Source organism: Mustela lutreola, chromosome 10, assembly GCF_030435805.1.
Source record: "Mustela lutreola isolate mMusLut2 chromosome 10, mMusLut2.pri, whole genome shotgun sequence".
Lineage (NCBI taxonomy): Eukaryota > Metazoa > Chordata > Mammalia > Carnivora > Mustelidae > Mustela > Mustela lutreola.
Window position 1 is genome coordinate 98,202,487 of NC_081299.1, and position 258,282 is coordinate 98,460,768.

The window sequence follows — 258,282 nt, forward strand, 5'->3', positions numbered from 1 at the left end:
TGAAATAAGTGCAATGAAGGAAAGATGCAGTGTTAAGAGAGTAATAGTAGCCTCCAATGCTGAGCAAATTATCGAATTCTAAGAGGAGGCAGTATCCTACTTAAGATTTTTTAAAAGATTTTCCTCTTACCTCTGTTGCTATTGGTCCAATTACATTCCACCTCCTAGCAGCCTCTTTGTTCTCTTTGATGCCTTCCCACGCTTTCCTAGGCACAAGATATTTGCTATGTATTTGCTTTTAATACTTTTCATCGCTTACTGTAAGTAATTATTAGTTTATACTAGCTAGTGATACTTTAAGGCAGAGCCTATGACATTCATCTTTGCATACTTGGTCCTGACAATGCTTGGCATAGACAACTCTCAAAGGCTTGTTGAATGAATAACACTGAACAACAGTGTAAAAAGTTGGCAGAAATTGGAATGTTCTTTTGGGGCAGTACAAATCATTTAATATATCAAACCAGCTGTTTTGTTTCCTTTGTCCATTTCTTAAATTGAGATCTTTTCTTAGCAATAGATCTAGTCTGGATAATCCAATCTAATGTTACAGAGAAACTGCCCTGGGCTCTTGCACTAGAAACAAGGTCATGTGAAGCTGGGCTAAAAGTAGAATTAGGTCTAAGAGCGCACATTCTCAAATATCACAGTAATGGGAAATGTAAAGAGTAATAGTCTCAAATTCTATATATATAATTCCAATTAATAAGAAAGAATAAGAATGAGTGAGTCTTGATTTCTACCATTACACATAATTTCTAAATACCTTCTTAAATTATATAACCATTTCATCCTCATCATTCTGATTGTCTCAGTTGCCTTTAAATTCCTCCTCAGTCCATAATTAGTATCATTTACATTTAACCAAAAATGCAAATATGCTTACATCCAGAGGCTTACATTTTAGCTCCCCAATGCATTCAAGAAAACAAAAGATGGAGTCATTTGATTTAAATCACAGTTTAAGTGATTTATTCTTTCTACAAGTACTACCCATAACTAGAGGTTGATTTCAGTTTTAGAAGATCACTACATTTTACGGCAATAATTTTTTTTTCAGGTTAATTTTGAAGTAAAAAAGCTGAAAAAATGTATAGTGATCACTTTTTTAAATAAAAGATTTTATTTATTTATTTGACACAGAGAGACAGATCACAAGTAGGCAGAGCAGCAGGCAGAGATAGAGGGGGAAGCAGGCTCTCTGCTGAGCAGAGAGCTGGATGCAGGCCTCCATCCCAGGACCCTGAGATCATGACCTGAACCAAAGGCAGAGGCTTAACCCACTGAGCCACCTAGGCACCCCTAGGTTTATTTTTTAAAACAGAAGTTAAAGCAGAAACTTGTGAAATCACTCGGTAAACTTTTTCCTATATAATGGGGTAGTCATGGATTTTGAGGAGATAGTCTATTAAGGAGTAATGTGATTGCTTCTTGGCCTTTTGGCTAAGATCAAGTGTATTAAGGAATAACATGAAGCAAAAAAAAGTATATATTATTTTTGGTATTTATCATATTAGTTTTTCTTCTCTGAGAAACATAGAGGCAATGAAATCGATTATGATTGTTTTTCTTAATCTCTCTACGAATATCAATAAGCACTTATCTCTTGTATATTTGACAAACAAAAGTAACCATCCTTTACACATTTGTAAAGTTTTCTTGAGCAGTGATGGGAACTGTATAGGATGAGACTTTTCTAAGTTCTCTATGAAATGAGAAAAATTAGGTCAGTGTGGAGATTTTTTAATAAAATAAGGCTAAATTTATTCAAGATTTGGACTCTTTATTCTGACATTATGTCCTTCCTATTTAGGGAAGGTAAAGGGAACTTCTTTTATAAAATTTTGGTAATAGTGGATAGTAAGGGGATCCATATTCAAGATTTCAGAACAGAAAAACACCATTTAGAGCAGCAACTTTCATAAAGAATAATCATTTCTTCTCCTCCTCCTCCTCCTTCTTCTTCTTCTTCAAGATTTTATTTATTTATTGGACAGAGAGAGACACAGCGAGACAGGGAACACAAGCAGGGGGTGTGGGAGAGGGAGAAGCAGGCTCCCTGCAGAGCAGGAAGCCCAATGCAGGGCTCTATCCCAGGGTCCTGGGATCAGGACCCTAGCCAAAGGAAGACACTTAACGACTGAATCACCCAGGCACCCCTCATCATTTCTTATTATTAAGAGACAATTAAGATTTAATCCTAGAATCCTGCATTCCAAAATTTTTTATTCATTAACAAGCCCCCAACAGTTCAAATGCATTATGTAAATAAAAATAAGAAATATGTAATAAAATGTTAGAATCTAAATAAGAATAGTGCAAAAACTCTATGCTTTCCTTTAAAGTGTCAATGTTGCACTGAAGGCAAGAATTATGTGGATTCACTAAGCTGCTGCATTATAAAGGTAGTCACCATAACACTTTAGCTTTGGGAATCAGTTAACCAAAGGGAAAGGTGGAGCAAAAGCATATTGTTAACCAAACTTAAATTAGAGCCAAATGAAAACCAACTGCACTTAAACTAAAATCCAAACTATTTTACCATGGCCTACAGAGCCCTAAATGACCTACTTCCCACTAAATCTCTAACATCCAGTTCACCGCGATTCAATTCCATTGCTGTTTTGGTTCTTCCAACATTGTAGATTTCTTCCTACTCAGAACTCTTGCATTTACTGTTGCCTCCATCTGGAATTCTCTTTCCCCAAATCATCACGCTTTATAAAGATTTATTTTATTCATTTGAGAGAGAGAGAGAGCGAGAGAGTGCACGTACACATGTGCATACTCAGGGTGGGAGGGGCAGAGGAAGGGGGAGAGAATCCTGAAGCAGATGCCCTGCTGAGCATGGAGGCCAACATGGAGCTCAATTCCAGGCCCCGAGATCATGACCTGAGCAGAAACCAAGAGCCTGATTAATGCTCAACCAACCGAACCAACCAGGTGCCCCACCACCAACCCCAACCATCACTTTTTGACAGTTTCTCATCATTCAGATTTTAGCTCAAAATGTTATGGCCTTACAAAGATCTTCTCTAAAGTAAAAATATGCACTATTGCCATCACTTTCTATAACATTAACTTGTTTTATTGTTTTCATAATGTGTTGTTATCCAAAATTAACACATTTATGAATTTTTTTATTCCTCTTCTTCCTCAACAATAGTCCAAGCGTCAGTTCTCTGGTTCATCATTGCATCCCCTAACCCTAGGACAGGGACTAATATAACAGTAAGTACTTAATATTTAAGTAAATAGTCATCGAATGAATGAGTTATATATTTCATTAAATCTAAGACAGTACTGATTGTATGATACATCATTATTTGTACACCAGCAAGAAGAAAATATGTTGCTCTTTTCACCCTGACGTAACATTGTTATTACTTAGAATTTTTATATTTATTAATGGAGCTGTTTAAAACTTATTTAGATGTACTTTAGGTCTAAACAAAGTTTAAAAATATTTTTATCATGTATCACTCTTATGTGTATATAAAGTAAAAAAATAAGCAAAGTAAATTGGTGAAGGTATTCCTAAAACTTCTTCACAAAGCCTAACTCTTTTGAGTCTCTTTCTTTGTAGTAATAAATTTGATTATATAGTCATTGATCAACAAATTTAAATTTTTTTAATTTAAAAAAATTTTAAAATTTTAAAAAAAATTTTAAAAATTTAAAATCAACAAATTAGGAGAATATATGTTTGCAACATGTAAAACTGACCATGTATTAGTATCATGAGTATATATTCATACATATAAATAAGAAAAAGTCAAGGAAAAGAAATGGGGGAAATCACTTGAATGTCCTCATTAAAAAAAAACTATATAGCAGTGCCTGGGTGGCTTACTGTTAAGCATTTGCCTTCGGCTTAGGTCATGGTCCTGGGGCCCTGGGATTGAGCCCTGTATTGGGCTCCCTGCTCAGTAGGGAGCTTACTTCTCCCTCTCCTTCCGTCCCATCCCCTTCTCATGCTCTCTCTCTCAAATAAATAAAAAAATTTTTTTTAATTTTAAAAAAGTAAAATTTTAAAAAATTTAAAAAATGTGTAGGCAAATAAGCATTTGAAATTATGCTTAGCCTCATTAGTAATCAGGGGAATATGAATTTTTTGAGATTATTTTATTTTATTCTCTAAAGATTTTATTTTATTTATTTGGCAGAGAGAGAGAGAGTAAGCAAGCACAAGCAGGGGGAGCAGTAGGCAGAGGCTGAAGGAGGCTCCCTGCTGAGCAGGGAGCCCAACCTATGGCTCAATCCCAGGATCTTGAGATCATGACCTGAATGGAAGGTAGACACTTAACCGCCTGAGTCACCCAGATGTCTCGGTTGAGTTAACTGTAGACTTACAAAAGAATTAGAAAAATTATGTAGAAAGTTCTCACAAACCCTTCACCCAGTTTCCCATTATGTTAAGGTTACCTAACCATAGAACAATTTTCTGAACTAGGAAATTAACCTTGACACAATATTAACTAAACTACAAAATTTATTCAGGTTTTGTCAGTTTTTCCCCTAATATCCATTTTCGTTTCCAGAATCAAATCCAGAATCCCACCCTGCATTTAGCCGTTATGTCTCCTTACTCTCCTCCATTCTATGAAAGTTTCTTATCTTTCATGACCTGGATACTTTAAACATTGATCAGTTATTTTGTAAACATCGTTCTACTTGTTTTTATCTGATGTTTTCCTTGAAACATTGTTTAGATTATGTACCCTTCTCACTGCATCATACCAGGGGGCATAAAATGTTGAAATGTATTATTAGTGATGTTTACCTTAATCAGTTGGTTAAAGTGGAGTCGGCCAGGATTATCATAGTAAAATTTTAATTTTTCCTTTATAATTACTAAATGTTTTTGGGGGGGGGGAGCGGGAGAAGATGCTTTGGGACTATACTTAATTTTTCCTCTCAAAATTGAAGTCTTTTCAGAAGCTCAGAATGTGGCCTTTTTGGGAATAGGGTCTTTGCAGATATAATCAAATTAAGATAAAGTCATAATGAATTACAGTAAACACTAATCCAATGACTGGTATTCTTCAAAGAGGGGAATTTGGACACAGACACAAACATACAGGGAGAATACCACAGAAAGACTGAAGCAGAAATTGCCATACTATATCTAGAAGCCAAGGAATGCCAAGGATTGGCAGAAACTGAAGGAACCAACCATGTCAACACCTTAATTTCAGACTTTTAGCCATCAGAACTGTGAGAATAAATTTCTATTGTTTTAAGCCATCCATTTGTATTAACCTATTATGGTAACTCTAGGAAACTAACAAGGACTAGGAAAATACCTTTTTCTGCTAAACTTTGGTTCACTGATTTTGACATACGTTGATAGATCTTGCTGAATCTTTTTGGCTCATAGATGTACAGGTTTTCCTCACAGAATCATTCTTGGGTCATCAAGAATACTGGTAATGCAGAATTTCATAAGAGTGTGTCGTTGCTGTCTAGGATTTTATTCCAAGCTGCTAAAAGCCTTGTGGTCAGCGGAATTCTAAGATGGCTGCCAAGAATCCCACCACCTCTGTACATGCTGTGTATAATCACCTGCCCTTGAGCATGGGCTGAACCTGTGGATATTAGAAGATAGTCGTATCTCCTTTGTGGAGAAGAGATTACTGCAGTTGTAATTAAGCTCTCTAATTAGTTGGGTTAATCAAGCTGAAGATTCTTTTGGTTAGGCCTGGTGAGCTTTTATTTTTTTATTTTCAAGATTTTTATTTATTTATTCTTAGAGGAGTGAGAGGGTGTGAGGGAGAACAGAGGGGGAGGGACTCTCAAACAGCCCGAGCTGAGCGTGGAACCCAACACAGGGTTCAATCTCAGGACCCTGAGATTATGACCTGACCCAAAATTGAGTCAGTTGCTTAATGGACTGAGCCACCCAGGCACTCCTCAGGTGAGCATTTATAAGTGGAGTCTATAAAGGGAGTCGGAACTTCTATTGGCCTTAAAGTCCTAGGAGTTGTACACCTGCACAGAAAGGAATTTTGCCAACAACCATGTGAACTTGGGAGAGGGCCCAGAGCCTCAAATGAGATGCTAGCCTATGCTGACAGCTTGATTTCAGTCTTGTGAGATCATTAAATGGGAACCTTGTTAAACCCTGCATGGACTTCTAACCTACAGAATCGTAAGAGAATAAATGAGCATTGCTTTAAAGTAGTAAATGTGCGGTAATCTGTTATATGGCTATAATAGAGAATTAATACAGCCATACTCCAAGTTCTTGTGCTGGCACTCTCCTGATCCTACAGGAAGGTTCACATGAATGCAAAGTTCATAAACAACACCTAAACCCCTATTCCCTTTTTGAATAGTGCTTAAAAAAAGTTTTTAAAAGATTTTATTTACTTATTTGACAGAGATTGAGAGGAAAGAGTACAAGCAAGGGGAGCAGCAGAGGGAACAAGAAAAGCAGGCTCCCTGCTGAGCAAGGAGCCTGATGTGGGGCTCCATTCCAGACCCTGGGATCATGACTTGAGTCAAAGGCAGACACTTAACCGACTGAGCCACCCAGGCACCCCTTAAAATGGTTTCTTGATCAGAATACCAAGAACTTACCTTTGGCCAGTCCATGCCATCAGGAACATGGCTAATTTTGCTTATGCTTAGAATCAACTACACTACAAACCCCTACATGTATTAGACCTATCCCAATTTTAGAGATGTTAAAATAGGAAATAAAAATGAATCTTAGGATCAATAACATACAGAAGACCACTTCCATCAATTTTTTGTGTATTTTTAGGAGGCTAGATCAAATTTTGAGTGAATTGTAGTTCATTCAGAAGCTCTGAAGGTTCTGCCTCCTCTTTAGGATTCTTTGTAACAAAAGAAAAAACATGATCTGCTTTCCATCATATTAGCAGATAATAGTCCTTAATTCCCTCTGAAGGTTGCTGAGACAATTGCAAGTGAAACAACTGAAAAATGTGCAATATGACCGCTTATTGTGAAATATATTTAATCTAAATGAGGTAGATGGAGAATTAGAAATAAGGAAGTCAGATACTAGGATTTAAAAATGCATAACTATACTATTATATATGTATTTTCACAATCTATGACATAGTTACACAATGAAATATTGTACATCAGTGCAAATAAATGACAGCTATGTACAAAAGGATCTTAGAAACAATGTTGAGTGAAAAAAGCCAGATCTCCATAGTCTATGTAAAATATGATACCATTTTTGTGAAGCTCAAAAAGGAACAAAACTAAAAAATGGCACTTTAGGGATACATACGTATTTTAGGTCTTTTCCCATGTGAGAGAACTATCAAGAAGAGGGAGTAGCGGGGTGGGGAGAGACAGGAGAGGAGCTCAAATAGATAAATGCAAATTGTGGGTAATGTTCTAATTCTTAGGTAACAAGTGATTATGTTTGAAAATCTATTGCATGTTACACATCCTTTTATGTGTCAAACATTAAAATGTAAGTACAACACTATGTATACAGTGTTGCAAAATTTATATTTGCATGGTTTTTTTTTGTTTATTTGTTTTTAAGTAGTCTCCACACCCAGTCTGGAACCAAACACAGGGATTAACTCATAACCCTGAAATCAAGACAGGAGCTGAGATCAAGAGTTGGGCACTTAACTGAGCCACCTAGGTGCCCCTGGCATGGTTATTTTAAAAACTGCTTATTTTATCAATTAGCATTCTTAATTATAGGCAATTCAGGTTAACTTTAACAAAAAGTGATTTTATTGAAACGCTAATAAGCAATCTTCAGGATCACTAAGACAGCCAGAAAAACTAGAATTAGAGGCTACAGAGCCTCTATTCACTTCAGATAATTGCTTCAGTGAAGATCCCACTGTGTGGCAGGGACACAGCAGCTTACACCCCTGACTTCGCTGACACTGGTTACTGAATGTTATTCAAGCCACTTTTGCAGCTCCTCTGGGGAACTGCATATGGTAGCCAGTGTTGTAGGCCTTTACTCAAATTCTATAGTTTCCTGCTTTTTTGCCTAACTTTAGAGTTTTAAGACAGATGCATCTTCCTTAGCTGCAAAAGAGACTGGGAAAACCTTTATCTGACACTTTCAAATTTCTTAGGAGGGAGGAAGGCTTTGCCTCATTAGGTGAGGGATTCCCTAAAAGGATAGGAATAAGGATACTGGGCAGCCAAAAAAGAAATGACAGTTTTCTGCCATTCCAGCTCATTCTCTTGGCTACCTAACACCAACACCTTCAGCTAATGTTTTCACTTGTTAAAACTATTCAATGTAAAAGGACTTGTTGGACATCGTTAATTGCTTTCTCAATACTCTTTCCTCCTTGATAATAGAATACTGATTTTATTTGAGGCAACTATGTACCCAGTCCTTGCAGGCAGAAGTAACCATTTAAAGAGGCAGGCAAGTGAGACAGGTAAATCTGTCTGGAATTTCTGGGAAAGATTTGCTTTTCTTCATAAAAGAGGATACACACATTGACATAGGCCATTTCTCTCTTTCTGTCTGCCTTCAATATGGCCAAGACACCTGGCACAGCACCAACCTCTTGCAATCACAAGAACATGAAAGATGAAAAGCCATACATGCTAAGGAAGCAGATTTCAAAGACAGAACTGCACTTTTCCATACATAGGTAAGACCACTGATGAAACATTGTGTCAGTTGCATGCATACAAGCTTTCAGCTACATCATTCTAGAAAAGAGATGACAAATATGTCTCATTATGACTCCATTTATTGAATTCCTATTTCCTAATATATGGGCTGTGGTGTTTCCTTTGCACTATTACTAAAAGTAGTTTTTACTAATCAAGAACCACTTGAATTCCCACCAGTATTTGGCATTTAACTTAGTGGTTAAGATTATGTTTTACAGTCTCTGCGGGGTGGAATCTTGTTTAGATATGTAGCATAACCTCCTTGTGCCTGAGTATGTGTAAAACGAGGTACAGTTGAAATGGAGATTATATGATAACTAGAAAGCACCAAGCTTTCTCCTCTTTGTCCTGTACACCCTCATATTAGATGTATCACTGCACTGTAATTATAGGTCTTTTCTACCGAATTTTTCTTCTGAAAGTGTCAAGGTTTTTCCCCTACCTTTTTTTCATTCATAACTCCAAATGAAGTGTCTGGTACATAGTAGACTAGATTTTCAAAATAGTATCCTTAGAAGTTATCAGGGACAATTATTAAAGCACAAATTCCTGGATCCCATTCCCAGATTTCTGTTCCAGTAGTCAGCCAACCATTTTGAGGAACACCGAAATAAGGTATTATTAAGGTAAAAATGGGTACTACTTAAGCATTTTTCAAGGTACTTCCAAACTCTGTTTTAACTTTATATGATTTCTAATTGTATAATTTTGGATTCTTAATCATGAAGAAATCTCTAAAACCATTTTAGAAACAGCTATTTGTAGAGTTATACTGCCGACTACATTATGCTAATTATAAAATACTTATGAAAAGCCCTGTTTATTTAACAGGTTGCTAGATATGTAAAAAAGAAACCTTTGTATTTCCTAATAATTAGACTCATTACTGAGTAAAACTTAACTATTATTCTTAAAATATTTTTATTAGAAATGCTGTATTTGTATTAACACCAGCCAAAATATACATTTTGTAGGGCACTGAGAGCTCTTTCACTCAAACTTCAAGCTTTTGATTTGGCAGGGGGAAAAGTTAACATAGATTTATCCTGATATCCAAGATGTAAACAACTTTAAAGGAACATAAGGCAGATAAAGAGACACCATCTCATACTTTAATGGGCCATTTGATGACTTTATCATTTTTACTGCAAATTGGCCATGGCAGCTGATATATCACGTAGGGGTACCTGCTTCCTGAGTGGAACCATGGGACACAAAGTGGCACTTAGGGCATATACTTCAAGCCAAATGGCTGGACTAAAGTTTTACTTCCTGTTGGGAAATAAGATAAAAATGCCTACATTGAGGGTGGAAGTATTTTTCAAATTCTATGAAGGACTTTGAATAGAAATTTGAGTTTCTAAATGACATACACCTAATCATTAAAGACCACAATAGGCCAAGTTAGTGGGGTCAGATGCTTTTAGGGTATCTTCGTGATGTTTTATTGTTTTAACTGGAGTTAAGTCTTTATGGCAGTACAAAAGAAATTTTACATCACGCAAAGTACTAACAAAAAACTCTTAAATACTGTGTCTCCTGTCAGTATGGTGCTCAGTACTACTGGAAAATATGGACAGGTTTGGGATTCATTATTTCAATTATTTTTGGGCAAACCCGAGTTGATAGTGTAACATGAAGCAATTTGTAAATTTGGTATGTAACTAAACTGTGATAGGCAAGTGAGTTGATGAGTAAGTCTGGCTGACCGCTCAGCATTTGAATCTCAACACTGCTTTGTTGTCCTCACAGCACAACAAATGTAGTAACTCTCATTGAGTGATAAAATTTTGCTTCCTCATGATAAATGGATCTAAAAAGAAAGCCAACTAGCAGTACTAGTAATGAAAGACATCTAAGTGAGTGATGGTTCTTAACTATGAAACAAAAGTTATATATAAATTAAATAGAATGTAGTACCTAAAAACTACAATGTGAGAAGACCATTTTATGCTCTTCAACTGAGTAAACCATCCAAGTTGAAGATTACCTAGGAGGACAATATTGAAAAGTTGACTATTAATATCTAACAGAATAAATAACAGCTCCTTCAGCATCTGAACGAAGAGTACATGTGTATGTCACACAAAGGACAAATTTCCCAGGGTTCTTTGAACAATATGATGACTCTCCAGTTACCTATTTTCAAGTATGCTTCTTGGGAACTAGCAGTAGGTTCTCTCAAATTAAGAGTAAAGACACCAGATCATAAAGTGCCAACTCTTAGCACCAGAGAGACTTAAAACTTCATAGGAGGTGAATGACATCACAAATCAGACAATCTGCCAATCTAGTTGTGTGGAATTGTATTACTTTTTAAAAATGGGGAAAAAAATCTAGATTTGTGCCAAATAATTTAAAAAGCTAATCTCTTAAAATTTTTTTAGAAGTGTAATTTATAATCCTATATAAAATAAAGATTGCTGGCTTATAATAAAAGGCTCTAAGTCTGACAGATGTGAAGAAACAAAAAGGAATCGATAATAAATTGAGGTCCCAGAACTGAAAAGTAAAAATAGGTCTCTTAGAGAAAGGAATGGTGAAACTCAGTGTGTATTTCACGAACACACCCAAAAACCATTTTGTGGACAGCCAATTTGACTGCGAATTCTAAACTGCCACCTGATACCTTTAATAAACATTAAATCAAGTCTGAGGCAAGACACTAAATGGACAATACTCAAATAGAAAGATAATTTCCTTCCTTGATTAACAATCTCCAGCTGTCATTCAGAAGTTGAGTTATTTGATGGCTTGGGAAGCAGTGTCCACTGAGTTTTCCTTCCTGACCTGAAGAGACTCACTGCTGATGGACAATAATTCTCGAAGTTCTTTATTTTCAAGCTGGAAAAAAAAAAAAAGGTTTGTTTATATCAAGTATTTTGACTGTCAAACTACATCAGAATACACTGTTTTAGACCAGGAACAGAAAGTGTTTTAATTCTAAATGTTTTATGGAAAGAAAGTAATTGAGAATTTCCTAAAACACTAATTATTCATCATTTAACATACATTTCCTGAGTAATTGAATATGCCCTGTGCCTTTTAAATTCCTAAAAATATCTTGACTCTGCTCAGTCTTCTCTCCTGGATGTTCTAGAGAAAGGAAAGAAAGGGGAAAGAAACTACTCACTGGGGAGATCAGGTACCACTGGGTGTCTTACATATGTAAGATGTACATATGTACACCTCAGAACAACCCATAGGGCAGGTACCATTGCTCACATCCATGTTCTCTTTAAGATGAGGACACTGTGGCCCACAAAAGTCCAAAAACTTGTCCAAACTCAGACAACTTGGATGTGGTATTCCTGGGGTTTCAATCTGATGCTTGTGTCCTTTCCACTTAAAATATTTAATAAAATTTGTCCCATATTTCCTCAGGGCTATTTCTATATCTGAGTAAATCAGGGATAGTGCAGATAAAGTCATCCTATCATTTTAACTAACTCCTAATTCCTATTTGAGACCTTTGTCACTCCCTTTGATTTCCAGGTAGGGCAACATGCACTTTTCATCTTTATTCTCTCTGTAGGAAATTCTGATAAACCATAGCATCTTCACGTTTCACCAAGAGTCTGGGCCCATGGTCATTAAATCATCTACCATATAAAGTGCTTTCCTTAGTACTGTGCATCTCCCCTAGCATGTATGAAGCATTTCATATCATATCAGTCTTATTCCTTTCACAATACTCAGGGATATCCTATCTTTTTTCCTCTGGTATTTCTCAAAGGGTCCATGATAGTACCTGGTAATTAAGCAACATTCAAACCACCTATTTTAATGTGTTTTCTTAATAATTTTATGAGCATACTAATACCCCCATGCTTTTTTTTTTTTTGTAAAATACTATGATAATGAAAAAAATTACATGAAAATAACTTTTAAAAAATGAAGACCATAAGGTTTATAAAATAAGTGGCAGGCCTTGTTCCCCAAAGGTAACCACTTTTAATATTTTTATCTCTTTCTTTTGGTACTTCTATGATTCATAGAGGAATGATCAATAATTATTAATATGGCTGTATTGCTATTTTTTGATCATCAATTTCGACTTCCTTTTACGACAGGAGGGATTTATTTTTAATTTTTAAAAATTTTTTTGTATTTTATTTTTTGAAGATTAATTTGTCAGACAGAGAGGGGGAGAGAGTGAGCGTGCACAAGCAGGGGGAGCACTAGGTTCCCTGCTGAGCAAGGAGCCTGATGCAGTACCTGCTCCCAGGACCCTGGGATCATGACCCGAACTGGAGGCAGATGCTTAACTGAACCACCCAGGCGTTCCCTGGAGGGATTTTAGCTCACATGTAATTTGTTTCTTCCACTGTCTCTAACCTCTTAATATGACAATTATTTCCATTTCTAGCCAAGACATAGTTGGCATTTTCATTGTTTGCTGCTGATTACATTTATGTTCCTGAAAAGGTTATGGAGAAGGAGTTGTTTTAAGATTTATTTTCTTTTAAGATTTTATTTTTTAGAAAAAGAGAGAATGGGGAGCAGCAGGGGCAGAGGAAGAGGGAGAGGATCTCAAGCAGAAAGAAGTTGAGTGAGCCCAACACAGGGATCATTTCACAACCCTGGGATCATGACCTGAGCTGAACTCAAGAGTCAGACACTCAAGCAACTGAAACACCTGGATACTCCTGGAAGAAGTTTTCATTTTAAATCATGAACACAAAGAAAACATCAATACACTGCCTAGGATAGTAATGGCCTACCTTCCAGACTCTGAGAAAACGTCCTAAGTATTGCGAACCTATAATAGCAACAATCTTACCTCTAATTGGGCCAGTTTTTCCTGAATCTTACAAAATTGGTCATCATCCATCTGAACTGCTTTCCTCATCACTTCTCCCATTTCACAGATTCTGTCAATCTGACTCTCAATTTCCTGTGAAGATATTAAGAAAAAAAAAGTGAAAAAGTTATTTTTTCTGCAGATATGAAGTTCATGAGGATACGTGCATTACAATGTTAGAAGTTCATTTAATCTATGCTATAGAAGTTATGTAGAAGTTTCACTATAATCTGAGTCCTTAGAGGCAAAGCCATAACAAAGTTATCTTGTGGTATTCACACTTTGTTTTAAAGACTGATTCTAGTCTAACCACCTGCTGAATAGTTTAATTGGCAGGAAGCCTACCACATCCCAAGGTACCTTACTTTATCCTTGGTTATATCTCTTCCCAACTTTCTCATGTGAGCTAAACTGTATCTTTTAAGTTCTTTTCTCCACATTACGGAAAATAGTTTATTTTTCTCTTCCAGATGAGAGCTATTTATTTATTTATTTACTTTGAGAGCTAGTCACATATTTAAAATATTCCTGCTCACCAAGACTTTTGTTAAGTCCACAAAATGCCTTCAAAGGAATCTAAGATGAAACTTATCTTTCATAAATTCCATAGAACAAATAGTGAGGTGCCAATCTATCAACCCTGGTTTCAATGATATAATATACATGAATGTACAATGATACCTATTAAACACCCTACAAACATAAGCACAATTATTGGGTCTCCCAAATTACAACGTAAGCAACCGAAGTACAGAAACTATGCCACGTATTTTTAAAAATATCATTTAAATATTATTTAATATTTTTATTATTTATTATTTCATATATTATACACATATTTTATATTATGTATTTTTATATATTATTTTATTATTTTAATATTTTGTTGTTTAAATATTAAATATTATTTCTCTCTAACAACATAGTATGATGCTATATAGTTTACTTTAATAAAGGTTTACTGACCGCCTGCTATGTGCCAGGTACTGTGCTAGGGATAAGAGAAGAATCCATGCTCCTTAATCAAGGAGCTTATAGTTTAGTGGAAGTACAGTTGTAACCAACCAAGTATTTACTGAGCACCATCAGTACTACCTTGCCTTATGTTTGCATAAGCATCCATTCATCGAGATCTTGGGGCACACAGGAGTAAGGAACCTTAGTCCCACTAAAAGAAAAAAGCTTCTGAGCTGCCCATTACTCCCTTCTTTCTATTCATATCCTTCCAAAGCTGCTGCAAAATCAACAGTGAATGTGATAAACAAGCTTAATTTCCTTCAAAAAACAAGCAATTTAAAACAATTCAAGATTTTAATCCCATTCATTCAGAAGTTATTCATCAAAGTTTCTTACTGCAGAGTGAGACTGGTGAGCTTTCAGGACTGGTTCAGCATCCACAGCCTTTTTGGCAACCATTAATTGTAACATCTGTTTCCGGTACTTGCTCATGATGAGTTCCAAAGCATCCTGATGTTCCTCCAAGGAAACCCATAGCTCTATCAAAAAAATAAAATCACTTGGCAGTGACGTCTGAGAGAGAGCTCCCAAAGCCAAAACTCTTAACAGTTGGAATTTTATGACACTTCATGAGATACTGTGAATGCAAAGTTATACTCAGTGTTTAAGTCCACAAAACTCAACGGTTAAGGTCTATGATAAAAATAACTTTTTCCAGGCAGAGGCAGCACAGTCTGGTAGAAACAACATGGGATGTACAATAAGAAGACATGGGTTTCAGTTCAGTTCAGTAAGTTACAAGCTTACTACTATTCTTACGAAAATCATTACCTTCTCTGAGCCTATTTCTTAACTGCACTGTCATATTAAGTACCTAAGACTTATCTACGTCAAAATGAAGACATAAGAATATAATGGGATGATATATGCGAAAGTTCTCTGTCAAGTGATATACAAATAACTTCATACTGCTATCATTAATAATGTACTCATCAAGCCTAAGAATATACACCCTGAAGCTAAAATTCAGTTCTTCCACCTTGCACAAGAACATTTAAAAAAAAAAATCTCTTCAATCTTAACGTTAGTGTGTATTTCAATTAATATTTAAACATAAAAAGTTCAAGCCCTTGAGTATATTAACACTTTTATTGTGCAAATATCCATAAGGGGGTACATAAATAAGCCATGCAATAATTCAACTCTACTAAGCACCCCTTTTGAAAAGCGGCCTACAGATACAAAATCAGTCAGATGAGCTTAAAATGGGTAACGTAACACTTTATTGTCAGGGATCATCACAGAATAACGCTTTTAAAAGTCCTAATCTTAAGATACATACAGGATGAATAGTTAGGCAAAAGCTTTTGAAATATTACTGGATATGAGAAAATCGTACTACGCAAAAAGGCCTGACTAACCTCTGTTTTCCTGCTGCAAGTCTCTAATCTGTGTATTTTCTTGGGACAGCAGAATGTGAGGTTTGAATTTGGACATGTCCTTTATATCGGATGCATCTCCCTGATACTGAACAAACAGAGACAGACTAAGCGCGCCATTAACAGGGAAACAGCCGCGGATGCAACCGAAGAAGCAGGAATCGGAGCTCCATGGCAGCATTCTCAACCTCGACCCCGCAAAAAGGTCTCACCGCCACCCTCTGAGACTAGGCATAGACTTAAACCCGAGTTCCCACGTTGCTTCGCCCTCCACCCCTCGGGTGCACAGATCCTGCGGGCACGGACCCCTACCCTTTGCCCGACCTGGTCCGGAAGCGCCGTCCCCGCCTCCCGCATAGCGGCCACCCGCCGGTGCAGCGCGGCGGACTGATCCACCAGCGACTCTGCGGCCGCGTCGTGTTCCCGCAGCCGCTCCAGCAGCGTCTTGGCGTCTGTCAGGATCTTCTCGATGGTGCAGCTCATAGTGGCCCAGGACCACAGGCCCAGCCTTGATCACGGACCCGAATCTTCCTTGAACCCGGCCCAGCGTTACAAACGTCACTTCCGGTACGTTCCAAAGGCGCCCCGGCAGCAGCCATACGCGCCTGCGCAGTGGCGGCCCAGGCCGCGGGTGGCTTACTTGAAGGAGCGGCCTCCCGGAGCTTCACCTGCGCAGAGCCCCAGGCCTGGCACTTCCCCGCCTTTGGTGTCTGGCTCCCAGGGCCTGGTGGTCAAAATGGTTTGCGGCTGGGCGGACTGAGTTTCTTCCTTCCTTATACGCGTTTTGATTGATGTCGGTTGTTACTCAGTCATAGGCGTTTTAATTTTTTTGTTTGTTTGTTTGGCGCCTAGTCTCTGACTAATTTCTCTCTGAAATTAATTTTTAAAAAATTGTGGTAAAATACAACAAAATGTACCATCTCAACCGTATTAGGAAGTACACTCCAGTAATATTAAGTGCATTCCCTTTGTTGTGTAACTATGACCACATCCATCTCCAGAACTCTGCCCGTCTTGCAAAATGGAATCTCTGTGCCCATTAAATATTAACTCCTCATCCCACCGCAGCCCTCCCAGCTGCTGGCAACCACTGTTCTACTTTCTGTCTTTAGGAATTTAACTACTTGAGATACTTTATGTACAGTGAATGGAATCAGTGTAATTCATATTTGTTTTGTGACATAACATGTCCTCCAGTTTTATTCATGCACATCAGAATTTCCTTCCAGTTTAGGGCTGAATTATATCCTATTGTATGTATATGCCATATTTTCTTTGTTCATTCATCCATTATGTACACTTGGGTTGTTTCCACCTTTTGGCTGTTGTGAATAATATTGCCATGAATAGGGTTGTTGCTTATCAGTTTGAGTCCCAGCTTTCAGTTCTTTTAGCTATGTACCCAGAAGTGGAATTGCTGAGTCAGGGAGTAATTGTAGCTTAGATTTTTTTTGAGGAAGGATCACACTGTTTTTCACAGTGGCTGCACCATTTTACATTTTAGCAACAGTGCATAAGGGTCTCAATTTCTCCACATCCGTGCTCACACTTGCTGTTTTCTGTTTTGTTGTCATTGCTGTTGTTGATAGCCATTTTAATGGGTGTGAGATGTAGTAACTATTATTTTCTGCTTGCCTATTTTTTCTTTATTAATTCAATTAACAAATTAAAAATAAATTAACCAGAATGGTAATGACTTTTGTATTAGTTGTTTTATTGGTTTATAAGAGTTTACTTTGTCAAGCTTGTATGTTAAACTTTGTTCTTTTTCATTCATTACCTTAGTAAATATTTTTGGAGAGTCTGCTCTGTTTCAGGCACTGTTTAGTGTCTAGAATACAGCAGAGAATAACACAGGGTCTCTGCCCTTAGGGAGTATTCTAGTGGAAAAAGGAGTTTATACTCATAAATAATTGAAGGTAATGACAGAATTAGGAGGTTGGTAAAAGGGCAAGAACCTGAGAGCAGTAGTGAGAGGTTAGAGAAGCAGCAGCAAAAGAGCAATGCTTTTTACTTTTGTATTCACAATACAAAATCGCACAATGGAGACATTCAGTAATTGTAAGAGGGAGATGCGGAACAAGTTTAACAAAAATAACGAATCAGGACTCCTGACCAAGAGGAAAAAGATTAATACAGAGCCACAAATATAAAGAGTTTTCATTCATTCATTCATTCATTTATTCATTCTTTAAAACAAAACAAAACAAAACACTCTCCCTAAGTGATCTCTTTCCCTTATTTGTCCTTGACTTCCTTCAGGAATGATGGTTCTCAAATGCAGCTTTGTAGCCTAATCTCATTCATGAGCCTAGAATATATATTTGGGTTACTTATAGGGTATTTCCAGAGGGACAAGGAGGTCAAAACCTGATCTCATCATTATTTTTTTAAACCTGCTTCTCCCTCTGCTTCAGTAAAGAGTGCATTCATTCATACCCATTTGCCCAAAACAGAATCCTGATATTTGTGCTTTATTCTTCTTAGTTATTCTTCACATTTAATTAGTTATCAAAGCAATATATGTCCTTTATATCTGTAGGACATAGTTCCTTCTTTGTATTCTCACTGCTATCATAGGTTAGGCCATCATCCTTTCTCAACCCTATGAAGCAAGGGTCTCCTAACTGGTCTTCTCCCTACCTCAAGTCGCCTTTTCCTCTAATAGCTCTTCCTCAAGGATACCACAAGGCCTGCTGCCCTTTCAATGGTGGTAGTTATTCTTCTATGCCCCACCCACATTAGGGCTGAGAACTAGACTGGTTGTTCTAATTCCCCAATGACACTGCCAAGTAATTACCCATACCTGCTTGTGTAAAACCTCCACTTTATTTGAAGTTTGTATCATCCAGCTGAAAAATCTTCTATTTTTCCATATTGCTGACTTCTGCCTTGAGTATTCTTCTTTATTCCTAGATTTGAGGAACTGACTTACAGTCTTTTTGATTACTTCATGCTTTCCATGGCATTCATGTCTATATGGACAATTTAGCTAATGGTCTTCCTTGGCCTCCTCATTTCTAGAGACATTGAATTTGTTTGGGCCATCCCTTGATCATTTGGTCATACCCTCGATCATTCACCAAGAATTGTTCATCATCAGAAGTTTTAAGCTTTCATCTAATTGTTTGACTACAACCTTTCTTTCAATCTATCTAGTTCTTGCAACATTTTCTCCCATTACTGTCTCTTCATCCAGCTCTTCTATTTTTGAATATGTCCACATTCTCTCTACCTACAGATTATTTCTGTGTCATTTAATTTTCTTTCCCTGACCAGACAGGGTTCTTACAATAGGCAATCTGGACCAGTGTCTCTCTAGTACCCCTAATTTCAATGCACATTTTTTTGAAGATTTTATTTATTTACTTGAGAGAGAGAAAGAGAGAGAGCATGCGCACATCAAGCAGTGGGTGGGGAGTAGCCGAGAGAGAGACAAACCGGCTCGGTGCTGAGCTTGGAGCTCAATGAGAGTGGAGGTTTCGATCCCACTACCCTGAGATCATGACCGGAGTCTAAATCAAGAGTTGGACACTTAACTAACAGTGCCCCCAGGGGCTCTGGTGCACTTTTTTAAAAAGCCAAATGCAAGCAGGAAACTCCAACCCTTGACCAATCCTATGATTCTAGTAGTGGCTAAAAGGAGATATGGAAACAAAGGAGGGTTTTTGTTTCTGTTTTATGCTTTTATTTTTATGAATGAGTCTTAAGTACATTTGTAGCCTTCATATGGGAAGGGTCTAATAAAGGAAAAGTTAAAAGAGAGTAGAAGGACATTTGAAGGAGGAAAAACCAGGAGAAGAAAGGGACATAGTAGCTATTTACTAAGTCTTTGCAGAAGTTGCTGCAAAGCAGTCGGAGCCACCACTGCTGCCACACCACCTCAACCTACCATGCCAAGACCTTGGAGAAAACTTCAAGTGGTGCTGCACCTTCGAACAAAGAATAAAAGACGCCAGAAGTACCCAAAAGCAGCTCCCACCAAAATCCCAGTACCATATAATGTATGGTACAGAAAGTCCTAGAAAGTCCTATAGAAAGTCCCAGTATAATAGTACCATACAAGTGTCGGGGTCGGCGGGGGGTGGGGGTGGGGAAGAACCATACAAAGGTGAGAAGCAGTCTCCTATCCTGAGATAGGAGATAAAATAGGAGATAGGAAATAAAACTCAGGATAAAGCTGAGTTTCTTGCACCTGATCACGTCAATATGTATGAACTCATCCAAATAATTAGAAGACTCTTACAGTTCAATGTCAATCAAGCCTTCTTCCTGGTAAAGAATGGATACAGCACGGTGAGCATATCCATGCCAATTTCTGAAGTATGCAAAAGTAAGAAGCATGAAAATGGTTTCCTATATATGGTGTATGCCTCTCAGGAGACATTTGGAATGAAATTGTTGGTGTTTAAGATTAGAAAAATGTGTCTGTTTTATTTTGCTCCTTTGTCCTCCATAGGGTAAGTTTTGAACTCTCATACCTAATTTTTTCCTGTTGTTGCTAACTAATGGCTTTCTAGGACTTGGTCTTGAAAAACCACAGACCCTCATCATTATGTAAAAGAAATCTCAATAAGATAAGGAAAAATGTTTAGTCTTCTAGAAAGCCAGAAAAGCAGATACTAGTTTGTATCACAAAACTCCTCGTAAATGTTAATTCTAATTATGAGACACCCTGACTTCAGAGATTGTTGCTGTGGCTTTTGAAAATAACCCTTAACATCTAAAATGTCTGTAATTCTGATTGGCTGCTTTACTTAATAATTTATTGTCCTGGTCTTAATATTTAAACTGACATCCCTATTTCCTAAAAGGTTTAAAAATGCTTTGTAGTAGGTTGATTTGCGTCTCCCCCAAAGATAAGTCCAAGCTTTAACTCCCTCTGCTTATGAATGTAACCTTACTTGGAAAGGGATCTTTGCATTTGTAATTGGAAAAGATCTCAAGATGAGATCATCCTGGATTAGGATGATCCCCCAATCCAAAGACAGTTATCCTTAGAAGTGACAGAAAGGGGGTGCCTGGCTGGCTTAGTTGGTAGAGTGTGCGACTCTTGATCTCAGCTCCAGCCCCACTTTGGGTGTAGAGATTACATTTTTTTTTAAAGATTTTATTTATTTCTTTGACAGAGAGAGACACACAGCAGGAGAGGGAATGCAATCAGTGGGAGTGGGAGAGGGAGAAGCAGGCTTCCTGCTGAGCAGGGAGCCGAATGCAGTGCTCCATCTGAGGACCCTGGGATCATGACCTGAGCTGAAGGCAGCCATTTAACCAACTGAGCCACCCAGACGCCCCTAGAGATTAAAAATAAAATCTTTTTTTAAAAACTGTAACAGAAAAGAAAAAGACACACAGAGTCACACAGGGGAGAATGTCATATGAAGGAAGCAGAGATTGGAGTGGTGTGTTTACAAGCCAAGGTTTGCCTACAACCACCAGAAGTTAGGAGAGAGGCATAGAATGAATTCCCTCAGAGCCTCCAAAGGGTATCTGCACTGTTAACACCTTGATTTCAGACTTCTGGCTTCCACAACTGTGAGAGAATAAATTTCTGTTGTTTTGAGTAAGCCACCCAGTGGTGATTTGTTAGGATAGCCTTAGGAAACGGATACACACACATCGCTTTTGTTGTTGTTGTTGTTGTTTTGTTTTTAATGAAATCAGAACATCATTGGCACTGACCTCTTATCCTTCATGCATGGAAGAATTAAAAACAAAGGAAATTAAAAACAAAGAAACGAAAGCTATGACTGGTATCTTTCTTAAGTAAACAGAAAGTATCTTCTCATTCAAATTAATGAGGGAGTTCAAAAAACAGGCATTTGGGTATTATCAGAATGTCGGGGACGAGCAAGATGGATGGTCCTCATTGTGAAACCCAGATTACCTCTTATTGGATTAGTCTCTGGTTACTGAAGCTGCTTGTCTGGTAGAGTGGGAGGACTGAGCAATGCAGCCCCAAAGTCCTATTAACAATGGTGAAGTCTGAGTGGGACCAAAGGGTGGGTAACTGTGCTTTTATTTTAATGGAATTGGCTATTTGTTTTTTAAAATATTTCTTTAATGTCATTATCTAATGTGCTCCACATTTTTCACAAATATGCTGACCAATTGTGATCAATCTGTAAAACTGTATGCAGTGGGTACAAATTTACTTCCATTACACAGATGTGTACAGAAACTCGAGCTTACTTTTCTATAATTTGCCATTTCTTGTGAACTCCTTATCCGTCCCTTTAGGTGAAATGGGAAAAAAAGAATAACTCTAGCTTTTAGTTGAGTCTATAAACTTAGTCTAAGTAATTGAACAGTTTCTTTAGGTAAATCAGATTCTTATGTGTGATGCAGTTTTTCAGATTTCCTCCCCCTTTCCCCACTTTGATCCATGATGGAATATGGGCATTTGGGGTGTTGGGACAAAGAGTGTCCCCCACACCCCAGCCTTGCGGAGGTGTGGTTGGTTGGTCTGGTTCCATCCCTCCAAGCTTCCTCTATCCTCTCTAGACTCAGGGCCTGGTAGTCCTCCCTGACCACAGTGGGTGGTGGAGAGGGGTTTACAGATCTAACATCTCCTTAAGGCATACCTACCAATAGGTTCATGGCTGAGGCAGTAATCCTTAGAGTCCTGAGTTACAGACCACCTTGGTCCCTCCTGAATTTGCAGTCAAATCCTCTGGTAAGTTTCCTAGCCACATTCTCAGCTACTACTCTTGTTTCCTCGGAGGCCAGTGGGAACTTCTGGGTGAAGTCCATGCTGTAATCACTATTTCTCTTTTTATGTGGCTGCATCAGCAGTGACTGTTGTGGGGGCAGCCAGCAGTCTTCCTCTTTCATTAATGAGATACAGATTAGCAAACTCTTTGTTTAAAAAGAAATCTAGCCAAGTTGGGAGGATGGTTAAATAGGTGATGGTTATTAAGGAGGGTACTTGTGATGAGCACCAGGTGTTCCATGTAAGTGAGGAATCACAAAATTCTACACCTGAATCTGATGTTACACTGTATGTTAACTAACTGGAATTTAAATAAAAACTTGGAAAAAAAAAAAAAGAAAACGTGCAGTTAGAAGGCTAGGGTCTAGAATTCCTTTGTTAGCATTAAAAGAGACAGCAGACCTGAAGTGTTCAAATTTTAGAAATTTGAAAAAATTTTAGAAATTTAGAAAAAATAACAGTGGGTTATGGAATGGAATGGTCTACATCTGCATAGGATTTCAAATAGGAAACAGGACAAAACTTTCTTTTATTTTGGACTTTAACCCAGGACTGTATGTGTCTGTGTCTTTCCACAGTCCCTCGAGTTTTCCCACAATGCACCCCCTCAGAAAGGGCAAGCTCTCTTTTTCCTCTCAGGACTGGACACTCCCAAAGTATTCTCTTCCTTCTTTTCTGGAACAGTAAAGTGAAAGGAAAGAAAGGCCAGTTGATTGAAGAAGGAGATATTTCTAAATGTGATGTGTATTATAAAGTTATGGAGTTATTTGTCAGCAGAAACATTGGGTTAAGGGAGCTACGAACTCCTGTTTTTTTTTTTTTTTCTTTAAAGATTTTATTTATTTGACAGACACAGATCATAAGCAGACAGAGAGGCAGGCAGAGAGAGAGAGAGGGAAGCAGACTCCCTGCTGAGCAGCGAACCCAATGCGGGACTCAATCCCAGGACCCTGAGACCATGACCTGAGCCGAAGGCAGCGGCTTAACCCACTGAGCCACCCGCTCCTGTTTAGGAGCTCCCTGAACTCCTGTTTAGTATCGAGTATCAACTTGAGTTAAGTGGCAGAGCTGGCTCCAAAGTCTACTGAATACTTAATAAAAATTGAGTAAGATTGTAAATGGTTCATTTTGTAACATGGGCCCACCTAAATGGGTGGGCACCATATTCTAATTTGAAACATTCATCACCTTTACCCTCATCCTGGCTGATTCAGTGTGTCCCTAAATTATGAAAACATATAACCAACAGTGACAGATCCCTTTCCATCATATGGAGACCCATGTTACAACAGATTCTTGGAATATGAATATTTAGCATTCACAACCTTTGTGTATTCTCAAGTGATTGTGACAGTTCATGAAGTATGGTAATTTTTCTGCTCCAAGCTAGTGTGTAGGATCTTTGCTTAGCTAGTCTGTTGGCTTAAGCAACAACTTAACATCTGCACTGGCAGCATTTTATTGTTGCCTATGTGGTTTTGTATTAATTTTGTGGGGAAAAGTATATGCTACAGTCATCTTTTCAAATTTGAAATATTGTAAAGGTCTCAGGATTTATCACTCAGGAAGGTTAAAAGTCTACAAAGTCGCTTTCATGCCTTCATAAGGAAGATAGTCTTGGTTGAGACAAGCTGTGAAGTTGGGAATGAGAAAGTCAAGTCACCTTCAAGACTACTTTGAAAGAGTCTGGCATCCGAGTTGATGAAGTCTAGCTATCTTGGTTTGGATCAACTCAGAAAAAAAAATGAGAATGCTTAGCCTGTACCAGATACAATGGGCAATTTTATCAAAGTTTCAACTTTCATGCTATGAATGTAGCCAAAATAGGTAAATGTAAATTTTTCTATATGCTTTGACAAAGGCAGCACAGGTTCCTTGAGAAAGTACCTTCTTTAAAACTCTGTAGCTGTTCAGCCCTACCCAAAATATATAATAGACTATTTTTGTTTGCCCCCTGAGTTTTGATAGTAGAAATGGCTCTTATCAAAAGATCCATATTCTAGATTCCTGATTAATGTAGTCAATTCCCCTGTTTTTTAAAGAGTTATCTCCAGAGGTATCCTAACAACTTACTTGTGGCCCTCAGACTTATTATGACTCTGGTAATCATGTCAAATTCCTTTTGTATGTTCAGATTGCCAATCACTTAAAGTCCAATTTGCCAAACAGATTATAGCAACAAAATTCTTGAAGAAAATTTCCGCTACCGTATCTCCTATAGATAACATTGCTGACCCACCTACCTCACCACTGCAGAATTTGCAAACAATATTTTAATATGTCTTTTATTAAAACCCACAATTCTATGCAATGAGTGCTCTCCTGCAATTTCCTACACCATTGAACCATAACCCTATAGGACATCTACCTTACTTACACAAAGCAGAGGTGCTAAGTATGCACAACCAACAGTGGCCCACAGGAGGGGCAATCTAGTGGAATTCCCTGTATAATTCTCTTCTTGCTATGTCTGTTCCTATCAAAATCTGGAAGATGACTTTTTGGGTCCATTCAAAACCACAGAAGTAACCAACTCCATTGAATTCGACCCTTCCTTATGCTATTCTGTGATATTTTCCCTTATTAACATTCTGTGCTGTGCTTCAGGAGGCCTTCTCTGTTATGGGAAGCCAAAGTTTACAGTAGAAGAAAATACTGGTTTTCTGGAATCATAAACATCTCTAACCCCTGGTTTGCTGGAAAGGATTAGATCCAGAAGAGCTGTCACTGGAACCAAATTCCCACTTCAACAAGAATAACAGTAATATGATGTTTAATAAGCGCTTACTATGTGTCAGTCACAGTTCTAAGGACTTTATATTAATTAACTTATTTAATCCTCATGATTATCCTATGTATCAGATTCTTTTATTTCCTCCAAGTGATGACTTATGCATTAGAGAACTTTAGTATTCTCTGTCAAGTTCAAACTTCTCTTTTCTGATAGACTGCATATCCTGTCAGCTTTTTATTAAACAAGACCATAATTTTTTTTAAAAAATGATTTTATTTATTTATCTGACACACAGTAAGAGATCACAAGTAGGCAGAGAAGCAGGCAGAGAGAGAGGGGGAAGCAGGCTCCCTGCTGAGCAGAGGGGCCCAATGCGGGACTCAATCCCAGGGCCCTGAGATCATGACTTGAGCTGAAGGCAGAGGCTTAACTAACTGAGCCACCCAGGCGCTGCAAGGCCATAATTTCTTATTCAAAACCTTGGGCACCACGTGTTCTGAGATTCAGAAAATTTAAGATTTCAGAAAGACACCAAGCTCTGTGTATTGGACATTATATAACACCTCCAGCAGGATCTGGGGAAGTACTTGTAATTAAACACAGATTTCTGCAGCAAATAAATGCATATTCATTTAATATGGATATTAAAATTATATATAACCTCACTCAATTTAGGCTGCCAGAAAAACTCGAGTCCTGTTTTTTTGTTTTGTTATTTTTGAATACTAGCTTTAGTGAGTTATTCAAGTACAATGAATTTTACCTCCTAAAAGCATATGATTCAGTGGTTTTTAGTATATTTTGAAAGTTGTGTATTGATCTCCACTATCTAACTCTAGTACATTCATTACCCAAAAAGAAATTCCATAACCATTAGCAGATACTCCCCATTTTTCTCTCACCCTAGTTCTTAGCAACCTCTAATCAACTTTCTGTCCCTGATGATGTGTCTATTCTGAATATTTCATATAAATGGAATCATAGAATATGTTCCTTTTCTGTCTGGCTTCTTTCACGTAGCATAATGTTTTCAAAGTTCCATCCAAGTTGTAGCCTGTATCAGTACCTCCTTCCTTTTTATGACCGAATAACATTCCATTGTATGGATGTACCACATTTTATTGATCTCTTCATCAGCGATGGATATTTGGGTTGTTTCCTCTTCTTGGCTATTATGAAAAATGCTGCTATGAACACTTGTGTATATGTTTTGTGTGAACACATGCTTTTGATTTTTATGGGTAACTACCCTGGAGTGGAATTGCTTGGTTGTGAGGTAACTCTACGTTTAATTTTTTGAAGTACTGCCAAACTGTTTTCCAAAGCAGCTGCATCATTTTACATTGTCAACAGCAATGGATGAGAGTTCCAGTTCCCTTTCATCCTTGACAAAACTTATTACGTTTTGTTTTTGTTTTTGTTTTTTAGTTGGAGCCATCCTAGTGGATATGAAATGGTATCTCAGTGTGTTTTTCACTTGCTTTTTCCTAACGACTAATGCTGTTGAGCATCTTCTCATGCTTAATGGGCAATGGTATATCATCTTTGGAGAAGTGTCTGTACAAATATATTGATTGTTTTTAAATTGGATTATTTATCTTTTTGCTAAGTTGTAAGAATTCTTTATGTATTCTGGATTCAAGTCCCTTATCAAATATATGATTTGGAAATATTTTACTCTATTTTATGTTTGTCTTTTTACTTTCTTTATGGTATTTTGAAGCACAAATGTTTTTAATTTTGATTAAGTCCAAATTAGCTATGTTTAATTTTATTTCTTATGTTGTAGGTGTAATATCTAAGAAACTATTGCATAGGGGCGCCTGGGTGGCTCAGTCGGTTAAGTGGTTGCCTTCAACTCCAGTCATGATCCCAGGGTTCTGATCAAGTCCCACACTGGCCTCCCTGCTCAGCAGGGAGTCTGCTTCTACCTCTCTCCCCCACGCCCCTTGTGCTTGCTCTCTCTGTGTGTCAAACAAACAGACAAATAAATAAATAAATAAATAAAATCTTTTAAAAAAGAAACTATTGCACAATCCAAAGTTGTGAAAATTTTACTTTTTTGGTAAGGCTTTTGTTTTTTAAGTTCTTACATATTTTATATTTTATTTTAAGTTCTTACATATAAGTCTTTTATCCATTTTGAGTTAATATTTGTATATTATGGGAGGTAGCCAGGTTTGCTGCCAAATGAGTTATGAAAACAAGCTTTCATATTTCAGAGATTTATGGATTTGGGAAGAATATTTAAGGTATGGAGGCTCTTATGATCTTGCCCCCTGACCGAGGTGATCATACTAGACAAAGACAAATCACCTGAGCTGGAAAGAATGTCATTTTTAGGACAATAGCCAGTCTCTGTATTGTGTGATGAAGCTTGGAATTGTTCTGTAAGCATCAATGCACAGAAATCAGTTGCATTTCTCTACACCAACAGCAAGACAGAAGAAAGAGATATTAAGGAGTCAATCCCATTTACAATTGCATCCAAAACCATAAGATACCTAGGAATAAACCTAACCAAAGAGACACAGAATCTATACTCAGAAAACTATAAAGTACTCATGAAAGAAATTGAGGAAGACACAAAGAAATGGAAAAATGTTCCATGCTCCTGGATTGGAAGAATAAATATTGTGAAAATGTCTATGCTACCTAAAGCAATCTACACATTTAATGCAATTCCTATCAAAGTACCATCCATCTTTTTCAAAGAAATGGAACAAATAATGCTAAAATTTATATGGAACCAGAAAAGACCTCGAATAGCCAAAGGGATATTGAAAAAGAAAGCCAACGTTGGTGGCATCACAATTCCGGACTTCAAGCTCTATTACAAAGCTGTCATCATCAAGACAGCATGGTACTGGCACAAAAACAGACACATAGATCAATGGAACAGAATAGAGAGCCCAGAAATAGACCCTCAAATCTATGGTCAACTAATCTTCGACAAAGCAGGAAAGAATGTCCAATGGAAAAAAGACAGCCTTTTCAATAAATGGTGCTGGGAAAATTGGACAGCCACATGCAGAAAAATGAAATTGGACCATTTCCTTACACCACACACAAAAATAGACTCAAAATGGATGAAGGACCTCAATGTACGAAAGGAATCCATCAAAATCCTTGAGGAGAACACGGGCAGCAACCTCTTTGACCTCTGCCGCAGCAACATCTTCCTAGGAACAACGCAAAAGGCAAGGGAAGCAAGGGAAAAAATGAACTACTGGGATTTCATCAAGATCAAAAGCTTTTGCACAGCAAAGGAAACAGTTAACAAAATCAAAAGACAACTGACAGAATGGGAGAAGATATTTGCAAACGACATATCAGATAAAGGACTAGTGTCCAGAATCTATAAAGAACTTAGCAAACTCAACACCCAAAGAACAAATAATCCAATCAAGAAATGGGCAGAGGACATGAACAGACATTTCTGCAAAGAAGACATCCAGATGGCGAACAGACACATGAAAAAGTGCTCCATATCACTCGGCATCAGGGAAATACAAATCAAAACCACAATGAGATATCACCTCACACCAGTCAGAATGGCTAAAATCAACAAGTCAGGAAACGACAGATGCTGGCGAGGATGCGGAGAAAGGGGAACCCTCCTACACTGTTGGTGGGAATGCAAGCTGGTGCAGCCACTCTGGAAAACAGCATGGAGGTTCCTCAAAATGTTGAAAATAGAACTGCCCTATGACCCAGCAATTGCACTATTGGGTATTTACCCTAAAGATACAAATGTAGTGATCCAAAGGGGCACATGCACCCGAATGTTTATAGCAGCAATGTCCACAATAGCCAAACTATGGAAAGAACCTAGATGTCCATCAACAGATGAATGTTCTGTAAGCATTTTAGTGATCCCTTTCAATCTTGGAGATATTAAGTAATGAGTAATTCTACTTACTGTGTTAGGGAGGGTCCTGACCCAGTGAAACAAAACAAATGAATATGTTTAATTTTGAGATAATAAATGTTTGGTTTAGTAGTATGAATTATGTGCATCTTCTACATTGTGTAAATTTTTTATAGAACTGGCTGCTTGCAATTGTTTTTTTTATAATTCCAGAATTGGGCTGCTTTATGACAGAATATAATCATTATTTTTTTGGAGAACTGTGTCTGTCATATAAATGTTTGTTTATAAGAAATTGGGAAAGCAGACCATAATAGGAACATGAGGATTTGAAACTTTTCATTTTAACTTGGAGAAAAGTGTGTGAAAAAGCACTGGGCTGGATCTGACATGGGGGCATCTGAGTGGGACAGTCAGTGAGCTACATGTGACCCTAGTTAAGGTTGGATAAGTCAGACTTTGGAAATTCTACTGTCAACTATTATGGATTAGCTTCCTGCAGCCAGGGTCCATACCATATTTTGGATGGTGGGAAACAGGAGATCATTTCTGAATATCATGCTTGTTCCCACCTTCAGTCATCCTCAGGGAGGAAATGTGGACCCTAAGTACAGAAGGCCAGACTTTTTCTCTGGCTGGTTTGGGGAAGAAAGGAAAACCCCACGGTCTGGGAAGGAAAAGATAAAAACTGTTGAAAGGACTCCTAACTTTGGGAGGAGAGCTATCATTCTACAACACTTTGGCTAACTGGAGATCACTGGCAGGGAACCTCTGTGGTAAAGTATTTCCAGGAGATACTAGGTCAATGATGACTAAAATTTTGTTTAAATAATCACCTTTTCCTGTGTTGTAATTTCTTTTATCTTTCAGTCAGCAGTCACACTGATGAACATTAAAAACATAGGCTAGCTGTGCTTTGGAATTTTAGGGAAGTGTGTATGTCTACACTTGGTGCAAAGTGTTAAGTGGATAGCCTGGAAAGAATGGAGAAAAGATTTTGAGATAGTAGGAAGAGATCTTGTGAGAAACAGAGTAGTAGGCTGGAGGAAGAGATGGCAAGAAATGTTAACGATACATTTGTAGGAACACATTAAGTGTTTCCTAAGACATCTTAGAAATACTTGGGGAGTGGACAAAATGCTCTGAAGTAACGTAGAATGGAGGCTTAGGCTATGTTAGCTAGACATAAAAGAGAAAGGTGATCCCCTCAGTTCTGTGAAATTTGGAGGATAGATGAATGTTGTATTTATAACCCAAAGAACCTTGACTAAGGCATACCAGGATATGTTAGAACCTTTTAGAGGTCAGGGGTCTGGGGCAAGCCTTGGATTTCAAAGCCTTGGCAGGGTAGGTCTGAACGTGGGAAGTGAAAAGCTTCCCCAGGTGCTACACCTTTAAACCTGTCTGGCAAATGTGAAAATGTTAGCTGTAGACAGGCTAGTACTGTTTGTGGCTATGTATTAAACTTCATTTCCTCTCCAATTCTTTCACCATCTGACTCTAATTCCTGGCTTCAGTTCTTGTTTACAGTTCTGCTCCTGCTCATTAGACTGGCATCAGTATTTGGTATTCCCTGTTGGACTTTTGGCCTTTCCTCAAGGATGTGGCTGACAGCCACTTCAGTATTTTGAGTCTCAGAATCCAGCTTTGTTTTGGGGTGATGGAAAATACTCTAAAATTAGATTGTGGTGTTGGGTGGCCAACTCTGTGAACATACTAAAAACCACTGACATGTACACTTCAAATGTGTGTATTTCATGGTATATGAGTAATAAATAGGGTATGTGAATAAGGCTGTTAAAAAATCAAGGTCTGGATTACTGGCCAGTGCACAATAAAAGTAATAGGAGCTTGCCCATAGTACTGACTATGGGTAACTAAATGGTCTGTACATAATTCTCACCACAACTATATGAGGTAGGTATTATCACCGTCCTTACTTTTACAGAGAAAGAACATGTAATTTTCTCTCAAACTTACAGCTTATCTGTGCCAGAGCCAAGATAAGAATTGGAAGTCTGGCTTCAGTATCAGTAGTCTTCACCACTACGCTATAGCGTGGTATTTGTTCAGGGTGGGGAGTTAAGTATGTCTGTTTTTCTCATTTGAAAAAGGAGGTAAATTTAGTTCCTGAGAATGGTAGTGTGGGTGGTCATTGAATGGTTGGGATCAAATACTGAAGTGAACCAGGTGTATTGTTTATCGATTTCTATGTAATAAACTACCCCCAAACTCAATGGCTTAAAATGGTAACTATTTCTTTTGTCCTTGAGTCTGCAGGGTGGTGCTTGTGGTCTGGGTCAGGCTGGGTTGATTCTGGTTTGTGACTGTTTGGCTGGCAGGGAGCTAAATAGGAAAATATTTAAGTGGATTTTTCTGAGGCATTTTACTTTATTTTATGTTTTAAAGATTTTATTTATTTTATTTTAGTGAGAGAGAGAGTGCATGTGGGACAAGAGGGTGGGGAGGAGTAGGGTGGGGGAGGGGAGGGAGAGGGAAAGAATTTCAAGCAGACTCCCCTCTGAGTGCCGAGCCCCATGCAGAGCTCAATCTCACGATCATGACTTAAGTCAAAACCAAGTGTCTGATGTTTAACTGACAGAATCACCCAGGTGCCCTTATTTTCTTAGGCATTTTACATTGATTTAAGGAGTAATATAAAATATTATCCATTGAAGCATAGGGGAAGTTCAATTTTCCAAATCTTATTTAACAGTTATTCTTAATCATCTAAGAAAAAGAGAATGCAGTGTGTATTGGGGTTGCCAGTAAATGATTGAGCCTGTAAACACTTAAAATACTTATGTTAGTTTCCTTCTGAGACTTCAGTCTAATCTCTCATTTAAAGATTATCCTGAAGGTATTTTATTATCCTATGTTTCAGTTATTGAAGAAACATTCCTGCCATGTATCTTGGATAATTGAGTCTCCTCTGAAGCTCTGTCATCTCATAGAACAAGAATTCATTTTAGATTCAACTCCCTGTGGTTCTCTCCATAGTCTTAAATGCCTTTATTGTATTTGACTTTATTGCTCTAGCTAAAAATTAGAGGGCTGTGTCCTTGGCCATTTGGGGTTTGCGAGATACCCATGGACTTCTATTTCTAGCTACTCCCTTTTGCCCATTTCCATGATTTTCTCCCTGACGGATGGTTGTATGTCCCTGCAGATGAGAACTAAACAGTAGTCTTACATTTATGCCTTAACACTCCCCAGGTGGACCACTCATCTTGGTCTGTCTATTCTTTTGTTGTCTTGTATGAGACAGGCCATGTTCAAGAATAAGCCAAGAAGTTCTAACAGGTTGCTCCTAGGAAGTGAGGTTTATGGTTTTTATTTCAGGCCTTTTTCTTCTCTGTGGTCATAAGGCTATACGTATTGTGGTCAGTGTTTTTTTTTTTTTTTAAAGATTATTTATCTACTTATTTATTTGACAGAGAGAGAGAGAGGAAATACAAGCAAGGGGAGTGACAGAGGTAGAAGCAGGCTTCCTACTGAGCAGGGAGTCCAATGTGGGGGCTCAATTCCAGGACCCTGGGATCAAGACTGGAGCCAAAGGCAGCCACTTAATGACTAAGCCACCCAGGTGCCCCCCCCTTTTTTTAATTAAAGATTTGAGTATAGTTGACACACAATGTTACATTAGTTTCTGGTGCACAACACAGTGATTAAATATCTCTATGCTATGCTGTGATCAGTGCTTTTTGTTTTGTTTTTGCATTTTAAGCTTTTATTTTTAAGTAATCTCTACATCTAACATGGGGCTTGAATTCACAACCTGGCGAGCAAGAGTGGCATGCTCCACTGACTGAGCCAGCCAGGCACCCTACTGTGATCAGTGTTTTGAGGAGGATAGTCCAGTTTATCTACTGTGTTAACCTATTCCTTCCTGAACTACTATATGGGCCTTGGAGTTGAATATACCAAAATTTTATTTGGATAAACACCTATCAGCTGTGTAACCCTGAGAAAGTAAGTCATTTAAATTTTCTGAACCTTATGTCCCTCATCTGTAAAATCAGTATTACATTAGTACCTATGTAACATGATGGTCGTGGAAATTCAAGAGACGATGTGTGCAAAGAACCAAGTATAGTGCCTGGCCCATAAGTAGACTGTGCCCGTCTGGGATAATTTCTGGGTTCAACAGCACAAGAAATTGAGCTGTAGAACTAGTCAGCTTATTGAGAAATGACTCACAAAGAAAACAGTTCTAAGATGAGGCAGAAGTAGAAAAACTGACCATAGGGCTGGAAACATACGTCCTGCCATGATACTCTTCAATTATTACTGCAGATATCAGCTTACCCTGAACAGTTATCTATCCAGATTCCTGGGAAAATTCCTTTCCGAAGGGGCCACATTGCAATTCTGCCTCTTTAAGACAGCTCATCAGTTGAAGACTGCTGGTGTCTAATGCTTCGGACAGCCCAAGTACCCAAATCCACTGAGCATGTTTTGTTGCACAGCATGGACAGTAAAAGGCCAAGCAATCAAAACAGAACCCAAGACTTTGGCCTTCAGCTGAGATGTAGTAATGAGGACCAGATTCACCCTCCTGCCTGTTTTGAACCAACTAAAAAATTGCACGAAATATATGCAACAATGATTTTCAAGACATTTGCTATCAGCCAACATAGGAGAGTGATCCTGAGAGAAGGGAAATCAGCAAGGAGAGCCTTATGATTGCCCCACTTAACCACCTGCAGAGAGATTCCAGAAGCTACCCAGGCACCCTGAGCGGAAGAGAAAGTGCAGGGAGTCTAGGGAGGTCAAGTTATCCCAGTTAAATGGGCTGAGTATGGGAGAGGAGAAACCTTCAAGAGACAGAGAAACTGAGACAGAGGAAGAAGGAGAGGGTAGGTAATCGAGGGAGGGAGGAGGGGGGAGAGAGATGAGGGAGGAAGAGAGAGAGGGGGACACAAGAGCAATGAGAGCGCTCTGGATCTGGGGACAGAGCTGGGATTAGGGTGAGGCAGGACTAGGGTGAGGTGAGAGAGATGCCCAGACCACAGACTTCAAGGAGGTAGGTACTCATTCCTAGCTTCCTGTTTGAACCCGAGAGTTAGGACCTTCTCAGATTTTTGGTCCTGCGCACCTTGCTTGCCTTACTCTAGTCCTGTCCCTAGATCCTGCAAAATATCCCCTTAGCTTCTTCAGCTGAGTTCTGATCAGCACAGACTGTGAGGAAATTGCCTGAGGCTTGAGAAATAACCACCTAAAAGATTAGAGGGAACTGTGCGGGAAACTCGTGGGTCAGAGATGAAGGGCTGTTTTTCATACTCTGCAGTCACAGTATCCAGAATATCAACACTTTTGTGCTTTTCCCCAATCCTCAATTCCCAAGATGACATAGAGGACTAGAAGACACCTGCACCTCTAGAGAGAGGTCATATGAGCAGAATCTGGAGTTTAGGGAAATGTATCTTTTATAATGAGTAGCAAGCAAGTGAGTAGTAAGTATGCCCCCCTTTTGGCCTGGAGGGAGGCGCTATCTTCTCTTTGAAGGCTGTTTGCCATTCAAACGTCTTAGAAAAGATAGTATGAACAAAGCGAGTAAGTGTATCGATTACAAGATGTGTGGATGTGTAAGCCATCCCTGGGGAATTGTCTCTCAACAACTTGGAATAATTCTATGTATTATTTCAAATACATACTATTTTAGGAGTTGTAAACTTAAAGACCAAGAGGGACCAGACAGGAACTGTGAATGAGTTAATTGAGCTGGGTGCTAATAATAGGGAGTGGAGGGTCCTATGGTAAAGGTGAATTCAAGGGAGTCTGCCTCCTTCCCCCAGCCCTACCTCCTAAAGGCATTCAGGTTAGAACATTGAAAAAATACAATTGCCAAATAAAACTATGGTCACTGTTCACACCCAAAGATGAACGCAACTCTTTTCTTACACATTTGTGTTTGTGAGCTCTCTATAAAATAGTTGAAAAAATGTTGACCTACTTAATCATTTTCAAGTTGTCTTCTATGATTTTTCACCAAAAACATAAATACTTATATTTTTTCAGAAAGTCAGGTAGGAAATAGTAAACATTTTATAAGAGAAGAATTGACTGGAATAAATATTTAATCATATGATTTGATAAATTTGGCTTTAATAGTTAATTGAATAAAATACAGTATTTATCCCTAGGTTTAGCCAGTGTATCTAAAAAAAACCTTGTGTGTGTCACTAATATTCTCTCTATATTATATATAAGTATATGTAAAATAGATATTAAATATACATTCAATTTATATTTAAAAGAATAACACTTACTTTTATACTGTTTCATTTGTTCCAAATTCAGAATACCCCAATGTGGTCCAAAATACCCAATCTCTAACGCCAGCCCATACTAAGAAAGATAAGAGTCCCTATGGGTTAGTGTGCTTTGATTCATTGTTAAGGAAGATTTTCCCCAAACTAGCATTTTCACTTATGCTTTTGTTTGCTGCTCTGGAAGTATAACCCAAGGAGAATACCATGGTAAGTTTTGGGTTGGATGAGTGATACGTATTTCTTTTGTAGAGTAGAATTATTATTATGAACATATGCTCATTCTAAGACATATCAATTATTTTAAAAAAGGCTTCTTGAGGATCTAGAAATTGACTTCTCCTCCTCCTTCCTCCTCCTCCTCCTCCTCCTCCTCCTCCTCCTCCTCCTCCTCCTCTTCTTCTTCTTCTTCTTCTTCTTCTTCTTCTTAAGAAATTGACTTCTTAAAAACATCCTGGAAAGTATAGAGTCCTCTTTTTGGCAAACGGACTTGAGCAATAGAGTGTGGGTCTACAAAGGGTCTACAAAGAGCCCCTAGCTGGATACAGACCAGCCTGTCAGGGGCCCCATCTCAACCTATCCATAGCCCCACAGGGACCAATGGGCTACTTGCAATCAGGCACAGTTACTGAAAAAGGGAGAATTCCATATGTCACAATGCCTCCTCAACTTCCCCCTTTAAAAACCACTCCCACAAACTACCTCGGGGCAGACAGCTCTCCTCAGCCATTGTGCCTGCTGCTCCCTTGTGATGTATTCAATAAACTTGAGTGTAGTTGATACACAATGTTACATTAGTTTCAGGTATATAACATAGTGATTTGACAAGTTTATACATTACCCTATATTTATCACATGTTAGCTACCATCTGTCACAAGAGTATTGCAATATCATGCTGTGCCTTTCATTCCATTATTTATTAATTCCATAACAGGAAGCCTGTATCTCCCAACCTGCTTCACCCATTTTGCCCAACCCCCAATTCCCCTTCACCCTGGTATTAGTTTGTTCCCTGTGTTTATAGGTCTGATTCTGATTTTTCTTTGTTTATTCATTTGTCTTTAAAATTTTAATTACCTTTGTCTTGTTTTTTAAAATGTTTTTTTTTTTTTTTAAAGATTTTATTCATCCATCAGAGAGAGAGAGAGGGGGAGAGAGTGAGCACAGGCAGACAGAATGGCAGAGGGAGAAGCAGGCTCCCTGCTGAACAAGGAGCCCGATGTGGGACTTGATCCCAGGACGCTGGGATCATGACCTGAGCCGAAGGCAGCTGCTTAACCAACTGAGCCACCCAGGCGTCCCTTAAAATGTTTTAAAAATGTTTTATGCTAGTTTATTTTTTCAAAGTTCATTTTTCTTTGTAATCTCTACACCCAGTGTGGGGCTCAAACTCATGACCCCAAGATCAAAAGTTGCATACTCTCCTGACTGAGTCAGCCAGACACCCCTAGATTCACCTTATAAATGGAATTATATGGTATTTGTCTTTCTCAATTTATCTTATTTCACTTAGCATAACACCCTCCAGATCCATCCATGTTGTCTGAAATAGCATAATCTCATCCTTCTTCATTGCTATTCAATATCACATTATGTGTGTGTCTCACATCTTCCTTATCCATTTGTCTACTGATGGACACATAGGTTGCTTCCATATCTCGGCTATTATAAATAATGTTGTAATAAACATAGGGGTGTGCATGTATCTTTTTGGATTAATGTTTTTAAAAGATTTTATTTATTTATTTTACAGAAAGAGAGAGAGCACAAGAAGGCAGAGAGGTAGGCAGAGAAAAAGGGGGAAGCAGGCTCCCTGCAGAGCTGATAGCTCGATGTAGGGTTTGATCACAGTACCCAGAGATCATGACCTGAGCCAAAGGCAGAGGCTTAACCCAGTGAGCCACTCAGGTGCCCCTTAATTAATGTTTTTGTACTCACCTGACACTTTCATCTCTGCTTGAGATCCTTCAAGGCCCAAGAGAATCGTTTTTCATCTTTTGGATCTCAGCTCAAGCATCTTTCATCAGGAAACCTTTTAAAATCTTAGTTTGGGTTAGATTCCTTTATTATATCTCAGAGCATTTATTTCATTTATAATAATGTATTCATCAGGATGATTATGAGATTACTTTCTATTTCCTCACAAGACAGTCACCTCTATGAATAGAGAGAATGTTTGCTTTGCCCCTATTGATCCCTAGCAACTGCAGAGTGCCTGAAAAAATAGTAACTACTGGATAAATATTGGGGAATAGATGAATGATGCCCTTCGGTTCTCCTGATCAAATTCCGTTGCTTGAATTCGAAAGCTCCTCATTTTGAGTCTGATAATTAGCTAGACTTAGGGACTGTTGCTCTATATTATATGTGACAGAGGGTTGGCTTTATATCCTGGGCTTGGTCAGCAGGTGAAAATATGACTGTTAGGGTCCGTGATCAAGGGAGCGAGACTGATACAAAGCAAAGGTCAAGCAAAGCTTTATTTCGAGCTAGCACAGAGAATCAAACCTACCGGTCGGGCTGCCTCTTATAGAGAGAGCAACCTCTCCCAGCCTCACAGACTAATTTTTTTTTTTTTTAAGATTTTATTTATTTGTCAGAGAGAGAGAGGGAGAGAGAGCGAGCACAGACAGAATGGCAGGCAGAGGCAGTGGGAGAAGCAGGCTCCCTGCCGAGCAAGGAGCCTGATGTGGGACTCGATCCCAGGATGCTGGTATCATGACCTGAGCCGAAGGCAGCTGCTTAACCAACTGAGCCACCCAGGTGTCCCACAGACTAACTTTTATAGAGCAAAGGCCATGTGGTCGAGGCTGGCCACACACAGGTGGCCAATGAGATTATAACACACAGAGAAAGTTGCATAGTCATGCTAGGTCACACACGAGTGGCCAATCGAATTACAATTCACCCATAGTAGCTATTTGAACTAGCCTATCACCTTGGTCAGAATTGGCGCCCAAAAGGCACCCAAAAGGTGGGACCCACATTCTTTGGTAGTTAGGGAAATAGTATGTGAGCTTTAATGATTGGATGTCTCCACCTGGCCTGACTTGTCCTTGTATTCTGGGCTCTGTTATCAGGGACTGGTTGGCCATATTTTACTGGTTTCCTGGACTTGCTTTTAAGTAAGTTCCCTTGTGGGGGGCAGCAGGGTCAGTTTAAGTTTTACTGCATAAACAACAAAATCACTGTTTAACTGATATGGAATTGCTCTGGCTAAATGGGCCCTTACAATGACTAAAGAAAAGCCAGCTACCATTTTTTTCTAAGTTCTGTGTCCACCAAGGTTATTAGCTATGAACTATAGGAAGAAATTCTGGTTAGTATGAATGGAGGATCGTTTATTTTCAGGATATTGCGTTGCCTGTGGAAACACTAGGAAGACTGGAAAATCAGGTTCACAGTTGTGCAACCAGTAACAATGTTCCAGATCATGTTGCAGAACTTGTCTAGTGGAGACATTAAAACCACGGTCCTCATCAGTAGGTGGCTGGACTTGTTCTACATACAGTTTTGAATATCTTTGCTGCAGCTGCTCCAAGAACTTCATTTACAATTGCAGTGACTACCACAAGGAATTCTGTTCTGTTGTTGCTATCGGCATAATTAGTGGGGGACAATGTCTGATCAGTCGAGCCTAAGGCATGGGCTCATATTCTAGGTGCAAGGGAAGATAGAAAAGTCACATTTTTAGTTCCGTAGTGAAGTTGGGCTCTGCCTTACTGAGAATCATAAAGAGAGCGAATTTTATTAATGAAAAATTTCAGATACCAGGTGGCTAGAAAGAGTGATAAATGTCAACTACAGATGCTTATTGTGGCCTGTGCTGATTATTTGTTTCTTCCTATGCTATATCCTCATAATTCTTTGTTTGCATAGGACTTATGACATTCTACTCTGTGTAGTGTTACTTCTATCCATGTCCTAGTGCCCCACTAGAAAGGAATTATGTTGCATTTATCTTGGCATTCCTCTAGTAGCCAAGGAAGTGCTTTGGTTATGGTCAGGTGGCAAGAGATTTGGGGTAGCAGTAGTATTTGTTGTGAGTCTACTATTGAGGTGTGCTGTGAATGACTGAAAATTGAACTGAATTAAATTTGTGATTTCAGGGGCTACTATCTAAAATAACCTGATCTCAAAATTTTTCAATCTGGAATTCTTGTATAATGTTTAACAAATCAAGTCCTGATACTATTAGTTCTATAATCTTGAAATTCTGAAGATAATTGTAGTGGATGTTTCTAGAATAATCCCCTCTCTGACACTAATTCCACCAGTGATAAGGACTAGAATTATGTTAACACTAAAACAACTATTTCTACTGTCCCTTCTAGTGCCTTTATTTCTATCACATTTGTTCTTTCAGGTTGAAGAGAAAAGATCAGTTCTTCCTAATTTTTAGTGTTTAACTTCAGTTTGATAAAATACTGAAATGTGGGTACAAGAGAAAAATGAGGTTGCTAAAGGTTAATGTTTTAATGCTTTCAATAACTATTAGTGCCCCTTCTGCATCTTGTCAAAATGAGACAAGTTCATTCTGGAAGGACTCAGAAGAGCCGTTAACAAAGAATTACTTGATTTAGTTAAGTAACAAGAAAGAGCAATGATCCTCCTCCATAATTAAAAAAAAAGACCCCTTCTAACTCTGGCATTAATGTAACAAGAAGTGCCAAGTAATCATAAACACTACATTAAAAATGTGAATACTTTTTTGCCCTTACAATTAGAGCCTGAGCTGATCTGTCAATGGCACATCACACAAAACAGACTGGCAATGCCAAAAAAAAGTCTGCGCAAATCATGTGCATTTCTATAATATTATGCCAAACGTAATATTGATTAAAGAAAAGAGGAAATAAAATAGAAACATTTAGGGTATTTAATTCTGTATTTTAATGTGTATTTATATAAAATATCTGACAGTCTAAAACCATGGGGAAATTTCCAGGTAAAAAGTGCTAGTGTCATAAATGGTGACTGAAATTCTTCCTGATATCATTTAATTCTTTAATTTGTACAAAGGAAATTCACCTGCCTATTTAAATCAGATGGTGTGTGTGTGTGTGTGTGTGTGTGTGTGTGTGTGTTTTGTCTCAGAATTAGGACCCTTAACAGGGTGCTTGTTTACCTTTGTCACTTTGGAGAGGAAATAATATTTTTTCATATAGATTTTCACTGGTATTATGGAAAAAATACTGGGTAGTTTTATCTTCCAAATTCCCAAGTAGGAGAATTGTAACTGGAACATTAGAGAAATTTTCTGCTTTTGAAATTGGGGTTGTTATAAAATTTAATTTCTTCATTGGTTGTTGTATTAATATGATTTTTTAAATGAATAATATTCTGCAAAAGCCAAATGAAGAAACTTCATAAAGTTATTTAACACTAATTAGAAGACATAAATATTTGGAACCATTTCCTCATAAACCAGAGATAATCAATAAGATTTTGAAAATATATTGTCATAAATAAGTTGAAATGCCCATGTTATTATCTACATATTTCTGTATTCTGAAAGGTCTGTACTATATTAATGCTATAGAAATGACATAAAAATGAAGAAGAAAATATTTTAGAAAAAGTATAAACTTTGGGTTCAGCAAGCATTTATTTAGTATCTCTTACATGCAAATCACTGTATTAAGCACCAGGGAAATACAAATGAACAGGGTTTTTGCTTATAAAGCATCCATGATTAATTGGTTGGATAAATATGAATGAAAACAACTAAAGGCCAGGAAGATAAAGCACTAACAGATGCATAAACAAAGTGTCAACTACTAGTGCTCAGTTTTCCTTCTACAAAATGAGAATAAAGAACTCCTCTTGAATTCAAAAGGTGTAAGATAATGAGCTTCTTAATTGAGTATTTGACTTTCTTGAATGCTAGAGGCATTACTTTATTACATCTTCACTTTTAGTTTCTGGATGGTTAGCTAAGCTGGTTAGCGTAGCAGTCATTCATCCTTCATTCATTTATTCATTTATTCATTCATACAAGAAATACTTATTGAACACCCCATTATGAGCCAGGTCCTGTGATGGGCATTGGGAACACAGAAAGCCACAGACCAAGATTCTAATGGAATAGTAATGAAAAAGAGATCACAGATTAAATCACCTATTGAACCTTCCTGCTCCATTGTTACTGTTGACTTTTAGCTAGCAAAATGCAATTGTGAACTAGAAAAGAAGCTGGAAGAACATGCTCAACTGAAGATCTGCCACTAGCATCATTTATATATACAATGTCTGCATTTCATCATTATCCCTTATATTCTGAGTTAACATTTTAATTTTTTGCTCTATTTTTCTAAATTAATAATATTCTAAAATCTATAAAATATGAAGTCTTGATGGGGGGAAAAGGATTACAAAATAGAGCATGTTTTCCGATAAATCATTTAAAACTTTGTGGTATTCTTAGTAAATGCCAGTAGAGCAATCTTTTAGAATCCTTAAATCTAATTTTGTTTTTGTATATACAAGCTGTATTTTTGCTTGTGCAATCTCATAAATATATCTTAAACTAAGAAATATGTCTTAAACTATCTCCTATGATCTTTTTTACTCAGTCAACTAAAAATTAAGTAGAATAGAAAATAATGTCTCTAAAGGTAGCATGATTAAATAGTTCAATATTTATAATTTATAGATATAAATAAGCAGCTGAAAACACAGCTTTTCACATCAGTGGATAAAAAGTATTGTTAAAATAATCACTTGTGCATAAAAGAACACAGAACACAGATAACTAGGCTAAGAGAAATGCTGTGGGTCCTGAAGGATTCTTTCATAATAAATGGAAAACAACAACAAAATAACTAGAATATTTTATAATTAGTTGCAGTAGATTTGAAAGAGCTGTTACTTTGCCTAGATCCTATTCTTTGTTTAAATTTTGTTTGACAAGTATTTTATAAATGATTATAGGAGGTGGTTTCTGTTTCATTAATGAAGCTGATAATGGTTAATTACTAAAGTGGAGTAAACAGTTCAAAACCAGATCAAGAATGAAAAGCCAATTATGTAGAAATGATCCAGCTGTACTAAATATTTTTACTATTAAAATATCAGAAATATTTTAAAATCCTTGAGGAAAAAACCCAACCAAACCACCTATCTTGTAACTTTATTTTTAATTGTTTTGTTTAGAAGTGAAAGCCACGTTTAGTTTAGTTTTCAAATTCAGCAGAACACTTCCAAAACACAAAACCGGATTTGCCCAATCTTAACATAAAATGAAAATCAGTACAACTTAAGAGACATTCTTTTTGATTGCTTAATATGAACTACAACTATAGAACCAAATTTGGAACCTAGCTTTTCTTGTTTTTAAATTGATGAAAGTTAAAATTAACCACTTAAAAAGAGAACATTTCAATGGTATTTAGTACATTCACAGTGTCCTGCACTTACCACCTCTATCTAGTTTCAAAACATATTCATCGCCTCAAAAGGAAAGACCATACTCATTAAGCTATTACTCCCCAGTTAGCCCAGTCCAGCTCCTAGCAACCACCAATGTGCCTCCTGTCTTTATGGATTTACCTATTCTGGATATTTCATATAAGTGGAATCATACAATATATGACCTTTTGCATCTACCTTCTCCTACTTAATAGTGTTTTTGAGGTTCACCTACATGCCACCATAGGTTGTACTCATTTCTTTTTAAAAAAATTTTTAAGATTTTATTTATTTATTATTTGAGAAAGAAAGAGAGATTGAGAGAATGAGTGGGAGGAGGGGCAGAGGGAGAAGCGGATTCCCTGTGGAGCAGGGAACCCGACACTGGATTTGATCCCAGGACCCCAGGATCATGACCTGAACTGAAGGCAGACGCCCAACCAGCTGAGCCACCCAGGTGCCCAATACTCATTTCTTTTTATGGCTTGATTACTATTTTATTGTTTGTTTATACTACCCTTTGCTCATCTAGTCATTTATTGATGGGCATTTGTACTGTTTCCATCTTTTGGCTAAAGTGAATAGTGCTGATGTGAACATGTATTTGAGTATCTGTTTTCAATTCTTTTGGGTATGTATTTAGGAGTAGAATTGCTTGGTCGTATGGCAATTCTATGTCTAAATTTTTGAGGAATCACTAAACTATTTTCCATAATACTGAACTATTTTACATTCCCATCAGCAACGTACTAAAGCAATGTACTAAAGTTCCAGTTTCTCCACACATTCACCAACACTTAGTAACTACTTAAAAACAACTTTTTAAAAGATTTTATTCATGAGAGAGAGAGAGAGAGAGTGACTGAGAAAGCACAAGCAGGGGGAGCAGCAGAGGGACAGGGAGAAGCAGATGCCCCACTGAGCAGGGAGCCCGACATGGGGCTTGATCCTATGACCCTGGGATCATGACCTGAGCTGAAGGCAGACACTTAATGACTGAGCCACCCAGGCTTCCCTTAGTTACTATTTTTAAAAATTACAGCTATATCCTAGGGCCTCTGAAGTGGTACTTTATTATGGTTTTGATTTGCATTTACCTAGTGGTTAATGATGTTGATTTTTTCATGTTTTTGTTGGTTATCTGTGTATCTTCTCTAGAGAAATGTGTAATCAAGTCCTTTATGCATTTAAATTTTTTTAAATTTTTCATTAACATATAATGTATTACTAGCCCCAGGGGTACAGGTCTGTGAATCTCCAGGTTTACACACTCCACAGCACTCACCATAGTACATACCCTCCCCTATGTCCATAACCCAACCACCCTCTCCCTCCCCCCCCCCAAAACCCTCAGTTGGTTTTGTGAGATTAAGAGTCTCTTATGGTCTATCTCCCTCCCGATCCCATCTTGTTTCCTTTTTTCCTTCTCTACTCCCAACCCCCCCACGTTGCCTCTCAAATTCCTCATATCAGAGAGATCATATGATAATTGTCTTTCTCTTGACTTATTTCACTCAGCATAATACCCTCTAGTTCCATCCATGTTGTTGCAAATGGCAAGATTTCATTTCTTTTGATGGCTGCATAGTATTCCAATGTGTGTGTGTGTGTGTGTGTGTGTGTGTGTGTGTGTGTGTGTTTATCTCACATCTTCTTTACTCATTCATCTGTTGATGGACATCTAGGTTCTTTCCATAGTTTGGCTATTGTGGACATTGCTGCTATAAACATTCAGGTGCACGTGCCCCTTCGGATCACTACATTTATATTTTTAAGGTAAATACCCAGTAGGGCAACTGCTGGGTCATAGGGTAGCTCTATTTTCAACTTTTTGAGGAACCTCTATGCTCTTTTCCAGAGTGGCTGCACCAGCTTGCATTCCCATCAACAGTGTGGGAGGGTTCCCCTTTCTCCGCATCCTCGCCAGCATCTGCATTTCCTGACTCATTAATTTTAGCTGTTCTGACTGGCATGAGGTGGTATCTCATTGTGGGTTTGATATATATTTCCCTGATCCCAAGTGATGTGGGGCACTTTTTCATGTGTCTGTTGGCCATCTGGGTGTCTTCTTTGCAGAAATGTCTGTTCATCTCCTCTGCCCATTTTCTTGATTGGCCTTTGTGCATTTTTAAAATCAAAATTTTTTTGTCTCTTGAGTTGTGAAAATTCTTGATAGTCTAGATACTACATATATGACTTGCAAATATTTTCTCCCATTCTGTATATTTTCTTTTCACTTTTTAAAAAATTTATTTTCAGCATAACAGTATTCATTATTTTTGCACCACACCCAGTGCTCCATGCAATCTGTGCCCTCTGTAATACCCACCACCTGGTTCCCCCAACCTCCCACCTCCCGCCGCTTCAAACCCCTCAGATTGTTTTTCAGAGTCCTTAGTCTCTCATGGTTCACCTCCCCTTCCAATTTCCCTCAACTCCCTTCTCCTCTCCATCTCCACTTGTCCTCCATGCTATTTGTTATGCTCCACAAATAAGTGAAGCCATATGATAATTGACTCTCTCTGCTTGACTTATTTCACTTAGCATAATCTCTTCCAGTCCTGTCCATGTTGCTACAAAAGTTGGGTATTCATCCTTTCTGATGGAGGCATAATACTCTATAGTGTGTATGGACCACATCTTCCTTATCCATTCATCCATTGAAGGGCATCTTGGTTCTTTCCACAGTTTGGCGACCATTGCACAGTTTGGCCATTGCTGCTATAAACATTGGGGATACAGATGGCCCTTCTTTTCATTACATCTGTATCTTTGAGGTATATACCCAGTAGTGCAATTTCAGGGTCATAGGGAAGCTCTATTTTTAATTTCTTGAGGAATCTCCACACTGTTCTCCAAAGAGGCTGCACCAACTTGCATTCCCACCAACAGTGTAAGAGGGTTCCCCTTTCTCCACATCCCCTCCAACACATGTTGTTTCCTGTCTTGCCAATTTTAGCCATTCTAACTGGTGTAAGGTGATATATCTCAATGTGGTTTTAATTCTTTTCACTTTTTTGAGACTGTTCTTTGATGCATAGAAGTATTTGATTTTGATAAAGTCCAATTTATCTATATTTTCTTTTGTTATTCAAGGTTTTGATGCCAAATCTGAGAAACCATTCCTGAATCCAGGATCTTGTCAGTTTATACTTGTGTTTTCTTGTAAGAGTTCTATGGTTTTTGCTCTTATATTTTGGTCATTAACTCACTTTGAGTTAATTTTTTATATGATATGAAGCAGGGGTCCAATTTCATACTTTTGATTGTGGACATCCAGTTGTCCCAGCACCCTTTGTTGAAAGGTCTATTCTTTCCCCATTGAATGGTATTAGCATCTTTGTAACAAATCAATTATCCATACATAGGTTAGGGACTGGCTTTTAAATTACTGCAAAACCAAATGGATATTTTTATCTTACTACAAAGATTCTGAAAAATTTGATCCTGTACTAATGGGAGTGTATAAAGATTTTCCTGGTGTTAAACATTCTGGTCTCTTGGTTTAGTTCTTACAATAGGATACGGTAGTGAGGAAGCATTTTATAGTGGAAAGAACATTCTCTGAACACTGCCTAGGGTTTGAATCACATCTCTGCATTCATCCTTCATTGATCTTAGGCAAATAATATCTGCTTCTTTAGGACAATCTCTAGAAGTTTCTCAGTTGAATCTATTATTATGGTGTTTATTATTGGTAAGCTGCCAAACAAACCCTGCAGTCATGTTTCTGAATTTTGTTCTTTTACTGCAATGACAACTCTGTGGGAAAGCATGTCCACTGGATCTTTTCTCCATGATAGTGCAGTGTAGAAGAAAGAAGTTTGGTGTTTACTTTTTCATTGTATATTCTGTTTTCCCTCCACCTTTCACTTAGTGGTGTGGACTCACAAAAGCCAACTGTGTCCATTTCTTTCTAATTCTGTACTCTGTAACATCATGTTGGTAGCTTGCTATCGGCTGTGGTGGGAGTATGTATACCTGGGAAATAATCAGACACTATAAATCAAGTTTGTTTTTTCCAGTGAGCTTGCACTTGAGCTTACCACTGCTCCCACTCCTATCTTATTAATTTTTAATAATTCTTTTTTAAAGATTTTACTTATTTACTTGACAAAGATCACAAGTAGACAGAGAGTCAGGCACAGGGTGGGAAGCAGGCTCCCCACTGAGCAGAGAGCCTGATGTGGGGCACAATCCCAGGACCCTGGAATCATGGCCTGGGTCGAAGGCAGAGACTTTAACCCACTGAGGCACCCAGGTGCCCCGATTTTTCATAATTCTTTAAAATACAGTTTCAGTGAAATCTCACTTTGGAAGTATGTGACTCCTTTCTGCTTTCATAGAAACCAGTGCATAATTTTATTGCCTCTTCAATGACTTTTTTTTTTTTTTTTTTAATTTTTTATTTTTTATAAACATATATTTTTATCCCCAGGGGTACAGGTCTGTGAATCACCAGGTTTACACACTTCACAGCACTCACTAAATCACATACCCTCCCCAATGTCCATAATCCCACCCCCTTCTCCCAAACCCCCTCCCCCCGGCAACCCTCAGTTTGTTTTGTGAGATTAAGAGTCACTTATGGTTTGTCTCCCTCCCAATCCCATCTTGTTTCATTTATTCTTCTTCTACCCACTTAAGCCTCCATGTTGCATCACCACTTCCTCATATCAGGGAGATCATATGATAGTTGTCTTTCTCTGCTTGACTTATTTCGCTAAGCATGATACGCTCTAGTTCCATCCATGTTGTTGCAAATGGCAAGATTTCATTTCTTTTGATGGCTGCATAGTACTCCATTGTGTATATATACCACATCTTCTTGATCCATTCATCTGTTGATGGACATCTAGGTTCTTTCCATAGTTTGGCTATTGTGGACATTGCTGCTATAAACATTCGGGTGCATGTGTCCCTTTGGATCACTACATTTGTATCTTTAGGGTAAATACCCAATAGTGCAATTGCTGGGTCATAGGGCAGTTCTATTTTCAACATTTTGAGGAACGACTTTTTAAGGATCAAATTCAATGTCCGGATTTAACCAAAGAAGGAGAACCAGGGATTTGAAGGGGTTTATTGCAAGGAATTAGCTGACACTGTTGTGGAGGGTGGCTGAATAAGTCCAAAGACCATAGGTAGATAGAAAGTCAGGGAGAAAAGACCACAAGTAGGTTGGAACCCATGGAATGAGCTGTTTGGAGTTGTCTTCATCATTCCTTTGGCTCCCTGCATCGTTAGTCTCTCCCCTCTTCACTACCTGTCATCTTACAAACATAGTCTGCTTCATGTTAAAAGCAACCTTAAATCTGGACCTTAAATCCCAATCTAGAGTCCATTCCACTTTTCTGCTCCTCCATGCAGCTAAACTTCTAGCCGAATGAACAGAGAATGTTTCTATCTGTTGTGTTTTGCTAACTTGCCTCCAATTCACTTTTTTAAAAAGTCAATACCTTTTATTGTAAATGATATATTTTATAGAAACAGGAATGTATCAAACAGGCCAGGGTAATATAAAAAAAAGTTTTAAAATTTCAAGTTTTAGGGGCGCCTGGGTGGCTCAGTGGATTAAGCCGCTGCCTTCGGCTCAGGTCATGATCTCAGTGTCGTGGGATCGAGCCCCGCATCGGGCTCTTTGCTCAGCAGGGAGCCTGCTCCCCCCACCCCGTCTGACTCTCTGCCTACTTGTGATCTCTCTGTCAAATAAATAAATAAAATCTTAAAAAAAAAAAAGAATATCAAGTTTTAAACTTGACACTGTGGCCCTCCACTTGCCCCTTACCCGCCTCCATGGCCTAGCGATGGTCAACCCCACTGTGTTCTTCTGCATTGAGGAAGACTCTGAGCCTTTGGGCTGAATCTCCTTTGAGCTGCTTGCAAGCAAAGTTCCAAAGACAGTTGAGAACTTTTGTTCTCTGAGCACTGGGAAGAAAGGATTTGATTATAAAGTTTCCTGCTTTCATCAGATTAGTGCAGGATTTATGTGTCAGGGAGGTGACTTCACAGCCAAAATGGCCCTGACAACAAGTCTGTCTGTGGGGAGAAATTTCATGATGAAAATGTCATCCTAAAGTGCATGGGTTCTGGCATCTTGTCCATGGCAAATGCAGGACCCAACACAAATGGTTCCCAGTTCCTCATCTGCACTGTCAAAGCTGAGTGCTTGGATGGCAAGTGTGTGGTCTTTGGCAAGGTGAAAGAGGGCATGTGGAAGCCATGGAACACTTTGGGTCCAAGAATGGGAAGACCAACCAGAAGATCACCACTGTTGACTGTGGACCACTCTATTACATTTGACTTCTCTTAACTACCAGACCATTCCTTGTGTAACTCAGGAGAGCACCCCTTCATCCGCATCTGCTGGAAATATCCCATAATCTTTGTGCTCTGACTGCAGTTTTGTGGGTTCCGTATTTTCCTTACTCTCCTCCAAGTCTAGCTGGATTGCAGAGTTAAGTTTATGATTATGAAACAAAAACTAAACAACAACAAAATAAAACTGCAGGTTTGTATGTGTTGCTCTATTTACATCTGGAACAGGCACAGCAGCGGCACTTGTCCCATGCCTCCTTGCAGATGGAGCCCTGGGCACACTTGGCACCACCCATGGGGCAGCAGGAGCAGCAGCTCTTCTTCAGAAGGTGCATTTGCTCTCTTTGCTTTTGCAGGAGCCGGTTCAGGTGCAGGAGCTTATGGGGAGGCAGGATCAGTTAGGGTCCATTTTGAGCAGAGGTAAGGATCGTGACCCTAGCCAAAGGCAGATGCTCAATAAACTGAGCCACCCAGGTGCCCCAAGCTTTTCTGTTCTTAACAAAGAGACACATTCTATGGGCTCCACACACTTGCTTTTCCACCCTGCCTCATACACGAGTCCAGAGTAATGACACCCATCATGCAGCCATCAGGGCAAATTCAGGGGAATCACAGCAGCTCCAATACACAGATAGATGCCAGTTAGGGTCTGGAGCTGCTCATCTCCAGCCTTTTTGTTGTGTGTGTGTGGGGAAGGGAGCAAGGATCTTATTTGGGTTTAACTTAATCTCTTGTTGTTTCTTGATTCTGAAATTAGTTCTTATTAATATAGTCACCACCAACTTTCATACTGCTAAATTCAATAGAAACTTTTCTTTCCTTGTCTATTTAGAGTCCCAGTAGCATTCCACACTGTTGAGCACTTTCTCCATGAGACATGTCTTTTAAATTTCTTTGGTGCCTCTTTCTTAATTTTCTCTTTTTCTTTTATTTTTTAAGAGATTTTATTTATTTACTTGAGAGAGAGAGAGAGAGACAGTGAGAGAGGGAATACAAGCAGGGGGAGTGGGAGAGGAAGAAGCAGGTTTCTAGCTGCACAGGGAACCCGATGCCGGTCTCAATCCCAGGAGCTTGGGATCCTGACTTGAGCTGAAAGCAGATGCTTAATGATTGATCCACCCAGACACCCCTTCTTTTACCTTTTTAGCTATTCACTCTCTTTTAGAAGTTCACTCTTCTCAAACTACTATTAAGTATTGAAGTTCCTCAAGGCTATGTCCTACTACTTTTTTCTTCCTTGGAGATCATATGTATTTTACAGCTTTAAATCAATATCCTGAAAGCTTCCAGATTATATCACCTCCAGCACTGGCTTCTCTAAATTCCAGCTTCATACTGTCTAATTCTCTGCTTGACATTCCAGATGTTTCACGAACATTTTAGTCTCAACATGTCAAAGTTGAACTATTGCTTTTCTAGTAAAAATGTATTCATCTTCTACTCTTATGTACCTTAGTAAACTGTAATATAATCCATCAATCAGAAACCTGGAAGCCAACCATGATTCTTTTTTTTTAAATTTTTAATTTTTTATAAACATATATTTTTATCCCCAGGGGTACAGGTCTGTGAATCACCAGGTTTACACACTTCACAGCACTCACCAAAGCACATACCCTCCCCAATGTCCATAATCCCACCCCCTTCTCCCAACCCCCCTCCCCCCAGCAACCCTCAGTTTTTTTTTTTTTTTTTTTGTGAGATTAAGAGTCACTTATGGTTTGTCTCCCTCCCAATTCCATCTTGTTTCATTGATTCTTCTTCTACCCACTTAATCCCCCATCCAACCATGATTCTCTACTCTCCATCACCCTTAATATGGCAGATACTGTGGGCTGGCTCACCTAACACCCACTGCAATAAACTTCTCCCTGCTTTCCTCTGCTTTAAAGATTGGAAAATGAAATACGCATTTCTTAGCCTCTGTTGCAGCTGAGTGACCAGTGACATCATCTTGATCAAGGAACTCGGGATAGATCTTTTAGGAAGTACTTAACTTTCTAAATAAAGTTTTACTAAAATAAACTCTTTGCAAATCTCCCTCTGTCTTCCTTACTGGAACTCATTTGTGGTACCTGGAGATACAGCATCATTCTTGTGACCATATGGTTCAAAGCCACATGCTAGTGATAAAAAAGCAAGGAATAGAAGTATCTTGAGACATTGATGACATCAATAGAACCACTATTAAACTGTTAGACTTGTTACATTCAGATTTATTATATGGAGGAGAAAAACCCTCCACTTAGCCCTTAAAATCCTTGTAGTAGACAGTCTATTAATTAAATCCAAACACCATTTCTAACTGTAACCACTCTGTCCATCCACAAATCCTACAAGGTCTACAGAAAAATATATCTTGAATCTACTCACCTATCTGCTGGGTCAGATCACTGCCATTATCTAAGTCTAGGCTCCTATCATCTTTCACCTGCTACAGTGTGATAGTCACCTAACTGTTTACCTTACTACTTCTTTTACTTTTCTCCAATGTATTCCTCATATAGCATCCAAAGTTATTTAAAAACAATATTCACTCAGGGAATGAGGAATATAGGGGAATTACCTCAACTTGAGAGTATAAAAATATTACAGTTAGGGGTTCCTGTGTGGTACAGTCAGTTAAGCATCAGACTCTTGGTTTTGGCTCAGGTCATGATCTTGGGGTTATGAGATAGAGCCCTGTATGGGGCTCTGTGCTCAGCACAGAGTCTGCTTGAGACTGTCTCTCCCTCTCCATTTGCTCCTCCCCACCACTCACTCTCTTTCTTTAAAATAAATATATCTTTAAAAAACAATGTTACAATTGGGGCTCCTGGGGGCTCAGTTGGTTGAGGGTTTGCCTTCAGATCAGGTCATGATCCTGGAGACCTGGAATAAAGCCCTGCATCAGACTCCCTGCATAGCAGGGAATCTGCTTCTCCCTCTGTCCCTAATCCAGTTCATGTTCTCTTTCTCTCAAATAAATAGTCTTTTTAAAAAAAATGTTACGATTAACATCACTCTTAATGCTGAAAATCTAAATGCTTTCTCCCTAAGATTGAGAACAGGTAAGGATGTCTGTTTTCACCACTGTTACTGAGCATATACTTGAAGTTCTACCCTTAGAAAAAGCCAAGAAAAGAAACAAAAGGCAGGGATGCCTGGGTGACTCAATCCAGTAAGCGTCTGCCTTCAGCTCAGGTCATGATCCTGGGTTCCTGGGGATGAGTTCTGAGTCAGGCTCCTTGCTCAGTGGGATGTCTGCTTCTCCTTCTTCCTGCTGCTCACCCTGCTTGTGTTCTCTCTCTCTCTATGACAAATAAATAAATAAATCTTTTTTAAAATGAAAGAAAAGGCATACAGAATGGCAAAGAAGAAACAAAACTATTTCTATTTGTAGATAACATGATTATCTACATAGAAAATTCTAAGGCACCCCATATTGGGTGTAGAGCTTAAAAATAAAAAGCTTAAAGAAAAAGGAAAACAAAACAAAGCATATACTTAAAACTATGTGCCTTTTCTGCATAGAATCTTTCAATGATTTCATATTATACCTGGAATAAAATTCAGTCTTCCCTCTAAGGTTTTTATGTTAGCTAACTGGAATTTAAATAAAAACTCAAAAAAAAAAAAAAAAGAAAAAGAAAAATAGGGGAAAATTTTGGTTTATATTTTCTCTCCAGTAATATCTTATGCTAATTTTGTCTTTTTTCCTCACTCACCACACTGGACTTCTTTATACGTTACACAAGCCAGCAGACAACAGTGTGTTGTTCCCACTAAGACACTCATTTCTCTCTGCTCTTCTTATGGCTTTTTCTCATCCTTTAGGTCTTGGCGTGGATGTCATCCACTCAAGAACCTTCCCTAATGACACTAGCAACTTTATAGCAAACTACTTGGTTAGATTTATAATCCTTTAGATTGTTTGTTACTGATAAAGTAACTATGTTAATATTTATTTTAAATGGCATGTATCTATCTATCTGGGCTAGCTGCCTATTAAGTGACTGTAAAAAAAGAATAAACTTTAGGAGACTTCCCCATTTATGCTTATTAAGTGACTTATATAGTTATATAACTTATATAGTTATAAATAGAGTGTGTAGGTGACAGTAGCCTGTATAAAATTAAAAATATGTTCTGCACTCCCTATCTAAAAATATTAACATATATTTGCATATATTCTCAAGTACTTTGGAATAAGTACTATGTTAACATCACAGTAAGTATAGGGTATTATTAAAAACCAGGGAAGTACATGTAAAATTTTAAACAGTAAAGTTCCGAATGAATTATTCTTTGCAAAACTAAATAAGGAAGATTGTTGCCAAGGAATTGTAATATCACATATGATAAAGGTGGGATTGAGGGTGTAAGTGCTATGAATTAATGAAGAGTTTGAATCTTTGAACATTTGAGATACATCATTTGTATATAGAAGCTAATAATTATAGTTATAAGTTAGAGGTTAAAATTGGTAATTATCCAAATAATAAAAGTTATTTATAAAACTCTTAGAAGAAAACACAGACTGTAAACTCATTACATTGGTCTTAGTGATGATTTTTTTTGGCTCTGACACCAAAAACAAAGGCAACAATAGCAAAAATAAATAAGTGGAACTACATCAAACTACATCAAAGCTTCTACACAACAAAGGAAATCATCAAAATTAACAAAATGAAAAGGCAATCTACTGAATGGGGAAAAAAAAATTGGAAATCATATATCTGATAAGGGGTTAATATCCAAAATATGTAGAGTCATAACTCAATAGCAAAAAGCCCAACCAATCTGTTTAAAAAGTGGGCAGAGGAGGTGCACCTGGCTGGCTTAATGTGTCGAGTGTGTGGCTCTTGGTCTCAGAGTTGTGGGTTCAAGGCCCATGTTGGGAGTAGACATTACTTGAAAATAAAGTCTTAAAAAAAAGTGAGCAGAGTGTATGTATAGACGTTTTTTAAAAGAAGATCTAGAAATGGCCAACAGGTACATGAAAAGGTCTCAACATCACTAATTATTAGGGAAATGCATGTCAAAACCATGATGAGATATCATCTCACACCTGTTAGAATGACTATAATAATACCAAAAAAATGAGAAATAACAGGTGTTGCCTAGGATGTGGAGAAAAGGGAATGCTTGTGTACTGTTAGTGGGAATGTAAATTGGTGCAGCCACTGCAGAAGACAGTATGGGGTTTCCTCAAAGAGTTAAAAATGGATCTTTTAAAAGGGGTGCCTGGGTGGCTCAGTTGGTTAAGTGGCTGACTCTTGATTTCACTTCAGGTTGTGATTTCAGGCTCCTGGGATGGAGCCCTGTGTGGGGCTCCCCACTCAGCAGGGAGTCTGCTTGGGGATTCTTTCTTTCTTCCTCTACCTCTGCCCCTCCCCTTGTTCATGTGTGCTCTCTCTCTCTCTCAAATGAATAAATAAATCTTTTTAAAAAACTCCACAGTCGGGGTGCCTGGGTGGCTCAGAGGGTTAAGCCTCTGCTTTCAGTGCAGATCATGATCTCAGGGTCCTGGGATCAAGCCCTGTATCGGGTTCTCTGCTCAGTGAGAGTCTGCTTCCTCCTCTCTCTCTCTCTGCCTGCCTCTCTGCCTACTTGTGATCTCTGTCTATCAAATAAATAAATAAAATCTTTAAAAAAAAAACAACTCCACAATCTTTAAAAAAAATTAAAAATAGAACTACTAGGGGCACTTGGGTGGTTCAGTGGATTAAAGCCCCTCCCTTCAGCTCAGGTCATGATCCCAGGGTCCTGGAATTGAGCCCCACATCAGGCTCTCTGCCTAGCTGGGCGCCTGCTTCCTCCTCTCTCTCTCTGTCTGCCTCTCTGCTTACTTGTGATCTCTGTCTGTCAAATAAATAAGTAAAATCTTAAAAAAAATAAAACTATTATATGATCCAGAAATAACACTTCTAGGTATTTACCTGAAAATAATGAAAACACTAACTCAAGAAGGTGTCTGCCCCACATGTTCATTACAGCATTATTTGCAATAGCTAACATATGGCAACAATGTAAGTGTCCATTGATGGATGAATGGATAAAGAAAATATACTATCTATACTCTATAGACACCAATATAATACATACATATACTATATATATATACAGTTTACATTTACAATAACATGGATGGGCCTCAAGGGCATTATGCCAAATGAAGTAAGTCAGATAAGGGCAAATATTAAAAATGCAAAATACAACAATCAGCCTCATGGATACGGAAAACAGATTGGCGGTTGCTGGGGTTTGGAGGGTGGAGGGTGGGCAAAATGGGTGAAGGGGATCAAAAGGCACAAATTTCCAGCTGTAAAATAAATCAGTCATGGAGATGTAATGTAGAAGATATTGACTATATTTAATAATACTATACTGCATACTTGCTAATTGCTAAGAGAGCAGATCTTAAAAATCCTCATCACAAAAAAAAATGTTTTAACTATGTATGGTAACAGAGGTTTATCAGACTTATTATGTTAGTATTTTCACAATATATACAAATATTGAATAATTTTGTTTTAAATCTGAAACTAATATACTGTTGTATAAAATTATACTCAATTAAAAATAAAAAACAATGATAAAAGAATTTATAAATTATCCGTGATACTTGTATACAATAATGAAAAGGCTAAAGTTCTTTTAAAAATGTTTTTTTAAGAAACAAATGTCCCTGATAAATATTTAGAAGTTAAGCATTGCTTTTAAAACACATCAAGTACTGTCTGTTTGTTTTGCTGTCTTTCATTGTAAGGTTTTTAGTAGAGTGTCACTTCTTTTTTTTTTTTTTTTTTTTTAAAGGGAAGCAGTTCTGTGCTGCTTTTTTTTTTTTTTTTAAGTTTTTTATTTATTTATTTGACAGAGAGAGATCACAGGTAGGCAGAGAGGCAGGCAGAGAGTGAGAGGAAGAAGCAGGCTCCCCGCTGAGCAGAGAGCCCGATGTGGGACTCGATCCCAGGACCCTGAGATCATGACCTGAGCCGAAGGCAGCGGCCTAACCCACTGAGCCACCCAGGCGCCCAGTAGAGTGTCACTTCTTTTAAGACATAATTTGGAGCCTGTTTTTGGAATATTTTAGAATCAAATAAATGAATTATAATGCCGAGACTATTATTCTTTGATTCACTGATTAAAATTTATAGATCCAGGGACTATTATCTTAAAAGAGAAACAAAACTCATGTGACATGACTTGGAGATTTTATTATGAATTCTTCCCAGTAATAGATAAGGACCCTTGAAGAAGTCAGCATCAACTTAGTAGTTGTGAAGTCAGAAACTGAATGTGGACTGAGATCAAGTGCCAAGAAAGGTAGACTATTGTATCCCAGGCCACATGAATGTGACACTAGAACCAGGGAGGACAGAGACTACAGCCTACAGTCCTATAAAATAAACGAGTCAGCAGAGAGGGGACCAGGAGAATGGTAGTGTAGCTGTGGAATATATTTATAACCTTGGTTCTGTAGAAATGCCTTGCAGAGGTGAGACCATGACCCTGGTATCCAACAAGCTTTGTTCATGTAGATGACATTAAAAAATCATGGTGAACTTACCTACATATCTTGTTCAACCGTTTGCATTTGCACTGAGTTTAACCTCTGCCACTAACTAGTGATGAGCCCCTGAAAAAGGAGTAGTATCTATCTGTGTGGCAGTTTTTCTAAGCCAAAAAATGGAGAGGGTTGGATTAGATGACTTGTACGTGTATTATTCACATTTATAATTGTGCTAACACCTTTTTTTGGGTAGGGAATGCAGAGATCAACTTCAAGTTGAATTGTTGTAACACCTGTATTAGTGGAGTCTGAATTAATGAGGGGTTTTCCTTTCCTGTGCATATTGCTTAGTAGTTTCTAGAGACCCAGTGTTTTGTAACCAAAATGGGAGAATGTCAAATTTAATCAAGAAAACAAAATATTTATTAAGTAAACAATAAAGAACTCTGGGAGAGTGTGACCTGAAGGTCCCAAAGACCTCTATCCCTGATGATCTGGTTATTATTTGATTTATGTCAAATAATAACTGCCCTTGTTTTGACCTAAGAGAGGATTGTGTGGGAAGTTTGTCTCTGAGATAGAGCTGAAGCTTTGCTCTGCAGAGTGTCTGGAGCCTAAGTGTATGCAGAGTGCCCCCCCTCTTGGCTCCTTGATAAATAGGGAAAAGGTCCAGTTTGCTCCAGCTGGAAAGTTGAAGTTGTTAAATCCATTTATACTTGTTCTGCGAAGAAAAGGACAATCTCTAGTCATATTGTTTAACTGTGAGTATTTTGTCTTCCCTCAAAACCCCAAATTTTATAGTTTTATGCTGTCTCAATTAAATATGAATGTTAATTTTGTGGGCAATTGAAACTATTGTTAAACTGTAAGCGGTTGAGGGTATTTTTGGAACTCTATTTAGTTTCTACCACATTCATTTAGCTTTTGCGAAATGAATAAGCCAATTGTTGTTACTATGATAGTCAAACTATAAAAAGCATTTGCTCCTTGAAGATGAGAAATTTAAGAAGATTATACAGTGATTGGTCTTCTCCTGAAGAATGACAAGGCAATTTTGGACTGTGGTTGGACTCCAGGTGACATTTGATGTAATAATGTAAGTTGGTTCACGGTGATATTTACTCTTACATTTTATAATGAAACTTGTTTTTAATCAATAACTTCTTCTTAAAATACATTTTATTTTTTGAAACAACAGGTTATATGTGAACTCAAGGCAACTTGAAATATATCAAGTTATATATTTTATATATATTCAATATATGTAATATATTGAAATATATTCTGATAAAGGTGTATTCTGGGAATTAAACTTCTACTCAAAATGCTATGGTTATACAAAGTATAAAAATTTTTATGGACACAAAATATATTTCTAGATCTCTGAAGTATATATTTATTTCATAGTCACAAATTTTCTAAATGTATAGTCTGATTTCTCTCTTAAGCTGTGAAAATTACTTGACATAATATTAATTAAATACTGTTTTCATTTAAAACTGTATATGGAATTGCATGATTCCATTTATATGAAATGTCTAGAACAGGCAAATACATAGGAACTGTGCTAGGGATTGGGGGAGGAAAGAATGGGAAGTGATCGCTTATGGGTAGGGAATTTTACTTTGCAGTAATACGAATGTTCTGGAATTAAATGGTAGTGATAGTTACACACTCTGTGAATATTCTAAAAATGAAGAATTGTACAATTTAAAAGGTGAATTTTATATTATGTAAATTACATCTCAATGAAGCTGTATAATAAAACTCTATGTGAAAACTTCAGCATGTAAAATCTTCCCAGTATTCTAAGGTTAAAGGACAGATTCTTATAAAAAAATCAAGAAGCCTTCATTTGTGCTGTTATTCAAATATATCCGTTTCATTTTCATTTTTCTTGGTTCCAATAAGTTCAGAGAACTTTGGCTCAAAGAGGCTCTGCTGTAAAAAATTTTTTATAATTATGTATCATAGAGCACTATCATTCATTTTTTTTGGTAGAGACTACTGTGAAAACTGAAATTTTCAGTTTTTCTTATGAAGCCATCTACTTTTCAGTTATATTAATTTTATTCAATGTATTATTCATGATTCAGATGACATATATTGCAAGAGTAAAAATATAAAAACTGTAAAGTTCTTTAACATGTGGAGGATATAGTTCTCTGGAGTCAATATGTTTTTCCTGGTAAAGTTCTAGCCATATGAAGATTTACTTAGCACAATACCTAGTTAAGGCAGAGGAGATGCAAATTCATTTCTGCAATTAAGTATCTTTTCAGTAAAATAGATATTATAATCTATGAAAAATCTATTATAATCTAAAGTATTTGTTAATGAAAAAAAATATAGACTTTGCCCATGCTAAATTGATCCTCTTGATAAAAGCTCCTCTCTTAACTGAGTTATTTTTGTTTTTAAATAAATATTTACTAGGAAAGATAACAAAACAGAATCACTCCAGGATTACTGTAACTTTTCTTTTTAATAAGATAGGAAGTTTTTGATTACATACTTCCCTCTATGCTATTAATAATCTACTTGAGTGTTCTTAAACTAATTTTATGAATACTTTATTTCTGAAAGTATTTATTATGCATACATATTATAATACTTCTATTAAACATCTAAAAGACTGAAGAACACATAGTGAAAAATTTTCTGTAGAAAATAATCAATATTACTATGAGCATATAAAACATAAATATTTTATATTTTAAAAGGCATATTTTTAATCAAAGTCTTTTTATGTATATGTCCCATAAATGACCTGAATATAACTAGTACATAAAAATAGGTCTGCTTTGGGATGCCTAGTTGGCTTAGGCAAGAGCCATGTCACCCTTGATCTTGGGGTCATGGGTTCGAATCCCACTTTCGATGTGGAGATTACTTAAATAAATAAATAAACTTTAAAAGAAGCCTAACAGAAAAGAGCAAAACAAAACAAAACAAAAGCCAAACAGGGGCGCCTGGATGGCTCAATTGGTTAAAGCCTCTGCCTTCTGCTCAGGTCATGATCTCAGGGTCCTGGGATAGAGCCCCACATTAGGCTCTCTGCTCAGCAGGGAGCCTGCTTCCTCCTCCTCCTCTCTCTCTCTCTCTCCCCCTCTCTCTCTCTGCCTGCCTTTCTGCCTACTTGTGATCTCTGTCTGTCAAATGAAGAAATAAAATCTTAAAAAAAATTTTAAAAAACCAAACAGGTCTACTTTAGATAATATTTTTGAGTGTTTAATATTTTTGAGTGTTTATCTACAGTATTGGAAAGATTTGGTTTCAGAACACTATTATTTACAATTTGAACCCTGATAGTGGGATCGCTGTAAAATACTTTTGTGTGTCTTTGTTAGGATAGCACCAGTTTTGTTTTAACAAGCTACCTCTGGTTCATTCTATATTATTTCTCAAACTCTCATTCAGTGAAGTCTGCATCTAAGTAGTACCAATTTTAATTTTCAATCTTCTTCAGAAGATTGATGTCCAATATTATATGAAGCCTAATAGTAAGTGCAGCAATTTTTAAAGAAGAGTGAGTAACTTCAAGTTTTCAGATTCATTTTTAATTTTCTAAATGTTAACTGAGGCTCAAAAGAGAAGCTTGGAAAGAACTGAACAGAACCATTGCTACAAAGTATCACATATTAAATGGATAACATTCAGAATTGTTTTTATATGGTGAGCTAATTGACTTGTTGCAATATGGAAACACGGAAGTGTTGACTGACTGATCTTACTGATTTTAGTCCTGACTTTTCAAGGGAAACTTTGTATTAAAATTTCACTTTTTTTTGGCCGGGGGCACTGTTTTTGCTTCATCCCTTTCATCCAGTGCTTATTCTAAAGGACTACTGCTGTGCTGTCAGAAGACTGGGAGATTCAAGTGCTTTTAGAAGAACATATATTCTATTAGATGATAAAGGGGACACATTTCAAAGATATTACTATTTAAATCATCTTCATCTTCATGGATATAGAAACCTCAGCCATGAAGTTCACACATGAATAATAAATCAAAGGAACAGACTTTTCAATATAATCTCAGAGGCTAAGAAATTTGTCACATAAATTTTTGGGCATGATTTAAAACCCATTTTCTTTTCCTTTCTCTCTCTTTTTTTTTTTTTTTGTTCTTTTTAAAGGTGAAAACTGTCTTTATCTTTAATAGAGAGGATAAAGCTATAAAAGACTATGGACTTTAGAGTGACCTTTATTTTCTTCAAATAATTTTCAATTTCTTAAGCTGTGATTTCCTGTTGAAGTTTATTGAAATTTTTGGAGTTCCTTTCTAGGTAATAACAAAAACAAACAGTTTTTCCTGTTAAGGGTTCATCTTAGATTGTGAATAATTTTTTTAAAAAGATTTTATTTATTTGAGAGAGAGAGAGACAGCGAGAGCAGGACACAAGCGAGGGGAGTGGGAGAAGGAGCAGCAGGCTTCCCGCCAAGCAGGGAGCTGGATGCAGGGCTGGATCCCAGGTCCCCGGGATCATGACCCGAGCTGAAGGCAGACACCAATGACTGAGCTACCCAGGCGCCCCTGTGAATAATTTTTCTTATAAAAGCTTATGATTTTTAGACTTTACCATTTAAAATTTTTTTAAATTCCATTTAGTTAACATATTTGATATTAGTTTCACAGGTAGAACTTAATGATTCATCAGTTTCATATAACACCCAGTGCTTATTACATCAAGGGCCCTCCTTAATGCCCATCACCCAGTTACCCCATCCTCCCACCTCCTTCTCCTCCAGTAACCCTTAGTTTGTTTCCTAAAGTTAAAAGAGTCTCTTGTGGTTTGCCTCCCTCTGTTTTCATCTTATTTTTTATTCCCTTCCCCTATGTTCATCAGTTTTGTTTCTTAAATTCCACATATGAGTGAAATCATATATTTGTCTTTCTCTGACTTATTTCCCTTAGTTCCACGCATGTCATTGGAAATGGCAGGATTTCATTCTTTTGGGTGCCTGAGTAATATTCCATTGTATGTGTATACATATACCACATCTTCTTTATCTATTCATCTGTTGATGGGCATGCGGGTTATTGTGGACATTGCTGCTATAAACATTGAGGTGCATGTAGCCTTTCAAGAATCACTATGTTTGTACCCTTTGGATAAATATCTAGTAGTGCAAATGCTGGGTTGTAGGGTAGCTCTATTTTTAGCTTTTTGAGGAACCTTCATACTATTTTCCAGAGTGGCTCTGTCCACTTTGCATTCCCACCAACAGTGTAAGAGCGTTCCCCTTTCTCTGCATCCTTGCCAACATCTGTTGTTTCCTGAGTTGTTCATTTTAGTTTTAGACTTTACTATTAAAAAGTATAACACTTTTTCCAGTAATCCATAAATTTTTTTTTGGAAGAGAAAATTTTAATTAGTCAAGCGAGCCAAAATTAGTATTTTAATGTTTAGCATATCACAGGGCTAAGAAAATAGAGCAGATTTAGAAGATAAAAACAAATGCTATGAAAGCAATTTTTTCCTATTCTTTAATTTCTTTCATGAAAAAGTCCAATTTTTCTTCCCAATTCATCTAAAGTTAGAACACTGAGATCTTGGAACTATTAGAATAGTGATGATAAGAATGAGTTATTAAGAACTTTGCTAGATTTTACTTATATTAATTCAACTCCGCCAACAACTTTGCTAGGAAGGTTTTATTATTTTTCTTTTACAAATGAAGAAACTAAGGTTTAAGGAGATTTAATGAATGACCCATAAATAAGTAGCAAAAGCAGTATATGAAGCCTAACACCAAAGCTTGGTAAACTTTCAAAAGCCACTTTCATTATTACCAAGATTTATTGAATTGTTTGTAAAAAGCCAAGCAATAAAAAATTGGCAGAATTAATAATTTGGTGTGTAGAGATATGAGAACTCAATATTCTTCCAGTTAAAGGGTAAATAGAAATGTCTAGTGTAAAAATTCTACTAAACTCTTTATTTTTCAAAAATAGTATTGTACTTTTATAAAATCATGCTGACTTGATGAGCATACTTTCAAAGAGTCTGCAAAAGTTTTGTTTCCTTCAGTTCTATTTCAGCATTCACTGATGAATAAGTGAGACTTGGAGCAGAGAATGGCAAATTCTTATGTCACTACATCTGATGGTTACTGTTTTGCTGAACCAGTGCAGTACTATGGTATGTAACAAAAAGCTATGGTATAATGGTTGATAAAACACTTCTTGTGTGACATTATGGTTAATTGCAGAGTTTTTTTTTTTTAAGAAATTAACAAGCAAACCAAAGAGTTTAAGTTTTTCCCTACAAGAAAAATTAAAATAAAAACTTTAAAAAATCATTCTCTTACAAAGGAATGTAATTAATTTCAAAAAAATCAGTAACTCTAAAATGTTGTAAGCAAGAATCAAATGTAAAGAGAGAAAAGCCTGATAGTCTAAAATTGTATTTGATTTTTAAAATTTGAATTAACATGCAAATTAGAATTTATTTTTAGGGTTTAGCTGAAGATAGTTCACATGCAATTCAGTAAATGTGGCTCAGAGTAGTTATTTCATATACTTGAAATTTTCATCTTAATATAAGATTTTTATCAAAGGGAAAGAAATAGAAACAATGCAGGATACAAAAGGAATTTTCTCCAAAAAGACTAAGGCTATAAGATAAACTTAATTAAATTTTTTAATCTTTAATCTTTTGTTTTTGTGGGTTTAAAAATTATTTATTAATTTATTTATTATTTATATTGTTAGGGTCCATGATCAAAGGAGCAAGACTGATACAAAGTGAAGGTCAAGCTAAGCTTTATTTTTCGCCAGCACAGAGAATCAAGTCCACCGGTCGGGGCGCCTCTTACAGAGAGAGCAACCCCTCCCAGCCTCACAGACTAACTTTTAAAGGGCAATGGTCATGTGGTTGAGCCTGGCCACACACAGGTGGCCAATGAGATTGTAACACACAGTGAAAGTTGCATAGTCCTGCTAGGTCACACGCAGGTGGCCAATTGAATTAAATTCACCCTATAGTAGCTATTTGAACTAGCCTATCACCTTGGTCAGAATTGGCACCCAAGAGGTGCCCAAAAGGTGGGGCCCACATTATTTTATTTTAAGATTTTATTTATTTGACAGAGAGAGATCACAAGTAGAGAGAGAGAGAGAGAGAGAGAGAGGAGGAAGCAGGCTCCCTGCCTAGCAGAGAGCCCGATGCAGGACTTGATTCCAGGACCCTGAGATCATGACCTGAGCCGAAGGCAGAGGCTTAACCCACTGAACGACCCAGGCAGCCCGGGCCCACATTTTTTTAGGGAGATAGTGATTAACGATGTCTCCACCTGGCCTGACCCGCCCTTGTATTTGGGCTCTGTTATCAGGGACTGGTCGACCATATTTTACTTGTTTCCTGGACTTGCTTTTAAGTAAGTTCCCCTGGCATCGGGATGGGGCGGGGGGTAGGGTCAGTTTAAGTTTTACTGCAGAAACAACAAAACCACTGTTTAACTGAGATGGAATCGTTCTGGCTAAATAGGCCCTTACAATATTATTTATTAAATTTTTGAAAATTTAAATTTAATTAATTAACATATAATGTATTATTGGTTTCAGAGGTAGAGGTCAATGATTCATCAGTCTTATACCCAGTGCTCATTACATCACATGCCCTCCTTAATGCCCATTATATAAATTTAAATGCCGTTTTCTTTTAGGGTTAAGGTAAAGGTTAGGGCTTCAATTCTAATTTCCATGCTAATGGAACATCAGCTAGTATTATGCAGTCTTTTGACACTAATTCAAGAAAGGCCCTCTTTAATAAAAAAAAGTTACATTGTTTTTACTGATAACCTTTCTTTTTATATTAGGTTATTATTAGTATTTATTCAACACTTAGCATTAGAGTGAATGCTATGAGATTGCAAGTGAATTATGTGCGTTAATAAAAATTATACTGTTTACCAATCTTGGTGGTATAATTTTGAGATTAAAAGTAAGTTTAATCACCTGACTCAGCATCAGGAAAAGTACAAATATTACTAGTTACAGATATAGATATTCAGTATTCCTGGGTCCTTTTGGAGCCAATTTTCTGGATTTAGACTTAGAAATTTTCCTGAAAGCAGAATTTTGCTTACAAAATTCCTTGGAGACTTACGCCATCCCTGGCACCTGGGTGGCTCAGTTTGGTTAGGAGGCTGGCTCTTGATTTTGGTGCAGACCATGATCTCAGTGATGAAGTTTTAGAATATAAGGGAGGTTTAAGTGGGGTCAGGTCCAGAGCCAATGACCAAGAAAGAATTCTTGAGACATCTATGGTTCAGAATGGTGGTTTATTAAAGCAGAGGGACAGGACCGATGGGCAGAAAGAGCTGCTACCTGGGGTTGTGAGGAGCGGCCCATTATATGACTTACAAGTTGGGAGGGGGTCAGGGATGGTGTAAGTCTCCAAGGAATTTTGTAAGCAAGGTTTCCAGGACATTGAGGGGCTAGATATTGTTGGGGAAAAAGGTTATTCATTACCAGTAATAAAGCCTTTGTTGGTGAGAACCTTTAGATGTGTATCAGTGGTCATATGCTTGGAGAGTTTTGAGATAAAGGAAGTTTTCAAAGGAATTGTTAAAGTAGACTTCAGGATCCTGGTTGAGGGTAGGGGTCCTCAGGCTAGGATTGCCCTTTGCCCTTAGCAAAGCATTAAGGTGGAGTAGTTGAGTCCCTAGAGAAATGTCACTCTGCCTGTTTCGAGGGCTTGTCAGTGGGTAAGGAAATTTAATAATTTTTTCTTCTGCCTGTTTCCCACATCATCAGAGGCCAGGAATCAAGTGGGGAGTTTGCCCAAGGATTCTCTCTCCTTCTCCCTTTGCCCCTCCCCAAGCTCGCGCATGTGCGCACTCTCTCTGAAATAAATAGATAAATCTTAAAAAAGAAAGTAAGTTGGTGTTTGGAAGCTTCTGGTAATTATAATAATGATATTCATTAAGCATTAGTTTATATTTTATATATGCTTTTGCATACCATATTTTGTTTCATCCTTATAGTAACCTGGTAAAGCAGGCAAATTTATCCCCAGATAATTGATAGTTAGAATTGTTAGTCAACAAAATGCAAAAGAAACTAGTAATTTAAATCAGGTGTACAAATGGCAAAGGACAGTGTTAAGGTATATTTAATGGGAGTTCAAACAAAAACATATATATATACACACACACATACATATATTTGCTTGAAATAACCAAGTAAAATTGTATTTTAGTTTGATTTTTTTGGGGGGGTGTGGGATAATTTATTAATTCATGTCTTTACTGACCTGACTGTACTGCATACCACTTTATCCACACAAGGGAAATGCAAAGGATTGGGAAAGCCTTCTTTCCTTCCAGACAAGGGGAAATACACATTTCTAGTTAAGAAGGGAGACTGGATTGATACGTAAGCCATTAGCAACAGACTGGCCTTTTTCCCAGCCCCAGAGCAACCTCCGCCTACCCCTGGAATGGCAGCACTTATGAAGCAGGATAAATCAGTTTACTGCCCGCTCCTTGCTCCTGGTGCTGGCCAGCAAGTCCTTGCGACGCAGTGGACATGTTGAACTCATTGTTGAGCACACAGCTCTTTGACATTTGAAAATAATTATGGAATTTTGACTTTTTACCATTTGTTCTTTTTTTTAATATTAAAACAACTAGATATTCTGCCAGAGCAAATCAACTATCAGCTGCACGACACTGATTTTCAAGAATCAGCTTATTGCCAGTATTCTACGGTCCAGTTTCCAACAGCTCTGCAGTCCCAATCTTTACAAAGTCATTTCAACACTTACAGCTTGGATCCACAGTTTGGTGGTGGAGAGTGTGTATTTGGTTCCTATGAACTAAATAAACCCACTTATGTGGTTGACCATGATGCTGAAGATGGCTATTCTGGAATAAAAAGGCCCAGACTCACTCACTCTTCTATTCGGATTAAGCGACAGGAAGAACTCTGTGTAGTTTGTGGTGATAAAGCATCAGGATATCATTATAATGCACTTACTTGCGAAGGTTGCAAGGGTAAGGAAAAAGTTAAAATCAAACTGAAAGTCCTAGTGTTTACTGAAGAGTCATAGAAGTTTAGGCGTGTAAGAATACTCTTATTTTTCAGAGTGTGAAAAATAAAACCAGAGAGAGCCAATGATACATTTAAAAGTGGTCAATCCGTGCCTAGAAGACATGAAAATGGAATAGCTTTGATTTAGTTTTCATTTTTGATGAAAACTTTTACATTTAAATAGAAAATTCAGTATTTATGCTGCAGGAGGTTTCTGTGGTTTTAGATGAATCGGATATTGGAATAGAAAATGATTTTTAGGGGCTCCTGGGTGGCTCGATTGGTTGGGCGACTGGCTCTTGGTTTTGGCTCAGGTTGTGATCTCTGGTGGTGGGATCAAGGCTGGAGTGCAAGGCTCTGTGCTTGGCTCAGAGTCTGCTTGTCCCTCTCCCTTCCCCTCTGCCCCTTCCCTCCACCCCTCTGCTCCAGCACATACGCGTTCTATCTTTGTCAAATAAATAAATAAATTAATTAATAAAATCTGTAAGAAAAAAATGATTTTTAAAAATATCTGAATGTTAACTTCTCCATCTTCTCATGTGTTTGATATAATTCATGCATTAGAAGGGAATTTGAATTAAATGATTTCTATGATGCTATTTTAATTTCTTTGAATGCTTTTCTGAAAACAAACGGGAGGCTTGCAAGTGAAGATCATAATTGACCATGGGATTTTCAAAGAGTGAAAATAGTCCTTGATGAAGTTTTGAGTCCTTGATGAAGTTTGAAACACTCCTGCAATGTTTTTATTTACAATTGCAATGTTGTGACAGAACCCGGAAATCATTAGGCAATGCATCTTGTTAAGCATGTCTGTTTAGAAGATCAGGGTGAAGATTTGCTATCAGAATCTCACAACTCATCCCTCACAAAGAATAGCCAAATGAAGACTGTGGGAAATTAGGTACCAGCTTTATGAATAGAATAGCTGGGCAAGTATTTGCTTATTCTTAAGAGGTAGGGCCTTGCTGTTCAAACTAGATGGAAGAAGGGGCCCCTGGGTTAAGCGCCTGCCTTCACCTCAGGTCATGATCCCCGTATCCTGGGATCCAGCTCCCACATCACATTGAGCTCTCTGCTCAGTGGTGAACCTGCTTCTCCCTCTCCTGACCCTCACTCATGTTTGTCCTCTCTCTCTACTGCTCTTTCTCTCTCTTTTAAATAAATAAATAAATCTTAAAAAAAAAAAAAAGCTAGATGGAAGATGAGGCATGGTTCTAGAACTTAAGCTGATAGTTCTACTTCCTTTGCTGAATTTATTTATTTATTTTTTTTTTTTTAAAGATTTTATTTATTTATTTGACAGAGAGAAATCACAAGTAGGCAGAGAGGCAGACAGAGAGAGAGAGAGAGGAGGAAGCAGGCTCCCTGCTGAGCAGAGAGCCCGATGCGGGACTCGATCCCAGGACCCTGAGATCATGACCTGAGCCGAAGGCAGCGGCTTAACCACTGAGCCACCCAGGCGCCCCCTTTGCTGAATTTAAATCACAAAACTCTCAAGTGTGGTCTACAGAAAAAAAGAGTATGGCAGGTCTCTAAGAGGGGCATTGACAACGATTGTCAACTTTACTGCTTGGAATGGATTAAGAGGAAGATAGCAGAGGTTACTGCATAGGAATAGGGAATGAAAGAGGAAATGAGAAGGGGGGGCTGCTATGCATGGATTTAGGAAGTGAAAAGGATAATATGGACACCTCCACCAAAACACACACACACACACACACACACACACATACATACACAAACCACAGCCTATTCAATGTCTCAGACCAAATAACCTAAAAATGTTTTCTAACCTGGGTGAGTGCTAAAAAAGGAAGAAGGATAGAGAAGTAAGTTTCAAAGAATAACTTTTCCTATTTGTATGGTTGAGGTGGTAATATGAGGAGAAAAGAAAAGAGATTTTCCTTATAGTTTTACAGGAGCATATATTCTTTTTTTTTCTCTTTACCTCTGTGATTTTTTAAAAATAATTTTTAAATTTTTTAATAAACATATATTATTAGCCCCAGGGTACAGGTCTGTGAATCGCCAGGTTTACACACTTCACAGCACTCACCATAGCACATACCCTCCCCAATGTCCATAACCCAACCACCCTCTCCCTAGGCCCTCCCCACCCCCCACCGGCAACCCTCAGTTTGTTTTGTGACATTAAGAGTCTCTTATGGTTTGTCTCCCTCCCGATCCCAACTTGTTTCATTTTTTCTTTTCCTACCCCTCAAGCCCCCCACATTGCATCTCCACTTCCTCATATCAGGGAGATCATTTGATAGTTGTCTTTCTCTGATTGACTTAATTCCAGGAGCGTATATTTTTTCAAGGGCACCTTGAGAGACGCTTCATGGAATCCTGATATTCTGTACAACATAGTTGTAAAAAGGCCTTTAGATGATATATTATAGTTGTATTAAAATAGAAAGTTATCTTAATTGATGGAACTATTTTGTTTAATTTCTAGATGTGATTATTGAAAGAAACAGCCTTGGAATAGAAGATATCAATCATGAGGGAATATAAACATATATTAAATTGAATCTTACTGATGGAAAAAAGCATTTTATTGAAATAATTTAGTTATTTTGATTACTTAGCTCTACTAGGAAGATATATATTTAAAAAAAAAATGGGTCTCCTGGGTGGTTCAGTCAGTTAAGCATCTGTCTTTGGCTCAGGTCATGATCTCAGGGTCCCAGAAGCAAACCTCACATTGAGTCCCACATCAAGCCCCACATCAGGCTCCCTGCTCTGTGGGGAGTCTGCTTCTCCCTCTCCCTCTGCCTGCCTGCTTGTGCTCTCTTGCTCCCTCTGTGTCAAATAAGTAAAATCTTAAACAAACAAAACCCTAAAAATATTTAATAGTGAAATTTTATTTATTTATTTATTTATTTTTAATTTGACAAACAGAGATCTCAAGTAGGTGGAGAGGCAGGGAGAGAGAGAGAGAGGAAGAGAGAGAGAGAGAGAGGAGGAAGCAGACTCCCCACCGAGCAGAGAGCCTGATGCGGGGCTCAATCCCAGGACCTTGGGACGATGACCTGAGCCAAAGGCAGAGGCTTAACCCTCTGAGCCACCCAGGTGCCCCATTAATAGTGAAATTTTAAAAGTACTTTTTTTGTTATTAGGTTTTTTTCGACGTAGTATCACCAAAAATGCAGTATATCACTGCAAGAATGGTGGCCACTGTGAAATGGACATGTACATGCGTAGGAAATGTCAAGAGTGCAGACTGAAAAAGTGTAAGGCAGTAGGAATGCTGGCAGAATGTAAGTGTTATTATGGACTTTGGGGATTCTTTTTTGAGGGTGATTTTAGTTTTTCTTATCTTATTGACAACATAATGCATTACTCAAATTATCATTTGGAACATTAACATACTAGTCTAGATTTAAGCTATTTCTCTAACAACTGATAGATTGGGATGACTAGTAACCAATCTAGGTAATTATTTCCATAAACCCTGTTCTACACTATATTGGTCTAATTTTGGCAATAATCATATGTTCTTCTTCATTGGAAATCCTTGTATTTTCATATGACTTAACCTAAGGTCATATAATTTATCTACAAAGAGCAGAATTTTAAATTAGTAGTTCCCCTTCTTTGGGCTTGTATCTTTAGAAGCCTACATGACAAGTAGGTATGTAGAGCCTACTAATAGCTCATAGGTGTCAAAAACCAACTCGAACAGGCAGAAGAGTACTTAGGCTGTTTGAGTTCCTTCTATGTTCACAGTGTTTTTAGCTTATAAATTACATGATATCATGTAATCTTCAGGGTAGTACTAAGATTTTGGCCTTATTTTCACAACTCCTCCTATTTTCTAGGGCTCAAAATGTCATTGTGATTTCAAAGTTAATTTTTTAAATAAAGTATTAGTGTTTTCATGCTTAATCTAGTCTTGCTCAAACTCTTATCTTGCAATCTTTCTATTGTATTAATTTTATGGCTGTTTCTTCATTATCTCTTTTTATTTTCCTTTAACTGCTATGATAATATTCTTCAATTTTTATTAAATTACACTCCTGTTCAATAAACACCAATGCAATGATCTGTTTATATTGCATTGCTTATTTTAATAAAATCTTAACTCTTCATTGCTTGACCAAAAGGATTCCTATTATTTAAAATTCCAGGGGTGGGGGCACCTGGCTGGCTGGATTAGTTGATAGAACATATAACTCCTGATCTCAGGGTTGTGAGGTTGAGCCCCATGTTGGGGATAGAGATTACTTAAAAATCTTTAAAAAAAAAAATTCAGGTTGGAGTCGATCTTAAGGTCGTCTTGTCCAACCAGCCGAATCATTTACTTTATCTCTGAGACTGCTCAGACTGCCATAACAAAATACCATTGTCCTGTTTTATTAAGAAAAAAAGTGACTTAGCTCATTTAACAAAATCACAAAATATTTCCTTGACTTTATATAAAAAAAAAATCAAAGAAAAAAGCTCATAGATAAAGTAGTTGAACTTCTTTATCAATTGGTATTCTATGTTGTTTCCATGATATAATGTAGAAATTTCTCTAACATAAAAGGTCTAGGGGCGCCTGGGTGGCTCAATGGGTTAAGCCTCTGCCTTTGGCTCAGGTCATGATCTCAGGGGCCTGAGATCGAGCCCTCCATCGCACTCTCTGCAGGGAGCCTGCTTCCCCCTCTCTCTCTGCCTGCCTCTCTCTCTACGTGTGATCTCTTGCTCTCTCTGTCAAATAAATAAATAAATGAAAGGTCTAAATTTATGGTTTGGAGATGCAAAATTGATTTTTAATTTATGTGTAGGATGACTATGTACTTGTAAGTAGAGGTAGTTATGGAAGGAAAAGAGGAAGTTAATGTAGTAAATTTAATTGCTGTGTACATGCTTGCCAAAAAAGGAAAGTTCTTTGTGAAAAGACAAGTCTATGATAATATATGTGTACAGTGTAAGAACATTTTCATTAAATCCTATGATGTTATTTGCTAAACCTAAAACATCTTATTTGAATTTCATAATATCACAGGTTTGCTCACAGAAATCCAATGCAAATCAAAGAGACTTCGAAAGAACTTTAAACAGAAGAATAGTTTTTACTCTAGCATCAAAGTGGAAGAGGAAGGACTAGACAACAAGCTTGTATCATCCACCACTAGAGCTGGAAAAATGGTAAGACTCTTATAAAATTTCTTGTTTCTTTAATGATGACATGTGTTGCTTAATACAAATTCATTATAGTTTTCCCCCTATGTTTTCTTATAGATTAAGGAGAGCATGGAACTAACTCAAGAGGAACATCAGCTCATTAATAACATTGTGGCTGCTCATCAAAAATATACAATTCCTTTAGAGGAAACAAAGAAATTTGTATGTGTTCATTAATGGGGAGAAATAATTTATAACTAATTATATTAGAAAATAAGGGCATAAACATAAAAGTTAAAAATCTAAAGTTAGTTGAAAAAAATAAAATCCATTACTCTTATTTCTTTTTGTTGGCTAGCTGCAGAAGTACGTAAATCCTGAACTTAGCTTTTTGAGACTCTCGGAGACAGTGGTCCTACACCTACAGGGGTTAATGGATTTTACCAAGGGACTCCCAGGTAATCACTTTATGATCTTTGTGAAAAAATCAGTTTCATACTTAATTTTTTAAAAGTTCCCTGTTTTAAAGGAAGGGGACATTTTAGGAAAATAAAACCTCTGTTTTTCCACCAAAGCTGTTCATTTTGTATGCTTTAAACAATCAGGTGTGGTTGATTAAGTATCCCACTCTTGATTTTTGCTCAAGTCATAATCTCAGGGTCATGAATTTTAGCCCCACATTGTGCTCTATGCTGAGCATGGAGACTGCTTAATATTCTCTCTCTCCCTCTGCCCCTCTGGACCTCTCGTGTGCTCTCTCTCTCTCTCTCTCAAAACAAAATAAAACAAAAAACAATCAGATGATTAAAATATTCATATTTAAAAACATTCAAATGACTCCAAAGACTTAGTGCAAGACACATGATTGATTGTGTCTTTTAATGTTTTGAAATAAATTGTTGTTTCTGAATATAAAAATAAATCAAATTGTATAATATGAAAAAAATCAAGCTACAGTTGGCTAAAAATTATATGCACAGATAACTCACTGTAAAAATAAATTCTTTGAGGCTAAACTGACTGTGTTTAATTTGCTTTTTCCATATGAGAAAGTATTATTCTCTATTTCTGGTGAAAGTGCTCCAAAATATTACCATGTAGAATCAAGAATTTTGTTCATATTTGAAATTACAGATCTTGATTATTCTAAGGAAACACTTAGATTGACATTATAACTAAATTAATAATTAAAAACATTAAATCTTATGCCTGAAAATTACCTCTTCATTACTCATTTCAAACAATTATGTGATCTTTTCTTCAAGGATTTGAAAATTTGACAGCTGAGGACCAGACTGCATTATGCAAAGGATCAAAAACTGAAGTGATGTTCCTTCATGGGGCCCAACTTTACAGTCAGAAAGAATGTCTTTCATCAGCTTCTGAAAGTAAAAAATGTCAACCAACTCAATCTTAATGTTAATGGTTACTATTAAACACAGCAAGAAATTATATAACATCATTTTTATAATAAATATTATGTTCTCATTTGACTAGTTGGTATAAGTACTTCATGATAGCTTTTCCAATTCATTGATCTAGCCTTTGCTTTTCTTTTAAAGAAAACCTTTTATTTTTCCAATTATATGTCACCATGGAAAACATTTTTGCAGGGTTTTCTACATGAAATTTATATAAAATCTGAACTATTTATCTCAGTTTATGTTTCAGTAATAAAAATTATAAAGCTACCATTTGTTGGGAATATTTCCTGTCTAACAGATGAGGGATTGGATTTATTATCTGTAAAAAGACTTTTTAAAAATCAGACTTTATATTTTTCCCTGTTACTAGGTCCTATGAGAATATCAGATCATTCAGATCATTCATTGAATTTTCCCAGTCAGAGTGATAATAGAAGTGTTATTTATTCTATGGAAACATTTTGCAATGAAGACTGTCCACCTACTACACTGACTGGTAATATTACATACAATACAAAATATTATATTGGATGGGAAAAATTGATCAGATACAATGTTTCATTTTATTACTCTGCTTTGAGAAAAGATGGTAATGGCAGTATGTTTAATTATGCACTATTGTCTGAAGAAAATATATTTGATATTAATCTTTTTAGGTATTGCTGAAGAATTTATTACCACATTATTTTGCTTCTACAGAAGAATGAGTGAACTTAATATTACTAATACTGAATATGCTCTGCTTGCAGCAACAACTGTGTTTTTTTCAGGTAAAAACCATTCAGAAATATGTATTTGGATTAAGTTTGGCAATCAAAACATGATGTCTGTGGTTATTATTCACTGATGCCAAATGTTAACTTTATTTCATCAAAATTTTCTCTTTGAGAGAATTCACTTCAGCTTATGAACATGCTATAATTTCTTGCATCTTAGAAAAAAGCCTTCTTGACCTCTAATCGCTTTCAGCTATTTTCCCATTTCTCTGCTCTACTCTACAGAAAAACATTTTTTTTCTGTGTACTCCTGCCTTCATTCATCTCATCTCATTTACTCTGGAACCCACTGTAGTCAGATTTTTGTCCCCTTCTCTCCATTCTACCATAATTTGTCAAAGACTGTCAGTAATCTGGCACTGCTGATTCCAGTTTTCAATTCTTAGTCCTCATTGTACTTGACCCATCCGCTTCATCTGGCAGAGCAGATCACTCCTTCTCTCTTGGAAAACTTTTATCACTTGGCTTCTGTTGATCATTCCTTCCTTCTAGACATTTTTCCCTCCACTTAAATTCCAGGACATCACACTCTCTTGATTTTTCTCCTCAGTGGCTGATTTTTCCATCTCCTTTGTTGATTTCTCCTTATCTACCACACTAATAAATGTTGAGTGTCCCAGAGCTCAGTTCTCTTTTCTTCTACACTTACTTCCTTTGAAATTTCATCCTATGTCATGGCTTTAAACACCATCTACATGTTAAGTCCCAAAGTTATATACCAACTTGGACTGCTCCCCTAAGCTCCCACTAAATAGTCTACTCAAGATTTCAACTTGTAGTAGACATATCAAATTTAACATCTCCCAAGGTGAACTCCTGATCTTTTCACTGATCCTCCTATATTCTTCCCCAATCTTTACTAAATGTTCATCTCCATCCTTCAAGTTACACAAGACAAAATTTGTGAAGTCATCTTTCACTACTTTCTTTCTTTTATACCCTGTCAAATATGCAACACCTCTTCTTGGCTTTAGCCTCAAAATATATCCAGAACTCAACCACTTTTTACTGTCTCTGTTCCGGCCACCCTAATGAGAACTAGTATCTTCTCTTGCTTTCCTGTTTCTGCCCTTGCCTCCCTAGAGTCTATTCTCTATATAGTAGCCAGAGTTATTCTTTTAAAACATAAGCTAGATCATTTCATTTCTCTGCTCATAGCTCTTTTTTTTAATTTTTAAAAAATTTTATAAACATATAATGTATTATTAGCCCCAGGGGTACAGGTCTGTGAATTGCCAGGTTTACACATCTGCTCCTAACTCTTTCATGGTTTCCTGTTCTACACAGGTAAAAGCCAAGTTCTTTCTATTATTGCCTACTACTATCCCTTTTTCTCACACCACCACAGCCACATTAATTTTGATACACATGTTACTTGAAAATGTCAAGCAGACTCCTGCCACAGGTTGTGTTGTATCTAACAAATATGCTTGGAAATCTCTTTCCCCAGATAATTACATTCTTCCTTTATCTCTGATCTCTGTTAAATGTCATCTTACCTCTGGATTATCCTTTTAAAAATAGCAACTGACCTTCCACCCTAAATTCTTATTCTTTCTCCTGTTTATTTTTCTCTATAACACTTATCATTGTCATATTATTTATTTATTTTAAAAAAGATTCTATTTATTTATTAGACAGAGAGAGATTACAAGTAGGTAGAGAGGCAGGCAGAGAGAGAGGGGGAAGCAGGCTCCCTGCTGAACAGAGAGCCTGATGTGGGGCTCAATCCTAGGACCCTGGGATCGTGACCTGAGCCAGAGGCAGAGGCTTTAACCCACTGAGCCACCCAGGGAACACCCCCTCCCCCCTTTTTAAAATTTAAAATATGTATATATCTCTTTTCTTGCCCACTCCTCCCAAACTCAGGATATAAGCTTAAAGAGGGCAGGAAATGGTGTCTGTTATGTTTGCTGCTATATCTCCACCACAATGACTGGATAAATAATTGTTGCCTACCCATTCAGAAATTCTTGGTTGGTTCTCATATTTTATAACTAGGTACTTAAGAAGCTTGCCTTTTGCTTACTGTTCATCTTGAGGAAATTAATCTTTTTAAATTTCAAGTAAGCTTGAAATTTTTCTTGTACTCTTACAACCACTTACGACCCTTCTCTTCCTATTTGACTTTATTTCTCTACCTCATAGAGTACTATGAAGATTAAAATAAGATACTATACGAAGTAAGTTACTTGCATAATATCTTGATACATTTAGGGTTTGTTAAATATTTGTTATTTTTATTATTTACAAACTGTATTGTTTTGAATTAATTATCTTCTACAACTTTCCAGTATTCATTAAGCTATATATGATGATGTTTTTCAGATCGTCCATACCTTAAAGATAAGCAGCATGTGGAAAATATACAAGAACCCATTTTACAAATTTTGTACAAATATTCAAAAATTTACCATCCAGAAGACCTACAGCATTTTGCTCGTCTCATAGGGAGGCTCACTGAACTGAGAACACTGAATCACAATTACTCAGAAATACTTAGCACCTGGAAAGCAAAGGACCCCAAATTGGCTAGTTCACTCTTGGAGAAATGGAATTTGTATTCACATTGTTGAAATTTAGAATGTTGTTGTGGTTTGTCTTAAAACTTTCTAAATCTAGATTTTTGACTCTATCATCATAGGATGACTGATTTGAAAAACAAATAGGTTTGCTAGGTAACCAATATATCACCATAAAATGGATGTCATCAGTGCTCATCAAATTTTGTGGAATATAGGACGAACCACTAGAGGGACATCTAGGACTCTTTTCAAGATTTTACTCAAAAGAAGCAATGACTATTTTGTTGCCAGTTTGGTTCCTTCAAAAGGGAATAATGCTAAATAGAGTTCTTACCTGAAGAAACTTTACTTTTTTCTTTTAGTAGAAAAACTGAACGAAAATATGTAGATTATGGATATGAGAAAGGCTATCTAGTGGAAACAGTTGTAATCAGAATAAAGGTAGTTTGTGAAACTCATTAATTAGGCCAGATTGATGGATTAAGAACTAACTTTCTAAACTTATTCCTGTTATAGCATTTTATGAATTATTAAAGGGGAACAAAACTGTTCAACTCTTACTTTTTCTTAAATTAAAAAAAAATCTTTTTAAGGCCACATTTTAAAAAATTGGTAATGGTAAGATATTAAAAAAGTTAAAATGACAAATCATCAAAATGTTTTAACATATATTAGGAAATTTAGCACAAATTACTACTCATTCTGGTAGGCAATATTTTGACATTTTTGCCAATACCTTTTGTAGAAAAAATGAAGTTCTTAAAAACTGAAAACTTTCCACAGATATTTTAATCCTTGTATGGATAGAAAGGCTATTTAGTAAAAATAAATTCTATGTGAAGTATATGAAACTGAGAAATTCTATGCTGGCTGTATTTTTTAAAAATTAATTAATTATTTAATTTATTTATTTTAATTTTTTATTTTTTATAAGCATATATTTTTATCCCCAGGGGTACAGGTCTGTGAATCGCCAGATTTACACACTTCACAGCACTCACCAAAGCACATACCCTCCCCAGTGTCCATAACCCCACCCCCCTCTCCCAACCCCCTCCCCCCAGCAACCCTGTTTGTTTTGTGAGATTAAGAGTCACTTAGGGTTTGTCTCCCTCACAATCCCATCTTGTTTCATTGATTCTTCTCCTACCCACTTAAGCCCCCATGTTTGGCTGTATTGTTTTGAAAGACTGTAAGTAAATAAAATACTGTGAATTTAAGTTAATTTAATCCTAGGCATAGTAACATTTTGGTTTTCAAGACAGAAAAAAAGACCATAGTCCAATTTTTTTAAGCTATAAAACTTAAAAAAACTGGATTGTTGAATTTATATCCTCAACTTTAAGAACCTCTTATTTAAATTTATTAATTATTGCCCCCACAGGGCATCTTGGGCATAAGCCTTGAATCATCTCTTGGAGGGACTATTTTGTCTTTTTTAGGGTATCTAGACTGTTTCCTTAAAATGTAAAATAAAGTACTTAACCTGGATCAAAAATTTTTAAATTTTAGCAGAAACTATGATGTCTCATAGATTAAATTTATACAAAGTTGGATATTTAAACATATTACTTAAGCCCTTTGGGAAAACATCAATTATAGTACCGGAAGAAGTTAGAAAACAAAGTCAAATGTATTCAAAATGGAATTCATTCTTGTATTGCTCTAACCTAGGTATTTAGTACCACAATATTTATCGTATTTCCTCGCCACAGCTTGAAGCCAAGCAGTCAGACTTCTTTCCCTGCTTACTATTTTAAAAAGTCATCAAATCCTATTAATTTTACTTCCTAAATATACATTTGATGCCTCTTCTTCATCTTCACTGTCACGGCTCAGCTCCTCACACCTTATCCTGCCTATTAAACTCTCTCCCAAACTCCAGTCCGACATGCCTTAGCCATTTTTCATAACGACACATTTTCTTCTGACCTTGATCTTGCCTCCCTTTCTACTCAGAACTCTTCAAGATCCCCATCCAGGAAGGCTAAAATCCAAAAGCCTTTGGAAGGCCTCCTATCTGCCAAATCTGCAGCCTCATCTCTTGCCGTTTTCCCACCTGGCCTCACACACCTACGCCAAACTTCTTGGAGTCTCTCTTGTACTACTCTCGCTCACAACCACAGGGCCTTCGCCTGTGTTCTCTCGGTCAGGAGTCCTCTTTCCCCATTAACTGTCGGCCCACTCTCTCTCTAATCACTCTCCTATTCATGAGCGAGGCTGTAAGAGAAGCCCAACACCTCCGTGCAGCCTCTCCTGACGCCCCAGGCCCCCCCCCCCCCAAGTGCCGCTTTCTCTGTGTTTTAACCACCCTTTCTAAATTACCACCTTTAAATGATTACACCTGGCTGTAATTATCTGCCCATCTGTTTCTTCCCGAAGACTCAACTCTTGGAGGACAGCAATGCATTTTTCACTCTCTGCTCCAATCTATCACAGTCCTTGCTAGTTTTCCTTGCATTCTCTGACAATAGCAGAATCTTAAAGAACGTCTACTCGAAGGAAAAATAGAATCCCGCGAAGAATCGTTACCAAGGTAAAGGAACATCTCGCGAGAATTGGGAGCCGGGCGAACTCTCGCAGCTGACCGTTATTTAGCCGTTAAACAGTCGGGTACCGCGCCCTTTCCTGGCTGGCCGCCGAAGGGGAACGATTTCCCGCCTTTTCTGAGGTTCGAAGGCAGAAGCTCTCGTTGATTCTTTTTGCTGTCCTAATAGACAGCAGGTAGCAGTTCGCGTGGGCACCGAGTCCATGGTTTCCCCCTGAATCTTGAAAGGTAAGGGCAGGGGTCCGGAGTTCCTTTTTTTGACGACGGAGCCAGGAGCTGGGCGATAATCTGATTCGGTCGGCACCTGCGGCTCCTGCGGCCCTCCGCCTGCGAGGGCTCCCCTCCCCCAGCCCCTCCAGCACCTCCTGGGTGTCCGGTGGCCCTCTTAAGAATCTACCGTAGTTCTCGCGGTGGAGTGATGCAATTTACCAGGGCTGGCGGAGGGAGAGCTTTGTTTTCGGGCTGTCACAGCGAGGGTACCTCGGACTTTCTGGCTTATCTAGGTCGCCAGCTTGGCCATTGGTGGTGGTAGATGGTAGGAACAGCTGTGGGGTGTTTTTACTTTGACTCGCCCGGGGATGTGACGCTGCAGACTCAGTGTAGCAAAGGTTACACCCGCTCCTTTACATGGCATTTGTTGTACAGACCTTGCTTTTAAAAATAAAGCATAAAGAGTGTATTAAACAATGTAAAAACACTTTTTCCCCCCCTGCCTTCTGGGGCAATAGATAATTACAACTGGAAGAGAGAAAATGGAAAAGCAAAAGCCTTTTAAATTGTTTGTACCACCAAGATTAAGTAGCAGTCAAGTATCTGCAGTGAAACCTCAGAGTTTGGGAGGAGAGTCTAATTTCTTCAAGGTAAATTTGCATATGAATCTTGATTTGACTATTAACTTCAGGTAAGGAAACACCATGTACTTTCTTACGGGTGTTATTTTATAATTCTTTTTCCTAGAAAATGTGGCCTGATTTACCCAAGAATTTTAAACAAATTTATTTAAAATGTTAAATCCAATTTACTCGTGTTAGCTACTGATTTAACACTTCCATACATCACATAGTGCTTACCACAAGAAGGATCCTCCTTAATCACCATCCCCTGTTTTACCCATCTCCCACCCTCCTCCCCTTTGGTTACCATAAGTTAGTAGTCTATAGTTAAGAGTCTGTTTCTTGGTTAGTCCCTTTCTTCCCCCTCTATGATTATCTTTTTGTTTCTTAGATTTCACATATGAGTGAAATCACATGGTATTTGTCTTTCTCTGCCTGCCTTATTTTACTTAGGATAATACACTTTAGCTTCTTCCATGTCATTGCAAATGGCAAGATTTCATTCTTTTTTATGGGTGAGTAATATACCATCTATAACCATTCATCAGTCAGTGGACACTTGAGCTTCTTCCATAGTTTGGATATTATAAGTAATGCTACAATAAACATAGGGGTCATACATCTTTTCAAATTAGTGTTTTCATAATCTTTGGGTAAATACCCAGTAGGGGAGTTGCTGGATCATAGGGGAGTTGTATTTTGAATTTTCTTTATTAAAAAAAATTTTTTTTTTTAGGAACCTCCATACTGTTTTCCAGAGTGGCTGCACCACTTTGCATTCCTACCAGCAGTGCATGAGGGATTCTTTTTCTCCACAACCTTGTCAATACTTGTTGTTTGTGTTTTTTCATTTTAGCCATTCTGACAGGTGTGAGGTGATATCGCATTGTGGTTTTAATTTGCATTTCTGTGGTGATGAATGATGTTAAGCATCTTTTCATGTGTGTGTTGACTATCTGTATATATGTCTTCTTTGGAGAAATATCTATTCAAGTCTTCTGCCCATTTTTCAATTAAATTATTTTTGGGTGTTGAATTTTATAAATTCTTTATATATTTTGGATACTAATCCTTTATTGGATATGTTGTTTGCAAGTATCTGTTCTCATTCAGTAGGTTGTTTTTTAATTTTGTTGATTGTTTCCTTCACTATGCAGAAGATTTTTATCTTGAAGTCCCAATGGTTCATTTTTGTTTTTGACTTGACTCAAGATTCCCTGACTCAGGAGACCTATCTAGAAAAATATGATTATGGCCAATGTCAGAGAAATTACTGCTTGTGCTATCTTCCAGGATTTTTATTACCCAAGAATTTTCAGTATTGCCTGGAATGAATGATAAGCATACGTAATATTTGTAAGCATCTTTCATTTAAAAAAAGAATCACTGGGTCTTTGGAACTCTGGATATATAACAAATCCTGCTTATTTGAATCTTCCCTCTGTCCTTAAATGACTTGAGGCAATTTGTAAGACATATACAATGAAATAGCAAGATACAGAAACATGTTAAGACAATATTAGTGTTGGGGAAAAAATAAGAAAATTTGGACAAATATGTCAAAATACTGGTAAAAATTAGTGTCTGACTAAGCTTAAAATTTGGCTTTGAGTCACCTGGTTGTGAGGATTAAAAGAGAAATTCACTTATATAATAGAGTTCTTATCAGAAAGAAGGAATTATACCAAATTTCTCAGGTTAAACAGCTTTTACTGATAATTATTTTTAAAATTTCTCTGTGGAGCTTTATATTGGGGATGGAATGAAGCAATGAATATTTCAATTTTATATGCTGTAGAAAAATTCCTATGGTCTCTATAGCTAATAGTGTAGTACTAAGATGCTATTCAGTGAAGACAACTCTCAGTTTTATCAAGGGAAAGATCATAGTGAAATTGAAGAAACTAATATATTAAGCTACTAATTAGAATTACTATTATTTTTCTTGAATACTTACAAAGCATGTATTTTTTTTACATAGCAAAACCACTTGATATTTTAAATATTATATATACCTTAAAGGATTCACAGTTGAAATCACGTATATTACATATATAATTGCATATTACACTGCTAGTTATCACAGTGGTTTTGGAACACTATATTTAAGAACTTCTTTGTATTTCTAGAGTTTCAGCAAATATATTGAAGATGATTTTAGTTTTCCATTTCCAATGACTAATCTCTCCAAAAATGGGGAAAACATTGATTCAGGTAAGAGACTGGAAAAGCAATATATCACTGTATTTAAAAGTATTTTTTACATACACATTGCTAGATATTGAAAATATAAGTATTATTTTGAGAGCCTTGACATTAAAGTTAGATATACTAATATAAAAAATAAGAGGTTAGCGAATTTAATACCAGTTGTTTTTTATCTTGCAGATCCAGCTTTACAAAAAGTTAAGTTTTTGCCCATGCTTGAACAGGTAAGTTAGATATAAGGTACATAGATATAATCTGTTTAGGTATTGACTTGCTTATTTGAAAAAGGAAAAAAATTCTTTAGCTGTTGGATAATTAGTTGTCAGTACTTAATTGCTACTATTTTGAAACTCTCATCAGAAATATTTTCTTCTATTGCATGGAGCACTGGGTGTGGTGCAAAAACAATGAATTCTGTTACACTGAAAATAAATTAAAAAAAAATTTTCTTACAGGAAACACTTACTCATTTTTTTAGGTTGATAATTCTGACAGTTGTCACTACCAGGAAGGCCTGAAAGACTCTGATTTTGAGGTCAGAAGATTTCTTCCTATCTATATTAAATTTCTTATAATTGTTGTATCATTTATTGTTATTTGTATATGCCTTTCTTTTTGAAGCTTCTAAAGGATTAAAATTTGGCTAATGTTTTAAGTTCTTTTATTTTTTTATTTCATTTTTTTTAAAGTTTATTTATTTTTTTTTATTATTTGACAGAGAAAGCACAGCAGGGGGAGCAGGAGGCAGTGGGAGAGGGAGAAGCAGACTTCCTGCTGAGTAGGGAACCCAAATCAGGGCTCCATCCCAGGACCTGGGATCACTTAATGACTGAGCCACCCAGGCTCCACAGTTCTATTCTTTAAAACCATTACCCCCGCTTTGTTTTTCTTTTAAAGTTGCTGAAACACTAGTCTTCTGCATTTTCCTGGGTTATGCAAGCATCCACTCTTTCAGGGAAATTTAACTTTGAACCACAAAGAGCAAGAATAGAAGAGGGTATATGGCTACAATATGTGAAAAGGCCAAGACTCAAACCACTATTTTACAAAGAATCCTTTAATGAGTATGATTGTTTGGCTCCTTTGTTGTCTAAGGAATTTATAGAACATGCGGTACTCTTTTTTTTTTTTTTTTTTTTTTTGGTTATAAAAAATATTCTTACTTATGGCACATAGATGTCTATGAGGAGTGTCTGGGTGGCTCAGTCAGTTAAGGGTCTGCTTTTGGCTCAGGTCATGATCTCAGGGTCCTGGGATGGGGGATGGAGACTTGCATGGCATCAGGCTCCCTGCTCAGTGGTGAGTCTGTTTTTCCCTCTGCCCCTCCTCCGCCTTATACTTGCTTGTTCTCTCTCTCTCCCCCCAATTTCTCCCCCCCAAAAAAAGGAAAACAGAAATTCTGGGGCACCTGGGCTGGCTCAGTTGATAGAACACAAGATACTTGAGTTCAAGCCCCATTTCAAGCATAGAGTCTACTTAAGGAGATTCCATGGCCTGATAAAGTACTGTGTGTCTGTTGCTGGATCATAGTATCAGAATTTAAAAATATGGAAATTATTCATGTATTTTGATAACAAAGAGGTATCAGCAAGCAGAAATCTGTGATTTAAAAAAAAAATGAACTGGCATTTACCTTATAATGTTGAAATGGGTAATGCAGGAAATCCAGATATAAGCTAAATAAGACCTTAGAATAAATGAAAGCTAGCTCTTGTGTTAACTATGTTTTTGTCATTGTATTTGAAAATTCATGTCCTCTAGGTAATCTTCAAACCATATAACCAAAATGTTTTAAGACCATTGTAAAAATTTATAGATCTCATGTAGAATGACTTATTTTAGCTTTTAACCAGCCAGATTCTCTCATTGACTAAAATATTTCCAATATCTTGCTTAAGTATATTTTGGAGGTATTGGATTTTATTCAGTAGTGTATAACTTAGTCAAGTGACCGGTAACTTTAGTGAAGTAGCTAATATAGCTAATAACTTTAAAAGAGTTAATGTAGTTTTCAAGATGCTAGTAGGGCATAAATTGAAGAGAGAATTGTTCTCAACTATTAAGATATTATATTACTCATGGATATTTGCAATAGGCAGCGGTAATTTGTTAATTGTTCAAAATTTTAGTGTAAACACTCTGAAAATCTATTTATCAGAATTCAGAGCCAATGAGCAGACTATATTCAAAACTGTATAAGGAGGCTGAAAAGATCAAGAAGTGGAAAGTGAATGTGGAATCTGAATTGAAGCAAAAAGAAAATAAGTTGCAAGAAAATAGAAAGATAATTGAAGCACAGCGGAAAGCCATTCAGGAACTACAGGTATAATGAGATTTGGAATTGAAAATGTAGTGTAGTAGATTTTATAATACTTTAAAATAGAGTATTTCTGTGATGTGGATTTTAAGGACAGTGTTTTTTGAATTTTAACTGATGCTGTGTTTCAGCTTTAGTATGAGCACAGAGGACAAGTTGTGTTAGGGTATGGAGTCGACCACCCCTCAATTAGAGAACACTCTCGATAATGCAAGTCACACAGCGAGGTTTATTTCCAGCTAGCTGGGGTCCAAGTATCCGCCTGGTGCAGCGGGTTTCAACGAGGACCCTGAGCACTCAAAGCCAAGGGTTTATATAGCATTTTCAAGGCACTTTTTCATAGCTACATACATCTCTTGCGCCCCACTTTGACAGTTTAACTTTGTTTAACTTTTTGCCACCCCGGTGTCACCCTGGCAGTTAAGTGAGATTTAGGTTTAGAAGAATTTTCACCTTAATTACATTTCCTTCTGCCTCAGCCTCCTACAGTTTTATGGTGGAGAGGGCAACCTTTGGCCTCGTGGTACTGAGCCATTGAAAAGATGGCCTTTTTGTTGTAAATCACTAGCACATTTGCAAACTAAGGGAGACTCTGGTTTAGCAGGATTGTAATCTCTGCAAGTTAACTATTTGTTTTTCTTTAACATCTGGTCCCTGTGGCGCCAACGCCTAACCGCCCTGGTAGTATATGATTAAGTCGTTTCTTAGGTTTTAGCTACTTTCTCTTATCTCAAGTTATGTGCACAGTGTGGGTTTGTTAGGGACGCTCAGTAAAATGGCTTCCCCACCTTCAAGGATGGCCATTCTTTTTTTTTTTTTTTTTTTTTTTAAATATTTTATTTATTTATTTATTTGACAGAGAGAAATCACAAGTAGATGGAGAGGCAGGCAGAGAGAGAGAGAGGGAAGCGGGCTCCCCGCTGAGCAGAGAGCCCGATGCGGGACTCGATCCCAGGACCCTGAGATCACGACCCGAGCCGAAGGCAGCGGCCCAACCCACTGAGCCACCCAGGCGCCCCAAGGATGGCCATTCTTATGCTAACCCACTCTTACAGTGCAAGGTGCCAGCTTTTGCTTTGCCAAGATGGCTGTACTTCTGTCAGGGCGGGTACAGCCTTGTTTTTCTTGGCCTTCACACTTGGAGCTGGTTTCTGGGACTTGTTTTTAAGTCCCCTGGAGGACTTAAAATATAAAATCCTTAAAATATAAAATCCCTGAGGGGAGCAGGGACATTAAGGGTTAAACAACAAAGTTATTGTTTAACCTCAATGGAAGCCTCTAGCTAAAATAAGAATATAACATAGGTCCTTACAGTTGCACAAAGCTTAATGCAAATGATTAGGGAAATAATAAATTATTTTAGATAAATATTGCTTTAATGATTCTAATTATAAATTTTTAATTTTAATCCTATTACTAGTGATGATTTGTTTGATATGAATGTCTTTTATTGGAATATGACTGTAAGGGCCTATTCAGGCACAGCAGCCCCACCCCGGTTGAACTGCCATTTTGCTGGAAAGTTTAAATTGACCTTGCCCCCCCCCCCCAACTTATTTAAAACCAAGTTCAGGAAACCAGTCCACGGAACAAAGTCCAAGTACAAGGGTGGGTCAGGCCAGGTGGAGGTATTCAATCAGTGGGGGCATATACTGTCTCCTAGCTACCAAGGAGTATGGGCCCCCACCCTTTGGGAGCCTTTTGGTGCCAATCCTAACCAAGGTGTGATAGGCTGGTTCAAATGTCTACTAGGGTAAACTGTAACTCAATTGGTCACCTAGCATCACTGTGGAGTTTCCTGTGTATGTTACAATCTCATTGGCCACCTGTGTGTGGCCAGGCCCAGTCACATGGCCTTTACTCTATAAAAGTTAGTCTGGAAAGCAGGGAGGGGTCACCCTCTCTGGAGAGGCGGCCTGGACCGGTCTGTTTGACTGTTGGTATGATTCCTGATGCTTGGCATGAAATAAAGCTTTGCTTGACCTTCACTTTGTATGAGTCTTGCTCCTTTAATCATGCACCCATTATTGGGGTACCCAATTTTTGGGGTACCCAACAATGACATTTGTGGATTTTATATTTGGAACTATTTAGCTTCAGCTTTGTGGCCCAGTGAAAGAAGAATGTTGAAAATGCAACATTTTTTATCTTTGTTAGAACAAAGATAAAACATTTAAAAATGTTTAGGGAAGATAATATTGCATTAAAATATTGTTGGATACTTTTTGGAGATGATTCAGCAAACTTAATTTTAGATCTGTGAAAGTGAGATACAGATTCTTATATGAAAATCTATAAGCTGTGACACAAAGCTTTTTGTTTGCAAAGAATTCTTAAAGTTCTTAGTTGTTAGCAAAGAAATGCTGCTTAATGATTGTACTTGTGTTTATTTTGCTAAAAATAAGCAAAATGTGATGAACTGTTCTTTTGTTTTATAAATTAGTTTGAAAATGAAAAAGTAAGTTTGAAATTAGAAGAAGGAATTCAAGAAAATAAAGATTTAATAAAAGAGTAAGTAATAATTTAATTTTTCTTTCTAAATTTATTCCAGATTTATGAAAATGATTTCCAGAAATTTATTGAACTTAATATTCTGTTATGTAATATTAACTTATCTGTAGAATTCTACCTGGGTACAATGGAAGAAGGAAGACATACTTATTTTACATTTTTGTATTTGGCAAGCAGTGATCACTGACTGATAATTTCTCACTTATTAAAGTATCAGGAGAAACCATTATTTATTATCAAAAGTTATCTGATAACTGTATCTGCAACTGCCTATGTATATTTTCTACCTTTCTGATTGTTGTAACACTTTAGGTGCAGTATTTGTAAAATAGTGCTCAATTTCATTATAAGCTAATTCTTACTCTCAAATTCCTGTTTTTGTTAGTGATCTAATGATTCTTCCATTAATGTCAGCTTAAAATCTTAGTGTCAACTTTAGCTTTTCCTTTCCTTTGTTCTAGGCAATAGCTAAGCCTTATTTTTATACACTTACTGTCTCTTTCATTTTATATTATATAGAATTTAATAGAAAACTATAGTTTTTATTCATCTGTCAAGTAAATATTGGTTAGAATGTAATGTATGGGTCCCTGAAGAGTACAAAATTTATTTATTCCTACATGTTTTAAGTTAAACATCATGGCTTTAGAAGACCTATCACTTTGTCAGTGAAGTTGCTGATAAAGGAAAAAGACTCTTAAAACAGATTGTTTTAGTCCAATTGAAAGACAACCTATGGGGTTGCCTGGCTAGCTTAGTTGGAAGAACTTGTGACTAGATCTCGGGGTGGTGAGTTTGAGCCCAATATTGGGGTTAGAGATTACTTAATTTAAAAAAGACAACCTATGATTTCCCAGATAAAAGATTAAATGCTAAAACTTAATTTTTTTCCTGCCTAATTGAGGTTTGGTTATTAGGAAAAAGGGAGAGAGAAGAGAAAGTTTCTAACATTGTATGCCTATTGTATATTTGGTACTTATGCTCACTTTCGTATAGGTATGTGATTGAGTTCCGTAGTATCTTATAGGACATCTAAAGCCCACCATAGCTCTAATACCAGTATTTGGTAGTTGATGAGCTTTCTTAAGATTGCTACTGCCTCCATTGATGAACAGTTGAATTTTTGCTAATACCGTGACTGTTAAGTTATATAGTATAGTGTAAGGTAGTGTAATGTGACATAATATAGAATTTATGCCATTTTTTTTTTGAGATGAGGCGGCATGATTTCCTTCTATTCTAAATAGTTTCAGTTGTATATCCACTTAGACCTCAAATACTGAATTGTCAATTGTCATCTGAAGGAAACTAACGTTTAAGTAAGAGCTTTGTCAAAATATAGGTGAGAAACAAAGTTGCATTTAAGGTAGAGCGACTTGATTATTGAAGGACAGATTTAATATAAAGTTGCTCAGGACCAGCTCCTTCACTGAAGATGATTTTCTAAAAGGGATGTAGATTTGAAAGAGAATTTGGTATTTCAAAACCATATGCTTGGCCTGTAGTAGAAGTTTGAGAGGGAATGAACACTTTGATTTATTGACATTTTTGAGCAGGAAAAGAGTTTTGAGATAATTTAGATAATTTTGGAGGCTTTTTTTGGAATGGAGCAGGACCTTATATGTGATCTGATTTCCACCATTAGATGTAGTAATAGTCTCAATTTTCAAATTTCATTCATTAGTGAAACCTGAAACATCTACAATTACATATTTTCAGAAATAAACTTAAAAAGCAACATTTGGGGGCACCTGGGTGGCTCAGTGGGTTAAAGCCTCTGCCTTCGGCTCAGGTCAGGATTTCAGGGTCCTGGGATCAAACCCCACATCGGGCTCTCTGCCCAGCAGGGAGCCTCCTTCCTCCTCTCTCTGCCTGCCTTTCTGCCTACTTGTGATCTCTGTCAAATAAATAAATAAAATCTTTAAAAAAAAAAAGCAGCATTTGATTTTTGTTAGACTCCTACCTAGGATTTGTTTAAATAATTTGATGAATTAAACCTGTCAAGCCCTGTTGCATGCATATGATGGTGGTTGTCATCAGAGAAGGCTTTCTAAAGATGAGGAGGTTAGAAGGATGAATAGGAGTTAGCCAGGAGGAGAATTAGAGGTTTCTACTTTAGCATTTCATGACATGGTAAGGAGTTTTGATTTTTATGTTGGAGTGGAGATGGAAGATAAGGTTTGCAGAGGGTCGGCTGAAGAAAGGCTAAGTGGTTATAGTTATGGCTCCCTTCAACAAGAACAGCATTATGTATGATTTAAAATCTTGTGTATCCAGTAAAAGGATTTTAGTTCTAGGGGAAAAAAAAGTTTGAAAATTGCTGCAAATAGCCATTTGGAAGCCAGTGAAGAGTTTTAAGAATTCTAAAATTGAGACACTGTAGGAACATAGTAGACTTGAATAAATACTTTTTTGATTGGATGATTGCTTGTTTATGGAGTATATGGCTGTTTTTTTGTCAGGCCGTGCTGTTCAAATAGTCTTTGTGGTCTAGGGAACATATTGGTAAAGGTACTTTTGTACCTTTTGGTACAAGGTACTTTTGGTAAAGGTACTTTTTGTAACTCTACCCCTCACCATAAATTAACAGGAAAAGGCTGAAATTTTTTTCAAATTGTAATTGACGAATTAGATTTATGGTCACTTGTTTTCATTTTTACAAAACCAATAACAAAAAAGTCCATCTCTAAATTGAGGGTTTTGGAGGGAAGGGGTGTGGGGGGTTGGGTGAGCCTGGTGGTAGGTATTAAGGAGAGCATGTATTGCATGGAGCACTGAGTGTGGTGCATAAACAATCTTGGAACACTGAAGAAAAAATAAAATTACCAAAAAAGAGTTCATCTCTAGACCAGTGGTTCTTAAATTTTAGCAAACATCAGAATTAACTGCAAAGCTTATTAAAATATATGCTATTGTCCTCTGCTCCCCTACCAGAATTTCTGATTCAGTGGAGTAGGGATTCAGAATTTGAGCTTTTAACAAGTGATATGGATGTTGCTGGTTCAAGGATCATACTTTGGGAACTACTACTCTGTGCTGGAGAATAGTCTAGGCTTTGAAAACCAAACCAAACCACCCTTTCTCTGACTGGCTTATTTCACTTAACATTATACCCTCTAGATCCATCCATGTTGTTGCAAATTGCAAAATTTCATTCTTTTTTGTGGCTAAGTAATATTCCATTGTGTTTGTGTGTGTATCACACACATCTTTTTTATTCATTCATCTATCAATGGGCACTTGGGCTGCTTCCATTTTGGCTATTGTATATACAATTTGGCTATTGTATATAATCCTGCAATAGGAGTGCATATATCCTTTCAAATTACTGCTTTCATATTCTTTGGGTGAATAGCCAATAGTGTGATTACCAGATCATAGGGTAGTTCTACTTTTAATTTTTTGAGCAACTTCCATACTGTATTCCACAGTGGCTGCACCAATCTGAATTTCCATAGTGTAGGAGTAATCCTCTTTCTTCATATTAGATGGTCGGAATTTTCATCCCCCTTATGGAGAGGAGAGGGTCTGGAGTTTGAATCAGTCATCAATGACCAATTATTTAATCAGTCACAATTATGTAACTAAGCTTCCCGTAAGAACACAAGAGGACCAGGTTTGGAAAACTTCCAGCTTGGTGAAGAGATTTGGGGAGAGTGATGAGCTGAGAGAGCATGGAGCTCCACACCCTTTCCCCATGCTTTGCTCTATGCATCTCTTCTATCTGGTTATTCCTGAGTTATATTCTTTTATAATAAACTAGTAATCTAGCAAGTAAATCATTTGAGTTCAGTGAACTGCTCCAGAAAATTAATCAAATTCAAGGAACCTTAGATTTCTAGATAGTCTGTCAGAGATTCAGGTAACAATCTGAACTTGTATCTGTGTCTGAAAACTAAGGAGTGAGTCATGGGATTTTTTGATTTATAGCTAGTTGGACAGAAATATAGGTAAAACCTGGGCTTGCAACTGGTATCTTAAATGGGTTAGGAGTACAGCAGTTGTGTAGGACTGAACCCTTAACCTGTAGAATCTGAGACTATCTCCAGGTAGATAGTATCATAATTGCATTGAATTATGGGACGTCCAGCTGGTCTCCCAAGAATTGCTTGTTGGTGTAGGGAACCTCCCTTCCCACAATGAAATTGGTATCAGGACCTGTTTAGGTAGTGTGGACATCTTAATGAATTCTTCTAATCCATGAGCATGGAATATCTTTCCATTTATTCATGTCTTCAGTTTCTTTCATTAATGTCTTACAGCTTTAATGTATAGGTCTTTCACCTCTTTGGTTAAATTTAATCCTAGGTATTTGATTCTTTTTGGTGCAATTGTAAATGGGTATGTTTTCTTAATTTCTCCTTCAGCTGGTTCATTATTAGTGTGCAGAAATGCAATTGATTTTTGTGTATTGATTTCTTATCCTGCAAACTTTACTGAATTTGTTTTATTCTGATAGTTTTTTTTGTGGAGTCTTTAGGTTTTTACATATATGATATGTCATCTGCAGATAGTGAGTTTCACTTCTTCCTTTCCAATTTGGATTACTTTATTTTCTTGCCTAATTGCTCTGACTAAGCCTTTCAACACAATGTTGAATAAAAGTGGTGAGAAATAGGCATTCTTATCTTGTTCCTGATCTTAGAGGAAAAACTTTTAGCTTTTTATTTTTTGCTGTTGATTATGAGGTTAGCTGTGGGCTTGTCATATAGGGAGTTTATTATGTTGAGGTACATTCCTTTTATACCTACTTTGTTGAGAGTTTTTATCATAAATGGATATTGAATTTTATTAATTGCTTTATCTGCATCTATTGAGATGATCAGAGGTCTTATTATTCATGTAATGAAAGGCTAGTCAGAAAATTACCTGTTTAGGGGCGCCTGGGTGGCTCAGTGAGTTAAGCCGCTGCCTTAGGCTCAGGTCATGCTCTCAGGGTCCTGGGATTGAGCCCCGCATCAGGCTCTCTGCTCAGCAGGGAGCCTGCTTCCCTCTCTCTCTCTCTGCCTGCCTCTCCATCTACTTGTGATTTCTCTCTGTCAAATAAATTAAAAAAAAAAAAGAAAATTAAAAAAAAAAGAAAATTACCTGTTAAATGTTTTAAGGGTAAGACAGATTATTTCTTTCTTTTTTTTTTTTTCTTTAAAGATTTTATTTATTTTTTTGACAGAGAGTGAGAGAGACCACAAGTAGGCAAAGCAGCATGGAAAAATGAGAGAGAGAGAGAAACAGGCTCCCAGCTGAGCAGAGAGAGAAACAGGCTCCCAGCTAGAGCCCGATGCGGGGCTAGAGCCCGATGCGGGGCTAGAGCCCGATGCGGGGCTAGAGCCCGATGCGGGGCTAGAGCCCGATGCGGGGCTAGAGCCCGATGCGGGGCTAGAGCCCGATGCGGGGCTAGAGCCCGATGCGGGGCTAGAGCCCGATGCGGGGCTCGATCCCAAGACCCTGAGATCATGACCTGAGCCGAAGGCAGAGGCTTCACCCACTGAGCCACCCAGGCATCTCAAGACAGATTATTTCTGAAGCATTTAATAAATGAAAAGCTCAACCCTTTTATTCTTACTTTATTTCCCCTTAGGCAAAATCTGGAAATATTTACTGAAATGTTATTGTTAGTTACTTGGGTAGAAAGTTCTTAAGGAATTAGCCTTTTTACTTTTGAAGGGAGTAAGTTACTAAATCATCTTTGCTTATAGTATAGTCAACCCATTTTTTTCATATAATCTTTTATGAGTGATGTGATATATATATATGTGTATATATATATATATATATATATATAAAAATACAAGAATTTCCTTAAAAATTGAAAGTGTTTCATAACCTTTACATATGAATTTGCTTTGAAATCAGATTACACTTAGGGAGACTTTTTGCTTTCTTTCAGGAATAATGCTACAAGGCATTTGTGTAATTTGCTCAAGGAAACCTGTGCCAGATCTGCAGAAAAGACAAAGAAATGTAAATATACTTACTTTTTATGTTATTTTTTAAAAAATCAATTTATTCTTGTAATGGTGGGGGTGGAGAAGGGAAGAAATTGTTTTTTCACTTTTTAGAACCAATTTTGATTAGAACAAGTTATATGTGCTTCATATGTTTTCTTTGCATAAGTAATAATATGATTCTCAGTTCTTTGAGTTTTGAAAGCTCAGCGTTCTGAAAGATAATATATTTCAAAAGATATATACCTAGACATGACATTTGTAGTTCTTACTTCAGTTAAAACATGATCTTGAGACTAACTTTCTCTTCTTCCTGGAATAACTAGCAAATTGAATCGATATATAGCTATGTTTATAATAGAAAATACTGGTAGAAAAAAAATACTGGTAGAGGACTATGATGAAGGCATAGTACTTAAGAATAAACAATATTTATTTCCAGTCTAAATAGAATTCTCAACTTTCTCCTAAAGAAAGAAATATGCTTTTAAAGTATTTTACAAAGGCTGTGGTATGTATGTGTGTGTGTGTGTGTGTGTGTATGAAAGTATACATTTTCATTTTAGGCATATTTTTATTTAAGATGTATGAATTTTTTTCATTTTGATGAAAAACTTAAAAATCTTATTTTAAAAATAACCGTTTTATCTTTGTCATTAATTTGACACTAGCTCTACATTGTTTCTGCCAAGAATCTTTTAAGAAATACTGTCTACCTGCTTTTCCAGGATAGCTCGTATTTTTCTTAGCTACAAGTTTAATATCACATAGCTTACTGCATGCATGCATGGGCTTAAGAGTAGACAGCTTATGCTCAAATTCAAACTTTCAGTTGCTATCTACTTGACCTTGAATAAGTTTTATAATCTCTTTGATCTACTGTTTATTGATTAATGAAGTGACTCAGTGTTGTTTTGAGAATTAATATAAATGGCCTAGAGCAGTACAAAGTGCTCAATCTTAACTATTCTTCTTATTAGTATTTCTAGTATGCACATTTGCTAGCCTTTTTTATTCTTGGTCCTTGCTTATGGTACTTTATTTTTGGAACTGTAAAGACTTACCAGAATGTAGTATACCACTACCAGCTCCTCCATTAAGTCATCCTGTTTACTCAGCTTTCAATATTAGCTTTTCCCATCTAGGTATAAAAAGTCGTAAAAAGTATACAGACGGGATAGGAGGGAACATGTATTGACTACTTTGCAGAAAATGAACTGGTCCATGGAGACGAGGCTATTATTTTTTTTCCCTCTGTTTTATGCTAAGTCAGATCAGATGGTGGGAGAGATTTGAAGAACCTTAACATAATTTTTAGGTGCTCTCTTAAATGAACCAATGACCATAACTTCATGAGAAATATAGTTAGTTTTTCTTAAAGCCTTTAGGGGTGCCTGGGTGCCTTAGTCAGTTAAACATCTGACTCTTGATTTTGGCTCAGGTAATGATCTCAGGGTTGTGAGATCAAGCCCCATGTTGGACTTTGTGCTGGGTGTGGAGCATAGTTAAGTTTCTTTCCCCTGCCCTTCTTTCTCTCAACAAAAAAAGTCTTTATAGTTATTAATGTAAACTCCATCTAGATTCTTGCCTTAAGTCTTTCCTTTTGCTCTTGTGATTTCTGTCTTATTTATTCACTAGTTTTTTTAAAAGATTTATTTATTTATTGTGGGAGGGGAGAGAGAGGGAGAGAAGTGCAGAGAGAGAGAGGATCCTAAAGTGGATTCCTTGCTGGACACAGAGCCCAACATGGGGCTTCATCCTATGATCCATTTGATCACTACCTGAGGTGAAGTTTGCTTAGCTGACTGAGCCACCCAATTACCCCTCATTCACCAGTTTTAATTTTTTTTATTTATAAAGATTTTATTTGTCAGAGAGAGAGTGTGTGCAGAAGCTGGGGGAGCAGGAGGCAGAGGGAGAAGGAGGCCCCCCACTAAGCTGGGAACCCAATGCTGGATTGGATCCAAGGATCCTGGGATCATGACCCAAGCCGAAGGCAGACACTTGAGCTACTGAGCCACTCAGGCGTCCCACCAGTTTTTATTTTTATTTCTTTATTTTCTAATATTTTATTTATTTGTGAAGAGAGAGAGAGAGAGAGAGAGAGCACACTTGTGTGGGTGTGAGCTAGGAGAGGGGCTGAGGCAGAGGCAGAGGGAGAAGCAGACTCTCCGCTGAGCCTGGAACCTGAGGTGGGGCTTGATCTCAGGACCCTGAGACCATGACCGGAGCCAAAGGCAGATGCTTAACCAACTGAGCCACCCAGGTGGCGCTCATTCACCAGTTTTTAAAGTGCCTACTTTGTGTCATGAAATGTTCTGAATGCTGAAGAAAACAGTAGTGAATAATTTCTGCTCTAAATGAGTATGCATCCTCATGGAGGCACAGAGACCATACATAAATAAAATACATGTATGGTGATGATTAACTGCTTAAAGAGAAAGTATTTTGGGATAGGGAAGTATTTTGGGATGAGGAATTATTTTAGTCACCGTAATAAATGAGGGAGTGAGCCATGTAGCTATTTTGGGAAATAGTAAGTGCAAAGTCCCTTAGATGAAAGCCTGTTTGAGCTTTTCAAGTCAGTGAGACTACTGTGCTGTACCTTTTGATATTTCTGCATTGTGTTTATTTCTTAATCTTTTTTCTTGTGCACCATTCAGGAAAATGTCTTTTAATCTGTCTTCTAGTACATCATTTCTCTATTTAGCTATTTCTAGTCTGTTTCTCTCTCTCTCTCTTTTTTTCTAGTCTATTTTTGAATTTGTCAGTTGAGGTCTTATTTTCTGATAATGCATTTTTCTGGTTCTGTAAATACTAGCTGGTTTTTAAAATATCTGCAATGTCACTTTTTTAATTTTTAAATTTAATTATATTTTTAAAGATTTTATTTATTTATTTGAGAGAGGGAGAGAGTGCAAGCACAAGTTGGGGCAGCAGCAGAGGAGAGGGAGAAGCAGACTCCCCACTGAAAAGGGAGCCCAACACGGGATTCAGTCCTACGACTCTGGGATCATGACCTGAGCTGAAGGCAGATACTTAACAAACTGGGCCACCCAGGTGCCCCCGTAATGTCACTTTGTAGACTTTCCAGTTTGTTGCTGAAATTTTAAAAATCAACATATAGTTGACAGACAAATGTTATGTTAGTTTCAGGTGTATAACATAGTGATTTGATAGGTCTATATATAATGCTATGCTCACCATTAGTGTTCCTTGCTGAAATTTTTAAGTTCATCTTTTTATCTCCATGAACACAGTTAATGTTTTATTAAGATTTTAATAAGGTTTATTTAAGAGGTCTATTTCTGATTGGTTTTATGGATTCTAGAGGTTTGTGTACTTCATTACCTTTGGTTATTTGCTTGAGACCTAGAATGATGTCACATTTTCCTAGTTCTTTTTATGTCGAACAGTTGTGGATTTTATCTTGGACACTTTGAAATTATTATGTTGTAAGATTCTGGGTCCTTTTAAAATCCCCAGGAGAATGTTTATTTTTTAGCAGTCATCTCAGGTTCAGACCACAAAATTTTTTTTTCAGACCATAAATTTTATCTTGCCTTTTGTGTGCTGGGTTCTAATATCAGTTCAGTTTTCAAAGTCTTTGCTATGCTGCTCTGGCTCTGTTTCTTGTATGTGCCACTCAAGATTAGGTCTGGGATATGAATAGTAATTTATGTTAGAGTTCAGTTTTCAAAGACTTAGCTGTATTTGTTTTGGATCTGTCTTGTATATGTATATTCTCCCTTTATCCCATGGGACTTGGGCCAATTCATGCACATAATTAGGTAATCCTCTTTTGGAGCTGTCTCTAAGATTGCCCCCTCATGTTCAACCTTACAGGGACTCACTTCCCCTGTCCTTTTGCTAGAAATATGGAGTTTCTCTTGCGGTTTTTGTTTTGTCCCTGCCGCAGCTCCACTACAAGGGCCATTCTGGACAGGGCTATGAGAGGAATAAAAAAAAAAAAAATCAGGATTTCCTTTTACTGCTCACGTTTCCTGTTAGTTTTGTTTGGGCATTATACTTTAGCTAATACTACGAGGGGAGATGGAAAAATATTAAACAGGAAACTTACCTTCACATGAGTCACTTCAAGATTTTACTTTTTTTCCCCTAATCTACCTGCCTTTGCTTTCTTTTCAGAGTCCTGAAGTAGTTGTTTTGTGTATTTCATTCAGAGTTTTTAGCTGTAAGTAGTGGGAGAGAAAGGCTATAGTGGGATTACTTTGTCTTGACTCTCACTGGAATTTCGCTTAGTGTTTTTGAATTATACTCCTCAATCTATTCTTGGCCTGATGATTCATCATTATCTTTTTAGATCTTTGATTCTTTTAAAAAATAAAAAAAATTGTCCAGATTTTTGTCTTCAGCAGGATGGTTGGTCTGAATTACTTAGCCATTACCAGAAAAGAGTCCTTGATGCTTTTCTAAAATATAGATCAAATCATGTCACTGTCTAATTCTTTTAATGGCTTTCCATAATTTTATGGATAGCATGGTATTTGCTACTTCCCTCCACCTTGCCAAATGTTCCACCACATGCCTCACATACACAGGCTCATGGAGAACTGCTTCTCCCTAAACAGATTATGCTTCTGAGATTTTGCATATTTTTTTAATTGGCTGATCCTCTTTATTCATCTCATTACCTTTATTTGTCCTTCAAAATTCAGAATAAATATTGCTACTTGAGAAGTATTCCCTAATTTTGCAGTCTGATTTAAGTGCTTCTTCTTTTACTTAGTACCCTTAGTGTACCTTTACCATGTATTTATGAATTCCTTCAGCAAATATTTATGGAGTGCCTAGTGCATGCTAGACCTCTCCTGCAGCTTAAGTGCAGAGGATAATATCTTGATTCAGGATAGTCAACATTTTAGACAATGTCTTTCATGATAGTAGGCAATAAATTAATGAGTTAATGAATAAATCTGTTCTTAGATGTACCTATAAAAACGCTTTTGTTTTAGTGTATTTTTTGGTGATTGTTTTAAAAAATCCTTTGAGTGCTATCCTGTACACAATATAAAATTATTTTTAATTCTTCAGCCTGCCATTTGAAGTACTGTATAAACTTTTTTTGTAGACTTTGTAACCTAAATTAGTTGGTGTTGGGAAGGACTTAAAAGCTTTTGTAATCTACTTACATTTCCATTGATTTACTTTCTTTTGTAGCATGTCTAACCAAGAGGTAGTCTTCTTTATGTTTGAGTATATTCAGTGATGGAATCTCACTAACCTCAAGCTTGTCATTTAAGGATAGTCCTTATTTTTATATTGAGCTGAAGTCTCTACAGAGTTTCTCCTATTTTATTGTAATTCTCCATAGACCATATGGAAAATCTAGGCCACTTTTTTATGTGCTATCTCTTTAGATTTTTAAAGCTGGCTTCTTGTCCTTTTTGAATCTTGTCTTCTTTAGCCTAGACATTTCAAGATTCTTTAGTACTTTTGTTATTTTTGCTGATCTGTTGAACATCTTTGTTATGGAGTCCAGATCTGTATGAATTCCTCATATCGGAGAGATCGTATAATTGTCTTTCTCTGATTGACTTATTTTGCTCATCCTAATACCCTCTAGTTCCATCTATGTCATTGGAAATGGCAAGATTTCGTTTCTTTTGATGGCTGCATAGTATTCCATTGTGTGTGTGTGTGTGTGTGTGTGTGTATACCACCTCTTTATCCATTCCTCTGTTGATGGACATCTAGGTTCTTTCCATAGTTTGGCTATTGTGGACATTGCTGCTATAAACATTCAGGTGCACATGCCCCTTTGCATCACTACATTTATATTTTTAAGGTAAATACCCAGTAGGGCAACTGCTGGGTCATAGGGTAGCTCTGTTTTCAACTTTCTGAGGAATCTCCATGCTATTTTCCAGAGTGGCTACACCAGCATGCATTCCCACCCACAGTGTAGGAGGGTTCCCCTTTCTCTGCATCCTTGCCAGCATCTGTGTTTCCTGACTCATTAATTTTAGCCGTACTGACTGGCATGAGGTGGTATCTCATTGTGGTTTTGATTTGTATATCCCTGATGCTGAGTGATGTGGAGAAATTTTTCATGTGTCTATTAGCCATTTGGAGGTCTTCTTTGCAGAAATGTTTCATGTCTTCTGCCCATTTCTTTTTTTTTTTCCTGCCCATTTCTTGATTGGTTTATTTTGTTGTTTGTGTATTGAGTTTGATAAGTTCGTTATAGACTTTGGATACTAGCCCTTTATCTTGTATGTCATTTGCAAATATCTTCTCCCATTCTGTCAGCTGTCTTGGTTTTGTTGATTGTTTCCTTTGCTGTGCAAAAGCTTTTGATCTTGATGAAATCCCAATAGTTCATTTTTGCCCTTGCTTCCCTTGCCTTTGGCTATGTTTTGAGGAAGAAGTTGCTGCGGCTGAGATTGAAGAGGTTGCTACCTGTGTTCTTCTTAAGGATTTTGATGGGATTCCTGTCTCACATTGAGGTCTTTCATCCATTTTGAGTCTATTTTTGTGTGTGGTGTAAGGAAATGGTCCATTTCATTCTTCTGCATGTGGCTGTCCAATTTTCCCAGCACAATTTGTTGAGGAGATCATCTTTTTTTCATTGGACAGTCTTTCCTGTTTTGTCGAAGATTAGTTGACCATAGAGTTGAGAGTCTATTTCTGGGCTCTCTATTCGGTTCCATCAATCTAGGTGTCTGTTTTTGTTCCAGTACCATATGGTCTTGATGGTTACAGCTTTGTAATAGAGCTTGAAGTCTTGAATTGTGATGCCACCAACTTTGGGTTTCTTTTTCAACATTCCTCTGGCTATTCAGGGTCTTTTCTGGTTCCATATAAATTTTAGGATTATTTGTTCCATTTCTTTGAAAAAATTGATGGTATTTTGATAAGGATTGCATTAAATATATAGATTGCTTTAGGTAGCATAGACAGTTTCACAGTACTTGTTTTTCACTGTGAGCATGGAACGTTTTTCTATTTCTTTGTGTCTCCCTCAGTTTCTTTACTAAGTACTTTATAGTTTTCTGGGTAAAGATTCTTTGTGTCTTTGGTTAGGTTTATTCCTAGGGATCTTATGGTTTGGGAAGGAATTGTAAATGGGATCAACTCCTTAACTTCTCTTTCTTCTGTCTTGATGTTGGTGTATAGAAATGCAACTGGTTTCTGTGCATTGATTTTTGTATCCTGACACTGTACTGAATTCCTGTATTGAGTTCTAGCAGTTTTGGAGTGGAGTCTTTTGGGTTTTCCACATAAAGTATCATATCATCTGCAAAGAGTGAGATTGCCAATTCAGATGCCTTTTATGTCTTTTGTTGTCTGATTGATGAGGCTAGGACTTCTAGTACTATGTTGAATAGCAGTGGTGCTAATGGACATCCTGTGGTGTTCCTGACCTTAGGGGAGAAGCTCTCATTTTTCCCCATTGAGAATGATATTTGCTGTGGGTTTTTCATAGATGCTTTGATGATATTGAGGTATGGACCCTCTATCCCTACATTTTGATGAGTTTTGATCAAGAAAGGATGCTATATTTTGTCAAATACTTTTTCAGCATCTATTGAGAGTATCATATGGTTCTTGTTCTTTTTTTTTTTTTTTTTAAATCAAAGTATTGTATCACATTGATTGATTTGAGGATGTTGAACCAAACTTGCATCCCAGGACTAAATCCCACTTGTTGTGGAGAATAATCCTTTTAATGGACTGTTGGATCCTATTGACTAGTATATTGGTGAGAATTTTGCCTCTGTGTTCAAAAGGATATTGGTTTGTAATTCTACTTTTTGGTGGGGTCTTTGATTTTGGTATCAACATGATGCTGGCCTCATAAAATGAGTTTGGAAGTTTTCCTTCCATTTCTATTTTTTGGAACAGTTTCAGGAGAATAAAGAATAAAACATTCTTTAAATGTTTTGTAGAATTCCCTTGGGAAGCCATGTGGTCCTGGGTTCTTGTTGGGAGATTTTTGATGACTCTTTCAATCTCTTTACTGGTTATGGGTCTGTTCAGGTTTTCTCTATCTTTCTGGTTCAGTTTTGGTAGTTTATAGGTCTCCAGGAATGCATCAATTTCTTCCAGATTGTTAGATTTGCTGGCATACAGTTGCTTATAATATGTTCTTAAAATTGTATTTCTTTGGTGTTGGTTGTGATCTCTTATCTTTCTTTCATGATTTTTAAAATTTGGGTCCTTTCTCTTTAGAAGAAACTTAATAAATTTGAGAATTTTTCCCCTTCTCCTGGGATTGTATCTAAATTTGTGGGTTCCTATATAATACCATGTAGTAGAGAAGGACGTTTGTTTTTCACTCATCTTCCATTGAGTTTTTCATTGTTTCAATTAGTATTCAGTAACTGGTGCACTTAGGTTGTTTCTGAGTTTTCCCTCATTTCTGTTCTTGGGGGCCCATTCAGGTCTGCTGATTCTCAGTTCTTTATCACACTATGCTCAGCTACACAGTATTGGGACAAGGGAAATTGAAATGATCCAAGGCCCTATCTGTCTAGATATATTTTACAGTCATTTATTCTCAGGTTTTTTTCATCTTCCTAGAGCCCTGCTGAAGACAAAAAACCAAAAACAAATGAACAATAACAACAACAGCAAAAAACAGCACAGTCTCATTCTGCCCTTGGTTTGCCCAAACTATCTGGGGTTTTCATGGTCCTCAACCCTGAGGCTTAGTCTGATGAGTGTAGAGGGCTCTAGAACCTCTTTTTAAGTGTCTCCCAGAACCTAATAAGCTCTCTTAGCATCCCCTTTTATTTTTTTATTTTTAAAAAAGATTTATTTATTTATTAGAGAGAATGAGAGTGCGCATGAGTAGGAGGGGCAGAGGAAGAGAGAATCTCAAGCAGACTCTAAGTTTGGAGGCCGACTTGGGGCTTGATTCCAGTACCCTGAGCTTGTGACCTGAGCTGAAACCAAAAGTCAGATGCTTAACCAGCTGCAGCACTACCCAGGCACCTTAGCTTCCCCTTTTAAAGGCCTCTTCCCACAAATTAGTAAATATTTCTTTGGTGTAGACATTAAGAACATTCGTTCTGACTCATATATTTAAAAAAATCTATAGTTTATGTTCTGAATCCTTCCTCTAACCCCCAACATTGTTCTTTTGAAACCCAAAGATTTTTTTTTCTTTGTTTTTTGTAAAATCATCTCTTCTTTAAGGCAGCAAGTGCTGAAAGATCTAGTTGCCTGGACTGGGACAAAACAAATAAAATAAATGGGGAGGGGGAAGTCTGGAGGCGAGGAGGAGAGGGAGGGAAGGTGGTAGGGAGAAGGTAGTGAGGTAGGGGGTGGGGAGATAGGTAAATAGATCAAAGGATAGATAAATATCAAGAAGAAAAATGAAAAATGTAGGGTTATATTTTTACAGTACTACACATCACCACACTGAAACACTCAGCTATCAGAGGCCCTTTGTGCTACCCGTAGGACCTTGCTTCTGACAACTGTAAAGTATGTCTATACCCATTTATTTTCTTTTCTGTAGTTCTACTTATCCAATTTCCAGGACTTTCCTATTAGAAAAATGGCTGGAGGGTATTTTAAAAGTACTGATGCTATTAGCAATGGGAAGATGGGAAGATGGGAGATGTTGGCAATAGAATGCAGTTCTTTGGCACAAATAGTTTCTGAGGAATAGAGATGTGTTGCAAAATGTGTTAGGTAATGAATGGAACAAAATAGAGGGAGAAGTATGAACTATCTTTTTGTTCAAATGCTGATATGTTCTGCATTTATTTTCTTAAATTTCTAGCCCTTTAATATTCAGATAAAAATGGTTCAGTTCCTGTTTCATATGCTATAAGTTCAGAGTGCTCTCCATTATTTTTGAGAGGTTTAGATACCTATATTCTTCTGAAGTTAGCTCATGTACCCTCTTTTTGGTTATTTGGCTTCTCATTTACAGTTGAATCTATCATAACTGCTCTGTTCTTCTTTATGGCTTGTTATTGAGAATGTGGGACTAGTACCCTCTTTAAATTTAATGTGCTTTGGGGGGCCTGGGTGGCTCAGTCAGTTGAGCATCCAACTCTTGATTTCAGCTCAGGTCTTGATCTCTTAGGCTCTGCATTAGGCACAGAGCCTACTTTAAAAAAAAAAAAGTAAATTTAACCTGAATTATGTGATGCTGGCTTCATTTGGAGAAATAATATAGGAACAACCACATTGTCTGTTACTGTCATGTGCTTTAATTCTAGGATAGAAAAGAGGGAATTTATTGTATAGATTATAGCTAGAGGGAATCATTGCTCAGGTTAAAAACCAGAAAAATAAAAATGTTGTAAAGGATTTATAGAGGATTTCTCTTTGGGTCATACCTATTCTTAACCTTGTTCTTTGGGTCTTGAAGTTTATCTTCCTTTCTGCTTCCTCAGAGGTAGAGCAAGAGATCAGAAGAGTAGGCTTTGCTTTTCATGTGTACCCTATGAGTCATAAATATACAAAGGAAAATACACTTGGGCAAATAATTGTTAAATCCCCACTCAATGTAAAGGCTAAAACTGTAAATCTATTTTACAAAGTTTGAATAAATTCATAGATAGTAGTTCTATAAAACATTAGAGCTTTTGAGTTTGAAGTACAATCATGTCTCACTGTGTCTTACTGTGAAACTACTATGAAGCAGCTTATTTTAAAAATTTATTGTTGAAGTATAGTTGAGATATAGTGGTATATTAGTTTCAGATGTATAGCAGAGTAATTCAACAATTCTATACATTTGATGCTACTTTAAGAGACTCAGGATATACTAATACCCTTCATTAACACAGAATTTTAAGTATTTTAATGTTTTCCTGAGGCATTTTGAGTATTATCTTGATGGCATTATAATCACTTTAAAATTTAAATCTGAAATATTTTTTATTAATAATAGATGAAAACGAACGAGAAGAAACTAGGCAAGTATATGTGGATCTAAATAATAATATTGAGGTAAGTGTTAGTAAAAAGTTAAATATTTTAAACAGAGGCATTTCTTTTTTAAAATTTGAATGCAATTAGCCAACATATAGTACATCATTAGTTTCACAAGCAGTGTTTAACAATCCATTGGTTGTGTATAATAGAGTCATTTCTAAGCAGAGTAGAGTGATAACTCTTCTTGATAAAGGGATTATTATTTATTTGTTGTCATATGATTATATCCAGTAAGATTCTTAAGGTTCTATACTAGGAGTGTTAATGTTTTGTTATTTAGTAGCTTTTGAATTTACATGTTAGTGACACCAATTTATCAAGTATTAACTCTTTGTCAGAGACTAGCATATTTTGACACATACACATTAATTTGAAACATAGAAAATACCTGGTTCCTGCTTACCTCTCTTATTCCATCATCTTTGTTTTCCATTTTGCTTCTCTGCTATAGTTGTTCTTTTTATGTTTCTGAAACTTTCTAGGCTCTTTCTGATCTTGGTTCTTTGATTTTGTTCCGTTTAGCACTTTTGTGTCAAGGTTTAAAGCAAATTCTTTTTAAAAAATCTCCTTTACTACTTTATCTAAAATACCTTTCCATTCAATTATTTTCTGTCTCCTCACCTCATTTAGTTTTTCTGAAGAGCACTTGAAACTACATGACATTTATTTGATATACATGTATATGAATAAGTATTCTTTCTTACCCTGGAATGTTAGTTCCAGTAGGGTAAGGACTTTGTCTTAATCTCAAGTGTCTAAATCAGTGGTTGGCACATAATAGATAAGCAGTAACTATTGAACAAATAAATGAATTCATACAATTTTGCAAATCAAGATTTGTTGAATACTGAATGAACTCATGCTGCCAGATGATGAAAGTGTAATTTGAACTCTACTGGGGAGGGACCTTAGAGAGGTTACACTTTAGTGGAGGAAGACAGAAATTAAATAAGTAAGCAAAAAAATAAAATTACAGATTCTATTAAGAGCTATTAAGTAAATAACTAGAATACCAACAATCATTTTGCTTTTGTTTGATATTATATAATTTAAGCTTCTGGGAAGCAAATATGATAGGCAGTGAGTGGGTTTTTAGTAAATATTTAGTTATTACAAGTTATAGGGATTTCATTATTCAAAGTTGAATCATTTTAAATTTAATGATCCTGAGACAAATTTATTAATATTTTCATAGTTGGAAGAACCTATTTAAAAAATATAAGTATGATTCTTAAAAGTTAAACTTTATGTTTCAGAAAATGATAATAGCTTTTGAGGAACTTCGTGTGCAAGCTGAGAATTCCAGACTGGAAATGCATTTTAAATGTATGGATCTTATTTAATTTTCATATTACTCTACTTATGTTTATGTTTTATTAGATTCTTTAAAAAAATTTATATTATCTTTTATTTTTTTAATTAACATATAATGTATTATTTGTTTCAGGGGTACAGGTCTGTGATTTCAACAGTCTTACTCATTTCACAGCACTCACCATACCAAAGACCTTCCTCAATGTCCATCACCCATCCATCCCATTCCTCCAATCCCCCTTCGCTCCAGCAACCCTCAGTTTGTTTCCTGAGATTAAGAGTTTCTTGTGATTTGTCTCCCTCTCTGATTTCATCTTGTTTTGTTTTTCCCTCCCTTCCCCTGTGATCCTTTGTCTTATTTCTCAGTCCTCATATCAGTGATATCATAATGATAATTGACTTTCTCTGATTGACTTATTTCACTTAGCATAATACCCTCTAGTTCCATCCATGTCATCACAAATGACAAGATTGGTTTTTTTGATGGCTGCATAGTATTCCACTGTGTGTGTGTGTGTGTGTGTGTGTGTGTGTGTATGCCACATCTTTATCCATTCATCTGTTGATGGAGATTTATTAGATTCTTTTAATGTTTTCACAGCTTCAGTTTGATGCCCCAACTCTTTCAAATTTTGTATTCTTTGTGAATTTTGTATTCTTTGTGGTTTTGTAAGCCCCTCAAAATCTTGTGGAATGTAGAAAGTAATTGATACATATTGAAAATAGCCTTTTGGCTTCAAAGCTACATTTTACCTGAAACTAAACTTACTATGATTTGTACTTTATTTTTTAGAAGTGTGATTTGGTCTTATTTTTACTTTTTTTTTGGTAAAGTTTCATGTCTAAGTTGACACTTTAACGACATGGGTTTGAACAGTGCAGGCCCACTTATATTTGGATTTTTTTTTAATAAATCACAGTACTGTAAATGTATTTTCTTTATGATTTTCTTAATATTTTTTTTTTTTCTGGGGCTCCTGGGTGACTCAGTGGGTTAAAGCCTCTGCCTTTGGCTCAGGTCATGATCCCAGGATCCTGGGATCAAGCCCCACATCAGGCTCTCTGCTTGGCAGGGAGCCTGCTTCCCTTCCTCTCTCTCTGCCTGCCTCTCTGCCTACTTGTGATCTCTGTCTGTCAATAAATAAATAAAAATCTTACAAAAAACTTTCTTATTTCTAACTTTATTGTAAGATTATAGCTTATAATATGTATGATGTTCAAAATGTGTGTTAAGCAACTTTATGTTACAGGTAAGACTTCTGGTTAACAGTAGGCTATTAGTTTAGTTTTTGGGGAGTCAAAAGTTGCATGTGAATTTTCAGCTATGGTAGTGGTCAGCACCCCTAATGTTTAAGGGCCAACTATATATATACATTTAAAATGCATTGTTTCAGATTAGCGTGTTATAAAGAATAAACTCTTACATATGTACTATTGTAAAAAGTATAGAATTTTATTCTACTTTGATGTTTTAAAAATTCACTACTTTACTCAAAAGAAAGTTAGTAGCAAGAAAATAGCAGTTAAGCTTGTTAGAAACCTTTGAGGCTTAGTATCTAGATAAATAAAGAGGTGAAATAAAATACCAGAAGCTTTAAATTTTGTTGTTATCTAATTATATTAAATTATTAAAGTATAGCTGCTTTATTTATTTTTTTTTAATATAATTTTTTATTTTTTATAAACATATATTTTTATCCCCAGGGGTACAGGTCTGTGAATCACCAGGTTTACACACTTCACAGCACTCACCAAAACACATACCCTCCCCAATGTCTATAATACCACCCCCTTCTCCCAAACCCCCTCCCCCCAACAACCCTCAGTTTGTTTTGTGAGATTAAGAGTCACTTATGGTTTGTCTCCCTCCCAATCCTATCTTCTTTCATTTTTAAAGTGAAAGAAGATTATGAAAAAATCCAGCACCTTGAAGAGGAATACAAGAAGGAAGTAAATGACAAGGAAAAACAGGTATTTTTAAAAAAATCAGCTTTGTATTTTTTATATTTACTAACTCATAAAATACTTAAAATTTCAAAAGAAGTCTACTTGCTGACTGCATGATAAATTTCTATAAGAGAATTTTAGTATTCTACATATCAAACATACAGCCTTTTGCCTAGCAGAATTAATTTCCACTGATTCAAACAGGCATGCACTGAATACCAGCATTTAAAAAAAATCAGTGAATTTTCTACAGTATTTAAATAGGTCATTGTTACAAAAATAATTAACTTTTGTTCAGATAAAAACCTTATAAACTGTAAAGATGATGATCATTGACCACTTAATCCACACTTTGCAGTCTATTTTGAAATGCACTTACTATTCATGACACCATTGATGGGGAACTAAAATGTTCTTTCACTTCTATTTGTCATATAGTTTAAAATTGGAAAATAATGAGTCTATGTTCTTTGTTATTCACAAGAATACCAGGTTTTTACTGTGACAAATTTATCAGTTTGAAGTTCGGTGCTTTCCAATGGAAAATGATTCATAGAAAGGAATCCTCTTCTTCTTTCCTACCTATTTTTTCAGAGTTTTTCTTCTTTGATTTGGCACAGGATACTGTGTAATGATAGATAACAAGATTGTCTACTTAAAAAGTTAATTCAAAGTACAGAGAAGATAGAGTTTTCTTCAAGTTTGGTTAAATTTATATGTTACGTTTGGATCTTTTGAATGAGTTAACAGTTTTCTATATTTTAGCTGAAATTTTAAACTAGTTTCTGAAAGAAGGTGTTTTTAAAAGTTAAAATTGTGTGTATTATAAAGAACACAAAAGTAGAGGGAAGTGCTAAACTTTTTTGGGTTCTGGGTGCATGGGCAGATGAAAATAGGGCAGTGAGGTTTTTCTGTCATCTTGAATCTGGAAGTCTTCAGCTTGTCTTTTTGTTTTTTACCTTTTTCTTCACATGGATTCTATATTCTTATTATTTTTTAAAAGATTTTATTTATTTATTTGACAGAGGGAGACACAGAGAGGGAACACAAGCAGGGGGAGTGGGAGAGGATGGCTTCGTGCTGAACAGGGAGCCTGATGCTGGGCTCTGTCCTAGGACCCCGGTATCATGCCCTGAGCTGAAGGAAGATGCTTAACAATTAAGCCACCCAGGTGCCCTTGGACTGTATATTCTAATCATCTGAATATTTTCGCTTCTCTAAATGTGGCATGATCTCTTGATTTTTTGTCTTACACAAGTTAGAATATTCATTTTTCTGGGTTTGCTTGATTTAATTTCTACTGGACTATCAAGACTCAGTTCAGTACTCTGAGAAGGATTAATTTTTTATTACATCCCCTAAGACCGAGGTAATTGTTTTCCTGATTCATATATTTTTGTCCTGTAACTAATAATATTCAAGTATAGTTGTTTGTCTCCTGGTCTAGGTTCTGAGGGCTTGTTGTTATTGTTGTTGTTTTATTTAATCTTATGAACATGACTTTTAAAAATAAAATTAAAGCTATTCATCATAATTTGCTATACTATAACATTAAATTAGTTACTTAAGAGCATAAGTTAAATGGTTTAAAGTAAGGCTGTAATATAACTTAAAAAACACTTTCCTGTCTCATACATGCAAATTAACTTCTCCACATTAATGTCTCTCCACTCTAAGTTACCCTTCTCCTAAAGTCACTTCTCTGAAGCTTATCATAGTCCAAAGAGAAGGAAAAAAGTGTAATCAGGACTGATTTATGTATTAAAAAAACAGATGGCACAGAAGAAGGGAATGCAGTTCTACAAGTGCAGACCATCTTCAAGTAACAGTTGAGACCATAGAATAAATGCAGAGGCATCATGATGAATCCCACTTAACTACAGACCAACACTTCTCTACAAATTACGTTCTTTGATTGTCAATTAAATACAAATTTTAACTTCATAGCTCAGCAATTAAGGGTCATATACTGAAGTCAATACACACACCTAACATTTCAGTTTGAGCTGTTTCAATATATATAGAGCTGAAATCTGTTACAAGGTATGGCCTAACAAATGTTAATGAGAATTTTTTTAAAAATAGTTTTTACAAGTATTAAATTTTCTTGCACATTGAAGTCCTCATATACAGGGCAAAGTCAGAACTTTTATATTTGAATTTATTCTTCATTTAACTTTAAAAACACTACTATGGTTGAATATTAAAACAAAAGCAATAGCAGTAGTGACTATGATTATACTCCATCACTCATTCACTACAGCATGTAAAATGCCAGCAGTGTTATTCACTGGCCCCATTAAGAGGTCTGATACTGAACACCACCCCTATGATGATGTTCACCATCCTCCTATGCATCCCCATTGTAATGGCACTGTCTCTCCTGATTTGGATCTAAGTCCAGCAGTTCTACCTAGTCCGTTTCATCAGTCTCTTCTACTTCCTTCTTCTCAAGTAGGAGTTTTTCCAGCAAAGAGAGAAGGCATTCTCAGGAAAGTTTACCTTAAATTTGATGATTAGGCAACTCTTCTCATATGGTCTATGATAAATTGGCATGCCTTCATTTAGCACACACTTGATAGCTCCATACCTGAAAATCTGACCTGGATGAGAGGTGATGATGATGGTTTGGTTGTCAAAAATAGATATTGGCTTTGGAAAGCCACAGGGTGCTTCAATCAGCAATATGCCTGTGCACATGGAAAGGTCTTCTTGCTGAGTAAAGGCAATGTGGTCCTTCTGACCTTAAACAATAATAGTTTCTCCTTGTTGCAGTCCTGGTTCTTGGTGTCCTTCACCATGGAATGTTATCTTGCCATCTTTCAAATCTTTGTCAGTATGAACTTCTAGAATCTTTCTCAAACTATCTTCCTTCCATTGCAGCTTTCACATCTGTCTTTAGGACTGATCTGTTACCCATGGCCCTTGCACTCCATGCATACAAATTGAATTTGCTGAACCATTCCAGGTCCTATGTGATAAATTGTTATTATTATTTGCTTTCCAGTACCTCCACAATTGGGACAACGTTCTACTCTTTTCTTACCACCTCAGTCTTCACATTTGTTACAAATCACATTCTTTTGCAGAGCTAGTTTTCTTGTAGCACCATTATGTAAATCTAAGATTACTGAGAGCGGATGTACAACATTTTTACCTCTTCTTTCTCTCTGCAGTCTTCCTCCTCCTCCAAAAATCATATCAAAGATGTCCATGGGGAAGCCAAAACCACCACCAGCTCCACCTTCTTTAACTGTATGCTCTCCTCCTTTGTCATATACTTCCCTTTTCTTTGCATCAGAGAGTTCTTCATAAGCTTGAGAAATCTGTTTAAACTTTTCCCCTTCCTTTAGATTCTTCTCAGGATGGTACTTCAAGACCAGTTTCCTGTAAGCCTTTTTTAGTTCTTGGTTGGCATTGGGTTTGACCCCCAAACCATCATAGTAAGTTGTTTCTGTCACCATTTTCTAAAGCTAGTGAGCATGTTGAGGTCAGTGTGGAGGAGCGGGAAGGAGTGCATTGGTGGGCAGAGCTCAGGCAGCTGCTGCTGCTCCGCTTCCCACCTAATGTTCTGGAACATTCCCTAGGCTCTGTTTTTCTTTAAGTTCCCTCATCTCTGTATATTCAATACTTTGGTTTGTGGAACAGAGGAGGTGCTCCATAATATTTATGGAATAAATGAAAAAATAAATTTTATTATATATCTTCTAAGTTCTAACTTAAAATGAACCTTATAATATTGGGTAGATCACATTAGTTTAAACATTTTTTGAATGAACATTGTGCAAGAATATACTAAATGCCCTTGCACAATTAGCTAAAAAGCACAGAAACAAGTACATAAAATAATCATAGGTGGTGGTAATTGCTAAGGTGTCATGTGTAATTTTTCATATCTCTAATGTATTACTTATATATTTCATTTTAGGTATCACTGCTATTGCTCCAAAATACTGAGAAAGAAAATAAAATGAAAGATTTAATATTTCTGCTAGAGGAATCCAGAGATAAAGTTAATCAATTAGAGGAAAAGACAAGTAAGAATTTACATAAGAAAATATAATAATGAGTCTTATGTATTACCCTTATTATATTTAAAATGTTGGCTTTCATTGTAGTTTTGTTGTAATGTTTTCCAGTGCTGTAATTCTCAACTTGGTTTGGATCAGTTGGAGAAGGGGTGTAATAGAGTCACTTAGGGAACTTTTTCATTGTACATGTGCTCTTCTTTTCACTTTTCCATATTCCCCGCTTCTTTAGAATTACAACAAAATACTCCAAGAAAACAAGGATTTGTTTTTCTTTTTGTTTACTGATGCATTCCAGGTGCCTAGAACAGTACATGGCACACAGGACACTCAACTGTTTCATGAATGACTGAATACACTGGAACATTATAGAGTAAGTGAGTGTTCCTGGAGCAAGACATTTGGAAAGGCATTAGGGAAAATTGCTTTTGAACTAAATCTTTGATTAAAGCTTTTCTAGACAGTGAATTGGAAGGGAGAATGTAGGCAGAAGAAATACCTTGTGCAAGCCCTAGAACTGTCAAAGTTTCTATGTGAAACACTGGTTGGTATGTCTTTGTTAGAGAACTCAGTAGGTGAGACTGGAAAAGAATGGATCAAATTATGAAGAATCTTGAATGTCAATTAGGAGTATCTTACTGAAGATTTTTTAAACTTGTTTAAGGCACTTGGAAGGCATAATACACTTATGAAACACTGTGCACCTTTCAGAGCATCATACGGATTTTGTGATATTTGTAACTTTTCTCTTAAAAAATCCTCTTTTGCATATGACAAATAATTATCTAGTTCCTGTGAAACTATGCCTGCTCATTTGATCTTACAATTATTAATATATCCTATGCTCTAGACATCACAAAATGAACTTCCCCTACATTTTCCATTCTTTCTATGTCCCCATCATACTTTCACTACTTCCTCTACGCAGAAGGAGGAGCCTTTTACCTCGAATCCAAATATTTTGCCTGAATTCCAATGAGCTCCTTATTCTTAAGAATGGCTTAACCATTAGTCATCTGTGACTAAGGGTGTCTTGCAGGTAGGGACTGTGTCCATTAAATATCTATGTAACTCAACTCAGTGTCTAGCATATTGCTATGTACCTAGTAGTCAAATAGATATTAGGATGAATGGATATTTAATCTTATCATATAAAACTGGAAGTAATTTACTGGCAGTAAGTAACCAATTCTGTGAGATTCTGCAGACTCATAAGCACTGAAATGTATTCATTTAAGTTACATTTATGTAACATTTAAGTTGTATTCATTTATTATGTCCTATATGTATCTTACTCTTTTTTTCTGTTTCATTTTGGAGATCTATTAACCTGTTTCATAATCCTGCCTTCTTCTGTGTCTAATTTGCTTTTATTTATTTAGTTTTTTGTATTATGTTCAGTTAGCTACTGTATAGTACATAATTAGTTTTTGATGTTGTGTTCAGTGATTCATTAGTTAAGTAAAACACCCAGTGCTCATCACAACATGTGCCCTTCTCAGTACCTATCATCCTGTTACTCACCTCCCCCAACCAGTGAAACCCTCAGATTATTTTCTGGGGTCCCATAGTCTCTCATAGTTCATCTCCCTCTCTGATTTCTCCCCATTTGGATTTCCCTCCCTTCCTCTTTGGTCCCTTGTGCTACTGCTTATGTTCCATATATGAGTGAAACCACATGATAATTGTCTTTCTCTACTTGACTTAACTCACTTAACATAATCCCCTCCTGTTCCATCCATGTTGATGTAAATGGTGGATGTTCATTGTTTCTGATAGCTGAATAATATTCCCTTGTATATATGTACCACATCTTCTTTGTTTAATTTGCTTTTAAACCTACCTACAGAATTCTTTATTTTGGATTAATCATATTTTTTTCCTTCTAAAATAGCCATTTTTTAAATTATTTCAAATTCCAGTTCTCCATTAAAGTCTGTCTTGCTGTACATACTGTATGTTTCTATTTTTATTTTTTAATCAAAGTATAATTAATATACAGTATTATATTTCAGATGTACAATGTAATGATTCAGTAATTCTATACAGTATTCAGGGTTCACCATGAGTGCAGTCCCCAAACAAAGTGTGGTCCCCAAACAACGTTACTACAATATAATTGACTATATTTTCTATGCTATTCTTTTTATCTCCATGATTTACTTATTTTATAAATGGAAGTTTGTACTTCTTAATCGCCTTTTTTTTTACCCATCTCCCTTCACCCACCTTCTCTCTAGCAGCCATTGAGTTTGTTATCTGTATTTAACAGTCTGTTTTTTGTTTGTTTTGCTTTTTGATTTCACATATATATGTGAACTCATATGGTATTTGTCTTTCTGTGTCTCACTCTATTTCATTTAGTATACTACCCTCTAGTTTCATCCATGTTGTCAAACATGGCAAGATCTCATTCTTTTTTATATGGCTGAGTAATATTCCATTATATATATATGTATGTATATGTATGTGTGATATATATATACATATATATATATATATATGTATATATATATATATCTCCCATTCCATATCTTGGTTATTGTAAACAATGCTGCAACAAACATAGGGATACATATATCTTTTTGAATTAGTCTTTTTGTTTTCTTTGAGTATATATCCAGAAGTGGAATTGCTGGATTTTATGGTAATGCTATCTTTAATTTATGATGGAATATCTATACTGTTTTCCACAGTGGTTGCACCAATTTACATTCTTGGCAACAGTGCTTGAGAGTTCCCTTTTCTCCACATCCTTGCCAACACTTGTTATTTGTTGTCTTTTTGATTTTAGCCATTCTCTGACAGGTGTGAGGTAAAACCTTGTTGTGATTTTGATTTGCATTTCCCTGATGATTAGTGATGTTGAGCATCTTTTCAAGTGTCTGTTGGTCATCTGTATGTCTTTTTCAGAAAAATGTGTTTTTAGGTCTTGTGCTCATTTTTAAAAAAGATTTTATTTATATGAGAGAATGAGTAGGGGGAGGAGGAGCAGATGGGGAGGGAGGAGGAGAGGGAAAGAATCTCAAGCAGACTCCACACTGAGAAGTAAACCCAACTTGGATCTCAATCTCAGGATCCTGAGATCATGACCTGAGCTGAAACTAATAATCAGATGCTTCATTGACTGAGCCACCCATGTGCCCCAGATCTTCTACTCATTATTTAATTGGATATTTTTTTCCATGTTGAGCTGTGTAAGTTCTTTTATACTTTAGATATTAACTCCTTACTGGACATGTCATTGGCAGATATCATCTCCTATTCAATAGGTTGCCTTTTTGTTTTATTGATTGTTTCCTTTGTTGTACAGAACCTTTTTATTTGGGTGTAGTTCCAATAGTTTATTTTTGCTTTTGCTTCCCTTGCCTAAGGAGATACATGCATAAATATGTTGCTGAGATGATGTGGATAGAACTAGAGGGTATTATGCCAAGTGAAATAAGTCAGTCAGAGAAAGACAAGTACCGTATGATTTCATGCATACATGGAATTTAAGAAATAAAACAGATGAACATAGGGGAAGGGAAGGAAAAATAAGATGAAAATTGAGAGGGAAGCAAACCATAAGATGCTGAACTCTAGGAGACAAACTGAGGGTTCCTGGAGGGAAGGGGTGGGATGGGAGAAGGGATGGGCATTGAGGAGATCACTTGATGTATTGAGCACTGGGTGTTATATGCAACTGATGGATCACTAAATTTTACCTTTGAAACTAAGTAAAAAAAAAAATGTTGCTGAGGACAATGTCCAAGAGGTTACTGCCTGTGTTTTCACTTAGGAAGTTTATGGTTTCAAGACTCACATTTAGGTATTTAATCCATTTGAGTCTATTTCTGTGTTTGGTGTAAGAAAGTTGTCTAATTTCATTCTTTTAAATGTTGCTGTTCAGTTTTCCCAGCACCATTTATTGAAGAGACTTTTTCCCATTATTATATTCTTATCTCCTTTGGTATAGGTTGATTATATGTGTGTGGGTTTATTTCTGGGCTATTATGTCCCATTGATCTATGTGTCTGTTTTTATGTCAGTACCATACTATTTTGATTACTACAGTTTTGTAGTGTATCTTGAGATCTGGGATTGTGATACCTCCAGCTTTGTTGTTCTTTTTCAAGATTGCTTTGACTCTTCAGGGTCTTTTGTAGTTTCATTCAAATTTTAGAATTGCTTGTTCTGGTTCTGTTAAAAATACTATTGGTATTTTGATAGGGATTACATTGAATATATAGATAGCTTGGGGTAGCATGGATGTTTTAATAATATTAATTATTTTAGTTCAGGAGCATGGAATGTCTTTTGTTGTATCCTCTTCAGTTTCTTTCATCAATGTCTTAGAGTTTTGGGGTACAGGTCTTTCACCTCCTTCTCCTTGGTTATTCTTTGGTATTTTATTCTTTTTGGTGCAATTGTAAATAGGTTTGCTTTCTTAATTCTCTTTCTGCTATTTTTATTATTAGTGTATGGAAATGCAGCAGATTTCTGTATATTTTTTATCCTCTGTCCTTACTGAATTAATATATCCATTCTAGTAGTTTTTTGGTGAAGTCTTCAGGATTTTCTGTCTATGGTATCATGTCATCTGCAAATAGTGAAAGTTTCACTTCTTTCCAACCAATTTGGATGCTTCATATTTCTTTTTATTGTCTGCTTGCTGTGGTTAGGGCTTCTAGGACTACGTTGAATAAAAGTAGTGAGTGGACATACTTGTCTTGTTTCTGATTTTAGAGGAAACGTTTTCAGGTTTTCACCTTTGAGTATGATGTTTGCTGTGGATTTTTCATATATGGCTTTTATGATGTTGAGATAATGTTCCCTCTAAGCCTACTTTGTTGAGGGTTTTTATCACAAATGGCTTTGTGTACTTTGTCAAATGCTTTTTCTGCATCTACAGAAGTGGTGATACAGTTTTTATCCTTTCTCTTGTTGATGTGGTGTGATCACTTTGATTGATTTGCAAATATTGAACCACCCCTGCATATCAAGAATAAATCCCACTTGATCAATGTGAATGATTTTTTAAATGTATTGTTGGATTTGGTTTGCTAATATTTTGTTGAGGATTTTTACATCTATGTTCATCAGAGATACTGGCTTGCAGTTATCTTTTTTGTGTGTGTGGTGTCTTTATTAGGTTTTATTATCAGGGTAATGCTAATCTCATAGAAAAGATTTGGAAATTTTCCTTTTCTATTTTTTTGGAATGGTTTGAGAATGGGTATTAACTGATCTTTAAATATTTGGCAGATTAACCTGTGAAGCCTGGACTTTTGTTTGTTGGGAGTTTTTTGCTTACTGATTCAGTTTCATTGCTAATATTCAGTATGTTCAAAATTTCTATTTCTTCCTGATTAAGTTTGTGAAGATTTAAAAAAAAATAATTTATCAGCATCTTTTAGGTTGTCCAATTTGTTGGCATATAATTTTTCATAATATTCTCTTACAATCTATTGTAGTTCCTGGTGTTCGTTGTTATTTCTATTCTTTAATTTCTGGTTTTATTTATTTGAGTCCTCTATTTTTTTTTTTTTCTTGGAGTCTGGCCAAAGTTTGTCAATCTCATTTCTTTTTTAAAATAACTAGCTTTGGTTCCATTGACATTTCTAGATATATATTTTTTAAGATTCTGTTTCATTATTTCTGTTTTAGTTTTTATTATATCCTTCTACTGGCTTTGTACTTTCTTTCCAGCTCCTTTAGGTGTTAAGCCTAGGTTGTTTACTTGAGATTTATTTTTTAAAAAATTTATTTATTTTAGAAGGAGAGAATGCAAGTGGGGATAGGGCAGAGGAGAGGGAAAGAGAGAATCTCAAGCAGACTCTGTGCTAGGAGTAGACCCCAACATTGGGCTCAGACCCTGAGATCATGACTTGAGCTGAAACCAAGATTTGGACTCTCTTTTGTTTGTTTCTTGAGGTAGGCCAGTTATACCTATAAACTTACCTCATAGAACTGCTTTTGTCCCAGAGATTTTGGACTGTTGTGTGTGTTTTTTTTAATTTATCTCAAATTAATCAAAATATAGTACATCATTAGTTTCAGATGTGGAGTTCAGTAATTCATCAGTTGTACAGAACAGCCAGTGCTCATCACATCATAGGCCTTCCTTAATTCCCCTCACCCAGTTAGCCCGTCCTCCCACCCACCACCCCTCCAGCAATCCTCAGATTCTTCCTCCTAGTTATGAGTGTCTCATGGTTTGTCTCCTTCTCTGATTTCTTCCCATTCCATTTTTCCCATTCTTCCCTTATGATCCTCTGCACTCTTTCTTATATTCTTCATATGAGTGAAACCATATGATAATTGTCTTTCTCTGATATTTTTCGTGTAGCATAATACCCTCCAGTTCCATCCATGTCACTGTAAATGGTAGTATTTCATCCTTTCTGATGACTTCCTAATATTCCATTGTGTGTATATACCACATCTTCTTTGCACATTGATCCATCCACAGACATCTTGGCTCTCTCCATCATTGCTGCTATAAACATTGGGGTGCAGGTGCTCCTTCAGATCACTATGTTTGTGTCTTTGGGGTAAATACCACTAGTGCAATTTGTGGGTCATAAGGTAGCTCTATTTTTAGCTTCTTGAGGAACCTCCATACTGTTTTCTGGAATGGTGGTACCAGTTTGTATTTCTACCAACAGTGTAAGAGGGTTTCCCTTTCTCCACATACTTGCAAACATTTGTTGTTTCCTGACTTGTTAATTTTAGTCGTTCTGAATGTTGTGAAGTGGTATCTCATTGTGGTTTTAATTTGTATTTCCCTGATTCCAAGTGATGTAGAGTGTTTTTTCATGTGTCTGTTGGCCATTTGTATGTCTTCTTTGGATAAATATCTGTTCTATCTTCTGTCTATTTCTTTATTGGATTGTTTGTTTTTGGGGGGTGTTGAGTTTGATAAGTTCTTTGTAGATCTTAGCTACTAGCCCTTTATAGGATATGTCATTTGAAAATATTTTCTCCCATACGTAGGTTGCCTTTTAGGTTTTTTGATTGTTTCCCTTTTTTAAATTGTGTTGTTAGTCACCAAAAATACATCATTAGTATTTTATCACCATAAAATACATCATTAGTTTTTGATGCAGTGTTCCAAGGTTCACTGTTTATGTACAACACCCAGTGCTCCGTGCAATATGTGCCCTCCTTAATACCCACCACCAGACTCACCCATCCCCCACAAAAATCCTCAGTTTATTTCTCATAGTCTCTCATGGTTCATCTCCCCCTCTGACTTCCCCCAATTTACTTTTCCTTTCCTTCTCCTAATGTCCACCATGTTATTTCTTTTGTTCCCCAAGTAAGTGAAACCGTATGATAGTTGACTTTCTCTTATTTCACTCAGCATAATTTCCTCAGTCCTGTCCATGTTGATACAAAAGTTGGGTATTCATCCTTTCTGATGATTGAGTAATATTTTATTGTATGTATGGACCACATCTTAATTTATCCATTCATCTGTTAAAGTCTTGGATTTTCCACAGTTTGACTATTGTGGACATTGCTGCTATGACCATTGGGATACCTATGGCCCTTCTTTTCACTACATCTGTATCTTTGGAGTAAATACCCTGTAGTGCAATCGCAGGGTCATAGGGTAGCTCTATTTTTAATTTTTTGAGGAATCTCCACACTATTTTCCAAAGTGGATGCACCATCTTGCATTCCTACCAACAGTGTGGAAGGGTTCCCCTTTCTCCACAACCTCTCCAACATTTGTTGTTCCCTGTCTTGTCAATTTTTACCTTTCTGTCTGGTGTAAGGTCGTATCTCAATGTGATTTTGATTTGAATCTCTTGACTAATGATGATGAATATTTTTTCATGTGTCTGCTAGCCATTTGTTTGTCTTCACTGGAGAAGTGTTCGTTCGTGTCTTCTGCCCATTTTTTGATGTGATTATCTGTTTTGTGTATGTTGAGTTTGAGGAGTTCTTTATAGATCTTGGCTATGAACCCTTTGTCTATAGTGTCATTTGCAAATATCTTCTCCCATTCCGTGGGTTGCCTCTCTGTTTTCTTGACTGTTCCTTTGCTGTGCAGAAGCTTTTGATCTTGATGAAGTCCTAAAAGTTCATTTTTGCTCTTGTTTCCTTTGCCTTTGGAGACATGTCTTGAAAGAAGTTGCTGTGGCCGATGTTGAAGAGTTTATTGCCTATGTTCCCCTCTAGGATTTTGATGGACTCCTGTCTCACATTGAAGTCTCCTAATCCATTTTGAGTTTATCTTTGCGTATGGTGTAAGAGAATGGTCAAGTTTCATTCTTCTATATATAGCTGTCCAACTTGCCCAGCACCATTTATTGAAAAGACTTTTTTCCACTGGATATTTTTTTCCTGCTTTTTTGACGATTATTTGACCATAGAGTTGCGGGTCCATATCTTGGCTCTCTATCCTGTCCCATTTGTCAATGCATCTGTTTTTGTGCCAGTACTATGCCAGTACTATAGCTTTGTAATATAGCTTGAAATCAGGCAGTGTGAGTCCCCAGCTTTGTTTTTCTTTTTCAGCATTTCCTTAGTGATTCAGATACTTTTGTGGTTCCATACAAATCTAAGGATTGTCTGTTCTAGCACTTTGAAAAATGCTGGTAGTATTTTGATTGGGATGGCATTTGAAAGTATAGATTGCTCTGGGCAGTAGAGACATTTTAACCATGTTTATTCTTCTGATCCATGAACATGGAATGTTTTCCCATCTTTTTGTGTCTTCAAGTTTTTCCATGAGTGTTCTGTAGGTCCTCGAGTATAGATTCTTTACCTCTTTGGTTAGGTTTATTCCAAGGTATCTTATGGTTTTTTGTGCTATAGTAAATGGAATCAATTTTCTAATTTCCCTTTCTATAGTTTCATTGTTAGTGTATAAAAAAGCTACTAATTTCTGTGCATTGTTTTGTATCCTGCCACATTACTGAATTGTTGTATGAGCTCTAGTAATTCAGGGGTGGAGTCTTTTGGGTTTTCCATATAAAGTATCATGTCATCTGCAAAGAGAGAGAGAGTTTGACTTCTTTGCTAATTTGAATACCTTTTATTTCTATTTGTTTTCTGATTGCTGTTGCTAGGACTTCTACTACTATGTTGAACAACAGTGAGAGTAGGCAATCTTGTTGTGTTCCTGATCTCAATGGGAAGACTCTCAGCTTTTCCCCATTGAGAATGATGTTCATTGTGGGTTTTTCATAGATGGATTTTATGAAGTTGAGGAATGTTCCCTCTATCCCTATACTTTGAAGAGTTTTAATCAGGAAAGGATTTTATATTTTGTCAGATGTTTTTTCTGCATCAATTGAGAGGACCGTGTGGTTCTTTTCTCTTCTCTTACTGATTTGTTACATCCCATTAATTGATTTGTGAATGTTTAACCACCCATGTGTCCCAGGGATAAATCCCACCTGGTCATGGTAGATAATCTTTTTAATATACTATTGGATCCAATTAGCTAGGATTTTGTTGAGAGTCTTGGCATCCATATTCATCTCGGATATTGGTCTGAAATTCTCTTTTTTGGTGGGGTCTTTTCCTCGTTTGGGGATCAAGGTAATGCTGGCTTCATAGAAAAAGTCTGGAAGTTTTCCTTATGTTTCTACTTTTTGAAACAACTTCAGGAGAATAGGTATTATCTTCTTTAAATGTTCAGTGGAAGTCCTCAGGGAATCCATCAGGTCCTGGAGCCTTGTTTTTGGGGAGGTTTAGTGCTTCAATGTCATTACTAGATATTGGTCTGTTCAGTTTGTTCAGTTTGTCAGTTTCTTCCTGTTTCAGTCTTGGAAGTTTATATTTCTAGGAATGCATCCAGTCCTTCTAGGTTGTTTAACTTAATGGCATATGACTGTTGATAATAATTTCTAATGATTGTTTCTATTTCCTTGGTATTAGTTGTGACCTCTTCCCTTTCATTCATAATTTTATTAATTTGAGTCCTTTCTCTTTTCTTTTGGATTAGTTTGACCAGTGGTTTATTGATCTTATTAATTCCTTCAAAGAACCAGTTTTGTTGATGTGTTTTATTGGATCTCTTTTCTAATTCCTTGATCTCTTCTCTGATCTTAATTATTTCCCTTCTTGTGTGTGGGGTTGGTTTAATTTGTTGTTAATTCTCCAGTTCTTTAAGGTGTAAAGAGAGTTTGTGTATTCAGGGTTTTTCAGCTTTTTTGAGTGAGGCTTGGATGGGTATGTATTTCCCCCTTAGATCTGCCTTTGTTGTATCCCATAGGTTTTGGACTGATGTGTCTTTATTCTCATTGGTTTCCATGAATTGCTTAAGTTCTTCGATTTCCTGGTTGATCCAAACATTTTTGAGCAGGATGATCTTTGTCTTCCAAGTGTTTGAATTCTGTCCAAACTTTTTCTTATGATTGAGTTCCAGTTTCAAAGCATTATGGTTTGAGAATATGCAGGAAAAAAAATCTCAATCTTTCGGTATTGGTTTAGACCCAATTTGTGACCCAGTATGTAGGCTATTCTGGAGAAAGTTTCATGTGTGCTCAAGAAAAATGAATATTGTGTTATTTTAGGGTGGACTGTTCTGTATATATCTATGGGGTCCATCTGGTCCAAAGTTTCATTCAAAGCTCTTGTTTCGTTGTTGATTTTCTGCTTAGGTGATCTGTCCGTTGCTGAGAGTGGCGTGTTAAGATCCCCTACAACTAATGTATTCTTACCAATATGATTTTTTATTTTGATTAACAGTTGGCTTATGTAGTTGGCTGCTCCCATGTTGGGGGCATAAATATTTAAAATTGTTAGATCTTCTTGGTGGATAAACCCTTTATGAATGATGTAGTATCCTTCTGTATCTTTGACTATAGTCTTAACTTAAAATTTAATTTATCTGATATGAGAACCACTACCCTAGCTTTCTTTTGAGGTCTGTTGGCACAAAATATGGTTCTCCATCCCTTCACTTTCAGTCTGGATGTATCTTTAGGTTCAAAATGTGTCTCTTGTAGGCAGCATATGGATGGGTCCTGTTGTTTTATCCAGTCTGCAATCCTGTGCCATTTTATGGGAGCATTCAGGCCATTCATGTTGAGAATGATTTTTGAAAGATAAGTTTTTATTGTCATCATGTTGCCTGTGAAGTCCTTGTTTCTGTAGATTGTCTCTGTAAATTTCTGTTTATGTCACTCTTGGGTTCTTTCTGCTTTTATACCACCCCCCTTTGTAGTGCCAGTTTGGTGGTCACATAATCTTTGAAACTTTGCTGATCTTGGAAGCTGTTTATCTCTCTATCCATTCTGAATGTCAGCCTTTATGGATTAAGTGTTCTTGGCTATGTGTTCTTCTCATTTAGTGCCCTGAATATGTCGTGCCAGCCCTTTATGGCTTGCTGGATTTCTGTGGACAGGTCTGACTTTATTCTGATGGTCCTCCCCCTGTACACAAGGAATCTCTTCCCCCTAGTTGCCCTTAAGACCTCTTCTCTGAATTATAATTCATGAATTTCATAATCACATGCCTGGAGGTTTTTCTACCCTCATTGATCTTGGGGGATGTCCTCTGCCTCTAGGACACTAACACTTGTTCCATTCCCCAGATTAGGGAAATTTTCATCCAGATTTGTTCAACTATATTTTCTAGTTCATTTGTTCTCTCTCTCTCTTTGTCCATCCGCTTAGGGATTCTCTATAATTCTGACATTGGAATGTTTCATGGCATCAATTATATCCCTAATTCTGTTTTCATGGCTTGTCAACTATTTGTTCCAGGCCTCCTCCTGACCCTTCTTCTCTATCTGTTTGTCTTCTAGATCACTAATTCAATCTTCTACTTCATTTACCCTAGTTGTTAAGAGTATTTAGATTAGATTGGATCTCATTGATAGCATTTTTAAGTTCTGCCAGATCAACTCTCACTTCTGCCTTTAGAGATTCTACGTTGCCACTAATGGTCTTCTCCAACCTAGCCACTGTCTGGATAATTGTTACCCTGAATTCAATTTCCAACATATTGTTATGTGCATATCCAATAGTTCTGTGGCAGAGGTCACAGTCTCTGAATTTTTCTTCTATTGGGTGTTCCTTCTCTTAGTCATTTTGGTGAGAGGTGGTTGAAAGGATGTATAGCTGAAAATATCAACCATGATACAGGCAAGGTGCACCATGGATATTTTTGGAGGAATCGGATGTCACCATCAAAAAGAAAGAAAATAGAAAAAAGAGAAAAAGAGAGAGAGATAAAAGAAAAACCCAGCCAAAAAGAATAAGATTTATAAAGTACAAAAACAAAAACACACAGAAACACTGACAAAGAATAAGACAGAAAGTGGCGCTTGGGTGGCTCAGTGGGTTAAGCCACTGCCTTCGGCTCAGGTCATGATCTCAGGGTCCTGGGATCGAGTCCCGCATCGGGCGCTCTGCTCAGCAGGGAGCCTGCTTCCTCCTCTCTCTCTCTCTGCCTGCCTCTCTGCCTACTTGTGATCTCTCTCTAATAAATAAATAAATAAATAATCTTAAAAAAAAAAAAAAAGAATAAGACAGGAAGGTGATTAAAAAACCTCGATGTGCATGAGGAAGGTTATTTCCAGTCTTCCTGGGTGTATCTTGTTATCTTTGTTAAAGGACTCAACTTTTTAGAAGTACAGAGAAATTAGAACTGATATATATATCAGTTCTAAGTTCATATATATATATATATATATATATATATACACACACACATATATATATACACACACATATATATATATACACACACATATATATATAGTATCAAATGGGGAAAAAGGACTAACTTGAATCATCTATCTATCTATCTATATATTAAAAAAAATAAACAAAGGTAGGGGCCCCTGGATGGCTCAGTGGGTTAAGCCTCTGCCTTTGGCTCAGATCATGATCCTGAGGTCCTGGGATCGAGCCCCACATTGGGCTCTCTAGTTGGCAGGGAGCCTGCTTCTCCCTCTCTGTCTGTCTGTCTGTCTCTCTGCCTACTTGTGATCTCTGTCAAATGAAAAAATAAAATCTTAAAAACAAATTAAAAAAAAAAAGAAAGGTGTAAGTATGAAAAATTTCAAGTTATAAAGTTATTTTGGAATATGTTGTATTAAACATCTAGTTAAACTGGTTAGTATTTCAAAAAAAATAACAAGAATCATGAGAATGAATTTATTAGTTGTGTATAATACCCAGTGCTCATCACAACACATTCCCTCCTTAATTAATACCCATGGCCTGGCTATCCCATACTTCATTCCCACCGCCTTCTGTAATCCTCAGTTTGTTTCCTGGAGTCCAGAGTCTCTCATGATTTCTGTTCCTTTCTGGTCTATGTTACTTTTGGGCTCTCTATTTGCTTACAGAATTCTGTTTAATATTCTTATAGGGCTGGGGTACCTGGGTGGCTCAGTGGGTTAAAGCCTCTGCCTTCGGCTCAGGTCATGATCTCAAGGTCCTGGGATCGAGCCCCGCATCGGGCTCTCTGCTCAGCGGGGAGCCTTCTTTCTCCTCTCTCTCTGCCTGCTTCTTTGCCTACCTGTGATCTCTGTCTGTCAAATAAATAAATAAAATCTTAAAAAATATATTCTAATGGGGCTGGTTTAGTGATCACAAATTCTTTTAGTTTTTGTTTGTTCTGGAAGCTCTTTTTTCTTTCCTTCCATTCTGAATGACAGTCTTGCTGGATAAAGCATTCTTGGCTACACGTTTTTCTCATTTAGTACCTTGAATATATCATGCCGGTTCTTTCCAGCTTACCAGGTCTCTGTGACTAGGTCTCCTGTCAGTGTAATGTTGGACCTCTGGTTAAGGGCCTCCTGTCTCTAGCTGGTTTCAGGATTTTTTCTTAAGTTCTGAAATTTGCAAGCTTCACTATTATAACGCTGTGTGTTGATCTGTTTTTATTGATTTTGATGGGGATTCTCTGTGCCTCCTGGACTTGAATGTGTGTTTCCTTCTCTGCATTAGGGAAGTTCTCAGCTATGATTTGCTTACATGTATCTTCTGTCCCTCTTTCTCTTTCCTCTTCCTCTGGGAGTCCAATTATTCTAATACCATTTTGCTTTATGGTATCACTGATTTCTAGAAGTCTTCCCTCATGATCCAGTCATTGTTTTTGTCTCTTTTCCTCAGCATCCTTACAGGTGCATTTTGGTCTGTTAGAAGACACTAGATCCCAAAACTGTAAAGAAAGAAAACCTTCTATGTGTGTGTGTTTCTATGTGTATATATGTATGTATACATATATATGTATACATACATACATACGTACAAAAAAATAAAATTGAATACAGTGAAAGAAGCCAAAAATGAATATACTTATAAAATGTAAATGTAAAAATTAAAATTTAAAAAAGACTTTTAAAAGTTCATACAGTAAACTAGTTGAAAGGGAAAAAGAAAAAATAATTCTAAACTGAAAGACTAAAGAATCAAGAGAAAAAACCTTGAATGCTATACTATTTTCACCTTATGTGGAGTTTTTCAGTTCTGTGTGATCTGTAAACTTGGTATTAGCCTGATATTCCTGCTGGTTTCTGGGGAAGGGGTCTGTTGCACTGATTCTCAGGTGTGTCTGCCTAGGAGGAGTTGCACTGACCTTGACAGGGAGTTGAGCTCAGGGTAAGCTGCTTCAGGTTGCTATATGTGGTCTTGTTCCCTGAAGGCTTCCCATGCCACTTTAGAGGATGAAAGTAAAAATGGTGGTGTCCTGATTTCCAGCTCCAGAGCTGAAAAATTATGACCACCCCCCTCTTCAGTTGCACCCTCAGGGAAAAGCAGTTAGTCATTCTTGTGTGGGGCCAAATTCTGCAGACTCCTGCAATGTGCACCCACATGGCTCCTCTCTGGGGAAAGGAAGAGATTCTTCCCGTGGTTCTGCCACTTGTTGGGTCTCCCTGCTTGGAGAGTAGTTGCCCAATTGTGCTGGGGTTTGTGGTTTATGGCAGCATGGAGGTGAGGCCCACTCCTGGGCTCCCTGATTGTAGCTGGCTTCTCTGCTCCAGTGCTTGGGAACTCACTACACTCAGTCATCTCTGTTCTTTTTGTGACCCTGTGGATCCTGAGACCACTGTCTCACCTGGGATTCTGCCCTGCTTTGGCACCTGAACACATTTTAGACAGGGATGTCCCTTAATGGAGCAGAATTCTAAAAGTTCTGATTTTGTGCCCAGCTGCTGTATTACTTTTTGATAGTCAGATTATGAAGACTTCTAATCCCCATGGTTTATCTTCCAGTATATCCCTTCAAATTCACTTATCCGCACCTCTTACCTTGCAAAAAGTGGTTGCTTTTTTATTTGTAAAATTGCAGTGATTCTTTTCTTAGATCTTAGGTTGAATTCATAGGTGTTCAGAATGAGTTGATTGCTATGCAGCTGAACTCAAGGGACTAGATGAAACAAGGGTCCCCTACTCTTCCAGCATTTTCCCTCAACTTCCTGGACTGTTGTTTTCATTTTTATTTGTCTTCAAGTATTTTTTCAATTTGCTCTTGATTTCTTTATTTTTTTAATACTTTTACTCCTTTGATTTCTTTATTAATCAATTTGTTGTTTGGTAACATGTAGTTTAGTTTCACTGTTTTTGTGTTCTTTCCAGATGTTTTTCCTTGTAATTGATTGCTAGTTTTGTAGCATTGTGGTCAGAAAAGATGATTGATATGATTTTGATCTTCTCAAAATTATTGAAAATTGTTTTGTGGCCTACCGTATGATCTGTCCTGGAGAATGTTCCAGGTGCACTTGAAAAAAATGTGAACTCTGCTGTTTTTGGGTGGAATATTCTGTGTATGTCTTTTAGGTACATCTGACCTATTCATTTGAATATTCATTCAAAACCACTGTTTCCTCATTGATTTTTTTTTTTTTTTTTTTCCTGTCTGGATGATCTCTCCACTGATGTTAAGTGGAGTGTTAAAGCCCTTAATATTATATTACTATCAATCTCTATCTTTATGTCTGTTAATATTTGTTTTTTGTATTTAGGTTCTTCTGTGTTGGGTGGGTAGGTACTTTCAGTTGTTATATCATCATGTTAGATTGATCCCTTTATTATGTATTATCCTTTTGTTTTGAATTCTCCAAATTTTTATTTAAATTTAAGTTAGTAAATATAAAGCGTAATAATAGTTTCAGGTGTAGAATTTAGTGACTCATCACTTACATACAATACCCAGTGCTCATCACAAGTGTCCTTCTTTGTTTTTTGCCATAGTCTTTGCTTTGAAGTCTATTTTGTCTGATATATGTATTGGTACCCATGCCTCCCATGACCCCTGACACTTCCATTTGCGTGGCACATTCTTCCATCCGTTTACTTTTAGTCTGTATGTGTCTTCAGGTCTGAAGTTAGTTTCTTGTAGGGAGCATATTGATAAGTCTTGTTTTTTAATTTTTTTTTATCTTTTAAAAAAGATTTTATCTTAGAGCATAAGTGAGGGGAGAACAGGGGATGGGAAGGGGGGATCTCAAGCAGACTCCCTGCTGAGTGCAGAGCCTGATGTGGGGCTCTGCTCCCATGACTATGAGATCATGACCTGCACTGAAACTAAGAGTGAGTTGTTTAACAAACTGTGCCACCCAGGTGCTCCTGTTCTTGGGCTGTGTAATTCTTCTTTTTGTCTTTTGTTCAGCTTAATTATTTTCCGTTATTTTTTTTCTTGTGTCATTAATTCATTCTGCTGCTTCTTCAGCCTCCTTCCCCTCCTTAGCTCCTATAATCCTTTTTTCCCCTAAACCACATTTCCAAACTTCCTACCTTCTTCGATGTGGCCTCTTCTCTCCTTTTAGTTGTGAAGTTTGTTCTGTCACTCTTTTGGTCAATTTCTGCAGTATTTAGGATGATGTGATAGTTATCTAGTCGTGTTTGTGGCATGAGATGAGCCCGGATGAGAGTCCTCCTATTGCAATGCCATCTTCTTTATCCATTAGAGCCCGGAGCATATTAATCACCATTGTTTTAAATTCCATGTCTAATATTTCCAATATACCTGTCATGTGTAGTTTTGATTCTTTTTTAAAAATATTATGGGGCACCTGGGTGGCTCAGTGGTTTAAGCCTCTGCCTTCGGCTCAGGCCATGATCCCAGGGTTCTGGGATCGAGCCCTGCATCGGGCTCTCTGCTCAGTGGAGAGCCTGCTTCCTCCTCTCTCTCTCTGCCTGCCTCTCTGCCTACTTGTGATCTCTGTCAAATAAATAAAATATTTGAAAAAAATATTTTTTATTTATTTGTGAAAGAGAGCAAGCACAAGCGGGTAGTGGAGCAGAGGGAGAGGGAGAAGCGGGCCCCCCATGGAGCAGGGAGTCTAATGCTGGGCTTGATCCCAAGACCCCAGGATAATGACCTGAGCTAGAGGCAGACGCCCAACTGACTGAACCACCCAGGTGTCCCTGTAGTTTTGATTCTTGCTCTGTTTCTTCAAACTGTGTTTTTGCTCTTTTGTTTGTCTTTGTAATTTTTTTTAAAATTTTTTATTTTTTATAAACCTATATTTTTATCCCCAGGGGTACAGGTCTGTGAATCATCAGGTTTACACACTTCACAGCACTCACCAAAGCACATACCCTCCCCAATGTCCATAATCCCACCCACTTCTCCCAAACCCCCTCCCCCTAGCAACTCTCAGTTTGTTTTGTGAGATTAAGAGTCACTTATGGTGTGTCTCCCTCCCAATCCCATCTTGTTTCATTGATTCTTCTCCTACCCACTTAAGCCCCCATGTTGCATCACCACTTCCTCATATCAGGGAGATCATATGATAGTTCTCTTTCTCTGCTTGACTTATTTCACTAAGCATGATACGCTCTAGTTCCATCCATGTTGTCGCAAATGGCAAGATTTCATTTCTTTTGATGGCTGCATAGTATTCCATTGTGTATATATACCACATCTTCTTGATCCATTCATCTGTTGATGGACATCTAGGTTCTTTCCATAGTTTGGCTTTGTGGACATTGCTGCTATAAACATTCGGGTGCACGTGCCCCTTTGGATCACTACGTTTGTATCTTTAGAATAAATACCCAATAGTGCAATTGCTGGGTCATAGGGCAGTTCTATTTTCAACATTTTGAGGAACCTCCATGCTGTTTTCCAGAGTGGCTGCACCAGCTTGCATTCCCACCAACAGTGTAGGAGGGTTCCCCTTTCTCTGCATCCTCGCCAGCATCTGTCATTTCCTGACTTGTTTATTTTAGCCATTCTGACTGGTGTGAGGTGATATCTCATTGTGGTTTTGATTTGTATTTCCCTGATGCCGAGTGATATGGAGCACTTTTTCATGTGTCTGTTGGCCATCTGGATGTCTTCTTTGCAGAAATGTCTGTTCATGTCCTCTGCCCATTTCTTGATTGGATTATTTGTTCTTTGGGTGTTGAGTTTGCTAAGTTCTTTATAGATTCTGGACACTAGTCCTTTATCTGATATGTCGTTTGCAAATATCTTCTCCCATTCTGTCAGTTGTCTTCTGGTTTTGTGGACTGTTTCCTTTGCTGTGCAAAAGCTTTTGATCTTGATGAAATCCCAATAGTTCATTTTTGCCCTTGCTTCCCTTGCCTTTCGCGTTGTTCCTAGGAAGATGTTGCTGCGGCTGAGGTCGAAGAGGTTGCTGCCTGTGTTCTCCTCAAGGATTTTGATGGACTCCTTTCTCACATTGAGGTCCTTCATCCATTTTGAGTCTATTGTTGTGTGTGGTATAAGGAAATGGTCCAATTTCATTTTTCTGCATGTGGCTGTCCAATTTTCCCAGCACCATTCATTGAAGAGGCTGTCTTTTTTCCATTGGACATTCTTTCCAGCTTTGTCAAAGATTAGTTGACTGTAGAGTTGAGGGTCTATTTCTGGGCTCTCTGTTCTGTTCCATTGATCTATGTGTCTGTTTTTGTGCCAGTACCATGCTGTCTTGATGGTGACAGCTTTGTAATAGAGCTTGAAGTCCGGAATTGTGATGCCACCAACGTTGGCTTTCTTTTTCAATATACCTTTGGCTATTCGAGGTCTTTTCTGGTTCCATATAAATTTTAGAATTATTTGTTCCATTTCTTTGAAAAAGATGGATGGTACTTTGATAGGAATTGCATTAAATGTGTAGATTGCTTTAGGTAGCATAGACATTTTCACAATATTTATTCTTCCAATCTAGGAGCATGGAACATTTTTCCATTTCTTTGTGTCTTCCTCAATTTCTTTCATGAGTACTTTATAGTTTTCTGAGTATAGATTCTGTGCCTCTTTGGTTAGGTTTATTCCTAGGTATCTTATGGTTTTGGATGCAATTGTAAATGGGATTGACTCCTTAATTTCTCTTTCTTCTGTCTTGCTGTTGGTGTAGAGAAATGCAACTGATTTCTGTGCATTCATTTTATATCCTGACACTTTACTGAATTCCTGTATAAGTTCTAGCAGTTTTGGAGTGGAGTCTTTTGGGTTTTCCACATATAGTATCATATCATCTGCGAATAGTGATAATTTGACTTCTTCTTTGCCGATTTGGATGCCTTTAATTTCCTTTTGTTGTCAGATTGCTGAGGCTAGGACCTCTAGTACTATGTTGAATAGCAGTGGTGATAATGGACATCCCTGCCGTGTTCCTGACCTTAGCGGGAAAAGCTTTCAGTTTTTCTCCATTGAGAATGATATTTGCGGTGGGTTTTTCATAGATGGCTTTGGTGATATTGAGGTATGTGCCCTCTATCCCTACACTTTGAAGAGTTTTGATCAGGAAGGGATGCTGTACTTTGTCAAATGCTTTTTCAGCATCTATTGAGAGTATCATATGGTTCTTGTTCTTTCTTTTATTGATGTGTTGTATCACATTGACTGATTTGCGGATGTTGAACCAACCTTGCAGCCCTGGAATAAATCCCACTTGGTCGTGGTGAATAATCCTTTTAATGTACTGTTGAATCCTATTGGCTAGTATTTTGTTGAGTATTTTCGCATCTGTGTTCATCAAGGATATTGGTCTATAGCTCTCTTTTTTGATGGGATCCTTGTCTGGTTTTGGGATCAAGGTGATGCTGGCCTCATAAAATGAGTTTGGAAGTTTTCCTTGCATTTCTATTTTTTGGAACAGTTTCAGGAGAATAGGAATTAGTTCTTCTTTAAATGTTTGGTAGAATTCCCCCGGGAAGCCGTCTGGCCCTGGGCTTTTGTTTGTTTGGAGATTTTTAATGACTGTTTCAATTTCCTTACTGGTTATGGGTCTGTTCGGGCTTTCTATTTATTCCTTGTTCAGTTGTGGTAGTTTATATGTTTCTAGGAATGCATCCATTTCTTCCAGATTGTCAAATTTGTTGGCATAGAGTTGCTCATAGTATGTTCTTATAATAGTTTGTATTTCTTTGGTGTTAGTTGTGATCTCTCCTCTTTCATTCATGATTTTATTTATTTGGGTCCTTTCTCTTTTCTTTTTGATAACTCTGGCCAGGGGTTTATCAATTTTATTAATTCTTTCAAAGAACCAGCTCCTAGTTTCGTTGATTTGCTCTATTGTCTTTTTGGTTTCTATTTCATTGATTTCTGCTCTGATCTTTATGATTTCTCTTCTCCTGCTTGGCTTAGGGTTTCTTTCTTGTTCTTTCTCCAGCTCCTTTAGGTGTAGGGTTAGGTTGTGTACCTGAGACCTTTCTTGTTTCTTGAGAAAGGCTTGTACCGCTATATATTTTCCTATCAGGACTGCCTTTGTTGTGTCCCACAGATTTTGAACCGTTGTATTTTCATTATCATTAGTTTCCATGATTTTTTTCAATTCTTCTTTAATTTCCCGGTTGACCCATTCATTCTTTAGAAGGATGCTGTTTAGTCTCCATGTATTTGGGTTCTTTCCAAACTTCCTTTTGTGGTTGAGTTCTAGCTTTAGAGCATTGTGGTCTGAAAATATGCAGGGAATGATCCCAATCTTTTGATACCGGTTGAGTCCTGATTTAGGACCGAGAATGTGATCTATTCTGGAGAATGTTCCATGTGCATTAGAGAAGAATGTGTATTCTGTTGCTTTGGGATGAAATGTTCTGAATATATCTGTGATGTCTATCTGGTCCAGTGTGTTGTTTAAGGCCTTTATTTCCTTGCTGACCTTTTGCTTGGATGATCTGTCCATTTCAGTGAGGGGAGTGTTAAAGTCCCCTTCTATTATTATATTATTGTTGATGTGTTTCTTTGATTTTGTTATTAATTGGTTTATATAGTTGGCTGATCCCATGTTGGGGGCATAGATATTTAAAATTGTTAAATCTTCTTGTTGGACAGACCCTTTGAGTATGATATAGTGTCCTTCCTCATCTCTTATTATAGTCTTTGGCTTAAAATCTAATTGATCTGATATAAGGATTGCCACTCCTGCTTTCTTCTGATGTCCATTAGCATGGTAAATTCTTTTCCACCCCCTCACTTTAAATCTGGAGGTGTCTTCGGGCTTAAAATGAGTTTCTTGGAGGCAACATATAGATGGGTTTTGTTTTTTTATCCATTCTGATATCCTGTGTCTTTTGACAGGGGCATTTAGCCTATTAACATTCAGGGTAACTATTGAGAGATATGAATTTAGTGCCATTGTATTGCCTGTAAGGTGACTGTTACTGTATATTGTCTCTGTTCCTTTCTGATCTACCACTTGTAGGCTCTCTCTTTGCTTAGAGGACCCCTTTCAATATTTCCTGTAGAGCTGGTTTGGTGTTTGCAAATTCTTTCAGTTTTTGTTTGTCTTGGAAGCTTTTAATCTCTCCTTCTATTTTCAATGAGAGCCTAGCTGGATATAGTATTCTGGGCTGCATGTTTTTCTCATTTAGTGCTCTGAAAATATCATGCCAGCTCTTTCTGGCCTGCCAGGTCTCTGTGGATAAGTCAGCTGCCAATCTAATATTTTTACCATTGTATGTTACAGACTTCTTTTCCCAGGCTGCTTTCAGGATTTTCTCTTTGTCACTGAGACTTGTAAATTTTACTATTAGGTGACGGGGTGTGGGCCTATTCTTGATTTTGAGGGGCGTTCTCTGAACCTCCTGAATTTTGATGCTCGTTCCCTTTGCCATATTGGGGAAATTCTCCCCAATAATTCTCTCCAGTATACCTTCTGCTCCCCTCTCTCTTTCTTCTTCTTCTGGAATCCCAATTATTCTAATGTTGTTTCGTCTTATGGTGTCACTTATCTCTCGAATTCTCGCCTCGTGGTCCAGTAGCTGTTTGTCCCTCTTTTGGTCAGCTTCTTTATTCTCTGTCATTTGATCTTCTATATCATTAATTCTTTCTTCTGCCTCATTTATCCTAGCAGTGAGAGCCTCCATTTTTGATTGCACCTCATTAATAGCTTTTTTGATTTCAACTTGGTTAGATTTTAGTTCTTTTATTTCTCCAGAAAGGGCTTTTATATCTCTCGAGAGGGTTTCTCTAATATCTTCCATGCCTCTTTCGAGCCTGGCTAGAATCTTGAGAATTGTCATTCTGAACTCTAGATCTGACATATTACCAATGTCTTTATTGATTAGGTCCCTAGCGTTCGGTACTGCCTCTTGTTCTTTTTTTTGTGTTGAATTTTTCCGTCTTGTCATTTTGTCCAGATAAGAATATATGAAGGAGCAAGTATAATACTCAAAGGGTGGCAACAACCCCAGGAAAATATGTTTTAACCAAATTAGAAGAGATCCCAAATCGTGAGGGGGTAGAAAGGGGATAATAAGAGGTTCTAAAAGGAAGAAAGAAAAAAAAGAAAAGAAAAGAATTAAAAAAAAAAACAAATAAGAAAAATATAAAAAAGAAAAAATATATATATTGGATAAACTAGTTAAAAAACGTTAAAAAAGAAAAAGGTAAAAGTTAAAAAAAAACCAGAAGTTGAGAAAAAAAAAAAAACAAAAAAATGAAACAGAAAGAAATCAAATTAACTGCAAGACTAAAAAAAATCACAGGGAAAAAGCCATGAGTTCCGTGCTTTGCTTTCTCCTCCTCTGGAATTCTGCTGCTCTCCTTGGTATTGAAACCGCACTCCTTGGTAGGTGAACTTGGTCTCTGCTGGATTTCTTGTTGATCTTCTGGGGGAGGGGCCTGTTGTAGTGATTCTCAAGTGTCTTTGCCCCAGGCGGAATTGCACCGTCCTTAACAGGGGCCAGGGTGAGTAATCCGCTTGGGTTTGCTTTCAGGAGCTTTTGTTCCCTGAGCGCTTGTAGAGTTCCGGAGGACGGGAATAGAAATGGCGGCCTCCTGGTCTCCGGCCCAGAGGAGCCGAGAGCCCAGGGCCCCACTCCTCAGTGCGCCCTCAGAGAACAGCACCCAGTTACTTCCGTCTGCCTGATCTCTGGCCATGCTCCGAGCTCACCGAGCCTGCGACCGGTTCAAGGTAACACCGAGCTGTGAGCTTACTGTCGGCTCTGTCTCTGTAGCCGACTTTGCCGTTCCAATACCCGCAAGCTCTGCGACACTCAGACACCCCTGATCCTTCTGTGACCCTGCGGGACCTGAGGCCACGCTGACCCGCGTGGGCTTCGCCCCGGTTTAGCCTCTGGAGCGATGTCCCTCAGCAGAACAGACTTTTAAAAGTTCTGATTTTGTGCGCGTTGCTCCGCCGCTTGCTGGGAGCCAGCCCCTCCCCCCCGGGTCTATCTTCCCGTCGCTTTGGATTCACTTCTCTGCCGGTCCTACCTTTCAGAAAGTGGTTGTTTTTCTCTTTCCAGAATTGCTGTTGTTCTTCTCTTCGATCTGCCGATGGATTTTCAGGTGTTTGCAATCTTTAGATAAGCTATCTAGCTGATTTCCGGCTAGCTGAAGTAGTCTCAGCCTGCTACTTCTCTGCCATCTTGACTCCGCCCCCTGTCTTTGTAATTTTTTGATAGCTGGACATGATGTAGTAGGTAAAATGAAAGTCTCTAAATAAACCTTAAGTAATGCATTGAAGGAGAGGGAATGTTCTTTAGTCCTTTGATTAGGTCTCAGTCTCTTAGTGAGTTTTTGCCTCAGACCCACGAATTTTGCAATTATTTCTTAGTTATTTCCCTGCGTCTCCACCCTCATTTGGTGGGACAGTATGGCTTGAGTACTCTGGAGTGAGTATTCTCTTCTTTTAGATGGAGACTAGACATTCCTGGAGTTCCTCCAGGTCAGTTAGACTCTGATAAAACCCCAGTAGTTTTGGTTCTTGTAAAATCATTTCTCCTGAGGGCAGATCTTAAGAATATAGTGCTCTGCTGTATTTCAAAATAATTCCTTATATTACCCTGCTGAAATCATGAGGGGATTTTCTACAGTATTTATTATGAGAACTGGTTAAGCCTGTAGTGGTAAAACTCATAAAAATGGAGGTCCCTGCTATAACTGTGTCCCTGTGGTGATTTTAACTCTCAGACTTGATTCCTGAGCCTCCAGCAATTTATCTATTAGAGTTTGGTTTTGTCTACTGTAGCACTGGTTCCCAAGGACTTGTCAGCTTATAATATTTTTCCAAGGTAAGTTCTGTTTCTCTGTATTCTCCTGTCAGTGTCTCCAATTTTGAGGGTGGTGGTTTGCCCTGTGATCTTGCTGCTTTTGTGGATCTAAGATGAGTTGTTGATTTTGAAGTTTGTTCAGCTTTTTACTTGTTCTTAAGGTGAGTGGCACTTCCCAGCTCCTTAAATGTGAAACTGGAAACCATAAGTCTGTTAACTTTTCAATTTATTTTGTCTCTGTTGTTCACTTGGCTAATTTCTGTTTTTCTATCTTTTAGTTCAGTTATTCTTTCCTCTGGTCCCTCTCTTTTGTCACTGAGCCCAGATGCTGAGGTTCTCATTTTGATTATTATTATTTTTTCAATTCTAAAATTTCCATTTGGTTCTCCTTTATATCTTTAATGAGACTTTCTATTTCTTTGCTGAGGCCTTCTGATTTTTCTTTTGTTTCAAGTGTGTTTACAATTTTTCATTGAAGCATTTCTGTGATGGCTGCTTTAAGGTCTTTGTCAGATAATTTCTCTCTCTTGGTGTTGGCATCTATTGATGGTCTTTTTATTCAGTTTGAGATTGTTCTGGTTCTTATGACAAGATATTGTTATTGAAATCTGGATAGTTTTGTAAGATTTAATGAGATTCTAGATCAGCTAGCTTCCTTTTACACTTTTTTGTCTCAGGAAGTGTGGTTGCTGCCTTGTTCTTGCTAAGTGGAGGTCATAGCCAGGTTTCTTAATTTGCCTTTGTTGACACCTGAATGGTGGTGGTGTTCTTGTTAGTACTACTTGTTTTGGGAGTACTGGTTCCCTCTGTGGTCCCAGTGACACCATGTGGTAATAGCCTCATTACCTCGTGGGTTTGGTGAAATTTGTTGCTCTTTACTGGGCTCCTGTGATACCACATTAGTAGGGAATGGGAGAAGCTTTTTTATTACTGGATGGCGGTAGACATCCAGGCTCCCCATATAATTTCTACCACCACAGATCTTATCTGGAACCACTTTAATGGGAGTGTTTTAGTGCCTAACCATAGCCTTACTAAGGTTGGAGGTCTAGGCTCACCTTTTGGTCTTTATTGGGGCCAAAGGTGGGGTGGAGGTCACAGTTTTTTTCTGTCATGCTTGTCTGGTATTGAGTCTATTTTTTTTTTTTTTTTAATTTGACAGAGAGAGAGATAGATCACAAGTAGGCAGAGAGGCAGGCAGAGAGAAGGGGAAGCAAGCTCCCTGCTGAGCAGAGAGCCCGATGTGGGGCTCAGTCCCAGGACCCTGGGATCATGACCTGAGCCGAAGGCAGAGGCTTAACGCACTGAGCCACCCAGGCACCCCAGTCTGGTATTGAGTCTTATTAGGGTGTCCCTCTCTTGTCCTTTTGCTAAAGAGAGCAGACTTTTCATAGCTTTTTCATGTGGGCCAATTGATGTTTCTAGGCTTCTTCAGCTTTAAGACTAGGATATATAAGGCAAACAAACACAAAGCAAAACAAATTCCAAACCAGAAAACAAACAAACAAACAAACAAAAACCCATCCAGATGACACCCACTTTGTCCCAGGGTCTTACTATTACGTTGTTTCTCAGATCTAGAGGTCTGTGACTGGTCTACTTTATTTTGTACATCATTCAAAGTCTCTCATGTTTATTTTACATATAAAGTTAAGGGTTTTGGAAGGAATAGGAAAAATGTATCTACTCCATCTTCCTGGAAGTGGAAACCCTAGTTTCATTATTTGTTATTGTTCTAGGTTTTCCCCTTGACTACTTTGAAAGTTATGGATCTGTTCCCATTTTTTTAATTTGCTGGTTACTGGAGAAATTACAATGTGTATTATTTTTAAATGTAAAGTTAATGTATTTACCTTCTTTCTGGGTTGTTCAAGGAATTTAGAACATTAACTCCATTTGGTTCTAGCCCCTTCTATTTTTGTTGTATGTTTAAATTCTATAATGAGAAGATTATTATTGTTTTATGTAGACTGTATTTATTTGGTTTTACCTATATGTTTTTCTTTGCTCTCTTAAATTCTTACGTGTCAGATCTTTCACTTGGATCTATTATTTCTGCCTTAAAAAGGAATGTTTTGAATAATGTCCTTTACTGTGGATATGCTTATAATAATTTGTATTCCATTTTATTTGTTTGAACATTTGTTTATTCTCATCTGCAAAGACTACTTTTGCATAACACATATTGGTTGCACATTGTTATTTCTAGGAATTTCTTTTAGCACACTGAGGGTATCGTCCTGCATTCTTTTTTTTTTTTTTTTTTTTTTGATTTTAAGAAGTTGCTTGTCTTCTTCTGTAACTTTGATTCTATGAAGATAAGGTGTCTTTTCCCCCTTATGTGCCTTTTTAGATTTTTTTCTTTGATTTTTAGCATTTTCAGTATGATATAAAACATGGGTTTTATTTTGCAGTTTAATTCTGCAAATTAGTCTCCTTTATTATTGCTTTTCTTCAAACGTATTTGCCCTATTCTCTGTTTTCTCTCTTTCTGGAAATTTGAGTAAAAAATGTTAATTTTCTAACTGTCTTCTGTGGCCTTTAATCTATTTTCCATGTTTTCAGAGTTTTGCCTTTCTATGCTTTGTGTTTTTATTTTTTAATTTAATTTTTAAAGATTTTTTTTTTTTTTTTTATTCGACAGAGAGCAAGAGAGAGGCAGTGAGAGGGGGAACATAAGCAGGGGGAGTGGGAGAGGGGGAAGCAGGCTCTCCACTGAGCAGGGAGCCCAGTGTGGAACTCAATCTCAGGACCCTGGGATCATGAACTGAGCTGGAGGCAGATGCTTAATGACTGAGTCCCCCAGGTGCCCCTCTATGCTTTACCTTGGATGATTTCTTTTAACCTGTTTTGTTGTTCACTAATTCTCTTTTCATTTATTTCTCACCCACTATCATCCTTTACATTTTATTTTTAGTAACTAAGATGTTTATATTAAGATGTTATTCTTGTTTTTCAAATCTGCTATTCTACTTTATGTAGTTTTTAAAATTATTTTCATTTTTATTTATTTATTTATTTATTTATTTTTAAAGATTTTATTTATTTATTTGACAGAGAGAGATCACAAGTAGGCAGAGAGGCAGGCAGAGAGGAAGGGAAGCAGGCTCCCTGCTGAGCAGAGAGCCTGATTCGGGATTCGATCCCAGGACCCTGAGATCATGACCTGAGCTGAAGACAGCGGCTTAACCCACTGAGCCACCCAGGCGCCCCTAAAATTATTTTTAAAGTTACAGTTTGTTTTTGATCATCTTTATCTTAAATGTCTGTGAGCCTCATTCTGTCTTTTGTTTCCTATAGTCCTATAGTCAGAGTGCCCTGTTTTATTGGGTGCCTTGTTGTCTTTGACTCCATGCTTAATATTTTTTTTGAAAAAATTATTTGTAGAAATAATTTAAAACCTGCCTAGTACATGCATAACATATCTTCCTCCTGGAAGGATTCCCATTTACTTTCGCCATGTGCATGGTGCCTCTACGTATCTGATACAAATTTAAATCAGTTTCAAGGCCTGGGGCTCCTTGGACCCCTCAGATCATGTGAACCTAGGTTACATATATGCTTGAGGATTGGTTTGTTTTTGCTTCCCCCTTACATATAGAGTGTTTCAGTTTATTGTATAAAGGTTTAATTCTTGGGCCCTCTATCTTACATAGTCTTTGGGTTTTCATGTTTATTTTTCTTAACAACTTTTTACTGTTTCAAATCAAAAGTTTAGCTTTGCCAGGATCTGCAAATGCCCTCAGGGCAAAAGCTGATTCTGTACTTATCTTCTCCCCATTTACATTTTCCCTTTCCCTTTTGGCCTGACAGAATAAGAATAAGAATAAGAATTTCTTATTCTGTCAGGAGCTTAATGATGTTAATATTCTTAATATTTGATCCTTTATTTTTATTCCTTTTAGAGGAATGTTTGAATGACGTACATTACCCATTACACCAATGAAGTTTTCAGTTTTAGTTTTATATATGTCATTTCTAGGAGTTTTATTTAGTTTATGGATATCTTCTTTTTTTAGTTTTTAAAGAATGATATAATACAGTTTTTAAATCCATAGCCAGTAATTGTAATATCTGAAATCTTTGCCGATCCAAGTCTGCCTTTTAGTTATTCTCCTGATTCTGCTCGTGATGCTTTCTTTCCTCTTGTGATTGTGAGGTCATGTAACTTCATCTGTGGAAATTCTTTAAGACTTGGATTGGAAGTACATTTTTACAGAGAAAATTTGCCTTAGAAGCTCTGGGATCTTGGGTAAACGTAGGAGCACTTCAAATTAAGTTTTGGTTTGAAGCTTTTTAGAACACTGAAACAGCATACATTCAGCTCTAGTTCATGCCTATGGTCTAGTTTGTAATTACGATTTCTCAGAGGAGACATTGATTATCAGACTATAAGAACTGTATCATAGTGGACATAGTGGACATCACAGATTTGATTATCATTTTCTTCCCTCCAGATCTCCTTTTCCCATTTTGTTTTCAGAGGTGGACCACTGGGGCTATAGCTCAGTGGTAGAGCATTTGATGGCAGAGGTGGATCACTAACACTTTCAGTTCTACACAAATTTTCAGAATAGAACTTTTATTTTTTTTTAAGATTTTATTTATTTATTTGACAGATAGAGATCACAAGTAGGCAGAAAGGCAGGCAGAGAGAGAGAGAGGAGGAGGCAGGCTCGCTGCTGAGCAGAGAGCCCGATGTGGGGCTTGACCAGGACCCCAGGATCATGACCTGAGCTGAAGGCAAAGGCTTTAACACACTGAGCTACCCAGGCGCCCCCAGAATGGAACTTTTAAAAATATAAACCTAAAACATCATTTTGTTGCTTAACATCCTTCATAATTTTTTATGGTCTTTATGACTTAGGAGCTATATGCCTTTGAACAAGTCCTGTAAATCTTGTTATGATCTTGTCTTTATTATCTTTCCAATCATATCTGCTTTGATTCCTCCCTCATACTTTAAGTTTCATGCTATTGAAATAAATTTCCTTTAGACCTCAGAAAGTGTCATCTTGTCTCCATAATTTTTGTCTTTGTACATGCTCTTTCACCTGTGATACTTTTTCTCTCCCAGCTCCCACTTACTCTTGTTAAATCTTACTGGCTTTCAAAATGTTTGAACTGTGCTGACACTGTGTGGAAGCCTTCCTTGAACTTACCTTCTCTATGTCAGTTTCCCCTTACCTCTGTCTTCTGGCTTGGGTGCCCCCTCTCTATATTAATTTCCAGAATTTCTGAGTGAGTGCCCATCTGCACATATCATTGATTATTTGTCTGCTTGCCCAGTTAATTGTAAATACCATGAATTTTAAGGTCCAGTTTCTAGTATACACCATCATTACCATTGTCATAATAATCTATAACAATTATTGATTATATACTAAACACTGTTGTTAAACATTTTAGGTTGCATTATTTTGTTTAAACCTAATAGCAACCTTTCAACATATGAATAATTATCATTATTCTCTTTTTTCAGTTGAGAAAAGTGGAGACAGACTCATTAGGTATCATGCCCAAGGTCAGGTAGTTAGTAAGAGGACATAGAATAATTTGAACCCAGGGAAGAGAACATGAACTTCTTTTTTTGTCCTGCTGTTTTTATGATGTTTAAAAGTGAATGCACATATACAGATAAAGCACATAGACTAGTACCTAACACTTAGTATTTAATAAACACTAGCTATAACGTCAAAAGCTTTTAAAAATATTTCAGCATATGAATATAATATTTTATTTAAATTATTTTTTAAAAAAGATTTATTTGTTTGAGAGAAAGAGAGGGATAGAGAGAGAGAAAAAATGAGCAGGAGAGGCAGAGAAGAAGAAAGAATCTCAAGCAGACTCTATGCTGAGCAGAGCTGTGCCGGGCTTCATCTCACAAACCTGAGATCATGACCTGAGCCGAAATCAAGAGTCGGATGCCTAACCAACTGTACCACCCAGGCGCCCCTGAGTGTAATATTTTAGAAAAATCTGAAACTCAAGATGGGCAATGATGAAAATAAAATAATGGAATAATTTCACTGGTAGGAGATAAATTACTTATAATATTTTTGTGTGTATTGTTTCCTTTCATATGCACTATTTATATAGATACTACTTAAACATGCCCTTTTTATTATGTAATGTTTTGTGAATATACATCCAAATTAGTGATTAATAAAGTCTGTCATCATTTGTAGTGGCTACATGGTATACCATTATGTTTATGTACCATCATAATTTAATTTTATCTCCTGTTGAATATTTAGGTTATTTCCAATGTTATTAAAAAATGTAGGACCAAAAATCCTCATATATTCACCATTGAGTGCTTGGGATATAATAATCTTGAAAAATCATAAAAGTAGATGATGACCAATATCAGTGCACTTATATTTGCATAATTATACTTCATTTTAGAGTATCTCATGGAGGAAAAAAATTATAACAAATAATTTTCTTTCTTGTTATATATTTTTTACTAAGTACTACCAATCCACAACTCTCTTTTTTAGAATTACAGAATGAAAACTTAAAAGAATCAAATGAGAAGCAGGATCATTTGACATCAGAACTAGAAGATATTAAAATGTCTTTGCAAAGAAGTGTGGTATGATATAAAAACCGATTAGTGTGTGACAAGCCTCACAGTATGAATCAACAGATATTTATTGAATGCTAACGCTATGGACAAGGACCCAGAACTTCAAATAGAGAAGATAAAATCCCAGCTTACAATCTGCTTATAGTTTAATTGAAAACATTGAATAAAAACACATCAGAAGTATAATTAAAATACAAGATCATGCTAGATGTCAATGGTGATTCAGGCAAAAATTGCTATAGTAGTTCTAAAAATTAAAAGAACACTGCAGGCAAGGAAGACTCCATTGGGAGGTTGGGACTATAGATTGGCTTTGGAAGAATGGTGTATTGAAATAGGAGTATTGAATGGGCATTTCAGATTGGCGAGTGTGGGGTAGTGGAGGGAGTTAATTGAATAAGGAGGGAGGGAGAGGCAGAAAATCATAGAAACAGATGACTTCAGTTTTTTTTTTTTTTCCTGAAGGCCCTTGGATTATAACATCTATTTTGTACTTTTGTTTTAGAGTACTCAAAAGGCTTTAGAGGAAGATTTACAGGTAGCAACAAAAAAAATATATCAGCTCACTGCTGAAAAAGAAGCTCAAATGGAAGAATTTAATAAAGCTAAAGCTGGTCATTCATTTGTGGTTACTGAACTTAAAACTTCTATCTGCAACTTGAAAGAATTATTGACAACAGAACAACAAAGGTAAAAATTTTTTTATTTAGTTGAATAAAAACAACTTATTTGTAATATTCATTTATTTTCATTGTCAACTGACTTCCTATAGCATCTGTAACCAAGTCTCTCTCTTTTAAAAAAGATTTTATATATTTATTTGAGATAGAGCATGAGTTGGGAAAGGGGCAGAGGGAGAGGGAGAAGGAGAAGCAGACTCCCTGCAGAGCAGAGTGCCTGAAGTGGGGCTCCATCCCATGACCTGAGCTAAAGGCAAATGCTAACCCATTGAGCCTCCAGGCAACCCCCATGTCTTTTTTTTTTTTTTTTTTAATGTAAAAAGTGGGAGTACATTTTAAAAGTTTGTATTAGGTAAACAGGTATTCTGGGAAGAGACAGCATGTATTCTCTAGGATAGTTTCTATGCATACTTTGTCACAGACTCAAATAGGCAAGCTCATTAAGTGCTGATGCAGTGATAGGACATATTTAATTAAACTGTGGATTATTATTAGCTTCGTAGAAATAACTTCATAGGGTGTGAGTTTGTTTTACTGAGTTTGTTTTCTGTAATCACTTTTTTATATTTGTATTTATAAAGCTGTGTTAAGAGGCCTAAGTGAGGCCTAAGTCCCATTAGCACTAGGGTTATTTAAGTCTGGTAGGATGAAAGAGAGGAACAAGCTTTTCTGTGAAGTCATGACCAGTATTTTTTCTTTACTGCTTATGTATGGTGGAGGAAGAAAAGCTAGATCTTCTAAAAAGCTCAGCTCATCTTATATATTCTTGGTTGCTCTATCCAAACAACTTTAAAATTTTGAAACTGTAAGTGATCTTAAATATCATCTGTTCCAATTACCTTAGTTTTATAGATAAGGAAGCAGAAAGCCAGAGGAATTAAGTGAATTGCACAATTCTCACATTTATATTGTTCCTAAGGCAGAATTTGATGTAATAGTAGTTACATATTCAATCTCTTTCAAAGTTCTAAGACACATTCATTTGATTATCATCAATAGCTAAGTGATAAATTGTCACCAAAAGCTTTAAGACTTTTGTGCAGATGTAATTAATATACAGCTGTGTATTAATAATACCTAATTTTGAAGTGTTATGCTATATGGCATGGTAGGTACTCAAAAAAAAGTTTCATAATTGAATGAGTGAATATGCAAGATATATTTTTAACCTGCACCAATTTTAGTTACTAGATGAATTCTGATTAAAAGAATGTTTTACATTTTAAACTAATATATTTTACAAGATTGGAAAAACGTGATGATCAATTGAGAATACTTACTGTGGAGCTTCAGAAGAAATCAAGTGAACTGGGTAAGATTTAGAGAATAACATGTGTACATGATAATATTAGCCAATTATAAAAACATTAACTATTTCAGAATAAAATATAGTTTCTCCTCTGTCATCTATCAGTAATGATTATTTTGTAATTTTTAATTTGAGTTTTCCAAGACAGAGAATTTAAACCTTAAGAAAGACTTAAGTTCCATTATGCAGTTCATAGATACCTATTAGTGTAAGGAGGCTAAAAGATATTTGTAGTCTGTATTTCTTATTTTAGGATTTAGAGGCCTTAATAATTCTTAGTGGAAAATGTCTTCTATTTTAATTGAATTTTGAAATTTTATTAATTTGTCATGTTGGATTATGAACTATTTATAGGAAAATGCTATCCCGTTTTGTCAGACGGTATTGTTAATATTTAACAGATTTCATGGCCAAAAGAGAAGCTCTGTAGTTATTTTGTGAATTTATGACACTTTAATTAGCTAATCCTAATAACTCCTATGTTTTATATTTATAGATATGTACGGATGTGGAGAATTACAAAGATAGAAAAACATTTTTCTTTTTTTATTTTCTAATTTTGGTGAAAATCATTTTTAGAAGATTTATTATATTTTATTTTTAGAGAGAGGGAGTGAGTAAGCATGTGCAAAAGAGGGGGTGGGAGGCAAAGGGAGAGGTAGGTAATCTTCAGCAGACTGCCCCTGAACATGGAGCCTGACATGGGCCTTAATCCCATGATCTTGAGATCATAACCTGAGCGAGCTCAAGAGTTAGATGCTTAACTGGCTGAGCCAGGTACCCCAAAGAGAATTACCTTTATAAATTAAAATAACTCATGAATTAGCAGGTGTTTTTCTAAATTATCTACACAACTTTCTGTCAGCTTTATTATTAGCTTTGGATACTTGTGTAATTAAGATAATTGCAAGAAATTTTGTATTGGTAGGATGTTTGGATGAAATTTTGAAACTTATTTATGCTTTTCCTTCGGCAATGCCTAGTTTCCTACTATAGATGAGGCCAATCTTTGAGCATCCACAATTGTACTATTCAATGATAAATAATTTCTTTGATATTATTTTATATTAGATTATAAATGCATTTTTCATCTAACTTTTAAATCTTCCTTCAATTGAATGTTGTATATTAAGGAATAACTTAAAATATCTTTAATGGATTATTTATTTATAATAATTCATCCTGATATTGAAATTAAATGGCTCTTATTATCAGATAAACAGATGCATAAGATGATTTTTCTCAAAACAGAGCAATATATATTGAGATGTTTGGATAAGGAATTCTTCTAGAACTGTGAAGAAGTTCTGTGTGTGTTTCTTAGCATTATCTTAGGTGTTGTGGGAACATATACAAGATATAAAATATCATGCTCTTGAGAAATCTCTTGTTATTGTGGGAGAAATGTTGAACACATAAAATCATCAGAACAGTGTTTCCAAAATGTGGAGATGAGCAAGACTTGTATTAGGATAAGGGAAGGAAATATTGTAACTTTTAAAATTTTATGCTTTTCATATGTTTTATAATGAATATCATAAGACATATTTATATTTTAAAATTTATATGATTTATGAATAATATATTTGTGTTTCATACATATTTGTGTATTTGGAGTGAATGCTCACAGATTTGTTACTGCTGGAGATGTGTTAATGCTGATGACAAGAGGAAGCCAAAGGTATAGTGTGGTCTGCAAAACTGGAAAAGACTATAGAAGAGGTAGATTTTAAAAGTAGTCTTTAAGGTATAAAGAGGCTTTGGGTAGTTGTAGAGAATGGTGGTGGAACGTGGAAAGCATTATGTGTAGGAGAGCAGCGTAACAGTGACATAAGTGCTCAGCATTAGCTTGGTTGAAAGTATAGTTCTCAAAATTAGAATCTTGGATGATATTCTTTTCTCTTTTTTCCTTCCTTATCTTTCATTTCTAATTGGTTATCCAGTGCTGCTGTTTCTAACTTTTAATATCTAGCTCATAAAATCTAACTAATGTAACTTTATCTTTTGAATCATTCCCTTTTTCTTCATCTCCACAGACCTAGAACAGTTTTAGCCCTTATTTCTCCTTTCTGGTTTTAAGATTCCAGCACATTCTCTTAGTCTACCAGAGGGATGCATGTGAGTAATGTAATGGAACGCAAATTGTATTTGGCAGATTAATCATCAAACCATGCTTCAGATCACCCTCATTTGTCTTCATCTTTGTTCATCCCTTGTTGTATTTAGTAGGATCCAAACAGAAGCTTTGCCTTATTTTCATAAACTTTTTTCTTACTGCAATAGTTCTTATACTTATTGCTTTATTTCCCTACTACGCTTTGCATTCTTCCTCAATGGCACATTTTTAGGCTTACATCTTGGTTAGAATAGCCCTCCATCAGCCTCCATCATTCCCTCAGCAGTCTCAGTCATTGACTCATACTAAGACCACTTTTTTCCCTCCACAGATAAAGCCTGTTCTACCTCTTATATCTTGGTATTAGGTCTGAACCACACACCTCTGACCAATACTAATTGTATTAGTTTGACAATCAGTATTTTTGTTTCTAGTTTTGTCTCTTTTTGATTCTCTGCACTGATGCTAGTGTGTTCCTTTAAAAATACAAATCTGATTATTCTGTGTTCTAAATTTAAGAGTCATCTTAAACTTGAGTTAGAACTCTTTAAATATCACCTGTTGTTTTATTGCTCATTTAAAGAGTGAAGTAGTGCATGCAAAGCAAATTAAAACCAACTGTAAACACAAAGTCTTTGTCAATTTATTCTCAGTTTTTGACTTGGTATAGTTTGCTTTGCTTTTTCATATGTCTCCTCTCTTCAGTTTAATCTAATGTTGCTCTAAACAGGTTTTACTCCTGTGGTCATTTTTCTGTATCTGTACCCATGTTTGCTTTTGCTTTGTCATATAACAGATTCTCTAGTGTTTTGTATTGCTTCTTATTTGATTATTAGATTTAGACTTAGATGTTTATTCCTTGTTTAGCTTTGGATATTTAAGTAGGAACATTAATGACATGGTCTTTGTGCTGATGATGAGATCTGTGCTTTATTTAGGAAGACATATAAAATAACAAATATTTAATTAAAAATGAGGATAAGTGTTATGAAGACAATGAAAATAAAACCATGTAAGAAAATAATAGGGCCTAATGTAGATTTGGTGATAAGGCATAACTTTTAACTGACCTCATAAATAAGTGAGATTTGGTGAGATAAAGGATATGAGTTGGAGAGAGCTTTTCAGTCAGAAGGAAACACATGTAGAAATGCTCTGAGTTGTGAAGGAGCTTGGTTAATTCAACTGACTGAATGAAAGTCTATGTGACTGAATGTAAGAAGTGATATGAAAAGGGTAATAAGTATGAGCTGATAAGGACAAAATCAGGTAGGAGTAAGGAAAGGAATTTTGATTTTATGCTAACTTTGAAGGAAAACCATTAAAAAATTTAAACTATTGAGATGACATGTTCTGGTTTATGTTTTTAAAGGATCACTGCAACTTCTGTATGGCAGATAAATTTGATGGTGGGTGAGGATTGCTTATAGTGAGGAAAAGGTAGAATTGGAGAAATTAGATTGGAAGCTATTGAGTGGTACAGGCTTGAGAGAATATCTTTTAAAAGTGGAATCATATCACACTTATGCTAGTACATTTGGTGAGCTCATGAATCTAAGGACATTTTGTCTGTCTTCAGTTCTGAAAATTTTTCTCTTATTTTTTCTTTTCTAGTGTCATTATTCTCTCTGTTAGTGCTGATAGGTGGATTTTAGAAATTTTGGCTCTATCTTTTGTATTTTAAAATTTCTCAAAATTTTTTTTCTCTTTTAGTTCTTCTGGGGGGGGTTTGGGGAACAATTTTTTTTTTTTACTTCCCCCTGCTAATTCAGCTTTATTTTGTTATTTTTAAGGTTTTAGTTGTCAAATTTTGAATTTCTAAGCGCTCTAGGTGACTTATTTCATGGATATTTACTCTGTTGGATACTATACTTAGCAAAATACCTACTTCTGTTTGCTTTATTAATTCCTTCTTGGATTTATTATAGTTCTCTTAGTCGACTTTGGTTGATTCTTGATTATTTACTTATCAAAGTACTTGAAAATATTTTTTCACCCACATATGTTATAATCTGATTTTTCTGATTATATGGGGTGGGGTGGGGGGCGATAAAATGTATTATAAAGAAAGGTGGGCTTGGTAGCTAATCTTTTGGGTTTAGGAAATGTCTATCTTGCTTAGAGATCATGAGCTATTTGGGGGCATTGCTGCATCACTTTGCCTCCAATTCCTAAATCTTTGATTAAAATTGAGGTGCACTATGTGGTGGGAGGTATGGTCTAGGTGTTTCACATAGCTTTCTTTGAATTAATGTTGGTCTCCCCTCTCCCTGCCAAAATTCTTTGACTTTTTGGTTTGTTCATGGTAGCCTGGTTTTATTAATGTTGTAAATATATATATTTTTTGTCTTTTATAAAGGGATTGGGGGTAAAAGAATGTGGAGACACCCTCAGTCTACTGTCTTTAATCAATCCTTGAGATTGAAAAAATAAAATCTTTTTACCTAAAATGAAATGTGGTTAAAGCTTTGCTTGTGACAGGTTTTTCTTTGAGAGTATGTGGTGGGATTTTGTATCTTGTTGATTTTTTTCTTAAAAACTATAGGCAATTATTATAAATTTTGTGTTTATTTTTAATGTACAGAGTCTGGGAAACTTTCAGCAAATCTCTTATATCTCCAGTTATTAAAAACCCTTAACAGTAAGGAAGGACAATGTTTCAGATAGAATAAAATTTTAGGTGACAGCTAGACATCATTTGGGAATTTTGTAGGCAGTTAAAAAAAAAATCTAAGAAAGGAGAAAAAAACAGGAGGTTTGAATTGGAAATGTTCTAAAATTAATTAGCCTAATACTGAATTAATAGAAGATAGAAAAGCATTGTAGAGTGTTATTTAGGATAGGAAAAAAGGGTGTCAGCAATGAAAATAGGAACAAGAGTTAGGACAGGAAATGCAAATAATGCAAAGTCTTGAAAATCAAAGGGAGAAAAGTAGAGTAGTTGAATAGCATCAAATGCCAGAAAGCTCCAGAATAAAGAAGACTAAGAATTTTACCACAAAATGGTTATTGGTGATCTTTGAGATCATAGTTTGGTTGATGTAACAAGAGGTGTAATTAATGTAATGAGATAGGCATTAGTTTTGCGTGGAGCTAAAAAAGAAATGTACACATAACAAACAAGTTTGTCTGCAAAGCAAAGTAAGAAATTTGACAGTAGTATGAAAGGACAGACAGGTCAATCAGATATTGTTTTGTATTCAAATAGATGTTTATAAGGGAATTTAAAGTTTCCTGTAAGAGAGTCCATGTATATCGGTAACATAGCAACTAAAATCTCAGAGGAGGTAGGAATATTGAGGTCCAGAGTACAATGGTCAGAATTAGCTTGAGAAATGTGGATCACTTCTCCTTTTTAGTTTGGAGCAAAGATGAAAAAGTGAGATACTTAGACAATGATGCAGTAAAGGTGAAGCCACGTGCTATGTAACCTCATTCCGAATATATTTTATATAGCTCCATTGCTTATTTTGGTTAATGAACTTGAGTTCTTTTGGTTGTGAATTCCACTTTCTAGAAACATTACTATTAATATTTATCATTTTTGCATAGTCCCATTTAGACGTCCTCTATGCTTTATGGTGGTTTAGTTTCATTAAACCATCTCTGGTTTTTTCCCTTTAAAATGATGGTATTCTTATTTCTTGTCTCTTCTTTCCTATTCTTTTAATCTGATTTTTAATACCTTTTTATTCTTTTGTTTATTTTAGAAGAGATGACTAAGCTTAAAAATAACCAAGAACTAGAACTTGAAGAATTGAAAAAAATCTTGGTAAGTACATAATTTCTCTTGTTAGTATAGAGCACTTTTCAAAATAATATTGAATCCACAGACTTAGACTCTCACACTATAAATGTTTTATATTAGTGTTTTAAGCTAAAATATTAAAAAAATACATTTGTGTTTTAGTAAACCACATTCTTATCATACCAAATTTAATATATTTTGAAAATTTTCTTGATGAAAGTGTTTCTTATTTGTGTGTTGGCAGTACATTTAAGTAAGATCAAGTATGTGTGTGATGTTATTGATTTATTGATAGTAAATTTGGTATGCTTGTGAAAACTTTGAGCCAAAAAGCTACAGTTTGGGGGAAGATTTATATGTTATATATTCAGTAAATATGTTTAGTGTTCAGATAGAATCATGTTTAATGAATTTGTTAGGATAGGTTTTTTAATTTTTTTAAGATTTTATTTATATATTTGTCAGAGAGAGACAGAGAATACAAGCACAGGGAAAGGCAAACAAAGAGGGAAGCAGGCTCCCTACTGAGCAAGCAGCCTGATGCAGGACTTGATCCCAGGACCCTGGGATAATGATCTGAGCAGAAGGCAAACGCTTAACCGACTGAGCTACCCAGGCGTCCCTAGGATAGGCTTAATTATGTTTTAATTGTTTACAACATGTGGAGCATGGACAACAAACTTTTTTTAAAGGACTGGAGAGTAAATATTTTAGTCTTTGTAGCCTATATACAGAATGTTAATTCTCTTCTCCTCCTCCTATTTCCACACCTTCCCTCCCCCTTCTTGTCCTCTGCTTATATTTATTTTTAGCAACCTTGTAAAAATGTCAAAAATGTAAAAATTATTCTTAGATCAAGGGCCTACAAAAAGAGACTGTAGGTTGATTTTACCTAGCAGGCTGTAGTTTGTTTATAATTACAGATATTTGATTTGGGGTTTAACCTATTATATCTCTGCCTGGTTTTGCAACTCCTAATTCTTCCATCTCTTGGGAATCATTATTTCCAAATTCTTTCTCCATTGAATTGCTTTGCTTCAACTCTTGTGAATAATAATGTTTACATTGCTTTCAGATTTGATAATGCATACTTATCTGTTGTCATTGTTGTTGTTATAGTTTAAGTCTCAACTTGAATATCAATTTAGGTAACCTCTTTTGATATTATCTATAAACCTCTCTTATCTAGTTTAGGTCTCTGTATGGCTTGTTCCTATAGCCACCTGAACTTTTCCTTTATAGCACTTAACACAAGTGGAATTAATTTTTTTTTGTATAATTGTTTAAAACTTTATTCACCTTTCTGTATTCCCCTTACTTAGTACAGTAGGTGGTATATAGTAGGTCCTCAGTAAATAGTGGAATGAAGGTATGCTCCCATAAGGGCTAAGAACCCATGTCCTGTTTTCCTTGTAACTTTAGTACCTGCTTAGCATAGTGACTGACACTTTAATTTGTTGAATGAATGAATACTAAGCATTATTTTTACTATAAAGATTCACTCCTATGCAGATAAGGATTGGTTTAGGGTTTTGTTATATTTGGATAGCAATAGAACACAATTATTGGGGTACCTGGGTGGCTCAGTGAGTTAAGCCCCTGTCTTCTGCTCGGGTCGTGATCTCAGGGTCCTGGGATTGAGCCCCGTGTCAGGCGCTCTGCTCAGCAGGGAGCCTGCTTCCCCCTCCCTCTCTCTGCTCACCTCTCTGCCTACTTGTGATCTCTGTCAAATAAATAAAGTTTAAAAAAATTTAAAAAAAACCCCACAATTATCTTGGTCTTTAAAATTGTCATGTTTCAATTGCTATCCAACTCTTTACTTCTTAGCTATATGACTGAGAGCAAATTAACTAAACTCTCGATGCCTTAGTTTTCCATCTATGAAATAGGGAAAATAATTATATATATGTAATGGGGTAGTTGTAAGAAATAAATAAAACAATATATTTGCCCATTTAACAAACATATTTTGAGTTTCTGTTCTGTACCCTGAGGGTACAGTTGGGAGCAGATGGTTGCATATTGCTGCTTTCATGTATCTATGTCATGAAATATCACACTTAAATATAAGCAGTCATTCAAAGGTAATATTGAATGGTGACAAAGGCAATAAAGGAAAGTGCTAATAAAGGCAGTGGTATGAGGTATGAGGCCTTAAAGGGACTTGAACTAGTTGGTTAGGTCAGAAGAGCCTTTTTTTTTTTTTTTAAAGTAAAGCTTGAACTGAAATCCAGATTAGGAAGGGGGAAGAGTTTATCAGTGAAAAGTTCCTTTGATAGGAAGGCATATGGTGTGTGTAATGTGGAGTGAAAGGAGAGTGGTACAAAATAAGGCTAGAGAGTTAAGGTAGTAGGAACATGGTAATTCATGGCCTTTTGAATCCTATCAAGATGATTTTCGGGATCCCTGAATGGCTCAGTTGATTAAGCAGCTACCTTTGGCTCAGGTCATGATCCCAGAGTCCTGGAATTGAGTCCCACATCGGACTTCCTGGTGAGGGCAGAGCCTGCTTCTCCCTCTCCCTCTGCCTGCTGTTACCTCTGCTTGTGCTCTCTCTGTCAGATAAATAAAATCTTTAAAAAAAAAGAGATAATTTTATATTTATTTTAAGAGGAATGGGAAGTTCTAAAGAATTTCAGTAGGGAGTGACTTGGTTTGCATTTTGAAAAGCTCATTTGGCTTGGAATATTGAGAACAGTATATTAAGGTAGAACAGTTAAGTATACAGACAAAGGAGAGATGATTATAGCTTAGGCTGGGAGGTGGTGGTGAGAAAAAAATGGATGGTTTTGAGAAATACTTAAGATTTAAAGATTTAAATTCTTTGGATTGATCTAGGGGGATATTACCATTTGTTGAAAAGATTCCTTTTTCCATTGAGTTGCTTTTGCACATTTATAAAAATCAATTGGTCATATTTGTGTGGATCTGTTTCTGGACTATTTTTGTTTTCTTGATCTATTATCAATTCACCAATGTATCAGTATCTTAATTACTATAGCTTTATGATTGATCTTAGATTTGGGTAGTTTGATTCCTCCAGCTTTATTATTAAAAAGTTTTTAGCTATTCTAGTTCCTTTATCATATAGAATTTCAGCTTGTCTGTATCTGAGAAAATCCTGCCAGAATTAAGATATAATTGTGAGAAATCTATAGATCAAGTTAAGTTGAATTGCTGTAATTATGTTGAGTCTTCTAACACATGAACATGGTATCAATTTGTCCATTTGTATAGATCTTCCTTGAATCTTTAATTAGCATTTTGTAGTTTTCAGTGTATAGATCTGTACATGTTATATTTGTACCTAAATATTTCCTTTCTTGAAGGTGTTTTAAATGTACTTAAAAGTATTTTTTCCAGTTGTTTATTGCTGTAGATAGGAATATGATTGCTTTATGCACTGATCTTGTATCCTGCAGTCTCACGAAAATCATTTATTAGTTCTAGGAGTTTTTTTGCACATTTCTTATCATTTTCTATGTAGAGAGTCATTTTGTCTGTGAATAAGGACAATTGTAGTTCTTTTATTTTTGACCAACTGAACTGGATCAGACTTCTAATATGATGTTCTTGAATAGAAGTAGTAAACATGTACATCTTTGTTTTGATCTTAAGGAAAAAACATTCAGTGTTTCACCATTAAGTATGTTAATTATAGGGGTTTCTTTTGTAGAAGTGCCCTTGCATTCCTAGTTTGACCGTTTTTTTGATTATGAATCTGTTGAATTTTGTCAAATGCTTTTTCTATGTCTACTGATATGATCATGTAGTTTTCTTTTTTAGAATATTAATATGGTGTAGTACATTGATTTTCGAATATTGAACTAGCCTTGCGTTCTTGGGATAAATCCCAGTTGTGTGGTATATTTTTCTTTTTCTTTATTGTTGAATTTGTTTTGTTAATATTTTGTTGATTTTTAATTTCAGGTTCATGGGAAGTCTATAGTTTTCTTCAGTTATCTTTGTCTGGTTTTAGAATTAGGCTAATCTTGACCTCAGAAAATGAGTTGGGAAACATTTCTTTCATTCCTGTGTTCTGGAAGAGATGGTGTAGAATTAGTATTATTTCTTCCTTAAACATTTAGTAGAATTTTCTGGGTGAAATCATCTGAACTTAGAGACACTTTTTTGGCCAGATTGTATTTATTTATTTGTTTGTTTGTTTATTTATTAAAGATTTTATTTATTTATTTGAGAGAGAGAAAGTGAGAGAGAGAGAACACCAGCAGGGGGAGAGGGAGAAGCAGACTCCGTGCTGAGCAGGGAGCCCAATGCAGGGCTGGACCCGGGACTTCAGCATCACGACTTGAGCTGAAGGCGGACACTTAACTGACTGAGCCACCCATGTGCCCCTTGTCAAGATTTTAAATGATGACTCTAATGTCTTTCATTATTGTGGAACTATTCAGTTTATCTATTTTATCTTAGATGATTTTGGTAGTTTGTGATTTTTATTTTCATTAAAGTTGTCAACTTTCTGTGCATGGAGTTATATGTAGTATTACTTGGATTTTTTTTTTTTTTTATGTCTATGGAGTTTACAGTGTTTGCCTTTACTTCCATTACTAATATTGGCGATTTGTGTCTTCTTTCTTCTTTACTGTCTTGATAGAGGTTTATTAATTTTTAAAAATTTTTAAATTTTATTTTTTAATTTTTATTTAGTTTTTAAATTTCTTTTCAGTGTTCCAGAATTCATTGTTTATGCACCACACCCAGTGCTCCAATACAAAGTTTATTAATTTTACTGATTTTTTTTTCAAATAACTGGATTTCTGTTTTATTGATTTTTCCCGTTTTTCTATTTCCAGTTTCATTGATTTCTTCTCTTTATTATTTCCTTCCTTCTTCTTGCTTTGGGCTTATTTTGATCTTTTTCTAGATTCTTTAGATGGAAACAGATTGCTGTTTTGAGAACTTGCTTTTCCAATATGAGCATTTATTGCTATAAATTTCCTTTAATCATCTTCTTAGCTGCATTCTACAAATTTTGTTACATTGTATATTCATTTTCATTTAGGTTAAAATATTTTCTAATTTCTCTTGATTTCCTCTTTGACCCTGGGGTTATTTAGAAGTCTGTTATTTAATTTTCCTGTGTTTGGAGATTTTCCTGTTTTATTTCTGTTATTCATTTCTAGTTTAATTTCATATGGTCAGCGAATATACTTTCTTCTTTAAATTTATTAAGAATTTAATATCTTAGTAAATGTTCCATCTGTACTTGTAAAGAATACGTACACTGCTGTTGTTAGGTATATTGTCCTGTAAATAACAGATTCAGTTGATTGATGGTGTTTGAAAATCTTCTGTGTTGTTGATTTTTTTTTTTGTCCTGTTCTATTATTTACTGAGAGGTATTAAGAGCTCCTATTTTGATTTAGTAATTGTTTCTTTCTAATTATGTCAGTGCTTGCTTCACATATTTTGAATTTGTTATAAACCTCACATTCATACATAACTATTAGATCTTCTTGGCATATTGATCTTTGGTCAATATTAAATATCTTTCTTTGTCTCTGGTAGTATCCTTTTTTCTTGATGAATGTCTGATTTTCATCGTGTATCTTTCAACCTGTATTAGTCATTATATTTGTAAATACTTATATATATGGATATATTTAGCCTATATATAAATGAGTCTTCCTATGCACTATTGCTAGAGTTGGTCTTTTAGATCACAAATATGATCATGTTGTATGCTGTATCAAAATTTTAAATATCTCCACATTTCCTATTGATAAAATTCAGACTCTTTAAGTACAATAAGTAGTTCTTTAAAGAAAGTTTTATGTTCAGTTTAGTTAACATATAGTATATTATTAATAGTTTCAAGGGTAGAGTTTAGTGATTCGTTAGTTGCGTATAATACCCAGTGCCCTCCTTGATGCCTGTCACCCAATTACCCTATTCCCCTTACCCACTTCCTCTCCAGCAACCCTCAGTTTCTTTCCTAGACTTAAGAGTCTTTTATGGTTTGCCTCTCTCTCTGTTTTTTTTTTTTTTTTATTTTTTTTTATTTTTTATTTTTTATAAACATATATTTTTTATATACATATATTTTTATCCCCAGGTCTGTGAATCACCAGGTTTACACACTTCACAGCACTCACCAAATCACATACCCTCCCCAATGTCCATAATCCCACCCCCTTCTCCCCAACCCCCTCCCCCCGGCAACCCTCAGTTTGTTTTGTGAGATTAAGAGTCACTTATGGTTTGTCTCCCTCCCAATCCCATCTTGTTTCATTTATTCTTCTACCCACTTAAGCCTCCATGTTGCATCACCACTTCCTCATATCAGGGAGATCATATGATAGTTGTCTTTCTCTGCTTGACTTATTTCGCTAAGCATGATACGCTCTAGTTCCATCCATGTTGTTGCAAATGGCAAGATTTCATTTCTTTTGATGGCTGCATAGTATTCCATTGTGTATATATACCACATCTTCTTGATCCATTCATCTGTTGATAGACATCTAGGTTCTTTCCATAGTTTGGCTATTGTGGACATTGCTGCTATAAACATTCGGGTGCATGTGTCCCTTTGGATCACTACATTTGTATCTTTAGGGTAAATACCCAATAGTGCAATTGCTGGGTCATAGGGCAGTTCTATTTTCAACATTTTGAGGAACCTCCATGCTGTTTTCCAGAGTGGCTGCACCAGCTTGCATTCCCACCAACAGTGGAGAAAGGGGAACCCTCCTACACTGTTGGTGGGAATGCAAGCTGGTGCAGTGGCTGGATTTTGCCTGTGGACTGTAAGTTGTTCACCTTGTTTGTCTAGAACATTGAATTCCTGAGAGAATAAAGCAAAACCATTTCATCAGAAGAATGATAATAAGAATTAGAGATTTTAGAATGGTTAAGAGAAAAGTTAGGGAATGTTGATAACTTTCTTCAAATATTTGTTTTTGCTATCGTGTGAAAAAGGAACTAGACTTCTATATGACTAAGGAAAGCAGAACAATGACCATTGCATGAAAGTTACAGGGAAACACATTTTAGTACAATGTAAGGAAACAGGATTGATGGACTAGTGAGTGACTAATAAATGCTAATAAACTGGAGTGATTTATGTATTAGATGAATTTTGAATTCAGTGACCAGCATGATTTTTTTTTCAATGAAAACTTCAGGACTTTGTCCATTGAATCTTCTGTCATCATATATAGTTTTGGAATTTACTTAATTATGACTTGTTTTCTCTCTCTCTCTTTTTAATTTTTTATTTAGCTATAATTGTCTTTGCTCTAGTTAGGCATTTTTATTATTTTACATATATATGTGCTTTGGCTGTCATGATTCGTTAATGTTCTTAAATAGGCAGAAAACCAAAAGCTTTTAGATGAAAAGAAACAATTTGAGAAGATAGCTGAAGAATTAAAAGGAGCAGAACAAGAACTAACTGGTCTTCTCCAAACCAGAGAGGTTTGTTTAAAAAAGATATTTTCTTTCCAACATTTTGTTAGAGAATACAGATTTACAGAATAGATTGTGGTATTGTGAAGGATTTGCTTTGTGTAGGATTTCTTCTCACAATTCCTTCGAAGGAAGCGTTCCTGCTACATTTAATATACTAGTGATTGGTTTGAAACAAATCTAGAGAATCTTCATATTATAATGGAGATAAAGATTGACATTATGATATCAATAGTATACATAATGCCGTAGTTTATAACAATCACATTTTTGATGTCTTTAGTATTTATAGATTGAATATTTTACTTTTATTAAGTTCTTTGTTTATAATTTTTACAGTTCTCATACTATAATTTTAGAATATATTTTTATTTTAAAAAAGTATTTTTTCAGTATGTAATAGCATTACATTGTAATTATATTTTTATAATAATAACAACAATATAGGTTTTTTTTAAAGATTTTATTTATTTGAGAGAGAAATAAGCAGGGAGCATAAGCAGGGAGAGGGACAAGCAGACTCCCTGCTGAGCATGGAGCTGCATGTGGGGCTCGATCATGACCCTGAGATCATGACCTGAGGTGAAGTCACTTAGCTGACTGAGTCAGCCAGGTGCCCCCAGAACAGATTAGTTTTTAAGATTTTACCTGATTTCATTAACTAATATACTTTTACTTAATAGAACATCTTACTTGAGATTAATTACCTGCTAGAGTAAAACTGATGAAAGTATTTTATAATATATAAATATAATCTTAATGGTTGAGCATTAGAATATCAAAATGGAATTCACTTAAATTACATTTGTCATTGCTTTTTTTTCTATAATCAGAATGGTTTTGGCATTAAATCTATTATATTTTAAAAGTTGACATTTTAAACCAAAATATTGTCAAATATTTGACTTGATTATACAAGTGGCCACATTTTAAACAAGAAAATTGTAAAAAAGAAAAAACCTGTTTGCTGTGATTATACACATTTTCCAGGAAAAAGTACATGATTTGGAAATACGGTTAACTGCCATTGTGACAAGTGAACAGCATTATTCCAAACAGGTTAAAGAGCTGAAAACTGAGCTTGAAAATGAGAAGTAAGTTTTTTCTCTATAAATAAGTTATGTATTCAATTTCTTAGCTTTCTGATAGTTAATAATAAATTAGTAAGTTATATTCACTATTTATTTGGAGTTAAATTTGTGTTTTATTCCTAATTAGAGATAAAAATAATTTATTAATTTCATTGTTAATTAAATTAGCAGTGATATGTATATATCCTAAACATAAAAAGTACATCACAAAGTGGAAAACTTATTTAGAAGATCACTATATTACTTTTCTTGGAGATAGTTCCTGATAAAAATAATCATTTGCAGTTCTACCTCGTTATTTTGCTTGTTTTGTTAAATTATTTCATAGATTGTTTTGTTGAAGTGACTAAAATACAGGTCATTAAATTATGGGTAAAATTAATATATTAACCAAAATTCCTTTTAATAAATGGACTGGTTAGTTATTTATACTTAGTATAAATTTATATAATCTTTGATATGTTTGCTTTTTCACACTTTCATTTTTGAATCTACTCTTTGATGAATTTCCAGTACTGGTAATTTGGAGAAAATAATAGATGCTGCTGAAATCATTTCATAGAGCCACACAGTCCCCTTCTTTCATTTAAAATTGATCCTGACTGCCACCAATAATAGCAGTAATTTCTCTTCCAGTGTAGAATATTTGGGACCTTGTAAGAGCAGTTCAAGTGTTGTGTACAGAAGTTAAACCAAGTTTTATTTATTTTAATGAAAATATTTTATTGAAGATAGTTCATGCCTCATGACTACTTTAATCAAATCACCAGAAGTTGGAACAGTTTCTAAGAGACAGTATACTATAGACAAAAAAATTATATGAAGAAAATAATATATACTTCAAAATTTGTGGAAAAATATAGAGTATGGGGTATATAGGGAATATTCAAGAAAATATGACATCTTGTAAAAGAAAATATGACATCTTATAAAACAGAGAAAATTTTAAACATGTACAAAGTGGAGGAAAAAATGTAATGAAGCAGCATGTACTTATCACTCAGCTTCAAAACTTAACTAATGGCCAATCTTATTATACTCCCAGCCCTTTCTCTCTTTACCCTAAAATTATCTTGAATTAAATTCCACATCATATAATTTAATAGGTAAATATTTAGGTCTGACATGTTTTTAAAAAATAGGCTTAAGACTACTGAACTAAATTCAAGCTGCAACAGGCTTTCACTGGAGAACAAAGAACTAGCACAAGAAACAAGTGATATGGCCCTAGAAATCAAGAAACAGCAAGAAGATATTGATGTGAGTTGATAAAGTACCAGTGACTTAGTTTTCTAATCTGTACAATTAGGGTATTAGAATAGATAACCTTTCAAGATTCTTTCACTTTCACAAATCTGATTATGTTAGAGCTGATACTTTGTTTCAAAAGAAAAAGATGCATATTGATTTTGGTGGTGAATAATGGGGAACAGAATATTAGAGACTATATCTGTTGATATAGTTAATCGAATTTTAAGCATCAAGATTTTTATGGAGTATTTATTCAACAAGTATTTATTAAGTAATCATGTAAAAATGTGAAGGATACAATGGTGAATAGACTATCTTCCTCTTTAAGTTCTTATGGCTCAATAGAGAAACTAAATACTCAAGTAGCTTAAACAAAATACTACATTATATGTGTTCTTTGGAGACTAAGTGTTACTGGAATTGACAGAATTGCTCTTCTCCCTTCGTGAAAGAGCAGGCTTCAGAGGGAGTATAGTGTTGATTTTGGCCTTAAAAGATGAGCAACTGTGAGATCAGTAGATATCAGTGAATGGAAAAACATTCCTTTAAGCCACAACAATATGAATAGAGGATAAAAGGCTTATATTATCACTGGGAAACAGCAAGTAAAACTTGTAAATTTTTTTTTGTTGTTGTTGTTTTATTTTTTAGCTGCTATGTAGAGATTGTTAGGGTAATAATTAAAATAAGGCTGGAAAAATAGTATGAAACTATGCAAGGTAAATAGCCCATTGTCTTGTTTTACATACAACTAAATTTTATGTTGATGGTTAAAGGTTTTTAAATAATAGTTTTAATTTTATTTTTGTTGAAACAAAATAATATAAACAACATTGATTATTTCCTTAGAATAGCAAAAAGCAAGAAGAAAGGATGTTGAAACAAATAGAAAAACTGGAAGAAACGGAAACACAGTTAAGGCAAGACTAATGAATTGACTTTTTTGGCAAAAGATTTTAGTACTTCTTTTCTGTTAATTTGTTAGAGTCAATTTAGATAATACTTAATGTTAAGTATGGTATAAAGTAAAAAATTAGAATTACTATGTTAGAGTTCTGCTTAAAATTAAATTGTAATGTCTTTTGTTCTTTGTGTTGAAATAGTAAGATTGGACTTTGAGATTAATTTTAAAGCATCCTGAACTTTCTTATATTTAGTATTTAAGAAAGTAATTGTATACAAGAAAATTTAGAATAGAAATTTTTATAAGACCAGCGCTGTAACCCCAGAGCTATGGAGCCTAGAAGAGAAATTTTTTAAAAATTAATATTTTTAAGCATTGTCCATGTTTTAAATCATCTTTTAAATATCCACTTCAATATATCCACTTCAAGTCAAGTGGATATCACAGTATTTATTTTAATCCTTTTTGTTTTTAGTTACTTATATTTTCTTATTTTTCACTATCATCGACAATACTATAATTAACAACTTGGTGCATACAGATTTTTTTCTTATTTTGAATTTGATAGGATATGTTTCAAGGAATAGAATTTACTGAGTTACTGGAATAATTGTTTCAATGACTTTTGATATCCAAATGGTTTTTAATAGGTTATACTGGTTGTAAACCATATAGTACAACCACTATTGTGTGAAAATGATGGTTCCAAAATCTTTTAATTGTTTTGGGAATTAGCATTAATTTATATGATAATATAACAGATAAAAACAACTCATTGTTCTTATGATTTGTAATTTTTATTTTTTGGCTAAGCTTTGGAATTTTTTATGCTTACTTGCTCAAATTTCTTTTTTCTAATATTGCTTCTATCTGTTCCCCATTAATATTTTGAGGTCTAAATTGTTTTCTTACCGATTTACTTAAACTTTAAAAAATATAGTAATCATAGTAATCCCTTACCTTGCTTTATTTACAGTACATATTTCCCCCAACTTTCCTTTCACTTTGGGTAATTTTTTTGTTGTACATGAGTTTTTTCATTTTGTATAAGATCTAATTGTCTTTTTTTGGGGGGGTAATTTTTCCTATTGCTTTTCTACTTAGAAATTTGCTTAAAATCAAATATTAATCTTTTCTTTAGTTCTTTTTCAAATTGATATATTGATATTCAGTTTTTCTTTCTCTTTTTCAAATAATAAAAACATTTTAAGATAGCTTACTTCTTAACACAACTATGGATCTATGACTTGGGTTTTTATATATAGTGTTTTCATGTTTATTTTCTAAGTAACATGTTTTTGTATTTTGTTTCCTTTTAATCCATTACTAATTTAGATGATTTTCAAATATTTGGGGGCTCTTGTTTGTACTTATAGTCTGAAGTACTAAGTTTTTTTTTTATATTTTGTTAACATTTAGGATTGAGATAATGTGGATAAAGTGCTATATAGGTTTGGAAAATCATCTTTTATTGTATTTCTATATTGATTTCTTTAGTCGTTTTTGCTCAATTTTCTCATTGAGAAGTAGCTGAGAAGTTGTTTTTAGGTTGGATCTCAGTGACTAAGGCACTGTACATTTTGAGGATAAAAAGTGAAGACTTAATTTGGGGAAAAGCTGCTTTTTATTTAAGAGAATTCAGATTATTTTGATTATATTTTTTTGTATATAGACTTATAGAACTCTAAATATAAATATATAGGAAAAGTAAGAATATGTCAATTAAAAATTTAATACTCAGTTAAAGTGTAAATATCATGGATTCAGTTTTTACAAAGCCAATTATTCCATATGATTGAATAGTATTCTGTGCATACAGCCTAAACCCAGCAACATATTAATGCTAGCCAGAGCGACTATAATTAGAGATAGCTTCAAGTATCTGAGACAAAAATACCATTGCGTTCATGTGCAGCAGGCAGATTTTTAATTTAAAAAATTTTGAAAAGACAATATATGCATATGGCACAAAATTCAAAGCAACAAGGGGGAACATGGGGAAAGGAAACTACCTTCTCTTTGTCTTACAGGGGTATCACTGTTTCTTGTGTGTGTTCCCAGAGATACCCTCTCTCTATGTAAGGATGTTTGTCTATGTAAATATCTCAGTCATGTAGTCCTTCATTAAAATCACTTGCATTTATGTCCCTAATTTATTTGTATAAAATTATGACTACATTTTAGATTATGACTACATTTTAGATGATGACTAATTTATGACTTCTTAAAGAAAAGAGTAAAGTGAAATCTTGAGTTAAATAAGAAATAAGTATTTCTTTTTTAATGGATTAAAGGATCTAGATAATTAGTTTCAAATTAAATGTATAATGTATAAGATAATTATACATTATATAATGTATATAATTATACATTAATGTATAAGGGAATTAAGTGTAGGAGGGGAAGTATGCCTGTTGACAATAATACATGAAAAATTACTAAACAAAATAATTTAAACCAACAAAAAATATAATAATCAACCATTTTAAGAAATCCCAGAAAAGCAATAAAACAAATATATGACATTTTTTTTTTTATAATGTCACTCTTCCATTTCCTTTAAGAAATGAACTGGAATCTGTGAGAGAAGAATTAAAACAGAAAGGAGATGAAGTTAAATGTAAATTGGACAAGAGTGAAGAAAATGTATGTTATATTAATAAATTGTATACCAATTTCAAATCATAAAATCAATACCACATGTCTAAAAAAATAAAAAGTATGCTATCGATATAGGGACTATTGTATGCAGTTGACCTTAAAGCAATAGGCAGCGTTAGTTTATTTTGCTTATATGGTTTATATGTAGAAGAAATAGTGGCATAATTACAAATTTCTTTCATAAATGCTTAATATTTAATGATATATATTTTTAGGCTAAAAGCATTCATATTTTAGTAGTAAAGAACATACTGATAAATTGATAAGTTTGTGTTGTGCTTTGGTGGATATGATTTCAACAAGTTGAGATAAGAAAGTTTTTAGGGAAGAATGTCACAAAAGTGAAATGGTACAAAGTATGTGACATGATTATAGTATATAGTATACATAGGGGGGAGAAGATTTGCCAAAATAGATGAAGCTAGATTGTGAAGGCCTTGACTGTGTTTTTTCATTCACTCACACGTATTATTAGCTATCTACCCATGCAGGCACTGTTCTCAGTGCCCAGTTTAGACTTCATTTTTTCTGGTGGATACTGTATGATTCAGTTAAGGTGGTTTTTTTTTTTTTTTAATTATTACTAGGGAAGTCACATTTTAATTTCTAAGAATGGAATGGAAAAGATGTGAAAGGCACTGGAATTAGTTGGAAAGCTTTTTAAAAAAAAGTGTCTTGAAAGCTCCGAAAAACATCTTGGAGAGGACTTTGCTCTAGTTTAATTTTACTTACTTATTCCTAAGTTAGTCATTGTGGTTAAGGGATAGAGTAATTTGGTGAAGCCTGAGCTGTGTACCTGTCTGTTCCTGGAGACAGATCAGCTGCCATCAAACTACATGGATTTAACAGAATTACTATGGGATTTACACTAACAGAGTCTTCTCAGGAAAGAATGGTGGCCAGACCAAAGTAGCTCTTCCTGGAGCCTATACAAAGAGCATCTAATCAAAAGTTGAGTCAGGATACCTTCCTGGAAGAAGTGACATTTACTTTGAAACCTAAGATTAATAGAAATTACTGGAAGGCAGAGGGATGGACTCAAATATATCAGGGAATATTATAAATTATAAGCACACACACACTACATACAGAGTATAAGAGTGTCATATTTGTTCATTCTTAATTTTTATTTTTTAAAGATTTTATTTATTTATTTATTTGTCAGAGAGGGACCCAGTGAGAGAGGGAACACAAGCTGGAGGAGTGGGAGAGGGAGAAGCAGGCTTCCCGCCAAGCAGGGAGCCCGATGTGGGACTCCATCCCAGGACACTGGGACCATGACCTGAGCCAAAGGCAGATGCTTAACAACTGAGCCAGCCAGGTACCTGGAGAATGTCATATTTAAAAAACCATGGAAAGTTCATCTTGACTGAAAGGTGGAGTTTAAAATAGTAGTAATAGTGGAGGGAGTAGGGAAAGCTGAAGGTAGAGATAAGCACAGGGAGATGAAGGATAGGGGAAATGAACGTTGGGAGATATAAGGGCAGATTATTTAAGGCCCCATAAACTATATTTAGGAATTTGACATTATTGAAGAGTTTTGACATGAGGAGTGTCATATTTATTTTTAGAAAGTTGTAAGACTATCTTACAACTAAGATTCTAAGGATGAGATGAGCTAGTATTTTTAAGGGCTTACAGTATATCAGGAGCATTCTAGTTCTTTGTATATGTTCTCTTAGTTAACTGCAAGTTATTTTTGTCCTCATTTTATGAATTAAGAAATTGGGCCTCCAAAAGGTAAAAAATTTTGAAAGACTACATAACTAAGAAGTAGTAGTGCTGGCTTTCTGGCATTCTTTAAACTATACCACAATTTTTTTCTATCAAAAAGGTATTTTTCCTTTCAGTTTCATATTTATAAAAAAGGAATTTAATCTCCTGAAGATTTGCTATGTAATTTACTACTTTAAGATTTGCATCAGAGGCTGCTTCAAGACACTAATCATTTTGTGATGGGGAAAAAACATGAATTTGGTGTTTAAAGTAAAAATCATTTATCAAGAATTTAAATGTATTTTACCAATGTACAAGATATTAGTGATGAGTTAGGGAAAAAGCTCAAAATGCAAGACAAGTTGGCACATTTAATCTTTTTCCGTGGTTGGATTTCAATTTACTTACTGAAACAGTTTCCTAGAAAGAATCCAGTTTGTAAGTAGGTCTCAGAAATTTACCTGACATTCATTATACCTTTCCCCCTGCAACCCACTATCTTAGTTCAGACATTTATATTATTTCATACTTGCTTTCTCTGAGCTTATTTTCTCATCCCTAAAATGGAGATAATAATACCTGACTTTATCATTGGGTTGTTCTGAGGTTCAGATTAACAAGTGTTTGTTAAAGACAAGAAGATTATAGACATTTGACAACTTTAAAAAATTCAAGGTAGACTGAGAAAGTTGATAAAAATCACAAAATAATATTGGGCTAAAATTAAAAGTGATAAGCATTAACATAAAAGCATTAAAGACAATTTCTTTTTTAAAAAAGGATACAGAAATAAACTGGAAGTATGTATATTTTATAGAAATATAAGATGAAGTTTTATAATTCTATTTCTGAAAGATACTCAGAAGAAAGTAGAAATTCTGTTAACATTTTAAATATGATGGCAAATAATGTTTTTTAGGCACGCAACATTGAATGTGAAGTTTTAAAAAAAGAAAAACAAATGAAGATCTTAGAAAACAAGGTATTATCAAATTGCAAAAAGCATTTTTGAGAAAAGAGACTTTGTATCAAAAGTATGACTACGTTCTTTAAGACCAGTCTTTACACTGTCCTGTACAAAGAGATATCAAATCTCTTTGAAGACTTCAAGGAATAATTTTGGATTTTTACTGCAGGTTTCTTTGAAGAAGCTCTGGGTTTAGGAGCTTTGTACAGTGCTTCAAAGAGCAAAAGTTTCATGAAATTCCTCTTTAGTTATCTCTTTCTTTCCCCAAATTTTACATTCTCAGCAGCTGCATTTGTTGGCAGAATCTTTAGAGTGGCAAGATGCTTTTAAAGATTATTGTTAGACATATTTCTCATTCATATAATCAAAGGAGCTACAGAAAATTTTCTGCTCCCTTTATGTGAAGTTGTGAAGTGTTTTTACTGTCTGGCTGTTCATCACAATTCACTTCTCGTGTCTCCACATATTTATCCTAAACTTGACCTTCTTACCTATAGTAAGTATCCTCTGGAAAAGTTTAGTTCACTCTCTGAAGTTCTGACCTCTGATAATGCCATTTTCTAATTCCTAGAATTCTGGTGAGTAAAATTCCTTGTTTCTATGCATGTGAATTGTTTTACTTAGAAATGAACTGTGATTGGGGAAAAAACCACAAAACTATGGTAGTTTAAATCCTTTTCAAGAATTTTGGACATTCTACCAAATATATTTACCTTCATTAGCCCTAAATTTGGAGATTGTTTAAATTTAAAAGGTGTGACAAGTTATTTTAATTTTCATTGTCTTATTCAGAAAGAAGGGAGAGTGAGATGGGCAGTCAAATTACATTCAAAGTTGATAGTTTTGATGTCATTATTTTAGTAAGGCATACACTTATTTTTGGATTGTAGTAATGCCAGTTATAAAGATGGCTTTATAGGAATACCAGTGTCTGAAGTCCTTTCAGGTCTGATTGTGCTTTTTGTTCTTTCTGTTGATGTTTACTCATTGAGTCTCAGTTCTTTGTTGTTTTGTTGTTGTTATAATTCTTTGGAATTTTATCTATGGGAATTCTTTGAGGCTTGTGTTGGAGTTTGTATCTTCCCAAAAAGATTGTCTTGGGATCACTGTTCACCAGGAACCATTTTAAATTAAATTTTCCATTTTAGGTTTTTCCAAATCATAGAGCTAGCATGAATTTAGGCTATAAACTCATATAAGGCTACCTCATGGCTACAAATTCTCAGGGAAGATTTTGATAACTTTCACTCAGTGCTAGCATCAAGACAGACAAGTTTTATTGTGACCCTTCTGTGTGTCAGATTTATTTTTTAAAAATATTTTCATTGAATAGGTAGTCTTTTGAGTATGTGGCTTTAGGCAGGGTTGTCTTATTGAATTCCTTACCTTTAGTGAGCTCTAAGTTTTATCTTCTGTCTCCCTTACACTAGGTAGTTTCAGCAGATGTCCATAACTGGCTTTGGTGCTACCCCAAACTTGCTATTATTACTTTAAAGTTATAATTTCAAGTAAGCAGTTTCCTCATTTTGTAGCCATTTCCTTTTAAATTATTTTTTATCAGGAAGGTTGTTCAGGATATACAGGTGGCTTTTTGGCCAGAATTGGAAATCCTTGATTTTTTAAAAAAAGTTAAAATTGTATATACAAATAATTGCACCTACTAATGTATTTATACCAGTAAAATTGGCATGAAAATCACCAAAATGTCTCTCATTTTTCTGTAGCTTTTCTTCCTTTGTTTTCTTTTGAGTTCTCTGAAATAGACTTTAGGGGTTGGGCATATTAAAAATAAGATTATTAAGCAGCTGTGCCATGTATTACTCAGTTTTAGAATAATAGCTGATTATGACTACACATGGGTTTTGCAGTAAAAATATTTAATAGAGTATTTTGTGCTGAAAGATTAAATTTTTTTTTCCATTAGAATTTTTTTCTACTTTGGAAATTTGTACAACTTACATTATCTGTAATGTTTTAGGAATCTGTTCTGCTTTTACGGTAGTCCAGTTATTTCTTAGCCTAATGCCTCTTAGTCCAATCATGCATGTGTACTGAAGTGAAATAATCTCCCAAAGTGTGATATAAAAAAAGTGTTAGGTGGTATTTCTATAAGAGGAGTTAGAATGCAGTTATGAGGAGATAGAATATCACATTATTCCCCTTCCCCAAATATAAAAGTAAAAGAGACTCAGAAATGAGAAATGAGGAATAATGAGTAAAGATGAAGGCAAATTACAGTTAATCTTACCTCTGGCTATAGCTTTTCAAAATCTAATTCATAATACAATTAAGCTTTCTATATAGGATTGAGCAAAAGGCACATTTTCCTTAAAGTAATTGAATTCATGTGTTCTTCAAGTAGGTTAAGAAATGTGGAGAATTTCAAATTTCTATTGAGAAAAATCTTTATTAAAATTTACTTGATCACATAATTTTAGACACTAATGGAATTACTAAACTACATAATTTTTGAAGTGACCTTTTTGTTATTTTACGCAATATTTTTTATTAGTTTAAAGTTACTTATTTTGACTGGAATATTGAATAAAATAATTTTCTCATAATTTTTTAGTGTAACAATTTAAGGAAACAAGTTGAAAATAAAAGCAAATGTATTGAAGAACTCCAGCAAGAGGTAGGTACTGATTCTCCAAATTAAACTATTAGAAAATGAATTTTTTCACTACATTTTTAAAGAATAATGCCTTCTTTTCCTTTAGTAATTTGTCTAAGTCAGTGGCAATGCAAAAATGGAATCATGTTGTTACTAAGCATAATTCTTTAATTTTTTACAGAATAAGGCCTTAAAAAAAAGGGGCACAGCAGAAAGCAAGCAACTGAATATTTATGAGATAAAGGTATTTGGAATATTTATTTTTGTTTCTAAAATACTAGTAAGTAGATGAAAACTTAGGAATTTCATACTCTTATATTGTAGCAGTTATTTTCAAAAATTCTTTTGAGATTGTAGGAATCATTTTTTTTAATAGAGTGCTTGTCTGTGACTTAGCTGTATCAGAACACTCTAAGCAGCTTAAATATATGAATATGTGTGGTATATGTGTATATTCATATTCCTTACCCATACTTTCAAATCTGAGATTGAGTAGGTTTGGAGTAGAGCCTTGGAATCTACATATTATAGAAGGTCTATATATGGTTATCCTGCTACATTGATTTTACAGAAAAAAATTAAAGCTAAGGAATGTCAGCTCATGATGTCAAGAGCCCTAATTTGTTTATTATCATATTCCTAAGTCCTTGAATAGCAACTGAAAGTAAGTACTCAAATAGTTTTTGAGTCTTGAATGGAAAACAGTAGTTCTCAGTATTTGAAGGATGTTCATTTTCTAGGAAAACAAAAATCTTATACCTTCCTTTAATACTATTTGAGATTAAAAATATATAAACATTGTGTTAAAAATGAAAAGAATTCTCAAACTTCTGGAATCATATAGAAAAGTAACTAACATATATCCTGTAATTCAGCCTACTATAGGTAGAATCAAGAGAAATACACAAAATATTCATAGCAGCATTGGTTGTGGTAGTCCTAAAATGAAGATGACACAGATAGCCATTAGTAGTATTAAAAATAAATCAATAGGAAATCACTCTAAGGTAACCCAGATGTTGGAATTAGGAGATAAGAGCATTTATGTAGTTTTTATAAGTATATTCAAAGATGAAAAGGAGGGTATGTTTATAATGAATAAATGGAGAATCTCAGTGAAGAAATAGAAACTTTAAAAAAGCATCAGAGAGATTCCCAAGATGGCAAAGGAGTGGGGGACTCCATTTCAACCAGTCCCCTGAGTTTAGCTAGAATTGCCAAGGAAATGTTGAAAAACAAAGCTGGGGGCCTCACATTGCCTGATTTCAAGTTATATTCTAAAGCTGTGATCACCAAGACAGCATGGTACTGGCACAAAAACAGATACATAGACCAATGGAACAGAATAGAGCCCAGATATGGACCTACAACTCTATGGTCAAAGCAGGGAAAAATATCTAATGGAAAAAAGACAGTCTCTTCAATAAATGGTGCTGGGAAAATTGGACAGCTATGTAGAGAAAAATGAAACTCGACCATTCCCTAATACCATACACAAAGATAAACTCAAATGAATGAAAGACCTCAGTGTGAGGCAGGAATCCATCAAAAGCCTAGAGGAGAACATAGGCAATAACCTCTTTGACATCGGCCACAGCAGCTTCTTTCAAAACATGTCTCCAAAGGCAAAGGAAACAAAAGCGAAAATGAACTTTTGGGACTTCATCAAGATCAAAAGATTCTGCATGGCAAAGGAAATAGTCAAAAACAAAGAGGCAACCCATGGAATGGGAGAAGATATTTGGAAATGACACTACAGATCAAGGGCTCATATCCAAGATCTATAAAGAACTCCTCAAACTCAACACTCAAAAAACAGATAACCACATCAAAAATGGGCAGAAGATATGAACAGACACTTCTCCAAAGAAGACATAAAAATGTCTAACAGACACATGAAAAAATGTTCATCATCATTAGCCATCAGAGAGATTCAAATCAAAACCACATTGAGGTACTACCTTACACCAGCCAAAGTGGCAAAAATTGACAAGACAGGAAACAACAAATGTTGGTGAGGATGTGAAGAAAGGGGAACCTTCTTACACAGTTGGTGGGAATGCAAGGTGGTGCATCCACTCTGGAAAACTGTGGAGATTCCTCAAAAAATTAAAAATAGAGCTACCCTTTGACTCTATGATTGCACTACTGGATATTTACCAGATACAGGTAAGTGAACAGGTGTAGTGAAGCAGGTGTAGTGAAAAGAAAGGCCATATGCACCCCAGTGTTCATACCCGCAATGTCCACAATAGCCAAACTGTGGAAAGAACCAAGATGTCCTTCAACAGACGAATGTATAAAGAAGGTGTGGTCCATATATACAATGGAATATTACTCAGCCATCAGAAAGGATGAATACCCAACTTTTGCAACAACATGGATGGGACTGGAGGAGATTATGCTGAGTGAAATAAGTCAAACACAGAAAGTCTAAATTATCATACGGTTTCATTTATTTGTGGAATATTAGGAATGGCATGGAGGACATTACAAGAAGGAAGGGAAAAATGAAGGGGGGGAATCAGAAGGGGAAATGAAGCATGAGAGACTATGGACTCCAGGAAACAAATGGAGGGTTTTAGAAGGGAGGAGGGTGGGGTGTGGTTGAACCCAGTGATGTGTGTTAAGGAGGGCATGGATTGCATGGAGCATTGGGTGTTGTACACAAACAATTAATCATGGAACAGTATATCAAAAACAAATGATTTACTGTATGGTGAGTAACGTAAAACAATAAAAATAGTTTAAAAAAATAATATATAATTATTCAGTAGAGCTATAAAGAAGAGCAAGGATTAGACGAAACAGAGATTAGAATGGAGATTAGAATAGGTAAAAGGCAGGGGGAAATGGAAGGGAAACGTTGTATAACGTTTCCAGTTAAGTAAGATAAACTAGTTCTAGATGTCTGCTGTATAGCACAGTACCTGTAGTTAACAATATTATATTGTGAACTTCTAAACTTGTGAAGAGGATAGATCTCATGATAAATTGTTTTTATGGTAGAAAACAAAGGGCTAGAAGGAAACTTTTGGAGGTGATACATTATGTATATTAATTGTGATGGTTTCATGGTGTATGCATATGTCTAAACTAATCAAATTGTGAATATTAAATATGCATAGTTTTTTGTGTGTATATCCATTATACCTCAACAAAGCTGTTTTTAAAAAAGACTATGCTTTTTTTAAAAAAAAGATTTTATTTTTTTATTTGACAGACAGAGATCTCAAGTAGTCAGAGAGAGGGGGAAGCAGGCTCCCTGCTGAGCAGAGAGCCTGATGTGGGGCTCAATCCCAAGACCCTGAGATCATGACCTGAGCCGAAGGCAGAGACTTAACCCACTGAGCCACCCAGGCGCCCAGAACATGCTTTTACTTTGAATCACATGGGTGTTCTATCCAAATGGAATAGTCACTGTAACAAAACCTGAACCTCAGAACAAATAATTTAAATATTGCTGAGATAATAGATCATAAATGAAAATATGGCTACTTTAAAAATATTACTTGTCAGACTAAATATGTATTTTAGGGGTTTTGTGAAAAATCACATCTCACCCTATGAAAACTGTAAGGAAAATGATTCAGCCATAATTTCAATGAATAAGTAATGTTTTAAGAGTCACAAAACCACAAAGTGAATATAGAATATTTTCAAGTAGTGCACATTTATTAATGTTAATGCTATTTTCTTTACTCAAAGGTCAGTAAATTAGAATTAGAACTAGAAGGTGCCAAACAGAAATTTAAGGAAATGACTGACAACTATCAAAAAAAAATTGAGGACAAAAATATATCAGAAGAAAATCTTTTAGAAGAGGTAGGAAAAACTAAATATGTTTGAAAATTTGTTTTATTAAAACTATTTGTTTATTAGCATTTTAAGAGAAAAGCAATTCTGAAGTTATGATTTTTAAAAGATTTAATAAGTTTATATGTGACAGTTAAAAAGTATCTTTGTTATTCTAAGTATTTGTGTATTAAGTAATGTATTATTTTGAAAAGATTAAGTGGTCATTATAGTGTTATACTATCATCGCACTTGATAGGACACCCTAAAATAAACCCAAACAGTAATGCATCTTTTACTTGGCTTTCCTAATTTCCTGGTGTTTGATTTCTGCATTTTATGTAAGTAGTATATATGGTCTTTGCATTTAAGTTAAATTTGTTTTCTGTGCATTAATTTTAAGAAATACTTTATTTGATAGGTTGAGAAAGCAAAAGTAATAGCCAATGAAGCAGTAAAATTACAGAAAGAAATTGATATACGATGTCAACATAAAATAGCTGAAATGGTAGCACTTATGGAAAAACATAAGGTAATGTGTGTGTGTAATGAGAACTATTAATTGCAGCCATATTTATGCATAAAGATGGTGAAATCAAGATAGCAGTCTGATTTGTCAGAAAATTTGCAATAATGACTGATTACAGCTAGAATACTCTTGATTTTCCATTTCTCTAAGTTTAGATCTTAACCACACAAAGCTGAATTTGAGTGTTCCTTCCTTGAGAATCCCTCTCCTTGTCATCTGTTATGCATGGAAGTAATCACTTTTCTTCTGGATTTTCCTAATACTCTTCTTATAGCACTTTACACCTTTTATTTATTTAAGTACATCCCCAGAATATGTATCTGGTAAAGGATATAAATATATCCATTATGTGTGTCTAACACACATTAGGCTAAACAAATTTTTATCAATGGTATAAATAGATGAAAGACTTCATGTTTGTTGTGTTTGTCCTTTTTTGTTGTTGTTGTTATAAAAGTAATCATTCTGTTACTGAATTCAGCTTTATTCCCTTCAAGATCTGGAATAAGAGGTGGGCTATACGTACCTATTCATCCTTAAAATTGTTGGTGGGATATAACATATGAGGTAGCCAATGAGGATTAAACATATATTAATAGTATTTTAAAAATTCATAAAATACTGTGAACTCAGAGATTTAAACATATTTGGTATGTCTCAATCCAGTCTAATCCTTGACACCCAAATTGTTCCCTTTTTGGCCAGTGGGAGACTCTTCAAACTAGCTGGCCAGTCCTTTTGACTTGACCGCTTTTTTGCTTTCTATTATAACAACATGTTCAAGACTCATCTTGTATTTCCTGCCCCAGATTTGGGTCTGGAATCAGTTACTCTTCTAAGAGGTTGGTGTTTATAGCCTTTTTTTAAATTATGCAACTCAACATTTCCAATTAAAAATAATTTTTTTGTTGTTCTTGTGTTTGACTATTTTCAAGACTGTTTTCTATGTTTTCATTGTTTATTTGAATAAAAATGACTTAAAAATTAGAGAAAAGGTCAAATATATATATAAATAATGGAATTTATTGACATTTTCTGTGAATATAAAATGTATAAGGATACTAGTATTATTAAAACATAATTTATGGGACGCCTGGGTAGGTCAGTGGGTTAAAGCCTCTGCCTTTGGCTCAGGTCATGATCCCGGAGTCCTGGGATTGAGCCCCGCATCAGGCTCTCTGCTCAGCGGGGAGCCTGCTTCCCCACCCCTCCCTCTGCCTGCCTCTCTGCCTACTTGTGATCTCTGTTAAATAAATAAATAAACATCTTTTTTTAAAAAACCATAATTTATTTGTGTTCTAATATACTTAAAGTATTTTCTCTGTTTAATATAGCACCAATATGATAAAATAGTTGAAGAAAGAGACTCAGAACTAGGACTTTATAAAAGCAAAGAACAAGAACAGTCATCAGTGAAAGCATCTTTGGTGAGATACAGAACAAATAGCAATAAGGCCAATTTTCATATCAACATGACTGATGGTAAAGAATAATATTAAATAAAACCATAATTTTTGATCTGTAGAATCAAAGAATCTTAGATTTAAAAAAGATCTTACAGGTGTTATAGTTAAATGGTTTTCCAGTTTTATTTTCTGAAATGTAAGATAAACTCTTCTTTTCAAATGAATAAATACAAACTCCAGTTACAAATAAATTTGGAGCTTCATAGAGATTGGGAGAGGAAGAATGGGATAGATTGGGAGAAGGTGAGAAGGAGAGATACATAGTGTTAAATATTTCTTTAGGAAACTATTAAAATTTGTCTAAATGAAATCTTTAGTCATGTTCAACTAGCAGCCTTCATATCAGTCAGTAAAGTAAGCACTGGGTGTTATACACAACTAATGAAACTTTGAACACTACATAGATAACTGATGAGGTACGATATGTTAGCTAACTGAACATAGTAAAAAAGTATATATATTTTATGAGTGAATTTATTTCTCTGTAAAACTAAATATATATGAAACATTAGCATTTTCACTGTTTTGAGAAATATATGGATACACTATAAATTTCATGTTTTTTTTTCCTTTAGGAGTCTGAATTGTCTAATCTCAAAAATGAACTTTTGTCTGTTAAGAAACAACTTGAAATAGAAAGAGAAGAAAAGGTAGGTTTTGTGGCATTATAGGTAAAGTAGCTAATAATATTTAGGTGCAACTTTCTGGGTTTTCTTAGTTTAATTTTTTTAACTGAAGTATAACTGCAACTTTTTTTTTTTAAAGATTTTATTTATTTATTTGGCAGAAAGAGGGGAGCACAAGCAGGGGGAGCAGCAGGCCAAGGGAGAGGAGAAGCAGACTCCCCACCGAGCAGGGAACCTGATGTGGGGCTTGATCCCAGGACCCTGGGATCATGACCTGAGGTGAAGGCAGACACTTAACTAACTGAGCCACCCAGGCACCCCTAACTGCAACTTTTTATAAATATTAGGAAATATATTTTGGTAATTATTAAAACATCTAGTTTTTTTCAGAAGTATGTAGTGTATTCCTTTGTTTAAATATTGAACGAATATAAATATAAGCATGCTTTAAGAGTAGAATTGCTTTTAGATATTAGTACTTGGGAAATATTTCATATTATAAAATGCTTACATATTTAGATGTGTTTTTAAATTATTCATTACATTTCAGAAAAAAATAATGCCTTATATTAGTGTAGTGTTTTGCAGTTTACAAAATGAATTGACTTACTTTAAAATGACAAATACCATTTATCTTTTACTTTCTATAGGACAGATACCATGCTGACTATCCTACTTACATCTAGTTAATTCTTACAACGGTGCTAAAAGCAATACCTATTACCTTCATTTTTATAGAGGTTAGGTTATTTATTCATGATCACATACTAAAAAAGTAGAATGGCTTAGAATTCAGTCTAGATCTTGCATGTTTCTAAAACCTGTTCTCTTAATCACTTAGCAACAGCCTAAGTAACATGCACTTTCAATTTCAAGATCCTTTCTGTTCACTTTGTTTCCTATACTTAATTCCTTTCTTCCTTTCTCCACTATGGAAAATCTGACACATTTTTCGTATTAAAATTTGATGAATTTCATTTCATCAAAGGTGAACTTACTGTATATAAGTATTCTCATAGCACTTTGTTTTTATATCAAAGTAGTTATATCAGTCTGTACTTCCATTATATTTCAAGCTCTTCAGAGGTGAGGATTCTATCTTATTTATTTTTGTTTTCCCTTTACCTGAGAACAGTTCTTCGAAAATTTTCTGTTTTTAATGAATGTTGTCAAAGGAATGACTAAATGTCTCTCTCTTCACCTATACTAGTAATATACTTAACTTTATCCTACTGTTGCAGTGGAAGAAGAGGACTCCTTCACTTTAACTACTCTTAATGTTCTTTTTTTCCAAATGTTTTCCATATGTATTGAGATACACTTAACATACAGTCCTGTACAAATTTAAGTTACGCAGCATGATTTGATCTGTATATATTGTGAAATGATTACCACAATACATTTAGTTACTATCCATCATTTCATATAGATGCAAAAAAAAGGGAAAAAAATGTTCTTTTCTTCATGATGAGAATGCTCAGCATTTACTCCCTTAACTCTCAAATATACCATATAGCAGTGTTAACTATAATCATTGTGTTATAAACTACATCCTTAGTACTTATTTATCTTTTAACTCATACAAAGGTACAAACCTTTGACCACCTTTATCTAATTTCTGAACCCCAACATCTTTGCCCCTGGTAACCACAAATCTGATCTCTTTTTCTATGAGTTCTTTCTTTAATTTTAGACAACATATAAATAAGAACATACAAATATTGCTTTCTCTGTTGGACTTAAATCATTTAGCAAAATGCTCTCCAGATCCATTCATGTTATTGCAAATGGCAGGATTTCCTTTCTTTCTTTTTTTTTTTTTTTAAAGATTTTATTTATTTATTTGACAGAGATCACAAGCAAGCAGAGAGGCAGGCAGAGAGAGAGGAAGGGAAGCAGGCTCCCTGCTGAGCAGAGAGCCCTATGTGGGGCTCGATTCCAGGACCCTGAGATCATGACCTGAGCCGAAGGCAGTGGCTTAACCCACTGAGCCACCCAGGCGTCCCAGGATTTCCTTTCTTTATGGCTAAATAATATTTCTGTGTGTGTGCGCATATCGTACTTACCTTATCCATTAATCTGTTGGTATCACTTAGGTTGTTTCTATATCTTGGATACTGGAAATAATGCTGCAGTGAACATGTGGGTGCAGATATCTCTTCAGCATGATGTTTTTGTTTGTTTTGGATATATACCCAGAAGTGGAATTACTGAATCATATGGTAGTTTCATTAATTTTTTGAAGAATTTCTTACAGTTTATAGTGGCTATACCTGTTTATAATCCCACCAACAGTGCACAGGAGGCTTTTTTTTTCTTTTTTTCTTTTTCTTTTTCCATTTCTTTTTCTTTCTTTTTTTTTTTTAAGTTTTTATATTCTAGTCAACATATAGTATAATATGGGTTTCAGGAGTAGAATTTAGTGATTCATCACTTACGTATTACACCCAGGGCTCATCACAAGTGCCCTTCTTAATACATATCATTCATTTAGCCCATCCCCAACCCACCTCCCCTCCAGCAACTGCCATTTTGTTTTCTGTAGTTAAAACTCTGTTTTATTGTCTCTCTTTTTCCCCAAATGTTAATCTGTTTTATTTCCTAAATTCCACATATGAGTGAAATAATACGGTATTTGTCTTTCTCTGAGTGACTTATTTTGCTTAACACAATACACTCTAGCTCCATTTACGTCATTGCAAATGGCAAGATTTCAATCTTTTTGATGGCTGAGTAATATTCCATTGTTTATATACACCACATCTTTATCCATTCATCAGTTGATGGACACTAGGGCTGTTTTCATAATTTGACTATTGTTGATAACATTGATATAAACATCCGGGTGCATGTGTCTCTTCAAATCTGTATTTTTGTTTCCTTTGGGCAAATATATAGTAGTGCAATTGCTGGATTATAGGATAGTTCTATTTTTAAATTTTTGAGGGACCCTCCATACTGTTTTCCTGAGTGGCTATACCAGTTTGCATTCCCATAAACAGTGTAAGAGGGTTCCCTTTTCTCTGCATCCTCACCAACATCTGAGGTTTCCTGTGTTAATTTTAGCTATCCTGACAGGTGTGAGGTGATATCTCATTGTAGTTTTGATTTGCCTTTCCTTAATGATGAGTGACATTGAGCATCTTTTCATGTGTCTGTTAAACATCTGGATGTCTTTGGAAAAATATTTATTCATGTCTTCTGCCCTTTTTTAAACTGGATTATTTGTTTTTGGGGTATTGAATTTGTTAAGTTCTTTATAGATAGTAGATACTAACCCTTTATTGGAGATGTCAATTGCAAATATCTTCTTCCATTCCACAGGCTGCTTTTTAGTTTTGTTAATTGTTTCCTTCACTGTGCAGAAGCTTTATATCTGAAATCCCAGTAGTTTAGTTTCATTTTTGTTTCTCTTGCCTCCAGCAACATGTCTAGTAAGAACTTGCTATGACTGAGGTCAAAGAGGTTGCTGCCTGTATTCTTCTCTAAGAGTCCAATAGTTTCCTGTCTCAAATTTAGGTCTTTCATTCATTTTGAATTTATTTATGTGTAGAGTGTAATAAAGTGGTCCAATTTGATTCTACTGCATGTTGCTGTCCAGCTTTCCCAACACCATTTGTTGAAGAGATTGTCCTTTTTTCCATTGGATATTCTTAACCGCTTTGTCAAAGATTAGTTGATGATATGGTTGTGGGTCCAATTCTGGGTTTTCTATTCTGTTCCATTGGTCTATGTATCTGTTTTTGTGCCAGTACCATACTGTTTTGATGACTACAGCTTTTTAATATAACTAGAAGTCTGAAATTGTGATGCATCCAGCTTTGCCTTTCTTTTTCAAGATTGCTTTGGCCATTGGGGTCTTATGGTTCCATACAAATTTTAGGATTGTTTATTCTTTTTTTTTCAGTTTTATTATTATTATTTTTTTAATTGTGTTATGTTAGTCACCATGCAATGTGTCATTAGTTTTCGATGTAGTGTTCCAAGATTCATTGTTTACATATAACAGTCAGTGCTCCATGCAATCCATGCCTTCCTTGATATCCACCACCAGGCTTACCCATCCCCATCCACCTCCCCTCTAAAACCCTCAGTTTGTTTCTCGGAGTCCACAGTTTCTCAAGGTTCATCTCCCCTTCCATTTCCTCCCCTTCACTTTTCCTTCCCATCTCCTAATGACCTCCATGTTATTCCTTATGTTCCACAAGTCAGTGAAACCATATGATAATTAACTGTCTTTGCTTGACTTCTTTCACTCAGCATAATTCTAGCTCTGTGACAAATGCTAATGGTGTTTTCTAGGGATTGCATTAAATGTATAGATTGCTCTGGATAGTGTAGGTATTTTAACAGTATTTTTTCTTCCAATTCATGAACAGAGAATCTATTTCCATTACTTTGTGTCATCTTCAGGTCCTTTCATAAGTGTTCTATATTTTTGAGAGTATAGATCTTTTACCTCTTTGGTTGGGTTTATTCTTAGGTATCTTCTTGTTTTGGTGCAGTTGTAAATGGGATCAATTCCTTGAGTTCTCATTTTGCTGCTTTATTATTGGCATGTAGAAATTCAACATATTTCTGTACATGATTTTGTATCCTCTGATTTTACTGAATTCATGTATCAATTCCAGCAATTTTTTGGTGGAGTCTTTTGGGTTTTCTACACAGAATATCATGTCCTCTGTGAATAGTGTAAGTTTGACTTCTGATTTGGATGCCTTTTATTTCATTTTGTTGTCTCATTACTGTGGCCTTCTAGTACCATTTTAAATAACAGTGGTGAGAGTAGACTTCCTTTCTTGTTCCTGACTATAGAGGAAGTGCTCTATGTTTTTCCCCATTGAGGATTATATTAGCTGTAGTTTTTTCATATATAGCCTTTATGATGTTGAGGTGTATTCCCTCTACTCCTACTTTTTTTGAGGGTTTTTTTTTTTTTTTAATCAGGAATGGATGCTGTACTTTGTCAAATGCTTTTTCCACATCTACTGAGAGGATCCTATGATTCTTACCCTTTCTTTTATTAATGTGGTGTATCATATTGATTTGCAAATATGGAACCACCCTTGCAGCCCAGAAGTAAATCCCATTTCATCATGGTGAATGATTCTCTTAATATACTGTTGGATTTGATTTGATACTATCTTGTTGAGAATTTTTGCATCCGTGTTCGTCCATATTGGAATGTAATTTTTTAGTGGAGTTTTTGTCTGGTTTTGGAATCAAGGTAATGCTGACCTCATAGAATGAGTTTGGAAGTTTTCCTTCTTTTTTAATTTTTTGAGACAGTTTGAGAAGACTAGGTATTAACTTTTCTTTAAATGTTTGGTAGAATTTCCCTAGGAAGCCATCTAGCCTTGGATGTTTCATGTTTGGGGAGATTTTTGATTACTGATTCAGTTTCTTGGCTAGTTATCAGTTTGTTCAAATTTTCTAGTTATTCCTATTTCAGGTTTGGTAGTTTATATATTTCTAGGAATTTATCCACTTTTTTCCAGATTGCCCAATCTGTTGGCATACAATTTTTCAAAATATTCTCTTATAATTGTATTTCTGTGGTGCTGGTTTTGATCTCTCCTCTTTCAATGGTGATTTTATTTATTTGGGTCCTTTCTCTTTTCTTTTTGCTAGATCTGGGTAGGGGTTTATTAATTTTATGAATTCTTTCATGCAGCCAGCACCTAGTTTCATGATCTGTTCTACTGGGTTTTTGTTGTTGTTTCTGTATCATTTATTTCAGCTCTGATCTTTATTATTTCCCTTCTTCTGCTGGTTGTGGGCTTCATTTGTTCATTTGTTGTCTTTTTTTTTTTTTTTAGCTCCTTGAGATGTAAGGTTAGGCTGTTTTGAGATTTTCTTGCTTCTTGAGGTGAGACTGTATTGCTATATACTTCTATCTTAAGATGACTCTGCTGCATCCCAAAGGATTTGGACTATTGTGTTTTCATTTTCATTTGTTTCCATGTATTTTTTTTTAATTTCTTCCTTAATTTCTTGGTTAACCCATTCCTTCTTTAATAGGTTGTTTTTCAACCTCCATGTATTTGTGGTCTTTCCAAACATTTTCTTTTTCTTTCTTTTTTTTTTTTTTTAAAGATTTTATTTATTTATTTGTCAGACAGAGATCAGAGGCAGAGAGGCAGGCAGAGAGAGGAGGAAGCAGGCTTCCTGCTGAGCAGAGACCCCCATCTGGGACTTGATCCCAGGACTCTGGGATCATGATCGGAGCCAAAGGCAGAGGCTTTAACCCACTGAGCCACCCAGGCACTCCATTCCAAACTTTTTCTTGTGGTTGACTTCAAGTTTCATAGAGCTGAAATCAGAAAATATGCATAGTATGACCTCAGTCTTTCTTTCTTGTTTAGGGCTGATTTGTGACCAGTGTGTGATCTGTTCTGGAGAATATACCATGTGCACTCAAAAAGAATGTGTATTCTGCCACTTTAGGATCAAATCCTCTCTTTAAATATCAGTTTAGTCCATCTGATTCAATATGTCATTCAAAACCATTGTTTCCTTGTTGATTTTCTGCTTAGATGATCTGTCCATTGCTATAGGTTAAAGTCCCCTACTATTATTGCATTATTATCAATGTTTATGTTTGTTATTAATTGATTTATATATTTGGGTCCTCCCAATTTGGGGACATAAATATTTACAGTTGTTAAATTTGGGGGCACATGGCTCAGAGGGTTAAGCCTCTGCCTTTGGCTCAGGTCATGATCTTGGGGTTCTAGGATCAAGCCTCACATCAGGCTCTCTGCTCAGTGGGGAGCCTGCTTCCTCCTCTCTCTCTGCTTCCCTCTCTGCCTATTTGTGATCTCTCTCTCTCTGTCAAATAAATAAATAAACTCTTTAAGAAAACCAAAATAAAAATATTTTAAAATTTATTAAATTTTTTGTTGGATTGTCCCTTTTTTATGATATAGTGGCACTCTTCATCTTTTGTTACAGTCTTTGGTTTAAAATCTACTTTGTCTGGTACAAGTATAACTATTTTGGCTTTCTTTTGACCTTTATTAACATGATAAATGGTTCTCCATCTGCTTGCTTTCCATCTAGCAGGGTGTTTAGGTCTAAAATGAGTCTCTTGTAGGCAGCATGTAGATGAACTTTTTTGTTGTTGTTTTTAAAATCCATTCTGTTTTTAAAATCCATTCTGATATCCTGTGTCTTTTGATTGGAGCCTTTAGTCCCTTTACATTCAGGGTGATTATTGATAGATATGAATTTAGTGCCATTGTATTACTTGTTAAGTCATTGTTTCTGGAGATTTTCTTTATTCCATATTTTTTAAGATTGTATTTATCTTGAGAGAGAGAGGGAGAGATTGTCCGGTGAGAGGGGCAGAGAGAGAGGGAGAGAGACCATCTCAAGCCAACTTCATGCTAAGTATGGACCATGATGCAGGGTTTGATCCCACAACCATGAGATCTAAGCCGAAATCAAAATCTTATCAGACAGTCAACTGACTGAGCCACTTAGGCATTCCTTCTCTGTTCCTTTCTAGTCTTTGTTACTTTTAGTCTTTCTTTCCCACTCAGGAGTCCCCTTTAATATTTCTTGCAGGGCTGGTTTAGGGGTCATGAACTCTATAGGTTTTGGGTGGGAAACTATGTCTCCTTCTATTCTCAATGACAGCCTTGCTAGATAGAGTACTCTTGGCTGCATATTTTTCCCATTGAGCAGATTGACTATATCATGCCATTCTCTTCTGACCTGCTAGGTTTCTGTGGACAGATCTGTAAACCTGATAGGTCTTCCCTTGTGAGTTAAGGACTTTTTTCCCCTTGCTGCTTTCCTTTTCTGTTTATTCTGTGAAGTTGACTGTTATATGTCTTGGTGATGACCAGCTTTTGTTTGAAATTAATGGGACCTCTCTGTGCTTCTTGGATTTTGATGTTTGTTTCCTTCCCCAGATTAGGGAAGTTTTCAGTTATGATTTACTGAAATGAACTTTATGCTCCATTTTCTTTCTTTTTTTTTTAAACTTTTTTTTTTTTTTTTTTTTTTACGATTTTATTTATTTGTCAGAGAGAGAGAGAGAGCGAGAGAGCGCAAACACAGGCAGAGAGAGTGGCAGGCAGAGTCAGAGGGAGAAGCAGGCTCCCTGCGGAGCAAGGAGCCCGATGTGGGACTCGATCCCAGGATGCTGGGATCATGACCTGAGCCGAAGGCAGCTGCTTAACCAACTGAGCCACCCAGGCATCCCTATGCTCCATTTTCTGTATCTTTTTCTTCTTCAGATTTGGGAAGTTCTTAGCCATCATTTCTTTAGATTACTTTTTTGCCCCCCTCTTCCATCTTAGTTCCTCTGGGGTTCTAAAGTGTGTAAATTGTTTCATTCAGTGGTATCTCATAATTTATGTAGTCTTCCCTCACCATTTTTCATTCTTTTATCTTTGTTGTCCCAATTAGATAATTTCTATGAACTTGACAATAAGTCATTTCATTTTTTAGCTTGATAAAGTCTCATTTTAATGCACTCCATTGCATTTTTTCATTATTCATTCTACTTTTCATCTCTAGAATTTGTCTAGTTCTTTTTAATAATTTTTGTCTTTGTTAAAGTTCTTTTGTTCATTTATGTTTTCTTGATTTTATTAAATTGTCTTTCTGTGTTTTTCTTTGTTTTGTTTTGTTTTTTTTTGTTGTTTTTTTTTGGCTGGAGTCATGTTTATTGGGAGACAAGTGGGTATCACAACCACTAAGTATGTCCGTTGTGGATGGGGGCGCAGGGCGTGGTTCCCAATACCACCCCCCAGGGACTCATTCCTGGATATAGAGGTTGCTGGGGGCAGTGGGGTCATCTGCTGGGCGTGTCTCCACCACCACAGGCCTCGGGGAGTCAAGCAGATGGAAGGTGAGAGTGGGGTCTCTCAGCTCCTACAACAGCTGGTCTGAGCCTGGACCCCACACCTGCACTCCATGCTTCCAAAAGGCCTGGAGGCAACCCCCGACCATAGCCACAGCTTCCACTGCCTCGGTCATGGGGATCTCTGGAGTTCGAAGCCCCCGGACTGGGGTCACCAACTTCAGAGACCCATCCATCAACACCATCACCTTGTCCTCCTCTACCTGGGTCACCTGTACCAGTTCCCTGTGCTCTGTTTGACAGGAGAAGTTCAAAAAGCCCATTCCTCTGGGTTCTGCCTTCCTCCACTAGGCACCCGCTCCATTCCCAAGCCCCAGGCTAATTCCCGCCCATCATGAGGCCGGGCTGGTCCTCACGCTCACCAGCTGTACATTACATAGATCGTCTTTCTGTGTTTTATTATAGCTCATTGAACTTCCTTAAAACAACTATTTTGAATTCTTTATCAGGCAAATCACAGATTTCCATTTCTTTGGAGTTGGTTACTGAAAATTATTGTATTTCTCTGTGGTGTCATGTTGCTTTGATTTTTCATGTCTGGCATCACTGTCTTCACATTTGAAGGATGGTAATCTCTTCCAGTTTTTAATTGGTTACCTTCAGGAGAGAAGTATCTTCTGTCAACTCTGCTAGGGATTCTGAGGTTTTCTTGGATCTTTTCTATATCTATCTATATTTATTTATGTCTATGTCTATTTCTGTATCTCTGTATGCCTGCTCTACATTCCTTGTTTGCTCTTTAAGAGGAATTCTTAAGACCGTATGCTTTCTCTTGATGCTGCAGGTGGTGCTGGCAGCCTCCTCTTTGTTCTCCCTCGGTCTTTGTTGAATGATCAGGTTTGTATACTTCATATCAGTTCTGAAGCATTGGGCCAGCTTTCTTCACATGTTCACTAACCATCTTCAAAGGCTTATGCTTGCCACCTTAAGGGCATGTGCAGGTTGGCAATGGGGTATTACGTGTGTGGGTGAGCTGTTTGAAGCATTGAGGGAGTGCCCTTGGGCTAGTTGATCTTCAGGCAAGGTATCCCCAGAAGCTCTTGGGCAGTCTTCCCATGGAGTCCATGAAGTGATGAGGATATGTGTACCTTAAATACATTCTGAGCTTTTGTTGCTGTATTCCCAACCCCTTCTCACCTCTCAGTCATGTAATTCACTCTAGTATTCTGGATGGAGTGGAAAAGAAATGGGCCTCTTTGGCAGCATCCTGCACAACTGGGGAAGCTGGGGATCTCTCTTTTGCTCTCACTTTTTTCCCAAAGGAAAAATTGCTAGCTGAGAGATCTTTCTTGGCACCGAACTTAGGAGAGGGGGTAACAAGGGTAAAGTGAAACAGTTCCTGTTATCCTCTACAGTGTGTTCAATCTATGATTTTTTTGTTCCAGTGGTGTGCTAGAACTTCCATAAAGGTATTCTTATTTGAGGATGATGGTCAAAATCTGTTTTCTTGGTAGGGAGGATGGTAGAAAACTCCTTCCATTTTGCTGACATCACTTTTCCCCTTTTCCTAATGAAAGCATTTAGTACTATAAAATTTTCTCTCAGTACTGCTTTAGCTACATCCCACATGTTTTGATATGTTTTCATTCAGTTCTATAAAATTTTAAATTTCTTTGTGACTTCTTTGACCCATAGATTATTTAGAAATATGTTTTTAAATTTTCACATATTCTAAGATTTTCCTGTAGTCTTTTTGTTACTGATTTTTAGTTTGATTCCATTATGATCAGAGAACACAATGTGTATGATTTTTGTATTAGTCTGTTTGGGTTACTATAACAAAAATACTATAGATTCAATAGGTTAAACAAATATTTGTTTCTCACACTTCTGGAGGCTGGAAATCTGAGATCAGGATGCCATCATGGTCATGTTCTGGTCGGAGTTCATTTCCTGACTTCTAGACAGCTGCCTTTTGGCTGTGACCTCACATGGCTGAGAGAGAGAGAGCTCTAGTTTCTTCCTCTCCTCACAGGGACACTAATCCCATTGTGGAGACTCCACCTCCCTGACCTCATTCAAAATCAGTTACTTCCTAAAGACCCCATCTCCAAACACCATATCATAATAGGAATTAAGGCCCCAGTGTATGAATTTTGAGGGAACAGAAACGGTCGGTCCATTCTTTTAAATTTGTTGAGATTTGCTTTATGGCCTAGCATATTATCTGTCTTGGTGGATGATCCACCAATTGTGCTTGAAACAATTTTATATTCTACTATAGATAGAATAGTATTTGTTGGAGTGTTCTATAAATGTCAGTTACAACCACTTAGTTGGTTGTATTGTTTAGATTATATATACTTTCTGCTGATTTTTCTGGTGAGAGAGTATTTCACTTATTGAAATGGAGGTGTTAATGTCCCCAACTTTGTCCATGTCCCTGCTCAGCTCTTTCATTTTCTTTTTTTTAGAGAGGGAGAGAGAGAATCTTAAGCAGGCTCCATGCCCAGTACAGAGTCCCATGCAGGGCTTAATCTCACTACCCTGAGATCATGACCTGAGGCAAAATCAAGAGTCATTTGTTTAACCTGCTGAACCACCCAGGCACTCCTCAACTCTGTCATTTAAAAAAAACGTTTCACTGACAAAATTTATACACTTTTCAATCACCCATTTGAAGTGTACAATTTAACAGTTTCTAATATAGTTGTGCAAACCATCAAGGCTGTGTAATTTAGAATACATGTGTTACCCGCTCAAAGAAGTCCCATATGCGTCAGCAGTTATCCCTTCCTTTTTTTTTCCATCACCAGATTCAACAGCTCCAGGCTACCACTAATCTATTTTTGTCTCTATTGATTCACCTATTCTGGATATTTCACTTAAATGGAATCATATAATATATGGTCTTGTGACTGGCTTCTTTCACGTGACATTATGTTTTCAAGGTCCATTCACATCCTAGCATAGATCAATACTTTATTCCTTTTTATTGCTAAATAGTATACTATTGTATGGATTGTATGGATATGCTAGGGTTTTTTGTTTTTTCTTTTCTTCTTTTTTTTAACCTTGTGTGATGTCTGTACTACACCGGGGCCCACCTGCACCCCTTTAGCCTGAGCCAGTCCTGTTGCCCAGTCGATCCCCAGTCACCTGGTAACAGGGTGAGTGCTTACCATGAATGAAGTCATGACTACAATTAGTCCCGACAATCCCACATTCTGCCTGCACACAGGGTAGGCCAGAAGGCCACGGCTGAGCAACCTTGCCCCCCCCAATACCTAGGGCCCATCCCCTAGCCCCTAACCCTTCAGTGCTTGCAGGGACGGCCTGCTCATTAACATACCCTCCAGAGGCTTCCTTTCTTACTTGTCTCACTACAACCACCCCCTCACCCTCCCGTCCTTCCCAGGGTCATTTCTTGAAAGAATATCTTGCATATTTGAATTCTGAGTCTGTAGGGCACCTGGGTGGCTCAGTAAAGTGTCTGCCTTCCATTCAGGTCATGATCCCAGGATCCTGGGATCAAGCCCTATATCGGGCTCCCTGCTCTGCTTGAAAGCCTGCTTCTCCCTCTCCCACTCCCCCTACTTATGTTTTTTCTTTCTTTCTTTCTCTCTCTCTCTCTCTCTCACTCTCTCTCTCTCTCTCCATCAAATAAATAAAATCTTTAAAAAAAAAATTCTGAGTCTGCTTCTGAGGAAACCCAATGAAGACAGAAGTTAACTGCCAAAGTTTATCCAGCACTTTCTCTGTGTGTGCCAAGCACCCTGCTCAGTATTTCCCATGTCTTGACTCCTTTAATCCCATGACAGCCAGGGCCTGTGAGAAGGGACTGTTATCCTCTCCATTTCATAGACACAGAAACTGACTCAGAGCTTAGTCTTGATCCCATGACCCATCCTTCAGCCTGAAATCGATATACTAGGTTTTATTTATCCATTGATCAGTTGATGGAAATTTGGATTGTTTCCAGTTTGACTATTGTGAATATTTGTGTACAAATTTTGTGTGGGTATATTTTGTGTGGGTATATTGCTGGATAATATAATATTTCTGTGCTTAGCATTTTAAGGTGCTACCGGACTGTTTTTCAAGCCAATTTTACCATTTTGGGTTCCTACTGTCAATGCATGAAAGTCCCAACTTCCACATCCTCAGAAACACTTTTTTGAATTATAGTCATTCTAGTCAGTGTGACATGGTATATCATTATTTTGATTTGTATTTCTTTAATGCCTAATGATTGCTGCTTATCTTTTCATGTGGTATTGCCCACTTGTATATCTTTTTTGGAGAAATGTATATCCAGATGCTTTTTGCCCATTTAAAAATTAGGTTGGTTTTTTTTATTTTTTTGAGTTCTAAGAATTCTTTATATATTCTTGATCAGTCCCTTATCTAAGATTTGCAAATGTTTTCTTTCATTCTGTGGATTGTCTTTTTATTTCTTGATGGTATTATTTGTAGCAGAGACTTTTTAATCTTGATGAAACTCAGTTTACCTAGATCCCCTCTATCTAGTTGGGAAAGTTCTTCTCAATTCCTAATTTGTTGAGTGTTTTTATTATAAAAGGGTGTTGGAATTTGCAAAATGCTTTTTCTGTGTATATTGAGGTGATTGTGTGTGGGTTTTTTTTGTATTAATACACAATATTACAATAATAGATGATTTTCAGATGTTAAACCAATCTTACATTCTTGGGAAAATCTTACTTGGTTATGATATATAATAATTATATTTTGCTAGATTCAGTTTGCTAGTATTTTTTTGAGGATTTTTTTGCATCTGTATTCATAGAGATATTGGTCTGTAGTTTTCTTGTGATCTGTTTATCCTCAGGCTTTGGGTCTTTTCACCAATTCAACGTGAAGCCTTAAACCCATATATTTATCTGAGAGGATAAGTTGGGTTATTCTTAAAATTGAAGTATAGTTGACATGCAATGTTACATTAGTTTCAGGTGTATAGCATAGAAATTCAGACAGCTGTTTGTGTTATGCTTACCCTAAGTGTAGCTACCATCTGTCATCATAAAATGCTATTATAGTATTACTGACTATATTTTCTATTCTTTACCTTTCACCCCGTGACTTATTCATTCCATAACTGGAAGCCTGTATCTCCTATTTTCCATCACCAATTTTGCCAGCCCCCCACCTATCTCCCCTCGGGTAACCATCAATTTGTTCTCTGTATTTATGGGTCTGTTTCTGCTTTGTTTGTTCATTTGTTTTTTTAGATTCCACATATAAGTGAAATCATATGGCATGTGTCTTTCTCTTTCTGAGTTATTTCATTTAGGATAATATTCTCTAGGTCTGTTCATGGTGTTGCAAATGGCAAGATCTCTTTTTCATGGCTGAGTGATATCCTATTGCATGTGTGTGTGTCTGTATATGTATATATGTGTGCTCTTACTTGCTTTTTGCCATTTTACCAATATCTCTTCAAGCTATATTTCCTTACCCAATTTTATGAGGGAAAAGATAAAACTATTATGATTTGGTATATTCTAATTACAGAGTGATAAGAGGGTACAAAGGAAAAGGACAACATTCATATGTGTGGTTTTTGTTGTTGTTTTCAGTGAATCTCTTTTTGTGTTTTCTGCTCCTTCAGGGGAATCTTTTCTTTCTTGTTTTTTTTTTTTCTTTGTTTGTTTGTTTGTTTTTTGAAACTCGTTTTTGACTTTGTTGTTAATATGTTCTATATATTGGCAAGGATAATTAGTACTTTATGGGCCTCATTGTATGCTTTCTTTGTCCAGACTAGAGAGACCAAAATGAAAAAATTTAGTCATTTTTTCTGAAACTTTCACTCTCTATCCATTTTCTAGGCCTCGTTTTTTTTTTTTTTTTTTTTTTAGTTTAGAAGATTTTAATGTCATTTTAATACACCAAATTTCTAAAATAATATTTTGGGGATGTAATCATTCCATTTTTTTAAAATATAATTTTTTATTTTTTATAAACATATATTTTTATCCCCAGGGGTACAGGTCTGTGAATCACCAGGTTTACATACTTCACAGCACTCACCAAAGCACATACCCTCCCCAATGTCCATAATCCCACCCCCTTCTCCCAAACCCCCTCCCCCCAGCAACTCTCAGTTTGTTTTGTGAGATCAAGAGTCACTTATGGTTTGTCTCCCTCCCAATCCCATCTTGTTTCATTTATTCTTCTCCTACGCACTTAAGCCCCCATGTTGCATCACCACTTCCTCATATCAGGGAGATCATATGATAGTTGTCTTTCTCTGCTTGACTTATTTCACTAAGCATGATACGCTCTAGTTCCATCCATGTTGTCGCAAATGGCAAGATTTCATTTCTTTTGAAGGCTGCATAGTATTCCATTGTGTATATATACCACATCCTCTTGATCCATTCATCTGTTGATGGACATCTAGGTTCTTTCCATAGTTTGGCTATTGTGGACATTGCTGCTATAAACATTCGGGTGCACGTGCCCCTTTGGATCACTACGTTTGTATCTTTAGGATAAATACCCAATAGTGCAATTGCTGGGTCATAGGGCAGTTCTATTTTCAACATTTTGAGGAACCTCCATGCTGTTTTCCAGAGTGGCTGCACCAGCTTGCATTCCCACCAACAGTGTAGGAGAGTTCCCCTTTCTCTGCATCCTCGCCAGCATCTGTCATTTCCTGACTTGTTTATTTTAGCCATTCTGACTGGTGTGAGGTGATATCTCATTGTGGTTTTGATTTGTATTTCCCTGATGCCGAGTGATATGGAGCACTTTTTCATGTGTCTGTTGGCCATCTGGATGTCTTCTTTGCAGAAATGTCTGTTCATGTCCTCTGCCCATTTCTTGATTGGATTATTTGTTTTTTTGGGTGTTGAGTTTGCTAAGTTCTTTATAGATTTTGGACACTAGTCCTTTATCTGATATGTCGTTTGCAAATATCTTCTCCCATTCTGTCAGTTGTCTTTTGATTTTGTGGACTGTTTCCTTTGCTGTGCAAAAGCTTTTGATCTTGATGAAATCCCAATAGTTCATTTTTTCCCTTGCTTCCCTTGCCTTTTGCGTTGTTCCTAGGAAGATGTTGCTGCGGCTGAGGTCGAAGAGGTTGCTGCCTGTGTTCTCCTCAAGGATTTTGATGGATTCCTTTCGCACATTGAGGTCCTTCATCCATTTTGAGTCTATTTTTGTGTGTGGTGTAAGGAAATGGTCCAGTTTCATTTTTCTGCATGTGGCTGTCCAATTTTCCCAGCACCATTCATTGAAGAGGCTGTCTTTTTTCCATTGGACCTTCTTTCCTGCTTTGTCAAAGATTAGTTGACTGTAGAGTTGAGGGTCTATTTCTGGGCTTTCTATTCTGTTCCATTGATCTATGTGTCTGTTTTTGTGCCAGTACCATGCTGTCTTGATGATGACAGCTTTGTAATAGAGCTTGAAGTCCGGAATTGTGATGCCACCAACGTTGGCTTTCTTTTTCAATATCCCTTTGGCTATTCGAGGTCTTTTCTGGTTCCATATAAATTTTAGAATTATTTGTTCCATTTCTTTGAAAAAGATGGATGGTACTTTGATAGGAATTGCATTAAATGTGTAGATTGCTTTAGGTAGCATAGACATTTTCACAATATTTATTCTTCCAATCCAGGAGCATGGCACATTTTTCCATTTCTTTGTGTCTTCCTCAATTTCTTTCATGAGTACTTTATAGTTTTCTGAGTATAGATTTTGTGCCTCTTTGGTTAGGTTTATTCCTAGGTATCTTATGGTTTTGGATGCAATTGTAAATGGGATTGACTCCTTAATTTCTCTTTCTTCTGTCTTGCTGTTGGTGTAGAGAAATGCAACTGATTTCTGTGCATTGATTTTATATCCTGACACTTTGCATCATAGACAGGAAAGGCAAGTCTGCTTAAAGTTCTGTGTATTGGAACTTCCCCTTCTGAGTCCTTTAAGGCTTCTAGGGGCTCTAACAATTCTGTTCTCTAGGTGACTCTCATATTAAAGGCAAAGTACATATTCTTTTCTACAGGCCAGAGTTAATTTTTTTTTTTTCTCTACTAAAGATTTATATGCCCTCATCTCCAGCAAAAGTGATGTTTTCTCTCCTAAGTATTTTGTACTTATTGTACTTTCTTTCCCCCATCCTTATTTATTTCATGTTAAAAGTTTATTATTCAAAGTTCAACTAAAATGTACTTTTTCTCAATGCACAGAAAAATTAATATCTGCCTCTAAAAGCCCATAATATTCTGGATCTCTTTATTCTTCACAGTTAATTACAGTTAATTACTTGTGTGTATTCCTTAGTTTATAATCTGATCCATCTACTTCATTTTACAAATGAGAAAGTTGATTCAGAGTTTTAAAAGACTTACCCAAGATTCCACAGATATATACTGGTCAGATCAGCATTTTATTTTATTTTTTTTAAGATTTTATTTATTTATTCAACAGAGATCACAAGCAGCCAGAGAGGCAGGCAGAGAAAGAGAGGAGGAAGCAGGCTCCCCACTGAGCAGAAACCCAATGTGGGGTTCCATCCCAGGACCCTAAGATCATGACCCGAGCCAAAGGCAGAGGCCTTAACCCCCTGAGCCACCCAGGTGCCCCTAGATCAAAATTTTTAATTAATTTTTTATTTTTTATAAACATATATATATATTTTTTTAATTTTTTATTTTTTATAAACATATATTTTTATCCCCAGGGGTACAGGTCTGTGAATCACCAGGTTTACACACTTCACAGCACTCACCAAATCACATACCCTCCCCAATGTCCATAATCCCACCCCCTTCTCCCAAACCCCCTCCCCCCGGCAACCCTCAGTTTGTTTCGTGAGATTAAGAGTCACTTATGGTTTGTCTCCCTCCCAATCCCATCTTGTTTCATTTATTCTTCTTATAAACATATATTTTTATCCCCAGGGGTACAGGTCTGTGAATCACCAGGCTTACACACTTCACAGCACTCACCAAAGCACATACCCTCCCCAATGTCCATAATCCCACCCCCTTCTCCCAAACCCCCTCCCCCCAGCAACCCTCAGTTTGTTTTGTGAGATTAAGAGTCACTTATGGTTTGTCTCCAATCAAAACTAAATAACAAGCTCTGTAGAAAGAAACTAATTTATTTTTCTTTTTTTTTTCTTTTCATTATTTTATAAGATTTAGAGTTTAGTATTCTTTGTTAATACTTCTTAGAAGTATTTTGATAATAGCATTAATTTTTGATAATAGTAACTACATTGTGTACATTCATTTTTAATAGGAAAAACTCAAAAGAGAGGCAAAAGAAAACATTGTTACTCCTGAAAAAAAAGATAAGGTAAGAGATTTATATAATTCTCCTGGTTTTTCTTTATAACCAAACTTGTTTTCTGACATATACCTGGAAAATTTTTTGGCTCATAAATAAGTAAGGAGCATTTGATATTCATTTCCAAATATAGAATGTGTTCATATTATCAAAATAGATATCCCATATTCTTATGGAGTTGTTTGGAGTCATGTATAATTCCAACAAAATATGCCCATTATTTATTTGTTTTCAAGTAGATTAGTAAATGACATATTTTATCTGAGGTTATGGATATATAAATTAATGAGGGAACAATAAAAGAAATAAATTTAAATAGGCTTCTATTTTCTATACTTTATTTCAACAGTATTGAAATAATATCATAAGCCTTATATGTCATAATTATTAGGTTTATCAAATGTTTCTGAATTGGGCAATTTACTTCTTTATTTTTTTTAAGATTTATTTATTTATTTGACAGAGAGATCACAAGTAGGCAGACAGACAGAGGGCGGGGTGGGGGTGGGGAAGCAAGCTCCCACTGAGCAGAGAGCCTGATGTGTGAGACTCGATCCCAGGACCTGGGATCATGACCTGAGCTGAAGGCAGAGGCTTAACCCACTGAGCCACCTAGGTGCCTGGGCAAGTTACTTCTTTATGCCTTAGCTTGCTCATCTGTAAAGGGGTAATGAATAGTATCTGTTTTTTAAAGTTGTTAAAAGGATTAAATGAACTAATATTTGTAAGGCATTTATATATAAATAGTGCTTGGCACATAGGAAATGCCATATAACTTTTTAAAAAATACAATGATGTGCACTAAATAATGTATAGAATTATTGAATCATTATATTGTACACCTGAAACAAATATAATACTATATGTCAACTTTACCTCAATTAAAAAAAATAAAAGTACAACAGAAAATCATGAATATTATGTATACAGTCTTACCTTGATCTTGTGGGTTCAGTTTCAGACCAATGCAGCAAAGTGAATATCACAATAAAGCAAGCCAAATTAATTTTTGGTTTCCCAGTGCATATAAAAGTTATATGTATACTGTATTGTAGTTGTTGAGTGTGCAATAGCATTATGTCTAAAAAATAATGTTCATACCTTAATTTAAAAATACTATATTTTAAAAAAATTTTATTTTTTCAGTGTTCCAAGATTAATTTTTTATGCACCACACCCAGTGCTCCATGCCTTCCTTAATACCCACCACCAGGCTTTCCCAACCCACCCATCCCACTCCCCTCCAAAACCTTCAGTTTATTTCTCAGAGTCCACAGTCTCTCATGGTTTGTCTCCTCCTCCAATTTCCCCCAACTCACTTCTTCTCTCCTTCACCCAATGTCCTCTGTGTTATTCCTTATGCTCCACAAGTAAGTGAAACCATATGATAATTGACTCTCTATGCTTGATTTATTTCACCCAGCATAATCTCTTCCAGTCCCATCCATGTTGACGCAAAAGTTGGGTACTCATCCTTTCTGATGGAGGCATAATACTCCATAGTATACACCATATCTTCTTTGCCATCCCTCTGTTGAAGGGCATCTTGGTTCTTTCCACAGTTTGGTGACTGTGGCCATTGCTGCTGTGAACATTGGGGTACAGATGGCCCTTCTTTTCACTATGCCTGCTCTTTGGTGTAAATGCCCAGTAGTAAAATTGCAGGGTCATAGGGTAGCTCTATTTTTAATTTTTTGAGGAATCTCCACACTGTTTTCCAAAGTGGCTGCATCAACTTGCATTTCCACCAACAGTGTAAGAGGGTTCCCCTTTCTCCACAACCTCTCCAACATTTGTTGTTTGCTGTCTTGTCAATTTTTGCCGTTCTGACTCATGTAAGGTGATACCTTAATGTGGTTTTGATTTGAATTTCTCTGATGGCTAATGATGATGAACATTTTTTCATGTGTCTGCTAGCCATTTGTATGTCTTCTGGAGAAGTGTCTGTTCATGTCTTCTGCCCATTTTTTGGATGTGATTTTCTGTTTTTTGATTGTTGAGTTTGAGGAGTTCTTTATAGATCTTGGATATGAGCCCTTTGTCTGTAGTGTTGTTTGAAAATATCTTCTCCCATTCCGTGGGTTGCCTCTTTGTTTTGTTGACGGTTTCCTTTGCTGTGCAGAAGCTTTTGATCTTGAAGTCCCAAAAGTTCATTTTCACTTTTGTTTCCTTTGCCTTTGGAGACATGTCTTGAAAGAAGTTGCTGTGGCCGATGTTGGAGGTTATTGCCTATGTTCTCCTCTAGGCTTTTGATAGATTCCTGCCTCACAGTGAGATCTTTTATTCATTTCGAGTTTATCTTTGTGTATGGTGTAAGAGAATGGTAGAGTTTCATTCTTCTATATATATCTGTCCAATTTTCCCAGCACCATTTATTAAAGAGACTGTCTCTTTTCCACGGTATATTTTTTCCTGCTTTGTCAAAGATTAGTTGACCATAGAGTTGTGGGCCCATATCTGGGCTCTCTATTCTGTTCCATTGCTCTATGTGTCTGTTTTTGTGCCAGTACCATGCTGTCTTGGTGATCACAGCTTTGTAGTAAAGCTTAAAATCAGGCAACATTATGCCCCCAGTTTTGTTTTTCTTTTTCAGCATTTCCTTAGCAATTCGGGGTCTCTTCTGGTTCCACGCAAACTTTAGGATTGTTTGTTCCAGCACTTTGAAAAATGCTGGTAGAATTTTGATTGGGATGGTATTGAAAGTATAGATTGCTCTAGGCAGTATAAACATTTTAACAATCTTTATTCTTCCGATCCATGAGCATGGAATGCTTTTCCTTCTTTTTGTGTCTTCTTCAGTTTTTTTCATGAGTTTTCTGTAGTTACTTGAGTATAGATCCTTTACCTCTTTGGTAAAGTTTACTCCCAGGTATCTTACAGTTCTTGGTGCTCTAATAAATGGAATCGATTCTCTAATTTCCCTTTCTGTATTTTCATTGTTAGTGTATAAGAAAGCAACTGATATCTGTACACTGATTTTTGTATCCTGCCACATTACTGAATTGCTGTGTGAGTTCTAGTAGTTTAGAGGTGGAGTCTTGGTTTTCCATATAAAGTATCATGCTGGCTAAACTGAACATAGTAAAAAAATGGAAAAAGAAATAAAATCTTAAAATAAAAATACTGTATTACTTAAAAATGCTGACCATCATGTGAGCTTTCTATAAGTTGAAATCTTTTTGTTGGTGGAGCATCTTGCCTTCGTATTAATAGCTATTGACTGATCAAGGGTGATGGTTACTGAAAGTTGGGATGACCTTGACAACTTTGTAAAATAAGACAACATGAAGTTTGCTTCATTGACTGTTCCTTTCAAGAAAGATTCCTCTGTAGCAGGGGTTGCTGTTTGATAGCATTTTACCTACAGTAGAACTTCTTTCAAAATTAGAGTAAGTCCTCTCAAATGCTGCTGTTGATTTATCAATTAAATTTATATAATATTCTAAATCCTCTGCTGCCATTTCAGCAATCTTCACAGCATCTTTACCAGGAGTAGGTTTCATTTCAAGAAACCACTTCTTTTTGCTGATCCCTAGGAAGCAACTCCTCACTTATTTTATCATGAGATTGCAGCCATTAAGTCACATCTTCAGGCTCCACTTTTAATTCCAGTTTTCTTGCTGTTCCCACCACATCTGCAGCTATTTCTGTCAGGAAGTCTTGAACCCCTTATATATAATCATCTATGAAATCAGCTTCTGCCAAATCAGCTTCTGCCAAATTCCTGTTAGTATTGATATTTAACCTCTTCCTATGAATCACAAATATTCTTTTTTTTTTTTTAAAGATTTTATTTATTTTTTGAGAGAGAGACACAGTGAGAGAGGGAACACAAGCAGGGAGAGTGGGAGAGGAAGTAGGCTCCTTGCCAAGCAGGAGCCCGATGTGGGGCTTGATCCCAGGACCCTGGGATCATGACCAGCCGAAGGCAGATGCTTAACAACTGAGCCCCCCATGTGCTTGAATCACAAATATTCTTAATGGCATCTAGATTGGTGACTCTATTCCAGAAGGTTTTCAATTTACTTTTCCCATATCCATCAATAGAATCACTATCTATGGCATCTATAGTCTTATAAAATGTATTTCTTAAATAATAAGACTTGAAAGAATGATTCCTTGATCCATGGGGTGCAGAATGATGTTGTGTTAGCAGGTATCAAAACGTTAATCTTGTATGTCTCCATCAGAACTATTGGGTAACCAGATGAGCAATATCTTGAAAGGAATCTTGTCTGAGCAGTAGGTCTTAATGGTAGGCTTAAAATATTTAGTTAAACCATACTGCAATCAGATATACTATCATCCGGGTTTTGTTTTTCTATTTATAGAGCATAGGCAAGTAGATTTAGCATAATTCTTAAAGGGCCCTAGGAATTTCACAATCATTAATGAGCATTGGCTTCAACTTAAGTCACCAACTGCATTAATCCCTAATAAGGGAGTGAGCCTGTCCTTTGAAACATTTTAGGCAAGCATTGACTTCTCTGTACATATGAAGGTCCTAGATGGCATCATCTTCCAATATATGGCTATTTTCCCTAGCTTGAAACTCTCTTGTTTAGTGTAGACACCTTCAGTACTTAATTAGCTAAATCTTCTGGATAACTTCAGTATCTTCTATATTAACACTTGCTGCTTTTAACTTGTACTTTTTTTTTTTTTTTTAAAGATTTTTATTTATTTATTTGACAGAGGGATCACAAGTAGGCAGAGAGGCAGGCAGAGAGAGAGGGGGAAGCAGGCTCCCTGCTGAGCAAAGAGCCCAATGTGGGGCTCGATCCCAGGACCCTGAGATCATGAACTGAGCCGAAAGCAGAGGCTTAACCCACTGAGCCACCCAGGCGCCCCTGCTTTGTGTTTTTGTTTTTGTTTTGTTTTGTTTTGAAGACTTTATATATTTGAGAGAGAGAGAGTGAGTGAGTGAGAGAGCATGAGTCGGAGGGGAGGGGGAGACAGAGGCAAAGGGAGAGGGAGAAGCAGACTCCTTTTTGAGCAGGGTGCCTGACTAGGGAGGGGCTGGATCCTAGGATCCTGGGATAATGACTAACACCCAGGTACCCCTTATCTTGCACTTTTTTGTTATGGAGATGGCTTCTTTCCTTAAATCTCATGAATGAACCTCTGCTAGTTTCAGACTTTTCTTTTGTAGCTTCCTCACCTCTCTTCACCTTCATAGAATTGATGAGTTAGAGCCTTGCTCTGGATTAGGTTTTGGCTTAAGGTAGGATTTTGACTGGTTTGAGCTTTTACACAGACCACTAAAACTTTCTCCATATACATAAAGGCTGTTTCACTTTCTTATCATTTGTGTGCTCACTAAAAGTCTCACTTTTAGTATCCTTCAAGAACTTTTCCTTTGCATTCAGAACTTGGCTAAGTGGTTGGTGCAAGAGGCTTAACTTTCGGTCTATCTCGGCTTTCAATATGACTTCCTTTCTCTAACCTCAATCGTTTCTAGCTTTTGATTTAAAGTGAGAGACAGGTGACTCCCTTTTTCACTTGGACACATAGAAGCCGTTGTAGTTTTTGACTAGCCTAATTTCAGTTTTGTTTTGTTTCAGGGAATAGGGAGGCTCAAGGACAGGGAGAGAGATGGGGAATGGTAGGCCAGTGGAGCAGTCAGCACACACAGCTTTTAAGTTAAGTTTTCCGTCTTATATGGATGTGGTTCATGGTGTTCCCAAATAATTATAATAGTAACATTGAAGATCACCAAATCCCAGATTTCTGTAACAAATAATAATAATGAAGAAATTTGAAATATTTAGAATTACCAAGATGTGATACAAAGTGACACAAGTGACACTAAGTGAGCAAATGCTGTTGGAAAAATGGTGCTGATAGACTTGCCTGGGTCAGAGTTGCCACAGACCTTCCATTTTGCAAAAAAAAAAAAAAAAACCCACCAAAAGCACAGCATCTATGAAGTGCAACAAAGTGAAGTGCAATGAAATGAGATCTGCTTGTATATGCATCACTGGAAATGTAACATTCAGAAAGAATGTGACTGGTAGGAAAGTACATACATTTCCATGACTTATCATGAAGAGGTTTATTTCAGCATTCTAGAATGGGGGTGCATTTTCTTTCAAGCTGCTATTCTATCAGTAAAGTGTTAAATTCCCAGGTTTGGCCACAAGGTGGTGTAGTTGTCATTCTGAGTTCTTTCAGGAGGGAAAAATTTTTCCATGAAAACAGTTACATTTTGGAGATTCTGAGAATGACTGATGAATTCAGAGAGAAAAAAATTGTTTTCATCAAAACTGTGTTATCACCTATGACAGAAATATATAGGAATGAGGATACAGAAATACCACTGTGTGAAAAAATGCTACCAAAATTTCTATCTGCTGGAAAGAGGATTATGAAGTGAGATCACTAGAACTGGGCAGAAACCTACAAATATCTCATTTAGTCCCTTGAATATATAGTCGGATAAATTTGAGCCTAGAGGTACTTAGAGATTACTTAATGCCTCCCGGCCAAGATAGTTTAAGATTCAGGAGAAAAGAGCATATTACCTGACTCCTGGTCCAATGGATGTATGTGTGTGTGTGTGTGTATACACACACACATATAAATATATATAAATACATATATATTTAACACACATATACATATATCTGTATTTAACACACAATGTTACATAAGTTCATGTGTGCAACATAGTGATTCACCAATTTTGTACATTATGCTGTGTTCGTCACAAGTACAGCTACCATCTGTCCTGTTACACTGCTATTACAATATCATTGACTGTTTTCCTTATGCTTGTCTTTTATTCCCATGATTTATTCATTCCCTGACTGTATCTCCCACTTGCCTTTATCTATTTTGCCCATCCTCCACATATCTGACAACCATCAGTTCTGTGCATTTATAGGTCTGATTCTGCTTTTTGTTTATTCACTTACCATTTTTTTAATTCCATGTGAGTGAAATCATATGGTATTTGTCTTTCTCAGTCTAATTTATTTCACTTAGTATAATACCTTCTAGGTCCATCCATGGTTATGGCACAATCTCAGCCTTTTTTATAGTTGTGTAATATTCTTCCATGTGTGTGTATACCACATCTACCTTTATCTATTCACCCATCAGTCCAGTGTTTTTATAGCGCATGTGCTCATATCTTAATACCACATCCTATATGCTCCTAACTTAAATTTACTGCAGATTTAACCACTGAACTTTTGAGAATAGCTCTGTTGTGTGTGCGTGTGTGCGTGTGTGCATGTACACACTCCATTTTTTTCTTGTAATTGCTGTGATTGTATTCATGAAGATGGTGGTGATCAAAGAAAGTGATAAAATTAGCACCTAACACAATTCCACTAAAGCAGTTATTATGAACTTACACTAGAAAGGTCAGGTGCTAAAGGGAAGATACATATAAAGGTATAGAGAAAGAAAATGGAAGAAATTAAGTTGAAATAACTTCAAAGTATTTAGAGTAAATTTGTAATTTATCTTCAGAATTGAAGAAAATATTTATTTTTTTCCTCCTGGAAATTTTTTCTGGTTCTCTACTTTTGTGATTTTTCTTCCCTATATTCCTTTCTTTCTTTTCTTTCTTTCTTTCTTTCTTTTTTTTTTGTGGGGAATAAGGCTCATGGATAGGAAAGGCTGATATTTTTATAGATGAGAGAGATGAAATATGAAAGCATAAAAGAGAATGGATAGAAATGAGAATAAACTGACCTGTAGCTTTTAGGCTATTGTAATGAACCACAAAGAAAGGCTCTTTGCCACCAGGAATAGAGATTTTTTTCTTCAGCAGATCCTCAACTTTGGGTCATTTAAAGAGTTGAGACATTTTATTTCTTTTCATAGCAGCTCTCTGAAGACAGGCAGATAGCATTTTCATCTTCAATGGGAAAATAAAGTGACAAAATAAGGATAATTTATTCAAAGTTATCCAATTAATAGTAAATTTGAGGATACATTCTAGTTTATTCCAGTGTTATTTCAACTAATTGCTGCACTTTAAAATGACATGTAGTGATGATTTTATTCCCTTTTGTTGTTCAATATAGAAAATACAGACACCTTTACTGGAAACACATGAAACTCATTATTGGAAATTTGATTCTAAAACTGCTCCTTCACAAAATATATCTCGAAACTTCACATCAGTTGACCATGGCAAATCCAAAGATAAAAGAGACTGTCTGTGGACACCTGCCAAAAGTACTTTATCTACACCATTACCAAAGGTTGGTTGCTAAAATTTCTCAGAAAGTCATAATTTTTTAAGTTAAAAAAGAAGTTTTTGGTATCATATATATCTGGTATCATACATTTAAATAAAAAATAAATTCATTTTTTGTGATACCAGCATGAAATTGTTATTTTTTAAAAATATCATTATCCACAACTTAATAATATTTGGGGCAGATTCCATAATTTTCTGTCATTCACCAGATGGCATTCCCTGATGTGGGTGATTTGATTCTGACTTAACATTTTTCAGTATCACCCCAGTTATTTCCTTTTGCTGTATACTTTTACATCATCTTGTTGCCGGTCTTTTACTTAGCAGTCGGCCCTCAGTGTGTCAGGTGACAACAGCAAGATGGCTCAGTTACTATCTTTCACATGTTCACTTAATCCATGCGGAATTCATTCAACCTTTCCATGCTAAATAGCAGTATAGAATGCTACATTTCTGACCCCACATCCTACCATCTATCTCTATCTAATTTCTTTTTACTCTAAACTATCCAGTCAGACACAAAGACGAAATCTCTTCCTAAGTTTATATCTAGCAAGGGAATGAGATGCCAATCCTTCTTGAAGGCACCCCTATTTTTTGTTAGACTACTGTTGAGTTGTCTGCTCACCTGCCTTAGAAATTGAAAGAAAAAATATTTCGACCTCTCTCTATGCTGAAATTTTATGCCTTCCCCTTCCAGTTTCCTTAAAATAACTGGGAAGAAAGGAGGTGTTTGGTGATTGTAGGGCCAGTTTAACCACTTTTTAATAAGCCCTAGAGAAGGATCTGGCTTTAATCATAGGTTGCTTTCTTTAGAATATGGGCTACTAGCATTTTTTTTCTGCAGCTTTGTGCCCCAGTTGACAATTCCAGAGCAAAAGGAAGAGTCTCTCTCACATCCTGCTACATATGCAATATTATCCACACCATGGAAGTTATGAAAATTAGTAAACTACATAGCTTAGAGAGGTTTTTACATAAAATTATTTTGTTGTATTTATATTATTCAGAGTGTGAAGTGATCTTCATATAGAATGAACTTAATTTAAAAAACTTTATATTGAAATATATGCAAGAAAAATGCACAGATATTAATTATGCAACTTGATTCTTTACACACTAAACATAACTTTGTAACCAGCACTCAGATTAAAGCACAGAATCTTACTATCACCTCTGAAGATTTTCCTGCCCCCTTTTTAGTCACTGGCTTCTCCTCCGAGGCCATATATTGTCCCAACTCTAACATTAGCTGTACCTGTTTTTGTATTTTCTCTTTTCCCTGTTTTCGCATTTTTTATAAATAGAATCATTATTTTTATTTTGACTTTTCCTACTTAATATTATGTTTGTTAGACTCATCCATATTGTTGCTTGAAGTTTTAGATTTTTGGTTTATATTTCTTTTTTTTTTTTTAATTTTTTATTTTTTATAAACATATATTTTTATCCCCAGGGGTACAGGTCTGTGAATCACCAGGTTTACACACTTCACAGCACTCACCAAATCACATACCCTCCCCAATGTCCATAATCCCACCCCCTTCTCCCAAACCCCCTCCCCCCGGCAACCCTCAGTTTGTTTTGTGAGATTAAGAGTCACTTATGGTTTGTCTCCCTCCCAATCCTATCTTGTTTCATTTATTCTTCTTCTACCCACTTAAGCCTCCATGTTGTATCACCACTTCCTCATATCAGGGAGATCATATGATAGTTGTCTTTCTCTGCTTGACTTATTTCGCTAAGCATGATACGCTCTAGTTCCATCCATGTTGTTGCAAATGGCAAGATTTCATTTCTTTTGATGGCTGCATAGTATTCCATTGTGTATATATACCACATCTTCTTGATCCATTCATCTGTTGATGGACATCTAGGTTCTTTCCATAGTTTGGCTATTGTGGACATTGCTGCTATAAACATTCGGGTGCATGTGCCCCTTTGGATCACTACGTTTGTATCTTTAGGGTAAATACCCAATAGTGCAATTACTGGGTCATAGGGCAGTTCTATTTTCAACATTTTGAGGAACCTCCATGCTGTTTTCCAGAGTGGCTGCACCAGCTTGCATTCCCACCAACAGTGTAGGAGGGTTCCCCTTTCTCCGCATCCTCGCCAGCATCTGTCATTTCCTGACTTGTTTATTTTAGCCATTCTGACTGGTGTGAGGTGATATCTCATTGTGGTTTTGATTTGTATTTCCCTGATGCCGAGTGATATGGAGCACTTTTTCATGTGTCTGTTGGCCATCTGGATGTCTTCTTTGCAGAAATGTCTGTTCATGTCCTCTGCCCATTTCTTGATTGGATTATTTGTTCTTTGGGTGTTGAGTTTGCTAAGTTCTTTATAGATTCTGGACACTAGTCCTTTATCTGATATGTCGTTGGCAAATATCTTCTCCCATTCTGTCAGTTGTCTTTTGATTTTGTTAACTGTTTCCTTTGCTGTGCAAAAGCTTTTGATCTTGATGAAATCCCAGTAGTTCATTTTTTCCCTTGCTTCCCTTGCCTTTTGCGTTGTTCCTAGGAAGATGTTGCTGCGGCAGAGGTCAAAGAGGTTGCTGCCCGTGTTCTCCTCAAGGATTTTGATGGATTCCTTTCGTACATTGAGGTCCTTCATCCATTTTGAGTCTATTTTTGTGTGTGGTGTAAGGAAATGGTCCAATTTCATTTTTCTGCATGTGGCTGTCCAATTTTCCCAGCACCATTTATTGAAAAGGCTGTCTTTTTTCCATTGGACATTCTTTCCTGCTTTGTCGAAGATTAGTTGACCATAGAGTTGAGGGTCTATTTCTGGGCTCTCTATTCTGTTCCATTGATCTATGTGTCTGTTTTTGTGCCAGTACCATGCTGTCTTGATGATGACAGCTTTGTAATAGAGCCTGAAGTCCGGAATTGTGATGCCACCAACGTTGGCTTTCTTTTTCAATATCCCTTTGGCTATTCGAGGTCTTTTCTGGTTCCATATAAATTTTAGCATTATTTGTTCCATTTCTTTGAAAAAGATGGATGGTACTTTGATAGGAATTGCATTAAATGTGTAGATTGCTTTAGGTAGCATAGACATTTTCACAATATTTATTCTTCCAATCCAGGAGCATGGCACATTTTTCCATTTCTTTGTGTCTTCCTCAATTTCTTTCATGAGTACTTTATAGTTTTCTGAGTATAGATTCTGTGTCTCTTTGGTTAGGTTTATTCCTAGGTATCTTATTTCTGTATGGTATTCCATTGTGTGATATACCACAGTTTATTTATCTATTGTATTATTAGTTGACTTTTGGGTGGTTTCCAGACTATGCTTTCATGCATAGTCTTGCTATAAAAATTCTGGTATTTGACCTGTATGCATTTTGGTTGGGTATGTCTTTGAGAATGAAATTGCTGGGTTATAGGGTTATGTATACTATGTTCCATCTTAATAGATACTGACTGAGTTTGTATTTTTTTTTTTACTGTGATATAAAACATGTGGGGTTCCCCCCCCACCATACCAGTTCTCTGATTCTTTAGACGCCAGTTAGTTGTCCTACGGTTTGATTAGATTCTGACACTACCTGGAGTTAATGTAGACCCCACAGGTTAAGGGCTCACTCCCACAAGACTGCTTTCACTTCAGACACTAGTTACAGTCCTGGTTTGCCCCTTGTACTACTGAACAACTGGCTCTAAATTGGGGGTCCTCATAACCTCCCTCCTCATGTTTTCTAATTTGCTAGAATGATTCTTAGAACTTAGAAGATTCTTTTGCTTACTATTACCAGTTTATTATAAAGGGTACAACTCAAGAACAGCCAAAAGATGAATAGGACAAAGTGTGAGGGAAGGGGTACAGAACTTCCATGTCTTCTTCAAGAGTGCCACACTTCCAGTACCTCTGTGTGTTTGCCAACATGGAAACTCTCAGAACCCCATCAGTTAGGGGTTTTTATGGAGGTTTCATTACCTAGCATGACTGATTACATCATTGGCCATTGATGTTTAACTCACTCTCCATCCCCTCTCCTCTCCCAGGATCCTGGTTAAAGGGTGTAGCTGATTTACAAACTTCTAATCAAGCCTTGGTTTTTCTGGTTACTAGCCACCATCCTCGAGTTATCTAGGAGCCCTTTCCTGTCAGTTATTTCATTAGTGTTAACTTTGGTCCAGTTGAAAGGAGCTTATTTTGAATAATGAAAGACTCTTATCACATTACTGGGGACAAAGACTGAATATTGTACCAAAAGATGCTCTGATCACCGCAGTCACTCAGGAAATTACATGGCTTTTAAAAGTTCTGTGTCAGGAACTAGGGACAAAGACTAAATATATATTTCTTATTGTATCACACTGCCAATCATGTTTTTCAAAAAAATCATTACATAAATTTATATCCTAGCTGGCAGTGAATGAGAAGTCTAGTTGCTCCACATCCTTGCCATTACATGGTATTTTATATCTTTTTGATTTTAGCCATTCTCATAGGTGTGGTGACCTTACTTTTTTAGAAAGAACTTCTTTTTTACCATAATTTTAGATTTATAGAAAAGTCGCAAAGTTAGTACATAGAATTCATTTACGTCTATCACCCGGTTTTCTACATTGTTAACATCTTACATTACCATGTACATTTGTCAAAACTAGAAAACATACATTGGTACATTACTGTTAACTTTAGATTTTATTTTATTTTGCCATTAATGTCAGCTTTTCAAAGCCCTTATGGATGTCTCATTTCCTACATGTTTGAAGTTCTTTTTTTTTAATTAATTATTTTTATTAACATATAATGTATTATTTGCCTCAGGGATACAGGTTTGTGAATTGTCAGGCTTCCACACTTCACAGCACTCACCATAGCACATATCCTCCTCAATGTCCATAACCCAACCACCCTCTCCACACAAACCCCTCCCCCCAGCAACCCTCAGTTTGTTTTGTGAGATTTAGAGTCTCTTACGGTTTTTCTCCCTCCCGATCTCATCTTGTTTCATTAGTCTGTCATTTGCCCTGTCATTTGCCCAGCTCCATTGCCTCATGAAACTGCAAAGTTCAAATGCTTGCTTATGATTGTTTTGACAAATGCTATGCTGTACTTCATAAAGGGAGAAAGTTTTTGTAATAATAAGCTCTAAGTCAGGTTAAATACAATCAGCCTTGTAAGTGAGGTCTTTCAGAGAACCACTAGACAAGTTAAAATGACAGCTTTTGGGGAATAAAGCTTTGGAAGAGCTCTCAGTTCTGTTCTGTGCTATCTAATGGCTCTCAGACTAGATAAAGAGTGTGGGATATTATTTTTTTAAGGGTAACAGAGGGCGGGGGCTGGGATGAAGAAAAGTTAAAAAACCACAAAGCTTGCTATTGTTACAGACGTTTGGCCATTAAAAAAAGATAAGCACTACAGTTTATGGCAAGCTTTTGGTTAATTTCCGGAGTTCTCAAAAAGCTGACTTTGACCATTTTACAGTATTTTTATTGCTTCATGGAAGAGCAGATTTTTGGAATACCTTGCTTTGCCATTTTTGCAGATGTTACTGACTTAACTTTTTAAAGATACTTTAAAAAATTATAAAGCTTACAGGGTAATATGGAATACTAAACATTGACTAATGTGAATTACTTTATGAACAAAATATAAGCATACCTATTTTCTCATAAATCAGTAAGTATTTCTTTAGAAAGAGCAAAGCTCATTCAGGTCTTTGGTCTTGTTTATTGGTAGAAAAATTAAAGTCCCTCTTTCCTTAAGATTGTTGACTGCTGATGCTAGAGAGTCTCTCTCCCCCCACTCTCTCCTGCCATTATTTTCTTCAGTAAGTTGAAGGGAAGGGGGAAAAAAAAGTCTCCTGTTATAAATTGTTTGAAGAGGGGCACCTGGGTGGCTCAGTGGGTTAAGTCTCTGCCTTCAGCTCAGGTCATGATCTCAGGGTCCTGGGATAGAGTCCTGCATCGGGCTCTCTGCTCAGCAGGGAGCCTGCTTCCTCCTCTCTCTCTGCCCGCCTCTCTGCCTACTTGTGATCTCTATCTGTCAAATAAATAAATAAAATCTTAAAAAAATAATTTTTGTGAAGAAATTAGAAGTTTTAGTATCAAAAATATCTGAATGAAATTCTTATAAAAAATTTCTATGTACATCCCACTGATAATGGAGAGTTACTGATTACTAAAGATTCAACTTGAGTTACTAACAGTATAGGGTTTTTTGATAAGATAATACATTGTTTTCCTTTTTGGATAGGCATATACTGTGAAGACGCCAACGAAACTAAAAATTCAGCAAAGAGAAAACAAGAATGTACCCACAGAAGGAAGTAATAAAAAGAGAAAAATGTTCTTTGAGTTTGATATCAATTCGGATAGCTCAGAAACGACTGATCTCTTGGTAAAAATACTACAAATCAGTTTTTATTGTTTACATTATTATTTTTACACATTTTTGATGTATTTGTATAATATATACACATAGTATCTACTATTGCAATACTAAAATATAGAACTCTATAATACAGAACCCTATGCTTTTGCAGCATTTTGGAGAAACAGGGTTTAAATAATCTAACTTCAGAAACCATGGCATTTTCAAATACTTCATGTAACGTAGTTGGCACATGAGATAATTAAACCATTTTGTTTTCCAGCAGATTGTTATAAAGGAGTTTTGTACCACATACTCTTCTTTTTTCTTTCTTTCTTTTTCTTTTTTCTTTCCTTCTTTTTCTTTCTTTTTTTTAAGAAAGGTTAGGTAGATCTTGCTATGACCAAATTTTAGGGCCCCTCTTGATTTTGCATATTATACCTCTTCCTAATTTTATACCACTTACTGGTTGAAATCTGTATAAATGTATTAGTTGACCAGTATAGCATTTTTATCATTCTTAAAGAGTTAATGTATTAAAGATGAGTTGTTTAAAGAAGATATTACCCCTAGCAGTTTGTATTACTAGTTATTCCCTCCCGTGAGTGTATCCACACCTACCAGTATTTTCTTGTCATAATATTTATTGAGAATGAATTTAGATCACTTAATTTAAAAAGAAACCTCATCACACAAAATGAAGCAATATACCAAAGATTCTTAATTACAAAATTCCAGTTAAAGGTGCTAGTTTGTTTCATTATTGCCACCTTTAACTTTTGAGACCCTTCAAGTTTTTGAAGCTGCTTTGGAACCCTCTATTTTCATTTGTTCTGGAATAATGAGTACTTGAAGTCTTAAACCCTAATTATTGAAGTTAACTTATAGAATCCTTAAGTGCCTCTTTGTTTTATAGATGATGATTAACATTTTAATGATAAAAACTGTGAGCCAAGCACCATTGCAAAGATTATATAGGTATTTCTTAGAATAATCCCATATTAGAAGTATATACAGGGCTGTTTTCATTTTACAGATGAGAAAACTGAATCATATAGGTACCTTGCCCAAGATTACATAGCTAGTAAGGCATGTAGCCAAAATTTGAACACAGTTTAGCTCCATAGCCTATGTAAGTTGTTATACATAGTAACTGCCAACTCAAACTGAAGTCCAGATACATAAAAATGTAAGGAGAATTAGTAGAAAGATTATGAGATCTGGAATTAGACAATCAGGGTTGGAACCCATACTGTTTTTCTAGCTGTGTGAATTTAAGCTAGTTTAACTGAGATTCAGAATGATTCATGATTTCATTTTTAAAAGGAGCATCACAGCTTTGTAACACAATAGGCATACTACAGTATTCTAGAAGTATGCAGTTATTTATACTTGCCTAAAAATACATTTCATAGTCCAGTTTATTTGATTATAATTATCACTCAAAGTTACTGTTTTGCAATTTTCTTATTGTTGCATTTAAATTTTGGTGAACACTCAAATAATTATAAAAAGTTAGATTTAAAAATGGATTGTCTGGAGTGACCTTACAGAAGGTGGTGAAGTAGGAAATAACACAAATTTCTCTACCTAGACAGCAATTGTACTTGCAGAAACTGTCTGAAGTAACTATTTTGGAACTCTGTAGACTATTTGAATGCTTGCAACTTCCAGGGTTGAAACTTGGTAAATTATAGTTAATTTTGGTCAGTTTCATCCTTAAGAATGGTAGTGGCTACCTATCATCCAATCCATTGTCCTATGGCAGACAACAATGCTCATATCTTGCTGTAGCCAAGGTGAGCAATAAGGACTTTTTCTCTGAATATCAAGATTCAGTATTCTGGATTATCATTGCTGCTTCTCATCACTGTGCAGGCACAGAAACTGGCTGCCATTCAGTTCCCCTTGGCTGGAGGTGTCTTACAGAGGATTTAAATGAACTGTAATTGGTTTTCTTTTTCTTATTTTTTTCACTTTTATTCTTTGGAGGATCAGACATTTAAAAAAATTAGGACATCAAGAGCAGTCACATTTCTGGGGTATTTAAAACCACTGCACATGCCCATGGAAAGACAGGCTCAAAAAAAAAATATGTGAAAAGATCCCAAATTTTTACCCAGGCTAATCCCTGGCACAGAAACTTGTACAGCATAAAGCAAGACAAAAGTAACTCACTATAGCAAACCTTGGGGGAAGGGAAGAATCTGATTTGCAGACATATTCAGTTATAAGATTCACACATTTAAGTTTCTTTTTTAAAAAATTTTATTTATTATAGAGAGAGAGGGGGAGGAGAGGATGGGTGGGGGGTGTGGGGAGGAGGCAGAGGAAGAGGGAGAAACAGACTCTCTGCTGAGCACGGAGCCTGATGTGGGGCTCCATCCCAGGGCTCTGAGATCATGACCTCAATCAAAATCAAGAGTCAGGTGCCTAACTGACTGAATCACCGAGGTGCCCTGAAATTAACACACTTTTTAATCAGCCAGTGGATCAAAGAAGAAATCACAAGGGAAGTTAAGACTTAGATATGAATAAAAATGAAAACACAGTATACCAAAACTTATGTGTTACAGCAAAAATTCAAAGGGAAATGTATAGCTCCAAATTCCTATATTAAAAAAGAAAGATCTCAAATCAATAACTTTACACTTTATGGAACTAGAAAAAGAAGAGCAAACCAAACCCCAAACTAGCAGGAGGAAGGAAAAAATGAAGATTCAAGGGGAGATAAGCAAATTAGAGAATAGAAAACAATAAAGAAAATAAAGAAAACCAAAATTTATGTATTTTTTCAAATACATTTTTCAAATACAAATCTTTTCAGATTAAAAAAGTTGACAAATCTTTAGCTAGACTAACAAGATATAAATAGAATCAGAAAAGGAAAGTGGGTTTATTACTAATTAGAGATAAAAAAATACTGTGAATATATGCTAACAAATTCTATAACTTAGAAGAAATGAACAAATGGGTAAAACTGATGAGATGCACAAATTAAACTGATCCAAGAAGAAATAGAAAACCTCAACAGGCCTATCTATTAGTCAGTAAAGAATTTGACTTAGTAATCAAAAACCTCTCAACAAAGAAAAGTCCTGGACCAGATGACTTCCTTGATAGATTGTATCAAACATTTGGGGATATAACCTTCTCAGACTTCAGAAAATTGGAGAGAACTTTCTTTGTTTTTGAGAACTCTTTTTTTAAATTTTATTTTTCAATGTTCCAAGATTCACTGTTTATGTACCACACTCAATGCTCCATGCAATACGTGCCCTCCTCAGTCTCCACCACCAGACTCACCCATCCCCCCATCCTTCTCCCCTTCAAAACCCTCTTTTCTCAGAGTCCACAGTCTCTCATGGTTTGTCTCTCCCTAAGATTTCCCCCAATTCACTTTTCCTTTCCTTCTCCTAATGTCTTCCATGTTATTCCTTATGCTCTACAAGTAAGTGAAACCATATGATAACTGACTCTATGCTTGACTTATTTCACTCAGCATAATCTCCTTCAGTCCTGTACATGTTGATACAAAGTTGGGTATTTATCTTTACTGATGGAGGCACTCTTGATAACTCATTATATGAGGCCAGCAATACCTTGATATCAAAGTAAGATAAAGACATTACTAGAAAAGAAAGTTGAAGGTCATTATCCTTTATGAATGTCTGTGTAAAAATCCTCAAAATATTAGCAAGTCAAATTTCACATCATATTAAAAGTTGTATTCACCAGGTGCCTGGGTGGCTTAGTGGGTTAAAGCCTCTGCCTTCGGCTCAGGTCATGATCCCAGGGTCCTGGGATCGAGGCCCACATCTCATGGGGCTCTCTGCTCAGCAGGGAGACAGCTTCCCCCTCTCTGTTTTTGCCTGCCTCTCTGCCTACTTGTGACCTCTGTCTGTCAAATAAATAAAATCTTAAAAAAAAAAAAGTTGTATTCACCATGACCAAGTGGGATTTATCCAAGAAATGCCAGAATGGTTCAATATAAGAAAATCAGTGTAGTATATCACCATTAATAGAATGAAGGAGGGAAAATCCCATATGATCATCTCAGTTAGTACAGAAAAGGCATTGGACAAAATCCAACATTTTTTTCATGATAGAAACTCTTATAAAGGTAGGAATAGAGGAACAATTCCTTAGCATGATAAAAAATACTTATGAAAACTTGGAGCTAACATTCTACTCAGTTGAAAGCTTATCCCTTAAATTAAGAACGAGACAGGCAGTGGGGGGCACCTGGGTGGCTCAGTCATTAAGTGTCTGCCTTCAGCTCAGGTCTTGCTGTGTCTCTCTCTGAAAAATAAATAAAATCTTAAGAAAAAAAGCAAATATGAGAGAAGGATGTCCACTTTCACCACTGCTAGTTAACATTGTACTGGAAGTTCTAGCCAGAACTATTAGGCTATTAGACAAAAAACAAAGGGAGATGGTTGGAGAGAAAAGGCAGGCATACAAATGAGAATGAGGTAAAACTATTTGCTTATGCCGTAATCCTATCCATTGAAAATCACAAAGACTCCACAAGAAGGCTACTAGAGCTAAGAAATGAATTCAGCAATGTGGAAGGGTATAAAAACACATGACATCAGTTATATTATTATATACCAACAATGATTAATCCAAAAGAGAATTAAAGAAAATTAAGAAAATTATCCATATCCATTATCATCTAAACAAATTGAATATTTAGGAACAAACATAACCAAGAAAGTCAAATACTGAAATACAATGAAAACTATAAAACATTGCTGAAGGAAATTAAAGAAGACCTAAAGAATTAGGGAAAAAAAATTGTGTTTATGGGTGTGAAGCCTTAAACCTGTGAAGATGTCCTAAATGCTGGCTATTTGAACAAAAATAAAGTCCGTACTACTGAAAAACAGTCCACAAATTCAGTGCAATCTCAATCAAAATTCCAGCAGCTTTTTGGCAGAAATGGAAAATCTAATACTCAAATTCATATAGAATTACAAGGGTCCCCAAATAGCTAAAATAATTTTGAAAAAGAATAATGCTGGAGGACTCACAGTTCTCAGCCTTGAAACTTTCTACAAAGCTAGTAATTTAAACAGATTAGTACTAGTATAAGGGCAGATCTATAGATCAATGGAATAAAGGAGCCCAGAAATAAATTCTCACAATTATAGCCAATTAATTTTTGGCAAGAGTGCCAAGACCACTCAGTGGGGGAAAGGACTCCTCCCCCACCCCCACCCCGCCCAGCTAATGGTGTTAGAACTGGATATTGGAAATCCACATGCAAAAGAATGAAGTTGGACTTTTTATACCACATATAAAAATTGACTGAAAATGGACCAAAAACCAAAACTTAAGGGCTAGAGATATGAAACAGAAGAAAATATTGGGGAAATTTTCATGACTTCAAATTTAGCAAGGGCCTCATGAGTAAGACACCAAAAGTACAGGCAAGAAAAGAGAAAACTGATGAATTTGACTTCAAAATTAAGAATTTTTGTGCTTTAAAGGACACTACTAAGAAAGTGAAAAGACAAGCTCAAGAATGGCAGAAAATATTTCTAAATCATATATCTGAAAAGGCATAAATGGAATACATAAAGAACTCCCATAACTCAACAATAAAAACCATATAACCTGATAAAAAATGGGCAAAGGACTTGAATACACATTTCTCCAAAGAGGATATACAAATGGCCAACAAGCACATGAAAAGATGAATGTTGCAGATATAACTCTATGTAAATCTGTTTGAATATTTTTATTCATGAAGCCTCTGTAAATGTGACATTAGTGAATAGGACAAGATACTGTGAACTGATTGCTCACCAGACTAATAAATCTGTATAGTATATTCAGTAAGAGAGTGGATTTCTAGAGCCAGCCTGTCTGGATTTGAATCCCAGCTCCACCTCTTAACTAGTTGTATAATCTTAAGCAAAGTACTTAACATTTCTGTGTCTCAGTTCTTCACCTTTAAAATGGGGATGATAATAGTATACCTACTTTATAAAATTATTGTGAGGATTAAAATTAATTAAAATAGGCAAAGTGCTTAAAACAGCTCCTAACATAAATTACTAAATTAGTGTTAGCTATTATTATTTGGGGGAATTACAATACTCATAAGTTGATAGTTGATAACATAATAATTTTTATAGGATTATACATGCTATTATAAGGCCAAAGTGAGTTTGAGTAAGTAGTCTGGGGGGAAGTGGAGTGGAAGGAAAAGTAGAAACTGAAACTGAAGTAGAAATCAGTAGAAAAGTACTATTAATATACATGTTGTATTTCATATACTACAATATAGTTATTAGTATTTCATATAATGCAGTATTGTTAATAGAATCTAAATCTTTATCCTTGTTTGGAAGATTGAGTATTTTTGTCATTGCCTTCAGTTTTTCTTCTTCTTTTCTCTCCTCCTTCTCTCTCTTCTTTCACCTCCTTTCTTTCTCCCTTCCCCCACTTCCCTTCTTTGTGTTTCTCCTCCTCTCTGTCATATATGGACAAAATTTTAGTATTAGTGATGACAGACCCCAGATTATATTTTTTGTATTTTTCTTTAAGAGCATGGTTTCAGAGGAGGAGACATTGAAAAAATTATACAAGAATAATAATCCAACAACTTCTCATCTTTGTGTCAGAACACCAAAAAAGGTAATGTGTTTTTTTTTAAGGTAGTTTTAAATTTTTCCTTCAGAAATCAAATTTCAAAAGATGAACTTTATATTTTTAAATTAAACATATTTTGATTTGATTTAATTTGATTTTGTATTCAGACCCCATCATCTCTAACCACCCCTGGATCTACGCTGAAGTTTGGAGCTACGAGGAAAATGCGGGAAGATCGTTGGGCTGTAATTGCTAAAATGGATAGGAAAAAAAAACTAAAGGATGCAGAGAAGTTATTTGTTTAATCTCAGAAAATCAGTGTGATTAAGGAGCCTAATAACATGAGATTTATAGTTAATTTAAAGATGTTTTATTTTCTGAAGAACCAAACATTTTCTGACATTGAGACTTTTTTGTATCTACATAATTTGTTTTTTATGATTTTTATGTTTTGGCCTAAATTACCACTTAACCTGAAACCTTGTAATTCTATTCAGATAAGATGATTATATTTTGTTTTTGTCTTTCTTGTATTCATAAAAATTGTTTTAATTTTTCATATTTGTGAAGTTATCTATTGAATGCTAGGAACACATTGAGATGTACTCTTTATTATTAAAATATTTGGATGCAAATAAATGCTTTTCATTGATTCTGTGAAGTCATCTGGACAGCTGATCATAATGTTGATATTTTTTAAATCTTAAGGTCATTATGGTGAAGTTTCACAGTTCTGAAGCAGTTTTATCTGTTTATAAAATTGACAAGTGCCCTTCAGTTGTAGGAAAAGAAGGATATCCCAGTATGCTTCCTAACATTATTTATTCAACACTCATCAATTTAAACAAGTATTTATTGAGTGCCTTCTATGAGTCAAATACAGTTCTAGATACTGGAGATATGACAATGAACAGAACAGAAAAATAAACCCTCTGTTCTAGAGCTTACATTTTAGTGAGGGAAATAGACAATAAATATATGAACCTGGATATGGTTTGGGGACTTCCAGCTTCTGATACCTTAATTGAAAATTTATGATGAGTCTCCTGAGCAAGTATTTTTTAGAGTATTATTAGACTGGATAATGTGTTATTTCATATTTAAAGCTATATATTTTCAAACATTTTAAAATAAAACAAGACTAGTGTATTAGTTGAGGTAATGCTAGCTTCTCTGGCTAATCATTCATCAACTTCTCAATTCTCTAAAGTCCATCATAAATGTTCCTATTTAGTAAGCAGCATTCCTCCAGGCAGTGATTCAGGAAACCTGGCTCCTTCCAGCTTTTAGTTCTGCTTCGCTCAACAACTGGCTTCCAAGGTTGCTGCAAAAGGGGAAGCACCAAAAAGATTTGCTGACATGTTTCCTGAAATAAGGATGAGGTGAAGGAAAGACAAGGAGCAAAGTTGGGTCTTGAAGTTCTGTTTTGAGCTATGTAATTTTTTTTTTGTGGGGGAGGTGCTGTGTAATAGCTGAGATAGCTTAGATATCTAAGTGGAGCAGATGATAGGTCATTGAACAAATGAATCTGGAGTTCTCCAGAAGGATCATAACTTACTAGTCATTGACATATACATGTCACTTAAAGCATGGGACTGAATGCACTCTCTTTATGACAGTGAATGTATAGTTAATAGAAAAAAAATTGAGCCTTGGGATACTGGAACATTTAAAAGTCAAGCAATAGAGGAGTTGCTGCAAAGATTAAGGACAGGGAAATGAAGTGTAATTACAGATTCAAGAAGGGAGTATTCCCTTGTGTCAAATCCTTCTGGGTGTCAATACCTGAAAGCATAAATCATTGGATTTGGGATTATCTGTATGATATACAATCTCTGCTTTCAATGACTTGATGTCCAGTAGCAAATATAAATGTGAATGTGCCCCTTCTTTTCACTACATCTGTATCTTTTGTGTAAATACCTAGTAGTGTGATTGCTGAATCATAGTGTAGTTTTATTTTTAACTTTTTGAGGAATCTTTTAACTGTTTTCCAAAGTGGCTCTACCAGCTTGCATTCCCACCAACAGTGTAAGAGGTTTCCCTCTCTCCACATCCTGCCAACATTGTTGTGTTCTGCCTTCTTAATTTTTGCCATTCTAACTGTGTAAAGTGGTATCTCATTGTGGTTTTAATTTGAATTTCCCTGATGGCTAGTGATGTTGAACATCTTTTCATGTGCCTGTTAACCATTTGTATGTCTTCTTTGGAGAAGTGTCCGTTCATGTTCATGTTCATGTTCATGTCTTCTGCCCATTTTTTGACTGGATTATTTCTTTTTCGGGGGCTGGGTTTGAGAAATTCTTTGTAGATCTTGGATACCAGCCCTTTATCTGTACTGTCACTTGCAAATATCTTTTCCCATTCTGTGGGTTGTCTCTTAGTTTTGTTGACTGTTTCCTTGGCTGTGCTGAAGCTTTTTATCTTGATGAAGTCCCAAAAGTTCATTTTGCTTTTGTTTCCTTTGCCTTTGGAGATGTGTCTTTAAAGAAGTTGCTGGGGCCAGTGTTGAAGAGGTTATTGTCTATGTTCTCCTCTAGGTTTTTTTTTTGTTTTTTTTTTAAGGGTTTTTATTTTATTTATTTATTTAACAGAGATCACAAGTAGGCAGAAAGGCAGGCAGAGAGAGAGAGAAGGGGTCAAGCAAGCTCCCTGATGAGTGGAGATCCCGATGCAGGGCTCGATCCCAGTACCCTGAGATCATGACCTGAGCCAAAGGCAGAGGCTTAACTCCCTGAGCCACCCAGGCACTCCTCTTCTAGGTTTTTGATGGATTCCTGTTTGACATTGAGGTCTTTCATCCATTTTGAGTTTATCTTTGTGTATGGTGTAAGAGAATGGTCTAGTTTCATTCTTCTGTATGTAGCTGTCAATTTTCCAGCACCATTTTTTAAAGAGACCCCTTTGCAGCAATGTCCACCATAGCCGAACTGTGGAAGGAGCCGAGATGCCCTTCAACAGATGAGTGGATAAAGAAGATGTGGCACATATATACAAGGGAATATTACTCAGTGATCAGAAAGGATGAATATCCACCATTTGCATTGACATAGATGAAACTGGAAGGGGTTATGCTAAGTGAAATAAGTCAATCAGAGAAAGACCATTATCATATGGTTTCATTCATATGTGGAACATAAGGAATTGCACAGAAGATGATAGGGGAAGGGGGGAATCACTGATAGAGATGAATCATGAGAGACTATAGACTCTGGGAAACAAACTGAGGGTTTCAGAGGGGAGAAGTATGGGGAGAATGGATAGCTGGGTGAGGGGTATTAAGGAGGGCATGTGTTGTGATAAGCACTAGGTGTTCTATACAACTAATGAATCGTTGAATACTACATCAAAAACTAATGATGTTTATATGGTGGCTAACAACATGATAAAAGAAATTTAAGTGTGTAAACAAATGAATCACTTATAATGTAAGTAATTCAACAGTATGTAAATGTAAGATACAGAGAAGTGAAAGATAATTTCATGTCTTGGCTTCTGAGAAGGTCTTCTAGAAGAGGTGAGTTTTGGACATAAATAAGAATACTATAGAGGTGCCTGGGTGGGTTCAGTCAGTTGGACAACTGACTCTTGATTTCTGCTCAGGTCATGATCTCAGGGTTGTGAGAGTGAGCCCTGCCTCAGTCTCTGTCCTGAGTGGAGCCTGCTTAAGATTTTCTCTCTCCTTCTACCCTTCCCCACCCCACTCACATGCTCACTATCTTAAAAAAAAAAAAAAAAAAAAAAAAAAAAAAAGATGTTATAGGTGTATTAGAAGGACAAGAGAAAATTAAGCCAGAATAAATAGCAGTCTTTAGAAAGCTCAATAAAGGTAAATTGGAACAAGATAAAGATATTGTACCTATTGAAATAGTCCAAGTGAGAGATGGGAAGATTTCTTAGACTAAAAATTTAAGTTCCAGACTTTTAGATTCTGTTTTATACCTAACCTAAGAAAAATATCTATGATTTTGTCACTTTAACAGTAATAAAATATCTCCCACTCATGTAAATGTAAATTTATGATGTCAAAGAGCAACTTGCTGTGGTTGATATAAAGGTTAGAAATAAATTATTTATAACTCAGGCAACCTGAATTCAGTATAATTATTAGTCTGCAGGCTAGAGAAGTACATCCAGAACTTTAATCAGTGGAAGGTCAGCTCTGAGTTAGAAATAGGAAATAACAAACAGGAGACAGGTAAGACTTAACATTTAAGTTACGAGATCGTAGAGTTTAGAGCTGGAGGGAAATGAAAAGATTTAATTTCAACAGATCAGTAATTTGAGGCCTATGAAAGTAATCAAAATTAAAAGGAAAAGATGTTTTTGAAAAATGACTTGATTTCTAATGCATGTACATAATTTACATCAGTACATAAATATAATCATATAAAATCTCAATGCCCTCTTTTTATCCTTCTTTTGTTTATTCTCACTCTCTTTCTTCCCCTTTCTACACACATTAGGGACCCTTCTGCCAAATCTCCTCCTCCTGGGGTGGAAAAAAGTTTTCCTATTTTTCTTTTTCTTTTTTTTTTATATAATTTTTTATTTTTTATAAACATATATTTTTATCCCCAGGGGTACAGGTCTGTGAATCACCAGGTTTACACACTTCACAGCACTCACCAAAGCACATACCCTCCCCAATGTCCATAATCCCACCCCCTTCTCCCAAAGAGAAGAATAAATGAAAGTTTTCCTATTTTTCTTAATGATAGATGTAGATAATAATGTATTTAATTAGGTATTTTTTACATGTGCATATATCACACAGGGTTCTTTGGTCATAGTTTACAAAAATGGGATGATGTATATACTTTTCAGAGTCTTCAGAATTTACTTAGTATCTCATGAAAATCTATGACATATGGTATGCTTCCAATTCATTATTTTAAGTGGCTGTAGTAATATTTCATGGATATATCATAATTCAGCAACTTATTAAAATGTAGTAGAGACTTTTATGATCACATATACCTAGTTGTTTTCTTCTCTTCTTCTGGGCATGTGAAAAGATTAGATTTCCATTTCCATCGTGGTGAACCTGTATGGTAAGTCCTCCCCAATAAGTTTAGGGAGAACTGTTGTTCATTAATTACTCTTGTGCTAGAGTATTTGATTAGTAGTGTGAGACCTTCTATCACATTCTTCGTCCTGCTGCAGCAATTTGTGATGTTACAGATGATGAAACTCCCGTCGTTCTATGTGAATGAAAATTACATAGAATAAAATTGTCCCATCATGGTCAGGTAGTATGAATAAGAAATAAGACTTTGTAGTGTTAAGCCCCTAAGAGTTTGGGGTTGTCTATGATTGTTGGCATAACCTACTCTATCTTAACTGGTATGTGAATTCTCCTTGTTTCCAGTTTTCTGCACTATGAACAATGCTAATGTTACTGATTTTATTTCTGTAAATTATTAATTTTGGAATTGATGGGCCTATAGCTATGTATATTAAAAATTTTAATTGATGTTCTCTAGGAATTATAGTAAAGTTATGTAGTCACCCGTGTGGAAATATATATTAAATATATAAATCATTATATAATTAAAAGTTGAAAATACAGTCTATGACAAAAATGTATCCTACAAAGTAAACATTATTCTCTAGTGCTAACCAAGAGATATAAACTGTAATACAAATTGTTTAATTCTAATAGTTTCCAAATTATTTTTAATTTTAATTAATTAATTTTTAAATTTATTTATTTGACAAAGAGACAGAGAGCACAAACAGGGGAGCAGCAGAGGGAGAGGGAGAAGAAGGCTCTTTGCTGAGCAGGGAGCCTGATATGGGGCTCGATCCCATGACCCTGGTATCATGACCTGAGTTGAAGACAGACACTTAACTGACTGAACCACCCAGGTGCCTTTATTTTTTAATTTTTAAAAAGTATTGCTGGGGCGCCTGGGTGGCTCAGTGGTTTAGGCCTCTGCCTTCAGCTCAGGTCATGATCTCAGGGTCCTGGGATCGAGCCCCACATCGGGCTCTCTGTTCAGTGGGGGAGCCTGCTTCCCCCTCTCTCTCTGCCTGCCTCTCTGCCTACTTGTGATCTCTCTCTGTCTATCAAATAAATAAATAAAAATCTTTGGAAAAAAAAAAGTATTGCTGTGTTACTTGCTTGATGTGGCCTTTTTTTTTTTTTTTTTAGATTTTATTTATTTGTCAGAGAGAGAGAGAGAACACAGGCAGACAGAGGCAGAGGGAGAAGCAGGCTCCCTGCCGAGCAAGGAGCCTGATGTGGGACTCAATCCCAGGATGCCAGGACCATGACCCAACCTGAGGCAGCCGCTTAACCAACTGAGCCACCCAGGAATCTCTTGATGTGGCTATTAAAAGAAGCCTCTCCCTGATTTACGATTCATCAAATGTATGTTTTCCCCAATGACTTTCCAAGTAAATTTATAGTCATTAAATGACCTAGTCTCAATAAGTAGAGAATCTCTCTTTTCACCAACATTAACAACTATTACATTAAAAAATTTCTAGTCCTTATAATATCTGAGACTTTTGCGTATTCTGTTTATCAGCTAAATTACAAATACAGTTTATTAGATTATCATTTTTACTGAAGTCAAAACTAATTCTTCAGGCCAGACTGCCATGTTGTATGTATCAGTTTAAAGTATGTTTTATTTTTGCTTTTTGGGCCGACTGAATTTGGAATCCCAGCATTGCTGCTCAGTTCATGGTCTGAATAATAACCTTTGTGTGGCTAAACTTCTTTAGCTCTATAAAATGATGATACTTAAGGGACTCCTGGGTGGCTCAGTGGGGTAAGCCGCTGCCTTTGGCTCAGGTCATGATCCCAGCATCCTGGGATCGAGTCCCACATCGGGCTCCTTGCTTGGCAGAGAGCCTGCTTCTCCCTCTGCCTCTGTCTGCCATTCTGTCTGCCTGTGCTCGCTCTCTCTCCCTCTCTCTCTGACAAATAAATAAATAAAATATTTTTTTAAAAAAAGATTTAAAAAAATGATACTTAAAACTAGAGAAAATGAGTTAATAGACATTTTGAAAGGTGTCTAGCATAAAGCAAGTGTTATCATGGTTAGCTCTCATTTTCAGTAATCAGACAAGTCTTATGTATACCCAAGATAAGAGGACTTTCAGTGGGTTTTAAAGGATTTGACTCACCATATAAGGGTGAAAATTCAAGAGGGACACTGGGAAAGGAGGACCTGTACTCTAGAAGTTCCCTAGCTCCAAATTGGAGGCTCTTTCCTGTATTGGGAGTACCTGAAATATCAGTAGAACTCATATTGCTAGACTGGTGCCTGCAGTAGCCCTTATTACCACACACCTGCTTCTCCTAGGTTTTTTGAAAACTTACAGTTAACTCGGCAGTTACAGTTCCCACAAAATGGACACATGAGAGGCTAACCCCAGGCAGCTTTTTCCAGTAATAGTGGCCACTGTCTATGAAAGGCCAGATTGGCATGGAGCACTGGTCTGCTGTTGTTAGCTCTACTGACTGAGGAAGTCTGCTTTGCTGAGGTCTGCATCTGCTTTAGAAGACCGAGGAGATGCTGTTTGGTGCATGGGAGCTAAGGCAGGTTACCTAGCAGGACAGCAGGTAGATGGGCCTAAGGATGGCCCCCTAGCAGTACCTATCTATAGTCCTAGGATCCAAAAAGAAGGTGTGAGTGTGGTATGGTCAGCCCCTCCATATATGGTGTGGCAGGGGGAAGATGATGATGGAGATTTTTGTCTAATGAACTTGTATCCCAAACCTTGATAGACTCACTTATTTGTTCCATTAGTATTTTTATAGATTCCCTAGGATTTTCTATGTAGATCTGTAGCTAAAGATATTTTTACTTCTTCCTATCTATATTCTTTTTCTTTCTATTGCCTTACTGCACCAGCTAGTACCTCCAGTACAATGTTGTACAGATATGATGAGAGTGGACATCCTTGCCTTTCCCCCAATTATTGAATATTAAGTATGATGTTAGATATATTTTATCAGATTGAAGGAATTCATTCTACTGCTAATCTGTCGAAAATTGTGTCATGAATGAATGTTGAATTTTCTTGGGATTTTTCTGTGTATTTTAAAAAAGATTATTTATTTGAGAGAGAGCAAGTGCAAGCATGAGCAGGGAGGAGGAGCAGAGGGAGAGGGAGAAGCAGACTCTGCACTGAGCAGGGAGCCCAATGTGAGGCTTGATCTCAGGATCTCGAGATCATGACCTGAGCTAAAGGCAGATGCTTAACAAACTGAGCCACCCAAGCACCACTTTTTCTGTACATTTTGACATGATCATATGGTATATTATTTTTAGTTTGTTAATATTTGAATTATACTGATTTCTGAATGTTAAACCAACTGTGACTTTCTGAAATAAACCTCCCTTGATCATGACTTATTATTCTTTTTATGTATTCTTGAATTCAGTTTGCTAAATTTTTTCTGAAGAATGGTGACTAGTGTTTTTTGTAACATTTTTGTCTGATTTGCTATCAAGGTAAGTTGGTCTTATAACATGAGTTGAGAAGCATTCCCTCATTGTAAATTTTGGAAAGAGTCTATATCAAATAAGTATTATTTCTTTTTAAATGTTTGATAGAATTCACCAGTGAAAAAATTTGGAAATGGAAATTTCTTTGGAGTAATATATTTAATTTGAAATTTTATTTGATAAGTATGTATCTTTTTAGAGTTACTATTTCTTCCTGAGGCAATTTTGGAAATTGCTATCTTTCATCAAATGCATCTTTTTTTTTTCTAAGTGGTTGAATGTATTGGCAATAGAGTTGTTCATAATATTCTCCCATTATCATCTTATGTCCATAAGATTATCATCTTATGTCTGTATACACTCAGGTGCATAAAGAATGTACTGCTCTTGGTGAATGGAATGTTCTGTTTATATCAATTAGGACAAGTTGGTTTATAGTAGTGAAGGTTCTTTTTAAATCTTTTTTATCTGATTTTGCTGACTTGTGGTCTTATTTTATTTTTTCTTGACCGGTCTACATAGATGTTTATGGATCTTATTGATCTTTTCAGGAAAAAAAAAAAGGTTTTATTGGTTTTTCTATTGATTTTTATCTGTTTCTATTTCTTTGATTTCATTCTCATCTTAATTTTTTTCCCTTTATTTTGCTTACTTTGGGCTTGCTTTGCTTTACTTCCAAGATGGAAGCTTAAATACTTGATTTTTGACCAGTCTTCTTTTAATATGTACCCTTAAGTTTTTCTCTAAGCACTATATTAGCTGCATCCTACAGATTTTGATATGTTGTGTTTTTATTTCAATTCAGTTTTAACTATTTTCTAATGTACTTTGTAATTTTTTTGATTTGAACCATTGAATATTGGAAGTATGTTGTTTAATTTCCAAATATGTGGGAATTTTCCAGATATATTTTGTTGATATTTAGTTTAATTTCACTTTGGTCAGAATATATACTCAGTATCATTATAGTTTTTAAAAAATTTTTGATACAGCCCAGGATATAGTCTCTCTTAGTGTCCTGTATACACTCAGGTGCATAAAGAATGTACTGCTCTTGGTGAATGGAATGTTCTGTTTATATCAATTAGGACAAGTTGGTTTGTAGGATTGCTCAAATTTTCTATATCCTTTCTGATATTTTGTGTACTTATTTCAATTCCTGAGAATAAACTGTTGAAATTTTCATCTATAATTGTAGATTATTTGTCCTTTTCAATTCTATCTGTTTTTATTTCATATATTTTGAAGATTGTTTTTAGTTACATACACATTTAGGATTGCTTTTCTGTTCTTGATAAATTTGGCCCTTTATTATATTGATTATATGGCATGTTCTTTGTTCTGCAGTTTACTTTGAGATTCATATAGCATTTAACTTTTAATTAATGTCTGCATAGTGTTTTTTTTCTATCCTTTTTTAAAAATTTAAATTCAATTAATTAACATATATTGTTTTATTTGTTTCAGGTATACAGGTCTGTGATTCGTCAGTCTTATTTAATACCCAGTGCTCGTTACAACACATTATCCTCCCCAGTGTCCATCCCCAATTACCCATCTCCCTAACCTCTTCCCCTCCAGCAACCCACAGTTTGTTTCCTATGATTAAGAGCCTCTTATGGTTTGTCTCCTTCTCTGGTTTCTGTTTTCAACCTATGTGTATCTCTACAGGTAAACTGTGGTGTAGATGGAATAGAGTCAGTCTTGATTTTTTTCCATCTAATCTGAGCATCTTTGCTTTGTAATTTTGAATGTTTAAACCATTTACATTTAATGTAATTACTGAGATTGGGTTTAAGTTTATCATATTGTCATTTGTTTTCTATTTGTTTTATTCATTATTCTTTTTCCCTTGTTTCAATTTTCAATTGGTTTATATTAGTATTGTCATTTTTTAAAAGATTTTATTTATTTTAATTTTTTATTTTTTATAAACATATATTTTTATCCCCAGGGGTACAGGTCTGTGAATCACCAGGTTTACACACTTCACAGCACTCACCAAAGCACATACCCTCCCCAATGTCCATAATCCCACCTCCTTCTCCCAAACCCCCTCCCCCCAGCAACCCTCAGTTTGTTTTGTGAGATTAAGAGTCACTTAGGTTTGTCTCCCTCCAATCCCATCTTGTTTCTTTGATTCTTCTCCTACCCACTTAAGCCCCCATGTTGCATCACCACTTCCTCATATCAGGGAGATCATATGATAGTTGTCTTTCTCTGCTTGACTTATTTCACTAAGCATGATACACTTTATTTAATTATTTAACAGAGAGAACACAAGAAGGGGTAGCAGCAGGCAGAGGGAGAGGGAGAAGCAGACTCCCCACTGAGCAGGGAACCTGATGTGGGGTTTGATCCCAAGACCCCAGGATCATGACCTGAGCTGATGACAGATGCTTAACTGACTGAGCCATCCAGGCGCACCAGTATTGTCATGATTTCATTTTATCTTCATCACTGACTTTTTTTTTTTTTTGAAGAAAAATATTTTTGGTCCTTTATTTTCAATAACTCAGGAAACACTGTTTACATAAAAACCTGTAGGTAGTCTCTCATTAGAAGTTAACTTCATATTAACCAAGAGATACAGTACTATTTTTGGAACCTCTAAATCATTCTGAATCTGATCATTCCTAATTTTCACAGAGATTATAGGAAGAGAATGCCTGTCAAATGTAAGGAAAAGGATAAAAGATTGAAGCCAGGTGAACTGCAATTTTTCATCCTTTCTTCTGTTGCAGTCACTTCATGAAGAAAAACATCTAAGTACTTCAGTTGAATTTAAGTCCACGGTGCTGAAGTCACTTCCAAACATTTAAAATTAGCAAAGCATTAAAATGAGGGCTTTGAGGGCTTGCTTCAGAGAGGAGGGCAGCCAGATACTCAATGGGGGCTTTGAGGAAAGCTTTTATAGAATTCAAGTTTCAAGGCTAGAAAAAATAATCAAATTTACAAATTAACTTATTCAAAAAAAATTTTTTAATGAGCCCATCAAAGGCATTCTTTATTTTTGTTATGGTATTTTTGATCTCTTGCATTTCTTTTTAGTTCTTTTTTGGAATTTCCAACCCTCTGCATAAATTAATAGGTTTTATTTTTTAAAGTAATTTTAAGTGCACAGCAAAATTGGTGGAAAGTACAGAATTTTCCCATATACACATTCCCCCATGCAAGCATAGTCTTTCTCTCTATCAATATCCTATTCAAAGTAATACATTTGTTACAACTGATCAACCTATATCAATACAATATTATTACCTGAAGTCCATAGTTTACATTCGGATTAACTTTTGATGTATATTTTATGGGTTTTCACAAGTGTGTAATGACAGGTACCCACCATTTTGTATCATACAAAATATTTTCACTGTCCTAAAAATTCTCTGTGCTCTGCCCATTCATTCCTCCCTTCCCTCAATCCATGATAACCACTTAAATGTATTTTTAAATCAAAGTGTTGTTGACATATTAGTTTGAGGTATACAAAATAGAGATTCAATATTTATATGCATTACAAAGTGATCACTGTGATAACCCCATCTGTCACCACGAGATGACAAAAAATTTCCACATTTTTGCCAATACTTCTTGTTTCTTGTGTTGTTGATTTTAGCCATTCTGACAAGATGTGAGGTGTGAGGTAATATCATTGTAGTTTTGATTTGCATTTCCCTGATGATGAGTGATGTTGAGTGTCTTTTCATGTGTCTGTTGCCCACCTGTATGTTCTTCTTTGGAGGAATGTCTGTTCATGTCTTCTGCCCATTTTTTCACTGCATTATTTATTTTTTGGGGTGTTGAGTCTTGTAAGTTCTTCATATATTTTGAATATTAACACTTTATCAAATATGTCATTTGCAAATATCTTCTCCCATTCTGTGGGCTACATTTTAATTTTATTGACTGTTTCCTTCACTGTGCAGAAGATTTTTATTTTGATTAAATCCCAATAGTTTATTTTTGCTTTTGTTTCCCTTGCCTCAGGAAACTATTTAGAAAAAAGTTGCAAGGGCCAATGTCAAAGTTGCCTGGTGCTTTCTTCTAGGATTATAGGTCTCACATTTAGGCTTTTAGTCCATTTTGAATTTATTTTTGTGTATGGTGTAAGAAAATGGTCCAGTTTCATTCTTTTGCATGTTTCTGTCCAGTTTTATCAGTACCACATGTTGAAGAGACTGTCTTTTCCCCACTGGATATTTCCTGCTATGTTGAGGTTTAATTGACCATATAGTTTTAGATTTATTTTGGGTTTTCTATTCTGTTTCATGATCTATGTATCTATTTTTTTGGATAGTACCATATTGTTTTGATCACTATGGCTTTTAAAAAAATTAACATACAATGTATTATTTGTCCCAGGGATACAGGTCTTCAATTATCAGGCTTACACATTTCACAGCACTCCATAGCACATACCATCTCCAATGTCCATAACCCAGCCACCCCATCCCTACCCCCCTCCCCCAGCAACCCTCAGTTTGTTTCATGAGATTTAGAGTCTCTTATGGTTTGTCTCCCTCCAGATCCTATCTTGTTTCATTTTTTTCCCTCCCTACTCCCCATGAGCCCCTGCCCTGCCTCTCAAATTCCTCATATCAGAGAGATCATATGATAATTGTCTTTCTCTGATTGACTTATTTCACTCAGCATAATACCCTCTAATTCCATCCACGTCATTCCAAATGACAGGATTTGGGGCTTATTGATGGCTGCCTAGTATTCCAGTGTGTGTGTGTGTGTGTGTGTGTGTGTGTGTGTGTGTGTGTGTGTGTATGTGTATAATCTTTATCCATTCATCTGTTGATAGACATCTAGGTTCTTTCCATAGTTTGAGTATTGTGGACATTGCTGCTATAAACATTTGGGTACACATGCCCCTTCAGATCACTACATTTGTATCTTTAGGGAAAACACCCAGTGTGCAGTTGCTGGGTCATAGGGTAGCTCCATTTTCAACTTTTTGAGGAACCTCCATACTGTCTTCCAGTCACTATAGCTTTTTTAATATAACGAAGTCCAGAATTGTGATGCCTCCAGGTCTGCTTTTCTTTTTCAAGAATGCTTTAGTTATTCAGGGTCTTTTGTGGTTCCATACAAATTTTAGGATTGCTTGTTTTTGTTCTGTAAAAAATGTTGTGCAATCACTACCTTTATCTAGTTCCAAATCATTTTCATAACCCCAAAAGAATATCCATTTGCTATACCCACTTGCTGTTATTCCCCATTCCCACTCCCTAAAGCTCTTGGTAACTGCCAGAGTGCCCTGTCTTTATGGATTTACCTATTTTGTATATTTTAGATAAATGGAGTTGCACCATATGTGATCTTTTGTGTCTAGCTTCTCTCACTTCAGTTGTTTTATACACACATGTAGCGAAGAAGTTAATTGCACTGTTTATTATTTCTTGGCTACTGTAGATTAATTTGCTAATAGAATCTTACTGATTTTTGCATATAAAATATCATGAACTTCTTTTAAAATAAAAGGTGTACTAAACAAAGATGAGGAAAAGTTGAAATAATTTTTGGCAATGTTAATAACCCAAAATTAGTGTTAACATTGTTGATTAATATTGTTGGTTAGCTGTTAGGAAATGGCTGCACATGTTATTATGAGTACAGTTAATACTGCTCATATTATTCAGCCAGAGAAATAATATCTAATTACCCAGAGTTTATATAAAGTAACAAAAATAGAGTGAATGATATTACACTAAGGGATCAATGGATAAGTTTTCAGGAAAGAAAACTTGATACTGATCTGACTTTATAACACTATGAATATTATTACTGAAGATGCTAGCAATTCCTATTAACATTTATATATAACCTTAATTTCAAAAATGCTTTCAAATGGATGGAAGAAGCTTATGTAAATTCATATAAATCTGACATTTTAGGGGCTTTAATATGTTCCCAGAAAAGAGAAGCAAATTGACATAGTTTTTATACATATTAAATCAATTTTGTCCCTCTACTTGGGAGTTTCATGATAATGAAATGATCAACATGCACATCAGGTCCAGCTCTACTTGCTATCATTTATCTGTATTGTTTTAAAAGAAAGCATTAGAAAGAGTTTAATAAACAGATTTTGCTTCAAATGGCAGACTATTCTAACATGACTCTTACTGATAACTCAGAATTCAGATAGATAAACTGATTTTTAAAAAACTGTTGCACAGGATTTTTAGAACTTTATGGAAGTAGAGCAAACTAGAAAAATCAGTAAGTCTGATTCATATTCCAATGTCGCTCCTTTCTTTAGCTAATTGAAGATTGTGGGTGGCTTTTTTTTTTTTTTTCCTTTGAAAATGAGTTAAGGGGCGCCTGGGTGGCTCAGTGGGTTAAGCCGCTGCCTTCGGCTCAGGTCATGATCTCAGGGTCCTGGGATCGAGTCCCGCATCGGGCTCTCTGCTCAGCAGGAAGCCTGCTTCCCCCTCTCTCTCTCTGCCTGCCTCTCCATCTACTTGTAATTTCTCTCTGTCAAATAAATAAATAAAATCTTTAAAAAAAAAAAAAAAAGAAAATGAGTTAAAATTTGAATGCAATATAAGGACATCAGGAAACTTTTTAGCTTGCCTTTGCCTGTAACTATCTATAGAACATCAGAGAAGTTGGAGTGCCCCCCTGGCTCAGTTGGTAAAGCATGTGACTCTTGATCTCAGGGTGGTGAGTTAAAGACCCATGTTGGGCAGAGACTACTTAAAAGAAAAAAAAAAAAATGCAAAAAAAAAAAATCCAGAACATTCGAGTAATTAATAACATCTCTATGTTTCTAATTATAAACTCTGGGAAAGATATCTATTTCCATTTATTTATGCATTCAATAAATATTAACTGAACATCTAGTATATATAATAGGCTAGTTTGAAATCTAAGGATACAGTGATGACCAGGACAGATAATCCCCTCCATGTAGGGTGCTAACATCCTATTTGGAAGGGGAGAAATAGAAAATAAACCTGTAAACAAATAACAAAACATCAAAGTTTTAAGTTCTATATAGAAAGTGTGAGATAATGCATTAAAAAATGACAGGGTTGGCATTTGGGGTGGCTCAGTTGGTTGATCATCTGAATTCAGCTCAGGTCATGATCTCAGGGTCCTGGGATTGAGCCTGGTGTCAGGCTCCCTGCTCAGCAGGGAATCTCTTTGTCCTGCTCCCTCTGCCCCTCCACCTCCCCCTGCTCATGCCTTCTTCTTCTTTTTAAATAAATAAACAAACAAACAAATAAATAAATAAATAAAATCTTTAAAAAAATAAATGACAGGTCCAAGGTACTATAGTAGAGTTGGTGAAGGAAGGCTTTTCTGAGGAAGTAGTTATTTTATTTTATTTTTTCAGTGTTCCAAGATTCATTGTTTATGCACCACACCCAGTGCTCCATGCAATACGTGCCCTGAGGAAGTAGTTTTTAAACTGACCTGATGAGGAAGCCATTTGGATAATGTGGAAAAGCTCTTCATAAGGAACAATAGCAAATGAAAAAGTCCTGTTGCAAGAACAAATTTAGAATGTTCAAGGGAACATTGTGTTAATGGGTAGAGTGTGAGTTGTATGACATGAAGCCAGAGAAGTGGGCACAGACCTTTTATACAGACTGGATTTTTTTTTTTTTTAAGATTTTATTTATTTATTTATTTATTTATTTATTTATTTGACAGACAGAGATCACAAGTAGGCAGAGAGGCAGGCAGAGAGAGAGGAGGAAGCAGGCTCTCCATGGAGCAGAGAGCCTGATGCGGGGCTGGCTCCCAGGACCATGGGATCATCACCTGAGCCAAAGGCAGGGGCTTAACCCACTGAGCCACCCAGGCATGCCTACAGACTGGATTTTTAAAAATGGGTTCATTGAGGAATAGCTGACGTACAATAAACTGCATGTATTTTTCCCCTAGGGCTGCTATAATAAAGTACCACAAACTGAGTGGCTTACACAATGGAACTTTATTTTCTCACAGTCATAGAGGCTAGAAGTCTGAGAAAAGATGTGAGTAGGGCCAGGCTCCCTCTGAAGGTACTGGGAAGGGATCTGTTCCAGGTCTGTGTCCTAGTTTCTGATAGTTCTTTGCCTTGTGGCAGTATAATTCCAATCATCACATGGCATTCTCCCTGTCCATGTGTCTGTGTCCAGATTTCCCATTTTTATAAGGGTACCAATCATATTGGATTAGGGGACTACCCTACTCCAGAATGACATCTAATTACATTTGTAATGCTCCTGTTTCCCAAATATGGTCACATTCAGAGATATTAGGGGTTAGGACTTTAGCATGTGAAATTTGGGGTACACAATTCAAACCATAACACTGCGTATATTTAAAGGACACAATTTGATGGGTTTTGACATATGTATATGCTATCACAATGAAGATAACATCACAATCAATATAATAAATATATTAATCCCCCCTCAAAGTTTTCTCTGCTCCTTTGCAACCTCTCTTTTCTGCTCTTCCTTCCTTTCCCCATATTAGGCACTCACTAATTTGCTTTTTCTTTTATGATTAACTTGTATTTTCTAGAATTTCCTCTAAACAGAATCATATGGAGACATACTTTTTTTTCTTTTGGGTCTGTTTTTTCACATAATTATTTTTTGAGATTCATTCATGTTATTACTGTATCAATAGTTTATTCCTATTTATTGAAAAAATATTCCATTGTATGTATATGTCATTATTTTTTATCCTCTTTGGATGGACATTAGAGTTGTTTCTAGTTTTTGGCTTTTACAAATAAATATGTTATGAATGTATACAAGTCTTTGTAGGAACATGTCCTTTCACTTCTCTTGGGTAAGTAGCTAAGAGTATAATGGCTGGGTCATCATATAGGTGAATGTTTAACTTTTTAAGAAATTGCCTATTTGATCTCACAAAACAAACTGAAGGTTGCTGGGGGGAGGGGGGTTGGGAGAAGTGGGGTGGGATTATGGACACTGGGGAGGGTATGTGCTTTGATGAGTGCTGTGAAGTGTGTAAACCTGGTGATTCACAGACCTGTACCCCTGGGGATAAAAATATATGTTTATAAAAAATAAAAAAATTAAAAAAAAAGAAATTGCCTATTTGATCTCACAAAACAAACTGAGGGTTGCTGGGGGGGTGTTGGGAGAAGGGGGATGGCGTTATGGACATTGGGGAGGGTATGTGCTTTGGTGAGTGCTGTGAAGTGTGTAAACCTGGCGATTCACAGACCTGTACCCCTGGGGATAAAAATATATGTTTATAAAAAATTAAAAACTAAAAATTAAAAAAAAAAGAAATTGCCTATTTGACAAATGATACCATTTCATATTTCCACCAGCAGTGTGTGAGAATTTCAGTTGTTCCACATCCTTGCTAACACTTGATATGTCATTTAAAAAATTTTAGACATCCCAAGAATTGTATGGTAGCACATCACTTAAGTTTTAATTTGTATATTCCTAAGACTCATGACGAACATTTATTTATTTATTTATTGACATACAATGCAACATTAGTTTCAGGTATACAAAGTGATTTATAGGTATGCTATCCTCACCACAAGTATAACTATTATTTGTCACCATATAATGCTATTATGATACCATTGATTATTATCTTTTTGTTATACATTGTATTCCTGTGACTTATTCTATAACTGGAAGCTTGTATCTTCTACTTCCCTTCATTCATTCTGCCTCACACCCCCTACTCCCTGGCAGCCATCAGTTTGTTCTCTGTATTTAAGGTTCTTTTTCTGTTTGTTTGTTTGTTTGTCTATTCATTTGTTTTATTTTTTATACTCCACATGTAAGTGAAGTTATATGGTATTTGTCTTTTTCTGTCTGACTTAGGTCACTTCGCATAATAACCTCAAAGTCTACCAACGTTGCAAATGGCAAGATCTCTTTCTTTTTAATGGCTGAGTATTCCATTGTACATATATACCATATCTTCTTTACCCATTCATCTATCAGTGGACACTTGAGTTGTTTCCATATCTTGGCTATTATAAATAATGTTGCAATAAAGATAGGGGTGCATGTATCTTTTCAAATTAGTGTTTTTTTCTTTTCCTGTAGGTAAATAGTAATGGAATTACTGAATCATGTGGTATATCAATTTTTAATTTTTTGAGGAAACCTCTTTATTGTTTTTCACAGTGCATTGTTTTTATTGTTTGGTCTGTTAGTATAGTGAATTACATTGATTAAATACAAATTAAACCTGAATTCCTGGAATAAACTCTATTTGGTCATGCTTTATCGTTTTACATATTATTTGATTTGATTTGTTAAAATTTTACGAAGAATTTCATGAAGGCTACTACTGTCTATCTTTTCCTTTTTTTTCTTGTAATGTCTTTGTCTAGCTCTGGTATCAGGATAATCTTGGCTTCATATAATGTATTGTGATGTACTTCCTTCTCTTCACATTTTTGAAGAATATGAGTTTGTATACAATTGGTAATGTAGTTCTCATCACATGAGTTGAGAAATGTTCCATTGTCTGTTACCTTCTGTATTTCTGTAAATTTTGTTGTATTTCTTTTTTAAAAGTTTTGTGGAGTTTCCCTAGTGAAGTCACTTGAGCCTGGAATAGTATTTGTGGGAATGTTTTTAGCTACAAATTCAATTTCTTTAATAAATAAAGGGCTATTCAAGTTAATATATTTATTTATTTATTTATTTATTAGCATTACCTTTGGTAGTTTGTGTCTTTCATAGAATCTGTCAGGTTTATCTGAATTGTTGATTTTTTTTCTTCATAATACTCCCTTATTATCATTTTATTTTTTATTTTTATTTTTTTAAGTTTTATTTACCTAATCTCTACATCCAACATGGGGCTCAAACTCATGACCCTGAGATCAAGAATTGCATGTTCTTAAGACTGAGGCAGCCAGCCCCCTGCCACTTACGATTTTAGTGCCTGTAGAGTCTGTAGTTATGTCACCTCTCTCATTTCTAATCCTAGTAATAGGTGTTTATCTTTTTCCTTTTCAGTATGGCTAGAAGATTATTGATCTTATTGATCTTCTCAAGTGATTAACTTTTAGTTTCACTGATGTTTTTCTACTCTTGTTTTTTTACTTAATGGATTTTTCTTTTTAACCTTTATTTCCTTTCCTTTGCTTATTTTGTTCTTATAATTCTTAAGATGGAAGCTAAAGTCATTGATTTGAGAACATTATCTTTTCTAAGGCATTATCTTCCCAGGCATTCAGTGGTATAAATTTCCCTCTAAGTGCTTTACTTGCATCCCAAATTTTTATGTGTTATGTTTAATTTTCATTCTATTCAAAATACTTTCTAATTTTCCCTTTAAATGTTTTTTCAACCCACGGGTTATATAGAGTGTGTTATTTAGTTTCTAAATATTTGAGGTTATTCTTGATAACTTTTTATTATTTATATGTAATTTAATTCTAATTTGTCAGAGATTATACTTTGTATGACTTGAATCTTTTTATAAGAATGTGGGTTTTTTTTTTTTTTTTTGGATGGAATGTTCTACAAATATCAATTAGGAAATGTTGGATAATGTTTAAATCTTTGTCTCTACCTTTTCTAAGGATTTTATTTATTTATTTGACAGAGAGGCAGCACAAGTAGGGGGAGCAGCAGGCAGAGGGAGAGGGAGAATCAGGCTCCTCGCAGAGCAGGGAGTCTGATGCAGGGCTCAATCCCAGGACTCTGAGCTGACCATGACCTGAGCTGAATGCAGATGCTTAATCACTGAACCACCCAGGCATCCCTAAATCTTCTTTATCTTTAGTAAATTTCTATCTATCTTATCTATCAACTGTTCTTATCTATCAACTATTGAGAGAGGGGTGTTGAAATTTCCGTTTACAATTATGGATTTGCAAATTTCTCTTTGAAGTGCTATCAGTGTTTCACATAATTTGAAGGTTTGTTACTGCATGCACTCTAGGTAGATTAGCTTCTTTATCATTTTCAAATGACCCTTTTAACCCTGGTAATAGTCTTTGAAATATTGTATTAATATCATATAATATATATTAAAATATTGCTATATATTAATATAGTTACTCCAGCTTTCTTTTGATTGATGCTAGTATAGTATATCATTTTATATTCTTTTAACTTGTAACCTTGTTTATTCATTTAAAGTAATTTTGTTACAGGTGGCATGTAATTGAGTAGGGTTTTTTTCCCCTCCACTCTGACAGTCTATGCCTTTTAATTGGTGTGTTTATAACGTGTTAATTTGCTGAGTGAGAAATTACCACAAACAGCAATTTAAAACATAAATTTATAATCTCATAGTTTACATGGATCACTTGTCTGGTGCATCCTACCTGGGCTCTATGCTCAGGGCTTCACAAAGCTGACGTCAAGTTGCCAGTAGGCTGCATCGTTCACCTGGAGGCTTGATTATGGAAAGATCTGCTTCCAAGCTCCCTCAAGTTGTAGGTATAATTCAGTTCCTAGTAACTGTATGAGTTAAGTTCTCTTTTTCTGGCTTATTTTTTTTTTTTAATTTATTTATTTGACAGAGAGAGATCACAAGTAGGCAGAGAGGCAGGCAGAGAGAGAGGAGGACACAGGCTCCCCAGAGAGCCCGATGCGGGACTCGATCCCAGGACCCTGAGATCATAACCTGAGCCGAAGGCAGCAGCTTAACCCACTGAGCCACTCAGGCGCCCTCTTTTTCTGGCTTATGATCAGGGGTCACTCCCAGCTCCTTGAGGCCAGTCTGAGGTCCTCGTCATTTGGCCCTTTCCTCAACATGGCCGTTTGCTTCTTCAAGTGTAAGAGGAGAGCATCTGCTATCTCTTTGAGTCTCTTTCTTTTTCAGTTTCTGATCTTTTAAAAGAGCCTACCCATATTCAAGGGAAGGGAATTATACAAAGTATACATAATAGGAGTCATGAATCTTAGGGGCTTTCTGAAATTCTGCCTACCACAGACTATTTAAATTAATGCAGTTATTGATATGGTTGGATTTAAATTTATCATCTTGTTTTCTGTTTGACCCATCTTTTTATTGTTTTTATTGTTGACCCATCATTTTATTGTTTATTTGTTGTTGCTGTTACCTTTTCCTTCTTTTTATGACTTCTTTTGGATTGAGCATGTTTTATAATTCAATTTTATTTACTTTTTTGGCTTAATACTTATAATTCTTTGTTATTTTAATAGTTTAAGTATTAAGTCTTCATTGATATTTAACTTAATCTTAGCCTACCTTCAGGTGATATTATATCATTTTACATGGGTTATTAGAACATTACAACACTTTTGCCTCTTGGCCATTGTGCTATTATTATTATGTAATTTACTTTTTCATATATTATGACCCCTATAGTATTGTTATTTTTTCCATAAGCATTCAATTATCTTTTAAAGAAATGTAAATAATGATACAAAAATCTTTTACCCATGTAATTACCATTTCCAGTGCTCTTTATTCTTTTGTCTAGGTTTCCATCTGGTATCATTTCCTTCTGCTTATGTTGCAGATCTGTTGGTGATAAACTCTTTCAGATTGTGATTGTGTATGTCTGGGAAAGTGTCTGTTTTCCATTCATTTCTGAGAGATATTTTTGCTGATTTAAGAATTCTGTGTTGATAGTTTTTTTTTCTTTTTCTTTCAGTACTTTAAAGATGATGGCCCATTGCCTTTTAGTTTGACTTGATTGTTTCAGTGAGAAATCTCCTGTCGCTATCTTTGTTCTACTCTGCATTATGTGTCTTTTTCTCTAGATGTTTTAAGATTTTTCTCTTTTTTACTGGCTTTAAGCAATTTAATTACAATATGTCTTGGTTTGATTTTCTTCACATTTTTAATTTTTAGGGCTCACTGGTCTTTTTGAATCTGTAGATTTATAGTTTCGATCATGTTTGTAAACTTTTTTAGCCATAATATCTTCAAATTTTGTGGGTTTTTTTTCCTGTATCCCTTACCTTCAGGAGTCCAACTATATATATTTTGGGGATCTTGAAGTTGTTCCATAACTGAATCTTTACTGTTCATTTTTTTCTCTGTGTATTTTATTTAGAAGAGTTTGAATTGCTATGTCTTTAGCTTTACTAATTTTTTTCTTAGCAATGTCTCCTCTTCTGTCAACTTATTTAAATGTATTTTCCATCACAACCATTGTTTTCATTTTTAAAAGTTCAGTTTGGGTCTTTTATATCTCCATGTTTCTATATGCTAATCTTTCCTCTAACTACTTGAATATATGGAAATTAGTTATAGTATCTTTTCCCTAACTTTATATATTGAAGAATAATTGACAAAATAATTATATATGTTAAAATTATACAACATGATGATCTTACACACACACACACACACACACACACACATTGTGGAATAATTACCAAGATCCAGATAATTAATACAACCATCATCTAACATAGTTAAGTCTTTTTTTTTTTTTATTATGTATTGAGAATTCTTAACACCCACTATCAGCAACTTTCAAGTATTTACAATACTGTATTATTAGCTATATCCATTATGCTGTAATGGAGACCCTCAGAAATTATTCTTCTTATAATTGAAACTTCATACACTTTGACCTACATATACCCATTTCTCTCTATCCTCAGCTCCTGGAAACCACCATTTTATTCTATTTCTATGAAATTGGCTTCTTTTTTCTTTTTAGATTCCGCGTATAAGTGATACCATACAGGATTTGTCTTTGGCTTATTTCACTTACCATAAGATCTTCTAGATCTTCTACGTTCATCCATATTGTTAAAATGACAGGATTCTCCTCTATTTTATGGCTGAATAATATTCTACTGCATATATATATATACACACCACATCTCTTTTATCTGTTATATGTTGACAAACACCTAGGTTGTTTTTATATCTTGGCTATTGTGAATAATACTTCCCTGAACATGGAAGTATAGATATTTCTTTAAGGTACTGATTTCATTTCCTTTGGATTTATATCCAGAACTAGGATTAATGTATCATATGCTAGTTCTACTTTTAACTTTCTAATAAAACACCATTCTGTTTTCCATAGTGGTTACACCCATTTATATTCTAATGATATTTAAGGATTTTCTCTTCTTCATCCTTGCTAACATTTTATATCTCTTGTCTTTTGGATACGATAGCTCTTCTTACAGGTATAGAGTGATATCTCACAGTTTTGATTTGCATTTCCTAATGATTAGTGATATTGGGTACATTTTCATGTACCTATTGGTGGTCATCTATATGCCCTCTTTGGAAAAATGTCTATTCAGGTCATTTGTCTATTTTTAAATTATATTATTTGCTTTTTGCTATTTAGTTGTATGAGTTTATATATACATTGGATATTACCTCCTTAACAGATACCTGGGTTGCAAATATTTTCTCCAATTCTATAGGTTCTCCCATTCTATAGTTTATATATACATTGGATATTACCTCCTTAACAGATACCTGGGTTGCAAATATTTTCTCCCATTCTATAGGTTCCCTATAGTCAATTTATTGACTGTTTCATTTACTTTGCAGAAGTTTTAAAAATTTGGTAGAGTCCTACTTATTTAGTTCAGTTTTTGTTACCTATGGTTTTGGAGTCAGATCCAAAAGATCATAGCTAAGACATGTATCAAAGAGCTTTTTCCTATCTTTTCTTCCACGAATTCTAGTTCCAGGTCTTACATTTAAATTTTAATCCATTCTGATTTAATTTTTTTGAATAGTATAAGATATGATCCATCTTCATTTCTTTGTATGTGGCTATCCTATTTTTTTCAGTATCATTTATTCAAGAGACTATCCTTTTTCTATTGTGTGTTCTTGCCTCCTTGTCAAGGATTAGTTGACCCTATACACATGGGTTTATTTCTGGGCTCCCTGTTCTGTTCCACTGTTATATGTGCTTTTTAAAAAATATCTGTATCATATTGTTTTGATTACTGTATCTTTGTAATATAGTTTAAAATCAATATGTGTGATGCCTATAGCTTTGTTTCTCTTTCTCAAAGTTGCTTTAGTGTTTCAGTTTTTTGTGGTTTTGTACAAATTTTAGGATCATTTCTATTTCTGTGAAAAGTGCCATTGGAATTTTGACACAGATTGCATTGATTTTGTAGAATAATTTGGGTAAATGGACATTTTAACAGCATTATTTCTTCTAACCCATGAACACAAGATTGTTCCATTAATTTGTGACTTCTTCATTTGCTTTCATCAGTGTCTTATAGTTTCTAGCATATAGGTCTTTCACCTCCATGTTTGAATTTATTCCTAAGTATTCTGTTATTTTTTGATGCTATTTTAAATGGAATTGCTTTCTTAATTTTTCCTTCAGAGAGTTTATTATTAGTGTATAGAAATGCAAGTGACTTGTATGTGTTGATTTTATATCTGGCAAATTTACTGAATTCATTATTCTAATACATTTTTGGTGGAGACTTTAGGATTTTCTATATATTAGATTATGTCATCTACAAACAGGTAATTTTATTTCTTTTCTGATTTGGATGTCTTTATTTTTTTTCTCTTTACTAATTGCTGTGGCTAAGACTTCCAGTACTTTATTGACTTGACAATAATGTTTTCGATGTTTTCTCTCTGATCTTAGAGGAAAGGCTTTTAACTTTTTACCATTAAGCATGATGTTAGCTGTGGGTTTGTGATAAATGACCTTTATTATGTTGAAATACATTCCTTTTATACCTAAATTGTTGAGAGTTTGTATCATGAAAGAATGTTGAATTTTGTCAAATTGCTTTTTCTGCTTCTATTGAGATGATCATGTGATTTTTAGCCTTCGTTTTGTTAATAGATTAACACTGATTGATTTCTATATGTTAAACCATCTTTACATCCCAAGGATAAATTACACTTGATCATGGTGTATAATCCTTTCAGTGTGCTCTTTAATTTGGTTTGCTAACATTTCTTTGAGGATTTTTGCTTCTTTGTTAATCAGGGATGTTGACTTATCATTTTCTTGTCTTATGGTGTCCTTGTCTAGATTGGTGTCAGGGTAGTGCTGGTTTTGAGGAGAATTTAAGAAGGATTGATATTAATTCTTCTTTACATATTTGGTAGAATTCACCAGTGAAGCCATCTGGGCTTTTATCATTGGGAGATTTTCAATTACTGATTCCATTTCCTTATTTGTTATTGGTCTGTTCAGATTTTCTATTACTGTATGCTGTATACTGTATACTGTAACTTGTATGCTTCCAGTAATTTATCCATTTCTTCCAGGTTATCTGATTTGTTGGTTTGTGGTCTTTTGCATTTCCGTTGTCAGTTATAATGTCTCCCCTTTCATTTGTAATTACTGTTTTGTTTGTTTGTTTTTGTAATTACTGTTTGTGTCATCTCTCTTTTTTTCTTGGTGGGCCTAGTTAAGGGTTTGTCAATTTTGTTTATGTTTTCAAAAAATCAACTCTCAAGTTTCATTGATTTCTTTTTTTTTTTTTTAAGATATAATTTATTTATTTGACAGAGACACAGTCAAAGAGGGAACACAAGCAGGGGGGTTGGGAGAGGGAGAAGCAGGCTTCCCGCTGAGCAGGGAGCCTGACTAGGGGGTGAATCCCAGGACCTTGAGATCATGACCTGAGCTAAAGGCTTAATAACTGAGGCACCAGGTGCCCCAGTTTCATTGATTTCAATTGGTTTTTCTTTTTATTTTTTTTATCTAGTCTCTATTTCATTTATTTCTGCTCTAAAAGTTATTATTTTCTTCCTTCTAGCTTTGGGCTTTGTTCTTCTTTTTTTAGTTCCTTGAGGTATAGTTGTAAGTTGTGTATTTAATATCTTTTCATTAATGTAGGCATTTATCACTATAACTTTCCTCTTAGACCTACTTTTCCTGTATCCAGAAGACATTTTTTTTTGTAGAAATGATATAGTTTTATCATTTTCCCTGTTGCTTCTTAATCCACTGAAAATAATTTCATAATGTAATATTTTTGGCACCTTCTCTGTTACTTTCTTTGGTTTCTATTTCTTTAGGCAACATTGGCTTGATCTTTAGTAACAAACTTTCACTTGTTAAACTACAAAGGAAAGCTTGTACCATGAAAGGTCCCAAATTGGTCTATGCTTACAAACTTCACTGTTTACTGCTTGCAGATTTGCAGCTATCTAGTCACTTGGCATATCCAGGGTTGCTATTTTGGTCTCGAGGAAGTTCTCCCTTTCTTCATCTACCTTAATTTCATGTCCTGTTTTAAATATTTCAAGCATTTTGGGGATGTCACAGCCAATGGAATTTCGAGTTAGTTTTGGAAATCTTTTTTTCAGCTTTTCCTTTAATGGATTAAGCTTCAGCATTATTTCTGGAACAGCTACATAAAAGTCTGATTGAATTTCATCATCCAAAATCTTCTGAATCAGATTAATTCTTCCTGAAAATGTAGTTACATGTTCTTCTGCTATTTTAATCTCTGATGCATTCCCTGTAAATACAGAACTTTATTGATTTCTGAAACGAATGGGTATGGCAAACAAAGAACACTAGCAAATGGCTCCACTTTTTTCTTCTTTTCCAGTGCCATATCCAGTGTCAAATCAAGATAAATTCCCTTGCTTTGGATTAGTAAAGTCTGGAATTTTAAATTTCTTAAGTAACTGAATAGCTTTCTCCACCTCATATATCTGCCTTGGATATAAGTGCTTTAAGTAGACATCATCTTCAGGTTCACCTTCCATAAAGGAGTATGACTTTATTCTTTCAATCTCATCTTTTTTCTCACTTGATACTTTGTCTTTCACACATTTTTTTTGTTTTCTTTGCAGGCTTTGTAGCAGCAGCAAAATGTCTGCTGGGCCCCTGAACGTATACAGAACAAGGATAAAGAGGTATCTGATAAGCCATCTTGGAAAGACTATGCTTTTGATGATGTATCAAGACTCTACCGAGGCATCTTACAGTGATCACCATATTGACCATTCTGGATTGTGTTCCGTATCCAGTAAGTTTTGATATGATGTGTTTTTATTTTCATTTGTTTAAAGATTTTTTTCACTCATTTGACCAATTGGCAGTTCAAGAGTGTATGGTTTCATTTCCACTTGTTTGTGAATTTTCTAGTTTTTCTCCTATTATTGATTTCTAGTGGGCAGAAAAGATGTTTGTTATGATCTCAGTCTTCTTAAATTAGTTAACACTTGTTTTGTGACATAAAATATGTTATATCTTGGAGAATGTTCTGCACGTGGTTGAGAAGAATGTGTATTCTCCTGCTGTTGAATGAAATGTTATGTACATATATATGTCTGTTAGGTCTGTTTTGTCCAGCTTATAGTTCAAGTCCATTATTTCTGTATTGATTTTCTGTCTGGATGATCTATCCATTTTTGAAAGTGGGGTATTTAAGTTTCCTATTGTCACTGTATTGCTATTTGTTTCATTTTGTTTTGTTTATTAACATATATTCTTTGTTTCAGGGATACAGGTCTGTGATTCCTCAGTTATACACAATTCACAGCACTCACCATAGCACATACTCTTCCCTATGTCCATCACCCTGCCACTGCACCCCTCCCACCCCACCTTTACTCCAGCAACACTCAGTTTGTTTCCTGAGATTAAGAATCTCTTTGCCTTGTTTCATTTTTCCCTTGCTTTCCCTATGATCCTCTGTCTTGTTTCTCAAATTCCTCATTGAGTGAGATCATATGATAATCTTTCTCTGACTGACTTATTTTGCTTAGCATAATACCCTCTGGTTCCATCCATGTTGTTGCAAATGGCAAGATTTCATTTTTTGATGGCTGCATAATATCCCATTGTATGTATATATGTGTGTGTATATATGTATATGTATATATATACATATACACCACATCTTTATCCATTCATCTGCTGATGGACATCTAGGCTTTTTTCATAGTTCGACTATTGTGGACATTGCTGCTATAAATATTGGGGTGCACATGCCCTTTCAGATCACTACATTTGTGTCTTTGCGGTAAATACTCAGTAGTGCAATTGCTGGGTCTTAGAGTAGCTCCATTTTCAACTTTTTGAGGAACCTCCATACTGTTTTCCAGAATGGCTGCACCAGCTTGCGTTCCCACCAACAGTGTAGGAGGGTTTCCCTTTCTCTGCATCTTCACTAGCATCTGTTGTTTCCTGACTTGTTAATTTTAACCATTCTAACTGGTGTGAAGTGGTATCTCATTGTGGTTTTGATTTGTATTTCCCTGATGTCTAGTGACGTGGAGCACTTTTTCATGTGTCTGTTGGCCATTTGTCTGTCTTCTTTGCAGAAATGTCTGTTCATGTCTTCTGCCCATTTCTTGATTGGATTACTTGTTCTTTGGGTATTGAGTTTGATAAGTTCGTTATAGACTTTGGATACTAGCCCTTTATCTGGTATGTCATTTGCAAATATCTTCTCCCATTCTGTCAGTTGTCTTCTGGTTTTGTTGACTGTTTCCTTTGCTGTGCAAAAGCTTTTGATCTTGAGGAAATCCCAATAGTTCATTTTTGCCCTTGCTTCCCTTGCCTATGGCGATGTTTCTAGGAAGAAGTTGCTGTGCCTAAGGCTGAAGAAGTTGCTGCCTGTGTTCTCCTCAAGGATTTTGATGCCTTCAAGTATTACTGTTTATTTTTGCCTTCAGATCTGTTTTTTATTGTTTAATGTATTTAGGTACTCTGATGCTGGATGCATATATATATTTACAATTGTTATATACTTTTGATTGACCCCTTTATCATCACATAATGGCCTTCTTTGTTTCTTGTTATAGTTTTGACTTAAAGTTTACTTTTTCTGACATAAGTATAGCTACTCCTGCTCTCTTTTGGTTTTCATTTGCATGGACTGTCTTTTTCCATCCCTTCATTTTTAGCCTATGAATGTCCTTAAAGCTTAAGTGAATCTCTTATAGGCAGCCTATCATTGGTCTTTTTCTTCTTTTTTATTTTCCATTTAGCTACTCTGTGTCTTTTAATTGGAAAATTTAAACCATTTAGATTTACAGTGATTATTGATAGATAAGCCCTTACTATCTCCACTTTGTTAATTGCTTTCTCATTTAGTTCTTTTTCTGTCCCCCTTTCCTTCTCTTGTCATCTTTTTTTGTGAATTGGTGATTTTTTATAGTGGTATGCTTTAGTTCTTTTCTTTTTATTATTTGTATATCTATTACTGGTTTTTGTGATTACCGTGACACTTATATAAAATATCCAATATTTGTAATTGTCTTTTTAAGCTGACAACTTTACTTCATTTGCATAAAAAGTTCTGCATATTTACTTACTTCCCTCATTTTATGTTTTGGTGTCCCAATTTATATATTGTGTATCCATTAACGAAATTTTTTTCAGCAGTTCCCTTCTAACTTACATACTAGAGTTCAATATGATTTACAGATTCTTCAATTCCAGAACCCTTGTTTGGTTATTTTCTATTATTTCTGTGTCTTTGTTAAGCTTCTTGCTTTTTCATGAGTTCATTGAATTGCCTACATTCCCTTGAATCTTCCTGAGTCTCCTTAAAATAATTATTTTGGATTATTTTTCAGGTAACTCCCAAATTTCTATTTCTTTGGGATTAGTTACTGGAAAATTTTGTATTCCTTTAGTAGGGTCATGTTTTGATTTTTGTTTGTTTGTTTGTTTGTTTTGTTTCTTTTGATCTAATTCTGTTATCTATACTATTGCTGGGTCAATTTCAATTAATTAATTTCCTTTTCATTATGAATTGTGTTTTCTTGCTACTTTGCCTGACTACTAACTTTTTAAATAAATGCCACATATTGGAGATTATACTTTCTTTGGTTCCAAATATTGTTGCATTCCTATAAATATTCTTCAGCTTTGTTCACTGATGGTTATATTACTTGCAAACAGTTGATCCTTTTAGTTCTTGTTTTTAAGCTTTTTTAGGCAGCACTTAGTTGAGGGCTAATTTTCCCCTAATTGATGCAAAACCCTTCTGATGTTACTACCTGATTTCCCACGAATTAGGAGATTTTTCACTGTTGCTGGTAGATACAAGCACTGTGCCTATCCCTGTGTGAATCCCAGGACTGTTCTCTTTAATCCTTTTAGATATTTCTTTTCCTAGCCTCATCTGATTTTCTTACATGCATGAGTTTTTCATTTTCAGCTGAATACTGAAGAGATCCTCTGCAGATCTCCAGAATTCTGTGTGTAGTTTTCTCCTCTCCAATATTCCTCTCTGTGACTCTTAAGACCTTGGATTCCATGGATTCCCAAGTCCATCTCCTCAATTTAGGGATAGTTCTGTCCTCAGCCATAAATAGTACATCTCCCTGTACCACCTGCCAGAAACTTTCTTTAGGCAGTAAGCTGTAGTTCTCTTGTTTGTTTCCTGTCTCTCTGGAAGCACTTTTGTTGTTGTTGCTGCCTAATGTCCACTGTATGTACAGCATTGTTTCATATATTTTGTCCTGCTTACAGTTATCTTAGATGAGATAGTAAATCTGGGCCAGAAGTGAAAGTTCAGTCTGCCTGGATTGTTTTAAGAGTATGAGATCCTATACATGATATTCCCTTTGAAAAGAAAATAATTACCTAAATATATGATATATTTTAATAGTTTTTAAAGTAATAGGCCAAGTTTATATCAGTTCTGATATAGGTGTATATATTTCTCAGGGGTATGTATGTAAATGTGCTAGTAACTGAGTTTCTGAATCAATAATTGGTACAACAGAGGTACTACTTCTACTAGAAAAAAAAACATCTAATGTTCCCAGTTATTGTACTCTTTTTTAAAATGAACATATAATGGATAATTTGTTTCAGGGATACAGGTCTGTGATTCATCAGTCTTACACAATTCACAGCACTCACCATAGCACATACTCTCCCAGGTGTCCCATCACCCAGCCACCCCATCCCTTCCACCTCCCTCCCCTCCAGCAACCCTCATTTTTTCCCTGTATACTCCTGTCTTAACATGCTTGGAATCACATGAAGCAGGTTAAGTTTGGTATCTTTATTTCCACTTTTCCTATTTTCAGAGTTTTTCTCTTGCTGCAAGGTAACTTATATTTCTGAGATTTGGAGACCTTTGGAATGAGTATTCCTGGTACATATACCAGATTCTACCTTGAATTCTCCATGTCACCTCCAGGGAGACTCATCTAACCATCTTTCATTTTTTTCATTAACTTTTGATAAAGACTAGGATAAATGAAAATCAATGGGGTTGTCAATAATCAAGAATAGTACTTGTGATTTATTGAGTATCTTCCATGTGGCAGAGGTTCTATTATTTTCTCTAATTCTTTTAAAACCACTAACCATGAGGAAGGCCTTGGGGAATCAAGAGAGGACTTTCCAGAAGGTCTGCTTTCTCAGTTAACTAATGAAGGATGAGTAGGAATTAGGTGAGATGAGGCATGGAGTGGGGCATCAGGCAGATGTTCTAGACAGAGAGAATGACATATGAAAGGGCTTGGAGGCAAGAAAGAAAGTGACAAATTTGAGGAATTCCATCTTGTTTGGCTGAAGAACTTAAAAAGTGGAGGAAGGGTGGTGAAGATAGGGGGAGGGGTAACAGATAAAATCAGAGAGGGAAGATAGATTCTAAGGGATTTGTAAATGATACTAAGGAGTTTGGACTTTTTTTCTGAGGGCAGTGGAAAATTCTCATTGAACTTTTGTCATATTACATTGCACAGAGAGGAAAATGGATTGAAAGAAGTAAAACTGAGTTATAGCCATGGAAATGGAGAAAAGTGTATGTGGTTTTAAAAAATTCAGTAATTATTTATTCATGTACTCCCTCAGCCATTTATGTATTAAACATATATAATGACGGTCTGTTACATACTAGGCTTTCTGACTAAATAGTTACTAAACAAATAAGTGTTGAATTATTAAATTAGCTATCACTTATTAAGCACTTATTATATGTAGATGCTGTGTTAAGTGTTTTACATAGATGCTGATACTGCCTTTAAATAGGTGACAAAACTGAAATAAAGTTCAAATATGCTAATGTCAGAGTAGATGGCAGAGCCAGGATTTGATTTCAGATCAGTTTGACATCTTGTCAGATTTGGTCATTTACTTAAATGACTCTTCTTTCACACATGAAAATTTTATTTATTATTTTTTCAAATCCAAAGATAAAACAATAAAATAAAATGTTTTGAGAACAACAAAATATTAATGATTTCTTTTTTGTTTTAATTAGCAACACATATGCTATTTGCCCGGGTTTCCATTGAAAATTGCCCTTGTTTTATAGGTAAGCAATAATTTTATATATCTGTAAATGAGCATTTAGGCAAAATTTGGGACATTCAAGCCCGAAATAAGTTCTTTATTCCCAAGACTTACTAGATGATGTTGAGTTTTTTTTTCTCCTTCTGTGTATATCCTTTGCTAATATTTATAAAGGATGCATTTAAAAGGGTAATTTTATTTTGAAATAGGAGAGAGGAAAATTCATGCTGTAATAATGTCAGAGTTTCCAGAGGAGTATGTTGTGAAATTATTTGTTTAAACACATTTTATTTGGGGTTCAGTATGAATTTTCAATTGATGTTTTTTCAGATAAGAAAGCAGTAATTCAAACTCAATTATATAAACAAGGAGATCAGAGAGGATTTATCCTGAAGGGTATAAAATGAACCAAGAGCTTTTAGTCTGGGTCATTATACGATCAGCTCCCCAGTGCAAAGTAAGGTAGGTGTCTACACTGAGAAGGCTTTGTGAAATGAAATGTTCTTATTCTAATTATTTTTTTTCATTTTCACCATTTTAGTTGATATTCAAAAATGGCAAATGATAAGTGGTAATTTGCTTCTATAGAATCTAAGAACTCCAATTATTTCTCCAAAGTTGTTCAGTGGTGAGTAAAGGTAGGTGAGCTATATAAAGAAAAGAAAAATTTTATTGACTTAAAATAAGAGGAATAACTGGTCAATTCCCTAATGAAGGCTAATTGATGTACCTGGCCTTCTCTTTCTATTCATATTTTGATTTCAACATTTTCATCAATTAAATTGTCTGTATATTAAAATCTGTCAATTACTAATGGCTATCTTTGATGATTATATACTTCTGTGAGAACTTATAGTAAATTCACTTTGGGTAGTGTCTAATGTATGTTCCCTGCCTTATAGTACATTTTGGTTTCCAGAAAGATATATTGTTTTAGTTTAGAAGCTCCTGGATTGCTCATAGGGTGGACAATTGATTCTTTTCATAGCATAGTAAGGAATTTGGTGAGAAAAGATTGGCAAAGAAAATTAGAAGAAGAGAGAGCAATGTGTTTATTAAGAATGAAGGTAGTAAGAGCAAAAAAAAGGAGGAAAGGAGGGTAAGGTAGGGTAAATGGCAAAGGAAAGAAGATATAATAAAGAAAAATGTTGAAAGTGTAGACAGATAGTCATGCCACTGAAAAAGGAATCTCATTATTCAGGGCCTGAAATCGTATCATATTAGGGTCTTCTGTATTTAGGTTCTAAATAAATCATTTCTCATGATTTTAAAAGAGACAATTAAATTGCAGAGATTAGAGTCCAGGTGACAATAAAGGGGAAATTATGGCAGATAATATAGGGAATTATTAACTAATACTGATTTATATAGTGTTATATCATTACTAGGCTTTCTTACATACCATTCCAAGAGCTTCACATATATTGTTTTATTCTTTTTATGATTTTAGGAAGGAGCATATGCAAAAATGAAGGCAAAAGATATTAAGTTGCTCTACACATAATTATAATGAAATCTAGAAGCAGAATTCTAGATCATTGAGTCTTTTTTTAAAAATTTTATTTTATTTTTTCAGTGTTTGAAGATTCATTGTTTATGCACCACACCCAGTGCTCCATGCAATACGTGCCCTCCTTAACACCCACCACCAGCCTCCCCCATCCCCCTCTCCCTTCCTTCCAAAACCCTCAATTTGTTTCTCAGAGTCCACAGACTGTCATGCTTTGTCTCCCCCTCCAATTTCTCCCAACTGACATTTCCTTTCCTTCTCCTAATGCCCTCCATATTATTCCTTATGCTCCACAAGTAAGACAGACGACTGACTCTTACAGAATAGGGACCCAATACTAATTTATCACAGAGAATCACAATCTGTTTGTCTGAAAAGACCCTCTCAATCATCTTCTGGTTCTAAACCCTCCTTTTATAGATGAGGAAATTGGGGCTCAGAAAGATTATGTAGGTAAAGTTTTATTATTTGCAACAAAGGGGAAAGAATAATTCTTACTTTCTTTGTATCCACAAAATTATCCACAAAATTATATTGTTAGTAATTCAGCACTTCTAGTTTTTCCTTTTGTAAGTTTAGGGTTTTACATTTACAAAGAGGAACTTTGAAAAAATGTAGTATCCATAATGAATATGATAACAATGGGTAAAAATTCTAAAATGGTGTTTTATCCTATAATTAAAAATAGGAAGAGAAACCTGAAGGGAGGGGAATCAGAGGGGGAGATGAACCACGAGAGACTATGGACTCCAGGAAACAATCTGAGGGTTTCAGAAGGAAGGGGGGCAAGCCCAGTGATGGATATTAAGGAGGGCACATGTAATGATCACTGGGTGTTATACGCAAATAATGAAGGATTGAACACTGCATCAAAACTAATTATGCACTACTCTATGGTGACTAACATAATAAGAAAAATAGGGTTGGGTTTACTTGTCCCTCTGTGTTTTCCAGATGAGAAAATAAGGCCCAGACAGATTAAATTATTTTAGCCAATTTCTAATAGCTTCATGAGAGATCTTGAAATAGAATTCTATTCCTTAACTCGAGGACTCTACACTAGATCACCACACATCTATTTTATGTAGAATTACAGAGCTAAAATATGTGAATTAATTATTTTTATGCAAAAACCCAGTAGTTGGCTGGCTAGAGAGGCAAGAACCATATGATCATGATGGCTGAGTATTTTCTGTCATTTTTAGAGGATCCTCTAGGTCTATGGCTCTAAAATAATGAAATCAATTCTGTCCATAGAGGGACCTCACATTTGTGAAGCACTTGAAAAAGCCAGTTTCCATGAGCAAAGGGATTCTTATATTTTTCTCTTTAATTGAAATACAAAAAATTTTGAAGAATACTTCAATATGCAACATTTTATCTAAAGGAGTTAACCAGGAAAATATTTTACTGTATTACTTCACTTTCTTGTTTATACAGAGAAATTTTTGATAATTTTGTGTCTCAGAGTCATAATTTTATTCTTTCAGAGCACTTAGAACAGTATTTTTCTTATTAGTGCTCATACTTACCTCCTCTGCTTAGATTGTCAGCCCTTGATGTGAAGGACCATAGCTTATCCATTTTATATTTCTCTTTGCCTGGTTCAAATGCTCAGGATATATTTATCTAATTTATCTACCATTAGTCATAATAATATTACCCAGCTCATTATAATAATCAATTGATATTGAACAAACTATTCATTACACAGGTTCTATTGAGATACATATTCTCCTCTGTCTGACGCACAATGGACCCTCTGTTGTCATCCATGCAGCCAAAACTTACTCTACTTTTCCTGGCTAACCCACAGTGGGTATGTCCTTCATAGTATTTCTCTGTGTCTACCTGTATTTTTTGCTTCTATAGTTTTTTTTTAAGATAATACATTCCATACATTTTCTTAGTAAAATAATTTTTATTTGTCCAACTCCACTTCTTTCAACCATCAAAGAATATTCTCAGGGTTGTAAAAAGGGGAGTTTCTAGATTTCTGGGTTAGCCCTTTATCTAAATCACCAGTGGCGATTTTAGTTGACCTATTCTGAGTGTTCTGCAGCTTTGTCTTGTCTTCCTTTGTAGACATTGGATAAAATTATATGCAAGATGATTTGTGCTGAGATGGTAATGAAGTTGGATTATACTTTTTCTAGGTTTCTTTAGGCTTTCTGATTATAATCAGTTTGTTGGCCTTTTAAGTTAAGGAACTAAAGTTTTTAGAAAATTACAATTCTGAGAAAGACCCTACTCAGGTCTCACTTTTAGCAGACTTCTTATAATTAGAGGCAGGTATTTGGATTTTTTCCACGGAGTGAATTGTTTTACACTTAGTTGACATTATGTGTCTCTGCCACTGTTATTTTGTGATGTTTCAGGCTTTCCTTTTCACTGCCCAGTGTTGCTAAGTGGCACTTGCAAGTAGGACTTTTACTATGTGAGTTCCTACGTTATGAGGTATGTGGCTCATAGTCACATCTAAATTCATAAAGAAAGGTTACTAAGAGTATTAACTATGCAAAAGCACCCAACATAGGGCATAGAACGAAGTAGGCATTCAATAGCTACAAATATTTACACACACACACACACACACACACACACACACATTTTCGCTCAGTGGTGGGTATTAAGGAGGGCACATATTGCATGGAGCACTGGGTGTGCTGCATAAACAATGAATTGCTGGAACACTGAAAAAATAAAATAAAATAAAAAGAAAAAAAGTCCCTTCTATATGTCCTAAAGGATATATATAATAGATTCTTTAATTTTTTCTTTGATTTAGCATGACTGCTATCTACCTGATGTCCATGCTTTTTGGCCTTGCGTGTGGGCAAGTAATGTCTTTTTGTTTTCCAACTGAGTATACGATGCATGTCGAAAAGAAAGAGTGTGCTTATTGCCTAACCATCAACACTACCATCTGTGCTGGATATTGTATGACACGGGTATGTAGTTCATCTCACTTCTTTTGGCTGTAAATTAGGTAAACCTAGACTCAGTCCATTTCTATCCAGAAAGGAAATGAGATAAATAACAACCTTATTTCCTCAATCTAATGGTTATTGGCTCCTTAGAGGTAGAGCCCCCAGGTTATAATATTATATGGATCTACTTAACACAATTGGTACAGATTTTACTCCCAGAATTTATTTAAACCTTATATTGTTCTCATGATCAAGGATAAAAGGAAGGGGTGTGTGTGTGTGTGTGTGTGTGTGTGTGTGATAAAGGATTCAGTGTGAATATGTTGAATTGGTACTGGGGAATGGGACTAAGGAATCCTCCCTCAGTCTTATTTGTGTCAAAGGAATATAAGTGAATTAACATTATGCTCCCTTTTCTGTTCTGTTCTTTCCTCAGGATATCAATGGAAAACTCTTTCTTCCCAAATATGCTCTGTCCCAGGATGTTTGTACATATAGAGACTTCATGTACAAGACTGTAGAAATACCAGGATGCCCACGCCATGTCACTCCCTATTTCTCTTACCCCGTAGCTGTAAGCTGTAAGTGTGGCAAGTGTAATACTGATTACAGTGACTGTATACATGAGGCCATCAAGACAAACTATTGTACCAAACCTCAGAAGTCCTATGTGGTGGGATTTTCTATCTAACTTCTATAGTGATGTAACTTGCAATTCAGTTAAATGTGTTCACCTGGAATAAAATTAATAAAATGTCAATATATTTCACAACACATTGTATACATTTTAAGTACTATTTCACCCAAACCCATACCCACACATGCATCAGAGAACCTATTGGCTTTAGAAGAAAAGGTGAGTGAAAGCCATATGAATTCACATGAGGGACAGTTTCCACATGAAAGGGCACAATGCAGGTAAAATGGCAAAGAGGGATATGAAATACTAGCGAAAAGCAGGCTTGAGTTGGCTTTCTTTAACAGAAGACCATGACATGAGGTTTGTCTTGACATAGAAAATGGATATAAGGATGTTGCAGAGTTATTAGTGTAACGTGATCAGAAACTGACGCAACACAGAGCGTCAGTGTACTGGAGACATTTGCTTCCACAAACTAGAAGCAGGACTGGAGAGGACATGGAGGGTAAAAAATATGTGAAATCTGCAACATAACACTTTATTCTAGTTACTCAAATGCACAGGATAGATCTTAACCAAAACTCAGCAGATAGTATATTCTATTCTAAAAACTGTTCTCTTTAATTTAATTACTCTGATGGGTCAACTGACTTATGAAAGTCATACCCCAAAAGCCTAGAAAAGAGGCCATGATCATTTTACATGTGGAAGTCTAAATCCTTTGTATTCTTTTTCAAGTAATAGGAGACACTTCTCAGTATACCAAAAGCAACTTGTGCTGCGTTGGCTTTTGATGTCCTGAAAAATTAGTATGGTTATGAAAGACTTTAGGGATGGGGGAGAGTGCTAAGGGATTAAATAGCATAGAATCATCCTAAATTCTAATTTAAACCTTCATAATATTGAAACACTATTTTCCAGCAAATGCACTTGGTAAGTGGCTGTTTATTTTTTTTCTTCCTCCCTTAGGTACTCTTTCATAGTTTCAATAGATGTGTGAAGTGAGACAGACCTAGTGCCCTGCAGACTTGACCTCAAAAAGATGATTTATCCTATATTTGCCCATTTCTCTCTGTCTAAACTGCTACCATTAGGGTAAAAATCAATTATCAGCTGGAATGGTTGGCTTTGCTGTATCCCACAGTCACTGGCTGAATTCAAAGGGGCATCTTGTAAATGTCTACATGCATTCAGTACATAGTGTGTGTAGCTCTCTTTCTCTCCCCCCTCCCCCCCGTGTGTGTGTGTGTGTGTGTGTGTGTATGTTTGTACAGATGGTAATGTCAATGGGTTAGTGCCAAGCTCATGTTCTGCCAATGGGGAGGGAATAGTTGTACATCTATATACCAAGTCAGGGGTCCACATTATGCTTACCTTAATATTTGAGGTTGATATTTACATAGTCTTTAAATATTAATCTGGAAGTTTGGGTTCTCATATCACACGATAACATGATCACTTAAAGCTGCAGGACTATAACATCCCCTCTAAAACCTGTGTATCAAACTAGATTTCTGACTAATGAGTAAAATGTCTGATGTTCAAACCTAACTGGCACTAATCACATATGACTTTCATGGAACCTGAAATTGTCAAACAATGTTGGGGCATGAGAGTTCCCCCTCTGAACAAGATTTCCTTTTATTAATTTTCACATTTTGATCAAGATATTTCTTTGAAAGCATCACTGATCAAAAGTCAAGTTCTGGGGCGCCTGGGTGGCTCAGTGGGTTAAGCCGCTGCCTTCGGCTCAGGTCATGATCTCAGGGTCCTGGGATCGAGTCCTGCATCGGGCTTTCTGCTCAGCGGGGAGCCTGCTTCCCTTTCTCTCTCTCTGCCTGCCTTTCTGACTACTTGTGATTTCTCTCTGTCAAATAAATAAATAAAATCTTAAAAAAAAAAAGTCAAGTTCTTTCTATTTTATGGTTTTGTCTCTTGGTACCAGGAAGGACTTTTCCTGGTTGTCATGTCCTATGTTGGAGGGAATGTGCATAACAGTTAGAAACCACTTCTGGTCATATCTGAGCAGCAAGGAAGATTAGCAGGGAGAAACTCTCAGGTACTTCTCATCTAAAGTCTATCTTTTCAGGGCACCTGTGTAGCTCAGTCAGTTAGGTATCCTGACTCTTGATTTTTGGTCAGCTCATGATCTCAGGGTTGTGAGATTGAGCCCTGTGCAAGGCTCTGTGCTTGGTGGGCAGTCTGCTTGAGATTCCCCCACCCCATGCGCTCGCTCCCTCTCTCTCTCTCTCAAGTAAGCAAATCTTTTTAAAAAAAAAAACAACACTATTTTTTTTCAAGGTTTTAAGTGTTGGAAGTAACCCAGAAGGTAACATCACTTTATTGGATAAGTAGCTTTTAAAATAAGTTTGATGGTAAAGAAAATACAAAACTTAACATAATTATATGCAAAAGAAATAGCAATTCCAAATTGTATGATGGTTTTAAACCAGGACTCTAGATCTGAAAATAACCAACTGAAATATTTATTGGCATTTATTCCAGTGATGAGGAGAGTTGTTCTCCCCGTGAAGGCAAACCTGAAGCCATGCATGCCTCCTAGAAGTCTCTGCTTAAAGCGACCATGAAAGCGGACTAGTACTGCAGGAGTACTGCAAGAGCGCCCTGGAAGAATTAACTGAGTGCATTTGGGAAGACAGAGTGCAGATATAAGCATGAATCAGTAGTTGAACTTTTTGAAAAATAGCAGAACTTCAAAGATGTTTTAAAACACTATCTCAAAAGAATTGCTTGAAGCCAAATGTGTTATTGATAACACAACCTGTAAGGTTGCAAATTCAGAAACCATAAGTCTGGATAAAAATCCAAAGTCAGTTAATAGTTTAGATAAAAGAAAATTTTTGTGAACTCTGAAAATTCTAACCCTTCAGAAAAAGCAAGTGAGAATTAATATGAATTTGAAGTGAATAATGAAATGATTTCTGAAAGGCCATAATCAATAGACCGGGTTCTTCTCTTTTGCAAGGCCTTGGGAAACGCAGAAAAGGAGTCTTTCCACAGAAAAAGCAGAGAAAAAAAAAGTGTAAGAAAAAGATATATAGGCCTGTCCAGACATCTTGGAAAAGCTGTCTCATCAGATGTGTCTACTTCAATTCCAGTAAATATTTACTTTCAGGTCACCAGATGGTGTGCAGTCAGGCTGTGGTACTTTCTTCAGATGCATCATGTGAATCCAAGAGTCTGTTACCTGGAGTTTGGCAGCACAAAGGTGGTTAGCAATTCCTGATAATTACGGGCCTGTCCTGCGAGGTCAAAAGTCTTTCTGGAGGTGTCTTTCCTGACAGATGAAATTCCCAGGGTGCGAGTTATGATACTTAAGGTCATTGTCTCCTGGGAGTGCACTTCCTCATTCAGAGACACAGCGATGACAGCGGGGGTGGAGTAGGCCAGCAGGTGGAGTGGCAGGTTGTAGGGTGCAGCACAGCCACAGGGCATGGAGTACCTGCTGGGTGTGGGCAGGTTCATGTTTGCTTCTTCAGCATCTGGGTCTGGGGGTGAGGGCTGCTCCTCCTGGAAAGGTGTGATGTTGATGATTGAGTAGGTGTTGACTCTCATTGGGACCACTTGTGGTCCCACACTACACAAGTGTAGTGTGTTCCACTGGGGTGTCCATGTCTGTTCCCACCTCAATTTTTACCTCCTAGCCAGGATTCCTGCCTGTCCTTTCTCTAAGTGCCCCCACCCTCTACCATCCCAATCATTTTCAATTCAGATGATGGAGGTAGACATGATATTTAGACTCAACCAACCCTGACTGATTGAGGGATGAGCATGTGAACTGATCTCTTCTAGTCGGAGTCAGTCTCAGGACTTTTATTGTAACTGTTGGGCAAAGAGGACAAAACCCTGTTGGGATTTGTAAGCTGTGAGCCTAGAGCCACTTCTGGCCATCTTTGGCATCTCCTGGAAACAGCCAGTCTGGGAATAAAGCCAACACAGAGGACAGAGTGAAGGAGAGAGAGACCTAATGATATCATTTGAGTCTAATCGGAAGCTGGCTTCAATTCTAAATGAAATTGTAACTTTTAATCTGAACTGCTTAAGCTAGTGGGAGTTGGGTTTCTGACACTAGCAACTGAAGAGTACTGACTGATTTGGCATATTTCCCATTAGTTTCAAAAGATCCCATCCCACATTTCCTCTAGGACTTCGCTGTTTTCTCTTTTCTCTTGCTTCCTATTTATGGACTTTTTCTGCTCAGCAAGATCTCCTCAGCAAGAATCATTCTTCAATCTCTTCCTGAATAAGAAAGAAAAAGCAAAAACAACTAAATAATCTTAGGATCTTAGAAGACCTAGGATCTTCTTGTGAGCCCGCACAAACTTCTGTTTATTAGCTCTTCTTTCTTTGAATTCTTATTCGTGTGTGTGTGTGTGTGTGTGTGTGTAAAAATTCCATCTTAATCTGTTTGGGCTGTTATAACAAAATACCACAGACTGGGTAGCTTATAGACAACAGAAACCTATTTTGGAGGTTGGGAAGTTCAAGGTCATGGTGCTCAGCATGGTCTTATTCTAGTGAGATTTTTTTTCTCATTCATAACTGGTCCTTCTCAGCTGTGTCCTCACTTGGTGGAAGGGCCAAGAGATCTCTGTAGGGTCTTTTATAAGAACATTAATCCCATGAGAGTGGAGCCCCCACTCTCATGACTTAGGAACCTCCAAAAGATCTTACCTCCTAATACCATTATATTGGGCATTTGGATTTCAACACATGAATTTTAGGGAGAAAAAACTTCAGACTACAGCAAGCCTCCTATACTGATCATTTTATTTCCTCACTTCTCATTCTCTTCTCAACCCACTGTGATTTGACTTCCACTCCTATCTTCCTTTGAAAATGTTTCTGGTAAGGTTAACGATGACTTACTAATAGTCCAATATATGGGTTCTGATCTTCTCTGACCTCTGAGCTACCCTAGAGGGCCCAGTGGAGGTCATATATCTGGATTCACAACATAATACATCTATGGCATTTGTAATCAGTCCTAATGAGGCCGATGTCAACATTTTCTCTTTTCGAGCCTTTTCTTGCTACTCTTCTCTGTGATGAGTAGAAATCCATGCTATGGTCTAGCAGTCAACTGTAATGTAGTTCTGAACTATACTTCTTCTGGAAGTGTAATTTTGCTTTGTGCTGTTTAAGAGTGAAGTTTGCACATTTTGTGAAAGAAGGGCTAGGGCTGTGATAATATTACATTATCATGTATGTATCTATCTATATAATCTATCCTGTTGACACTTTGGACACTTAAATGTAGAACATATGAGAAACTACCCATTTCAACAAAAGATGGTTTAGATGGCACCTATTGAAAAAATGCAGGTAGCTGATGGAGACCCTCCAGCCTGAGATGGAGGAATGGATGGGGAGTAAAGAACTTTTTGGGGATTTAAACTTTACTGGAGTAGAGGATTCTAGTTTTTGAAACTTTCTCACTGAGGTCTTCAACATGAAAGGCTATCCATATTGTTCAAATATGGGCACTACTACTTTTATGTTGCAGATTCCTAGACTAGAATTCTAGCTCAGACTCCTTTCCTGAACTTCAGTGTGTGTATCTAGTGCCTGATTATGTATCCTCTTGGATGTCCTATAGTCCTCTCCAACTGGCTTCAACTTCCTTCCAACTGCAGTCTGCTTTTTCTCCTGAGCCCCACCATCCCTTAGCTGTCAGGAAACCTGGGAATGATTCCAGGTTCCTCTTTCCCTGCATTGCCCCTATACCTATCTACTTTTTTTTTTTTTTTTAGATTTTATTTATTTATTTGTTAGAAAGAGAGAAAGAGCACACAAGCAGGCAGAGAGGCAGGCAGACGTGGAGAGACAAGCAGTCTCCCTGCCGAGCAAGGAGCCTGATGCGGTACTTGATCCCAGGACCCTGGGATCATGACCTAAGCCGAAGGCAGAAGCTTAACCCACTGACCACCCAGGCATCGCATCTATCTACTTCTTGGTAGGAATCCCAGTATGTAAGTTAGAAATCCTCATGAAATCCTCTGGCCTTTGCCCTCCAATCATTGTTCATACTAAGTGATTTTTGAAAGGTGCAAATTTGATTTTGTAGCTCATTGTTTAAAATTTTTGCCGTGGTAGCTGTACAAATATAAGACTCCTTGGATCAGTTTAATGACCCTTCATCTTCCCAGTTCTTGACATGCTCTCTTGGAATTCTTCCATGCTGTCTCTTTCAGGGTCTTCTTGATGTTGTTTCCCAAGTGATCCGCTTTTCTTCTCTACTGCTGTTACTTTTTATTTGGATAATTTGTATGAGTTCTTCAGGACTCCGTTTAGAGACCCCAAAATTCAGAAAATCGCTC

The 258,282-nt window shown here is 36.0% G+C and overlaps 4 protein-coding genes and 5 pseudogenes across 9 annotated transcripts; 5 read left to right on the top strand and 4 right to left on the bottom strand.

The window, feature by feature from the left end:
• Nucleotides 1–1,423: 1,423 nt before the first annotated feature.
• LOC131810740 (U2 spliceosomal RNA) lies at nucleotides 1,424–1,514 on the top strand (annotated as a pseudogene).
• Nucleotides 1,515–7,711: 6,197 nt separating this feature from the next.
• On the bottom strand, nucleotides 7,712–16,569 carry SIKE1 (suppressor of IKBKE 1). Of its 2 annotated transcripts, none has more exons than XM_059135955.1 (5): nucleotides 16,162–16,569; nucleotides 15,832–15,937; nucleotides 14,807–14,949; nucleotides 13,433–13,546; nucleotides 7,712–11,493 (listed from the first exon to the last, which is right to left on the bottom strand). In XM_059135955.1, the coding sequence occupies exons 1-5, from the start codon at nucleotides 16,330–16,332 to the stop codon at nucleotides 11,392–11,394; spliced, it is 636 nt and encodes a 211-aa protein (XP_058991938.1). In that variant the 5' UTR covers nucleotides 16,333–16,569; the 3' UTR covers nucleotides 7,712–11,391. The 2 variants fall into 2 exon arrangements, with proteins under 2 accessions (XP_058991938.1, XP_058991939.1); XM_059135956.1 differs by having other exon boundaries at nucleotides 16,174–16,554.
• LOC131809192 (bile acid receptor-like) lies at nucleotides 16,328–77,398 on the top strand. Of its 3 annotated transcripts, XM_059135952.1 has the most exons (12): nucleotides 57,263–57,423; nucleotides 57,656–57,758; nucleotides 62,698–62,808; nucleotides 66,305–66,667; nucleotides 69,830–69,970; nucleotides 71,704–71,846; nucleotides 71,940–72,044; nucleotides 72,181–72,280; nucleotides 73,088–73,210; nucleotides 73,617–73,742; nucleotides 73,903–74,016; nucleotides 76,351–77,398. In XM_059135952.1, the coding sequence occupies exons 3-12, from the start codon at nucleotides 62,745–62,747 to the stop codon at nucleotides 76,596–76,598; spliced, it is 1,527 nt and encodes a 508-aa protein (XP_058991935.1). In that variant the 5' UTR covers nucleotides 57,263–57,423; nucleotides 57,656–57,758; nucleotides 62,698–62,744; the 3' UTR covers nucleotides 76,599–77,398. The 3 variants fall into 3 exon arrangements, with proteins under 3 accessions (XP_058991937.1, XP_058991935.1, XP_058991936.1); XM_059135954.1 differs by lacking the exons at nucleotides 57,263–57,423; nucleotides 57,656–57,758 and adding an exon at nucleotides 16,328–16,416; XM_059135953.1 differs by lacking the exon at nucleotides 57,656–57,758.
• On the top strand, nucleotides 48,657–49,152 carry LOC131810550 (peptidyl-prolyl cis-trans isomerase A-like; annotated as a pseudogene).
• Nucleotides 49,187–49,576, bottom strand: LOC131810551 (metallothionein-1X-like; annotated as a pseudogene).
• Nucleotides 77,399–77,565: 167 nt separating the features above from the next.
• Nucleotides 77,566–214,877, top strand: SYCP1 (synaptonemal complex protein 1). 3 transcript variants are annotated; one of them, XM_059137436.1, is made up of 33 exons: nucleotides 77,566–79,323; nucleotides 79,824–79,955; nucleotides 82,058–82,142; nucleotides 82,317–82,360; nucleotides 82,615–82,671; nucleotides 84,295–84,459; nucleotides 86,897–86,964; nucleotides 92,852–92,925; nucleotides 103,789–103,847; nucleotides 105,089–105,158; nucleotides 107,044–107,117; nucleotides 111,022–111,130; nucleotides 141,978–142,072; nucleotides 142,572–142,756; nucleotides 143,991–144,058; nucleotides 149,882–149,943; nucleotides 157,252–157,356; nucleotides 158,338–158,441; nucleotides 159,581–159,698; nucleotides 160,539–160,609; nucleotides 163,158–163,239; nucleotides 165,890–165,952; nucleotides 168,510–168,572; nucleotides 168,733–168,795; nucleotides 172,260–172,376; nucleotides 172,768–172,878; nucleotides 174,210–174,302; nucleotides 174,917–174,991; nucleotides 193,047–193,103; nucleotides 201,134–201,313; nucleotides 207,529–207,672; nucleotides 214,204–214,293; nucleotides 214,416–214,877. In XM_059137436.1, the coding sequence occupies exons 2-33, from the start codon at nucleotides 79,848–79,850 to the stop codon at nucleotides 214,551–214,553; spliced, it is 2,997 nt and encodes a 998-aa protein (XP_058993419.1). In that variant the 5' UTR covers nucleotides 77,566–79,323; nucleotides 79,824–79,847; the 3' UTR covers nucleotides 214,554–214,877. The 3 variants fall into 3 exon arrangements, with proteins under 3 accessions (XP_058993419.1, XP_058993420.1, XP_058993422.1); XM_059137437.1 differs by lacking the exon at nucleotides 201,134–201,313; XM_059137439.1 differs by lacking the exons at nucleotides 172,260–172,376; nucleotides 172,768–172,878; nucleotides 174,210–174,302.
• LOC131809938 (dnaJ homolog subfamily A member 1-like) lies at nucleotides 109,393–110,557 on the bottom strand (annotated as a pseudogene).
• Nucleotides 214,878–240,600: 25,723 nt separating the features above from the next.
• On the bottom strand, nucleotides 240,601–241,599 carry LOC131810552 (large ribosomal subunit protein uL1m-like; annotated as a pseudogene).
• A 9,477-nt stretch (nucleotides 241,600–251,076) lies between these two features.
• On the top strand, nucleotides 251,077–252,050 carry TSHB (thyroid stimulating hormone subunit beta). The gene is made up of 2 exons (XM_059137727.1): nucleotides 251,077–251,322; nucleotides 251,738–252,050. The coding sequence occupies exons 1-2, from the start codon at nucleotides 251,161–251,163 to the stop codon at nucleotides 251,990–251,992; spliced, it is 417 nt and encodes a 138-aa protein (XP_058993710.1). The 5' UTR covers nucleotides 251,077–251,160; the 3' UTR covers nucleotides 251,993–252,050.
• The last annotated feature ends 6,232 nt before the right edge of the window (nucleotides 252,051–258,282 follow it).

Excerpts from the sequence above, each read along its gene's own strand:
- SIKE1 (XM_059135955.1), bottom strand. The coding sequence starts at position 16,332 with ATGAGCTGCACCATCGAGAAGATCCTGACAGACGCCAAGACGCTGCTG. Across the intron at positions 14,950-15,831 it reads CTTGCAGCAGGAAAACAGAG|AGCTATGGGTTTCCTTGGAG; the intron begins GTTAGTCAGGCC and ends TTTTTTTGATAG. Across the intron at positions 11,494-13,432 it reads AAAAACTGGCCCAATTAGAG|CTTGAAAATAAAGAACTTCG; the intron begins GTAAGATTGTTG and ends TTTTTTTTCCAG.
- TSHB (XM_059137727.1), top strand. The coding sequence starts at position 251,161 with ATGACTGCTATCTACCTGATGTCCATGCTTTTTGGCCTTGCGTGTGGG. Across the intron at positions 251,323-251,737 it reads CTGGATATTGTATGACACGG|GATATCAATGGAAAACTCTT; the intron begins GTATGTAGTTCA and ends TTCTTTCCTCAG.
- SYCP1 (XM_059137436.1), top strand. The coding sequence starts at position 79,848 with ATGGAAAAGCAAAAGCCTTTTAAATTGTTTGTACCACCAAGATTAAGT. Across the intron at positions 165,953-168,509 it reads TGAAGATCTTAGAAAACAAG|TGTAACAATTTAAGGAAACA; the intron begins GTATTATCAAAT and ends ATAATTTTTTAG. Across the intron at positions 214,294-214,415 it reads GTGTCAGAACACCAAAAAAG|ACCCCATCATCTCTAACCAC; the intron begins GTAATGTGTTTT and ends TTTTGTATTCAG.
- LOC131809192 (XM_059135954.1), top strand. The coding sequence starts at position 62,745 with ATGGCAAATTCTTATGTCACTACATCTGATGGTTACTGTTTTGCTGAA. Across the intron at positions 71,847-71,939 it reads CCACTAGAGCTGGAAAAATG|ATTAAGGAGAGCATGGAACT; the intron begins GTAAGACTCTTA and ends GTTTTCTTATAG. Across the intron at positions 73,211-73,616 it reads TCTTTCATCAGCTTCTGAAA|GTCCTATGAGAATATCAGAT; the intron begins GTAAAAAATGTC and ends CCCTGTTACTAG.